Raw genomic sequence first — 241,438 nt, forward strand, 5'->3', positions numbered from 1 at the left:
ACCCGCAGGTGGGCATAACTGCTCAGTAGCATAAAGTGCCCAGTCAGAAAGCTGTGGAGGAGAACTAAATGTGGACCCCTTTGTTCTTTGGGATTCCCACAATACAAGGGAATATTTGAGACCAGAAGCCACGAAGACTCAAAAGCAAAAGCAAAATGTTTATGTTGATGAGTTACAATGTAACTGAACAGTAGTTATCCAAGGCAACATTGAAACACAACTGTGGAGGAAATGGATCAAATCACTGCCCTCATGGAGCTTCCTTTGCAGGGGAAAAGACAGATAATAAATAAACAAATAAAAATAATTTTTCAAAGTATAAGGTCAGTTATCTCAGCATGTTATATCGTTTGCCTACTGTTTTGAAAGCCTCCTCTGTCATATATCAAGTTTCCATATATGTGCAGGTCTATAAATAAAATATCTATTCTGTTTCCTGGTTCTATTTGCCTAGCTCTGCCTACATTCTTGATTACTATAGCTTTAGAGTAAACTTTGATATATGATATAGCAAGGTTCCCAAATTAGTTTTCTGCAAAAGTGCTTTAGCTATCTTTATTCCATGTTCCCCAATTAGAATCAGTTTGTCAAATCCCATGAAAACTCCCTATTGGCTTCTGATTGGAATTACACTGCACTTATAGATCAGTTTGGGAAGAAACGACACCTCAATGACAATGAATCTTCTCATACAGGATTATTGTAAATTTCTCTGTTCTTATGTCTTTAATATCTTTCATTACATTTTTGTAATTTTCTTCCTAAAGCCCTTACATATCTTTTATTAGATTTATTCTTTCTAATTTTTATTGCTATCATTCATGTTATTTATTTAAAAATTACATTTTCTAAAGGTTTATTACTGCTATATAGAAATGTAATTTATTTTAATATTGATATTTTTAATCTATCAACTAACTTTGCTGAATTCAAATATTAATTCTGATACTTTTTGAGCAGATTCACTTGTGTTTCGTACGTGGACAATCTTCCCACCTTAGAGCAGTGGTTCACTCGGTGATTTTGTTCACAAAGGGACAGTTGGCCATGTCTGGAGACATTTCTGTTTGTCACAACTGAGAGTGTCAAAATTTTGTAGTCATTTACTAAGTAATTATTTAGTGAAGTCGTACTTCACTAAATAATTAGGCCCTGTTTGAGAAGCTGAGTATTCAGTGGTAATCAAAACAAATATGTTCCTACCCACTGCAAAATTTAGAGTTTAGTTTATACCTTGCAAACAGAAAATATAACTTCTTTCGTAGTATTCGTGGAAATACAGAAAGCACAGAAAGTAATCATATAATAGAACAGAATAAAAACAAAGCTCGAAAAGGCAAAAGTTATATAAAATTACTCTTTTACCACTATGCTATAAACATAGAACTCAATAATAAATGTTTAAACATTTAAACAAACAACTCCTTGCCAACTGGAGATATGTATCCTTAAATGATTTATGTATTTTTAAAAAAAGAATAAAAATAAGTCAACCTAAGACTTAAGAAGTTAGAAAAAGAAAAAAAGGAGCCACAAGCATAACAGAAGTAATTAATCAACATAAAGGAGACATTAATTACTTATAAAAAAAAACAGTGGAACTGGCAAATTTTAAAAGCTCCTTATTTTAAAAACACTAAACAAAGGAAGGAAAAAGAGTAACTTTATGGTAGAGAAACTGACAAACACTACTTCAGCCAGATGATCAAGGTCAACAGCAACAATGATGGGTCATGTTGTCAATATGTATCCTTGAATGATGTGATGAGAGTAGCACTTTATCTCTGTGGTCCTTGTCCCCAAAACTCATAATCCCAGGCTAGTCATGAGAAAAACAGCTGTTAAATCCCAACTGAGGGGCATGCTAAATAATACCTGATCAGTATTCTTCAGACTGTCAAGGTCATTCAAAACATGGTCTGTCTGAGAAACCGTCACAGCCAAGAGCAGCCAAAGGAGACGCGACAACTAAACGTAAGGTGGTATCCTGGATGCGCTCCTGGAACAGAAAAAGGACACTAAGTAAAAAACTAAAGAAATCTGAAAAAAGTATGGACTTTAGTTAATAAGGTATCAACATTAATTGCGACAAATGTACCATCCTAACGTAAGATAGTAACAATAGGGGAAAATTGGATGGGGCATATGGAAATTCTGTAGTATCTTTGCCACTTTTCTGTTAATCTAAAACTTTGTGTTAGTGTCCTATTGCTACTGTAACAAATTATCACAGATTTATTGGCTTAAAATAATGCAAATTTAAGAAGTTTTGGAGGTCAGAAGTCCAAAATGAGTTTTAGGGGGGCTAAAATCAAGGAGCCGGCAGGGTTGGTTCCTTCTGGAGGCCCCAGAGGCAATTCTGTTCCTTGTCTTTCCTGGCTTCGAGAGACTGCCAGCATTCATTTACTTGTGGCTGCATCACTCCAAACTCTCCTTCTGTTGTCATGTTGCCTTCTCCTCTGTCTGATCTTCCTGGGCCGCTCTTTTAAGAACCCTGTGATCACACAGGGCGCACTCAGATAATCCAGAGTAACCTCCTCATCATAAAATCCTTAATTTAATCATATCCGCAAAGTTGTATGATTGCCCTATAAGATAACATTCACAGGTTCTGGAGATTAGGACATTGACGTCTTTGTGGGGCTCTTATTCAGCTTACTGCACTCCTCTAAAATTAAAAGTTTATTTAATAAAAACAACAGACAAATACTTAGAAAATCTAGCTGAGACAAAAAGGGAGCACACAATTAAATACCAAAGACCAACAGGAATATAACAAAAGATATGGAGATTTTAAGACCATAAGAGAGTAGTACCTATGACGATGAAAAAATACATTTCATTATCCAGATGAAATAAATGATCTTGGGGCAACAGGGTGTTACAGAAAAAAAATATTAGGAAAAGACCCAGGCATAAATGAAAATGTTGTCATAGAAGGCTTAGGGACAAGATGTTTTTATAATGACCATAGTTTCTATTTATTGAGTGCTAAGTGATGGACAGAGCTGGAATTCAAACCAGCATTTATCTGGTTTCAAAGCCCAAGCACTTTCACAGCATCATTTTGCCTCCTGTACACATATGGATCGCTCTTTTCATGCTTTCAAGGAACAGATTTTTCCTATTCTATGTAGTCTATTCCAGAGCATGGAAAGCTACCTAACTCATTTTTAACTCTTCAAAACTAAGGAGCACAGCCTGGAGAGGCAGGCTCCTCCCTCGAGCTGTATGATCTTAGCCTCAGTTCCTTATCTGCAAAATGTAGATAATGCTGTATCTCATTGGTAAATGTTGTAAGAAAATATAGGAGAAAATGTAGTGTTTGGAACATGGTATGAGCTTACAAATTTATCACAACTGCCATTATTATTATTAATAATAAAACCTAACAAAGACAGGATAAAAAGAAAAGAACTTATATATTTAAAAATTCTAGGGCTTCCCTGGTGGCGCAGTGGTTGAGAGTCCGCCTGCCGATGCAGGGGACACGGGTTCGAGCCCTGGTCTGGGAAGATCCCACACGCCACGGAGCAAGTAAGCTCATGAGCCACAACTACTGAGCCCTCGTGCTACAGGTACTAAAAGCTGCATGCCTAGAGCCCGTGCTCCGCAATAAGAGAAGCCACCGCAATGAGAAGCCCGCGCACCACAAGGAAGAGAGTAGCCCCCATTCGACGCAACTAGAGAAAGCCCATGCACAGCAACGAAGACCCAATGCAGCCAAAAATAAATAAATAAAATAAAATAAAATTTAAAAAAATTCTAAATACTAGCCACTGGGACTAAAAAGAAATATTTGAAAAGAATAATCTACCATGACCAAGTAGAAACTATCAGTTTAGTTTAATATTATAATATTTATTGTTATACTGAGAGGTCAAATAAAAAAAATATGATCATTAAATTTTGAAAGGCATTAGTAAAGTATTAAAATCATTTCTGATGGGAAAAATATTTTTGTTATTTATGAATAAAGGAATAATTCCTTAACACATTAAAAAATGTTTTACACTGACAGCTCATATAATTTATTGCAAAAATACCAATGGAGACATTTCCATTAACATCAGGAACAAACCAAGAATGTCTGCTATTCTCCCTACAGTTAATTATTATTTTATAAGTTTTGGTCGCAGCAGAAAAAAATAAGAAGTGTGATTACTAGAAAAAAGAGAACAAAGTTATCATTGTTTGCAGATGATATCATCATATACCTAGAAAACCCTAGAGAATCAGCTAAAAAATAATTAGCAGTGAGTTCAGCAAGATGAATGAATATGTGTCGATGGATTTCAAACGCACCAGACACAATCAGAAAATATAATGAGGGAAAAATCTCTTTTACAATAGTAACAGGAATATAAAACACCCAGAAATATAAGCTTAATAAAAAGATATGTCAGACCTTTGTCTGACATACCACAGAATTAGACAAACATAAAGTAAGGCTTAAATAAACAGGAAGCCATAGAGTGTGTCTGTGTGGACTATTATAAATATATCAAGTTTACCCACATTAAATTTTAGGTTTAATGCAACTCAATACATTCTCAATGGGATTTTCCTTTGGGAGTTTTTCTGGAAGAATAAATACATAAGAATAGCAATGAAAATTTGGAAAGGAAAGCTAATGAGGCAGGGTGCAACTTGTCCTACCAGATAGAAGATATATTGCAAAGCTACGGTAAAGAGTGGTACTTGCATAAGTATGGATCAATAAAAGACACTAGCCCTCAAAAAAGAAAGCTCCCTATTATGTACAATGGCTTGAGATGCTATAAAGTTGACCTCAAAACAAAGGAAGGGATGTCAATAAATGGAAGTCAATAAATGGAATATGGAAAATATTAGTCTAAGTCCTTACCTTATCCCATATGTCACACACAGTAATCAATACCAGTGATGTCTATATAAAACAATGTATATAGCAAATAAAACAACACAAATATTAGAAGCAAATAAAAATGACCCTCAGGAGGAAGAAACTTTCACCAAAGGACAGAATCAATAGAATCGGTGACAAAGTTTTAAATGCTGTCTATTAAAACTATCATTTCTTAAACAAAAAAGAAAAATAACATGGGAAATAATAAAATGACAAAGTTGGAAAAATGTTTGCCACTGATGATAGACAAAGAGGTAATATTTGTTTCTAGAGTTTTTATAAATCTGTAAGAAAATTACTGACACTTCCATAGAAATAATGGATAAAAAGACAAGGGTAATTTATGGAGGAATTATGAATGGTCAGTAAAGATAGGGGAAAGTTCAACTTTCCTGATAATCTCACAAATCTAAACATCATTTTATTTTAAAAAGTTTTATTGGAGTATAGTTGATTTACAATATTATGTCAGTTTCAGGTATACAGCAAAGTGAATCAGTTATACATATATGTATATCCATTCTTTTTTTTAGATTATTTCCCATATAGGTCATTACAGAGTATTGGGTAGAGTTCGCTGTGCTATTAGTTTTCTATTTTATTAAACATCATTTTACCTATTTAATTGCCAACTCAGGGTGAGAGATGGTCAGGTGGTGGATACTGTTAGGTAACCTGGAAGGAATGTCTAGTGTTATCATCTTCCTGGGGATGTATTTGGCAGTATGTTTCAGGAGCCCAAAAACCTCTGGTCACTTGGCCCAGGAATTCTTCTAGAATTCTGTCATTAGAAATGAAAAAGAGATGTGGACAATGCTTTTTGCACAGCGATATTCTTTACTTTCTATTTATAATGTCAAAAACTGGAAATAAGTTCAACAAAAATTGTATTGGAATGGTAGACTATGGTATATTGATGATTCTGAAAAATTCTGGTTTTGAAGAACTTTAATTATATGTAAATGTTCACAATATAATTTGTTTGTTTATCTTCTTTTCGGCCACACAGCATGTGGGATCTTAGTTCCCCAACCAGGGATTGAACCAGTGCCCCCTGCATTGGAAGGGCGGAGTCTTAACCGCTGGACCACCAGGGAAGTCCCTCACAATATAATTTTAAAGTAAAAGTGTAGAATTCAAAAGTGCATCCAAGAGAAGTTATATCTAGAATTTAGGGTAGGCTATTTCAGTTGGAATCTTTATTTGCATTTTTAATACTTCTTGTTTTCTATAATAAGATGCATTGCTTCCATAATAAAAAAAATAGCATATGTGGGTCTATGTGTATTTAAGGTACAATATGGGTAGTCAGTATCCTCTTCAAGAAATTAATCAAACTTTGGAAATTAGAAGTAGATTTTGTTGATATTTCCAGACGTTTTTTCTTTTATTTTGAAACATACACCCTTCTCTCTCTCTTTCCAAACTTGTTCTGCTTTCACCAAGAAACATAGTCATATATGCAGTCCCTTATACTTATCCCCACTCCCCATTTTATTCTTTAAGAGAAAGGAATATATTTAAGTTTGGCTTTGATTTTTACAAGTTTGTTAACAGAGTTTAAGATTTCATTTTGCTAAAAATGAAAAGATGTTAGTGACAGAATCATGCTTTGTTGCCTAGGTAGCAAAAATGATAACAACTGTATCAAATATAGACCTATGCCTAAATTAAAGTGGTATTTCCAAATGGTTAAAGAATTAAAAGACATGGAAAAAACTGAAGAGAATCAGGTAGTAACTTGGAATGAAGAGGAAGTACTGAATAGATACTGACATGAACAGTTAATATCATACAGAAATCATAGGGATAATCCTCACTAGAGCATCTTGTAAACACAGTTTGTTAATTTTTATATATTTCTATAATACATAGAAAATCGGAAAAATATTGGAGAATACAGAGATAAAAAATGATCACCAATAATCCTACTATCTATTTAAGTGGAGTTACTTCTGATTTCTATTCTCTCTTTCTCTACCTGCAGCCTCCCCCCAGCATGTTATTTTTAAAGATACTTATTCAATACTCTAAATAAAATTTTTTACCACAATTGCTTTTCAGAATGAACTCTCTGGAAATAACTTTGGTGTTTGCACCCTAGTGTAAATTCTTCTCCAGTCTCTCATCTGAGAGTTCCCAGTGTAATCGTTGGCTCTCCGCATGGTCAGCTGCCCATTCACTCAATCTGAACGTGAATGTGAAGCAAGTCAGAAAGAGAAAAACAAATATCGTATAGTAACGTATACATGTGGAATCTAGAAAAATGGTACAGACGAACCAGTTTGCCAGGCAGAAATAGAGACACAGATGTAGAGAACAAACGTATGGACACCAAGGGGGGGAAGCGGGGGGATGGTGGTGGTGGTGTGATGAATTGGGAGACTGGGATTGACATGTATACACTGATGTGCATAAAATGGATGACTAATAAGAACCTGCTGTATAAAAAGTAAAATACAATTAAAAAAGAAAGTGAAGTCTGCCTGTTGACAAGACCTACATATGCAGATGTGGCTTTTATTGCTCCTTTCTTAAATATGAAACAAAGATTTACTTAACAAGTATTTATTAAATACCCACTTGATGCTGGGCACAGTTCTTGGCATGCAATAGTGATCAAAAAAGACCAAAATTCCTGCCCTGTTGGAGCTTACATTCTAGTGATGGAAGAGGAAAAATAGGAAATTATTCCATATTTTAGAGATTGATATGTGCTACGGACAAAAACATTTGGGTGTCAGATGGTGACATTTGAGACACTAGAGAATCACAAATTTCCTATAAAAAAAGAGCCTACTGGATGCCAAGAAGAGTTAGTGGATGATGATACACACTTAGACTTACCTGTGTGAAATTCTGGATGTGAGGTCATAAGGTTTCCCGCAGCAGGCGCAGGAACAAAGCGGTAGGAGAGAGGGCACACACAAATGGGGAGAGCCAGATTGGCATCAAAATTTTCAACAATAACAGTGTTGCTAAAGTAAAATGAATCAATGTCTTTGAAGTATGAGGGAAATTTTTTTTTCAATCTAGAGCAGAATTCTCAACCAAATGATCAGTCCAATAATAAAACATATTCAAATATACCACTATATTGGAAGTCTACCTCTCATGTACCCTTCTTAGGAAGTTACTTGAAGATGTGCTCCTCAACAAATTGAGGGCATAAACTAAGAAAGAATACTGATGGAAAAATAAGTTTAGATGTATCCAATAGAGGAAATATAAACCTGTATGTGTGTGTGTATATATATATATATATATATATATATATATATAGGCATGCAGTGATTAAATTCGCTAAAGTGTTACGGCGCTGTGACAGAAATATGTTCAGTGTCCAGAAAGGACACCAAGGAAGAAGTGGTTCATTCTGCTTGTGGAAAGTTAAATTCCACAAACAGGAATTTACCTGATAGATAGAGTGAGATTTCTGCTGCCTTGAAGAGGAGTTGATCTTTGTATGTTTGAAAATACAATTATTCTCTTGTATGTCCAGCCTAAGGAAGTAATCTTAAATAAAAAGAATTAAGCAAAAAACAAAACAAAGAAAACAAACAAAAATCTTTTTTGGCGAATCAACTTTGAAAATATCTTACAGCATTTCTACAGCACCCCAAATTCATCACTAATATCAAATAATTCTTGAACTAGTGCGATTTTTTCATCAGTATATTGGAGGTAATAATGCCTATTTTAAGGATTATAGTGAGAATCAGAAATAGAAATAGAAATAATTCTTAGCCTACTCTCTGAAACTTACTGGATGATTATGATGGTGATGAAAATTTGTGTATAAATCTTTCCACTGGTACAGAAAATTCAAGAGTGAATCCAATACTCTGTACACAGATGACACTCCATACATGGGGAATCACAGGAGCCCAGAAAGCTGGAGCTGGCATGTGCCCTAGAGACCAGCCTCGCTTTTTCACGTTATTGTGGAGGAAACTGAGACACGCAGAAGTTAAACGATTTGCCAGAGAAGTCTGCCTGGAGCCTCAGAACCTTACATGTAAGACGCTGAAAAGAGATTTGTGTGCCTTGAGGCCAGGGACGCTGGTGAATTTGAGAGCCCTTCACTTTTCCTAACTTATTTAATGTGTCAGCAAAGGCCTGCTTACAAATCAGACACAGGGTGCTTCAGGGGTCTTTTCTCTTCTCCTGAAATGAGTTATTAGGCCAACTGGTCGTAGCACCATTGCTCTAGGAGCTGAAATCAGAATAACCAAAACTCACACCTTGGGGTACAAACACTGCTTGGATCAAAGTGATGTTTTTCTTCTTTTTAGCATTATATATTGGCATTAGGCCATTTCCTCCTATGTTTCTATAATGTACTATGCACTGCAATTGGTGAGGGGTTCACGGAGACATTAGTGGTATACTAGAACTTGTAGAAAGGAAAATATTATAAATCCTACTATCACCTTTTCTCTCGCCATATCTGACAAAGAAGGAGGAAATTAATTTCAGTCAGTATTAATTCAGGGTCTTTGAACTCATGGGCATGGCTATGATGTCATTACAGTACTGTAGTCAAAGGTAGAAGCATTCAATAAGTGTGGGTCTGCACACACATCCTCTCTGCCTTTCTCTCACCCTGTGTCCCCTTCAAGAGGAATTCTGCCTCTTGTATCACTGCCTCCTTTCTCCAATGTGCTAGAATTACTTGAGTTTACATTCTTTGAACTTGAACTTCTTCAACTCTAAGTGTGGGATATTAATATCTTCATTAGTGGTTTGCTGGGATAATTCAATTAGTTAATCTAAACAGTAAAAGCTCTTGGCCCAAAATAACGTATATAACATGTAATAAATACTATTTACCTTCCTGTCCCTCTTTCCTTCCTTCCTCCCTCTCTCTCCCTTTCTTTCCTCCACCTTCATGCTGTCCAAATACACTGATCCTACTCCTAGCATCCTACAGCGATCATGGGTCACACAAGCCACAGTTCCTACTCTTATGGCGCTACTGCTTCCATTCTGTAAACTAGAAGAGAAGCTTCCATTTAGAGGTTTGGACCAAGATCCTTCCATCTCTAAAATTCTACAATTCTTTTTATGGCTTCAAACCATTCAGTATTTGTGGTAGACGTGTTTCTAGGGACAGTTTGATTATAAAAAGTTTTGCTTTGGGAGTTGGGCTTTAAAGACCTTCTGATCAAAATCACTCATTCCCTTTTTTAAAGAGAGAATTAGAGAGCTGCCTAGGTTGGGAAGAACACGCATTTCCCACAGTGATTTTTCACAGTGTTCTGAAGGCAAGAAACTAAGATTGATTTATATCACTGCATTTTCTAAAGAGGAAGATGGATGTTCTGTGTGCTCTTTTTACCTACAGCAGGTTTGGGGTTGAAACAATTCTTTTTTTTTTTTTTTTTTTTTTTGCGGTACGCGGGCCTCTCACTGCTGTGGCCTCTCCCGTTGCGGAGCACAGGCTCCGGACGCGCAGGCTCAGCGGCCACGGCCCACGGGCCCAGCTGCTCCACGGCACGTGGGATCCTCCGGGACCGGGGCACGAACCCGCATCCCCTGCATTGGCAGGCGGACTCTCAACCACTGCACCACCAGGGAAGCCCGAAACAATTCTTTAAAAAGATATATGTCTTGAGGACAAACCTGGAAGTTTGGCGTAAGTGGATTGTATTTGTACCAGATTTTCCATTATTTCAAATTCCCATTAAACTATACAACATCGTTCAGCGGTATTTAGCATTTCACTATTCTCTTCCTCCTAAGATTTGGAGATCTAGAGATACAAAATGAAATGAACGAAAAAGGGAGAATTTCTTAGGAATATTTTTTTAACTAGAAAATTATTTAGTTAGGCTACTACTATGTTTCTTTGCAGCCATTTCAGGGAAAGAACATAGACTCAAATGTATCATGATAGCAAAACAAATATCTTGAAGGTGGGAAATGAAAGAGGGGCAAGGGAGAGAAAGATAGAGAGGAAGGAGAGAAGGGAGACAGAGAAACCAATGAATGAAAACGGGTTCTTCCCTAATCTCACAGCCATAAAAATCCTGAGCCATCGATAGCCAAAGCTTTGTTTCAGGAAGACTTTTAAACTCACAGTAAATATTATTTACCTTGTCCTCACAATGGGTGACTCCCTAAGTTAGTGTCGGAATAAAAGCGTGAGCTTAGGGTTTGGGTTAGACGATTGCTCTTTTCTTTTAAATTGAAGTATAGTTGATTTACAATGTCAGTTTCAGGTGTACTGCACAGTGATTCAGTTATATAGATATTCTTTTTCAGACTCTTTTCCCTTATAGGTTATTACAAAACATTGAGTATTGTTCCCTGTGCTATGCAGTAGGTCCTTGTTGGTTATCTCTTTTATATTTAGTAGTGTGTATACGTTAATCCTATCCTCCTAATTTAGGCTGTTGCTATTTAAATGATGCAAAAAATACAGAGCCAGGAAAGGATAATAAACAAAAAGTACTGAATAGTAAGAGGAGAAAGTGAGGGGGAGATGCTGAGGGCAATCCACCCCACACTAGTTTTCCTGGGCGGGGGGTCCTCTCTTCTCAAACTCTCCAACCCCCAGAATGAGCTATATACATCCTTTCTGAAAGAAGATGGTCTCCATCACATTTTTTCTGCCCAAGCATCCGTACGATCAAAATTATCAGTCCAGACGAATGTATAAGGAGAACGTGGTACATATATACAATGGAATATTATTCAGCCCTAAGAAGGAAGGAAATTCTCACACGTGCTACACCATGAATGAAGCTTGAGGACATTGTGCTGAGGGAAATAAGGAATACGGTGAGATTCCACTTACATGAGGTACCAGGAGTAGTCAGACTTGCAGAGACAAAAAGTAGAATGATGACTGCCAGTGGCTGAGGGGAGAAAGAAATGGGGAGTTGCTGTGTAGTGGGTACAGAGGTTCAGTGTGGGAAGATGAAAAAGTTCTGGAGGCGGATGGTGGTGATCGTATAACGACGTGAATGTACTAAATACCACTGAACTGTAGACTTAAAAATTGTTAAAATAGCAAATTTCAGGTTATGTGTGTTTCACCATCACCACCACCACCACCACCACAATAATAATAATAAAAACACCTGTCCAGGCCAGAAAGAATAGCAGTGGAGAAAATTGCTTCATAGAAAATGAGCCACCTCGAGATGAACTAACACAGGCAAATGGAGTAATTTTTACAGTAAAGGGGTCCTGCTATCTCAGATATTAAGTTAATGTCATCTCATTCAGCAAAAACCCTGTAGGGCAAAGGTCATCAGGAAACCAAGGCACAGAGGTCGCTAGCTTGCCTATTCTTACAGTCTACTCTTCTTCATCATGTAAAGAATTTGATGTCGAGTCTGTCTGTGACAAAGCCCACTTTTTCTTCTACACGGTACTTTCTTTAAAGGGCTAGTTTTCACTGAGTTTGAAATACTCCTACCTCCATATGTAGGAACATCTAAGAAAAAGCAAACACTGCTCAGCTGTGGGAAGAGGAAGCAGGAAGAAACGGTCCCTAACAAAACAAGGGAGATGGATAATCTATGGTAGGCTAAGGGAGTTTCTGTTAGCTTCCAGAGATCATTTTGGGTTTCTTACCTCCTTTGACTTCTGAATTTGAAAGCTCAAGAGCGGATATGCTTAATTTATTCTTAAATTGACAAAAGGTGAAACAGAAGCCTAAGCCAGCCTTTTCTGAATATCTAATGATAATGGAGCATTTGGCATTAGTTTTGATTTTTAATAGAAGAAGAGGTCCAATTCAAATAAAAGACAGTATAGCTCAAAACTGTGCTAAAAACTTAGGGATAAGGGCATCACCTTAGTAATATCAACTCTCTTTCTGATTGTCTTCATAAAGCAAGCCAAATACTCTGATAGAGCATTGGCACTGGCATCATGGAATGAGGTTTGAATTGTAGTTAGCTGCTTTCAGTTGTGTCACTTTGAACTCCTCTCTTAACCTCTGTGAGCCTCAGTTTCCTAACACATAAAATGGAAATAATAATGCCTAATTTACAAGATAATTGAAGGATTGAATTACATTAAAGAAGATGATGTCTGTTAGAGTGCCTGGCACACTTTGATTTAATATAAAATGATTGGTAACTTATCATGAAAAAGATGCTCACACTGTTCTCCTGTGTGAGAACAAGGGTAGGCAGGTTCAGGCCTATCTAGATCTCAAATAAAGTTACTGCGGAAGGGGAAAGTTTAATAAAAAAATTAAGCCTTTCCATGCTTTGAAGTGAAAGAGTAACTGGAATAATATTAACACCAAATGGAGATCCAATGAAGAAAATAAGATGGTGCCCTGTCATCATACCACACTTTAGGCTGGTTGTATTTTTTTTTTTTTTTTTACATCTCCCTGTCTCAAATCTTTAGGAAAACTGATGGATCTTAGCTAATCATATTTATAAGAGAAATACTTTGTAGGACAAATATTTTATTTACTAGCATTCTGCATGCATAACAAGGGAAACAGTTCACTTGGCTGAAGCCAACGGGTAGTTGGGCAGATTCAGAGCACATCTGCTGAAAGTGAGATTAATAATTAAAATATAAAGCCACCACTTCTTTTTAAGCTACAATTATTGGCTTCAGTGGCATGAAAATTCTCTGAGTAACTGGCCTTTATGATCTCTCATCAATTGCTTGTCAATAAATGAGGGTGGGTTAAAAATCTAGCTTTGACAGCCACATAGCACAGGGAGATCAGCTGGGTGCTTTGTGACCACCTAGAGGGGTGGGATAGGGAGGGTGGGAGGGAGACGCAAGAGGGAGGAGATATGGGGATATATGTATATGTGTAGCTGATTCACTTTGTTATAAAGCAGAAACTAGCACACCATTGTAAAGCAATGATACTCCGATAAAGATGTTAAAAAAGAAAAACTAGCTTTGAACTCCTGGTCAGAGCTGGTCCGTCAGTGTCACTTGGCTGGAGTGAGCTGGAGAATGGAAAAGTTGATGCATTTTTTTCTGCTAAAATGTGCTATATTGGTATTCCTAATTTGTACATGACCATTAAGACAGGCAGAATTGCAGATTCTGTGCAGTACTGACAGGCAGTCCCCCAGATCACTAATTATCTATCTTATTTCACGGAGGGGGAATCATGGTTGGGTTGGAAAATCATACCAAACCTGCAGAGATATGAGAGAATGGATACCTAGTTCCATAAATGCATAGCTGTTTGCATGCTTACAACCATGGAAATCATTAGCTGTTTACTGGCAATATGTTTTGTTTTGCTGCACTCTTGGAAGAAAATAACACTAGAGTATTGAAATTGTGAGGTGAAGTCAGCATTTTTAAGAAAGAAAAAGCAGGGCACAGCCCTGTATATCAATGCAAAAGTTTAGACACTTTGGACCTCTGTGTTAGAAAGTGCATTAACATTCCTAAAAGATAAAATAGCAGAATAATTTATTTTTTCTCCTTCTTCAATGAACATTTAGTATTAGTGCCAATTATAGGGGATGAACAGAAGTGGTAAATGTCCTTCTCTATGGATTACGGTGAAATTGTGATTTGTTTGTTTATTGATAACATCACTTAAGATCACCTGGAAAGTTGGTAACATAGCACTGGTTATTTTTTATGGAAATATCTCAGTTGCTTTGAGTTTTGACTTTCATACTTCTAGGAGTCATAGGGAGAGAAGAAAGCAAGCAAGAAGTAAAAACTGTGGGCATTTTTTTCCTGATATCTAATTTTAATATGTCAAAATGTTCTTGATAAAATCAGCCCCTCTCTTTTCCCCTCACTCCCTGACTGCTTCATGTCCAGAGGTTGATGGTAACGGTTCAGGACCTGAGTTAAATGTGATTTCTTAACTTGATCATCTAGTCATTTGGAATCTGCTGACTGCCAAAATTCCAGTGATAATTTGGCTTGTGTTAAAAAGCCACTAAATAAGGAAATAATTTCGTCTACTTCTTATTCTCCCCTTTTGCTTAACTAGCTACTCAACTAGTGGTTTGCTCATCTGTTCCCTTCTAAGACCCAAGAGCCACACCTTAACCCCACCTCTCTGAGATCTCTCATTCCCTTTTCTAGTTTATTTTCCATTTAAACAGACTTCAATGAATCCCCTTTTAGTCTCTGAAAGAATTTGTGCTTTTTTTTTAACATCTTTATTGAAGTATAATTGCTTTACAATGTTGTGTTAATTTCTGCTGTATAACAAACTGAATCAGCTACACGTATACATATATTCCCATATCCCCTCCCTCTTGCGTCTCCCTCCACCCTCCCTATCCCACCCCTCTAGGTGGTCACAAAGCACCCAGCTGATTTCCCTGTGCTATGCGGCTGCTTCCCATTTATTAGTGGGGTGGAAGGACCTAGTGCGTCATACAGAGTAAAGTCAGTCAGAAAGAGAAAAACAAATATCGTATGCTAACACATATATATGGAATCTAAAAAAACAAACAAACGAGGGCTTTCCTGGTGGCGCAAGTGGTTAAGAGCCCGCCTGCCGATTCAGGGGACACGGGTTCGTGCCCCGGTCCGGGAAGATCCCGCATGCCGCGGGGAGGCTGGGCCCGTGAGCCATGGCCACTGAGCCTGCGCGTCCGGAGCCTGTGCTCCGCAACGGGAGAGGCCACAGCAGTGAGAGGCCCGCGTACCGCAAAAAACAAACAAACAAAAAAACGGTTCTCACGAACCTAGGGGCAGGACAGGAATAAAGATGCAGACGTAGAGAATGGACTTGAGGACACGGGGAGGGGGAAGGGTAAGATGGGATGAAGTGAGAGAATTTGTGCTTTTAACTTGATGCCAAACGATGAAACTTAATGTCACCAGCTTTTTTTTAATGTTAACTGCTCATTCCTTATTGTAGTTTGATATTGTTATTCAACTACTGTAAATAAATGCTAATTAACAAAATGTCAATTGACTTTCAAAGCGGCTGCAGATGGCTTTTACTTTTCAAAACATAGTTTCACTTTTATCAGCAACAGATGAAGAACCACCATATCTGACAACACAGTGATCCATTATGGCTCCAACATATGCATTTTAAATGAGGCTCAATACAATGTCTATTGAATGATATATTTTAATTGATTTAATAATGACTTATGGGATGGATTCTAAATATAGTTAAAAGGTATTTTTTAAAAGAGTCACAAAAAAAAAGGGAGAATAGCAATGGGCATTTGAACAGATTTACATAGAATTGTCTCATATTTTCCTCCTTTTGAGGCATTTTGTAATGCAAGTATAGGCTCAAAAACAAAGGACCAAGAAATAATTGGGACCAAGTAAATGTTTGCAGAATAAATGAGGAAACTCCATCTCTACACAACAGGAAGAAACTCACTAAATTAGAGAAATTTAGAAGTTAGCAGAGATTAACATGAAGCTTGATAACAAAGATTAGGAAACTATGTCTTCCCAGACATTGAACTAGAAGCCCACATCTCAAGAAACATGTGACAGATACATTCTCTTATTGAAGGTCTGGGCATATTCAGAAGCATCAACAACGTAGGGTTAACCCTAAAGTAATGAAGGCATAAGACATTTAAGTGGTATTGGAAGAAGATTCTAATGTATCGAGAAGGAATCTAGAGCCTAAATTTCTTGTACCGACAAAAGAAGAAAGATGAAAGCAGAGAGATAAAAAGTTTATGTTTCTATTATAGGAAGCTTATCCTACTTCTGACTATAATGGAGTATCTCACAACAGATCTAGTCTCCTATTGAAAACACCTAGAAAGTCCATAGAAAAGCACAAAATACACATTTTTATAAGACATCAAAGAGCAGCCAAAATACCCAGGACTCGGGGAGTCAAGATCCCAGAAGGAGAGAAACTCGCTAAGGTAAGGCCAACATTCTCTGTGCCACGTTCAGGGGATTTGCCAATTTTTGGCACAGAAGGAAAAGCTGAGAATTGGACAGAAGGTAGAGGCTAAGAGGCAGCGAATCCATCCGAGCTTTCAGCAGTCTTAACGCAACCAGGGAGACAAACGGTGGAGTTCAGGACTACCTGGGGAGACGGCACCTGAGGCCAAGATCTCCTGAGATAAGAGAGGTGTAGAGGATCCTCTGGTGTTCATCTAGAGGCATTGGTCACATTCTTAAGGTGTACAAGTCAAGCAGAAAGCAGGTTAAAAACAAAAAGGAGTTTGGAGCAGTCTCGGGAGGGTGAGGAGATAAAAACTGAAGCTCAGGGTCTGCTCAGGAGGACTTCTCATGTTCCAGAACCAGGCTCATCTGCCTGACGTGCAGCAAGCCAAAAGCTGAGATGCTGAGGTTTGCAACAGAGAAAAGGTTTCTCCAGGAGGCAGCCAAGTGAACAAACCTAAAATCTGCCTCCCTGAAGGTGAGGGGCTTGGAATATTTATGTGATGAAGAAGCAGGGTGGTCTGAGGCGTGCTGAGGAAAGGTGATTGCAGGGAAGAAAAAGGTGAGGTAATCATTCTGTACAGGCACAGCTAAGACACATGCTTCTTCACGGGATGCATATTCAGGAAATGGCAGTGTTAGCATGTTCTGCGGGTGAAGTTTTGGTCCCTCTGACACCAAAAGGTCATGAATCGGATACTCACACATGCCCAGTTGACGGGTTGGTTGTCCCAACCAGTCTTAACCAGCTGGAGTTGTTTTCCAAGTTCTTGAAAAACAACTTGGGCAAACATCTTATTGTTTAGGCTGCGTGACGCTTGGAGGATATGTAAGTTTTTGTAAAAACAATTGCAGCGAGCTTGAAAATTGAAGGCAGTTTACAGTTTATTATTTATTAAGCAAGTTATAGTTTAATGGATCTAACTGAGGTCTACCCTCGGTTTCACCAGTAAATACCCTAGGTTCTCAGTTGATATGCCAGAGGCACGTAAAGACTAACAGAGACTACAAGTTGCTTGCTACTATAGCTGTCTGCCAGAGGACAGGATAAATTTCCTTTGGAGAAAGATAACATCATTCTGAACATCTACAATTTTTCATAAACAATGTTGTACAGTCAATAAAATATAACTAGACGTACCAAGAAACGGAATTCTAAACAAAATCTGACAATAGAAACAGATCTATAGTTAACCTAGATATTAGGATTATGAGACATAGATTTTTTAAAAACCTGATTAATATATTCAAGAAAAGTAGATGTCAAGAGGGAGAATTTCACTAAAGAATTAAAGTCTATAAAAGCATCAATGGAATTTCTACAACTGAAGAACGTAATAACTGAAATTAGGATCTAAATAGGAGGTTTAATCATACATTGGACATAACAAAGGAGGATTTGTTAATTGGATGATAAATCAGTTAAAACATTCAGATTGAAGGACAGAGAGCAAAAAGTTGAAAAATGAAGAAAGTCACATAAGAGATATGTAGAACATGGAGAAAAGATCCAACGTACATAAAACGAGTCACAGAAGAAATGGAGAGAGATAATAGTGCAGAAGCAATATATGAAAAAAATAATAGCTGAGATTTTTTTCCCAAAACTAATGAAAGATATCAAAGAAGTGCTACTAATTCCAAGCTGGATAAGAACAAAAGAACTCACAATTAGGCTCATGATTGTAAAATTTCTGCAAACCAAAGTCTTAAGAGCATCCAGAGAAAACTGACTCATTACCTTTAAAGGAACATCAATCAGACTTATAACTATTTTCTCAAAAGAGAAATAAAAGCCAGAAGACAATGCAACAATGTCTCCAAAGGGCAAAGGAAAAAACAAAGATGTCAACCGGGGAATTGATTACCCCGTGAAAATATTTTTCAAATGTGAAAGTGAAATAAATGTTTTTCTAGACAAATAAAAACACAGAATTCATCACCGGGAGACCCACACTAAGAGAAATGCTAAAGGGAATTCTTTGGACAGGAGGAAAGTTATACCAGAAATCCCAAAAGGAACGAAGAGCAATAGGTAGAACAGATGGTAAATACAATGCATATTGACAGTTTTGTGGGGCTTAAAATATACAGAGAATTACAATTCATGAAAACTATAATACAAAATTAGGACAGGGGTATCGTTTGGACTGTAGTCTATTATTAGAAGCCAAAAAACTTAATCCTATTGATTTGGTCAAGTCTCTGTGATCCCTGGGAAGGTATCTGGGCAGAGTTCAGCCACAGTGAAGTGAGTTACAGAAGGGGTCAGAGGACCTTGGGAGCATCAGGCTAAGGGCAGTGTCCAGGGCTGTTTGACTACAGGATTACATAGCCCTCTCTCTGAGCAGTGGGACTACCAGTGGATCGAACACTCTCATGGATAGATTTTCAAATAATTTTAGATGAAGAAATATTACATTAACACTTTTTTCATTGCTTTTTTCTCAATTACCAAATTTGTTTATGTTTGATTATTAAACACAAGGGCCCTTTGATGGGTAGCAGGCTGTCCTTTATTCATTTCATTATCTAGAACAAACTGAAACTAAAGGTAAGAACTTGAATTCCATTGTGGCAGATCAAGTGAATTTGATCACAAGACCAAAATTCCTAGATAGGACAAAGGGATCAATGTTTTGGTGACCCAATGGGGAGTTTGTTGTTACTAGGCAGAATGGGGCTCCAAAACTGGATTGAAAATTAACAGTTTAAGGTGGGCAAGAGAAGAAGATGAGGTTTCCTCTCTCCCTTAGCAATATAACTACGTATTACTACAAAGTTGGCCACGTACTGAAAAGTTAGTGGGACTTACAATCCAAAAAAATAAACATCACTGTTGAACACTTGCTAATTGTGGGATATTGGGCACCTCTTTTTCAAATATGGGGCTACTAATATCTGATTCTTTCTTTTAATCTGTTATTAAAAACTTCTATTAAGTTTTAAATTTTTGGTTGTTTCACTTTCCCTTTTTAGATATTCAATTGGTTCTTTAAAGAAAAATTTATGCTGTCATTTCCATGGTTTTCTGCTATCAAGCCTGCTCTTTTTTTTTTTTTTTTTTTTGCTTTAAAAACAGTAAATATCCTTGCTTTCTAACCTGTCTCTGATAACTCTAATAGCTAAAGTATTGGCAAATCTGTTTTTAGTTGACATCCTGATGCTTTAATTGTTAGCTAGTTTTCTTGACTATATGCTAGGTTCTTGTGCTTGGAAAACAGTTTGTAGGAGTAATTCAAGGCCCAGGATAAATTACATGTATCTTCTTCCAGATATGATTTATATTTTCTTCGGAAAGATGTCTGGGGGAACTATCACCTTAAACCAAGTTTGACGCTTGAGGGTCCTAGATCTACCTGAGGATGTGAAAACTACCTGCTTACTTGCAGGAAGGGTGCTTCACTTCTGGCTTTCTCTTACCCCAGAGGTTATTCCTTTGAGGTTCAAGTTTACTGTAGTGGTGATTTCTTAGTAGATTTTCTAGCTTGTACAGGCCCGAGGCTTTGATTTCTGTCCTTATCACCCCATGAAGTCACCAAAAGGAAAGTTCAATTTTGCCAGGATCAGCACATGTTATCAGGGCAAAATTTGTTTCTGTGTTTGCTTAATATTTTGTCTCCATTTAGGTCTGGTAGTCGCTTCCTACTTTGTTAGCTCTTGGGTGCTTTTAGGTTGATGCCTTTTGTATTTTCAGTTGTTTTCCATAGGATAATTGGTCTGGATAACCTATCTGCTATTCCCAGAAACTGGAAGTCCAAGATAATAAATAATCTGCATTATGTTGATATTACCTCACAGAATTTGCAGTTCAAGTAGATAACATGTACTTTCTAAGCTGAAAATAGCTGTTCGATTATCAGTTATTAATTGTTAGAAAGTAAAAGGAAGAAACCCAGTTATTGTGTGCTGGCTACCATCTCATGTGGGGATGTGTCATCCCCTCAGAACAGCTTTGGTTTTGCAAGCTCCCACTCACTGTTTAGCCAAAGAAGAAAATTTATTAGGGCTTTGCTATGAAGCAGAGCTCAGCAAACTATGACCTATGGGCCAAATCTGGTCTGTGGTTTGTTTTTAAAAATAAAGTTTTATTGGAACACAGACATGCTCGTTTATTCGTGTATTGGGTATGGCTGCTTCTGTGTTAACAAGGGCAGAGTTGAACAGTTGACACAGAACCTGCATGGCCCATGAAACATACAATATTTACTCTCTGGCCCCTACAGAAAACACACATAGCCAACCACTGCCATAAAGTATTATTCTGCCCAGGTCTTGCCTGACTAGTTTATGTGCTGGGAGCAACCCAATTATTTTCCGCATTATTTTCATGCATTTTTTAAATACTAGAAGCTTGGACTTGGTATGATAGACTCCTCAGTCACACTGAAAAATTTAAATGGGAAATAGCAATAATGAGCAAAATAAGAATATCTTTAAGTAGCAACATGGTCATTAAATCATTACTCTTAAACAGCTCAGAAAAACTTTTCTTTTTCCTGCACAGATATTAGTTCACTTAGTTTCTGCTTTTTTAGAGAATGTTTCACTTATAAAGTCAGGCTCTTCATTTTTTCATTAACCTGTGCTTCTTGGGGCTATGTAATGGAGAGAAGGCTTAGAGGAAATGGAAATTCACAAGCAGCAAAGAAAGATGAATCCAGGCACTGATCATTTGCAATGGAGGGGGATTTAGCAGATACACAGTTCTCTCCCTCTACACTGGACTAGTAGGGTTTGTGGGACAGAGTTGAACCAGCAGGGGTTGATGCCAAAGAGCAGTATACTTTCTGAGATAATTCCTGCTTCTCAGGAGTAATGATAGAGACCTTAGCACAAAAATCAGAGAAAAAGAAACTGGAAGAGGAAGTTACGTTCAAAGCTCAGTATGTGTCTTTTTGCTCAGCACCAGCTCTAATTAACAGATCCCCTGTTTCTGTGTGTGATGTCAGTTAAGCTACTGTTCTGGCTCCCAACTGCGCATGGGCTTTCTTTACGCAAATGGTGATGCTGCCATTCATGCTATCTTGTTAAGACTGCATCATTGTCACTCTGCAGAATTTTGGTTTAACAGCAAAATACCACTGAGTCTAGAAGATGGCCAGGTTGAAATGCATCTTTCTGAGATGAATCAGGAGTCATGAAAAACGCACTACTCCCATCGTGGAAGTGTGTTGCCAAATTAAAAACAAGGAACACAGTAATTTCCCCTGACCCAGAGCCCTGTTGGACAGATGTCTTCCAAGATGTGAAGGAGAACATGTAACAAGCATGGGATCCAGGAGTGAGGAATAAAGAAATAATGAAATCATTTCCTTATAGAAAATGGGCTGCCTTACGTGCATGCCATTTTGCTTATTAATCCGTCTGAAATTCCCTGGGGCTTTGGGGCTGGCTCTTTGCCTACGGATGAATCTGTAACTCTGTGACAATTAACTGTAATAACCATGAGGAAGGCCCTTCTAAATAACCGCCAAGGTCCTGGGCTGCCAAAAGCCGCCTGCACCTGGGTGGCTGGCTAACAGCACCCCCATTTTACTCCGTTTTTCATGTGGAATCCACTGCTCTCTGTCTTCGCTGGGGCGCCAAGACGGCTCTAAATTCCCTTCTGTGATGTGGCGTGGTAGGAAAGGAGAAGCCACAGCCACAGAAGTGGGGTATGTGGGAAAAGCTAAGGGGGTCTCTTCTCTGAGACCAGGACACAAAAAGCCCCTCTGTTCCCGACCACCTGGGCTCACCATGCTCGTTATGCGAGAACGCGAGGGTTGACTGGACAGTCGGAGGACCCAGGAGGGTCAGAGAAGGGAGCTCCTCTGTGGTCAGTTCCTGGTGGCCCGGTGGGAACTGTGTGAGTCTGCTGGTAATTTTCCGGGCTCTCAGCATGCTCCACGGTGACCCTCGCACAAGCACAATGGCCACGTGGCCAGGGAGCCAGGTGGGCTCTATTCTAGGCAAAGGCAAGAAGGGATGACAGAATCTGGATTTGCTTGGCCCCTTAGTCTTGCTGCTGGCCCTCTGTCTTCCAGTGCCGGATTTACCTTTCAGCGGTCCTCAAAGGGAGGGCTCATCCCAGCTGGGTCCCCTGGAAGCTGTAGATTTGCTGATTTGCACCCTTCTTGTGCATATTTTTATGTGGGCTGGGAAAACAGATGGCTCCATCCAAGTTGCTGAAAACCCAGATGGTTATTGCTGCACTAGAATGACCTGAGTTTGGGGATCTGAGTTTTCCCTGCCAGAGCCTTGGGCAAGTTAGGAAATATGCCAGTCTTTGAATTCGAATACAGACGGATGAGGTCTGAATCGCTGTACCCCACCCTCTCCTGTGTGCTATGGGGAATACAGGCATAGTGACATTCAGCATAGTACATGACAGCTGGCACCCCTGCTCCCTTACATCCTTTTTTTTGAATTAGGCAGGTTAAAAATAAATTCAAACAGGGCTTCCCTGGTGGCGCAGTGGTTGAGTGAGAGGCCCGAGTACCGCAAAAAAAAAATAAATTAAAAAAAAATAAATTCAAAGAAACAAATAAACAAACCAACAGCAGAGTCATCTTTTCTTCTCTCCCACTTTTTAAATCAACTCTGCACCCTGCCCCACATTCTAGGTAATGATGAAATAGACTTTCATAAAGGAAATTCAGAAATAATTTCAAGCCAACATTTATTGAGCACCTATTTTATTCCAGCTAGGTGTTGGAAATACCACATTGAATAATACATGTTTTCTTTTGTTTTTTGCTTTTTGTTTTTTGCGGTAGGCGGGCCTCTCACTGTTGCGGCTTCTCCTGTTGCGGAGCACAGGCTCCAGACGCGCAGGCTCAGCGGCCGTGGCTCACGGCCCAGCCGCTCCGCGGCATGTGGGATCTTCCCAGACCCGGGCACGAACCCGCATCCCCTGCATCGGCAGGCGGACTCTCAACCACTGCGCCACCAGGGAAGCCCAAATACACGGTTTTTTTGATCACAGAGCTCCCAGTCCGCCTGGAAGAGATATGTGTAATACGTGTAAAAAGAAGGTATCTGTAAAAAGGAGAAGGACGAAGAGGAGGAGGATGGGGGTGTAAGTGCTGCAATAGAGGTAGGTACAGAGTGGCGTGGAAACATAAAGAGGGACGGGTTTGTTTTCCTTAAGAAGAGCAGGACTCAGCCCTGGAGTGGTGATACTTGAGGGAAAGTAAGACTTTCCCTGGGGCAGAGGTGGGAAGGACAGTCCCAGTTGTGAAATACGGAGGCCTGTGTAGGACACTGGTGGTTACTACACAGTGTCTGGTCCCCTCGGCTCTCCCTTCCCAACCTCCATTTATTCCAGTGTCTACCCCCGCTCACATGACTCTGGGGAAGTCACCCCCATCCCCAGCTCCAGGGGTAGATCCCAATGGGTCTAAGATAATCATGGCAGTCACATTCCTGTGAAGGTTGGGTTTAGAAATGGGTACATGACTATATTTTGGCCAATGAGGCAGGAAGTCTTCTGTGGAATATCTAGGACATCTTCCTCCCTCCTGAGAAAACAACACATGAAGAAAGGTTGCCCTTTCTCTCACAGATGTTGCCCTGTCTCTTCTAAGCAAAGGGAGGGTGTAGAGCAGGGAAGAGATATGGTTTGATTGTGGGGTTAAGTGTAGCCAGAGCAGGAAGCATCACCGGGAGGTGGCCGGAAATATCTGCTAAAGGACCTTGGGTGCATCAGAGGCTCTGCTTCCCAAAGTAGGTGATGGGGTTATTCCTGCAGTCATGGCCGTGGCACGGCAACAGCGAAGCATCTTGACTCAAGGTGACCTTGGGCTGGGATTTCGAAAACAGGGCAGGCAGTTGAGGTGATGCAGCTCTAAAAACAGAGTTGTCTCCTTTATAGCAAAGATTGTGCCAAAAGGAAACCCTCTGTAGAAACCCTTAAGGTGCACATTTGCCTTTTCAGCCACTTTCATTATAATCACTCACCATTGAAATAATATGTGTAAGGTGCTAAGTAGAGTATCACAAACATGGCGAGTGCTCAATACACGTTAGTTACCAGCATTGTCACCGATAGCAAAAGATCCTTTTTGGATGCCAAGGATAGCAGAATAATCTACAAAAATAATCCAGAGGGGATCTTTCTCCCCATCTCTGCCAGTTGGGAGGTTGATTTGCCTTGTTGTATTATTACTTCATTTATAACTCTTATCTTCTTCTGCCAGTTTTTCCTCGTGCCATTGGGCCCATTGGCGTGGTAATGCTGGCAGGGTCCTGGCTGCAGGCTGCATCTGGCTTTACTGGTCCAAATCCTCAAATTTAGATCGCTGATCCCACAAGTGTGAACCTCTTGGCTCCACGTCTGGGTCTCTCTACTTGCAGTTAGACAGGAAACCAAGGCTGGGCAAACCTCCAAGTTTTCAGATAGGCCTTCTGTTCAGATAAGCTTCCAAGGATGTTTCTGCTTGGGAACAGTAACAGCTCAAGTTCTTTCCTGGGTTTTAACTTGTGCCTCTGTGACATACCAACAGATTTAGAACTGACGTTATAATTGGAGTCAAAATGCCCACATGTGACTTGAATTAAACAGACCTCCATGGATCAGAGATGCAAGGCTAACTAATCTCAGGGTGTTAGGCTGAAATTTTCTGGGAGGCACCAAGCAATCTATCCTTTGAGAGATAAGTCTTTGGCCTCTGTGCTTATTTTTAACGGAGTTCGGTTCATGTTGGGGGTACAAAGCAGTTTCCTCAGGTCTTAGAGAAGTAGCACACAGTAGGGTAGGAAAATGGGCTTTAGCCTCATTCTGTCCTGAGTTCAAACCCCTTCTCCATCCCCTAGTAGATGTGACCAAGTCATTTAATTTCTCTGATCCTCAGTTTCCGGCACGTTTCTCATAGGGTTACTGTGAGGGTCAAATGAGGTCTGGGCTGAATGACCAGAACATAATCAATGCTCCATAGATGGTGGATATTATTTCTAAAGCCACAAGGAGAGGAGATTGCTATGGTACAAATTTATTTTAGAAGTTCAAAAAAAAATAATGTTAATAAAAATAATGAAATTATTAGGAATAGGCTAGTTTGCTCAAGAGAACAAATTCTTTCAGACATTCTCATTATACTTGATTCTTTCCAGATCTTTCATGTTGGTTACCCAGGCTTAAGAATTTGCCAGTGTCCCCTAGAAGCAATATATTAGGGAAAAGTTCTCCCAAGTGTCGGTAAAATTAGTAATAGTGTTTTCCAGCTCAATTTGGAAGAATGAATAAAGCCCTGGGGAAAGGAAGTTCTCATTTTATCTTTGCAATCAACTCAGATTTGTCAAAAACATGGGAAAAAACTAACGTTCAAAAAAGAGATAACTACTATGCACAAATCAACAAAGAGAGACATTCAGCCTTTGCGTCCTTTGAAAACAGGGCAGGGATCCTCAGCAGACACGGAGATCTCTTCATTCAGGTTTAGCTTCACTTAAATGTGTGAGGTTGAAGTATCTATGAAGATGTGTTCAGCGAAGGATCTTTGAGCACCTGCTACGTGCACACCATTGAAGGGTGATCACACAGAAAGAGGGTGTGTCTCAGGTCAGGTTTGAACTTGAGGGGCTGTAAAGTGAGGCATTTACAGCTAAGAATCTGAAAGTCAAGATTCAAAATTGCTCCATTCCTAGAAGCCCTGCACGCCCAGACCCTTTGGGCTGGTTCTCTCCAAAATGTGCCCTTGGGCCGTCTCTCACCCATTCTTTTTTTTTTCTTTTTTTTCTTTTTTTGCGGTATGTGGGCCTCTCACCACCGTGGCCTCTCCCGTTGCGGAGCACAGGCTCCGGACGCTCAGGCTCAGCGGCCATGGCTCACGGGCCCAGCCGCTCCGCGGCATGTGGGATCTTCCCAGACCGAGGCATGAACCCGTGTCCCCTGCATCGGCAGGCGGACTCCCAACCACTGCGCCACCAGGGAAGCCCCTCTCACCCATTCTTTCACCTCTCCTTGCCTTATTAGAGTTCTTCAATTTGATTTTCATTTATCAGTTATCTGAGAAATGGCCCTCACGATATAATGCATGGGACTCCGATCGGTAACACCAGTTCCTTAAAGTTTAAATGTTCATACTTGAAGTCGGACAATAAGAATACATTTTCTCCAGATATAATTGCTTGCTTGATCCTATGCTTTCAAATCCCATGCAATTTGCTCCTTGAAGCATTATTAATCTACTCCACCTCTTTCCTCATTCCCCAATACTCTACAAGGTCCTACCTCTTCCTGTCAAAATTTTGTATCTTGTCTTAAGCCCCTGATTTTAGGAGTATTATCATAAACCATAGCTAAAATAAACTTTTAAAAATTTATTAAACTATTACTCTATTCTCCCCACCAGTTTAGCTGAGGTGTTGAAGTGCTTTTGAGGGAGAGCAGTTGTATGACTGCATCCTTTCCTGGTCAAATCTGTCTGAGGGTGGAAACTACTAAGAACCACTTGTCTAATCCCCTCCATCTGTCAAGATTGTCTTTAGTAACTGTAATCAAATGAGCTTCCATGAAATGCACAGGGGAGCTGTGATGCAATTATCACTAATCGAGTTGTTCTAGTTGATATCTGGGCACGGCTGGCTTTGTTTATGGCTCAGATGAGCACATTTTAATGATCCAAAGAAAATGAACACAAGTTTCCACTTCCAGCAAATATTAAGTCTGAATAAATAAATGCAAATGAAATTTTCAGTGAAAGTGAATTCCTTTTGACTTCAGCCTCCCTGATGTACTTTTCCACTAGTGGGACCCTCTTGCTAAAGACTGAAAGAATGTTTTGTGTTGCAGATGGTGGCCGCCATTCAACTCCAATCACTTCAACTCTGGAAGGTACAAGTCGACCCCAGTTTGGGCTCCAGATATCCAACCCTCCAAGTGAAAGTACATCCTGTCCTAGCCAGGAAACACCACAGGAGAGCTACATTCTCAAAAACATGCCATTTGCTTCTATGACAACGCTGGAAACATGCAAATATTATACATTTAGCAAAATCCCACACATTAGAGAGCAAACTCCTGGCTCTCTGAGATGTTCGACAGTTTTCAGCTTTATGTGACATATTTCTTTCAAGTCTAGCATTTCAAGCAAAAAGGAAATTGGTTGCCATAGGCCAAGCTTTTACTTCTCCAACATCATAAAGGGAATTATGCCACAGAATTCTGCAAGAATTTGCAATCAGGACTTTGCTCAAAACCTTTCAATGGCTTCTTTTTTCTTATAGGAAAAGTCCAAACTCTTGATGCCCAAAAATCCTGGTACAAATGAAACTTTTTACCTTTGCAGATTTTCTGCCACTCCCTCCCTTTCCCAATACCTTATGCTCCAACTAAATGGCATATAATCAACCATTTTCTAAAAACTGTTTTCCTGCACTTTCAAATTCCATTCAGTTTGCTCCTCTTAGCCCTATTACCTTACTTCACTCTTCCCCTCAGCCCCCTAGCCCCCTACTATCCTGTGAGGTTCTACCTCTTCCTTTAAAATTCCTACATCCTATATCAATGCCCTGAGTCCAAGAGTTTTCCCATAACCTATAAACCAAAATATGCTTAAATTTTTTAAAACCACTATTATAATTTTACCCATAGTCTACCTAGTGTTGTTATTACCTGCCTACAGTTTATTCATTTTGGGAACCTCTAGCTCTACCTCACCACAATGCTGGCACGTGGAACATACTCATTAAATGCTGTCATGTGTGTTCAATTAAATTGAAATAATGGTTACAGTTTACTAGGATGATGATTATTAGCATCATCTAAATAGTTGGCCTAATATGTATCTTAATTACATAAAAAATAATCTACATGGACCAACTTTATTTTCCCCACACAAGTTCAGAGTTTGTTTCTTGGCGTTTGATAACCTTTCGACCAGACCCCTCCTAACATTCCCATCAGTCACAATGACTAAGAGATTATAACCATCAATAAGTCTGCCGGATCCATTGTGACAGGCAAAGGGAAGAATACCAAAGAAATGTTATGTATGATCTCAGAGCTTGAAATGAAGTAGGGGAAGAGATACTAAAACATATGTAATATTTTGGGAACTCTAAGCAGTCATGGTACCAGCTAATAATGTAAAAGGAAACCAGGGAGAGAAGAGATGAGTGGGGACTGGAGTGATGAGGGCGGGTGTCCTGGAAGAGATGGGGTATGGATGAGCCTTGAAGGTAGGTGGGCTCTCAGGCATACAGTGGAGGTGAGGGCATTGCCTGCTGAGTGAGGAACTGAACAGAGCTCCACAGCAGGCTGGTCAGAGTGAGCAGAGTAGGAGGGCGCTGGACATGCCGATGGGAGGGGACGGAAAACAACCCACTGAACTGGAGTGGACGATCTATGTTGGGTGGGTGCAAGAAGGAGAGGAGCAAATAGGTTTAGGATAAGTAGTTTGAATGAAGTCAGACAAGGAATAAAAGAAGCATTTTAGGGAAAAACAAACACGAATAGGGAGCCATCATAGGTTCTTGAGCAAAGCGCAAAGCAAAAGCAAGCCTTTCCCTTTGTGAAGATTAGATGAGAGCTGATTGCAACACTGGGTGGGGGTGAGAGAGACCTACCAAGAGGGGAGGCAAGTGAGGAGGCAATACTGAACGGAGCTGCACGAGGAAGGCGAGGAGGTCACGGCCGAGGCTCGGGGGGCATCATGTGGCGAGTCGGGGGCTACAGGGCATATTCCAAAGAAACGATCGACTTGCTATGGGAAGAGAAGCGAATCAAAGGGGAACCACCATTCCAGCCTGGGAACTTGTGTAGCAAAGAACAGTGACTTGTTTTTATTTTTAGGAGATAGAAAATGTTTTTTCTTAGAAGACTGTAGTTTTGGACGATGGCTGGACAATTATATGTTGAGTGTACATATTAATTAAAAACGTATCAAATGTCTAAAATCTGCTAAATGCTGTGAATTCAGAAGTGAATAAGCACGATATCTGTCCTCAAGGAGCTCAAATTCAGTGGTAGTTTGGTCCTATAGGGAGCAATGGTAGATATTATCAGGATAAAGCCTCCTGAGGAAGGCTTTCTGAGAGGAGGTACCTTGAAGAATGACCAGGAGATGATGAGGCAAAGAGGGTGGTTGTGAATGAAGCTTTTCAAGAGACAGAAGCTCGAACAAAGATGAATAGGGCTGAGAGACAGAGGTTTGAAGTGGGTACCGATGGTTGGCATAATAGATTTTGCAATCTGTATGCCAGCAGAGTGCTTTGATAGATTGTACTCCTGCCCCATCCATCATCTAGCACCTATAGGAGAGCTGCAAAGGAATGTTAAATAACAACAACAGCAACAAAAACCCAGGTTTAAGGGGAATCAAAGATTCTGGCTCTGAAATTTGCCATCAACAGCAAGAAAGATTGCTATTTATCTCTTCTGCAATTAATCTTGAACTATTTAATGATGCATATACAGACAAGGTGAAAATATCCTGCAGTGAGAGTACAAATGGAAGCCCTTTATCTGACAGATGAGACAGGGCAGGAAAACTGTAGATGGAAATAAATTCTGTAAATCTACACTATAGCCAGTAGCCCCTATGGATGTGAAATATTGATTTAGTGCTACCATCATTCTAAGTTCTGAATAAATTATCCTAATAGCATCTAAGCATCCAGTGAGCTGAAATTTTCAGGGCCAAGATCAAGAATTGCCCATCAGTTATCAAAAACATACTGAGTTCCTACTAAGTGCCAGGCACTATGACAAAATCACATTAGTTGGGAGAACGAGCAATAAAGTGGCTATTGGGCTTCCCTGGTGGCGCAGTGGTTGAGAGTCCGCCTGCCGATGCAGGGGACACGGGTTCGTGCCCCGGTCTGGGAGGATCCCACATGCCGCGGAGAGGCTGGGCCCGTGAGCCATGGCCGCTGAGCCTGCGCGTCCGGAGCCTGTGCTCCGCAAGGGGAGAGGCCACAACAGTGAGAGGCCTGCGTACTGCAAAAAAAAAAAAAAAAAAAAAAAAAAAAAAAGTGGCTATTAAGACTGACCTGCAACTAAGTTTTTTGCAGACAACTCGTTGGGGCAGATGTTCCTCAGGTACATCAGATAATCAAAGCTAATAAAAGGGTACTGAGTAAAAGCATGCTTAATAGGCATAACAAACATAGCATCTCCACAAGAAGAGGATTTTTTAAGGCGTGTTATATATGTTAGGGATAGGATATGATAAACTGGGGGTTTTCTATTCCTCTGTGATTCTTCTGATGTTCTGTGTGTTTTACGTTCATTTGCCAGTGGAAGCATATAGTGGTTCATGGTCCAGTCTATAGTGTAAGGAAATTCCTCCTGAAATCCAAGAGATCTTGATTTAATTCATCTCAGATGAAGCCTCGGCATCAGTATTTTTTTTAAAGCACCTCAGCTGATTGCAAAATGCAGCCCAGGCTGGGAACCATTCTGACCGAGAGTACTACCAGCACTTGGATGCTGGGACCCAGGGTGTTCACCCAGGTCAGTGTGACCATGATGCTGGGCTCCACACTCCATGCGACATGGCCCTGCGCCTTTGGATCAGACTGAGTCCCTCACACCCCAGGCAGTGATGAGTGGGAACCATAGGCTCTAGAGTTTAGTTTTCCAGCTACTGTCTCAGATTGTTCCATGTGTCTCCTACTCTTGCTCCCCAATCCATGGCTCCTCTGGAGAGAAGGAAGCAGAGCCTGGGGGCAGAATTCTAAGGCTAGTGCCATGAGGGGCAAGTCACCCTTTTGGGCTTCCTCTCCACTACGTGCTGAAAGCAGGTAGCAGGCAGTCTCTGACTATGGGAACGTCATTAAAGGAAGGGCGAGGCTTTCCTGTAGGTGCTTCTCTCCTCTCGCTTTTACATGGATTTTGTACCCTACAAAAAAGTAACCTGTAGGCACAGATTACTGGCATCTCTTTGGGAGCAAGTAAATGACCATTTCCATCTCACCTCACCCAAGCGGAGGAAACCAGAAGCTCTCATGGCAGCATGGATTGGGTAAGGGGAACGGGCTCCATGTGAGAGAGCTGGCTTAGAATTTCTGAAGACGTGAGAACTGAAATGTTATTTTAAACAAAAACTTCAAAGGTTAGCTCTATTTAATTTTCTGAATTCTGCCCTGTTTGGGAAAAGCCCTCTACTGCATCACTTTTACTTCAACAAAATATCTGAATCTATAGTCTCAACCTTTATTCTCTTATTCTGTCTCCAGTAAGGAAGAAGACGGAGATGTGCAACAGATAGGCATATAATTAAAATGAATGAGAAAGTTATTGCCTAGCTTTCTCTCTTTCTGGACTACAAATGTACTGTGAAACCCAGGCGGTCCTGAGCGCTCAGTCAGGCCACCATTCTCATGTCATAGAAGAGGGAATGGAACTCCTCAGAGTTGAAGCAACTTGTCTAAAATGGCACAGCTAGTTGGTGCCAGACCTGTCTCCCTTATCCTTTCTGGTAGGTATTATTTCCAGCCCTTCAATCATCTTGACAACCGTCCTCTGAAGCCTGTCCAATTTCTGCTGCCCTTTCTCAACTGAAGCTCCTGGAGTTAGACACATGACCCCAGAGGGGTCTGATGTTATCTGAGCGTAAATAGAAGATTGCTTTAGTGTTCCTACATTCTAGGTATCCATTCCAATGCCATGCTTGCTCTGGGGGTTATTTCTGATGATGACTCTCTGGTCTATTTCTGACATGCTGGAACACGTTCTCCCATCTCACGTGTCTCGGGTCTGGTTTTCTTCCCCAAGTGTAATGATGCCCTTACTGAGCACGCCCTGCGAAGGATAAAACCTCAGAGGTTCAAAACATCTTTCTTTCTGGAAACACAAAGCACCTTTCTAAGAATACCGGCCTCCTAGATGCTTCTGGAGGAGTGGGTAACCTGCCAAATTCCAACTTTGTGGTTAGACAGATTAGTGTCCAAAGTTTAATTGATTTAGCCTGAATCACCTATGAAGATGGGTGAAGGTTATTCTGGCGGGCGGAGAGGTGACTTTATCCCTAGTCAGCACTGAGCCAGTTAGTCCACATTTAGGGCACCCCTCCCCCAACCTCTCACAACTGCCAGCCAATGCCTCCTTTTATTTACTGGTGCAGCAGTTCCTCCATATTCATTGTTCACATGCTTTCAACTCCATGGCAGCTAAGATACAAAGCAAATTCAAGATGCTTAAGCTTTGCCCTTGCAGGAGTTTGTGAGTCAGCATTTTTTAAATCCTTGGGGGAATCTGTTTATTTTCTAGTTCCTACCAAGCTACCTTCCTGTAAGGCCCTCCACTGTGCTCCCTGAGCATTTTGTTCACCATCACTGCATGTGTCCCATTGTCTCATACCCATGTACCTGTCTCACCTGCTGCCCTCCTCCTCCCCAAGCCAGGCTCCAGGCTGGGAGCTCCAGAGCCTGCAGGGGGTGCATACGGGGATGGTGCCTGCTCGTTTGCGGAATGGATGTACTCCCCGAGAAAGCCCCCTCTGCCGGCCCCTGCCTCCACCTCTGGGTGCCTCAACTCTGCTTTCCTGGGGGTGCCTCCTAGGAAAACAGAAAAGCACTGTCTGTGTGGAACTTGTGGGTTCTGCTGAGGAGTTTGGATTCTGCCTCATCCTCAAGCTCATGAATCGGTGATTGACTCTTTCAGGGAGCAGCCATCTCAGACATTTATGGCTGATGTCTGTCCCCGCTGTCTCATGTCAGAGCGATGGGGTATAAGCAACTGTGACCACAGAGTGGAAGAGGGAGTAAGTCGGCACTGAGCTGACGCTAAGGACTGGACACCCAGCAAACTGCCGTAGACAAAGTCAGTGCCTGTCGGTGATTGTGGCGATGGTCTCCTCATGCCCTCCCTAGAAACCCTCCAAGGAAGGCTCCCATCTGCTGCTGCAATTTATCTTGTCTTGTAAGGTCTGAGACCAGACTGCTGAGGACACAGCCTTTTAAACACTGAGCTCTCTTGGGATGGTGCCCAGAGCAAGGTTCCAGGAACACAAAATATCTCTACAATCCCTGGGGTGAATCTACTGATGGAAGCAGCCGAGGTGAAATCTCAGCAGGGGGCCTGTGATTCTCCAACCTTCTACCTCTTCCCTTCCAGCAGGAATATAAGTCAAGCCAGTGGCCAGCCATCTGGAGGTCCTCCTCAGATGGACCGATGGTTCTTATTGTTGACCAAGGCCATGACTCAGTGCTCAGAACTGCCACCGGTTCATCCGTGGGAAGACAATGTTGTTAAAGTGAGCCTACGACTAGCTAACACTCATCGAGCCTTTGTTACGAGCCAGGCCCATTGCATGGGTTATCTTATTTAAGACAACACTATGGAGTAGGTACTTTTATGTCTGAGTTACAGATGAAGAGGGTTACATGGATTTCCCAGTGTCAGCCAGTTTAAGAAATTTCAGAATTGGGAATTCTAACCCAGCATAGACCAGAGGTCCACAGGCCATCCTGTTTCTCTTTCACGGCACTGCCTCTCTGACGGTTGGCAAGGGAGCTTCGGAAGAATCACGTCCAAAGGAATCACCAAGGCAGCAGGATGGAAAAGTGGCGGAGAGGCAAGAGTTTATTTGGAGGAAATTGGAACATGAATGCTTTATCCAACAGAGGCACCCGCTCCAACTCGGTGATGTGATACCAATTAAGTTTCGTAAACAAGAAAATTTCCTTGGGGAGAACCATGGGTGGGCTGCCCAGCCCTGGCGGGCTCTCCAAGAAACTGAGATGCATGTGCACACACACACACACATTAACACAAACACACACGCCATGAAACAGACATGCAGACGCACACGATGAAGCAGAGTTCGCTGACATCAAAGGCACAGACAGCTTTCTGTTCCCTTCTGTTTTCTGGATTTCCAACAGTCTGCAACGTGTCCCAGACAGAAGAATTCAAGAGACTGAAATCGCAAAACTAGTCAATGGCAACACCCAGGGAGGAAGCTTCAAATGAGAAAATATCTGCTTTTTTCCTGGAAAGTACCTCAAGAGAAAAAACATCTTTCTTCTTAAGCCATCTGAACCAAAATCAGAGCCAGTGGACAACCTGACAATACAAAACATTAAATATGAGAAAGGATTTTGACAACTTTCAAGAGCCTACCCGCTCCGTCTTAGAACTGACCACTCCCATCTTGGTCTAAACTGCAGCTTATAGATTCTTTTTACATGATTCCTATAATACTTTTTTGCACATATTTGTTCATATCCATCTCTCTCCTTTCAGACCATAATCTACCTAATGGGTGAGTTTGTACCTCCAGTCCTTCACGTGGTAACTACAAACATAGGAACTCAGTAGTCATTGGCTGAATTAATTTTTTTTTTTTTGCCTTCTATTTACCAGGCCAGGTAGGACAGATGACCTCTTTCCATACCTGAAACCTGTATTTCAGTCATCATGAACTTGAACCGGCATGAACCTAGAAGCTCTTCTTTCAAGGTGGTCATAAAATGAGCCCAGGTCTGGAAGACAGCCTATGCTTGGTTGGGGTTTGATTCTTGGCTCTATCACTCACCTAAGATTACTTGATTTTTCCACTCTTCAGCTTATTTGTAAGATGGGAATTCTAGAAACCTCAGAGAACTATTGCCAGGTGGAGTATTATTTTCAGCACAAGAACTATTACAGTTCTGTAAAAATATACCTTAGACCATGTCAATTGTCTGCTCAGATCTCTCCAGTGATTTATCAATTCATTCATAGTAAAAGTCAAATTCCTCCCATTGGCCTGCAAGGCCCTACAGGATCTGGCCCATTGTACTGCTCTCCTCTGCCCAGACACACTGGCCTCCTTGCTGTTCACTGGACACTCCAAGCATCCTTTCCATTGGCCATTCCCTCTGCATGGAGTCCTATTCTATTCATATGGCCAGCCTCTTCAACTGCTGCAAGTTGAAGGTGCTCGTTCTCAGTAAAGTCTACTGCCACAAACACTAATACCGACAGCTGATTTATTTTTTTTTTTTTGCGGTACGCGGGCCTCTCACTGCTGTGGCCTCTCCCTTTGCGGAGCACAGGCTCCGGACGCGCAGGCTCAGTGGCCATTGCTCACGGGCCTAGCCGCTCCGCGGCATGTGGGATCTTCCCAGACTGGGGCACGAACCCGTGACCCCTGCATCGGCAGGCGGACTCTCAACCACTGCGCCACCAGGGAAGCCCGGGACAGCTGATTTTAAATTGTAACTTGAACCCCACACGTAAAATCTTGGTCCATTGTACTCTGATCTGTTATTTTTCTAAAGTACTTTTCCCCTCCTAACATATTCTCTACCTCCCTATATACATGTATATTGCCTGGAAATCCCCAGTGCCACTCTCACCCCCCAATATAGCTTCACAACAGCCAGGATTTTTGTGTGTTTTGTACGCTGATATATCTCAAGTGTCTAAAACAGTACCTGGCACACAGTGTGGCCACTCAATAAGTGAATAACAGTCCAGTGAAGATAGTTTAGTGCCTGGCACAAAGAAAGTCTTAGTAATTGTAGCCATCAACACCACCATGGTCATTGTCAACATCTTCATCATCATTGGGACACTAGTGGCCCTCTTATAGGGCCCTGAGGAGAATAAAAGAGTTAAGGTATATAATACATCTAGCACAGGGCTGGTGTACATTAAGTACTTGGTAAATGTTATTTCCTTTCCTCTTCTCTTTTGTGGCTTTTTTATATTGCTCGTTGTTTATGGAGGACCCTTAGGACATAGCTGTGAAGCAAAACAAACTACCCAGTCTACATGTAAGTGTCACATAGGGCCATTTACAGAACACTTTGGAACTGCTGATTAATTATTACTACTACCATTAGCTGAGTATCAAACCTGAATTTATGTGACTTTGCATTCTCTTGATCTCGATTTTCACTATTAAGCACACTTTCTGCTGCTTTTTCTACAACTCATGAGGAAGAAAAAGGAGGAGGAAGAGGAGGAGGAGAAGAAATAAAAATGTATATTTGCTTTTATAATGCCTGGGTTTACACATATACCAGGGGGAAATATACCTGTAGGAAAAGAACATTACATTACCAGTTTAAAGTTAAGCATTCTCTAGAAAATTCTATAAGCATAAAAATGATATTGAGGGTTACAAAGGTAGATATTTCCATGCTAGTGGCTAGAAATGCCAGGCTATAAATGTTTCCACGTTAGCAGAAATATTCACTTTTTAAAAAACCTTTTCTTTTCTCTTTCCTATGTCAATGTAAAGGGAATTATTTCGAATGTTAAGCATGTGCCAGGTGCACAAATGCTGCCTCTTGATGGTTAACATAAAACACGATAATGACACTTCATTTTTCCTGCCTCTTGGAAATGCAGAGAATGCACAGAATACAGAGACCTTGGGTAGGACCAAGCATCAGGACAAGTTACTTCTGGTTGTCAAATTCAGTGGGCACCTTAGGCTGGAAATGCACCCCCATTGCCCTTCTTTCCTTAGTGCTCCAGGCAATAGTATGGCTCTTTCATCTTCATAATTTTACGTAGTTTTTAAAAAATTATTTGTTTTTGTTTTTGGTGGTTTTTTTTGCGGTACGAGGGCCTCTCACTGTTGTGGCCTCTCCCATTGTGGAGCACAGGCTCCGGACGCGCAGGCTCAGTGGCCATGGCTCACGGGCCCAGCCGCTCCGCGGCATGTGGGATCTTCCCGGACCGGGGCACCAACCTGCGTCCCCTGCATCGGCAGGCGGACTCCCAACCACTGCGCCACCAGGGAAGCCCAAATTATTTGTTATTTGAATCAAGCAGTTCTTGAATGCTGCATGGAACAGCTCCAGTCGTTATTGACCGAATTGCCTTTACTGTCAACCTGGTGTTGTGCCAATCTGTTTTTCTGTAAAATGATTTTACAAGGAGACATGCTTATCATTAGAAAGTCAAATGACTCTTTTATAAATTCTATACTTGTTTGGAAATCATGCCCAGATGCCAACTCTCTTATTGTGCCAATAAATATATTTTCTGCATAAAATGTGAATCATCTTGACTTCCCACCTGCCACCCCCTCCCCCAATGTAGGGGATGGTCAGGGTTGGTGTAGTCACTGTGATAAAGTGTGATTTGTCAGGGGTGATTTCCTGGGACAAAGCTAGGGTGGGATTCATACCCAAGTTTAAGTACAATCAAGGTTCAAATAGTAAACAAATGCAAACATTAGTCCTATAGCTCAGAGGTAAGGCTGAAATTAGGAGCCTAAAGCCAGGAGTGGGACTTATATGCGAACAACAGTGAACCAAAGAAAAAGGGTGTAGTCGAAGGGGTAATTATCTCAAAAACTAGAGAATATAAAAGCCAATGAGTGGGTCAGTCGATCTAGAAGGGCCAGAAGCAGGGCAGAGGTGAAAGTTGGGCAGTGTTTAAGACTGAGAAGGAACAGACTTCAGTTTGTTTTTTTAAAGAAACTTAGTATCATCATACAAAATGGAATAAAGACAAGCAGAAGACCTGAACCTGTTATTCTTCAGAGAAAACACAAGGGGAAAACTTCAAGACATTGCATTTGCATTCATAAACCATAAAAGCAAAAATAGTCAAGTGGGATTACATCAAGTTAAAAGTTTCTGAACAGCACAGGAAACAATTAACAGAGTGAAAAGGCAACCTATGGAATGGGAGAAAATATCTGCAAGCCATATATCTGATAAAGGGTTATGATCTAAAATTTACAAGTAACTACTTCCATTCAAAAGCATAAAAATAACCCCGTTTTAAAAATGAACAAAAGACTTGAATAGATACTTTTCCAGAGAAGGCATACAAGTGGCCAATAGGTATGTGAAAAGATGCTCAACATCACTAATCATCAGGAAAATGCAAATTAATACCGCAATGAGATATCACTTCACACCTATCAGGATGGCTATTATCAAAAAAACAAAACAAAACAAAACAAAAACTAAAGATAACAAGTGTTGATGAGGATGTGGAGAACAGGTAACCCTTGTACATTGTTGTTGTTGGGAATGTGAAATGGTGCAGCCACTATGGAAAACAGTATGGAAGTCCCTAAAAGAATTAAAATAAAAGTACCATATGATTCAGCAACCCCATTTCTGAGTATTTATCTAAAATAATCGAAATCAGAATCTTGAAGAAATAGTTGCACTCTCATGTTCATTGCAGTATTGTTCACAATAGCCAATATGTGGAAACAACTTAAATGTCCATCAACAAATGAATGGATAAAGAAAATGTGGTATATACGTACAATGAAATATTATTCAGCCTTAAAAAAGAAGGAAATTCTGTCTATGCAACAACATGGAGGTACCTTGAGGACATTATGATGAGTGAAATAAGCCAATCACAAAAGGACAAATACTGCATGATTCCACTTACATGTGATACCTAAAATAGTCAAACATATAGAAACAGATAGTAGAATGGTGGTTGCCAGAGCTGAGGGTAGGGGGAAAGAGGAATTGCTATTCAATGAGTATAAAGTTTCAGCTTTGCAAGATAATAAGTTCTAGGGATCTGCTGTATAATATACTATACTGTATTGTACATTTAAAAATGTGTTTAGAGGGTAGATCTCATGTTAAGTGTTCTTATCACTATAAAAAAATTGATTTTTTTCATTAAACCAGCATGACCTTAATAGTAAATCTGGAAAATATTTTAAGCACAGCAAAGAAAATAAAAATCATCCACAAATCTATCAATAATTCCAATCACTGGAGAGAGCCACACATACCAACTGAAAAATGATATACCTCTAGAGAGCAGCATTATCATGAATAGCATCGTGATTTATTGAACACCTACTATGTGCTGGACACTGATTTCATGGCTTTACATGTAATTACTTCATTGCATTCTCAAAACACTCCTGTGAGGTAGAAACTATTATTAACTCCCCTTTTGCTCACAAGAAAACTCATGCGCTGAATTTAGGTAACATTACGACACTGGCCAGTAACAGTTGGTGGAGTCTGGAATCAAACCTAGGTTGGCTGGCTCTAGTGCACCCATGCCACATAATTTAATTCTAGAATAAATGATACATTCACATAAGTCAAAAGAATGTAGAAGGTGTATAATAAAAGGTCTTGTTCCCACCTCCATCCCCATCTGTTTCATGCCCCCCCCGTCATAAGTAACCACTTTTATTAGTTTTGGGGGTACCTTCAAGAGTTTCTCATGCAAATACAACCAGACACAAATATACTCTGTATTTTGTTTGCTTATTTTTCTGCTTACCTTTTTTTTTTTTTAGTAGTTTTAGGTTCATAACACAATTGAGTGGAGAATACAGAGTTCCCACATAACCCCTGTCCACCCACGTGCACAGCCTCCTCCATCATCAATATCCCCCACCACAGTGGTACAGTAGTTGCAACAGATGAATCAACATTGACACATCATTATTAACCAAAGTCCATAGTTTATATTAGGGTTCACTCTTAGTGTTGAACATTCTGTAGGTTTGAACAAAGCTATAATGACATGTATCCACGATTCTAGTACCCTACAAAATTTCACTGCTCTAGAAATCTCCTGTGCCCTGCTAATTCATTCCTCCCTTCCCCTAACCCCTGGTAACCACTGATATTTTTACCTTCTCCATAGTTTCCCTTTTTCTAGAATTTAATATAGTTGAGATCATATGGTATGCAGCCTTTTCATATCAGTTTCTTTCACTTAGTTATATGCATTTAAGTTTTCTCCATGTCTATTCATGGCTTGAGAGCTCATTTATTTTTAGTGCTGAATAATATTCCATTGTCTGGATGTACCACAAGTTTATTTATAGATTCACCTATGGAAAGACATCTTGGTTGCTTTCAAATTTTGGCAATTATGATAAGCTGCTATAAACATTTGTGTGTAGGTTTTTGGTGTGAACATTAGTTTTCAGCTCATTTGGGTAAATGCCAAAGAGGGAAATTGCTGGATCATATGGTAAGAGCATGTTTAGTTTTGAAAGAAACTGCCAAGTTATCTTCCAAAGTAGCTGTCCCATTTTACATTCCCACCAGCAATGAATGAGGATTGTTATTGCTCCATATCCTTGCCAGCCTTTGGTGTTGTCAGTGTTTTGGATTTTGGCCATTCTAATAGGTGTGTAGTGGTATCTCATTATTTATTTATTTATTTATTTATTTATGTTTTTACTAGTCAGATGCTGAGGGAGAACAGCAAAGACAAAAAACTCCTATAGGAAATACATTCACAGCATATCTCGTTTTTAAAATATGATGTTTACTACAAAATCTTACTTCTAATTCCTTGTGGAAATCTACTTCTTGTACTTTTAGCATCTTAATTTTTTATACGATTCTGTTAATTATTGTTTTAATTTGCGATTCCCTGCTGACATATGACATTAAAAATCTTTTCATATGCTTACTTGCCATCTGTATATATATGTCGATGATGTGTTTGTGCAGATATCTTTTGCTCATTTTTAAACTGAATTCCTCATTTTCTTATTGTTGAATTTTTTTAGTTCGTTATATTTTGGATAACAGTCCTTTTTCAGATATGTCTTTTGCAAAGATTTTCTCCCAGTCTGTGGCTGGTGTTCTTATTCCTGTGAATATTCTTTACTTTTTATCTTTTAAAATATAAGTGGTGGCACTTGGTACACATTTTTCTGGATCTTACCTTTTCACTTAATGTGAAATGTTGGACATCTTTTCATTTGAGCGTGTAGAGAGTTTATCATTCTTCTTTTCAGTTGCATACTATTCCATTGTGTGGCCATATCTTGATTTATTAACCAGTCCCTTACTGAGAGACAGTGGGCTGTTTCTCATCTGGCTAAGACAGACAAGGCTGCAGTGAGTAAGCTCGTGTGCACATTGTTTGGTATGAGTGCAGGTGTGTCTGTGGCAGAGGGTCCATGTTTCACCACCATGCTGTGCTGTGGCACCTTGGCAAGTGGCTCATTATTTATGTGTACTTAATATTGTGCAGGTGTTCATAACTGAGGTTTGCTCTCTGTGGTCATAGAAGTCTCTGCTCTTCATCGACTGCCTGTGGACCCCAAAAGAGGAACCTCAGATGCTTCTCTGAAGACACACTGACTTTCTGGTTCCTTTTCACCTCTGGGCTTTCACACAGGCCAGACTTCTTGTCTCTCACTCTTTCCCTGGCTAACTCAGCTCCCCTCAGCCTAAATGCCACCTTCTCAGAGATTTCCCTGTCTCCCCTAAGCACTACTGCTTCCCTCTGTTACTCATTCCCAAAGCTCCCTAGACCTTGCCCTTGTAGGACCTAGAGTAACCCCAATTCACATCTATTTATATGATGATCTGTCTGCCGTTGCCCCATGATGGCAGTGACCAGGTCTGTCTTATTCCACCGTATCCCTGGTACCCAGCCCACTGCCTTAAAAGGGGTGAGCAACTGATAAATATTTATAGAATGAATGAACTTCAGATCATTAGGCAACTGTCTCTTTGTCCCTCAGATAAGTTCCATCTTTCATAAAAATGTTTAAAATTTTTAAAGTCTTGCTGGCATTGTCAGGTTTGGGAAAAAGCAACCTGATTAGCTCTAGATTAGGGGACGTGGTACCTTCAAACAGACAAGCGAAACATCAGCAACTGGAGTTGAGAGAGCATTAGTGTATATGTTGTCCATGGACTCTTAGATTGGCCACAACTGAAATAGTACCCGGACACTAGCCAGCCTTCGTTTCCAAACATCCTTTGCATACCAGTCCCTTGTCCAAGTCATGGCTCAATTCTAAAGACTGGGATCACCACTTCATATTCTGGGGTTATGACTGCTAATCTCTGATAACTTCTGAAGGGATGAGTTAAGGGAGGTGAATACACATGTTATGGTATTATGGGCTGGTGCTAACAAAGATTAGGAGGAAAAAGAAAGCAATTTTGCCTCCAAATAACTACATAACTCCAGGAGGAGGAGAGGAGTCCCATATTCAATTCTTGGGCAAATCCTAACCTTCTAATAAACAGCAGAATGCAAAGCTGTAACTGTCATGACAAGCAACCTTTGATGAGCTATGTATGATGCACAAAGGAATTCCAAGAACAAAAAGGATGACATTTTTTTTAAAAGTTCGTATTTTATATTGGGAAAAAAGATCACAAAAGTTGCTGACAAATCTCCTGTGCATATTTTCTGTATAAACTCATTTATTCTGATTCTGGACCAATGATATTTTCTTTTTCCTAAAACCTTTGTTTCATATAAAGAAAACTGACTCATTAACTACTCCAGAAGAGGTTAATGGTTTGGCTTAATTACTTCTCCAGGGGCATGAGGAGAAGCTCAGATAAGTAAAGAGATGGTTTTCTATAAGAGACTGTGTTCTGCATATGTTAACACATTACCTCTCCTCCCACAGAGGCCCTGCATGACAGAAGAGGGAAAATAAAAGACTTGTTATGTTCTGCCTTCTAATCAGCATCTGTATTTCAAAGATTAAAAAAGTGACACTATTAGAGCTCCATGGGATCATGGAACTTCAAATGAAACAAGATTTGATATTGATAAACACTGTACTTCTTCCCCAGAAGATCATTTCAAAATGTATGAGGCTTCCTTAGCTTTGCACATGTATTCCTTCCCCATCACAAGTCTATCGAGGACGTATTACCTGACACTAAATGATGTTTTGATGACCTATTTGTGTGTACAGCTGAAGCTATTGAGTGTCCTCTATGTGCTGGGCACAGGCAGAGTCAGTGCATGGATGTGACTGAGAGCAAAGATCCTGGGGGCAGGGGGCAGGTGTGTGTCTCCTCCTGACTGGGGGAACTCGGGTCACTTATATAACCTGTCTGAGATTTAGTGTATCCCTTTGCAAAATTGCATTGTTTGCGTGGATTAAGTGAAACAAGGGCTGTAAAGTATTTACCACCATCTCTGGTAAGGTAAGGTGGTAAATACTTCAGCATACAACAAACAGCAATTATTACTGTTACTATTACAGGCCACTGAAGAGAAGACAAGGTCCCTGCCCTCAACAATCCTAAAATCCGGTAGCAAGACAAGGCATGGGCAAGTACTAGGATAAGTAGAAGTGCAAGGCACTGTGTGATTCCTGCTGAGGATTATTTGAATGAGGTAGCAGCATACCTTGCCATGAAATCTGAAAATTTTTATGGAGTAGCAGATGGAACAGAATCATACTTTCATATACTATTGTACCCCCTTCTTTTTTTGAGGTGTTGCTGGCATCGTTTTTTCCTAGTTAATTTCAGTTTACTGCGGTGTGGTTTGAGCCTACTAGGTAAAATGCACTCTGTTAGATGTCTTGGGCATTATAAGAATAAGTAAAATATATCCAGAGAGGTGTGAGAAGATAGTATATTCATAAAGCAAGACTAGGATGCTCTGCCAGCTTCAGTCCTCAGAGAAACAGAAGCCAAGAAAAAGTAAGAAGTATAACGATGTATTGGGGGTAATGCCTATGAAAGATAAACAGGGGAGGGAACAGGAGTAGACAGAGAGAACCTTCAGTCTGTGATGTAGGTCTAACAACTTTGAAAGGAGAGGGGGAAGGAAAAAGGATTGGAAAGGAAGGGCTTCCTTTCCAGACTGCAGTGTAGTCTCAGAAGGTCTCAGCCAGCCCACTGGGGCGGATGACCACCCAGGCTCTAGTCCCCACTGTGCTCAGTCGTTGCCTGGGAGCTCCCCAGGAAGTGGGGCTCGGGTTGAATGCTGCAGTGGAGCCCAACAGTACTGCACCTGGAGGCGCTCAGTCAACTGCACTCCTTCCAGCAGTTTCTCCTTGAAGGGATATCTGAGCAGGGCACCTCCATAGTTGCCACAGATTGTCTACAAAACGGAACAATCAAAGAAGAAGAAAGAGCCCTCAGATATTAAATGTGATTAACGACATTAGGCATTCAACTGAAGGATTGAAAATTAAAGTTGAGAAAATATCTCAAAATGTAGAATAAGTCAAAGGGATATAAAATATTAAATATATGAAAATTTAAAATGAGACATTAGAAGAGCAATCCAAGAAAGCCATTGTCCTGTTAATAAGAGCTTCAGAAAAAGGGAGGTGAGATAAGGAAGAAAATTCTATTACAAAGACAAGAGAAATTCCTAGAACTGAAAACTGAGCATGTTCAGCACAATGAATTAAAAAAGACCTACACCTGGATACATCTTCGTAAAATCACCGAACACTAAACAGAGAAGATCCCCAGAGCTTTCAGAAAGAAACAACAGTTCATGTGCAATGGAATGAGAATCAGACTGTCACTGGTCTTCTAAAGAGCAGCTGGATGCTAGAAAACAAAAGTGGCAGTGCTTTAAAGATGTTAAAGAAAATTATTTTCATCCTAAAATTCTCTATCTGGCCAACAAAGGGAGAAGATTAAAGCATGAAAACACTCAGAAAATGTAATTTGTAAGCAACTTGTCTTAGTTACTGGAGGACGTACTCCAACATAATTAGAATAAAAAAGAAAAGGGAAGATGTATGATTCAAGAAACAGTCAGTTCAACCAAGTAAAACAAGGTGGGAATTTCAGGATATCTGCAGATCTAGAGAGCTCTAGTCCTGATTGGAGGAAGAGACAAGACAGGACCAGGAGGGAAGAGGCAATGCAATAAAACATGTGATCGAGATAATTGAGGATATAATAAAAGGCTGAAATGCCCCCTCCTATCAAATAAGAGGGGGGCAAAAAGGACTCTGGGAGAAACAAAAACTCTGTAAGAAAAGTGTGGTGAAATAAGAAGTAAACCAAAATGTGGTGTCGATTTAGGCAAATGACATAGTGGAAAAAAGGAAAATCTATTTGGCTTTGATGCTAGGGACAACCTCTTGAAAGCAGCTCAACCCTGGAACTACAGAACCTATAGAAAATGAAAAGTAATCCTAATATACTACTTGGCCAAGCAGTAAACAATATTTATATTGCTATACTAATGTAAACACTAATTTTTCATTTTCAAATTTCAGAGTCAATCCATGGACACAACAGGAATATTGGTGAAATTTTAAGACAACATGTAATTGTCAAAAAACATTTGACCATGAAAAATAATATATAGCTGGTGGAAGGTGGACTGCAGGGTCCAGGGAGGTATGCAGAGGAAGGGTAAGGTCATTTTTCAAATTGGAATGACCCCATAGAAGGTTGATGGAAACAAATATGTAATCATATTATTTAATGTTACAAAAGTAACTAATAGAAGAATTAAAAATAATACAGTGCTAAATATTGGGAAGATGATGGGAAAGAAGTTACTGTGAGATAAATTTTCATTTCTCATGAGTTGATGCCTATAAATGATAATCAGGGTATATATTTATGATTATAGTAACAATACTTGTGGAAATTACTAGCCAAAGAACTAAGTACAGAAACAATTAAAAGAGATGAGACTATATCCAGAGCTGGCTGGGAAACTACCAGTGTTTGTGAGTTTTTCTGTATTATTTGATTTTTACCAAGTACAAGTATTGTTTTGATAAAAAAAAAAAAAAAACTAAAATTAAAAACAAAACAAAAGCCTTAAACTTGTATTGTTTAAGGCGATAGGGGTTGCCATAGCAATTTAATAACATGTAGTTCCTAGAAGAGTAGATTTTAAATTTTTTAGGTTCTTTGTCCCTTCAGTGAGGCAGAAGGTTGCCTGACTCACATTCAATTCTTCCCCTGCTGCACCCTCCTCCTCCGTCTCCCTCTCTCTCAATCTCTGTCTGTCTCCCTCTCTCTCTCTCACAAACATACACTATATGCCAGAATGGATAAGAAAATTGTCAGGTTTCTTAAGGAGACACAAATATAGCAGTCAGTTTTTTCACATTCCAACTTAATTTAAATTGGACACTAAGTCTCAGCACATGTGCATCTTCTCACCTCCTTCATGTTGCTATTGTCTCAATTGCATCTTTATACATTTTGTATTTATTAAACTAGATTTATATATATATATTATGCATGTTTTAAAAAATCGTATAGTAATAAATGGGAAGCCACAAACAAAAAGAATGCTATTATTCTACATACCATTGTACAGTATAAAGTTATACATATTAGACAGTCTATTAGGCTGATTCTCATATTTAGCTAGGTAACTACCTTTACCACTGTTGCTTATTTCCATGTATGTGTTTTTTCATATCATTGTACTAAATATATTATTTTTCTTTTTATTACCCTTGGTTTATTACTTTATTTTTAAAATTCAATGTATTTAAACTAAAAAAAAGTTCACCCATTTCTCCAACCCCCCCAACCCCCCCCCAATCTGTTGTCTGTATTTATGACCTTGGTTATCTACCTATCTATCTATCTATCTATCATCTAATCTATCTATCTATCTGTCTAGCAATCTATCTCTTTGAGTCCACATATGAGAGAGATCATATGGGATTTGTCTTTCTCTGTCTGATGTATTTCACTTAGCATAATGCCCTTGAGGTCATCCATGTTGTCACAAATGGCAAGATTTCATTCACTTTTGTGGCTGAATAATATTCCATTGTATATATATACCACATCTTCTTTATCCATTCATCCATTGATGGATACTTACATTGTTTCCATATCTTGGTTATTGTAAATAATGCTGCAATGAACATGGTGGTGAGTATAGCTTTCCAAGTTAGAGTTTTCTTTTTCTTTGGATAAATACCCCAAAGTGGAATTGCTGGATCATATGGTGGTTCTATTTTCAATTTTTTGAGGAACCTCCATACTGTTTTTCATAGTGCCTGCACCAATTTAAATTCCCACCAACAGGGCACAAAGGTCCCCTTTTCTCCACATCCTTGCCCACACTTATTATTTCTCTTCTTTTTGATAATAGCTATTTGAACAGGTGTGAGGTGATATCTCATTGTGGTTTTGATTTGCATTTCCCTGATGATTAATGGTGTAGAGCATCTTTTCATGTACCTGATGGCCATCTGTATGTCTTCTTTGGAAAAATATCTGTTGAGATCTTCTGTCTATTTTTTAATTAGATTTTTTTGCTATTGAGTTGTATGTGTTCTTTATATATTTCAAATATTACCCACTTATCAGATATATGATTGGGAAATATTTTCTCCCATTTAGTAGGTTACCTTTTCATTTTATTGATGGTTTCCATTGCTGTGCAGAATCTTTGTAGTATAATGTACCCTCATTCATTTTTGCTTTTGTTGCTTTTGCTGTCAAATTAAAAAAATCATCACCAAGACCTATGTAAGGAGATTACTGCCTATATTTTTCTTCAAGGAGTTTTACGGTTTCAGGTCTTATGTTCAAGTCTTTCATCTTTTTTGAATTATTTTTTGTATTTAGTGTAAAATAGTGGCCCAGTTTCATACTTTTGTATGTGGTATCCAATTTTCCCAACAACATTTATTGAAGAAACTGTTCTTTCCCCATTGCATATTCTGGCCTACTTCATCATAAATTAATTGGCCATAAATGTATGGGTTTATTTCTGCACTCTCTATTCTGTTCCATTGATCTATGTGTCTGTTTTTATGTCAATACCATACTGTGTTGATTACTATAGCTTTGTAATATAGTTTGAAATCAGGGCATGTCATGCCTCCATGTTTGTTTTTCTTTCTCAAGATTGTTTTGGCTATTTGGAGTCTTTTATGGTTTCACACAAATTTTGGGATTGTTTGTTTTATTTCTGTGAAAAATGCCATTGAAATTTTGATAGGGATTGCATGAATCTGTATATTGCTTTGGGTTATATGGACATTTTAACAATATTAATTCTTCCAATCCACGAGCATGTAATATCTTTTCATTTATTTGTGCCTTCTTCAATTTCACTACTGTCTTGTAGTTTTTAATAGACAGAACTTTCACCTCCTTGTTAACCAAACCATTTATTTCTAGGTATTTTATTCTTTCTGATGCAATGATAAATGGAGTTATTTTCTTAATTTCTCTTTCTGATAGTTCATTTTTGCATATAGAAATGCAACAGATTTTTGCATATTGATTTTGTATCCTGCAACTTTAGTGAATTCATTTATCCTCAAGAGTGTTTTTTTTGTGTGTGTGGTATGTGGGCCTCTCACTGTTGTCGCCTCTCCCATTGCGGAGCACAGGCTCCGGACGCACAGGCTCAGTGGCCATGGCTCACTCTGTGGCATGTGGGATCTTCCCAGACTGGGGCACGAACCCGTGTCCCCTGCATCAGCAGGCAGACTCTCAACCACTGCGCCACCAGGGAAGCCCCTCAAGAGTGCTTTGATGTAACCTTTAGGGTTTTCTATATATAATATTATGTTATCTGCAAATAGTGAGTTTTACTTCTTCCTTTCCAATTTTGATGCCTTTTATTTCTTTTTCTTGCCTAATTGCTCTGGATAGAATTTCTAACACTATGTTGAGTGAAAGTGGAGAGACTGGACAGAACATCTTTGTCTTGTTCCTGATCTTAGAGGAAAAGCTTTCAGCTTTTCACCATTGAGAATGACATTAGCTGTGGTCTTGTCATATACGGCCTTTATTATGTTGAGTTACGTTCCTTCTATATCTGCTTTGTTGAGAGTTTTTATCATAAACAGATGTTGAATTTGTCAAATGCTTTTTCTGCATCTATTGAGATGATCATATGATTTTCATCCTTCATTTTGTTACTGTGGTGTATCACATTGACTGATTTGTGGATGTTGAACCATCTTTGCATTCCTGGAATAAATCCCACTTGATCATGATGTGTGATCCTGTTAATATATTGTTAAATTCAGTTTGCTAATATTTCACTGAGGATTTTGTATCTATGTTCATCAGGGATACTGGCCTGTAATTTTATTTGCTTGTGGCATCCTAGTGTGGCTTTGGTATTAGGGTAATACTGGGCTTACAAAATGAGTTTGCAAGAGTTCCCTCCTGTTTTATTTTTTAGAAGAGTTTGAGAAGGATTGATATTATATATTCTTTGAAGAGTCAGTAGAATTTACCAGTAAAGTGGTCTGATCCTGGAGTTTTGTTTGTTGGGAAGTTTTTGATTGCTGATTCAATCTCCTTACTAGTAGCTGATCTATTCAGATTACTGAACAGAAAATGGTAGTCACCATTTTTAATTGCCTGTCATAATTAAATTATTATTTCATGTCTGAAATAAAAATGTGCAGACATTGTGAGCATTAAGTTTGTAGTGACATAACAATTAGAAGAGCATTCTAATTGAAGATGTCACTGATCTGGACAAAATTCAGGTCTCAAGCTTATTCCTTTCCCTAGTCCTCAACTCAGGGTTTTCAGGACTCAGGAAAAAAATATAAAATTTTTATCTCACTTTGGTTCAATAGTCAACTTGGTTAGGGAAATGGCTGCTATTCTTATCATCATCATAGCACATAAAGACAATTTTCCTGTTATTCAGAAGAAGTTCACCTTGCTCCAGCTTCCTTCTGCAGCATAAATGGTTGGATCCCAGAAAATCTAGAGTATAAGATTCCCTCTGGGGCATTTGGGCTACTTGAAGCTTGAGAAGCACAATGACAGAAATCTTTTCCATATCTCTTGACTTTTTAGAAGTTTGTAGAAGCCAGAAAGAAAATCCTTTGCCACACTCTGTACCAAGATTTAATCTATTAAAAGGATACTGGTCATTTTATTTTAGTCTACTGTTAAGGAATGTGTCTAAGTGCCATGCATTATGTTAGGCAATTTGCATGTATTATCTCTTTTAATTTTCACAATAATTCTAGGAGGCAAGGGCTATTACTAGATCTATTTTTCAAGCATGATACTGAGACTTAGAGAAGTCAAATAGGTATTAAGCAATAAAACCAGGATTTAAAACCTATCTGCCTGGTTCCAAATCCTGGACTAAAAACAACTGTCCAGTCTACTGTCAGCCTTATTGTTTACCATCGTTCTTCTCCTGCTCTGTATTATTTAATATAAAAGATCTCTACCTCAGCAGATACTTTATCAAATGTACTGTTCTTCTCTGTTTATATCACCTTGTTTAATTCCTATAGGCCCAACTTTTCAAAAAATATTTAGTAGAAATGACCAAAATAACATCACAGACATAGTTGGTACCATTGTTTTGTGTACTGAGACTATATCTCTTCTGTTTTTTTCTAGCACATTACTGATCATTAATTTTACATCATAAACCCCAACCAGAATTTGCCTTCATCTACAGCTAAAGCATTCCTTTGGAAGGGAAGAACTAATTGCAAACAATTATAGCTGTTAAGTAATTTAAAGCATTTTACTCCCACATGAAGTACCTTAAATTTGTCTGCATTGGATAAAATTCTCAGCATATGTTTAAAAAATGAGATGAAAGATTACATCACATTAAAAATACTGGCATTTTAATTTTTTAAATAATTCCATGAGAAACAAAATGGCAAATTATAAACACATGTTGTTTTTATAGCACTTTCATATTCATTTGTAATGTATGAATATTTTAAAAGTAAAATTTTATTTAATCTGCATTTTAACATATAGTAACAGTAATATACATAATATCCAACGGATATATGTGGAAACCAAGGCATTCTATTAAGAGATTCAATATTCAATGACAGGAGAAAAAGAGTAGTAGGGTGAATTTTGTGTGAGCGAACTTGACTAGGCTGAGGTCTGCTACTTAATAAGGAGAAAAAGGCAAATAACATATGTCATTTGAGTGTTGACAATTTTCATCTGTGGTCCAGCTCATTCTTTTACAGAAAGCAACAAAACCCAGATTTATATGAATAAAAATATAAAGACTAAAGTCATGAAAATAAGACAGAAAATAATCAAGTTAGGGTGTTTGAAGTGTTAAGTATTACCTCCAGTGTTGTGAGTCAAATTTACATAGAAATAATTTCCATATGATAAAATATACACATTTTAAGTGAGTTTTGACAAATGCATGTGGTGTGATGAGTTTTGACAAATGCATTTAACTACCCTTACAATCAGTGCATTTCTATTACTATGAAAGTTCCCTTGTACTCCTTTCCACTCAATCTTCTCCCACCACTCCCAGCCCCAGGGAAACAATGGTCTGTTTTCTAACACTATTCGTTAGATTTGGGAGTTTTTTTCTTCACATATCATACCCAGTAGTTTGATCGTGATGTGTCTAAGTGTGGTTTTCTTTATAGTCTGCCTGCTTGGAATTTATTGTGCTTCTGGGATCTGTAAGTCAATGTTAATCATAAAATCTGGGAGAATTCATGCCATTACTTCTACAAATTATTTTTTATGCACCTTTCTCACTTTCTTCTTCTTCTTTGATTTCAATTACACATATGTCAGACTGTTTTAAATTATCCTATACACCCCTGAGACTAGTGTTCTTTAATATTTTCACTTAATATTCTTAATATTTGATAACTTCTGTTAATATGTCTTCAAGTTCACTGATTATTTCTTCTGCCATCTCCGCTCAGTTATGAATCTTTTCCAGTGAACTTTTTATTTCAGGGTATTGTACATTTTAGTTCTAGAATTTTTATCTTTCTTAATAGTTTTTACTTTTCTGTTGAGATTCCCTAACTGATCACTCATTAAGACCATAGTTTATTTTAAATCTTTGAAAATATTTATGATTGCTGCTTTAGGTCTTTATCTGCAAATCAAATATTTGAACTATCTTTTAATCAATTTTTATTGATTACTTTTTTCCTCAGCTATGATTTACATTTTCCTATTTCTTTGCATTTTAAGTAATTTTTAATTGTATAATAGACATTGTGGGCAATATTGTAGATTCTTGGGATTCTGTAATATTCCTCTGAAGAGCATGATTTTTGTTCCAGAAGGTAGCTCAATTATTAGCTGAACACCTTGAATCTATATGGACTTGTTTTATGCTTTGTTATGGCAGATATGTGGAAAGTGCTAGGTGTTTTCTAAAACTCTCTAAGCTGGGTAGAGTCAACTTCCAAACTCTGCTGCCCCTACAGATCTGTTTAAGTCTTATTTTTAGGTTTTGTTAGGGTGGGTCTATTGTAGGCCTTTCTGTAGCATGGTCCTTACATCTAAAGCATGGCCTTCCTGGTGTCTCAGCTGGATACCCATGGTATTAATGAGGTCTCTACACTCTGGCTGGAGCAGCCCTCTAATATTTCCCAGCACTGCTTGATCTCTAATATTCCTTTCTCCTCTCAACCCCATAGCAACCACTCTCTGGTAAACCTAGCGTGATCTCACCTGGAACATGCACAGCCTAGTCCTTAGCCAAGGTCTCACCCAGACTTTTTTTTTTTTTTTTTGCGGTACGCAGGCCTCTCACTGTTGTGGCCTCTCCCATTGAGGAGCACACGCTCCGGACGCACAGGCTCAGCAGCCATGGCTCACAGGCCCAGCCACTCCGCAGCATGTGGGATCCTCCCGGACCGGGGCACGAACCCGTGCCCCCTGCATCGGCAGGCGGACTCTCAACCACTGCGCCACCAGGGAAGCCCTCACCCAGACTTTTGAGCCTTCTTTTGGTGCAGCTCCTTCCTCTCTAGTGCCCTGCTTTGCCCTAAAGTTTCTAACCTGTTCAGTATCTCCAAACTCTGAGTTTGCCCCCCGGCAGAAAGAGATGGCAGCTGTGGGGATCACCTCGTGAGTTTCCTTTTCTCAAGGATCACAATCTGGTGCACCTATTATCCAATGTCTGAAAACAGTTGTCTCATACATGTTACACAGTTTTATAGTTGTTTATGGAAGGAGAGCTCATCCATACCAGTTAGTCTACCATGGTTGAAGTCTTATCTACAACTTTGAAGAACCACTGAATGAAATCTGAGATCCATTAATAATGACGTCTGGGGCTTCCCTGGTGGCGCAGTGGTTGAGAGTCTGCCTGCGATGCAGGGGACATGGGTTCGAGCCCCGGTCCGGGAAGATCCCACATGCCGCGGAGCGGCTAGGCCCGTGAGCCATGGACGCTGAGCTTGCGCGTCCGGAGCCTGTGCTCCGCAACGGGAGAGGCCACACAGTGAGAGGCCCGCGTACCGCAAAAAAAACAAAACAAAACAAAACAAAACAAAAAAATAATGACATCTGAGGGCTTATGGTGATATTCGGGTGACTAAGAAAGGAAGGTATAATAACTAAATTTAAAAAAAGAAGTGTGAGTCAAAACATAGACCAGAAGATTATAAGATCTCCTAAAACGTACATTATGTGTTTGTCTTCTAGTATATCTTCCTTGGGACAGTCAGCCTCTTCCTACTTCCTGGCTTATGAATGACTTTCAGTTGCAGTGCCTTCCCAACCACTCCCAGTCACTAACGTGGGCATGTTTGCCCAGGCTGAGCCAATCAAAATGCTCCATGCTAATGACCTCAGTGATTGGTGCAGGAATGAGCCCCCATACGGTGTCAATCAGAATCTTTCCTGAGCTTAACAAATGGACGTTGTTAGAGAGATACTCTCTTTCTGTTGGGGTTGCTAACTGGGAAGAGATGAACTGGATCTCTTGACAGACACCTTGCCCACTGAAAGGACAGAGTCTGGATAGTTGATGTTTGTCTCTCTTGGGCTACTCAGTAGCCAAATCTTCTTCCAATTTGAGATCTCTATTGTGTGACCCTCAGCAGGAAGCAGGGTCCTGCCACCCACTCTAGTAGCCAAACAGTCTCTTGCCTCTCCCTCTGGAAGCTGTGACTCAGCCAATCAGACTGAATCTCATCAATCCAACTCTCCTACCCATCCTTTAGGTATGAATGTTATGATGTAAAGATGCAGAAAGAGTAGTGGCTGTTTGTACCACAGTAGTGGGCTAGAAAACGCAATGAGGGTAGTAAGTGTCCAGTTACGGCACATTCAGACAGTTTGTGGCAAGCATCCAGTGGTGGCACCAGCAGCGGCATCATCTTCACTGGACCGTTTCGGGGGCATGAACTTGGTTGTGTTCACAGCTGTCTGAGAAAACTTAGGTGTTGCTTGTTTTCTCTTCCTGGCTCTTGAGCCCTCCTAATAACCATGTAGGCTAACCAATACCCTTCTATAAATTCCTTTTTTAAGTTTGTTAGGCAGACTGTTAGTTGTCTCCTAAAATGTGTAAGTGTCTATGTGTATATATGCATATATGTATACACACATACAGGTAGTTATCGATAGATATAGATATGGAAAGAGAGAGAGAGAATGGAAGGGGGAGATGGAGGGAGGGAAAGAGAGAAAAAGAAAGACAAGAAGAAAACTTTTACTTTTAAATTTATATTTTTCTGTACTGCTTAAATGTTTTTGAATAATAAGCATGAATTGTTCTTAACATCTTTTAGAAGATCAAGGGCGGGAGGTTACTTTGGTTTCAATTACCCAGACTTCAGTTACTGTATGTCTAAATACTCTCACTATTTCTTTACCAATGAAATTGTTCTGTAGGTATATGCAGTGCAGAGCCTTGGGAAGTGTAATTCTTCCCTGAACTTCACTTTGAATAAGAAGAGCAATTGCTCTAAGGTCCTTCCCTTCTAAACACTCTGGAGGTAGGAATTTATAGATTTCTATGGTTTGAGGAAGGAAAAAGAATTTCTTCTGCATTTTTTCCCTGGAAAATTTTCTCATTTACCCAAAGGCTCTTTCCTTTGTGACAGACAACTGTGTCTGTCTCATACTGGAAACCTCTTCAACTGTGAAAAAAACTCCTTTCTCTGAGCAGTATTTAGCCAAGTTGGTATTTTTTTGTTTGGTTTGTTTGTAAGTTTTTCATGCATGTGGCATGTGATTGACTGACAAACACTCATGAATTTCCTTGCATTCCCTGTTTTTTGGACCTATACTTGCATCGCAGTTATTGGAAAATATGGCTTGATGTGTCTGGGGTAACCAAGGCAAGATGAAAAAGCGATATATAACTTGCATGCGTTGACAGACTAGTATTTTGTTCTGAATGTGACGACCACCATTATGTTTATTTACAAAGTCCTGGTGAAATGGCAGGAAAATTATGGTTCCTTCATGGCTACACCCTTTGAATCACTGCTGTCATCACTGTGATGGAATGAAATCCTTCCAAGTCCATATATTTCTATGTCTATATGGTACTTCTTTATTTTTATTAGTTTTAGATGTACACATTATGTAGTGTGACTGGATAGGACTTGCTTTAGGCCTTGCGGCTCAAAAACATTTCTCCATAGAATGTAAATTGATGCAGCCACTATGGAAAACAGTATGAAGGTTCCTCAAAAAACTAAAAGTAGAGTTGCCATATGACCCAGCAATCCCACTCTCAGGCATATATCCAGACAAAACCATAATGTGAAAAGATATATGTACCCCAATGTTCATAGCAGCATTGTTTACAATAGCCAAAACATGGAAACAACCTAAATGTCCATTGACAGATGAATGGATAAAGAAGGTGTGATAGACTCTAGGTCCATCCACCTCACTACAAATAACTCAATTTAGTTTCCTTTTATGGCTGAGTAATATTCCATTGTATACATGTGCCACATCTTCTTTATCCATTCATCTGTCAGTGGACACTTAGGTTGCTTCCATGTCCTGGCTATTGTAAATAGTGAGTAGCATCGACATATATACACTACAAATGTGAGGTAGATAGCTGATGGGAGACGGCTGCACAGCACAGGGAGATCAGCTTGGTGCTTTGCGGCCACCTAGAGGGGTGGGATGGGGAGGGTGGGGGGGGGAGATGCGGGAGGGAAGGGATGTGGGGTTGTATGGGTGATTCACCTTTTTGTGCAGTGGAGACTGGCACAACACTGTAAAGCAATCTTACTCCAATAAAGATGTAAAAAAAAAAAAAAGAGCTCTCATGCATTGAGAAGTAAATGAAAAAACAACTTGAAAAAAAACTTATAAAAAAAGATGTGATACACACACACACACACACACACACACACACACACACACACAATGGAATACTACTCAGGCATAAAAAAGAATGAAATAATGCCATTTGGAGCAACATGGATGGACCTAGAGAGTATCATACTAAGTGAAGTAAGTCAGAAATACCATATGATATCACTGATATGTGAAATCTAAAATATGACACAAATGAACGATACAGAGAACAGACTTGTGGTTGACAAGGGGGAGAGGAGGTGTGGGTGGGATGGATTGGGAGTTTGAGATTAGCAGATCAAACCATTATATATAGAATGGATAAACAACAAGGACCCAGTGTAGTTCCCTGTACAGAACAGGGAACAATATTCAATATCCTGTGATAAACCATAACGGAAAAAAATACAAAAAAGAATACACATGTATAGTTGACTCACTTTGCTGTACAGCAGAAATGAATACAACATTATAAATCAACTATACTTCAATAAAATAAAAAAATATTTCCCCATAAATTCCACTTGTTGTTTAATTTGGGCTAAACTGGCTATTTTAAAATACAAATGCCCTGCTGCGCAGTAGGTCCCATTCATACTCTTGTAAGAATTATGTAACTAAATAATATGCGCATGATAGTCTGTCTGTCCCTGCAGGCCAGTTATTTAGCCTTCTCCGCCTGCTTTGTGTCTTGGGATGTTGACTTTATTGGCTACATCAACCCAGGTCCCTTGCCTTCTGGCTTGGGCAGATTTGGCCAGCTAGCAACACTGGCCAGTGGGGGGAGATCAAAGGGTGGGAGGAGAGAGAGGGCAAGGTATTTATTCCCCTAGTTCCTTCCCGGCTGGACCCTGGTTTGACACTGGCTGTCTTTCTTTACCTAAAACCACAGCCCTCACCTGGTTCTGGTAATTGCTTCCCCCAGTCTTTGCCCTTTTCTGCTGTTACTGTCTTTAGTGTTCTTTCTCATCCTTTGTTGATTCCTTTAATCCTGCCCACAACTTTATAAACTGTCCCTCCATTAAATGTTCTCCAATCATCTCTTTAGAATATGCCACCTGTTTTCTGAGAGGACCCAGAATGATACAGTAATATCGCTATGAATGGCCTCAGGAAACGGACCCCCAAGATTGTACATCGGGGTTGTATCGAGCAGTAGGCAGAACAATGGCTTCCCAAAGATGTCCACACCTTAATCCCTGGAATCTTTGAATATGTTATATTATATGGCAAAAGAGAACTGAGGTTGCAGATGGAATTAAGGTTGCTAATCAACTGACCTAAAGATAGGGAGGTTATCCTGGATTATCCAAGTTGGCCCAATGTAGTCACGAGGGCCCTGAAAAGTGGAAGAAGAAAGCAGAAGAATCAGTGCCAGAGTGATGTGATGTGAGAAAGACAGACCAGCCATTTCTGACTTAGAACATGGAAGGGGCCCTGAGCCACAGAATGCATGCAGACTCTAGAGATGGAAAAGTCAAGGACACACGTTCTCCCATGGAGTCTCCAATAAGAATGCAGCCCTGCTGACACCTTGATTTTAGGCCAGTGAGACCCATATCAGACTTTTGACCTACAGAGCTGTAAGATAATAAATGTGTTGTTTTAAGCCAGTAAGATTGTGGTAATTTGTTATAGCAGCAATAGGAAACTGATACAGATTGCTAACATGTTTGGTGAGAACATAGAACCTTCTTGATGAAGGAAAATAAAATATGTATAATCCATTGTATGTTATTCAAATTATTACAAGTAACGAAGGTTGGGATGCAGTGTAGGTGGAGGGCAAGGTGTTGAAAGATCAATTAGCAATGGTCCTTAGTTGCTATGGTGACAATGGTAATTATTAAGATAGTGGTGTGAGCTGGCTGTTTCTGTCAGCTTTAAATAACGTGCACAGATAAAAGTACTAATTAAAAGCTTTTAAGGTCCAGTCAGAGCCAAGTAGAAAACCTCTCTGGCAGCTTGAAAAACATTGCTTATCCCCTTCAGCACGTTTATGAGTGAGGATGAATCCAGAATCTGAGAATTGCAACATCAAAATCTGATTTGCTGAGGACTTGGGTTGTGGGATGGGAACGTTTGACAGACACAGGCAAGACCAAGAACTTTGAGCCTCCCAATTCTCTTAAAATTTTCTTGCATATAATCCCCCCAACCCAGTAGAGGGGCTGGAGAACATGGGGTTGGTGGTAAATGAAGGAAGCTATGCTTATCAACTTGGTCCTCATGACCAGCCTCAGAAGCAGGACTGTGCAGCTATGTTTTATATTAATCATTTCTTGTTTCGACTTTATTTCCCTGCTGCCTTACATAAAAGGCACTGGTAGTGGCTAACATTTTAGGTGTAGGGGAGATTTTGACTGAATTCATATCACCTACAATGAATGGTAGCTGGGGGTGCTCTGTGTTGGGGACACATGTTTTTTCACGCAGATAAAAGGATGCTCACGTGAAGCGTGTCTCCACCTTTCTCCACCCGGCTTTGTGTCCTGAGACATTGACCTCTATGGACCACATCAACCACGCTTCCTCATCCTCTGGCTTCTAGCTGGGTTTGGCCCATTCGAGGCACTGGCAAGAGACTAGAGGGTAAGCTGAGAGGAAAAGGGCAGGGTATTTATTTTCCTGACTCCCTCCTTGTGAGGCTACATTTGACTGTGTCTGCCACACCCACTATTTTAGAAACATAGCTGGAGATCCCAGCCTACGTCGGGCAGCCCTCCTTTACAGCTTGCTGAGGTTCTTCTCCTAACCCTTAACCCTGCCCCCACTTTTCTAAATAGACCCTTCATTTAACTCTCTTCAAATACTCCCTTTTCCTTGCCAGAACCCTGACGGATACCATCATCATTATCATTGTCATTATCATTATAGTAACTAACATTGCTTAGCTCTTTTTATGTCCCAGGCACCTTACATGAATTAGCTTATTTTATCTTTATCACGACTATATGAGATGCATGACTATTGTTACTCCATTTTAGAGATCAAGAAATTGACATTTACAAATTGGCACACAGCTTTCCCAAACTTACCCAGCTAGTAAGTGGCGAAGATGAGATTTAAAATAGAGCTACCATATGATCCAGCAATACCACTCCTGGGCATATATATGGAGAAAACCATAATTTGAAAAGATACATGCACTCCAATGTTCATTGCAGCACTATTTACAATGGCCAAGACATGGAAGCAACCTAAGTGCCCATTGATAGTCCAATGGATAAAGAAGATGTGGTGTATATATGCCACATCTGAGTGGAATATTACTCAGCCATAAAAAAGAATGAAATAATGTCATCTGCAGCAACATGGATGGACCTGGAGATTATTATATTAAGTGAAGTAAGCCAGACAGAGAAAGACAAATATCATATGATATCACTTACATGTGGAATCTGAAAAAAAAATGATAAAAATGAACTTACTTACAAAACAGAAACAGACTCACAGACATAGACAACAAACTTAGGGTTACCAAAGGGAAAGTGGGGAGGGATAAATTAGGAGTTTGGGATTAACATATACACACTACTATACATAAAACAGATAAACAACAAGGACCTACTGTATAGCACAGGGAACTATACTCAATAATTTGTAATAACCTATAAGGGAAAAGAATCTGAAAAAGAATAGATATATATGTATAACTGAATCACTTTGCTGTACACCTGAAACTAACACAACATTGTAAATTAGCTATACTTCAATAAAAAAAGAGTACAGAGAAAAAAGTAATGGTAGGTTTCAAATATGTATGGAAAGATATTGCAATATACAGCAGGACCTCTTTACGAGCGTGTGTCCACCTCTCATTTTAAGAAGAGCTTTTGCATATGAGGACATTGTCGATGTAATTTGAAAACCCCAACCACAATTTAAAAAATAAATATTTAACAAAGCAAGAGGAAAGAACCTAGTCTGTAGCATTTGAGGGAGCATAGCAAAATAAGTATAGAAGAAGACAGGTTTTGAAGTCAGAGAGACTTGGCTACAGATATCAAATGGTGACCTGAGCCAAAACACTTAATCCCTCTGATCATAGGTTTCCTTATTGCTGAAATGGAAATTACATTGCCTCTGCCAGTTAGAGAGTCTTTGTTTGCAAGCAACAGAAACAACACTGCCCAAAATGACAGGAATCCAGAGAGTTCTAAAGGATCCAGATAGCAGCAATTAATGAATGCACTCTTCAAGGCTCCTATGTTGTCAGCTCCAACCATCTTCCATTCATGGTTGACTGTGCTCAAGACTCAAATTCCCTAGAGATGGGGCTTCCCTGGCCTCACTTGCTCATGTTACTTGTCCACACCTTTAACCAGATAAGATAGGGCACCGGGTCTGCATTCAGGGATCGAGCATTAGTTTCCCAAAGAAGATCCCTGCGATTTTACCTAGAAAGTGGGTAAGGGATGAAGGGAGGCTGTGAAGGCAAAAGGCAAATAAACAAACACTTTAAAACCTGTTTTCATGCATACAGCAAAAAGCAAAGGAGATAATTTAGGCAGAGCACTTGACACAGGGAGCAGGGCTTTCTCTTCCCTCCTGCCTGAGCATTCAGAAATGGGGAATTTAATAGTAGCGAGAGGAGTATATTGGAGGGAATTTATCCTCTACTAGCTGTATCTATTGTCTGCCTTCTGATAGCCTCTCGCAGGAATCTTTGATGTTTTCTTCCTCTTGTTCTGCCTAGTGACTGCCAACCCCAGCCCATAATGCCTGTGCTTACATAGATTTCCCACCCCCCACCATTGCCTGTAGGCTTCTTCCAACAGTCTGTCCGTGTACTAACTCACCCTCATCTGGTTCATCTCATTGTTGTTCAAGGCCCTGTTTTTCTCCAACATTTCATTAAAAAAAATTTCAAACATATAGAAAAACTGAAAATAGATAGTGAACACCCATAAATGCATCATCTAGATTCTATCATTAATCTTTTAGGTTATTTGGTTTATGGCATACCTATCCATCCATCTATCCACTCACGTATTCATTCGAGCCCTTTTTGACAACACTGTAACTTAATGGATTAATACAGATTTTTTTTTTTTTTTTTTTTACAATGAACCGAAAGCTTTGATATCAATGTTAACAAAGAACCAGCTGACAGAGATCTCAGCAACAACTGGGGATGCGTCAGTCTCTCTTGGTTAATTCTTTGAATAGAAGTTTTTAAAGGATTTGTTTCTCACAGAAAGTAACCATCTGTTCTTTTTGATGGGTTCCTTGATTCCTATCATTTCTAACTATGCGTCTAAAATAGATTTTTTGGAGAACTGCTTTTGGAATGATGGGGAAGAGTTCTTAGGGAAAATTCACTGACTGAAGTGACCCCAAACCAGAGGAGTATGTGGATGGAACAATTCCTAGATAATAAGAATAATAGGTTTTGAAAAATGTCCAAAATCTAATTCACAATTACCACAGAGATTTTCACATCTGATCACCAAATCTTGGAGGAGACTAAGACCCTAAGTAGGATACCTTCCATCTTGAGAAATGGATAAGCATCTCAACTCTTGAGGGCTATCTGAATACCAAGGTAATTTACATATCCCAAGTTGCATTCCATTATTACTGACTAGATTTCACTGTGAGACTTATGATTCTGGTTCAAGTCCCAGAACTCAAGATTTGGGTGCTTGTTGATTTGCTCACTTGTTGAAAAGATGTTGAGCCAGGGCTGGTCAAATTTTAGGTACAAACGTAATGAAGCAGAAGAAACGTAACATAGCCATTTTGGAAGTATAAATACAGTTTACATCCAACTCTAAAATATGGGACATCTACTCTTGGTGCCATTTGTCTGGGTTCTGGCATGATTTTATTTCTGCATCACATCTTAATGGGTAAGTAGGGATGGAAGAGTGTGTTTTGGGATTCCTAGGGAAGGTGGGATTAGCAGGTGGCTGGGGAAAACTTGCTGAAAAAAAAAAGAGATTGAGGAATAATCCTGCCAGTAGGGGAGAGAAGGTCTAATCTCTACTGCAAAAAGTACTGGAAAATAAACAGAACCTTAGAACATGTCAAAGAAGAGGAAGTAAAGATGAAAAGTAGGTAACAGTATAGGAGACAAGTGTGAGCAACACCTAATAAACTGAATGGAGAAGAAACATCGCTGAGTTCAGCTGGGAAATTCTTAGAAAGTAACCAGGTATGATACGAGAAGGCTTGGCCTGGGATGATAGGATATGATTGAAAAAGAGATGAGTACTAGGGACAGGTAAATACCTCAGGAGAAACTGATCTGACTCACAGTGCCAGGGATGGGTTCTCCTTAGCTTAAGCTGATCAGCATAGCCCATAACCCTAGCCACAGCCACTGGTTCAGAGACAGCCACGTGGCCTTTGTTGAAATGCTTGGAAAGAGAAGGACTCCTTCCTGGATGGTGTGCTTTATGGATTTGAAGCTTGGAACTGCAGCAACCATGTTGACACCATGAGAGAAAAGAGCCTTACGACAATGATTACCCGTGGAAGGCAAGAAAAGCAGCTCATCAAGGACAAACACAGAGCCACTGGATTAACCTCCTCTGAAGTTCAAACATTCCCCAGATTTACCAAATTCGACCTCATCATGAAATAGCTGCAAACTGATAATGGTGTTGATGTAGCCCAGAAGGCCTTACTAGCAGAGTTAATTGTGCAGATTTTATCCCCTTATTCAAAAATGATCTCCTACCACATCCTCGGGCACACAGACAATACCCAGTTAAAATACAGGATGGAGGGGAATAAACGCATTTCATCCAATACATACTGTTGCTAAAAAACCAAGGTTAGAAGCAAAGGTAACAAGGTCATGTGTTTGTGTCTGCAGAGTGGTGGTTTGGGGGATGAGGCTAGGTGACCATTAGAGGTGAGGAGCTGAAGTAAAAAGTTATATAGTTTTTTTTTTCTCCCATTCACCCTCTGTGACAGAGATAAAGCATCTGAAGAGGTAGAAACAGTATTCAGTAAGCAGGTTTTCTCAGCAGCTCTTTCAAATTCTATTTCTGACAGCCAGCAGGTCACAAGAGGGAGAAGATAGTATAATTCTAATTTTTCAGGGCAGAGGGTGCTACCTAAAAGGGAAAATAATATCCAGTAGTGTAATATTAGAGCTCAGTTCTGATATTGACTTTTCTAAGGAGTCACTGTATCCTAAATTGTTGCTTTCTACTATTGGTAAGAATGCTCCCTTTTCCAAAGTGGGGATAATAAACTAACACAGTCTTGCAAAGATGTTTGGAAAATCTGCACATATAAACTACTTGAGTACTCAGGTACTAACTGGTTAGAGACAAGAAATTATGGCCTAGAAGAAATAAAAACTGTGTTTTCCTTAGTCTTTATATCCACGGTGTGTGCGCAAGGCTAGTGTATAAAGTGTCAGTGAGGGACACCCAGCAATCCTTTCCTAATGATCCTAAACAAATTTCAGAGATCAAACAAGGCATCATTCTTGCTAATAAACGAGGTCATAAAGTGAATACTCCAATTTCCAAGCTACCTTTGTGCGTGGGGAGTGTTTTTCTTTATGAATGAAACACATTAACTTTTTTTTTTTTAAACATCTTTATTGGAGTATAATTGCTTTACAGTTAGATAGCCTCATCCACCAGAGGGCAGACATCAGAAGCAAGAACTACAATCCTGCAGCCTGTGGAACAAAAACCACATTCACAGCAAGACAGACAAGATGAAAAGGCAGAGGGCTATGTACCAGATGAAAGAACAAGATAAAACGCCAGAAAAGCAACTAAATGAAGTGGAGATAGGCAACCTTCCAGAAAAAGAATTCAGAATAATGATAGTGAGATGATCTAGGACCTCAGAAAGAGAATGGAGGCAAAGATCGAGAAGACGCAAGAAATGTTTAACAAAGACCTAGAAGAATTAAAGAACAAACAAACAGAGATGAACAATACAATAAGTGAAATGAAAAATACACTAGAAGGAATCAACAGCAGAATAACTGAGGCAGAAGAACGGATAAGTGACCTGGAAGACAGAATAGTGGAATTCACTGCCGCGGAACAGAATGAATAAAAAAAGAATGAAAAGAAATGAAGACAGCCTAAGAGACCTCTGGGACAACATTAAACACAACAACATTCGCATTATAGGGGTCCCAGAAGGAGAAGAGAGAGAGAAAGGACCCAAGAAAATATTTGAAGAGATTACAGTCGAAAACTTCCCTAACATGGGAAAGGAAATACCCACCCAAGTCCAGGAAGCGCAGCGAGTCCCACACAGGATAAACCCAAGGAGAAACATACTGAGACACATAGTAATCAAATTGGCAAATATCAAAGAAAAGAAAAATTATTGAAAGCAGCAAGGGAAAAATGACAAATGACATACATGGGAACTCCCATAAGGTTAACAGCTGATTTCTCAGCAGAAACTCTACAAGCCAGAAGGGAATGGCATGATATATTTAAAGTGATGAAAGGGAAGAACCTACAACCAAGATTACTCTACCCAGCAAGGATCTCATTCAGACTCGATGGAGAAATCTAAAGCTTTACAGACAAGCAAAAGCTAAGAGAATTCATCACCACCAAACCAGCTCTACGACAAATGCTAAAGGAACTTCTCTAAGTAGGAAACACAAGAGAAAAAAAGGACCTACAAAAACAAACCCAAAACAATTAAGAAAGTGGTAATAGGAATATACATATCAATAATTAACTTAAACGTGAATGGATTAAATGCTCCAACCAAAAGACACAGGCTTGCTGAATGGATACAAAAACAAGACCTATATACATGCTGTGTACAAGAGACCTACTTCAGATCAAGGGACACATACAGACTGAAAGTGAGGGGATGGTAAAAGATATTCCATGCAAATGGAAATCAAAAGAAAGCTGGAGTAGCTATACTCATATCAGATAACATGGACTTTAAAATAAAGAATGTTACAAGAGACAAGGAAGGACACTACATAATGATCAAGGGATCAATCCAAGAAGAAGATATAACAATTATATATATATATTCCCCCAACATAGGAGCACCTCAATACATAAGGCAACTGCTAACAGCTATAAAAGAGGAAATTGACAGTAACACAATAATAGAGGGGGACTTTAACACCTCACTTACACCAATCACTTACATCAATGGACAGATCACCCAAACAGAAAATTAATAAGGAAACAGAAGCTTTAAATGACACAATAGACCAGATAGATTTAATTGATATTTATAGGACATTCCATCCAAAAACAGCAGGTTACACTTTCTTCTCAAGTGCTCATGGAACATTCTCCAGAATAGATCACATCTTGGTCACGAATCAAGCCTCAGTAAATTTAAGAAAACTGAAATTATATCAAGCATCTTTTCTGACCACAATGCTATGAAAGTAGAAATGAATTACAGGGATAAAAAAGGTAAAAAACACAAACACATGGAGGCTAAACAATACGTTAGTAAATAACCAAGAGATCACTGAAGAAATCAAAGAGGAAATTTAAAAATACCTAGAGACAAATGACAATGAAAACACGATGATCCAAAACCTATGGGATGCAGCAAAAGCAGTTCTAAGAGGGAAGTTTATAGCTATACAAGCCTACCTCAAGAAACAAGAAAAATCTCAAATAAAGAATCTAACCTTACACCTAAAGGAACTAGAGAAAAAAGAACAAACAAAACCCACAGTTAGAAGAAGGAAAGAAATCATAAAGATTAGAGCAGAAATAAATGAAATAGAAACAAAGAAAACAATAGCAAAGATCAATAAAACTAAAAGCTGGTTCTTTGAGAAGATAAACAAAATTGATAAACCATTAGCCAGACTCATCAAGAAAAAGAAGGAGAGGACTCAAATCAATAAAATTAGAAATGAAAAGGAGAAGTTACAACAGACACCGCAGAAATACAAAGCATCCTAAGAGACTATTACAAGCAACTCTATGCCAATAAAATGGACAAACTGGAAGAAATGGACAAATTCTTAGAAAGATATAACCTTCCAACACTGAACCAGGAAGAAATAGAAAATATGACCAGACCAATCACAAGTAATGAAATTGAAACTGTGACTAAAAGTCTTCCAACAGGGCTTCCCTGGTGGTGCAGTGGTTGAGAGTACGTGTGCTGATGCAGGGGACACGGGTTCGTGCCCTGGTCCGGGAGGATTCCACATGCCACAGAGCGGCTGGGCCCATGAGCCATGGCCACTGAGCCTGTGCGTCCGGAGCCTGTGCTCCACAAAGAGAGAGGCCACAACAGTGAGAGGCCCGCGTACCGCAAAAAAAAAAAAAAGTTCCAACAAACAAATGTCCAGGACCAGATGGCTTCACAGGTGAATTCTATCAAACATTTAGAGAAGAGCTAACACCCATCCTTCTCAAACTCTTAAAAAATTGCAGAGGAAGGAATATTCCCAAACTCATTCTATGAGGCCACCATCACCCTGATATCAAAACCAGACAAAGATACTACAAAAAAAGAAAATTACAGACTAAAATCACTGATGGATATAGATGCAAAAATCCTCAACAAAATACTAGCAAACAGAACCCAACAACACATTCAAAGGATCATACACCATGATCAAGTGGCATTTAACCCAGGGATGTACGGATTCTTCAATATACAAAATCAATCAATGTGATACACCATATTAACAAATGGAAGAATAAAAATCATATGATCGGGCTTCCCTGGTGGCGCAGTGATTGAGAGCCTGCCTGCCGATGCAGGGGACATGGGTTTGTGCACCGGTCTGGGAAGATCCCATATGCTGCGGAGCAGCTGGGTCCATGAGCCATGGCTGCTGAGCCTGTGCGTCCAGAGCCTGTGCTCCACAACGGGAGAGGCCACAACAGTGAGAGGCCCACGTGTAGCAAAAAAAAAAAAAAAAAAATCATATGATCATTTCAATAGATGCAGAAAAAGCTTTTGACAAAATTCAACACCTATTTATGATAAAAACTCTCCAGAAAGTGGGCATAGAGCGAACTACTTCAACATAATAAAGGCCACATATGACAAACCCACAGCAAACATCATTCTCAATGGTGAAAAACTGAAAGCATTTCCTCTAAGATCAGGAATGAGACCAGGATGTCCACTCCCACCACTATTATTCAACATAGTTTTGGAAGTCCTACCCATGGCAATCAGAGAAGAAAAAGAAATAAAAGGAATACAAATTGGAAAAGAAGAAGTAAAACTGTCACTGTTTGCACATGACATGATACTATACATAGAGAATGCTAAAGATGCCACCAGAAAACTACTAGAGCTAATCAACGAATTTGGTAAAGTAGCAGGATACAAAATTAATGCACAGAAATCTCTTGCATTCCTATACACTAATGGTGAAAAATCTGAAAGAGAAATTAAGGAAACACTCCCATTTACCATTGGAAGAAAAAGAATAAAAGACCTAGGAATAAATCTACCTAAGGAGACAAAAGACCTGTATGCAGAAAACTATGACACTGATGAAAGAAATTAAAGGTGATACCAACTGATGGAGAGATACACCATGCTCTTGGATTGGAAGAATCAGTATTGTGAAAATGACTCTACTACCCAAAGCAATCTACAGATTCAATGCAATTCTTATCTAATTACCAATGGCACTTTTTGCAGAACTAGAACAAAAAATATTAAAATTTGTATGGAGACACAAAAGACCCCGAATACCCATAGCAGTCTTGAGGGAAAAAAATAGAGTTGGAGGAATCAGACTCCCTGACTTCAGACTATACTACAAAGCTACAGTAATCAAGGCAGTATGGTGCTGGCACAAAAACAGAAATACAGATCAATGGAAGAAGATAGAAAGCCCAGAGATAAACCCACGCACTTATGGTCAACTAATCTATGACAAAGGAGGCAAGGACATACGATGGAGAAAAGACAGTCTCTTCAATAAGTGGTGCTGGGAAAACTGGACAGCTACATGTAAAAGAATGAAATTAGAACACTCCCTAACACCATACACCAAAATAAACTCAAAATGGATTAGAGACCTAAATATAAGACTGGACACTATAAAACTCTTAGAGGAAAACATAGGAAGAACACTCTTTGACATAAATCACAGCAAGATATTTTTTGATCCACATCCTAGAGTAATGGAAATAAAAACAACAATAAACAAATGGGACCTAATGAAATTTAAAAGCTTTTGCACAGCAAAGGAAACCATAAACAAGATGAAAAGACAACCCTCAGATTGGGAGAAAATATTTACAAACAAAGCAACTGACAAAGGATTAGTCTCCAAAATATACAAGCAGCTCATGCAGCTCAATATCAAAAAAACAAACAACCCAATCCAAAAATGGGCAGATCTAAATAGACATTTCTCCATAGGAGACATACAGATTGCCAACAAACACATGAAAAGATGCTCAACATCACTAATCATTAGAGAAATGCAAATCAAAACTACAATGAGGTTATCACCTCACACTAGTCAGAATGGCCATCATCAAAAAATCTACAAACAATAAATGCTGGAGAGGGTGTGGAGAAAGGGGAACCCTCTTGCACTGTTGGTGGGAATGTAAATTGATACAGCCACTATGGAGAACAGTATGGAGGTTCCTTAAAAAACTAAATCTAGAATTACCATATGATCCAGCAATCCCACTACTGGGCATATACCCAGAGAAAACCATAATTCAAAAAGACACATGTCGGCTTCCCTCCTGGCGCAGTGGCTGAGAGTCCACCTGCCGATGCAGGGGACACGGGTTCATGCCCCGGTCTGGGAAGATTCCACAAGCTGCGGAGCGGCTGGGCCCGTGAGCCATGGCTGCTGAGCCTGTGCGTCCATAGCCTGTGCTCCGCAACGGGAGAGGCCATAGCAGGGAGAGGCCCGTGTACCGCAAAAAAAGAAAAAGACACATGCACGCCAATGTTCATTGCAGCACTGTTTACAATAGCCAGGTCATGGAAGCATCCTAAATGCCCATCGACAGACAAATGGATAAAGAAGCTGTGGTACATATATATAATGGAATATTACTCAGCCATAAAAAGGAACGAAATTGGGTCATTTGTAGAGATGCGGATGCATCTAGAGACTGTCATACAGAGTGAAGTAAGTCAGAAAGAGAAAAACAAATATCTTATGTTAACACATATACGTGGAACCTAGAAAATGGTACCGATGAACTGGTTTGCAAGGCAGAAATTGAGACACAGATGTAGAGAACAAACGTATGGACACCAAGGGGGGAAAGCGGCGGGGGGAGGGGGTGGTGGTGTGATGAATTGGGAGACTGGGATTGACATGTATACACTGATGTGTATAAAACTGATGACTAATAAGAACGTGCTGTATAAATAAATAAATAAATAAAATTGAAAAATAATTGCTTAACAATGGTGTGTTAGTTTCTGCTGTATAACAAAGTGAATCAGCTATACATAAACATACATCCCCATATTCCCTCTTTCTTGCGTCTCCCTCCCACCCTCCCTATCCCACCCCTCTAGGTGGTCACAAAGCACCGAGCTGATCTCCCTGTGCTCTGCGGCTGCTTCCCACAGCTATGTATTTTACATTTGGTAGTGTACATATGTCCATGCCATTCTCTCACTTCGTCCCAGCTTCCCCCCCCCCCCCGCTTCCCGTGTCCTCAAGTCAATTCTGGGCATATACCCTGAGAAAACACATTAACTTTTATGGCGCCTGATTTCCTTCTGAGAGCCTGTGGTGTATCCCACTTATCAACTGGTGTGTACCTGGAGGTGTGTGTGTTATGTTACTAGGAAGCAGAGTTAATAAGTACGGTGCAAATTTTTAAAGCAGCTCACGTGTGGGGAGGAATAAATGAGATAAACGGGGTGATTAAAGCGAGGAAGCAGGTTACTCAGTGCCTGTGTGCCCTGATACAAGGAGGCGTGAGTGTAAACAGCAGAGAGGACAGAGATGAGCCCCTAAGTAAATATTGGTGACCTCTGGGGCTTAGCCCAGGAGAACTCAGGTCAAGGCTATCACTGAAGAAATGTATACACAGGGTACATAAAAAGGTAGCTGAGTCTCTGCTCTCCTGAGATTTGCACTCTGTTTAGGAAAAGGGATCACGCCCATGGAAATATGCTCGAGCGTGCTCAATATTGACACTTCAGGGCTATCGGAGTTACAGTCCTGATGTTGCAGGAGCTCAGAGAATTGCTGCGGGCTTGAGTAGCTGGGGAAGAAGAGGTGCTTTTGAGCTGGGCTTTGCAGAGTAGTGCTGAATGCTTGGGTGGATGAAGATGGGTGTGAAGAGAAGTCACAGAGGTAGAGGGACAAGACAGCCGAGGTGGCCCCTGCTGATTCTGGGACATCCACAGACCCCCTGCGTGCCCTCAAATTATTCCCTCCTCTCCCTTTCAAACAACAATGTTAAAGGAAGATGATGTGAACGAAAAGCAAAAGGAGACTAAGTGCCGGCCTTCTAGAAACCCTTAAAAAGAATTCTATGGTAGTGCTGGCTTTCAATTACTTCTAGTGTATACTTGCTATGTCAATGCAGAAGACACGAAAAGAGGAAAAATGTAGGCTTTAATAATTATAGTAGCTCACTAAAGCAGCAGTAATAACAGTCCCTTCCAAGAATTTAAGAATAGCAGTAGCATCATCACCTGAGATTTGAATTTACTTCAGGCACAAAATAAAATAGTTTTAAAAGAATTTTCTGAACATCTGCTTAGGAGGAGCTTTCAGGTCAGAAGTTACATTAAGGAATTAGGCATTAAGCACGGGGACAAATCCATTCACATGTCAATCTTTGTGGTCACCTGACATATTGCCAACACAGGCCTCACTATCGTCATGTGGACAGAAGGGAAAAGTGATAATATGGGAAATGATGACGACATCTTCTTAAGTGTCAAAGATCCTGGAGATCTTTCCTGGAATCGCTGAATGGTTTCCATCTCCTTTATGAGCAACACTTCCTTCGGAAGGCAGTAGTTGATGTCATCTGTGCGTAGCATCCTATTAAAGATGAGTTCACCATCAACTCATCTGCTTTTTAAGGAACTCTTCTCTTCATTTGAAATGTCCATGTGCACAAAATTTAAGTCATGATCTTATCCTTTTTATTTCTTCCCTCACCCATAGAGCAACCTCTACTAACCTCCCATCTTGGAGAATAGCACAGCCATCTATCCAGTGACCTAAGCCAATAGCCCAGACTCCTGTGTTGTTTCCTCCCTGTAGTTCCTGCTTCTCTCATTTCTACTCCCTTAGCATTTCTCCTGTCTGTCCCTTCCACTGCATCCCTACTGATACCGCCATCGATCAGGTTCTCACCATTGCACAAATGGAATATTACAACAGTCTCCTAACTGGTCTCCTTTGCTCTCCTGTAACCCCTTCTCCATGATGAATCAGGAGTTGTCATTCAAACACAGTTCTGTTCATGTTCCTCCCCTAGTTGAAATCTTTTACTGCTTCTAGAATAGGGTTCAAACAACTCAATAGGCATAGAAAAATCTTCATGATCTGACCCCTGCCTGCCTCGTGAACTTTCTCTCTTACCACATCCTTCATTTCTTATCCCACAGTTCAGCCAGGTTGAATTATTTTCATGAACTCTGAAGGCACCCTCCTCCTTCCCGCTCCTATGTCTTTGTTCAGGCTGCTCTTGTGTAGAATGTTCTCTTGAGTGACCAGAACTGCCTGGCTCACCTTTAAAGGCTCAGTTCAGGAATTATCTGTGAAGTCTTTCCTATCTGCTCCCTTGAAAGTAATCATTTCTAATTCAGTGCTCCTTTCAAACCTGTTCAGTTGTCTGGTATCACATATACAGTATTGTGCTTTCTGGTTTCCATGTCTCCCTTCCCTTCTAGGCTGAAGATGAGGGATGACACCATGTTCATCCTTGTATTCTGTTCATGTTTGTATTGCAACTAGTTCCGTGTTAGGCTCTGCCAAAGGGAAGGGACTTGCTGCTTCCTGGCCTCATGTCTGCTTCTTATTCCTGTGAGGAACAGTCCAGACATGCTTCTTCACTTTTCTGCAGTAGCAGCTGAGTCCAGTTTGCAATTTCTCCAACCCTTATAGAACCAGCCTCCTTGTGTCCCCAAAGAGACACCAGTGTGGGCCAGCACCCTCTCCTCAGAGGTCTGGGTCCCAGCCCCTAGGGACCCCTGCTCCCCAGCTTCTAAGTTTTAATAATTCCAACCTTTTTCCTGGTCCCCGCATAGAAACTGCTTCCTGCAGTTTCTACCTCCATGATACTATAGAGTTCTCCTTTTTACACGTTTAGTTACCTAGTTAACAACATATCTGGTTAACAATTCTTTTTACTAAATTTACTGTTAAAATTTTCTGATCTCACCCTGACTGATACAGTCGCTGAACCAAAGAAACCCTTTAGCATAAGGGTTCCTAATTCAGAGTTCTTCTTATAAAAACACTGACGGATTAAAAAACATGTTACAAATGTGGCACCTTCACATAAAAGCTTCCCTCCAAAACATGCACTGAATTTGCAATGTTTTTGCCCTTAACTTTATTCAGTATCCCTTCATTCACTAGGCCTTAAATGTGACATGATTGTTTCAGAGAACCCTGGCTGATTTATGTTGGTCACTTCCTGCAGGGCCTAGATCAAACTCTTTGTGACTAGTCCCACCCTGGACCAACTGTGCTCTCACTTCTCATTCCAGTCCCGTTGTGACTGGGCCCACCACCTCGAGAGTCTGACCATATTCGCTACTGGTTTTTCATTTCTAGATGTTTTCTGCCCTTTCCTCCCCAAGACTGAGAGTGGGATCGTTTCGTCTGTTCCTGTGAATCTCCCGCAGCCCAGTAAGTGCTATACAAACAAAAAAATTAAGGAATAAAGTGAAAAATCAGGCAAAGACAAAATCCACTTTGCACTTGATAAATATTGCCGATGGACTGATTCACCAGTATAACTCATGACCCCAGTTTCTCGTGAGTGATTCTGTTTTGCTATTGTTATTTGGACCTAAATCTCTTATAGGAAACATTATTTTAATTTCTATTGTTGGTGACGAAGGCAGTCATAACAGGAAGAGCATGAGTTTGGAGTCAGAAAAACCTAGGTTTAAATTCTGAATCTGCCACTCATTACCTGTATGAATTCAGGTAAGTTACTTAACCTCTCAGAGCCTTAATATCCTCATCTTTAAATTGGAGTTATAATAGTCAACACTTATTAATTGTAATATGCCAGATATGTTCTAAGTGTCATACACATATTAACTAATTTACTCTCACAATAAACTTCTGAGGTATTAACTGTTCTTACAAACAAGAAGACCAATCTCAGACAGGATAAATAGCTTGCCTAAGATCACCAGCGAAGAATTCTTGAGGTTCAGGTGTAGACCCAGGTAGTCTGGCCCCAGAACCCAGTTTTCTAACCGTCTTCTCTATTGCCTCTTTCCTTTAGTGATTACCAAGAATCTCATTCAATGAGCTAACATATGTTAAGGGCATAGTCATACGAGTGCTGCATAAATGACTCTATTCTGGCGCCTTGGAAGGGAATTCAGAAAGAGCGTGGAGTCAACAGCTTAGGTGCAGATTAGATTTACCATTGAAATGACCAGGCTAGTATGAACGGTTATTTTTGTTATGAGCAATTTGGCCAAAACCTCTGCCTCAAATAGTAGCAGAATATTTTCCTGCCATCCTTAGTGGTCAACTTGGCAAAAGGCGTTTGGTTCTGTAATGTTTACTCTGTGTTCTGTTGCTAAGGAAAAGGTGATGTAGTCAGAGAGAAAGGCATGGGGATGAAAGCTGAGCCATGTAAAGGAGGCTTCCTGAGTAAGCCATCCCTAAAAGAGCACACACTGTCCCTTTAGCCTGCTTCATGTGTCTTCCCAGTACCTGTCACTACCTGACAAAATATATTTATTTGTTTACGTGTTGTCTGCCCTCCCAGAAATATACAGCCTCCACAGGGCAAGAACTTTACCTGTGTGGTTCCCTACTGCACGACATTTGCCTAAAACAGTGTCCTGCTGAGAGTGGGTTCTCAGTAAGTACTTGTTGAATGAACAATGGACAGTGTCCAGTCTTCCTGTAAATACAGAAAGATTCTTCATGTGTTATTGTTCATACCCAGTTCTGACAGGAACTGAGGATACAGTCTTAAATCGTAACTAAGGGAAAGCAGGTCCAGACACAGTGCAGAATCAGAGAGTTGTATCTCCTTTAGCACTTGAGTGCAGGGTGCAGATTCATACGGGACAGCCAGAAGATGCAACGTTTGAGGACAGACAGGGATGAAATATGAAGGCAGTGTTGCCATTAATATCACGAATGAGGTCCAATTTGAGAAATCCCTTTCGGAATTTAGTACCAGGAAAAAGGTTGTCTCTCCTAAAACGCAATGAGGACAAAATAGCTGTGTGCTGTACTTTTTGCTTTGGCTGCGTGGAAGCTGAGAACCGAACTTAATACTCAGTAATAGTAGTGATGTTGGCCTAGGCTGTGGTTTTAGAATCTCTCTGCCTCTTTTTCTGATATATATATTTAATGTAGCTCTCTGATATATACCTAATCTGTTTCTATTTTAATAAATTTATTATAAGAAGATGTGATACACAGACAGACACACACACATAAACACACACACACACACACACACACACACACACACACACACACACACACACAATGGAATACTACTCAGCCATAAAAGAGAATGAAATATTGCCACTTGCAGCAACATGGATGGACCTAGAGATTATCATACTAACTGAAGTAAGTCAGAAAGAGAAAGACAAATACCATATGATATCACTTGTATGTGGAATCTGAAAAAAAATACAAATGAACTTATTTACAAAACAGAAATAGGCCCACAGACATAGAAAACAAACTTCTGGTTACCAAAGGGGAAAGGGAAGGGGGAGGGATAAATTAGGAGCGTGGGATTAACAGATACACGTTACTATATGTAAAACAGACAACAAGGATTTACTGTATAGCACAGGGAACTGTATTCAATACCTTGTGATAACCTATAATGGAAAAGAATCTGAAAAAATATATATATAATGGAATCACTTTTCTGTACACCTGAAACTAACACAGTGTTGTAAACTAACTATACTTCAATAAAAATTTTTTAAAATTTTAATTAAAAAATAAAATAAAAATTTATTATATATGTTTCTTGTATTGCAAACCATTTCAAATTTAGAAAGTAGGATATACATGTAAATACTCAAATAAAGAAAGAAATCAGAGAAGTCCTAGAGAAAACCAGGCACAGCAGGTCAGTCTGGTGACCCTGAAAGAATGTCTCCATTTCCTAGTCCCCTGCATGACACGCATCTCTGCCGTCCTGTCTCTGGCTCTGGGTTGGCAAGCAGTGGTGTCCTTCAGCACATTTATCACCTTTCACCTCTTCTTCTATGTCACGCATACAAGCCACACATCCAGAAATCTGATCCTGAGCTCTTCTATTTAAACTTCTTCAGGAATCCCCACTGCCCAGCAGAGAAAAATCCATAGAGCTGTAGAAACTCTCAAGCCACATTCCATGTCATGTTCCACTCCACATTTAGGTTTAGCCAATGTAATTCTGTTTATCAATATGTACTGCATGCCTACTACATGCCTGGCACCGTGTCCTGGGTTTGTAGAGCTGTCAAGCTTAGCTCTCTCTGTGAAGTCCCCTGGATGTCCTCTAGTTTATCATATCTCCCGATATCCTACCCTATGTACTGCATCTATTTCTCTATTATCAATATTTTGCTCCAATTCACACTGTTGGACAGGGACTGGCTTGGGTTTATGGTTTACTTCCTCTGCTTGACTCTGGGTTCATGGAAAGCAGGAGACCTCATTCATTCATCTCTGTATCTTCAGAGTGCAGAGGCCGGCACATAGTGGGTGTTGAGATATATATATACACAAACATATACATATATAAATATTGTGCATGTGTATATTTTTAATTGAGGAGATTAAGGACATGAGAAGCAGAAAGAATGGGGCTTTTCACATAGTATGTGCTCAACAAATATTTGTTTATTGGAAGAGAACATGAGGTTCAGAGATACCCAGTAACTGCATAAGGGAAAGGGAAATGTTTTAGATGGTCTGCATAAGCATTAAACATATGTGTGTGAGAATCATGTGCTTTGGAAGAAGATGCAGTGACTGAACCTTTGAATGTGTGTATTTAGTTTGATTCAAGATGTTTCTTGAACATAGACTATAAATAGGAGAGCTGACTGAGCAGCTGAGGTTTGGGCAGCAAAGCGTGCGGGATGCGTCCTTGTGAAGCACTGCTGCATTAATAATGTGGACTCTGGAACCAGATGAGTCCTGGGTTCAAGTCCCAGTCTCAGCTCCACCACTTATCAACTGTATAACTTTGGTCAAGTTAATGAACTTTTCTGAGCCTCGGTTTCCTACATAAAATAAGAATAAAAATTACCTAATTCACAGGTTTCATGAGTTTGAAATGAGACAAACCATGTGGTGTGTACGGTACATAGAAAGGATGCTACACATGTTAGCCATCAGTACCAGTGGCCAAATAAGATACCAAAAATATGCTCCAGACTTATCTTCTTCCTCAGGAAGAGCCACATTAACTTTTCACGTAAACATAAAAATGTTTGCCAAACCCCAAAATGTTTAAGTTGAACTATGTGAAACAATCAATATTCAACTGGTTTTGACTTATTAAAATGGCAGGGCTTGCCTGGTGGCGCAGTGGTTAAGAACCCACCTGCCAATGCAGGGGACACGGGTTTGATCCCTGGACCGGGAAGATCTCACATGCTGCGGAGCAACTAAGCCCGTGCGCCACAACTACTGAGCCTGTGCTCTAGAGCCCGCGAGCCACAACTACCGAAGCCCGCGTGCCTAGAGCCCGTGCTCCGCAACAAGAGAAGCCGCCACAATGGGAAGCCTGCGCACCGCAAGAGTAGCCCCCGCTCGCTGCAACTAGAGAAAGCCCGTGTGCAGCAATGAAGACCCAACGTAGCCGAACATAAATAAATACAATAAATAAATTAAAAAATAAAGAAATAAATAAAATGGCAGTAACTTTTCATGGCCCAATACTGCCTGTCTGGTACAGTTGGTCAGTGACCACTCAGAGGCAAGTTCCTTAGATTTCCTCTGTTCACTCCGACCTCTTTCCTCTCAGTCAGCTTGTTCATTTATGCTTGTTTATAATGCATGCTCTGCTTTCTTCCAAAAAGGACCCAAGGAGGCTTCGCTCCTGTAACAACGAGGCTGTCTGTGCAGTTCATTTGGCAATTAATCACCAGCTGCCTTATGACAAATCCTCTGTTGCCTTGAACTGTTATGTAAATCTTTTCTTGGTCTCAGCTTTTGCAGGCCAAATGCTATTAACAGGGATAGAGAACAACCAGGCCACCTCTGAAGCAGAGTGGGGAAAGTATACGTGTGTTGTGGTGCACTGGCTTAAGAAGCTGGGAACGGGGGCTGGTGAGGAGGAGACGCAAGAGCCATGGTCAGTGACCTGTCACCGGCATCCGGACGACGGGCCTGAGGAAGAGAAAGGACTTGTTCTATTCAAAATCAAGATGAAAGAAATAGGATCCACAGAGAGAATCTTAAGCAAGAGGGTGAGAGATCTCTTGACCTAAGAGAAATCTGAGGCACGTTTTTGTTCCGTGCCTCTGTTAAGAAGACAAGAGAGGCTTTGTGATATTCAGGGGACAGCACTGCAGATCGATATAAAATGTACTTTCTGGACACTTAGGTGACCAAAAGGACACGGTGTTTCTAAAATGTTGAATACTGCTGGGCCAGAAGATGCTATATTTCCAACTCTTGCCTTGTTTTCTGGTTTCTAGACTGTTCATTCTCTAGGGGGAGGGATTGTGTTCAGTCTGTTCTGTCCTCCACAAGATCTACCTAGTGATAAAAACACTGTAAGTGCTTAAAAAAGTCTGCTGGGGTCACAGATCGGCACATCCCAGTCTTTCTAGCTGACAGGGCATAATGATACAAGAAGGGCAGCAAATCCTCAGAGTTATGATAATTATGGATAATCACAGTAGCTGGGTGCCTAAGAGGTCCTGTGTCTCTTAACTTCAGCTTAAGACTTTAAGGGTATACCTAAAATAGCTGGTATAAAAGCACTGTCACCATCATTCATATTTGTGGAGCACGCTTTCTATACAATACTCGGTATCTCCTTGGACCCTGCATCATAGATGAGATGGTATTACCATTCTCATTTTAAGGAGGACTCAGAGGCTCAGAGAGGTTAAGGAACTTGCCTAAGGCCACACAGCTAGCAAGGGGCAGGCAGCAGTCAGCCACCGGGATTCCGACTTCTGTCCCTGGCTTTGGATAACTTTCCTCTCATGAACACTCACAGAAAGCCGTGTCCACAGAGGGGAGGAGGAGGCAGGGGTGGGGGCGGGGAACGAGGGTGTGACTCGTCTCACCATTCAGCAGCATTTCCAGGTGGGTGCATTGCTCCCGGACTGCTCTGCGCATGCGTCCTTGCTCCCCTGCCCGTCTCATAGGGCTATGGAGCAGAGGACAAGAAGGTGACCTCCGCCCAGGAAGCTTCTGATGGGATAGGAACCCAGCCGGGCTGCAAAGGGGAGCAGCAAGGAGCAGAAAGGCAGGCAAGATGATGTTACTGATTTAGTCTCAGCATCTGACCCTAGGATCTGTCTCCTTAAACCCTGAGCAAATCTCTGTTTAGCTCTGTCTTCACTCCCTCCTGTGTGGTTGCCACAGACACACATGGCCCAGAAACGCTACATATGCTCCTCCTAATTAACATGTGATGTGGTGTTTCACAGCACTTTCCGGGCTGTCTCTCTGTACAGTGAAAGTCAGATGACAAGGGAGCTTTTTGTCTTTCATACGCTATCTAGACTCTGACATGCCCCAACGGACAACCAGGCAGCAGTGGGTCTCTCCTTTCAGTGAGAGCTGTGACATGTGTCAGGAAAATGAGCTGGCCTCCTCTTCATTTCAGAAGCTTGCTCCTTGTGCGAGTCCTGGAGAGTTACCAGGTGGCTCATTTCGTGGGATGAGTGGACCAAGGTGAGGCAACCCCCTCAAAGCTGACCCAGGGCAGCAGCCCTTCTCAGCGAGGTAACAGGATATTAAAGGTTTGAGCCTCCCGGTCTCAGCCTGACAGAAGATTTACCCCTTGGCCTTAAGCAAGTTGCCAAACGTCTCATACCTCTGCTTCCTCAATTATAACGTAAGTGTTCTGGAGTTTGTTAATAGTCCTGGGGAAGAGTTTATAAAATGAGCTGTGATCCACACCAATAAATATTAATCAAAGCTGACACTGATGGTGTTTTTGCAAATATAAGAGTGTCCTAGGAAAAGCTTGTCTGATTCTTCTGAGTGATTTCCATAAAGTTGGGCTGGCTCCCAGATAATATTATGGAACTGTTACACAAAGAAAGTGATATTTGCATTTTATTCTCTTAGCTCATCCTGCTTCATTTATATATAGATGGCTGTCTAAGGGGACACCATCAATATACCATTAGTCACAACTGTGAAAAAGGCATCTCCGTGTCAGCGTATGCCATTAATCTGCAGCATTAGTGTTGTAGCGGTATCAGCAGGGCATGCCAGCTGGGATGTCAGAGGAATGGACTTCATCCCACTGTACAATGCAGCAGATCACAAACAAGATCAGGAGCTTTCCAGTCCAAGATTCTGGGAAATCCCAGAGGCTGAATGCAGCTTCTGACAACTTAAAGCAGAGATATGCTCCTTGAGGAGATGTACAAAATGTTCAAAGCCTTTTGTCCTCAGCTTTCTTAAAGTTCAAGAAAGCCTACTGCTTCTGACTTTCAATTAAGGAATTTTTTTCCAAGACTGAAGTTATTCGTGCATTCAGTGATCTTTTGCTCAGCACGTCCTATGCATCGTGAGCACCTCTGTCCTTAGCACTGAAGATGTTAAGGATGAAAAAGACATGATGCTTGAATTAAAGAGCTTATAGTCCAGTCAGGAGGATTGACAAAAGATAGACAATCTAAGTACGTGCTGTGCAGATGTAAGTCCAGGGTGTGGCCCAGGTTCAGGGAGACAGACAAGGGGCCTCTAACATGGTGGAAGGAATGGCTTCTGGTTAAAGATGACTGGTCAGCCCCACATGGTTAACTTCCCTTTCTCTCTTCAGAGATCATAACCAATATTGTAATGGAGTACAAATGAGTATAAACCCACAATGATGTAGAATGGGGAGAAATACCTTCAGACAAGAGACTTTTAGCCCATCAACGGGAGAGACAAAGTGGATGGAGGAGAGGTCCTGGGAAAGAAAGGTGGAGGTTGCAGCTGCCCAGAGCACCAGAGGTGGCTGCTGAGAGAGGGACAGGAGGGGAGGATATGACTGTGCAGTAAGGCTCAGGAAGGCTCGGAAGGTAGAGCTCAGGCCTGACAGAGTTGAGTGCTAGAGTAGGACAGGCGGCAGGAAGCGGGAGGATGGATCTAAAGCCTTTATGAGAGAGGCTCTCCATGAGACCACCTCACTCCCCACAGCAATTCAGCAGTTGAGTGTCAATCTCCAAAGTCAGTTAGGGCGTACTTCAAAGCACTGAGTGGCCCAGAGAACAGACCTGCACGTGTTGTGTTTAGAAGTCCTTCTGAGGAAGGCAGGCCTTCTCCTCCATCACCCAAATGCAGTGGTTCCCAACCGTGACTATGTTGCTCCCCAGGGGGCGTTTGGCAGTGGCTGGAGAAGATGTTTTTGGTTGTCTGGGAGGACAACCAACTTGGGACAGGGGCTACTGGCATCTGGAGGGTGGAAGCCAGCAATGCTGCTGAACACCCTACAATGCATAGGAGAGACCCACACGGCAAAGAATTATCTGGCCCCAAATGTCAATCAGGCCAAGTTTGAGAAACCCTACTCTGACATAACACCCTCCAGTTTATAAAACCCACACCCAAGCAGTGTTCCGTAGCCCGTTCAGCAATGTCCCCTTCCAGTCACCAGGGCCAACTTGACCAAGTGCCTGGCCAGTGCTGGACACCATGGCGGATGCTTTATGGCACATAAGGAGACAGTCATTGGTAGCATGGGGAGGGGAGGTGTTTCAGTGTTACTTGCAAAATTCTGAGTGTACAACCACATTTTTTTAAAAGAAGGAAAAGAAAACATGAGAATTGGGAAAGAGCAAAGAAAGAGCTCCTGTTCCATGCCAGGCGTGACAAAGGGTTGATCACAGTACACACTGACGGCCAGCAGAGGGCAGCTGGGGCAACAGAGCAGGAGTAGGGGCACTTCTGCCCTTCAGGGAGGCGATTCCGTTGATGAGGATTCAATACCAAAAGTCAGGAGTTCAACTGGAAGTAAAAGCAGGAAAAAGAGAAGGCAGTTGCTCACTGACTCCAGGACAACACAGATTTCACGTGGCTGAGAGATGAGACCGTGGAAGAACTGGGAACCCAGGGATGATAGGCCAGGGCAGGCATGGGGCTCTGGGTGGAAAGCCAGATCCATTGCCAGGTACTGTGCTCACAACAGAGCTAGAGGGAATCAGCCTCGGAAATGCCTTCAAGTAGCAACTGGGTTCCGGCAGTGTTCACCTCCTCCTCTCAGCCTTCACTTTGCTTCCTATTGGTCCAGTGCCTACTATAGCAATCAGAGGACAGCTGCAAGGACTGAGCTGCAGGGCATGCAGTGATGTAAGAGGTGAAATTCAGAGCTGGTGGGAAAGTGGAAACCTGGCTTTGGTTAGAAGCAGACTATTCTATGTGTGAGTTCCTGCCAAGCAGTCCCAGGATGGCCCTGCAAACCCAGCATCACACTCTGGTGCGTTTTGACTATACAAACCTCCTTTACAAGTCACCCTATAGGAACTCTTTGTTTTGTAGAAATAAAGCAAAGAAGAAGATACCTCTAAGGGTGTTTACAGGAAGGGCCTGGAGGTATTCTGGTACAACAAAGGTGAAATTCTGATGATCAACAAACAAACAGGGCCACCTCCTAAAAGTCATTTTTATTATTACTGATGACAGTTGCTTACTCATTCTCCAAGTTTATTTCATGGATATCTAAAATAGAAATAAGTCTGAATATCTCAGAAATCTCCCTTATTTATGGTATATGATGAGGAGAAGACTGAATACCCAGGTACTTGGGCTGGAGCTCTACCATGCTAAGTGGAGTACAAACGCTGACCTATTCTAGAAACCCAATAACACTGCAACACAAAATTCAAGTGTGCAACATTCTGGTTTCTTTGCTGCTTTAAAAATACTTTTTGCCTGTTATCTATCAGAACCAGAAATAACCTTCCAACACCAAAAATGTGGGGAAATGAACTACATGTTATCTGAGTGCTGGCCATTGTCCTAAGTACTTTATTCTGACGTTTAATCCTGAGAACAGCCATTTGAGTTAGTATTATTACACCACTTCACAATGAAGAAACCAAGGTTCTAAGATATTACTATAATAACCTAACAAATTTTCATTAAGTGCCTTCTATATCAGGAACTGAGCTATACTCTGGGGGAAACAGATGAAGTAACACAGTCTCTCCCTTGCCTGTAGGATTTGCTATGCACACTGACAATTATGTATTAGAAATACTATAATGGAAGTGGGAGCTCCTGGGATCTGCCTGAAGGAGCCAGGGACAATTTCATAGTGAGGTGACACCCTCTGACTCCTGAAGGAATAGGGGTTTTCCAGTCCTCCCGCCTACCTGATGGTGCACCCTTGTGCTGTTGCAAAGTGATCTCTCCAATTTCCACGGAAACTCCCTGAAGGCTAATTAAAGCCCAGTTTATAAATTTAAAATAGGTAGAGCTTGATATTCTCTGATACACGCCAATGTCTACCCCTGCCAGTAGGATTCTGTGGCTCATCAAGAACCTTTTGGGGAATCCTCAGGATGAGAAAAGACTGTTAAAGTAGCTTACCAGCTGGCTGTTACCACCCTTTCTTTTTATCCTGCAGCTACATTCACCTGAAATACCAAATGGACAGTGGAGCCACCTAGCTCTTCCACTTGCCCTAAACTGTCACTACTTTGGGAGCTGCAGTGCCCTGTGCGCCTTCACTGGTGGTTCTCAGACCAGCCCTGGCCAGCCCACCAGTGGTCTTGTTTGAGCTTGCTCACTGGAGTCCATTTCAAGAGGACAGTCAAGGAAGAGAGGCTAACATTAGTGGAAAAGTGGGCTGGTCCTTGATGGCAAGACCTCTGCTAAGATTTCTCCAGTGATCAACATTCCCTTTCAACCATCAGTTGAAGCTAAAGGGAAAAGTCAGGGCCGTATGCGAGCAATCAGATTTTAGTCCTGGATCTTATGTGGAGACGACTGCTACCATCACAGAGCCAGATCACTACTGTGTTATTTGCCAGAAGAATATTTATTGTCACAGTTCATCTCAAGGATATTAAAGCATGCTTCTCATTCCACTGGATTACATTGAAGAAACTGTTAATTCCTAATATGTGCTCTAATTTCTTTTAAAGGCTTTGTCAAGCATTGTTGGGAAGAAGTCAGTACATGGGCAGCAGGTATGTAGTTAAAGGGGTTCATGGACTCTGGCTCCACAGAAAGAAGAAAAGGATAAAACCCCCTTGGCCTGTTTGGAGACACCTTACAGAATATTAATGTAATGAGTTCATAACAGGCAATATAGTTCGTTTTAATTAGGATTCTACAACCCTAGAAATTAAGTTGAAAAAGCTCTATTAGGTCATCTGGCCTATCACCTTCCCATCCCCTCTTCAATGCAGGATTGTTCCCTGGGGTCTGCTCACAAATGTATGGTTCAATCAAATTTAAATGACTGCAGCTATGAGGTTTACATCATTTCCCTTGGGAAACTATTACACCGTCTAATGGATTTTACCATGATTACTTTTTTCCCAGAGATTCAGCCCAAATTTCTCTTTACTTGAGTCTGTCACATTTTTCCTCATTATGTATCCTCAGATTCAGAAAAATGACAGTAAGAAAGACCAGGACTCTATTTTCTACTCTTTAGCAATAAAGATGGGAATCTCGGCCCAGGCCACTTTCTCAGTTCCACATTTGTAAGTGAGCTAGGACGTCACTAATTGGTTTTACCCACGTAAGGTACTCTCCTTTTCTCATAAAAGGAATCCACAGACTCACCAGGGTGAGGTCAATTTTGAGTTCCACTGGTGGTGGTACATTTGCCATGATTCATGCCGTCCTGCCTTGTCCGGCCCTACTCTCACATAAACAACTCTACATTTGCCAGTGTTTGAGATGCTCTCTGTGTCTGTTGAACAGAGTTCATCATTCTGGCTTTGGGGGATGGAACCTAAGACTTTACTTTCATTAGCACCCTTACCAACCAATTAAGCTACCTGGTCCATATTACATTTCCTTGGATGACACCCAAAGAATCTAAGATTTCCAAGCTGGCTGAGTGAGTAAAGAGGTTTGGATCTTCTTGATGTCACACATTTCACACGTGTGCATGTGCATGTACAGACTGAAGCACCAGGACAGGCAATGAAGGAGAAACAGCAGCAGGGCTTCTTTTGAAAGTACACCCCACATTGATAATCTTCTATTTATAAAGGAGAATTGAGTCCCATGCATGGTGGGACTGTGACTCATTAGAACGCCTTAATTAAAGAGGAAGGCCTCCCTGGTGATGTTACTTCCTTGGGTTTATTTTGGTTATTATTATTGTTATAGTATGAGAAAGACAGTAGTGACCCGCTCTGAGAGAGGATCATTTTTCTGAGCACCACACGCTGCCGAAAAAACACTAAAATGAATTCGGAGCACAGACAGGACTGAATTGCAGCTCCTTGCTGTCCTGCAAGAAATGGTCCCTAAATGTAATTCCCCTGAATTATTATACTAGATGGCAACTCAGGCTGAGTGAGATGGATGGGGAGGAAATGACTCTCCAAGTGTGATTTAATGATAGAAGGGGCACAGCGTACGTGTGACCAGGCATACTGTATTTCCAAACACAGGCCCATTCATCCATTCATTCTTTCCATCTTCATTTATTGTATGCTCTTTTGGACCTGGGCACTGTGCTAGGTACTAGGGATAGTTGTCCTAGGCCATTGGAAGGATGTGGCAGGTCATACATCAGCACTGTAACAGCAAACCATTATACTTTCATCTTCCTTTGTGTTGGAAGTAAAAGCCAATTTTAAATCTTTTACAGTGGATTACAAAATTCTGTAAAGATGCACAAAGTGAGAGAAAATAACATGCTGAACACTTGTCTGCCCACTATCTACCTCTATCAAATCTTAACATTTTAAGTGATTTGCTTTACTTTTCTTTTTTTTTTTTAAATAAAAGATTACAACTATAATTGAAATCTTCCCTACAGGGAGGCATCATCATAAATTTGATGGTTATCATTCCCATTCGTGTTTTATATTACTCTCCACAATATGTGTCTCATGTGTGAATCCATAAGTAACTGGTAGCACTGTTTTATATGCTTTCAAACTTTATATAAATGGTACCTTGTAACACCTATTCTGTAATTTGCTTTTTTTCATTCCACATTATGTTTTTGAGATGTATCCATGTTCATACATGTAATTCTAGTCTATTCATTTCAATTCTTATGTAATATTTCATTGTATTATTATCCCATAACTTATCTATCCGCTCTTGGTGGTCATTTAGGTAGTTTCCTCTTATTTTATTCTGTTACTAACAATGTTGTAATCAGTGCTCTTCTACAAATCTCCCATTTCATTATATACCTTTATTGTTTCATTAGATTGTATGCCTAGAAGTGCAGTCTCTGGCTCAAAGTGATTGCAACCAGTAACAAAGCAGTGTGGGAGAATTTTCATCTATCCATATCCTTGCTTACACTTTTTATGGTAAGACTTCTAAAATTTTGGTCAACTTGATGAGTGAGTAATGGTATCTTTTGGTTGTTTTAATTTGTAGTTTGTTAGTTAGGGGGGACCTTGAGAATCTTTTCATGTGTTTATTGGCAATTAATGACTATCATCTTACATTTTGCCTGTTTTCTTTTTTTTTTTCTTATTGAGTTGTAGTTCTTTTAAAATTCTGTATACTAGGCCTTTAACAATTATCTGTGTTTCCAATATTTTCTCCATGTCTTGGGCTTACCTTTAATCTTTGTTTATGGTGTCTTTTGTTAAAAAGAAGTTTTAGATTTAATGTTAATGTAGTCAAATCTGTCACTATTTTTCTATACTGTTTTTATTTTTTATTTATTGTCTAAGAAATCAGTCCCTAGCTCTTAAGTCAAAGATGCTTTCCCTACATTTCCTTCTAAAAATATTATGTTTTTGTAAAACATGACACCATGAAACTCATAGAAGAGAACATAGGCAAAATATTCTGACATAAATCGTACCAGTGTTTTCTTAGATCAGTCACCCAAGGCAATAGAAATAAAAGCAAAAATAAACAAATGGGACCTAATCAAACTTACCAGCTTTTGTACAGCAAAGGAAACCATAAACAAAAAGAAAAGACAACCTACGGACTGGGAGGAAATATTTGCAAATGATGTGACTGAAAAAGGCTTAATTTCCAAAATGCACAAACAGCTCATACAACTCAACAACAACAAAAACAAACAACCCAATCAAGAAAATGGGCAGAAGACCTAAACGGACATTTCTCCAAAGAAGACATATGGATGGTCAATAGGCACATGAAAAGGTGCTCAACATCGCTAATTATTCAAGAAATGAAAATCAACACTACAATGAGGTACCATCTCTCACCATTCAGAATGGCCATCATTAAGAAGTCTACAAATAACAAATGCTGGAGAGGGTGTGGAGAAAAGGGAACCCTCCTACATTGTTGGTGGGAATGTAAATTGGTGCAGCCACTATGGAAAGCAGTATGGAGGTTCCTCAAAACACTAGAGTTGCCATAAGATCCAGCAATCCCACTCCTGGGCATATATCTGGACAAAACTATAATTTAAAACGATACATGCACCGCTATGTTCATAGCAGCACTATTCACAATAGCCAGGATATGGAAACAACCTAAATGTCCATCAACAGATGAATAAAGAAGATGTGGTACATACAGACAATGGGATACTACTCAGCCATAAAAAACCTGACATAATGCCATTTGCAGCAACATGGGTGGACCTAGGGGTTATCATAATAAGTGAAGTCAGAAAGAGAAAGACAAACACCATATGATATCACTTATATGTGGAGTCTAAAATATGACACAAATGAACCTATCTATGAAATAGAAACAGACTCACAGACATAGAAAACACACTTGTGATTGCCAAGGGGGAGGGGATGTGGGAGAGGGAAGGAGTGGGAGTTTGGAGTTAGCAGATGCACACCATTATGTATGGAATGGATAAACAACAAGGTCTTACTGTATAGCACAGGGAACTATATTCAATATTCTGTGATACACCATAATGAAAAGAATAAAAAATAAAGTATGTATAACTGAATCACTTTGCTGTACAGCAGAAATTAACAGAACATTGTAAATCAACTACCTTTCAGTTAAAAAAAAGAAAGAAAAAATGGTATTTATCATTAAGCACGTGTGGCCCATCAGTAAGAATCAAGCCAGGTGCTAGCTTAGAACCATCTATGAAACTTCAAGGAACTAATCCTAAGAAAATAATTCCAGATTTATGCAAAGATCAAGGTACACTGATGATCACCACAGTATTTTTATAAATGTTATAATTAAAATTACAAAACAAAGAGTGCTTGAATAAATTATGGTTCTTCCTCAAAAAAAAAAAGTATTACGTTTTTGCTTTCATGTAGAGCTTTATCATGCACTTGGAATTGATTTTTGGGTGTGTGATCTGTTTTTATTCTTCTCCATATGGATAACCAGTTTCCCATCCTTTTCCTGCTTTCTCGTATCAAATCTTCACTTTGTGTGGTCTTCTGTTGCTCTCTATTCCAGTGGTCTATTCTTCTATTCCTGTACCAGTATCTGCACCATTGCTATAAACTATAAAAGTCTTGCTCTCTGGCAAGGGAAATCTCCCATTTTGTTCTTTTTTCAAAACTACCACTTAAAATCCTTTGTCTTTGATCTTCCATATATATTTCAATATTAGCTTGTCAAGTACCATGAGGCAATGGATAGACTAGACCATCACTCTAGACACCAGAGCGACTTCATCTTTGCTCTGACTGCTATTACTATAGTGAGCACTAAAGAAGTGCCAGGCACATGCTAAGTGCTAATATACATTGACTCACTGAAACCTAATAACAACTCTGTGAGGTAGGTACTAATTATTATTCTCTTGTTCTAGTTGAAGTAACTGAGGATGGGTAAGATTAAGTCATTTGGCCAAAGTTCCAGGGTTATAATGAGGCATAGCCAGAGCACACCCCCTTTAACCCATTCTAACCATATGCCAGGGCTTACCTGGACATTCAAAAACTTAAATAGCTACTATTAGTAGCTACTATTATGGTGGATAAAACTATAAATAGGGCTTCCCTGGTGGCGCAGTGGTTGAGAGTCTGCCTGCCAATGCAGGGGACACGGGTTCGATCCCTGGACTGGGGGGATCCCACATGCCGCGGAGCAACTGGGCCCGTGAGCCACAACTACTGAGCCTGCGCGTCTGGAGCTTGTGCTCCGCGACAAGAGAGGCTGCGACAGTGAGAGGCCCGCGCACCACGATGAAGAGGGGCCCCCGCTCGCCGCAACTGGAGAAAGCTCTCGCGCAGAAACGAAGACCCAACACAGCCAAAACCAAATAAATAAAAACCAAAAACAAACAAACAAAAAACTATAAATATTATGACCAGAGATAAAGTCAGAAGTCAAAGCCAAAATTAAAGAGAGGAAAACCTTTCTTTTTTTCTCCCTTCCTTTCAATCCCCTCCTGCTAGAGGAAGGTAAGGACAGAGGGAACCACATTGCTTGGAGAAGAAATGCAGAGAGGCTGAGGCACAGGTGCATAAACACGCACAATAATTACCTCATTAATATCAAAACCAGTAGGAAACAGGCTCATTCCAGATGGCAGGACCGGGCCAGTCTCCTTCCTGAGGCCTCCAGCCAGCATTGCAATCCCTCTGAGGTGTGGGCCTGGTTTGCAATCTTCCTCCAGCTCCTACAGCTCTGGAGGAGTAGGCAAGACCACCAGAGAGCCCCCATCTCATCTCTCCTGCATTCACCACCTTCCTCTAATCACTTTAGGTGCTGACTTAATGGTGCCTCATGTTAGCCTTAACAGCTGTGGCCCCATTTTAGGACCAGCAGGGCTATAATCCTACCTTAGAGACGAAGGACTAACATGTGGGGAAATTACATGATTTGCCAAAGCTTTTTTGCAATACTGGACAGTGAAAGAAAAGCAGTGAGAAGAGATCAAGTTCTCAGGCATACAAACTGTCCTTGGAGGAATCCAGAGTACACTTAGTTTATTTTGTGACTCCTTTCCACTGCCCTCCTCACCTCCTCACGTCCAGCCTTCAGGAAGCTTAGATGTCCCCAAACCCCTGGCAGGGCAAAAGCCCTCTAATGGGCTTGTGCTCTTTCTTCCAGACCACACTGATTCTCTTCCCTTAGTGAAAGCCCCCATGGGCCTCCTCTCATACAGGGCAAGTCTGCAGGAGCAGATTACATGGAAAGTAAGTAAATAAGAAAACATTGGTTAGGAGTTGTGAAGGGAGCCAAGGAGCAAAGCATGTTCTAAAAACATACTCATCAACCCAGGCTGGTGGTTGGAGGATAGACCCTATCAACAGCAGCTTTTGGTATCAATCTTGACTTGGCCAAGATTGCTTGCCAGTGTGCTTGGTGACTTGGAGCGTACTCCAGACAGCCTGGAGGTCTCTGCTCCCTTCTGTGTGAGAGGAGAACCTCTAGCCTCACTCCTTCCATCTGCAACAGATCTTCCCTGTTCTCCTTGACCCCTGGGAAACATCTCCAAGACCTGGTGGTTGCTGACCTGCCTCCTTCTGATCCAGTGCACTCGTTTTTAAAAAACAAATCAATTTTAAGTCAATGGGAAAGATGTCTATTACCCAGTGGGGCCACATCATAAGCCTACTTTCCATAAAGTAGTTTGAAGTCAGGGAGGAACACAGGGAATGGAAGTTATCATTAAAAATGTACCATGGTTCCAAAGCAAGGACCAGTCCACATAGCCTGGCTGCCCTCAAATCCTGAGCAACTGACATGGCATTCCCAAATCCTTGAGGATTCCAGAGGGCAATATGCAGCAGTAGACTCCTGGGATCCTGACAGCAGAGGAAATCTAACCAGTGACCCAGCTTCTGCCCCAAAGCAGCATCCCCTAAAAGGGGGATGTATCCGCTAGCACTAGGTAGGTCCCTGTCCTTCAGAGCACTCTGGCCACCCATGGGACATTACACGGAGGTGCCTCCCAAATGGGTCAAAATGCCCTTGATGTCCAAAAGGATGACCTAGAGTTGTAACAGTAAACACAGTCCAAAATTACTGGATGATACCAAACTATACAAATCCCAACTCTTGGTATTTAACTTTGTACGTTATTTTCAAACTAACATTATCCATGTGCAAATTAAATCTTGACTATCTTAAATAAAAACAACTACCATGCCTACCACTAGATGGTTCAGAGGATGACCAGGTTAATCAAGGATTGAAAGGGGCTGGTGAATATTTACATTATAAACTGAAAGTATAAATTAGAAGCAACACTATAGGCCAAAGGAGGTAGGAGGGAGATATGGAAGTAGATCTTGACATTAATTAGGTTTTGACTATTTCCAGGAAATCAGCCCAGGCCAAATCTCATTATAACTGACACCATTAGACTAGAAATCTGTGTATTAGCCTAAGTGTTCAAAAGTTCTCCGTTGACCCTCTTTCTGTGTAAGACACAGGACAGACTCCTGGTGGTCTGGAGACGGGGTGATAAACTGGCTCTCCCTCAATGCTCCGCTTAACTAGCTCAAGTCCCTTCCCTGCTTGCTGCGTCAGTATTTACATCTGTCAAATGGGGACAGTACTGCTTGACCTGCCTCCTAATAAAATGAGAAAAAGACGTCATATCACTAGAAACCTAGTAAGAACTAGAATCTGTAATCACTCAATATTGATAAAGGATTTTCAGATAGTTTACGCCATTTGATCCTCACAATAAGGCAGTGGTTAAAACTCTATCAGATGCTAGGCACCCTTTATAGAACAAATATTTTGTAATGTCCTCTTACTATCACAAAATGATATTAACTACAAATACAACTTTAATATGTGTAAGATTTTAAAAGATAATTCTCTATAATAAAAGGAAAATTATTAAAATTTTTATAACATGGTCATTAAACGTGGGTTCAGGGACTCAACCCAGTTCTTCTGATGCCACTGCCGTGATCTTTCCAGAATCCTCTAAAATTATTTTTAAATTAAAGACAATTAAAATTAATGTTCAAGAATTCCCTAATGCCATCATTTTTCTCTCCTCAGAAAATAGGAAAACATTGTTTTTTCATCACAGTACCCTTTCATAGTAAGCCTAGTCTTGCTGTATTGGTCAGTTCTACTGCAGTAACAGACAATCCCCAATTCTCAGTGGCATACAGTGACATTTATTGTTCACTCACATTACTGAAGGCCGAGGGTTGGCTGCCGCTCTGTTCCAGTGTGTGGCTCAGCTCCACGCTGGAAGTTGGCTGCTGGGCTGCACTTTCTGGGATCCAGGCTGAAGGATCATGAGGTGTGCTGTTCCCACGGCAGAGGGAAAGAGCCAGAGAGCCGGTGATAATCCATGATGCCTCTTAAAACCACTGCTTGAATGATCCACACACAGAGTCACAAGGCAATGGTCAGGGATGTCTAATCCTCACAAGGAAGGGGAGGTGGATAATTGCCAACCGCAGTGCAATCTACCATAACAGATCAGATCCATTACGGGACTCCAGGCAGTCCTACTAGCAGACTTGAGGCAGCACACAGAAAAACTTGTTCGCCATCTTTCTCGAGACCAAGGGTCACAGGTGCAAGCACTCATAGCAAGTGGTAGGAACTGTGAAAAAGCAAACAGCCAATCCTTCACTTAAAGGAGCAGCTACTATAAGCCCCAGTAAGTGCTGCAATGAGCAAATGAAAGCCCAAGTCCTCCGATTTCTCAAGAGAAGTCAGAAAATTGGATATTTCTGTAAAACCTCCTACTTTAAAAAATGTTGACAACTATTTTCATTTTTTAAAAATAACAGTACCCTGCAGGCCAAACAAAACATCCAAAATCCAAATTTGAACCTTAACTTAATTTTTTTGTCCTTTGCTTTAGGGACATTTTAGGGATGTGGCTAATGGGGCAGGGGCATTGCTATCCCAGTAAGGAGGGAACAGATTTTTTTCCCTATTGTGTTTCAGTAACTCAGAGAGTCAGCATTCACCCAGCTCAGCGTCACTCAGGCTCCATGAATTGACTCGGGACTCAGGTCACGGTCTCACTCGTGGCCTTCAGTTTTCTTGTCCTGGGCTTGGCTCTATGAGCTGTTCCATCTCCCAAGAGATGCCTATCAGGCTGATTGACTTAGAGCTCAGATGGCAAAAGAAGAGGGTAATAATAGGACAAGAGATTGCACTCCTTTGCCTCTTTAAATTTTCATATGGAGTGCGATTTGTTAACAAGGGAGAGGTCCCGAGGTAGTGAGGGGCATCAATAATTCAGCAGAGGCTGTCAAGCTGCAAATAGCCCCATGGTGCCCAGCTGATGCTCCTGGTTGTGACACTGGCTACTCTCTCAAGCTCTAAGACAAAAGGTCACATTTCCGTCATCCAGCCCATTTCAGTCCTATCTTTCCTCAGCTCCCACTTCCTAATGGTACTGGAGACCATTGTACTTGAGTCTGTGACCATGTTTGGAGCCTGAGGCTAACCTGATCACAGGTGAAACAGGAAAGTTCCTTGAGAACAATGATGAATGCAGGAGCTCCCTCCTTGGTAGGATCTTTACTGTCAATATTACCTCCCAATCAGATGCATGTAGTGCCCAGGATTTAATAAACTCTTACCCCCATCCCCAAAACAAATGTCACTCTTTCCTGTTTGCAAGATCTCATTTCTCTACATCTTCAAAACCAAACTCAATACTCACCTGGACCTGGTCACTGACTTTCCTGGATTATGGCATGCTTTGGTCTCGGCAGAGGGATATAATGGCATCCAGCCTAAATATTGGAACATTTAAGCCTAGAATCACATAAATCTATATACCTCTTCCCACCAAGATGTATGACTTTGGGAAAGTTTCTGAAGTCTTTGAGCCTGTTTTCTCATCTTTAAAATAAGGATAAAAATACCTACCTCACTTAAGAATCAAATAAGACAGGATGTGTAAATGTATTATGATTATTTTTACAGTTTCTGAATGGATTTCCAGTTGGTTCCCTCCTCACCCTCTACATGTTGCTATTTAATAAGGCCAGATGTCTCATGGGTGAGACTGGACATCTTCATGCCAAAGCACCAATGACTCAGCTTCGGTTTTTCACCATGAGAAACAGAAATAGATGAAATTAGTGTCAGCCAAATGGTACTAGGAGCTGCCTCAGGCCTTTGTCCTAGAAAAATGGGTGATAACCAAACTCACAGTGTCGACAAACTCAGCCTTCTTTGGAAGGCCCAGCAAACGTCAGCCCCAAAGCGCAACGGGCAGCTTCAGGGTGGCATTCCTTTTCCATCACTGTTGCCAGGCAGACACAGAGCTTTGGATCCTACAGAGCCTCTTCACATAGCAGGACAAGCCCAACAATGTGAGAGAGCAGGAAAGGGGGCCAGTGTTAACCCAGTGGGTTCTGCTTAATACACCACATTGGCTGAGATGGATTTCATAAAACATTCGCAGTTGAGGCTATTAGCCAGCAGTAGGCCTGGGAAATGCTGTTCAATATCTTTTTCCATTTCTGAATGAAACAGAGAGCCGAGAGAATAATACTGTGTGATAAGGAAAGCTTTACTCCTGGCAGAGGGCGTGTCCTGTCCCCCCATGTTGTCCAGTCACTTGCTTGGGAAGAGGAAACAGAAGCAGAGCTGGGGATGAGGGTGGAGAGGAGGGAAGCTCTTGTCCCTTAAAGCAAGGTAAAAATATTAGTTTATAGTTTTAATGGTTTGCTCTTCTACTGTAATTCCCTTTGACTAGTTTAATGTCACAGTAAAGTGTAAAGTCCCTATATCACTTTGAGAAGTGATGTCATGTAGAATAAAGGGATGGGAAAATATCAGAAAAATTTTTTTCTCTCTTGTTCACACCTTCACTGGCCCTTTGGAAGCCGACTCTTATCCACTGGTCCAGGATCTGTAGGTAGTGAAAGGCAGTGAGGTGAATGGTTGCCAATAGCAGGGCTGAGAATGGTAGAAATCTCAGGAAAGATGGGCAATAAGCCCTATTCTTTCCTGACCCATCCATGGGAAGATAATCAACAAAGAATAAGAGGGGTAGGCAGACAGGCTGAGCTTGTGTTATACGACATAGTCACGTAAAGACAATCAAAATACAAAGGAAAAAGTACGCACAGTCCAAATATATAATGACTTTGCACTTTAAAAATAGTGACTTTTATTTCTCTCTGGAAAGTCTTCTCTGTTCAGAAATATCTCTATTGCCTGCGGTTCTATTATTAAGTTGATTCTTTTAGTTTATAAAGAACTTCTACTTGGAAAAATGTGACATGTTATTCTTGACCCACAACTAATATGAGTGGTGGAAAAGGTGGACACAAATCTCTCAATCTGTCCAGCGTGTGCATCTCCTCTGCCACTACTTTATTTTCACTCTTGCCATCTCCTTCCTAGGTTAGTACGATGGCCTCCTTCCTCACTGACCTCCCTGCCTCTGATTACACTCTCTTTTAGCCCCGTCTCCACCGAACAGCCAAAATGGTCTCTATTAAATGCTGGTCCATATCTCACTCCCCTACTTCAAACTTCAAAGGCTTCCTAGTGTCCTTAGGAAAAAGGCTAAACTGAATGACATTGGCAGCAACAGTCTCTGCCTATCTATCCAGACTCATAACTCACCACTATCATCACCCCATTCTGTGACCTGTTGGTAGGTCGTCTCTCTTGCTCCCAAGCCTCTGTACCCGTACCTTTGTCTGCCCAGCATCCTGTTCTCCTACCTTACCTGGACCAACCCTACAAAACCTCCTGGTCTGGACGTGAGGCTCTTCCCACTGATTCCCATGGAATTTTGCACAAACTCTATCACAGGACATGTATTCTCTGTTGTTATTATTATGGTCGTTTAATCATCCATACCTCCCATGAGACTGTCTATTCCTTGAATGTTGTATTCACTTATGTCTCGCTAGCATCTAGGCGTGGCATAAAGTGGTTCACAGTAAATAATGTTTGAATGAATACGTTTGTTACTTTAATAAGAAAATTAATGCTCAAGGGAGTGTTGGACTTACTGAAAGTCACTCAAGCTGTTTATTAATTGGGTCAGATAGGCATCTGCAGTTTTTCTAGTAAAGATAGTATCTTTTCTTTCTAAAGAAGACACAAAACCCATAGTCATGAAGGAAATGTTTGTCTACAGGACAAGATACCATTTTTGGAGTTAATATAGATGTGATGAACTGGGAGAAAACATTTGAACATAGAGGACAGGCAAAGGACTAAAAGTCATAATACCTAAAAAAAAGCACTTATGAGCCAATAAGAAAAAAATATCATCAAACTTGTTTAAAAATAGGAAAGACAAATATTCCATCTGTCAATAGGGAAGTAAGCACATAAAAAGAACTTCAATCTCAACAACAAAGCAATAATAACTTTTCACCCAATTAAATTACTAAAAATACAAAAGGTTGATAAAATGTAGTGATGGTGAAGGTATTAGGAAATGGGCTTTCTCTTATACTGGTGATAGAATTGTCAATTGAAGATGCTATATTTGGTGAAGGCCATTTTCATTATTCATCAAATTTTTAAATATGTATTTCCTAGGACCCAGTATGTTAGTTTTCTGTGGCTGCTGTTTCAAATTACTACCAATTTAGTGGCTTAAAGCAACTCAAATTTATTATATTACGGTCTGTAGTTCAGAAGAATGACATGGGTCTCACAGACCTAAAATCCAGGTATTGGCAGGATTACGTTCCTCACTGGAGTCTCTAGGGAGAATCTGTTTCCTTGTCCTTTCCAGCTTTTAGAGAGCACCCACATTCCTCAGCTTGTGAGCCTCTTCCTCCACCTTCAAAGACAGCAACTTCGGGCTAGTCCATCTCACACTGTGATCTTTCTGATTCTGTCTTTTGATCTCTTCTTCCACTTTTAAGGACCCTTGACCCTTGGCATTAGGCCCACTTGGCTAACTCAGGATGATCTCCCTATTGTAAAGTCAGCTGATTAGGAATCTTAATTCCATCTGCAACATTAGTTTCCCTTTGCCATGTAACCTGACATATTCACAGGTCCCAGGGATTAGGACATAGACATTTTTGTCGGGGGAGGTCATTAGTCTTCCTACCACTTCCAGAAATTCCACTTCTAGGAATATACCCTACAGAATTGCGCACACACACGTGCCACAAAATGTATGATCAAAGATTTTTATTTCAGTAGTGTTTCTAATAGAAAGAAAGAAGAAAGAAAGAAAGAGGGAAAGAAAGAATCTAAATATCATCAAAAGTAGAATAATTACATAATTCCATGTAATGGTCAATTACATGTGTCAATTTGACTGGACCACGAGTTACACAGATATTTGGTCAAACATTATTCTAGGTGTCTCTGTGAGGGTGTTTTTGGATACAATTAGTATCTGAATTGGTAGACCGAATAAAGCAGGTTGCCCTTCCTGATGTGGGTGGACCTCATCCAATCCGTTGAAGGCTTGAATAAAATAAAAAGCCTAACCCTCCCCCTAGTAAGAGACAATTCTTCCTGCCTGATGGCCTTCCACCTGGCACATCGGTTTTTTCCTTCCTCTGGACTCAAACTGAAACATCAGCTTTTCCTGGATCTTGAGCCCGTAGGCCTTCAGACTGGAACTAAAGCATTGACTCTCCTGGGCCTCCAGCTGCGACTCACCCTGAACATCTCGGGACTTGCCAGCCTTCACGATCACATGAACTAATTTCTTATAACAAATCTCTCTCTCTCTTTCTGTCTCTCTAATATATACATCCTATTGGTTCTGTTTCTCTGGAGGACACTGACTAATACCTCCTCCAGAAAAAGTGCAGCCCTAAGAAACAAGAAGACAGAGTTCTGTGGACCAATGTAGAAGGATCCTCATGGGATAGAGTCATGGGAAATAGGGAAATGTATAGTATGATCTAATTTGTATAAAAATCAAAAGGGACACATAAATCTGCACATATCTCTCTATAAATGCATAGAAAAGGGACTGAAGGCTGCATATTGGACTTGTAACAATGATTATCTCTGAGACTGGAAGTGGGATGGGGGCCTCGTGGTGAAAGGGGCTTTCATGTATATTTATTTCAATTGTTTGAATCTCTTATAATGAGAAAGTATATATAAATTATTTGTGCTATTTAAAAAAAAATCCCTTGTATACAGGGAATTTTTTCTAAGAAACTGGCTTACAAGTTGCAATACCAATGTGTGAATTTACAAGAAAGAAGGTTTCTTTCTAGCGACTGTCAGTAACACAGGAATAATACTCAATTTCTGACACCTTACAGGATATTTTCCTAATAAAAGAATAGGTAAGAAACCAAATTAGTGAACAGAAAGGACGCGTTAAGCATGAAATCAGAGCACAGAAAATCAGATGTCCTTGAGGGATGTTTCATCTTAGCTGAGGTTTTAACTCCAGTGAATTATCCAATTGACCCTGACACTTGGGCCTCTAGACACAGCCTCTCTTTCTGATAATAGCTGTGTCTCTCTGCTCTGAAGAGTCACTTGAGAATTACTAGCAAACTCTCACTCTCCCACTGCCATTTTGAGAATCTACATTAAATCTACCTTTCCTATTTGCACAAAGCACTGCACGGTGTCCACTCTCTCTCTCTTTTTTTTTTAACAGATTCTGAGATTATCTTCCATCTCTTTTGGCATTTTCAGTTTCCTGGCAGAGGACAGAGGTCTTTTGCATCCCCCAGTAAACACAGAATAGAGTGGGAAGCCTCGGGGGCATTTTCTGCTAGACAACTGAGTCCATTCATGGTGGGGCTCTTTCTTTGCCTTCCCGACCTTGTCTCTGGGTCTATGATTTCAACTTACTTTGGGGAACTGAACTCTTATTGACTATACTGAATTATCTTCCAAGGCTGTGTGACCTTGGGTTATGTCATTATTCTTTGTCATGATTGTTTCTTTCTTTTATCTAAGATAAGGAAGTCAGGCAGTTACACAGGAATAATACTCAATTTCTGCCACCTTACAGGACCATGGAGAGGTTAAAGTAAGGAAACATTTACCCATTCAACAAATGTTTGCTGAGGTCCTTTACTCTGCCCAGCTCCATGACAGGTTCTGGAGACACAAAAAAAAGAATAAGACAGTCCCTGCCTTCACAGCACTCACAGTCTTATGGGAAAGACACACAAACAATTATAATACAGAATAACAAATGCTAACATAGTGTGTTATGTTACACCCTGGAGGAAGTAGGGTTAAGTAAGATTTGGGGAGATATTATAACTCTTGAGCAGAATCTTGAAGAAAGAGCAGGAAACAGGACGAGGTGAGAAAAGCATTCAAGACCGAAGGGACAGCATGTAAAAATGCACAGAAGTAGGGAGAGGACTGCAAGAGTTGGATTGGAATAGAGTGTAATAGATTGAAGATAGCCCTGAATTCTTTGATACTCCCCCTTAAGAGGTGGGGTTTATGTTTGAATCTGGGTGGGCTCTGTTTGACCGATACAATACAGCAGAAGTGGCACTCTGCCAGTTTTCAGGCCCAGGCCTTAAGAGACCTGTATATTCTACTTCTTGTCTCTTGGAACCCAGCCACCATGCTGTGAGGAAGCCCAAGGAGCCTCAGGAAGAGACCCAAATGGAGAGGAACTCAGATTCCCTGGGTGAATTCCCTGCTGACGACCAGCACCATCTTGCCAGCCATGTGAGTGAGGTGTCATTAAGTCACTAAGTTTTACATTAAAAATTAGCAGTAATTACTGAAACATGGAGGTAAAAAGAGGGGAGAATCAGGATCAGACCCCCAGGTCTCCAGGTATAGGTAACACGATGGAGATTCCTTTCTCAAAGATAAGATTTAGAGGTAGAGCAGGCTTGGAGAGTGGAGGAGGTGAGAGGGGCATTGGAGGGTGATGATAAGTTCAGTTGGGGACCTACAGAGTTTGAGAAGCAAGGGGTTATCTAGTAGAGATAGATGGTACAGTTGGACATACAGGTATCTGCAACTGGAGAGAGATCTGGACTAGAGGTATGCGAATGATATTTACAGAGGGAGACTGCATGACTGCGGATACAAACACCTATGGGGAATATACATAAGTAAGAAGAGAAGAGAGCTCAAAAGGAACAATCACAATGGGTAGCAGAAAAAAGTCCATGAAGAAGCCGCCAAAGAAGTGAGAGCAGGGAAGTAGGGCAGAGAGTTTACCCTTTCTGCTCCTGGTGAGCAGTGCTTCTGATCACAGAGTGGAGGCTGTATTCAAGGCTTCACACTGAACCCGATTCAAGGTCAGGGAAGCATCCTTGATAGGCAAGCCATGGTTCCCTGTGCCCTGTTCTGTTGCTTATGGGCAAAAATAAACTCAGGCTGCAACTGGGAGCGTGACAACCAACAAGCCAACCTCATGAAGGCTTTCACCCTTCCCTCTCGCTATTTTGGCCTTTCCTCACCTAGGTGCTGGGGTTTCTCCTGGTCCAGGAGGCCAGGAAGACAGCCCTGACTTTGCCTTTGAAAAAAAAAAACAAAACTAAGAAGTGCATTGGTGTTCTGTCTCTGAGCTAAACACGAAAAGAGGACTCTTTTCCATTTTGTGTGAAGCTTTTCTTCCCCAAGCTGCACACCTAGACAGATGGGGGAGCAATGGTTTATTGATGCAGTGGAGCAGTGACTAGGAGAGTGGATGAATATTTTATGGGCACCAGTAGCAGTTAATAAATCATGAGGCGCTGCAGACAAGTGGGTCGCTCACTCCACCCTGGACAATGGCTGCTGAGCTCTAGTCAAGTGGAATCTCCTTTTCTGGCATCTCCAATCTGTCCTGAGTGCTGTAGGGAAGCTGGCATGACATTTCTGTGGGTCTTGATTTCTCAATTCAGTATATGCAGAGGAAAGTTAGTACTTCTGTTTTTAGCTATTGCCAACTAGATGAAGCTCTCATTAGGCAGATTCAGAGGAAATTAACCTAGGAATCAAAAGATTTGGCTTCTGGTCCCAACTCTGCTGATGGCTAGCTGGGTGGCATTGGACAATATACTTAACCTCTCTGAATAATAGTTTCCCATCTCTAAAACAAAGAGATGGATGGATTGGTAATCTTGAAGCTTCCGGTCAGTCTTACGATTTTCTGAGTCAATGAGTTTCTTGAAATGACAATAAATGACTCGTGATGCTGAGTGATCTGTTTCATAAATGATCCTTAATAAAAGTTTCTGTGCTGTATGCTTTGTTTGTAAGGAGCATTGACACAACCTCCCTTCCACGTCTAAGGACAAGGGTGCCTAATTTTTAGAAAAGAGAAAAAGAGAAGAAAAGCAAAAACATAGACCTACTCAATAATTAGCTTTGGAAATAAGTACAGAAATGATGAGTACCATTTTGCCAGACTCAATATTTGAGGTTGGTTTATTTATCTATTTATGATTTACAACTTTAACTATATCCAAAAGGAATTTTAGCTGATTACACCAGTAATGAAAACAGCAATGGCTGGTTATATAAACAGAAGTTTCAGCACTATTAAAATTGCCAATTTTAATAATAAAAATAATATGACCACTATTGAATGTTTACTCTGTGCTAATCCCTATATGGAGTATTTTACAAACATTATTCTAGTTATTCCTCATTAGTCCCAAAATAATGGCACACTGATAAGAAAACTGGGCTGAGAAAGATAAATTTCCTTGCCCAAGGTCACCCAATTAGTGAGTGGCTGAGATGAGATTCAAAACCAAGCCTGTCTGATTCTAAATACACTATTATTGTAATAATAAATGATAGCTAAAACTTGCATTGAACTTACTATGAACTAGAAACTAGTCTAAGCAGCTCACCCATCTGGATTCTCTCCATCTTTCCCTGCCTTTGAGCTATTTTATAACCCTGTAAATTGTAAAACACAGATAATAATACAAATTATTCATATCCATAGAAATGCAAATTAATTGATTATTGCCCTGTGGGTGGACACATCTTGCATCTATTAGTAAATTCATTTCTGAAGTCCTTATGCTCTATTTCTGTATGGTTCTTGGAATTCTTTAAACCAGTCGTAATGTCTTATTGGTTCATTCGTTTACTGAATTAAACACAGTATTTGACACGTGTTCATTTTATATTTATAGGACAGCATGATTTTACCCTTTTTAAAAAATATATCCTTCATCAGTGTATCATGCACATTCATGTGTTCTCAGAGAGGGAGAGAGTGACACAGCTCTGCAGCATGGCTGCTGCCGCCGGTGTGTGTGAGCACAGCAGGAGATGAGGCCAGGCCAGGCCAGTGCACCAGCCTTCTCTGCCTCTCACATCTGTGATGTGGTGGTCGCGCCTGCTGCTAACTAAGCTGGTTGCAATCACTGGCTTGGCTGCTCTACCCTCTGGGTGGCCTGTCTAATGACTGCTCCTACACCTCTCACTGCTGCAGCTGCTGCCAGAGCATTGCCCAGCTGCCTCCTATTTTGCAGAGTCTTTTTAGGGTCTGTCTATAGACTTCCAGAGCCCTGCTTTCCCCAACAGTGCTAAAGACAAGGGCAGTAGAGACTGAAGGACAGAACTAACCAGCTTTCTGGAGCCATCCCTCTTCTTTTCTGAAATTGCCTTTTAAACGTAAAGATAATGGGGTCCCGTTCGGTGAGCATAGTATTGTGCACCATCACAATCAAACCACTAGGATAGTGTTTCTCATACTGCGTGCCAGGGAACACGGGTGTTCCGTGAATAACTTGTAGATGTGCTGTGATAAATGGAAAAATACTTTCAAGTCTTATGATAACCATTTTATCATGATAGTGATAATTATCGAAGCAATTTTATTTCCTTACCTTTCAAGATCAAATCACTTTGTTTTTACCTTATATAACTTTGGGGATTTTGTTGTTGTCCTAAGAAAACAGTTTTTACAGAAACATCTTATATGCCTATGCATAAAAATATTATCAGTGGGGTTTCGTGATATCAAAACTTTAATAGATGTTCTGTTACAGACCTGGAACCTTCATCCTGTAACACAAAAAGTATAAGAGTTGAGGACTTTTGAAAAAAGATGGAGGTCTTTTTAGCAGCACAAAATCTAGACTTTTTTCTTACCTTTAGGTTTGGGAGCCATGAAAACCCTCCTGCCCCCTCCACTACTACAGGGCAGACCAGTGTAGGAGATCCCAAGTGCCAGTTATCAGGGGGCTGTGACATTCCACACACAATAGGTTTAACAGAGAAAAACTATGTTCCAAACAGATCTCCACAGTGGTTGAAAATAGTTGTTGAAGATGCTGTGCTCAAAATCAGAACTTTAAACAATTATAAACAGAAACACAGAATTCTCTGCAGTTGGCATTAAAATCTTGAAATGAGAGAATTACCATTCTGATGCAAACCAGCTTGAAAACAGAAGAGAAAAAACATGAAAGGGATCGACTGTTACATGTTGGTGATCTCTAAGAATCCGGAATTACTCCTCTTCTCTTTGTGGTGTGTATATTCTCTCTCGCTGACCTTCATTCACTCCCTGGACTTCAGCCACCTCCTCTGTGGAACAGAATCCCAGGTCCCACCTTAGCCCGGAGTTCTTGCCTGAGCTCCTGACCCTACTGGGGCAACTCTGTTTGGATATCTCACAGACACTGATGTGTTTTCTTCATCCTCCCACCTCACGAACCCACCCCTCCATCAGCTCTTTCCCTTACACTCTTTGCTGTGGAGAATGACACCATCATCCACTAAAAACATGGGAATTATTCTTACGTCTTCCTTATTCACACATGTCCAATCCATTGCTAAATCCCATCTATTCTATCTCCTAATTATGTCTCCATTGTCTTCTTTCTCTTCATCCTCTCTTGCCATTATATCAAATCAGGGCCTCAAAATCTCTTTCTTGGTTCCTGAAAGCTCATTTTAACTGGTTTACCTGCCTTTTAGTCAATTCTCACCAATGGTAGATTGATCTCTGTACAGTGTAAATTTGATAATGTCACTCTCTTTTACAAAAAATCCTTCTGTGTCTTTCCATGGCTTTTCATTATCTGAGCCCAGTTTACCAGTTCAATCCCATATTTTACCAGGCTCCCATCCTACCATAAATTTTATGCCAGCCACGCTAAATTGCTACAGATCCCCAAATATGACATATTCTCCGTTATGGCCATAGCTCTTTGTTGTGCTACTGTCTCTGCCTCTTGAACTCACTTATCCACTTCGCTAATTTCTTCCCCCACAAGGCCTTCCTGGAACCTCCCAGTTAGCCTTCAGTGCCCCTCTCTTGTGTGCTCATGACATCCTATGGGTCCACTCGGTCAAAACCTTTACTGAGCCCACTCTACCGAAATTGCCAATATAGAGAGAAAGCATTTAGGAAAAAAAACCCTATACTTCTTTCTCTAGTATTTTCTTTTTTTTTTTGAACTTTAGAATTTTATTTATTTTTTATACAGCAGGTTCTTATTAGTTATCTATTTTATACGTATTAGTGTATATATGTCAATCCCAACCTCCCAATTCATCCCACCACCCCCGCCACTTTTCCCCCTTGGTGTCCATACGTTTGTTCTCTACATCTGCGCCTCTATTTCTGCTGATACCCCTGTCCTTTCTTCCATTTAGATAAGATGGGCAGTCTCTACTCACTACCCTTCAGAGTAAGGCCGCTAAGTGAAAAATTCAAAGAGCAGGAAATCAGTTAATATTAGCTTTTTGAGTTTCTGCAAGTAGACTCAAGTTGGCCGTTCATTGTTTAAAGGAGAATATTTTAAAAGATCAAAAGCCTAGGTCAGGAATGTTTTACAGCACAAAGTTCATTCTGATTTGGAAGATTTTATGGACTGGCGCCAGAGAAAAAGGAAGCAGAAGCAAGAGTGAGTAAGCCACTGGCGAGTGACTCTGAGGGTGGGTAAGCGTGGCCCAGGAAGGGAGGAGAGCTTCTTTTTCTTTTTTCTTCTTTAACTTTTTGTTTTATATTGCAGTATAGCCAACTAACAATGTTGTGATAGTTTCAGATGCATAGCAAAGCGACTCGGCCATACATACACATGTATCCATTCTCCCCCAAACTCCCCTCCCATCCAGGCTGCCACCTAACACTGAGCAGAGTTCCCTGTGCTATACAGCAGGTCCTTGTTGGTTACGCATTTTAAATATAGGGGAGGAGAGCTTCTAAGAGTTTCACTTCCCACATCCAAGAAGGGAACCAAAGGAGCTGGGAGTGAGTCGGTGGCTCTGAAGGGAACTTTCAGCGGGGAGTGGGAGGGTACAGTGTGTCTTGCATGAATTGGTCACTGAAAGTCAGATGTGAGCCCAGACCCCAGAGCAGATGCCCACACATGTTAGACAATGGTGTTCCTCCCACTGATGTGGAGCCAATGGAGTCTAAATGTAGTCCCGAGGACGAAGGGCAAGGGGAAAACCTCGAATTGTCTATCATTCTGAACTGGCTAGAAGTAAACTTCTCACTATAAGCATAATGAGAGACCAAGATAGAAATTTAATGTCGTCGTAGAAAAGGCTGTTATAATTCGTGCTGTCTTGAATCTGTGACTTAGAATTACTACTTGTGGCTCCTGTTTAATAGTCAGCTTTCTCCACTGGATTGTGGGCTCCTGGAGGACAGGGACTATTTGTATTCATCTTTGTAACCCCAGTCCAGTCATAGTGCAGAGACTCAGTAAATGCTGTCAGATGGAAAACAGTGAATAAACCAGCAAACCTGGATGACGAAGGATGAGGATCCAGACAGAAGCAGGGCAGGGTAATTTCCCTTGGTCAGATGTGATTTTCCTTAATGGAATTAGAGCTGAATATCAGAAATAAAGCATATATTATTTGTTCTTCTGTCTGTTAAGATAAGCTTGTTCAAATTAACTAGTAATTAGGTGTATTTATTTTTCACTAAGTGTGAATTTAGTCATTCTCATTTAATCTTCTTGTTGAGATTATGATGATAACTCAAGTGAAGATTTGTTACATTGTCCACTTGGATGATGTCTAAAATTTACTTGAAAATACTTTAGCTTAGTACTGTGATATAAATGTGTGTGTGTGTGTGTGTGTGTGTGTGTGTGTGTGTGTGTGTTGGTTTTACTCTACATGCTAGGGGTAGGTGATTAACATCCTAACCTGGAATTGACTGTCCAGATGTGCTTAGTTAGATTTTAAAAGTCACACTGAGGAGTCCACACTCCAGAGTACTTTGAGTGCTTCCATTATCTCTATCTCCATCAGCAGTGAAGGGGTTATTCAGTAGCATTTAGCGGAGTTAGAAATAATCTTCAAAGACAATTTGAGTAGTGTCCAATTGTGACTAGCAAGGTACAGACATCTCCACCTGTGCATGAATCTGTCCCACCCAGCATCCTAATACCTCTCAGTGCGATGCCCCAGCCTAGAAGTCCCATTTGGTCCTGTGTCCCATCTCTAACCAGAGGATTTACTGTCGGATTCTGACTCGATGGCTAGCGATCCCCCCAAGATAATATTTCTGTATCTGCCACTAGTGAAATTGTCATACAGGGCGCCTAGCAGAGGGACTAAGGCAGGGAGCCAATAAGAGCACATTGTACGACTCCTTGTGTCTGTGTGCTGCTAAATGTTTGGGTGTGCGTTGCAGGATTTGTTTTCTTTGTAATGGACCACTTGGTAGCAAGTTTCTTGGGAATGAGACCTAGACACTTCCTCTACCTTTAGCATTGGAGGCCACCATTATTTGCCAAAAGAACCCAACAGTTGTGAATGACCAAATTGGCTTAGATGAGCTGACAACACAGCACTTAATACAATGCACATTATCATTGCTTTTTCCTGACATTTCAGCTTTCTGTAGATAAAGATATAAATACATACATCACAATGAAAAAATTTCCACATTATTTCTCTCCTTAATATCCTGACTCTAATATTTTCATAGCATGGTTGACCCTTGCATGTGTCATCCACTGGAATGTCACTGCTCTCTTCATCTGAATTTCTTTCTGGCTTGTACTTTATCCTATTTATCTTGGATGCCCCTCTGAGCCTACTATAATATCTCGCCAGGAAGAAGCCCTCATCATTAAATGTTTGCTGGCTGGAATGTCATGAAACAAGCTAGATGACAGTGGTATCAGAGTCGTCCTCATTGCAAAGCCCTACCACCTTCTGAGGTCACAGCTGATACTCCAAGAAAAGAAAGGAAAAAGCAGTATTGTCACGAAGGGCTGGGCCCACACCCAAAGTTGTTGGGGACAAAAGTACAGAACCCATGTGGCCATGAAGACAGAGAGAGGGCAGACCCTGATCTGATTGTAGGTTGCCTTCCCATCACTGGGTAGGCAGCAGACTGAGAAAAGTATTGTCCAGCTTTGCTGGGAGGAAGGAGACCACCATGGAGAGGGGATGAGTAGCCCAAGAGAACATCTTTACAACAACTAGATTTTTCAACCCAGTAGCCACGTCTGTCAATAAAATATGAGATTGAAGCATTACTGTTTTACTTGCCACAGATAAGACTTGTGTACAAAGCATGTCAGTTTGTCATCACTAGACTGGGGCTGCTGAGGAGAAGCTCTGACCCAGCATGAGCCCCTTAAGAAGGCAGAATAGGCTCTGAGAGAATGAATCTGACCGCAGAGTCTGGCCCAGAGGCCCAGAGGAGCGTAGGGAGGTGCAGCTTAGTCACGGGTCACTAAATGGCCGGCACCTGGTGGCAGGGCATTGTTTTGACTAAGGCCACTTGGGTTACCAACCTACCCAGACAGCCTTTAAAGCACGGAGGCAATTTGTGGGAAAGATATTGGTAGGAACTTCAGCCAGGCTACAAGAGAACACCAGGAATGGCTGTTCCGATAAGTAGCTGCTCTTTCCTTTACCGAGGGTCCCATGGCAGTTCATCTGGCATTACTGGTGTCTGCCCAAGAGCTTCACTGTTCACTTTTGCACTATTCACTCTCTCCAGACTGGCTTGGCTTTGCTTTCTCAAACACCATGGGAATGGTTGGACACAGACTCTCATACCTGAAGGGGATGATAGAGAGCTAAAGATGGGCCCTTGACCCAAGTCACTCTCTGGATCATTCAAACCTCCCTAATCACCACCCAACCCCATTACTGTCGCCACCACCACCAGCAGCAATCACGTCACTGGCCAGTCATTCTACAGCAGCATTCCTATACTTGCCAGCCGGACAGTCATCTGGGGCTACTTATTAAAAATACACATCCTGGGACTTGCCTGGTGGTCCAGTGGTTAAGAATCCACCTTCCAATGCAGAGGTCACGGGTTCGCTCCCTGGTCTGGGAACTAAGATCCCATGTGCCATGGGCAACTAAGCCCATGCGCCCTAGAGCCCGTGTGCCCTAGAGCCCGCATGCCACAACTAGAGAGAAGCCTGTGCGCCGCAACAAAAGATCCTGCATGCCACAACGAAGATCCCTAGTGCCACAACTAAGACCTGATGCAGCTAAATAAATAAATAAATATAAAAAATATATATACATCCTCAGGCTCCTCTATTGGAAACGCTGGGGTGGGGCTCAGGAAGCTCTACTGCTATTAAGTACCCCCAGGCCACTCTAGAATTGGGCAAGCTTGAAAACTGCACTGGAGCAGTTCTAGAATTTTATTTATTTAGCATCAGAATAGCCTGGGTGCTTATTATTAATACAAATGCAGAGTTCTACCCCAGAAGCCCACAAAAGATTCTACTTCGAAAGCCAAAAGCCGTGGCACAAGACCCTAGGGATTGCAATTAATAAACATTCCTAGATGATTCTGACAGAGAGGTCCATGGGCCTCACAGTGAGAAGCATTATTTTAGAGAGAAGCCCCATCTAACTTCACACTCTCAGTCTCTAGCCAGTATGATTTGGGAGAAGCCATGTTCTACTCCATTCTGTGATGGGTGGGTCAAAGGAGGACTCTGGCACTTGGGGGACTCCCAGAGCCAGAGGACCAAAACCACTGGTCAGGAGGGGCAATGAGCAGAATGGTTAAGGAGATATGTCACAGCAATAAAGGTAGATCTCACAGTTAAATGAAACAGAAAAAGCTGCATTTATTTATTTTTTTAATATTCATTTATTTAGGCTGTGCTGGGTCTTAGTTGTGGCATGCGGGATCTTCATTGCAGCATATGGGATCTTTCGTTGCAGCGTGGGGATCTTTTTTTTTTAGTTGCAGCCTGCGGACTTCTTAGTTGCAGCATGCGAACTCTTAGTTGCGGCATGCGTGCGGGATCTAGTTCCCCGATCAGGAATTGAACCCCGGCCCCCTGCATTGGGAGCATGGATTCTTACCCACTGGACCACCAGGGAAGTCTCGAAAAAGCTGCATTTAAATAAGATGTGGGTAAACCAACCTTTATGTACAAATATTCTAATAACAAAAAGACTAAGAAGTGCTCACTAATATATCGAACACTTATTATGCCCTGAGCGCCTGAGGTATGCTATCTCATTTAATACGTGCAAAAATTTTAATGTTGTATTTGTGAGCCAATAAGAAACTTATCCAAACACATAGGAAGTAAGTGGCAGAGCCTAGCCTCAAATCTAGGTCTTGTTGAAATGAAAGAACATGGTTTTAATCACCAAGGTGTACTTTAGCTAGAAACTCAGATTACTTCTGAAATCAGGAAAAAGAAACCCACAAATGTATTGTTATATATAATAAGAGAATTATGGATTAATAAAAGGGACTCTGATCACACGACCCTTTCGTGGTAGAAAAAATAATCCATCCCCATAATTTACCAATTTTGTAAGCTCAGATTTTAATGAATTGTGTTTATTAAAATTACACACCTGTAAGGTTGAGGACCCTAGAACTCCCCAAATGTGCCAACAATCAAAAGAGGCAGAAATGATGTAAAAGGAAACCACCTAAGGATCAGAGACTAAATCATTCCCGAGTCCTGTGGAAACGCTGCCTCAGAAATAAATCAGACAGCTGTAGGCTCTGTGGGCCTCTGCCTCAGTCAGCATCACGTTCTGGAGCCTCCCGTGTTCATTGTTCAGTGTAGAGGAGGCCTCTCACCCAGGTGTCACACTGTCCCAAAGCCCCAGGGTTCAGGACTGTGTTCCCTGGTTCAGGCCTGCAATCTTAGCTAGGCCCTGGCTGTGTAGACTCCTCTCGAGCAGCAAGAAGAGACAGGGTCTAACCTCTATTTTCTGCCAACTTGCTGTGTGCTGAGAACCAATAGCTATAATCAAAATGCCTCCTGTTGACTCTGCAAAGCCTTGGAGGAGCTTACAAGTGCTAAACACACGTTTCCAAATCCTCATCTCTGAAGCAGTCCTTTAGGACATAAAGGTGCAGGGGCCTGTGAGGGGGAATGGAAGAACAAACAATGTAGCAAGGTGTGGTGGCTAAGGGGCAGAGGGAGACAAAAATAGAGGTGGATCTCCAGCCCCACTTCCTGCCCTGCCCTCCCTCCTCCACCATCCCCTCCCAGAGGATCCTTGTCACAAAAAGAGCTTGGGATACCTGGGAAAGGCCTTTATTTTGCCTATGGTCTAATCCAATCATTTGCACAGATAAGAAATAAGTGCTCTCAGGAGCTCTGAGTGTTTCCTTAAACTCTTTGAAAATGGATGAAAAAATGATAACATATAAGTAATCCCCAAACCACCGATAACCCCAAACCTCCCTACCATTAGGGAGCAGCCTGAATAATTGGTTCCTAAACAATTAAACTCTCTGGTTCTTTCATCAGTCACTTTATTAGTAAGTATTTATGGGCTACCCTCTGTAAACCCATCACTGAACTGAGCAAGAATCGGAAACACAGGACCTGGAAGTGACTTCAAGAAGCTCCTTGTTTAATAGGCAAAACATTCTCTGACATAAATTGTACCAATGTTTTCTTAGGTCAGTCTCCCAAGGCAATAGAAATAAAAGCAAAAATAGACCTAATCAAACTTACAAGCTTCTGTACAGCAAAGGAAACCATAAACAAAATGAAAAGACAATCTATGGACTGGGAGAAAATATTTGCAAATGATGTAACTGACAAGGGCTTAATTTCCAAAATATACAAACAGCTCACACAACTCAACAACAACACAAACCAAACAACCCAATCAAAAAATGGGCAGAAGACCTAAATAGACATTTCTCCAAAGAAGACATACAAATGGCCAACAGGCACATAAAAAGATGCTTAACATTGCGAATTCTTAGAGAAATGCAAATCAAAACTACAGTGAAGTACCACCTCACATGGGTCAGAATGGCCATCATTAAAAAACCTACAAATAACAAATACCGGAGAGGATGTGAAGAAAAGGGAACTCTCCTGCACTCTTGGTGGGAATGTAATTTGATGCAGCCCCTATGGAAAACAGTATGGAGTTTCCTCAAAAAACCTAAAAATAGAGTTGCCATATGATCCAGCAAAACCACTCCTGAGCATATATCCACATAAAACTCTAATTCAAAAAGAGACATGTACCCCTATGTTATAGCAGCACTATACACAATAGCCAAGGCATGCAAACAGCCTAAATGTCCATCGACAGATGAATGGATAAAGAAGATGTGGTACATATATACAATGGAATACTACTCAGCCATAGAAAAGAATGAAATAATGCCATTTGCAGCAACATGAATGGAACTAGAGATTATCATACAAAGTAAAGTAAGTCAGAAAGAGAGGGGCAAATACCATATGATGTCACTTATATGTGGAATCTAAAATATGATGCAGATGAACTTATCTACAAAACAGAAACAGACTTACAGACATAGAGAGCAGACTTGTGGTTGCCAAGGGGGAGGGATGGAGTGGGAGTTTGGGATTAACATATGCAAACTAGTATATATAGGGTGGATAAACAACAAGATCCTACTGTATAGCACAAGAAACTATTCAATATCCTGTGATAAACTATAATGGAAAAGAATTATGAAAAAGAATGTATATACATATAACTGAATCACTTCACTATACAGCAGAAATTAACACAACACTATAAATCAACTATACTTCAACAAAATAATAAATAAAAGAAATGCATTGTTTAGAGAGAAGGTCAGATTGATAATTAGGGGACAATGCAAGGCAGTAAGATCTGAGTGCTACCTTGAGAAGAACTAGAGATATGGGCTTTTCCTTCAGAAAAAAGAAAAAAGATTAACGTGGACCGGAGGTATCAAGGGAAGCTTCACGGAGGAGGCCGGCTTTGAACTTACTAGGATTTGGAGAGCAAAAGAGAGAAGTTCTGAGGGCACTCCAGTGGTGGAGAAGTGGATGAAAGTCCTCCCATCTTTCCGCCTATCAAAATCTTTTCAGGTCAGCTCAGGTCTGGCTTGCCCTTGTAGTCTTCCACCATGAGAACTGTGAAGATTAATGCCTGCAGGTATCTTTGAGTCTTCAGAGAAAACAAGTATATACACAGAGTTACAAAAAAGCATCAATGGGGTTGCATTACATCAATTGCAATTAAAGTATTCTGGACTTAAAAAAAGGTAACATCCTATATTCCTAATGGCATGGAATTAGAAAAACTAACCATCAAATACCTTTAACCCATCTCTTTGCTTGGACACGTTTAAAATGTTAACTTCTAGAGGAAAACATTAATTGGATGGATAAGAGCAAACACTCCTTTCTATATGTGGTGATTTATTTCCTCCACACTGTATAAACCAAACAGCTGCATTTAGAGCAGATACATAAGATTCAATTATAGTTACAGACATTACTAACCTGCCATTTTTCTAAACATTTTGAAACACTGAAAATGTAGTTGAAAAGACAGCTTGCATCATGTTTGATCATGGAGAAGCAGCATTCCATGATGTTAGGTGAAAGCTATATCGAAATCCTACACCTGCTTGCAAATAGAATTTTAACTGGCAATTTGGCTTCTAGGTAGTGTATTATGACATAAAATAAATTAATCTTTTTTCTTTCATACAGAACACAAGGCCACAATCAGTGCCAAGTCTGTTCCCTAGAATTGCTTGGCAGTGTTCCCAGATGTTCCAACAGTCTTGTAGCAGAAGCTTTGCAACCCATTTGCTAGGCAGAGCTTTTATTTTTTTTCCTTCCATTTAACAGACTGCAATATGTCCCACCCTTCCTGGTATCACTGGACAATCGTATTTTCAATTCTTCCTTATGTCTTATTTTCCCAAACCTAAGGTCTTTCTGAAACTGACCTTGTTATTCTAGTCTGTTATTCTCTTCAAGCCTATACGGCTATATTACCCTCTTAAACAGGCAAATCCAAGCCCAAGGGGATTCAGATTCAACTTAAAACGTGTTCCCCAGAATGTCAAGTTTCTCAAGACGTTAATAGATATTCCACGAGATAAAGTGATGTCAAATAATAAAAAGAAACGCTGCAAACCTTCTAAATCTCTAGGGATTTATAAAGCACATTACTTGAGAAAAAACAGAAATCAAGCAGGAAATATATTTAACTTGGTTAAACAAAACTGATTTGACTACAGAATTCTTTCTCTCTCTTTCTCCCTCTCTCTTTCTCTTTCTTTCTATACTACTACTGGAATATAATAATTATAATCATAATAACAATAATAATAATAAAAATAGCTAACATTTATAGCTATCTCTACTCCTTTAGTGACTGTCATAGAAATTTTAACATACATAATTAACAGAGTTCAATATTAATAATTATAATCTTCTTCTGAATCATATAAGAATACTAGAATACTGTCATGCCAGTCATCACCCTCCCTAAGTTATATGTTATTCTCTCTTGATATTTAGCCTCATACATTAGACATTAACTTTACCATTATACACAGTCAATATTTATCCTTTCCATTTTCATGTATTGCAAATCTTCCTTTTGACATGAAGTATCTTCATTAGAAGTTCCTTATGTGAAGATGTGTTGGTAGTAAGTCCTCAGGTTTGTGTCTGAAAATGTCTTTTTTTGCCTTGATTTTTGATAGATTGTATTAATAAATATTCAATTCTAGGTTGAGAGTTATTTTCTTACAGTACTTTGAAAATTCGTTTTCAATTCTTTTGAGTTCCACTCTCATTTCTGAGAAGTCACCTATCAGTTAGTCATTGCAGATGTGTCTCCACCCACTCCACCCCCAACTTTTTTTCCCTGTTTGGCTGCATCTGTTACTTTCTCTTTGTTTTTATTATTCTGAATTTTTCACTCTGTTATGTATCTCTTTTTACTTCTGTTGTTTGGCACTTGGGGAACTTCCTTAATCTGAAGATTGATGGTCTTCTGGAAAACACTCACTCATGTCGTTTAACACTGAATGTCCCCAATTGTCATTTCTTCTTAGAACTCAGATTATATGTATGTTGGACCTGCTAAGTCTTTCTTCCATATTTCTTAATCTCTTTTTCATATTTCTCTTTGCTTTGTCTCTGTCTCATGCTATGTGTAACTTCTTCAACTTTACCTTCCAAATAACTGTTTCTTTAACTGTGTTTAATATAATGGTAAATCCATTCATCCAGATTCTACTTTCAACTATTATAATTTTTATTTCTACAGATTCATCCAGAACCCCTTTTTCAGTTCTATATCTCTCTCTATATTAATTTATACATATTTATTTTTATTGTATGTTTGGTATCTGATAATCATAATATCATCAGTCTTTATAAGTCTGATTCTGTGTTTTGCTGTTTTTTTGAATCTTATTCATAGTTGTATGCTTTGTATGTGTGTAGAGGTATTTTGGTGAGTATATGGAACATGGAACTTTAACTATGGTATTTCTTTGGGGCTTGCTTGTCAAGTTTACTTATTTGGAAACAATTTGCATTTGTTTCTTGTAGCCAGAGACACTTGCCCTATTAGATATGATACTTATTATAAAGCTATAGTAATTAAGATCATGTAGGGTTTGGCATAAGACTAGACTAACAGAGCTGAGAAACAGATGCTCACATATATGGAAAGTTGATATATGATAGAGGTAGCACTGAGACACTGGGAAAAAGATGGTTTATTCAATAAATGGTGCATGATAATAAATAAAGAGATCCAAGTGGGACTGCACCAGGAAAATGTATCTTAATCACATCTGTTTCTTGATGAGGAGAGATTGTAAGAGAGCTAAATGAATGGCAGTCATTCTTACACTGAGACCCATATATCAGCTTCAGGACAGATATGAACCTAGATGGTATATGAAAAGCTTGCATGTATATGCATAAAAAATTGTAGGGAAAATAGGATTCTATATGCAAAAAATTTAAACTGTTTTTTAGTAATAATAATTGGTGGTGATAGTATTAGCATTGCCTTTTTGTGACTGTTATGTGTCATATGAGATAAAGCAAATGAATAACTGTGGGATGTTCTAATTGTATTTTCCCTTGTATTGTTGAGAATAAGGATTCTCAATGTGGAAGAAAGGAGATAGAGATGTAATACAGAAGAGGTTAAATGCAAATCCTGTATTTCTGAATTTAATTGGAAATATCAGAATAAATATCATAAACATGCAACATATTCTTTCTTTGTATCAGTCTACTTACTTATCTATCATCTATGTATCTGTGTATCTATCTATCTACCTATCATCTATCTAATATATATATTAGATATATTATATCCACTGAAAAGGCCTTGAAGCAATGACTAACCAGTGATATCCTGAAAAACTGTATTCAGAATGTGGTCTTGAAACGCCATTTCCTATTAAAAGAAATAACATATTCTTCATATGTTTCAACATATCAGATATCAAGGAAACTATTAAAGACCACTAGGGTTATGTCAAAAGGACTCAGAAGCCAATTTAAAGAGGCTCCCACTTTATTCTATTCAATTCCATTCCATTCCATTCCTGTATTCTACTTCCAAAGATAAGACAATTTGAATTTCAACAAGGATAAGAATTGTAATGGGTTGAAACCATCAAATATTTTAAGTCCATGCATTTCTAGAGATATTTTAAAAATTGGATGATAAGCAATTGAATCATCTTGAAAACAGATTAAATAAAAGGAAAAAATCAAACATTTATCCTTGCTTTCCTTTGAGAACTGTACCACTGGAAAAACTGAATAGCAAATGAAGAGACTCTTCTCTTTATAAAATTATTCAGGCCAGTAAAATGAGAGAATTAGAATATTACCATTTTGCTAATGTCATAAAAGAACAATAACCAGATATTACGTGTTTGTTGATGAAAGAACATGCCATCCTTTGATTCAAAATACATCAAACCTGAATCTGATCAAGCCCCTGGATCCAGCTTCCAATTTGCAGAAATATATGGGTCTTGTTGAACTGCACTATGGGTAGGCAATCCAAATTATGGGAAACTACAGTTCAAATGACATAGATAAAAAGATGGCATAGATTCTTCAACAGAGGGATGGAGAAGTAACCTGTAGATTAAAAGACATTCAAAGCATATACCAAGTTTCAAAAAGAAATCAGATGTTCATTTTTGTGTCTTGCTTCTTTCACTCAGAATAATGTTTTTGAGATTTATCTATGCTGCTGTGCATTATTTACAATAGCCAAGACATGGAAAAAACCTAGTGTCCATTGATGGGTGAATGGATAAAGAAGTTGTGGTGTATATATACAATGGAATATTATTCAGCCATGAAAAGGAAGAAATCCTACCATTTGTGACAATGTGGATGGACCTTGAGGGCCTTATGTTAAGTGAAATAAGTCAGAGAGAGAAAGACAAATACTGTACGATCTCACTTATATGTGGAATAAAAAAAAGCCAAAAAACAAACAAACAAAACCCCCAAACTCATAGAAAAAGAGATCTGACTTGTAGTTACCAGAGGCAGAGAGTAGGGGGATGGCGAATTGGAGGAAGGTGGTCAAAAGTTACAAACTTCTAGTTATAAGATAAATAAATACTAGGGATGTACGTACAACATGAAGACTATAGTTAACATTGCTGTGTGATATATAGAAAAGTTGGTAAGAGTAAATCCTAAGTGTTCTCATCACAAGGAGAAAAATATTTTCCTATTTTTTTCTTTCTTTTCTTTTTATTGTATTTATATGAGAAGATAGATGTTAGCTAAACCTATCATGGTAATCGTTTCACAATACATGTAGATCAAACCATCGTGCTGTCTGCCTTAAACTTACACAGTGATGTATGTCAGTTATTTCTCCATAAAATGTATATATGGAGATATACACACTGATATATCTCAGATATATACTGATATATATACTGATATATACACTGATATATCTCAGATATATACACTCAGATATATATACTGATATATCTCAGATGAAAAAATTGATATTCATTACTATCTTTACCATCTATGCTGCTGTATATATCAATAGTTCATTCTTGTTTGCTACTGAGTAGTATTCCATTGTGCAAATATATCACAATTTGTTTATACATTCACTTGTTGATGGATATTTTGGGTGGTTTCTAGGTTTAGGCTATTGTGAATATAGTTGCCATGAAAATTTGTGTACATTGTGTACATCTGTATATTGTGAATCATGTTTTCATTTCTCTTAAGGAAATATCTAGAAATAGAATTGTTGGTTTGTGTGATAGCGTATATTTAAGTTATATGAAACTGCCAAACTGCTTTCCAACGTGGTTGTGCCATTTTACTTTCCCACCAGCAGTACAAGAATTATAGTTTCTCTACATTTGCACCAACACTTGTCAGTATTTTGGATCATTTTAGTGGATTTGTACTGGTATCACATTGTGGTTTTAATTTTAATTTTCCTCTTTACTATTGGTGTTAAGCATTTTTCATGTGCTTTTTGAGGACTGTTGCATCATTTTGATATGTGTGAAGTGACTTCAAATCTTGCTCCATTTTTAAGTTATTTTCTTCCTACTGAATGATTTTGAAAAAGTTTGTTCTTTACATATTCTGGATATAAATCTTTTGTCAGATATATGCATTGTAAATCTTTCCTCCCTGTCTGAGGCTTGCCTTTTCATTTTCTTAATCGTGTCTTTGAAAGAAGTTTTTTTTTATTCTGATAAAGTACACTTTATCATTTTTTCTTTTATGGTTTACATGTTTTGAACTATCTGAAAAATCTTTGATTATCTGAAGGCTATGAAGATTTTCTCCTATATTTCCTTCTAAAAAGTTTTTTGTTGTTATCCTTTTAGTATCTGAAGGATCTGTAGTGATGTCTCCTCTTGTGATTTTCCCCCTCTTTTTTTAATCGTGATATATCGAGGTGGAGGTTTATCAATTTTATTGATTATTTTAAGGAACTTCCTTTTGATCTCATTTTCTCTAGTTTTCTTGTATTTTCCATAACTCATTTCAATTTACTATGCTTTTTCTAGATTTTCACATTGAAAGCTCAAATAATTTATTTTTGCCATTTCACCTTTTTAAATACAAGCTTTTAAAGCTTTAAATTTTTCTCCAAGAGTGATTTACAAACTAAACAGCTAAGTGTTTTAGCTGTGTCAAATTTTGACATGTTGTATTTTCATTTTTATTCAATTTAAAATATTTTCTAAATTCTCTTGTGATTTCTTTTCTGACCCATGGATTATTTAGAAATATTTGCTTTATTTTCCAATATCTAAATACTTTCTTCCTGTGATTTCTGATTTAATTCTATTTTGGACACAAAACATGGTTTGTATGATTTCTTTGCTTTTTAACTTTATTGAGATTTGTTTTATGGCCCAGAAAATGGCTTATTTTAATAAATGTTCCAAATGCACTAGAAAAGAATGTGTATTCTACTATTATTAGGTGGAGTATTCTATAAATGTTGATCAGGTCAAGTTAATTGACAAAGTTGCTCTGGACTTTAATATCTTTATTAATTTTTATATACTTGCTCTCTCAATTACTCAGAAATTTTGAAATCTCCAATCATATTTGTGGATTTTCCTATTTCTCTTTCAGTTTGGTTGACTTTTGCTTCATGTATTTTGGAGCTCTATTTTTAGGTGCAAATGCATTAGGATTGTTATATCTTCATGGTAAATTGACTCATTATCATTATAAAATGTCTCACTTTATCCCTGGTAATATTTTTTCTGAAGTCTGCTTCAGCTTCCTTTTATTGGTTTTTGCTTGACATAACTTTTCCCATCATTTTTCTTTTTTTAAATAACAGCTTTGTTGACATATAATTTACATGCCATACAATTAATTCATTTTAAAATGTACAATTCAGTGTTTTTTGGCATAGTCACAGTTGTGCAACCATCCCCACCATATTAGAGCATTTTCATCACCTTATAAAGAAACCACATATCCTCTGGCAGTCACCCCCATTTTCCCTACCCATCCAACCCTTGGCAACAACTAATTTACTTTCTGTCTCTATGGATTTTCCTATTATGCACATTTCATACAAATGGAATAATACAATATGTAGGCTTTTGTGTCTGACTCCTTTAGCATATTATAAAGGTTCATTCATGTTGTAGCATGTATCACTATTTCATTCCCTTTGATTGCCAAATAATCTTCCACTATATGGATTTCTCACATTTTACTTATCCATTCATTAGCTGATAGATAGTTGAGTTCTTTTCACTTTGGCTATTATAAATAATGTTGTTACGAATAGTTATGTACAGGTTTTAGTGTGGATATATGTTTTCATTTCTCTTGCATATACACCTAGGGGTAGAACTGCTGATTCATATAGTAACTCAATGTCTAACATTTTGAGGAACTGCCAGATTGTTTTCCAGAGTAGCTGGACCATTTTACATTCCCACCAGCAGTGTATGGGGGTTCCAATTTCTCTGTGTTCTCATCAACACTTGTTATTATCTGTCTTTTTTATTCCAGCCATGCTGGTGGGAGTGATATGGTATCTCATTGCAGTTTTGATTTGCATTTCCCTGATGGCTAATGATGTGGAACATCTTTTCGTGTGCTTATTGGCCATTTCTGTAACTTCTTTGGAGAAATGTCTATTCAGATCCTTTAATCATTTAAAAATTGGATTATTTATCTTTTATTATTTAGTTGTAACAGTTATTTATATATTCTCAATATAAGTCCCTTATAAGATATACAATTTGCAAATATTTGTCCCATGTTGTGGGTTGTCTTTTCACATTCATGCTGGTGTCCTTTGAAGCAGAAAAATTTTAATTTTGCTGAAGTCCAATTTATCTATTTTTTCTTCTGTTTCTTGTATCAAACCTTCTATTATTTTCCTTTAACCTAGCTGTGCCCTTATATGTAAAATGGGTTTCTTATAGATAGCATCTAGTTGGATATTGCTTTTTATTCAATCTGAGAATCTTTTAATTAAGGCATTTGGACAATTTACATTGAATGAAATATTCAGTATGTTTGGGTTAAAACTTAAAATTTTGTTATTCTTTTCTATTCACCCATCCACCACTTATTTATTTACTTACTTGCTCTCTTTCTGTCTTTTTTGTATTAATTAATGGTGTTTTAGCATTCAAACATCCAGTATATGCCCAGTAGTGGGATTGCTGGGTCGTATGGTAGTTCTATTTTTAGTTTTTTTTTTTTTTTTTTTTTTTTGCGGTACGCGGGCCTCTCACTGTTGTGGCCTCTCCCGTTGCGGAGCACAGGCTTTGGACGCACAGGCTCAGCGGCCACGGCTCACGGGCCCAGCCGCTCCGCGGCATGTGGGATCCTCCCGGACCGGGGCACGAACCCGCGTCCCCTGCATCTGCAGGCGGACCCTCAACCACTGTGCCACCAGGGAAGCCCTATTTTTAAGGATCCTCCATACTGTTCTCCATAGTGGTTGTATCAATTTACATTCCCACCAACAGTGCAAGAGGGTTCCCTTTTCTCCACACCCTCGCCAGCATTTATTGTTTGTAGATTTTTTGATGATGGCCGTTCTAACTGGTGTGAGGTGGCACCTCATTGTAGTTCTGATTTGCATTTCTCTAATGATTAGTGATGTTGAGCATCCTTTCATGTGTTTGTTGGCAATCTGTATATCTTCTTTGGAGAAATGTCTATTTAGATCTGCCCATTATTGGATTGGGTTATTTGTTTTTTTGTTATTGAGCTGCATGAGCTGCTTATATATTTTGGAGACAAATCCTTTGTCAGTTGCTTTGTTTGAAAATATTTTCTCCCATTCTGAGGGTTGTCTTTTCATCTTGTTTATGGTTTCCTTTGCTGTGCAAAATCTTTTAAGTTTCATTAGGTCCCATTTGTTTATTTTTGTTTTTATTTCCATTTGTCTAGGAGGTGGGTCAAAAAGGATCTTGCTGTGATTTATGTCATATAGTGTTCTACCTATGTTTTCCTCTAAGAGTTTGATAGTGTCTGGCCTTACATTTAGGTTTTTAATCAATTTTGAGTTTATTTTTGTGTTAGGGAGTGTTCTAATTTCATTCTTTTACATGTAGCTGTCCAGTTTTCCCAGTACCACTTATTGAAGAGGCTGTCTTTTCTCCATTTTATATTCTTGCCTCCTTTATCAAAAATAAGTTGACCATATGTGCGTGGGTTTATCTCTGGTCTTTCTATCCTGTTCCATTGATCTATATTTCTGTTTTTGTGCCAGTGCTATACTGTCTTAATTACTGTAGCTTTGTAGTATAGTGTGAAGTCCGGGAGCCTGATTCCTCCAGCTCCGTTTTTCTTTCTCAAGTTTGCTTTCACTATTCAGGGTCTTTTGTGTTTCCATACAAATTGTGAAATTTTTTGTTCTAGTTCTGTGAAAAATGCCATTGGTAGTTTGACAGGGATTGCACTGAATCTGTAGATTGCTTTGGGTAGTATAGTCATTTTCACAATGTTGATTCTTCCAATCCAAGAACATGGTATATCTCTCCATCTGTTTGTATCATCTTTAATTTCTTTCATCAGTGTCTTATAGTTTTCCGCATACAGGTCTTTTATCTCCTTAGGTAGCTTTATTCGTAGGTATTTTCTTCTTTTTGTTGCAATGGTAAATGGGAGTGTTTCCTTCATTTCTCTCTCAGAGTTTTCATCATTAGTGTATAGGAATGCAAGAGATTTCTGTGCATTAATTTTGTATCCTGCTACTTTACCAAATTTATTGATTATGAGCAAGATTTTTAAAAACATTTCTTGTAATATAGATCTCCTGATGAATTGTCATAGCTTTTGTTTGTCTGAAAATTTTTTTTACCATATTTCTGAAGAATATATTAGTTGCATATGGATTTTTGCCCTTTTAGTATTTTGAAGATGTTAGTTCATTTTCTTCTGGTTTACACAGTTTCTGCCCAGAGGTATACAATAATTCTTATTTGTTTCTCTCTATAAACTATCTTTGTTCTTTGGTGTCTGCTAAGATTTTTCTTTTTTAATCACTGGTTTTCAGCACTTTATAATGTGCCTTGTGTGACTCTGTATGTGGGTATTTGTATGTGTGTGTGATATTTTGTTTGATGTTCTCTGAGCTCACTGGATCTGTGAGTTTATAGTTTTAATCAAATTTGGAGATGTTTCAGCCTTGAGTCTTCTAATATGTTTGCTTTCCCTACCTCTTACTCTTCTTATTCTGGGACTCCAATTACATGCATCTTGGACTTCTTGATATTGTCTCACAGGTCACTGAGGTTTTGTTTATTTTTAAAGTCATTGTTCTCTGTTTCTTTTTGGATAGATTCTATCGCTATGTCTTCAAAGTCATTAGCCTTTTCTTTTGCAGTGTGACATCTGTTGTTAATCCCCTCCAGTGAATTCATTTCAAATATTTTATTTTTCCACTCCAGAATTTCATTCTCATTGATTCTTTTTTATATGTTCTATTTCTCTTCTCACTACATTTATGTCTTTCTTTATATACTTGAATATTACATTAATAACTGTTCTATCACCCTGTAATTTCTGGCATCACTGTAATTTATGGATCTGTTTTTACTGATTGTCTTTACTCCTGGTTAGAGGACACGTTTTCCATTTTCTTGTCACATCTAGTTTAAAAAAAAAACTTATTGGTTCTGGACTTTGTAAATCTTACATTGTTAAGTGTCTGGATTTCATTGTGTTCTTTTAAAGAGGGTTGGGTTTTATATTTGTAGACACTTAAGTCACTATCAGATCAAAATAATCTTTTTTTAAAAAAAATTTGTTTTACTTGTTGATTTTTGGCTGCGTTGGGTCTTCGTTGCTGTGTGCGGACTTTCTCTAGTTGCGGCGAGCGGGGGCTACTCTTCGTTGTGGTGCGTGGGCTTCTCATTGTGGTGGCTTCTCTTGTTGCGGAGCATGGGCTCTAGGCATGTGGCCTTCAGTAGTTGTGGCTCGCGAGCTCTAGAGCTCAGGCTCAGTAGTTGTGGCACACGGGCTTAGTTGCTCCATGGCATGTGGGATCCTCCCGGACCAGGGCTCGAACCCATGTCCCCTGCATTGGCAGATGGATTCTTAACCACTGTGCCACCAGGGAAGCCCCAAATAATCTTCTTGATAACTCTTTTTAAGCTTTTGTAAGTAGTGCTAAAGTAGTTTTTACTCCAGGAATATTTCATACTTACTTCTAAGGTGTGACCTCTCAGGAATCCCCACTAAATGCCCCAGGTGATCCCAACGATCCTCCACTGTGGATGATCAGAGTTTGAACACATTCATCCCTGTGCAAGCTTACAGCTCCCTACCATTCTTTGAACAGCTTTGTATAATTTCACTCTGTGCATGTGTAGGTCAGTACTTAGCAAAGATTCAAAGGGACCTTAATATAGATTTCTGGAGGGTTTCTTTTGAAAAGCTTCCTCATTTCTGGAGCTTCCTAAACATGTTTTTTAAATTCAATAAATTAAATTCATAAATGATTATTATTTCTTAAACATGCATAACAAACATACAATGTAACTATTACAGACAACTAATAATAAACCATAACAAACAACTAACTGATCATCAAATGATAACATGCATTACTATGTTATTCATATTGATAACTTACACCTGTATGCTTAAGTCAATAAAGTAAGTGAAGAAATGAGTATCATTTCTTTGGTATTTACTAACCAAGTAATTTTATTATTATCCAAGTGATAAAATATATTACCAGACTCAGCCTTGCCATATAGCTTCACACAGCTCAGTGACAATGTCTAGGTGGCAGCAGCAGCTGCTAGTTCAGACACTGTAGCTCCAGGTGCTTATTCTCCTCAAGAGCAAGCTTCAGCCCAAGCCATTTCAGGTAACAAAATATGCCTCTATCTCAGTTTGTATTCCCCAAAATCAGAATCTGAAAGAAGAATTTCAGTACAAGTAATTTACTTGGGAGGTGATTACAGGATGGACATTGAGAGAATAAGAAATTGAGTCATAAAGGGGATAAAGACAATAAATTGTGAGTTAATGAATTGTGGGTGACTGGGGCTTAATACTACTGGGGACATTCTAAGAAAATGGATGGAACATGCCTGAGAACTATTCCTCAGGAGTAGGAGGAATAGAAAGCTGAATACTTTATTCACCTACTCCCATCCCTCATTGGCCGAGTGCTGCACCTGGGGCATCGGCCCTCAGCACTGTTGGCCACTCCATTCCTTAGAGCATAAGAGAGCACGGCCAAGCTTAGTCCTGCAGCTAGACAAAGCCATCAGGCAGAGTCACAGGAATTCATCAGAGTGTGTGGGAACCACAGGCAGTTGACCTCCAGGGTAAGTGGAGGGGATATGGGTGAGGCATCAACAGATCCTCCTTTCCTTGGAAACAGGAACTCATTCAAATCTCCTGTTCTGTTTACTCTAATCAAGCCCAACCATATTAACATCAAAAAAGAAGAAGGGTAATATAAGTCAGGTGCTCTCTAATGGAAGCTTGACCCTGCACAATACTGTGGGGTGAGGAGAGAGACAAAACAGTTACTAACAGTTGCTGAATGGGCAAAGGTTAAAAAAACAGTCCACAAGCAAACCAAACTTTTGGCCTCTTCAGCAGATTCCTTCTTTTAACCTTCTGTTCATCTGGCATGAGGTCTGTGATGCAGCTGGATCTCCATGGCAGTCAGACTCATGGTTATTGTATTTATATTGGGAGTGGGTATGTGTGGTGTGCTTTTCAAAGGAAGGGACACAGTCCTAAGTCTGTTCTCAGAGAATAGCTGTGGCCATTGTACTTTCAGTTCTTCAGGTTTTTCCCCAAAGGATGTGGAGGGGAAAAAAAAAAGACTTCCCACAGCACATAGGTGGCACAAGGACTCAAGCCAAGCCAGTGGCCATAATGATGAACTCATTTTAATGCCTGAAAGAACCCTGCCCAAACTTATGCAATACAGTTACCCTTTTATCATTCATTTTAATTTTGAAGTGAATTCTTAGAGAAAACAGTACTCGGGATAGATCCATATGACGGCAGAGTTGGAGACCGCAAAAAGATAATTTCATGGATACATTCACCCTCACCGTATTTAAATCATGAAGTTCCTTGAGAGGAGAGATGCATTTATTTTTGCAATGAGAGATAAATCTTAATTGCAAGTACGCCTGCGATAGGTAACAGTCTGATTCAACATCATTCATTCATTCATTAATAGTGTCAAGCACTGTTTGAGGTGCTGGGGATATTATAGTGAACAAAACAACCAAAGTCCCTGCCTTCATGTGGCTGATAATTAATTGGGTGAGACCAACAATAAACAATTAAACATATAATAATCAAGTGGTCATAACTGCCAAGGCTCACAGTAAATCAAAAGAAAGGGTATCAGGAATGCAGAAGTTCTGGATTGTTATTTATAGTAGGTGCCTTCTGTAATAAGGTGATTTTGAGCACAGTGAAAAGTAAGTAAAGTAAGAGTGGATGCCGACCATATATGTAAGAGTGTTCCAGACTGAGAGATAGCATGTGCAAAGACCCCGAGGTAGGGGCATGACTCATAATTCAAGAACAGCAAGGAAACCAAGAACAAGTGAGATAAGAGAAGTTCTAGGAGAGAGGTATTTGGGTGGGATCAGGACACTTGCAAAGCACACAGAGCCGATGAACTAGTGAAGAAATTTGGTCATTGCTTTGAGTGACATATGAAGCCATTATACTTTTAAAAGAGCCCTCTGGCTGCCCTAGTAGGGCAGGAGTGGAGGAGTAGAGTAGTTAGGATGCCATTATAACAAATCAGGCAAGATGGTAGAGGCTTGGATCAGACCAGTACAATAGTTGTGGAGATGGTGAGAACTGGAGATATATTGATATTGAACTATATTGATATTGTTGATAGTAGAGACACAGGGTTTGTTCATTTGAATATGGGATAAAGAGAGGAGTCAAGGATGACTTCAAGATTCTTGACTTAAGCAACTGGAAGGGTGGAGTTACCATTTACCAATGTGGAGAAAAGTGTATGAGAAGCAGGTTTGATAGGGGAAACCACCCCTTTGGTTTTGGTCCTAGTAAGTTTGAGATGTCTCTTAGACATCCAAGTGGAGATGTTAAGTAGGCAACTGAATATGTGTCTGGACTTCTGGGACAGAGTCCTGACTGCAAGTATAAATTGAGGAATCATATTTAAAGCCACATGACTAGAAGTAATCACGAAGGGAGTGAGTGTAGTTATGGAAGAGAAGCGGTCCAATGATGAAGCCTCCAGCTTAGAGTCAGGGAAAAGAAAAGGAACCAGTAAAAGAGACAGTGAAGTAGCAGCCGCTGAGGTAGAAGGAAATTCAAGAGAGAATAGTGTACCAGAAGCCAAAGGAAGAAAAGATTTCCGAGGAGGAAGGGAAAGAGTGATCAATTATGTCAAATCCTGCTGATGGGACAAGCAAAAGGAAGATGGAGAATTTAACACTGGATTTGGCTCACATCATTTGGATGTCAGTGATCTTGACAAGTAAGGGCTGATAAAGGATCTTTCCATGAAAATAGTCTTCTTTACTTATAAAAGGGGTAATTGAGCCTCTGAAATGGAGTAAAGAGGAAGAAGATGAAGAATTTATGAAGAAGGAAGTCTGAAGGCAAATAAAACCAACCTCAGTAACTATATACAAGATCCCTCACCTCACTTGGCCGCAGTATTGAGAAGGGCCAAAAGAAAGAATTGGTCTCTACCCTCAGTTTTCTCTTCTGTATGATGGGAATGTTTATTGTACTTACCTTATAGGGTTATGGTTGGGATTCAGTGATTTAAAACATGTGAAGTATTTAGAATACTTCCTGGACATAATCAGGTCTTAATGAATGTTTGCTCTAATTACTGTATCACTGTCATCATGTTTAATATTCTTATTTTCACTTCAGCTTGGAAATTTCATGACTCTATGTCATCATTATCATCTTGCTAAGAACCAACCATCCCTGATGGCTAGTTCTAGTGTTGTACTGCCACGGTAGGGTGTATCTGCTTCCTGCCCAAATATTAGTCATGGCTTCCTTGTCGACTTCTCTGTAAGAGTTCATTTTCAATCAGAGTAAAGTAGGCTAAAAAAAGGAGTTGGGAATGCTCTTTCCTTGGATGAGTGGTCCTTTATTGATACTATGGATTGGTAGATACAACAGGCTTTAATCTTAGGGCTTTAGTATTAGGTCCACTTGGCTTGAGATAAAACATTCTCTTGGAAAACTGGTCCCTGAGTTTGCTGTGGCTTTGGAAGTGGCTGCTCTCCACAGTTTATATTTTTTTGCCTGGTTGTTTTTGAAGTGTTTACACTGCTCTTTCTAGCTAAAATTGCTAGGCTGACTTTGTTTCATCTGGACTTTATATTACACTATAATGATTAATCCACTTGGTCTGGCCAAAGTAAGCTAGCAACTAAGTACCACTTGTAATTTCCACAACAAATGATGTAATTCATCCTAGTCTGGAGTTTGTACTTGATAAGTGTCCAATCCTTGTCTACAGTGAACCTGGAACCTTGGGTATAACATCATGATGGAGATTTTAAATTTCTTACTCTTTTTCATCCCTCTTTTTGAAATTTGAGGGAGGGGATTTATGGACATGGGACTGAGACTGATAAAACTCAGATGGAAAGAAAGGGCCAAGAGAGGGTGACAATTAGTTGATCTCTCACTGAATTTGATCTGTCTTCCCTCCTCGAGGCAAGGATGGCAGCATGGAGCTACCTCCATGCCAAAGCAGTCAATCAGTGAGGTGAAGCTGCTGCGGAGGAGCGGGTGGGAGCCTTTGGCCACCACTGTCCTGCTTCCTCAGGACACTTTCCAGACTCTTTGAGGATGGGGTGTGTGTGTATGTTTTGAGTCAGATATCTTTATTTGTATTTTCCAGATGTGGACAGTGAAGTTCACAGAGAATGTAGTACCTCATTAAAGTCACACAACCAGTAAGTAGTAAAGCCAGGATTTGAACGCAGGTCAGCCTAATTTCAAAATCTATATCCTTAAACCTTATTCAATATTGCCTCCTGATTCAATCTTACTTTTTTAAGCGTACAGTTCAGTTATTTTTAGTATATTTGAGTTGTACGAACATCACCAAAATCAATTTGGTAATATTTTCATCACCAAATAGAAACCCTGTATCCTTTAGCCATCAACTCCTAAACCTACCGTTCTGCCAGCCTTAGGCAACCACTATCCTACTTTCTGTCTATAGATTTGCTTATACTGGATAATTCATATAAAGGGAACCATACAATATTGGTCTTTTGTGACTGGCTTTTTTCAGTTAACATAATTTTTTTAAAAAAATTACTTTAATTAATTTATTTTTTATATAGTAGGTTAAGCATAATTTTTAAAGAAAGACTTTTTTGAGCAGTTTTAGGTTCAGAGCAAAATTAAGAAGAAGGTATGAAAATTTTCCATATGCCTCCAAACCCCACCCATGCAGAGCCTCCCCCGTTATCAACATCCTGCACCAGTGTGGTATGCTTGTTACAACTGATGACCCTACAATGACACATCACAGTTACCCAAAGTCCACAGTTCCTTTATGGTTCACTCTTGGTGTTGTACATTCTTTGGATTTGGACAAATGTATAATAATATATATCCATCGTTATAGTACCATAGAGTATTTTCACTGGCCTTAAAATCCTCTGTGCTCCACCTACTCATCCCTCCCTCCTTGCCCCCAACTCCTGGCAACCATTGATTTTTTTACTATCTTCATAATTTTGCTTCTTGAAATAATGATTTGAGAATTTATTCCAGAAAGATAAAGAAAAGAGAAAAACAAGCAATTCAAATAACAACTGACTAAACTCAGCTGCTCGATACAAAGTAAAGCTGGAAAAAAACAAAAACAAAAACAAATCCCTGCACTAAACAGAACAACACCGCTCCCTTCCTGGAGTAAAATGACATTGAAAACTAAGCCTCAAAAGTTAGCAACCCAAGTTGGATTAGCAAGTCAGGAGGCTCTGGAAAGAAGAGCTTCAAGAAGAAAATAAATTTCCTCTAAAGTGTTGCAGATTCTAGATTATTATCTTAGTGAGAAAGTGAAGGCATATGACAATAATACATTACAAAAATTCAGCACCTTGCTTCCTCTACTTCTTCCCTCTTCCTCCCAGTTTAGGTATGTGCATTTCTTTTTCTACTGGCAAGGTTATATGCCATAGAATTTCTTCACTTTTTCTATGAGTCCAAACATACGTTAAAATGTAAGCTCTATGAAGGCAGGGATACTTTGTCTGTTTTCTTCATTGATCTATCCCTAGCACTTAGAATGGTGCTGGCCCAGAGTATGTAATCAATAAATATTTTTTTATTTGAATAGAATGAAATTTACCAAATAATGACTAATATTCATTTAATTAAAATAAGTCCTGGTTATTTTTAAACTTAATAAACAGCCAAAATGCAGAAGAATTAATTATATAAGAAAGTATAAATTCTATAAGTTTTGACAATGTAAAATTAACTATATGATGAACTGAAGCTGTGACATTGGGGGTAGCCATGAGGGGAGGAGGGGAACACAGGGCTATTAAATCTCTCGTCTTAGAGGGAAGTCAAGAGATACCGTCTGAAATTGATGGATCAAGAAATGGAGGGATGTACTGGGTGAAGCTATAGAAGTATGTAACAGAATAATAAAAAATGAAATACATCTGGCAGTGGTTGTTGAAGTGTAAATGAGCAAAGATCTTCATCTTTCATGAGGGGACCCATCAGATGTACTTTGAAGTTGATACATCGAAGATAAAAGGCTAATAAATTATTATTGTGGGTGTTGGTCTCAGAAGGATTAAAGTTAGAGCAATTTTAAGCTGTTACCTCTGGGGAATGCCACGGAAAAAGACCTGTACTTTCTTTTTTTTTCAAATTACTCTCCATTACCAACTGAATTGTTATTGCCAGGTAGCCATATTTTAAAAGTGATATTTTTAATTTAAAAATAGTTTCTAGAAAAGAGAAGAATTTTTAGGGCAGAAAAAACATTGCAACAGTTTGCAATTACATACTGTCTACCATCAAGGACTGTCAAACATTTTGCAAACATTATCTGATGGTGAGTGTCAGAATCTACATTTGCCAGATGGAGAAATTCAGACAAAGATGGAAGTGACTTGCGCATTTTTCAGTGCATCTGTGACCAAGCCAGTGATAAAACCCAGGCTTCCTGGATTCTGAGTCCAAAGACAGATTTGGATTGATTTCTTCTTAGAAAAACCACCACATATTGGTGTAACAATAGTTTAGGAAGAAATCCAAACGAATAGATGACATGCTCTGTGTTTAGAGCTTGGAAAATGCCTGTATTTTTCCATCCAATAATTTGGTGCCAAAATGCACATTGTCTGTCAAGAGAAAGACCAGTGCTTCTCTGAAGCACCTGATGGGAATATATATATCATTTCAAGGAGTTGTGCCTACAAAAATAAAAAATGACAATCCCTATAACAACCATAATTCATTTTTAAGTCTCACTGTATATATAAAGATTTCTGCCATTTTACGGCCAATTAGGAAACTAAATATGGCTAATTAGCTTGATAAATAATTATGATTATTCTGTCATATGCCTCTAATATTAATTCAGACTACTAGCATAGGTGGAAAGGATAAAAAAACTTTTACTGATCTGGCATCATTTTACCTATTGATTTTACTCTTGATGTGAGTGTGTGTGTGTGTGTGTGTGTATCTTTTGCCTGACTTCCCCATTTGATTAAAACTCTGGAGGGGAGTCTTTAAATGATTATAGTGGATTCCTCTTGTTTTGTCAGTAAAGTTCCCTCCTCATTTATCCGACCCCCAAAACGACAAATAAACACTTCTGAAAACAGGTCTATAGCAGATGATACTGGCCCAAGTAACCAAAGTGAGCATTGGACCAAAGCTGCTGCTTTGGAAGAACTTCCAGGACAATTTGGAAGAGGACATTGTGAGAGTCCAGACTCAGTCTGGCTGGTTTCTTGACACAAGGAGAGCTGTTTTAGGTGAGGAGCTGTTGGTGGCCATGTTTTTAGTGTGTGGACTGAGAAACAGTGAAAGGAAGAAGAAAGTGGATGTATGGAGAGGAGCAAAAGTGAGGCATGAATATAGTAACCATGAATTAATCTTTCTAAAAATTGTAGTAGAATATACATAATAGAAAACCTACCATTTTAACCCTTTTTGAGTGAACAATTCAGTGATTAATATTAAGTACATTCACATTGTTGTACAGCCACCACCACCATCCATCTCCAGAATTTTTTATCTTCCCAGGCTGAAACTCTGTACCCATTAGACAATAATTCTCTGTTTCCCCATTCTCCTAGTCCCTGCTAACTACCATTCTGCTCTCCTTCTCTATGAATCTGACAAGTCTGGGAATTAATCATTCTTACCAGGGTACTGTTGAAATTTGTGCCAGTTAGCAATTTATTGTCACTCACATCCGAATTCACCCTTCAATGCGTGCTCTGCAATGATAGATGGAATTCCTTTAAGCATTTCTCCTTTACAAAGAGCACTCGTTAAGCTTTCTCAGTAGAGGTCACTCAAGGGAGAACGCAGGAGGAAGGGGCCCTCCTGCTGTTTCTGGCAGCTCCATTATCAGCTGGTGGTACTCTGACCCAGTTCTGGCACAGGCCCCAAAGTCATGGTCCCTTGGTGTCCTTGCAGCCTTGGCCTGCCCTAACAGTCCCCTTCCTGTGGGCTTCCTGACATGGACACCATATGCTCCAGGCCTCCTATCTGCAATGGCACTTGTACTCGCTCTGCACGCCCATGTGTCAGGCCACTGGATGTGGTTTTTCTACACCCCACTATGTCTCAGAGAGTTGCTTCCTGCTTGCCCAGTGACTGCAGACCAGCTCTGGACCGGGTGGATCAGCAGACCTGTCTGCTGCCCAGTGGTTGCAATCCCAGCCTCGGGAAGGGAGTCCTCTTTTGCTGTTGTCCCTCCTTGGGTATTCGCCCTCAGCTTTAGGGTACCACATAGAGTTCCCTTATATCTTATAATTGCTCTTTTATCAGAAAATTTAAAATATTTACATGAAATTTCTCCTATTTAAGTCACCTTGAGGTTTCTGCCTCTTGATTGGACCGAGACTGACATACAGTGATTGTGGGCAGAGTGAAAGAGTAAACCAGGATGTTCCTACAGAAACTGAAATGTATGGTCACCTCCTTTAGAGACGGGAGGGAAGGTCCTGACTGCATTTGAGGCTCTGGCTCTAGGTTATTTCTAGAGTACACTAGCTACCTGCCCCTGGGTTCGGAGATAAACCTGTCTCTAAAATAAACTCTAGGGGCTTCTCTGGTGGTGCAGTGGTTAAGAATCTGCCTGCCAATGCAGGGGACATGGGTTCAAGCCCTGGTCCAGGAAGATCCCACATGCCGCAGAGCAACTAAGCCCGTGTGCCACAACTACTGAGCCTGCGCTCTACAGCCCGCAAGCCACAACTACTGAGCCCGTGTGCCACAACTACTAAAGCCTGAGAGCCTAGAGCCTGTGCTCCGCAACAAGAGAAGCCGCCGCGATGAGAAGGCTGCGCACCACAACGAAGAGTAGCCCCCGCTCGGCGCAACTAGAGGAAGCCTGCGCACAGCAACGAAGACCCAATGCAGCCAAAAATAAATAAATAAATTTGTGAAAAATAAAATAAGCTCTATCTCTTGTCTTTAAGAGAGCTCAAGTGTGTTTCTGTTAGTTGAAACCAATAATAAATATGCAATTTCACATTCTCTCAAATGTGGTTCAGAAAAAAGGATGGAGGCATGAAGAAGGACTATTCCAGAAGTGCAAAAAAAAAAAAAAAAAAGGGAGAGGAAGGAAGACTATGCTGAAGATAAACATGAGAGCAACTTCCAGTTTTTTAAGAATCTCAGTTGGGTTTGCTGTTGATGTTGGGGATTCAGGTTCTAGGACTCACCTCACTTATCACCAGTGGGGACTCACACAAATGGAGCTGAGTAGGGCACTGGCTCAGGGATTCTGAATGCAAGGCAGCGTGGCTGGGGCCGAGTGAGTCCTCCTACTCCCATCACAGCCAGACCTTGGGATCTGCTCAGCCAGTGTATCTGAGAAAGGGGTTGGGTGTGCAGAGCCAAGCCAGGTTCACTCAGCAGCCGGCGGTAAGGAACAGAGCTGCCTCACTGCTCCAACCACAAGGTGGCAGAGTCGGAGCCTGCTCCCTGGGACAGAGAACGCTCAGGTGAAGGGAACGCACTGAACTGGTTTTGCTCAGCAGACGAAAGTCCCTGCCCATTAGGAAAGCGTGGCTTAGTACATGTCAGATTTTCACCCATCGGATTTGCCATTTTTGTCTGAGGCGGAGTAAGCAATGAGGAGCGGAGAGAGGTGGAATCTCCCGTTCCTGCACTTCTCCCCGCCCCCGTGAAGACAGCACTAAAATGTTGGTGTCAGTTGCCCCCTCCATGAGCCAAGACGGAACTTAGGGAGACAAGGAACACAAACACTCCTCCCTTCCAATAGTAACTTTCCTTACCTATCCAAGTAGGGGGGGTTTTAAGACTGCACAGAGTATTCGACGCTTTATACTGATCACATAGAATCATGATTATCTTTCAAAGTGCCTTTTTTTTTTAACAGAAAAAAATCATATGTCAATCCTCAGTAGAGTGTGAAACCTGAGATGCTTTTGCTATGAATGGAGTGAATCTAAGTGAATCCATCCACCCTCTTCCATCTGGAAGTACAAAGTTGGATGAGATACGGTCCCTGCCTTTTAGAAAGTAGAGCACTTCCACCCGTATTTTACCTCTCCTGGTTCTGCCATGGAGAAAGAAAATTAAACTGGGCTCCAACCAATCAAAATGGAGGGTGAAACAAGAGTGGATTCTACAACCAATCAGAGCAGATGCCGCAACCAACGTCAGAAATGCTGGCTGTAAACAACTGGTCAGGCTGTACAGCATAGTACGTCCCAGTGGCTGCCAGCTCTGGATCTGTGAGAACCCGTGTCTGAGGTCAAGGGAAGGACTGTAGGAGAGCCCCTGGCTGCTCTGACTGAAGTCATATCTTCTGGTCTAACTTAATTGCATCTCAAGGTACTGAAAGAAACTGTCAGGCAGTTAAGGATTTTTGAAAAATATTTCCTCTGAAATTTACTCTTCCCATAACCTTAATCATCTCAGTACACTGCAACACAGTTTTTCTAGAGTAACTAACTGGCCAGTGCTTTGGAGTCATCTGTTTTTCTTCTTTCGTTCTATATCCTACATTTGCATTGTAGGCAAATCCTGGCCATTCCCCCTTCAAATTATGTCCATTACCTGACTACTTGTCAGCACTTCTATGACTACTTTCCTGGCCAAGTCGCCGTCGTTTCTTGCCTGGTTCACTGCAGTAGCCTCCACACTGGTCTCCTTCCCTTCTTCAGTCTACTCTCAACCTGACAGCCTGAGTGATTCCATTAAAATACAAGTCAGGCTGTGTTACTCCTCTCCTGGCACCCCTACAGTGGCTTCTCACCTCAGAGTAAAAGCCAAAAGACTTACACTGGTCTGCAAGGTCCTATACCACCTCGATTCCCATTACCTCTCTGGCCTTATCTCCTACCAGCTCAACGTGGTAGATTCACGGCAAAAACCGGTCCTAATTTTCCACCCCTCACTATTTTCACATCCTTTGCAATGTGACTTCAAGGCTCTCCCCGTGAAGAAATGAAGTTTGTTCCCGACCCCTTGAAACTAAGCTGGTCTTATGAATTGCTCTGGCCAACAGAATGCGGCAGAAGTACCGTTGTTTCAGTTCTGAGCCCAGGGCTCAAGAGGTCTTGTGTACATGCACGCTCTCTCTTTTCTTCCCTCTCCCCACCCTGTTTCTCTCTCTCTTTCTCTCCATCCCCTCTCTCCCTTTCCTCCTGTTACGGTCTCTCCCGCTCTTCTTTCTTTCTCTCCTCACCTTTCTCCCCACCCTCCCTGCTAGGCATGAGAACAGAATATCATCTTACTGGAGGATGAGAGACACACAGGTATGTGGAGCAGAGCTAAGTCAACCCAGTTGTCTTATCCAAGTCTCAACACATGTGAAAGAGCCCAAGATCAGAGCTATGCTGGCTTGCCACTGACTGCAGAGGCATGAATGAGCCCTGCTAAGCTCAGCTCAGCTCAGCAGAAACACCCAGGTGATCTTCAGACTCATGAGTAAAACTAAGTGTTTATTATGATACAACACTGGGGTTCTGAGGTAGCTTGTTACTTAGCATTATTGTGGAATAGATAACTGATACATTTTCCAGTCATAGTAGCCTTCTGGAAAAGACTAGTCACATCTCTACCTCAGAGTTTTTGTACTTGCTGTTCCCTCTGACTAGAATACTCTTCCTTGACCCCCCCCCCCAATATCTGCACATCTTAATCCCTAACCTCCCTCAGATTTTTGCTCAAATATAACCTTCTAAACTTTTTTTTTTTTAAAATCTAGTTTTGCTTTGCTGACATGATTTCAACTGGGGTAACAAAGACAAATTCATCAACAATATCTTCCAAAAGAAATTTGACGTTCATATGTATCATAGCATTTAAAATTTGAGTCTAGAATTTAGTTGTAGAATATAGGGGAGTATGAAACAGTGGACAAGTATTGACTTTGGATTCATTGTACTTGAATTTGAATGCTAATTTCTCTACTTCCACAGTGCTGAAGAAGTTGAGTTAATTTCTTTCAGTCTAAGTTTCCTCATCTGCAAAACTGGAATAATGTTTTTATTGCAGCATTTTTGTAACAATTCAATGAGGTAAAGCAATGGCTTTCAAATTTTTAAAATTGTGATCCACATTAAAAAAAAACACCTTTTTAATCATCATTTGGAACACACACACTATGTCTATGTATACAAATATGAAAATTAAAAATTCATAGAATGATACTTATCTTTCCTATGAGAAATCATATATTTACATCAAAATGTTAATTTCAATTTACATTAAAAAATTTTACATGATCTGTCTTCTTGACCAATAGTGGGTAAAGCTTTTATTTTATTTTATTTCATTCTATCTTTTAATATTTTAATTTTATTAGAGAATAGTTGATTTATAATGTTGTGTTAGTTTCAGGTTAGTTTCACAACAAAGTGATTCAGCTATACATACACATATAGTCATTCTCTTTAAGATTCTTTTCTCATATAGGTTATCACAGAATATTTTTAAAAATTTAATTTAATTTTATTTTTAACATCTTTATTGGAGTATAATTGCTTTACAATGGTGTGTTAGTTTCTGCTTTATAACAAAGTGAATCAGCTATACATATACCTATATCCCCAAATCTCCTCCATCTTGCGTCTCCCTCCCATCCTCCTTATTCCACCCCTCTAGGTGGTCACAAAGCACTGAGCTGATCTCCCTGTATCACAGAATATTGGGTAGAGCTCCCTGTGCTATACAGTAGGTCCCCATCGGTTATCTTTCTTATATATAGTAGTGTGCGTGTGTTCATCCCAAGCTCCTGATTTATCCCTCCCCCTGACATTTTCTCTTTGGTAACCGTAAGTTTGTTTTTGATATCTATAAGTCTGCTTCTGTTTTGTAAATAAGTTCATTTGTATCTTTTTTTAAAAATTAGATTCCACATCCACATATGAGTGATATCATATGATACTTGTCTTTCTCTGTCTGTTACTTCACTTAGTATGATAATCTCTAGGTCCATCCATGTTGCTCCAAATGGCATTATTTCATTCTTTTTTATGGCTGAGTAATATTCCATTGCATATATGTACCACAACTTCTTTATCTATTCCTCTGTCGATAGATATTTAGGTTGCTTCCATGTCTTGGCTATTGTAAATAGTGCTGCAATGAACATTGGGGTGCATGTATCCTTTCGAATTATGGTTTTCTCTGGATATATGCCCAGGAGTGAGATTGCTGGATCATATGGTAGTTCTATTTTAAGTTTTTTAAGGAACCTCCATACTGTTCTCCATAGTGGTTGTACCAATTTACATTCCCACCAACAGTGTAGGATATCACCTTCTAAACTTATGGTTACCAAAGGGGAAGGGATAAATTAGGAGGTTGGTATTAACATTTACACACTACTGTATATAAAATAGATAACCAACAAGGACCTATTGTATAGCACAAGGAACTATATTCAAAATTTTGTAATAACCTATAAGGGAAAAGAATCTGAAAAGAATATCTATATCTATATGTATATCTACATGTACAACTGAATTACTGTACTGTACACCTGAAACTAACACAACATTGTAAATCAAGCTATACTTCGATTACAAAAAAGTTTAATCAAGATAGGAAAAAAAAATATCATCTTCTTAGTGAGATCTTGTCTGGCCATATATAATACAATCTTATTCTAACACTTCCTATTTCCCTCTTTTAATTTTAACTTTCTCCTTAGCATTTTTTGCTAACAAATATATTTTATATGTTCCTTATCTTTCTTGCTTATGATCTAAATCCCTTGCAAGCTCCTTGGGAACAGGGATTTTTGCCTGTTTTATTCATTACTATATCACCATGCTTAGAACAGTGCCTGGCACATAAAAATAACACAATACATATTTATCAAATAAGTAAGTGAATGAATGTGAATTCTTCAAAATGGTAGGGTGGACTGAAAACGTTTTCTTAATTTTTAAAACTGGCAAAGTTAAGGCTCCCCAAATTAGATTAGTTTTATCTAACTTCTCTCCTTGTCCACATAATGATCTCTGTCACAGCCACCCTGAACTCCTGTCTGGATAGTTGCAATTGCTTCCCAACTAGTATTTTCACATCTGTCTTTCTCCCTATGATCCCTTCCCTCCATCCCAGCTGGGGTGCTCTCTTAAAAGGGAAAGCCTGACTGAGACTGAAATCCTTAGCAAAGCCTAACAGGACCTGCAAGATCTAGCTCTGCTCCCTCCCCACCTTCGACTCACACACACTCTTCTCCTCATTCTCCTTGCTACTTCACTAGTCTTGCCGTTTCTTAAACTGGCCATGACCTCTCCTGCCTCAGGGACTTTACACGAGCTGTTCCCTGTGATGAAGAGCATCTTTATCATCCCTTGGCCGAGTTACCTCCTATTCATCCTCCTGGTCTCCTGGCAAGGATCATCTCCTCAAGAAAAGCCTTCCCTGAACCTCCAGGCTCAAGTTTCTCTGATACTTCATGTTATTCTTTAAGGCACACCATACAGTTTATACTCCTATGTTCGTGCAATTACTTGTTTAATATCTGCCTTTCCCAACATGCTGCAAGCTCAGTGAGGACCTAAAAACTCGTCAACAGATCATTTGGCTACGTTTGGTCTATGGTGCAGAGAAGGCCTTGGTAGGTGAGAAACTTGTAGTGTCAAACAGGAAGCCTCTGAAGAAAAGGGCTTTCACATAATAAGTCAAGTCTTCCAGGAAAGACTCAGTTCTGATGATATTTGTGTGCCTTTCTAAAGCCACAGAGGTCGATAAGCCACTCCTCCCCGTGACCATCACCAGCCCATTAGCAGAAGACAGTCAGAGCGAATACTTCCCGTCTAAGGGGGGTGTGTTGAAGAAAAGCATCTCTTGCCATTCTTGCAATGTCATGATTTATGCAGCGAGGTACTGCTGCAGATGACAGCAATTAGGAACAGAACCTGACACAGCGAGAACAATAGCAGTAGTGTTGATTAACTCTAGGTAGGATATTAGTCTTCTATTGCTGTGAACAAATTACCACAAACTAAGTGGATTAAAACAACACAAACTTATTATCTTACGTTTTCCATGGTCAGAAGTCTGAGCACAGCTTTGCTGGATCCCTGCTCAGGGGATCACAAGGCTGCAGTTAGGGCACCGGCCAGGCTGAGTTCTCATCTGAGGTGTGGGGTCCCCTTCCAAGCTCAGTCGGGTTGTTGGCAGAATTCAGTTTCTCATGACCTCGTAGGAATACGTTCCCCGTTTCCTTGCTAGCTGTCATCTGGGGATCACACTCAGCTCCCAGAGGCCATCGGTATTCCTTGCCATGTGGTCCCCATGCTATTCACAGCATGGATGTTTACTTTCTTCCAGGCCAGCAGGAGCCCACTTCTAGGATTTCTCACCTGTGACCAGCGGAGAAAGCTCTGTGCTTTTAACCTGACTAAGTCAGGTCCATCCCATGACCTCCCTTTTGCCATATTACGTACCACAGCCATGGGAGTGGTCACTCGTCATATTCACAGGCTCCGCTTTGCCCAAGGATGTTAAACAGGGCATCACACCAGGGCATCCTGCCTAGCACCAGCAGCCGGGACAGCTGATGTTAATAACCATGAACCCTTGAGTGCATATTCCTCGCCTGCACTGTGCTAGGTGCTTTTCAGCATTTAATCTTTAAAATAATCTGTGAGGAAAATTCCATTGCTTTCCCTGTTTTACCTGGTTTACAGGTGACTGTCCAGTTTTATACGATCACTAGGAAGCGTAACTAGATTTTAAGCTCCAGTCTTTCTGATTCTAGAATCCATTCTTATACACCTTACCTCAAGACAGCTGTTTCTCCTGTAACCAGGGGAATGATGATTATTACTGTTTTATGGATGTAAACACTGGTTTGGGGAGATCAAGTAACACACTCAAGGCCACCTGGTTGGTGAGTGCTAGAGCAGCCATCAATCTAATCTTCTCTTTCTCAGCCCCAGGCTGTTGGCATCCCATGTAATAGGCGGACATTCAAATCGCTTGTCAGCTAGAAGGAACTCAGTAATGAACCCTCCCCCAGGGACCAGAAGAACCAGCATGCCTTCAGGCTCCAACACTTGATTGAATGACATGACACACATTATCGGTGCTATTTCTTTTAACCTGCAGTGAGTGAAAGCAGGGGTGTTTTATTCCCAAGCTGAGGAAACTTACCTGAGCTAAGGGCACCTGGAATCATTCCCTCAGAAGTTTCCTGATACTTAGCACCAGAAGCCGCTCCTCCCAAGATGGTAAAAGGTTAGTGATCATTAACTTCTCTCTTCTGTGCATTTACACGTTTGAATGAAAAGTGTCCGGGGGCTGAAACAAACAATTATTCAGGATTGAGGATGTATTTCCCTGGGACTAACATCGTCTTGTTTTCATTGCTTCCTGCAGGGAGACAACACAGCTTTGGCCCCGACCTGCTAACAAATACAATTATCCTTTGTAAATGTGATACCTCCCCCCCACATACACTTTGTGCTTTGGCAACCAGAGGTCAACCTCCACCTGAGAGTGCTGTCCACTTTGTTTCTCTCGATAGCTCTCAATGCCAATAGTCAGCTTGGTGCAGAAACAGCTATTCAAGGGACATACCTGCCTCCAGCACCTCAACTGTAACCCCCTGTCCTGCTACTGTGCTTCAGGTAAGAAGCAGAAAATAAAGTTGTCAGAAAAGTTTCATTTCATCTGAGTGCCCTGCCAGGTGAAGGTCTGGATTATAACTGCATTCCTCTGTCAGCAGCCACTCCTCCCGGTGGGCAGCTCTCCTCCCAGGGCTGCAGCTTGCCCAGCACCAGGAGTACCACTTTCTTCTCCTGCCCCTTCAGGACCAGGGCTGGTAACAGCTGCCCACCTGGCACTCATCACCCACCCCTTGATGGCCCACACCTCAGTATATAGCTCCATCCTAAAAATGTTCTTAATTAACCTTTAACTAATTGGAGTGTGGCATCCATATCCTACCAAGAACCCTGGCTGATAATCACTTTAAACTCTTAATGGAATTATTGACTTATGCAGTGAGTATAAACTGGTGATAGAAAGCATTAGGCATATGGCTGATGGGGCACTGGACATTCGTATATTGCCAAAATAACATCGCATCGTTTACTTGCTAGTCACATGGGGAAAACATCATGCTACAATGGAAGGATGAGACTACCCTTTGCCTTAATTGATGGTTCAATGCTAGGATCCTCAGTGGTGAGTCAACCAGAACATATGTATCTTCTGATGAAATGCAATATAAAGTCCACATCTATGACATAATCTAGGTAACAAGATTTAAATTGAATCATCATGCCTTTGCTTTTTCCTTCCAGTTTATAAAAAAATAAGTGGGTTAGAGAAACAAGCTAAATGATATTGCAAAGAAGCACCTAGTCAAATCCAGAAGATGGGATGTTCTGTAGATAACTGGCCAAATCCGTTTAACAAGCATGCTATCATGTCTATACTTGCTCTTTTTTAAAAAAGGACTTAAAATTGGATATGTGATGTACATGCTCTAATTGGCTCCTCATTGAACAAACTAGCTAGAAAGGACATTTGGGGGATGATTTAGATAATCAAATATGGACTGGTTATTATTAAGATGTATTGACATGGAAAGTTTCAGATCATTAACTGGGAGTAAATGCAACTGTCCAGGGAAGGGACTGTGAAGAATAAAAAAAGGCCTGAGGACATAGCCTTCAGAAACATCAAGATTTCAGAGAGAACACTGGAGGTGGAGAGCTGGTCAGGGACTGACGAGGAGCCAGGAGACAACGGAAGAAGCAGGAAGGCCAGGGGAGGAGGGTGTTTCCAGAAGGAGGGAAAAGTCAGGTGTATCATACGCTACAGACAGGCGAGCGGGAGGATGAAAAGGAGGCCACTGATATTACAGTAGGAAGTCCTCGGAGACTTCTGCGCGTGGAAAGGCAAGGAACAGAGATGGCTCTTGTAAGAATGGTATTAGAAGGAAGGAAGAACACAGGACAGTAACTGGAGGGAAGCAACGGTGCCCATCTTTGCACGAGGAGGTGGAAGAGGAGGAGTTGCATTCAGGTTGTATCCTGGGTAAATGAAACTCCTGGAAACTACTCCTGTACCCAGAATACAGTGTGGGTGGCGCCTCCTGGAGGACGCAAAGGGAAGGGCTTATGAAGCAGGCAGAGTACATAGAGTTGTTTGGAAATGGAGAGTTAAGCAATTTGTAGACTGATTGGAAAAGGTCAGTAGGGATACAGAGATTGAAAATCTAAGAGGAGAAGGAAGGATCACTTATGGCATAGGAGGCAGAAGTTCACAGAGCAGGGAATAACGTGGCGAGCAGCAGACAAGGCCGATGAGCCTTGTGGAGGATCTCTGAATCAGCAGGAAGACAGCCAGGACCCAAACCATGGAATTCTCACCTTCTGTGGAAGTCACCAAGCTGGTGATGATGAGCAACGATAAGCATACTTTGAGCGCAGGTTTTCCAAGTGGCAGTGTTTTGGAGTTCTGCAAAGCCACATCAGCGGTCACTAGATTGTGTGGGCCTCACACTTACTGGGGCAGGGGATTGTCAATGTGATGGGACTTGAGGGGTGGACCCATCACCCCAGGAAAATCTCCCCAAACACTGTGATGGAATGAATAAACAATAAAAGGTTTTGAGTCAGCAGACGGGTTTTTGGCCCTTCTCTTCTGTCACGTACACTTTTTGAACTTCAGCTTGACTTGCTTCAATGAACTTTTACTCAATACAGGGCACAAAGGACACTGTTCTTAGTACAGCCCGTGACATTCTATTCAATCAAGAATCTGTTTGGAGAAGGGTCTGGAATATTTTTGGCCTGAAATGAGAAGTATAAAACTGTTCTCCATGTGCGTGGAACAGAGAACAGCCTCCCTAAAAAGTTAAGACTGATAGAAGAGGAACTAAGGTGCACTGTTTACTATGACCATTTCTTTTCTCTTTCTGTACTCTCTTCCCATCACTCCATCACTGAACCAGAAAGGGCCGATGTCTTCTGGCCTCTACTGCCCCACGGAGTCCTGCTTTGTGGCTACTGACCACACAGCAAACTATCCCCTGGTCAGCAGGTCTCAGACGTGCATGCAACGCTCCTAACCAGGGCTCTGAGGAGACCACAGCTGCCTTCCAGGGGATTCAGCAGCTGCTCAGGGTCCAGCAGCTCAGAGGCCATTAGTCAAAGGTTGCTATTGCCAACTGCTCTGCTCGCTATGTCAGATGGATCTGGGACAAGCTCTTGGTCAGAGGGTTTTCTCCCTGGTGCCTCTTCGTAGATGCTCATCTTCCCAATTTATCCTCCAAACAATATCTTCCCTCACAGCTTTAGAAACTCTGGGGCTTTGCAGAAATGTGTACAAAGCGTGGAGACTCCAGCCAAGAGATGAGAGTGGGAAGGAAAACTGCAAAGGGAGGGAGAGCTGAAAGGTGCCGGGCCATTAATTCCAGCTCAGTGGGGATGGGGAAGGAAACAGTAACTCAGAACGGAGCTCCAGAGCTAAAGCAAACAGGAAGGTTTTAATGAGAAAGTCCTTGAGGGGAAATGACTCAGTGGTTTGGAAAGACTGGGTTCCGGCAGGGCTGGAGGTACCACTTGGAGCTTCATCCTTGGGGAGGGAGGGTAGCCAGTCTGGAGGAGGCCCACCAGGGAAGGGCAGGACTTTCTTTTTGGTGCCAAGACAGAGCAACCTCATCCTCCACTGGGGTTCCCCCCACCACACACATTTCCCTGGAACGGGGGTTGGGAAGGGGATCCTCAGGCAGGAGCAGCTGTTCCGTCTGCTACAGGATTGAGAAAAGCATCTTAACTCTTAGTATGGAGGGGGAGGCTGAGACTGCATGGTCAAGAATCTGTTTGGAGAAGGGGCTGGGATATTCTGGTGCTGCACCTGCAATGAGGGATACACAACAGTTCTTCCAGTGCCTGGAACAGAGAACTTAAAAATAAAAAATGCTGCTAAAAGGAAAACTAAGCCACGATGATTACCATGATGATGATAAGACATGGTGCAGAGCTTGGGGAGGGGATGCATTTTCTGATCCAAAAATCAGGGCATGGCATCTAACAAAAACAGTTTTTCTCTGGTTTCTGAATTTGCATACAGGAGATGCCTTAAAATGGTATAAAGTGAAATCATACTTAGTCATAAATGTAACAAAATGAACTTATCAGAAAAGGTGACTTTGCATGAAATTGGAAGTATGCTGGAGACTCTGGCAGGAACCCAAACTGTGTTTGAACTGAAGTGTACCTGAGAAGAGCTGGCGAATGAAACTTTACAAATCCTGACTTTATTATAATTTCTGCATGAATCAGCGACGGGTCGGGAGAGAGGGAGAGCAGGCTCCCTTCTGCGAGTGTGGGTGTCAGGGGAGAAGCCAAAGTCCCTCTGGCGTATTCAAGTGAAAAGCGCTTGGGCTCTGGGGCCCGGGACCTAGAATAGAGTCCTGACTCTCTGACATCCTAGCTGTGTCTCTGGTGAATCTGGGGTCCCTGATCTGCCGAGTGAAGACAGAACTGAGCCTGCCAGGTGGCTGTGAGAATTCCAGCTAATGTTTGGGTCCCTGGTCCAATGTCTGGCGTGGATGGTTACGCATGATGTCAATTCCTTCCCCCTCTCCGACCCATCTCATTGAGGTAGGGAAAGATGCACCAGCTTTGGAAAGGTACCCAGTCACTGAAAACACCCTGCAATTTATCAGACGTTTGGGGACTCCTCCAGAAGCACAAGGAGGCCCTGTCCATCCCCCACCCCCACCCCCCCAGGCAAGTGGGTGAGGAGAGAACACGCTCAGGTCAAGCTGCCTGCTGCTCAGTGGGTGCCCACCGCAAACCCACCATAAACCCGTCGCAAACCAGTAAGGGCCAGGCTTCCACTGGCTGGAAAACTGCACGGAGAGGAAGCTGTAAACAGTCTGGGGGGAAAGAAAGTTTCCTGTTGAAATAGGGGCAGCAAGAGCCTGGTGATTTGGGGTGAGCAGAAGAACAAGGGCAGCAAAGAGGGGAAAATGTAAACACAGATGAACCGTGAGCCCCCGGTGCATTTTATCTGACCCGAGGAGCAGCCGGGGCAGAAAGAATGTGGGAACCTCAGTTATGCTGTAGATGATCACGAGGAACTTCCCAGCCTTAGCTGATCCCGCTGACGGCTCCTTCAGCGACTTAAAAGGGCATTTAAAAAGCCATTCTCCAAGGCCCTCCTGCAAGGGGAATGGGGAAGATTTGTCATTTCCACCCAGCTTGCAATGCTGTCACTTCTGTGCACCCTGGCTTTTTCTAAAAAGGTCTCTGCCTTTTAAATTTCATCATTTACACCACTTGCTTCAATGACTCTAAACCTGGCATGCTGCTCCATGGTTTTGCTGCTCTCTGAATCACATGCTTTTGCGTACATTATGTAGTAGGGCTTGGAGTCCAACCTTAGAAGGAAGTTGCCAAAGCTTCCCATTCCTTTACCAAGGCTGCTGGTGGTGCCTTTCTGGAGTCGTCAGAAACCCACTCTCTTCCTCAAGGTCTTTTTTCTAATTCTAAGTTAACCTTGAAGAAAGATCCCAGGCTGGGCCATGACTACCTAAGAGCTCGAGCCAATGCTGATTAATAAATATTTAGGCACCTACTATGTGCCAGGCATGATGGGGATTCCCAGGTAAGGATCCTTAGTTTCTACTCTGCAGGGCCTTGCTGCCTGTAAAGGAGAAACACACAGGGTCTATGTCGGGTCTATAGTGGAGTCCAGCTCCTGTGGGCTGTGAGTAGAGGCGACTGGCACAATGGAAACAGTTCACTGTTATTGTATTCATTCAAAAGATATTTGCTGAGTACTGATTATGTACCACACACTTTTCAATACCTTGGGGATACAGTGAAGAATAAGAGTGTGGGATCTGAGGTCAGGCAGAACTGAATCAAAGCCCTACTTCCAATGCAACCCAAGTCTCAAACTCACTGAGCTCCAGATTTTTCATTTTTAAACTGGGACCATAACAAGAATAATAATATCTACTTTGCAGAGTTCTTGTGAAGTCTCGAGTGGTTATGATACATGCTTAATGTGGCTGATTGGTTGTTCTAGAATAGATGAATAAATAAGGATGATGATTGGATATGCAAACAGGGGAGGTAAAGAAAATTAATTTTATTTCTTGGGCATGACCGAATGCACGGCTATGGCAGAAGGAGAAATAACAGCACATACAGAGACGCAGCATTCCAGACGAGGCTATGCCTAAAACAGTGTTGTTCCTCAAGGGGCCACAAATTTTCTAAGAGAATGTTTTACTTTTTTATTTTAAAACTAAAACTTGACGATTATTTCATGTACATAAATGCATATGTATACATACATATATACCATGTATATATAATAAATATGATATATATTCTTGTAAGCACACATATTCTAAATAATCTGAATATCCAACGTATAATCCACAGTCACCGCATGATTGCAGCCTCCAGTTTGTGTCTGGGATCACATTAATGCCAAGTAAAGCTTGGCTTCATTTATTTTCATTTATTTTCCTCTAATGAGGAACAGAGAGAGGTGGGCTTAACATATAAATGTGTTTGCATCTGCTGGAAGCTAAAAAACAGCAGGGTGCATTTTATCCAAAAGTAGGTTTAGAGGTGGTAGGAAGAGAGAAAAGCTGAGTGCAAGAGAGGATGCCTGCACTTGGTCCAGGATAATACAGATGGGCTGACTGGGAAAGAGCTGGGCTTGGACAGTTAGGACCACACTGTGCTGGGAATACAGACTTGGTTTTAGGAAAACAATATGATGTCACATTTCATTAATGTTATTAATGCTCATTTTACTGGTTTTGTGACTTTTTTGGTGTTTAGATCATAAATTTGTTTTAGTCTTATATGAGCACTAAGGTAACATGGGTTAATACTACCTAGTTTTTTGATGTACAGATTTAAATAATATATTAATAGGGCTTCCCTGGTGGTGCAGTGGTTGAGAGTCCGCCTGCCGATGCAGGGGACACGGGTTCGTGCCCCGGTCCGGGAAGATCCCACATGCCGCGGAGCGGCTGGGCCCGTGAGCCATGGCCGCTGAGCCTGTGCGTCCAGAGCCTGTGCTCCGCAACGGGAGAGGCCACAACAGTGAGAGGCCCGCGTACCGCAAAAATAAAAATAAAAAAAATATATATATATTAATAAACCTAATTTAAGTCTAACCCAAGGGTCCACTAGATCTCTGAAGGGCGGGGCATTGTCCTAGGTTAAGGAGCAGCTGGGACACTCCATCCCGGTGTAGGTGGAGGAGGGGCTGACCGGAAGTGCCACTTTCTGGGTGAGGGCCTGAGTCCACAGCTTCCTGGGAACTATGAGCAGGTTCCCGGGAAAGGTGAGGTCATCACAGAAGGGCTTGGAAGGGTGCAAAGGAGCATGTGCTACGGAGAACAGATCCTATTTCCCCAACTTTCTCCTGGCTTAACCTCCGGACTTACAGAAACCTCACCGGTTGCTTCTCTCAACTTCCTTCACTTACTGCTGCAGATCTGCCACGTTTCAGCTCCTGTGCTGGGCTCAGGGATACAGTGTGCATGAGATGAACACAGCCCCCTACCCCCACGGAGCTTACAGTGAGAGGGACCATTGAATTCATACTCATTCTCCACTCTCACTGCTTGTCCTTTCCTATAAACTTAGTCTTTAGAATCCTACACATAATTCCCGCCCCACTTCTACAAAGAAATAATCAAGCTTCATTTGATTTATTCAACTACATATCCGGAAAGGGGCAGGTACCAGGGGCGATAGCGGCATTTTCTCCTGTTTTTTTCTTGGCGCTGTCTGAGTCTAGCCCAAGAACCTGCAAAAAAGCGAGGACTACGTTTTATAGAGAGTTAGAAGAGGCAGCAAGGAAATGGCATGATTGGCTAGCAGGTCCGGTATTAAGGCTAGCAGGTCTTGTTTTCCAGGGTGAGGGGAGCCAGCCAAAGCTGAGTTGGAGGATTGTGACTGGTGTATGTTAGGTGTCCTTGACAGTGAGGCATTTCTTGTAAGTGGGAACTGACTTTCATTTAGATCTGTGATGTGGACCCCCGCCGCTGGGGAAGCCTCCATTTTGTGGGTCCCGATATTTGAATTAATTTTTTATTACATCTTAGGTTGGGCTCTATGGAAGTACTGCCAGAGGTAGGGGTTTGGGAACACGTGATTTATTCAGGAAAAACTTGTAAGGGAAGAAGGGAAGCAGAAAAGTGAAGGGAAAAGAGTAAAGCGAGGAAGAAGTTGATTTGATCCCCAGAGGACTCTGGAGCATCACAGAAATGTCCCCACCATGAGGCAAGAGGGCCAGACTTTTGTGGTTGGGAGGGTGTGTGTGTGTGTGCGCGCGCGCCCGTTGAGCGAGGGGGTGGTCGGTGGCATAACCTCAAAGCTGAGGCAGCCCCCATCAGCTGTAAGGGTAATTTCTAGAGAAAGGGGGAGCTGGGAGCTGTTAGTTCACCACCTCTGTGGACGGGTGCACCAGCCCAGTAAAGGGGAACCGAGTGAGGCACCAAATGAATCTGCCTCATGTAGCTTCAAATGCAGGGTTCACCTTCACAAGTTAGCATGACCATTATATGAGGCGATCATGAAAAGCACCTGCTGCAGTAACTGTCCCTTCCTCTCCTTTCTGGCATTAGAGGCAGAAGTTCTTGACAGACAAGCCTAATCAGAAAAATCTACCTGATTCATACTCGAGGTAAGCAAGAAGCTTAAACCCATCACTGAAACCTTATTCCTCTGCCCCCCCTGCGCCAACCACATGGAGGAATCCAACCTCACCTGGTCTTGTGCTCGCCCAGTGCTTTGGCTGTTGCAACAGCCCCTAAAGAAATAGTTTCTTTCCTGTCAAGAATCAACCCTCTGGATACCTCTACCGCAGGGCTTCCCAAACTCCATTGCATTAAACTCTAGTTTAATGGGGTTGGGGAATGAAGGTTGTGGTAGGGAATGACGCTCCCAAAGATGTCCACACTCTAATCCATGGAACATGTGACTGTGTTGCCTTACATGGTAAATGGAACTTTGCCGATGTGACTAAGGGCATGGATCTTCAGGTGGAAAGAACACCCTGGATTATCCAGGTGGGCCCAGTCTAATCACATGAGTTCTTAAAAGTTAAAAATCTTCCCTGGCTGTGGTCAGAGAGAGATGAGACAGAAGAAGATGGAGGAGAGATTCAAGGTGTGAGAGTTATTCGACCTGCCATTGCTGGCTTTCAAGATAGAGGACGGAGCCGTGAGCTAAGGAATTTGGGCAGCCTTTAGAAGCTGGGAATGGCCCTCAGCCAGCAAGAAAATGGAGACCTTGGTCCTATAACCACAAGGAATTCAATTCTGCCAAGAACCAGAATGACCAAGGAAATGGACCTTCCCCTTGAGCCTCAAGAAAAGGTCATAGCCCTGCTGACACTGTCATTTTAGCCTGTAGAGACCCACATCAGACTTCTGATCTACAGACTGTCAGATAATACATTTGTGTTTTTTGAGCTGTTAAGTTTGTGGTGATTTGTTACAGCAGCAACAGAAAACTTGATCAAATAAATTTGGGAAATGATGTTACAGATTATAAGACATGTTAATCATTTTGTTATGAGAGAGTCATAGTAAAAACAAAGTGAGTAAAAAAACATTAATTGAATCAAATAGCAGATAACTTGTTCACTACAAAGAGAGAGGCCAACATTACCCTGATTCACAGTTCTGTGTTCCCACAGCATCATGTGTGCAAATAGAGGGCTGCTGCACAGCCACAGCATCAGCATCATGCTCCGTTGTCATAGTTACCCTCTGAAAAGGAAGATGCCCTGACAAAGACCAGATTGACTGTGGTAAGTGGTGGGAAGTTACCCTGAGGGCGGCCAGATGCTTCTACATTCATGTCAGAGATGTTTTCTGAAATTCGTATTCAGTCAGCTCTGCCCCAAATGGAAACGTGGTCATTTATGTTTAGAAAACAGGAAGCCTATATTCATGATGGATACTTTCTAATGAGGAGGATTTGTTCTACCATCCTAACACCGAGGGAACCAAACACCAGCAAAAGCAATGTTTTGTGATAGATTTTGCCCCAACTACTGGTAACTTCTTATACCTCATTTCCTACCCTTCTCCAACTTAATCCCTAAATGCTAGTCACAGGGCTTCCTGTTATACCTTGAATACTCAAGTTTATCCTTCTGTAGGGACTTTGCCCTTGCTCTTCCCCAGGCTGGAATGCCTTTCCTCCAGATGTTTGCATGCTTCACTCCGTCCATTTAAGTCTCTGCTCAAATGTCCCCACCTCAGAGAGGTCATCCCTAAGCTCTTTACCTAAAATAGACACCCTGCCCCAATATTATTAGTCTTCTTACCCAACTTTATAGTTCCTCGTGGCACTTCCGTATTTATTTGAGCAGTTGTTCATCGCATCCCCACCAGACTCTAAATTACATGAAAGCTGCTGGAGCCTTGTCTCTTGATCACTGCTGTATCCCCAGTTTCTGGCACCTCATAAGTACCCAGTAAACACTTGTTGAATGTAGGAAGGAATTGCTTGGAGTCTTGATTCTCCACTGCCCTTCCAGCCCTCTGGCACTTAATACTGGCTATAGTACCTCGTCCAATTTCTCCCAAATCCAAGTTGTTCCCTAGTCCATTGTCATTGGTATGGATGACTGTATCTTTCAAAGATGGCCACCACAATATATATCCCATCTCACATGCTCCTCTTACAAACTGATATTGATTCTCCTTCCTTTGAGGAATGTGTCTATATTCTCTCCTCTTGAATCTGGCCTGGACTGCGACCACAATGGGAGTATGCTATGACGCTACGTGACTTCTAAGGCTAGATCATAAAAGGTGATATAGTGTTTGCCTCATTCTCTTGGGTCTCTCCCTCTGGGAACACAGCTCTCTTCCTATGGGGACAGTCAGGCCCATGGAGGATGATGTATAGCTGTCCTGACACACAGCTGAGCTGAGGTCCCAGTTCACAGCCAGCACCAACTTCCAGATACATGAAGAAGCCTTTGAAATGACTCCAGCCCCAACCATTGTCCAGCTGCAGCTGAAGGAGAGACCCCAGTGAGAACCACCTAGCCAGACAGCCACCCACCAACATCCATGGGAGGTAATAATAAAATGATTGTTTTTGTTTTAAGCCACTAAGTTTAAGGGTGGCTTGGTATATAGGAATAAACAACTGAAACAGATGGGATATGGAGCTGTCTGTTAAAAGCTCTGATTTCTAATCTCTATTCTGTACCACTCACTCTACTTCCCAAGGACTCAGTTTCCAACCTACAACACCAGAGCATGCATGTAACCACCTCTTCTAACTTTCATCCTAGGGTGATTGGTCATCCTCAGGAATTGTGCTTAGAAAAAAGTACACATATATTTTGATATTTTCCTATTATAACAGTTCAGAATTTGCCTGGATTCAGCCACTCTGAAGATAAATAAGTCACCCAGGACAGCTGGGTTAATGAACTGCACTCCACTCTCAGTCTTCTCAGCTCCGGCCCCACGCCAGTCCCTGGTAGCATTTCCTTTTCCAGCAGCCCTTGCCATCTACAAGGACGAATTCCATACATCTCTATGCACCTCTATGCAGCTGGGGCAGGCTCTCATAAGGCTGTTCAATTGCTTCCTCCAAGCAGTTCTTACTCAAGGCTGAGGGCAAAACCAAGAGCCCCCCACCTCACTGGGCTGTTTCTGGGCCCAGTCTGGGAGGGGTTTTTAGGGAAGTCAACACAGTCACAGTGGGGCTTGATAACAAACCTATGGTCAGAACCTCTCAAATACAGTTAAGCATTGATTCTGGAAAATAAGCTGCAGGTGGAAATAATATGCAAAAAATACAGTGTCTTTTGCAGAGAGACTGATTGGGTAGGGGATTTAGAACTGGTCAGTATGATAACAATAGTTAAGATCATGGTCTGGCTTCAGAGAGCCCGAGCTCAGATTCTAACTCTGCAAGTCCCTAAGCCTCTCCAAGCCTCAGTTTCCTTGGCTGTAAGGTGGAACTAAGACTAGAACCTCCCTCATAAGGATGTCATATGGACGAGTTGAACTGATGCTTGTACAAGCCAACACTGAAAACTGAAGCCCTCTGTAAACGGGAGCCCTTGTCTTTCCCTGAGATGGATCACAAAGGCTGCACAGGGTTGGTTAAGGCTGGAAGAGTTTGCCCAGTGATTTATGGAGCTGGAATGGGGAGCTCTGAAATGGGAAAGGCCAGCATGTTGCCTCAGGGATGCTGTATAAAAGCCTTGGGCTTTTTACGTTTCCTCCCCCAATCCAGAACCCCCCTCCGCCTCCTCGGCAGCTGCCACCCCTGGATCGCTTTTGAGCCCCTACAAGTGTGGACCCCTGGGACTAACACCCTGGGAAAACCCTCCCTCCATCCTCTCCCTTGTCTCATTGGAAGGTTGCCTGAAGGGCCGACTCACAACACTTAACATAAAGAGCAGAAACTCCCTATCCCACCAATGCCCTTGGTTTCCCACGAACTAGTGGTGGAGCAGTCGCATTTGCACGAAATGGCATGTACTAAAATAGGCAGTTTGAAATATTCCTGGCAGATGGTGTTAAATATAGACACAGCGACAGATTGGCCCCTCAGTGCAGCTCTTCTCCAGAGCGTTAAGAACATGCTGCAGCCAAGAAGCTTCTCTTTTCCGGAAGACTGTGGCAACAGCCCCAGGATCTCGCCATGCCAGAGAACTGCTAAGACTTAGAGAAGGGAGGTACCTCAGAGAGTGAACACTGGTACCATGGTAAGAGGTTCCCAAATTCCACAAGTGCTGGAATGAAAAAAAAACAAAGGTGCAGAGAAGAAGTTCTGATGAACTGGAATTATTTATCTTCCTTCTGAAGGATCAACTACTCTCTCAAGAGATGTCTTCCATGAGCAAAAATTGAAATAGAAATAGAGGCAGTAGAGTACAGTGGTTAAGGTTGGAGGTTTGTGGCTAGAGTGCTCAGGTTTGAACCCTGGTTTTGCCCCTTACTAGTTATGTGAGCTTGGCCAAATTATTTAACCTTTTGCTGCCTCAGTTTCTTCATATGCAAAATGGGATAACAATAATACTCTCCTGTGACGATTAAGTAATGTAATGTAGGTAAAGGCCATGCCCAGTGCCTTGTACAGAATAACTGTTGCTTGGATGGTGGCTATTTTATTTAATGGACTAGGAAGGAGAGAGCGGTACTTATTGTAAAATGGCTGAAGAGCATTAAGGCTTGGAGGAACATTTCGGATAAAAACCAAGCCAAAATTAAAAATAAAGTCAGGTTGCAAATTCTTAAGTAGTTCCTATATCCACCGAGATTGTATTTGGAATGGGCGATGCCATAAATAGCTACCCAGTGGAAAGCCATCACCGCGGGAAGGGTGCTGGTGTGTGAAAGGCTGGCTGCTGGGAGAGGAAGGAGACAATCTGGAGGGGCTCGGTCATTATCTTAAAAGGGAAGGCAAATCTATCTTTTCCTAAGGACTAGGACTTCGAACATCGTGAAATTCGCTATCTGACTTCCACGCAGTAAAACTTTTTAAAAGCCAGGAGGATTTTCTCTTCAATTGTAATGACAATACCTGCCAGTCTGTGGCAAGTGCCATTAAGGGACCTAGCAGGTGGTCCTGTGCTCTGGTTCTCTGCATGCGTGTCATGCTCCATTGTGGCTGTGCCTCTGGTTTCCTTCTATCCAATCCCGTTGTCTCCAAATTCTGAAGTGAGAATTTCCGTGTATTTCACACTCTGTGTGCTGCTAGGACCATGTCCCACTGACCAAGAGAAATGTTCGCTTTGAACTGTCCTTGCAGGACTAGAATACTCCTGACAGCCTAAGTATTGCCCCCTGGAGCTAGAAGAGTCTTTTCTACAGAATTTTCTCAGGGGGATTATGGTAAAGGCAACCTCTGCAGGAGGATTATGGGACTATGTTCAGGACGCTGGCTCCAGAAATAATAGGTAGTGCATGGTCTCATGGTACAGACTTGCCCGTATTCTTACATCCTGTATTAAAGTAGGCTAACTGCTGTTACAGACTAACCCCAACGCTTCAGAGGCTTAACAGGGTGAAGGGTTGTTTTTCTCTCAAGCAAAGTCCATTGGCATTGGGATGGGGAGGAGTGGGGGTGGGATGTCCCTGCTCCATACAGTCATTTAAGAACCCAGGCTGACAGAAGCCCTGCAGTTTTCAATTTGTGGCTTTCAAGTTTGCCTGGGTGTCATCATCCCGTAGACAGAAAGGTGCATGGAGAACCACAGTGGGAAGTTTTTATGGGTCAAGCCTAGAAGAGGTCTATCTATCTATCTATCTATCTATCTATCTATCTATCTCACATAACTTCCACTCATATTCCATTGGCTATAACTTAGTATATGACCATATAGAGAATGTAAAGGAGGCTCGGACGTGTAGTTTACCTGTGTCCCCAGGAAAGAGAGGAAAATCAAGAATTTTGGGGATCAGAAGCCACCATATTGCACTTCTTGAAGCTATTTCAAGAGACCAGGAGACATTTTGTATCGACATTTGGAAAAAATTCTAGAATTTTTTTCAAATTTCCTGTGCTGTTTTCACTCAATTTTGAATCAGACTTGTTAAATAGTTGCTTCTAACCTACATCTCTTCCTATTAAATCTTGTAGTCAAGGAACATCACAGCTTCCCTACAATAAAAGTGGAGTTGATCCATCCCTCACAGCCTAAGTTTCTTTGTGAATGGCACAGTAACTGAGTGCCTCCTCTTAAGAAGAAAACACCAATTATTCTTTAAAAGAAAGCTTATTTTCCTCAATGCAAGACTCAGAGTTTTGCACTTTGCATTATTGTGAGTGTTTTAGAAACTGCTGATACTCCTCTAATGCTGTTTGTACCAACAGGCTGCAAAAGAGCCCAGTAGACAAAGGAATAAAAGAAAAGGAAAGAACCCTTTCATTTATAACAGGACCAGTCCTATAATGGCCACAGAATATGCTCCCCAGCATTTAAGTAAGAACTGCCAGATGCTTTCCTCATTCCTACTAAAGGAAGTTGTATGCATGGATATAATGATATTTGTATGTTTACAGCATGCTCTTACCTTTATGATCAGTTATAAGGACATTAAAATTTTCTGCAATATTAATGAAAATAAACATATTGCTAAGGCTTTAAAGACCAACCAAAAATTCCATTATAGCTGAAAATTTGCAATAATATTGTTGAGTGTACAGTCTACTGCTATAGGAAGATACAAATATAATAAAATGTAATATACACTCTACCCCATGTATACTTCTATCTGACACCTCTTACATTTTAGTATATTTAAGTTTTCACTATAAATGTTTTTACATAGAACAATAGTTCTAAAACTTTGTTGTGCACCAGAATCACACAGAGAGCTTGTTAAATATAGATTCCCAGAAATGACCCTGGACTGAATATGAGGGGGTATAGTAATACCTCATTTTGGTATTTACCTCATTTTGTATTTACCTCATTTTTATAAATACATATGCATTGGGGCATATGTATTTTTAACAAGTTTTCCAGGTGGTTCCAATGCATACCAAAGCTTGAAAATCATGCCTGATGTGTCTTAATGCTCCCAGTGTCTGGCATATAGTAGGCACTTAACATACATTTGATGTATGAATGAGTAAATGAGCAAAATAAATTTGTTGCTGAGTCTAAAGCAATAAAAATTCATTGGGAATTTACTGCCACTAGCATTAAACACAAAAATAAGAAATAATCTCATTCCCAGGAATGCTGCAATAATAATTCAACTTTATTTGTACAGTGTTTATCACCAAGTTTCACTGACATCAAATATTCAAATTTACTACTAGAATGCCAAAAAGCCATAGATGAATAATAGGGTAACTGGAAAGGATATGCCACACTCAGAGGGGGAATGCAAGAATTGGAATAAACTAATTTTGATAAAGACACAACATCTTAATAATGCAAAAATCTACATCCTTCCAGTGTTGCAGGTACATCTGGATGAGAACTATTTATCTGGTGTCAAGTGCAATTTCAGGACCACCTGCTTAATGATAATCTTTAATTAAATGATAGGTACTTTATTAGGAGTTAGACTCCCCCAAAGCAAAGTGTGTTATGAGAATTGCAAGCTTTCAGAAAGCTGACACACACCTTCCTGTGTGTAACATCCTCCCAGTGTTCCTGTGACCTCTCTGGGTGCTCCTTCTCTGCCTTTTCAGGCTCATCATCTTCTACTCAACCATTAAAAATTAAATTCCTCAAAGTTTTGAGCTAGGCTCTCTCCTTTTATCACTCTCCAGAGCATATGATCTATCCCTATACCTTTAATTATCATACATTTATACATGATACCCAAATTGTTGTCTCTAGCTCAGACCACTCCTCTGAGCTCTAGTTGGTTATGCACACCATACAAGAACAGTTTATAAGACTTAGACCTAACTTTAATGAGTACAAGAAAAATATTAGTCAGTCTTTTATTTTTAACTGATTGAGCATATAGATATATAAAGTATCCAATATACTTCATAAATGTGAAAAATCTTGATATCATATGCCAAGGACTCAGTAAATGTTACATGCTGGGGTATTTTTTTTTCTGATGTTGTTATATATAATATAGCCCTCCAAAGCAGGATAAACATAAAATTTCAAAGCTACATCAAGATGTACATCTGAGTAGATAGTGTCAATTGTGCTGAGATGGAATGATGTTTGGCTGGAATTTTGAACACCCAATCTTGGACCAGCCCCCTATGGCTAGCTGTCTCAGGTTCAGGAGGAAAAAGTGTAGGTGCAGGGGAAAGCTGCTCTGTTTGTTACTGTGAAGTTTTAGCCCCTCCTTGTCCTCTCCACTTGGAAATTAATCCCCACTGAGCTGCACAGGGCCACCTGATGCCAGGGGGACTCCTTTGCCTGGAGAAGGCCACCCAACAGCCTGGAACTCAATCAAGCACAGTGGCCTAGTTCCTCAAGATCTACATCCAGTCCTGGTCCTCAAGTCCTACTACTCTGATGACTAGAAAATATAAGGAGAGAGAAACCCTAAGGAAAAACATGAGGGAGAAGGGAGAGTTTCCACCTATGGCCAGTCCCTCTCAGTATTCCACTGGTATTGATCCATCACGGTTATCCTCCAGATGGTAGGGTAAGGAGTTTTGTACTTGTCCAAGAGAATAGTGGGTGCCATTTGTTCAGTGATGTGTTTATTCATCCAACAAATATTTGTGAGTGACATATGTGTCAGGCACTCTTACCGGTACTATGGTTACAGGAGCAATGAAAAATGACAAAATCCCTGCCATAATAGGACCTATATATTCTAACATATAAGTAAAATATATACAAGGTCAGATGATGATAAGTCCTATTGAAAAAAATAAAGCAGGGAGGGTGGACAGGGAGTGCTAAGCTATTACAATAACATTAGCAAGAGATGATAGTGTTCAAAAATCACAGTTGGAGATCCTAGTACTCCACTCTAAATTGATAGAACAGCTAGGCAGAAAGTCAGCAAGTATCGAGAAGACTTAAAAACACTTGCCCTCACTGATATTTATAAAACATTCCACTCAATGACAGCAGAATACACATTCTTTTCAAACATGCATGGAACACTGTCTAGAGTGGACCATATGTCAGGCTATAAAACAAGTTTCAATAAATTTAAAAGGTCCAAAATCATACAAAGTGTGTTGTCTAACTATAATACAATTAAATTAGAAATCAACAACAGAAGGAAATTGGGGGAATTACTAAATACTTGGAAATTAAACAAAACACTTCTAAATAAACCATTTGTCAAAGAAAAACACCACAAGGAAATTTTAAAAAATATTTTGAGCTGAGTAAAAATAAAATTCAACATATCAAAATTTATGGGATGCAGCTAATTCAGTAATTAGAGGGAAATATATAGCTATAAATGTCTACACTAGAACAGAAGACAGTTATTAAATCAATAACTTAAACATCAACCATAAGAAACTAGTAATAGAGGGACTAAATCCAAAACAAGAAAGAGAAAGGAAATAATGAAGAGTAGAGTAGAAAACAGAGAAGTAGAAAACAGAGAAGTAGGAAACAGAAAAATAGTAGCGAAAAATCAATGAAACCAAAAGTTGGTTCCTTGAAAAGACCAACAAAATTGATAAATCTTTAGCTAGACTAACCAGGAAATAAAAAGAGGAGACATAAATTATCACCCCCCCAAAAAAAGAGGGGCAATCCTTTCCATTCTTGCAAAAAATTAAAGGATTATAAGTGAATATTATAAACTACTACTTTATATCAAATTAGGCAACTTATGTAAAAATTTCTAGAAAGACATGTTACCTAAACTGACTCAAGAAGAAATAGAAAATCTGAATTGATATATAATAAGGTAAAAACTGATTTGTAATTTGAAATCTTCCCACAATGACAAAGTCACACCCAAATGGATTCACTGGCAAAAGTTTTCCCACTAAGACTAGGAATATGGCAAGCATACCTACTCTTACTCCTTCTACTCAACATTGTACCAAAGTTCTAGTCAGTTTAATAAGGCAAGAAAAAAATTAAAAGCATACCAATTGGAATGGAAGAAGTAAAACTGCCTTTATTCACAGGCAACATGATCTTGTATGTAGAAAATCTTGAGAAATGCTCACATTAAAAGATATATTCGAGTTAATAAACATGTTTGGAAAGGTCACAAGGTACAGGATCAATGCACAAAAATCAATTATATTTCTACATGTTAGCAAGGAACAGTCCAAAATCAAGATTAAGAAATGGGGCTTCCCTGGTGGTGGAGTGGTTGAGGGTCCGCCTGCCGATGCAGGGGATGCGGGTTCGTGCCCCAGTCCGGGAAGATCCCACATGTTGTGGAGCAGCTGGGCCCGTGAGCCATGGCCGCTGAGCCTGCCTGTCTGGAGCCTGTGCTCCGCAACGGGAGAGGCCACAACAGTGAGAGGCCCGCATACCGCAAAAAAAAAAAAAAAAAAAGATTAAGAAATGACTTCCATTCACAACAGCATCAAAAAGAATAAAATATTTAGGAATCAAGTTAACAAAAGAAGTGCAAGATAGGGCTTGTACATTGAAAACCACAAAGCATTGCTAAATAAATGGAGTTGCATTCCATGTTCATAAACTGAAGACTCAATTTTATTAAGATGGCAATTCTCCCCAGAATGATCTATAGATTTAACACAATCCATATAAAATTGCCATCAGGATTTTTTATAGAAATTGACAAGTTTACCCAACAATGCATATGAAAGTGCAAAGAACCTACAGTAGCTGAAACAGTCTTGAAAAAAAAGAGAAAAGAATTTATATTGCCCAATTACAAACTTAACCATAAAGCTACAGTAAGCAAGACAATGTGGTACTGGCATAGGATAATCAATAGATCAATGGAACAGAGGTGAGAGTCCAGAAACAAACTCTCACATTTATGGTCAGTTGATTTTTGACAAATATGCTAAGGCAATTCAATAGGGGAAAGGTAGTCTTTCCAACAAACAGGGCTGAGACAATTGGCACTTATATGCAAAAAAAATTGAAAATAAAAAGAATGTAGATAGTAACTTCACACCATACACAAATTAACACAAAATGGATCATAGACTTAATGTAGAAGTGAAATTACAAGAATTCTAGAAGAAAACATAAGAAAAAAAAATGTAGTGACATTTAGATGTAGAGTTCTTATATATGATATCAAAAACAAGAAAAAAATTGATAAATTGGACTTTATAAAAATTAAGACTTTTGCTCTTCTAAAAGGCACCGTTAGAAAAATGAAAGGGGGAAGGCACAAACTGGGAGAAACGGTTTGTAAATCATACGTCTGATAAAGAACTTGTATCCAGATTATATAAACAACTCATATGACTCAATAATAAGACAAGCAATTCAATTTTTAAATAGTCAAAATATTTGAATAGACATTTCACCAAAGAAAATATAAGAAGAGCTAATGAGCACATGAAAAGATGCTTGACATCAATAAATCATTAAGAGATGCAGTTTAAAACCAAAATGAGGTATTACTATACCCCCACTAGAATGGCTATAATCAAAAAGACAGACAACAACAAGTATTGGTGAGGATGTGGAGAAATTAGAACCCTTATACCTGTGGGAATGAAAAACGATAGACCCACTTTGGAAAACAGTTTGGCGGCTTCTTATAAAGTTAAATATATTTTTACAACCCAGCAATTCCACATCTAGATATCTACATAAGAGAAATACAAACATACGTCCACAGAAAGACTTAAAGTTCAGAGAAGACTTACTCACAATAGCCAAAAAACTTGAAACAATCCAAATGTTGACTAACTAATGAAAAGATAAACAAATGTGGTATGTCCATGCAATGAAATACTATTCAGCAGTGAAAAGGAGCAAACTACCATTGCATGGTACAACATAGATGAACCTCAAAGACATTATGCTAAATGAAAGAAGCCACACACAAAACACTACATATTGTATGATTCCATTTATATGAAGTGTCCAGAAAAGGCAAATTTATAGATACAGAAAACAGAGCAGTGCTTGGCAAATCTATAGATATAGAAAGCAGAGCAGTGGTGGCCAGGGATTGAAAGTGGGAGCAGAATTCACTGCAAATAGGCACAAAGAAATGTTTTGGGGTGATGGAGATGTTCTAAAACTGTGATGATGGTTACACAATTCTATTACTAAATGACTACTAAAAATCATTGAATTATACACTTACAATAGGTGACTTTTATAGTATGTAATTACACCTCAATAAAAAAAGAGAGGTGATGGTGGCTTGGTTATGGGGTCTCAGAGGGGAGGTGATGAGAAGTGCTACCAGCAGATGGTAGAAGACAACATTATACTACGGGTGAGCATAATGGGGAGACCAGGGTCTTGATCCAGGTCAGATTTCTTCAGAGACATCGAACCAATAGAATATATATATATATATATATATATATATATATATATATATATATGTATCTTTAAGAGGAAATTTATTATAGGAATTGGCTCACACAATTATGGAGGACAAGTCCCACTACCTGCCATCTTCAAGTTGGAGAAGGGAAGCCAGTGGTATAATTCAATCCAACTCTGAAGATCTGAGGACCAGGGCAGCTGATGGTGTAAGTCCTGGTCTGAGTCTGAAGTCCAGGAGCACTGATGGCTGAGGGCAGGAGAAGATGGTGTACCAACTCAAGCAAAGACAGCAAATTTGCCCATCCTTCACCTTTTTGATCTATTTAGGCCCTCACTAGACTGGATGATGCCCACCCAAAGTGGTATGGGCAATCTTCTTTATTTCTTCCTTATTCAGCCTACTGATTCAAATGCTAATCTCTTCCAGAAACACCCTCACAGACACACCAAGAAATAATAGTTTACCAGTTATCTGGGCATCTGTTAGTCCAGTCAAGTTGATGCATAAAATTAACCATCACAGTCACTTAACAGATCAACATGTAGATTAAAAACAATACTTGTGCTTCATTTTCCCACCATGTACTGTTTGGGGTTTTTTAACATAAATTTATTTATTTTTGGCTGCATTGGGTCTTCGTTGCTGTGTGCCGGCTTTCTCTGGTTGCATTGAGCAGGGGCTACTCTTTGCTGCTGTGCGCAGGCTTCTCACTGCGGTGGCTTCTCTTGTTGTGGAGCATGGGCTCTAGGTGTGTGGGCTTCAATAATTGTGGCTCGCAGGCTCTAGAGTGCAGGCTCAGTAGTTGTGGCTCACGGGCTTAGTTGCTCCGCGGCATGTGGGATCTTCCCGGACCAGGGTTCGAATCCGTGTCCCCTGCATTGGCAGGCAGATTCTTAACAACTGTACCACCAGGGAAGTCCCTGTGATGAACTTTTAATCTAGTGAGTAAACTGGTTTCCTGAGTCCTGTGTACGGTTCTAGAAAATTAATCAGACCCAAGGAAAGGGTTGAGGAAATCTCTGATTTATAGCCAGCTGGTCAGAAATATAGGTGACAACCTGGACTTGCAATTGACATCAGAAGTAGAGGGACATCTTGTGGGACTGAGCCCTTAACTTGTGGAATCTGATGCCATCTGGGTAGATAGTCAAAATTGAGCTGAACTGTAGGATACCCAGCTGGTGTCCAAGAACTGCTTGGTGGTGTGGGTAGAACGCCCACCCTGCCCTGCCCCCTGCACCCGCCCCAAACACACACAATGGAATTGGTTGCAGAACCTTTTCATAGGCAATAAAAATCATGGAGAAATTTTGAGCTCAAGAATGATATGGTTTCAATTTCCCAGAGCCACTGTAGGAAGAAGCCACAGGATGAACAAAGGAAGACAACATTAGCTTCCAGAGTGTGGTCCAGATACCACGAGGTGAAAAGGGATCTGCACTGTGGTACTGACAGTGATGAGAGTGTTGGAAGAATAAAAGCAGAACAGAGAGAATTTGTGAATTTCTCTCACAGATGACTATCTAGGGAGGGTGCATTCAAAGATGGCTGTGGTTCTGAGCCTGGACTGGGAGAACAGTGTCATCAGGAACAGAAACAGTTTCATCTGGAGAAGAGAGACTTGGTGGAGAACATGATAGATTCAGTTTGGGATATGTTTGGAGGAAGGGATTCTGGCAGAGCAATCAAATGGAACATTTTAGCAGTCAGGCACTTAGAAAGGTAGGCCTGGAACTCTGGAGCTCCGAAATTTTAAGCAATGATCAGCCACCTTCAACGTTCTTTAAATCATGGTACATGGATAATTAAACCAGGAAAGAGCATTTTTAAACAAACATTCAAGTACTACCTCCTCTCTGGGTTGGCCTGTTTGTCTCAGTAACTACGCCCAGTTAAGAGGGTCTTCCAAGTCTCCTGCCTCTTTGCTCTTCTTAACCAAGGAAAAGGGAAAAAATCCAAAGAATTCTTTCGTAACAGAGAGTAAATGTAGGGTTCAGTGAGTTTACCCTTATTCTTAATAGGCTCTAATTAAATGAGCTAACTGGCCATAGATGGTTAGCATTATACTTTAATTAGTAGAGGCTTAAAAACTCCTCCTTCTGTAAACCTGGTAGGCAAGTGTGAGGCCTGCAGCATTTCAACAGGACTCCATCAAAGAGAAAGTTGGTTGGGAGAAGAGCAACTTCGGCATTAGAGGCCGGGGCCCTGTGAATAAAGCTGTAACTATTGGGGTTTCATGGTCCCCAATCTCAATGTTTGGATCCTGTGAAACAGATTCTACGGTGGGCAGTTTTCCTCAAGCTCCATCCCTACTGTAAGTTACCAGGCTGGCATGAATTTTAATATTGGAATCAGGCTATATTGCTAGAGCTATAGGAGTAATGACTCTCCCTCTGGGTGGGATTTGAACAATCTATCCCTTTCCTAGAAAGTTCTTCTGAGATATTAACATTTTTACATTTTACTATGAAATGAAGACATGAACTCACAGGTGCTAGGATCTTCTTAAGCAATCTGTGCCTCCGTTACTCCATTTAAAAAATGGATGAGGGCTTCCCTGGTGGCGCAGTGGTTGAGAGTCCGCCTGCCGATGCAGGGGACACGGCTTCGTGCCCCAGTCTGGGAAGATCCCACATGCCACGGAGCGGCTGGGCCCGTGAGCCATGGCCGCTGAGCCTGCGCATCCGGAGCCTGTGCTCCGCAACGGGAGAGGCCACAACAGTGAGAGGCCCGTGTACCGCAAAAAAAAAAAAAAAAAGGATGAAATATTATTGTATATCTCATGGGATCATGGTGAGCATGGAAGGAGTTAATTTACATATGGCATATTAGGTATTATAGTAATTTATGTATAGAAGAGTGCCTGGTTCATAGTAAGTGCTCAATAAATATTAGATTTTTAATTTTTATCTTAGTAACTCTCATTCAGGGCCCTTCTCTTCTACATTTTTTCCCTGAAAATGTTAATTTTACATTACCTGCATTGTTACTTAAGAGTTCGTTTGAATGCACAGTTCTGGGCCCCAAACTATACCAATGGGATCTCTCTATCCCTGGGAATGGAGCCCAGAAATCTGCCTTTGAACAAGTTTTCTAAGGGATTTTAGTCTCGCTGGAGTTTGAGACCCACCAGTCTACTGGGATTATGTGAAGTATGGATGACATTTCTGCCTTGCCTTCATGTCCTGCTGCCTGGATCAGCTATGGAAGTATTCCATCATCTAGAAACCCAAGACTGAGATGTAATTGTTCAAGGCACGGCGGAGCCTGAGTCAGTATAACGTCAGCAAGATCACTCTGAAGAGCCCCTGAGTCTTGTAAAAATTTCCCTCATGATCTGTTATGATCAATTCCTGGCCTGCAGTCTCTGGAGGGAGCCTCCCACAGACATCAGCTTCCCTAGAAGGAGATCTGTTTAGGGAGCCTGGTGATGCTTTGAACACATCTGTCACCACATCAATCAAGTCAGATCCACAATGTTCATGATTCCTGCTGCTTCCTGGCTGTGAATTATCTGATTCCCTGGCATGTCAGCATATCAAATGATTCATTTTGAATCTCAACCTCACTGGATGTGACATTCGAATTTGACTCCTCTGCGAATCTTTACCCCAGAGCAGCTACCATGTCTCATATGAGAATCTTGCCACATCATCATAGTGATCACAATACAAAATAATGTCCTATTGTTATGACTTTATGGTTGACTGTCCAAAATCTTTCACAGCTATTATCTGACAAGCCTTCGCAATGGGAGTTAGAAAAAACAGGAGTCCCTTCTGCTTCACAGGAAGCAAAACCTCAGGGAGTTTATGTGACTTACCTAAACTCACCTAACAGATTAGAGGCTAACATGACCAGCAATTCTCCATGCTCGCAGCATGGTCTTGTCCTGCTACCCTACATGGTCTCCAGCCGTTGTGTCCTCAGGGTAGAGAAGAAGTGAGGAGCAGTGAATCGGAGTCCATCACTCACTGCTTTGTGATCTTGACAAAACCCACCTCACAGTGGTGAGATAAGGATACAGTGTCAAGCATAAAACTCCATAGGTGCTGCAAGTTAATATCCTCACCAGTATGAATAACTACAGACATCACTGACAGTAAGTGATGGTGGTCCTGACCAAAATGGCTGAGAGGCCATCAGGATCCTGTCTCCACTCTTACATATTCTTTTTGAGAAAGAGGATAATTGGTTATTATGTTCCATTTTTGTCTTCTTTTGCTTTGATAAGGTAGAGAAAACTTCTGGAACGTATTCCCCAGTTTTCAACAACTGTAGACTAAATTATTATATTATATTATATTTGACACAGGGAATTGAGGGTTTTTTTTTCCCCAGAGGACTGAACTTAAGCTATACTCTTGTCCCAAATCAAATGAGTTCAGTTACTCTGTTTTGTTCCAGTAACTTTTTGACCAAATTAAGAAGACATAGTATTCACACACACACACACACACACACACACACACACTAGACTATTACTCAACCATAAAAAGAATGAAATAATGTCATTTGCAGCAACATGGATGGACCTAGAGAATATTATAGTGAAATAAGTCAGACAGTGAAAGACAAATATGATACGATATCATTTATATATGGAATCTAAAAAATAATACAAATGAATTTATATACAGAACAGAAACAGACTCATGGATATATAAAACAAACCTGTGGTGGTTATCAAAAGGGGAGAGGGAGGTGGGGGAAGGACAAATTAGGGGCATGGGATTAACAAATACAAACTTCTGCATATAAGATAGATAAGCAACAAGGCACAGGGATGCCCATTATCTTGTAATAACCTATAATGGAATAAAATCTGCAAAAATACTGAACCACTATGGTGTGCCCCTAAAACTAACACAATATTGTAAATCAACTATACTTCAATTTAAAAAATTAGGGCTTCCCTGGTGGCGTAGTGGTTGAGAGTCCGCCTGCCGATGCAGGGGACACAGGTTCATGCCCCGGTCCAGGAAGATCCCACATGCCGCGGAGCAGCTGGGCCCGTGAACCATGGCCACTGAGCCTGTGCATCCGGAGCCTGTGCTCCGCAATGGGAGAGGCCACAACAATGAGAGGCCCACGTACCGCAAAAAAAAAAAAAAAAAAAAAAAAATAGTAATAATAATAAATTAAAAATGCTGAAAAGATACACTAGATCAGATGAGCAGGTGAGATACAACCAGGCAAGGAAAATATATTAGTTGGATGAATTTCCCAGATACCTGCTTGACCTGGTAAGCTGGTCCCTGACTAATTTCTCAACCACATCTAGAAAGTTAGAATGAAATATTAAATAAAGGAATAAGTAAACATGTTGACACTCAGGGAACAATTTGCCTTAGATGATGTAATTATAACTTTCAGTTAAGTACAATCACAGAGATTTTATGCCTCGTCTCACAATCACTTCCTGCTAACAACAAGTTAATTCATTGCCACTACCTTTGCACCTTTCTGTTCCACATACAACACTCACCAGAACTTAAAAAGTCCTTGGGGGAAACTGAAAAGTGAGGGAGGAGAACGAGTTACCTGTCAGGCTAAGGACCATGGAGGTTCTGAGTGCATAAAAAACCCCAATAGAGGCAACATCATAGAGGATTAGCGTATTAACACAACAACCTGCATTCTCTGTACATCTAATGAGGAAAATCCTCCTCCTGCCTGCCACTGCCCCTCCCCCACCAACTCCCCGAAGCATCTGGTACCCTGGGAATTTGTTCCCACCCAGGCAGGGCAAGTGAAGCCTGACACAAAACACTGTGAGCATCAGAGTGGCCATCTGACATGCAGAGAAATGACCCATGAGGGGAATGTAACCCAAGAAAATAACTCGTGGGAAAACAAAAATATTCCCAGCAGCACTATTTTTAAGGGAAAAAACTATAAAGAACGAAAAAGCAGACAAATGTATAGAAGCTCCAAAAATACCATGATGGAATACTACACAGCTGATAAAAATAACAAGTTTATGGACTACGAACATGTAGGAATGTTTATATAGAGCCGTGTGAAGTGGAAAGTTACAAATAACAATGTAAAAATTAATTTCTGTGACTGTGTTTAAATCCTGAACACTGCTGTAAAAATTCTCACCACCCGAGAGAATAGAATCTTTATGAATTTATCCTATCTCAAATTAAATGGACCACATTACTGCATTTCTCTAGTAAGAACATTCTCTCAGTCTTACAACTTCTACTTACATTTCTTCCACTAGTCTCACACTTCTCAGCTCTCTCATAAGAGAATCCTAGGAGTCGTCTGTGACTCTTGCTCTGCCTGCCTGATTTTGGCAACACAATCCCTCTCCTTTCTTGTGTTCTAGCCACAAGGGCCTGTTGGATCCTTGAATTTGCCAAGTGCTCTGCTGTCTTGAGGTCTTCCATTATGCACTTCCTGCTCCCTAGAAGGCTCTTGCTTTGCATAAGTCAACTCAACCAAGTCTCATAGTTATGCCCCTCCACTGTTATCCACATGCACGTTTCCCTTCATAGCACCTAGCATGCTGTGTAATTATAGATATATTTGCATGACTAGTGGCTTACAATGTCCCCCTCCCCTAAATAAACTGTAAACTCCATGAGGAATCTGGGCTATTTACAATCATATAACTACCTAGCACTTGACAGAGTGACTGGCCCAGACTGGGTGTCTAATAAAACTTTGTGAATGAATGAATGGATGTGTGAATGAATGAATGGATGGATGAATGAATGAAGTGATGTGAATATAATTTTTTTATTGAAGTACAGTTGATGTACAATATTATATGTTATAGGTATACAAAATAGTGACATAATTTTTAAAGGTTATACTCCATTTATACTTATTATAAAATATTGGCTAGATATGAATATAATTTAATATTCATTAGGTTTTATTTTTTCCACAAAAATACCATGTAGCATAGACTAATGAAAATGCCTTGCACTCATTCGAGTAGTACTTTCTAATTTCAAAGCATTTTCATATACAATAATACAATTTAAAAATTCTTTAGTATCCTATGAGGTAGACATTATTCCAGCTTCACATTTGAGGAAATGGAGACTTGGGGAAATGAAATAATTGGTCCAAGCTGAACTAAGTGGTAGAGAGAGGTATGGAATCCACACTTGCTTGGATTCAGGCCAGTGACTTGGACCTTCTGCCTCTGTGGCTCCAAGTATGTCACTGTGTCCACTATAGGATGCATTGGGAGCACCAGAGGGCTGGAAAGTGCAGAGGCATTATCCTGGTGGCTACTGATACTTGGGAATGATGGGAGGTGATGGGGCTACAGTCTGAGGAGAGGGTCCTGGCCCTGGCCAGGGAGGGTTGGAGTGATGTGGCAGTGGGCAGTGGGCCACAGATGTGGCTCTCAGGTCACTCTTTCACATGCAACCTGCAGTTGTTCAATGCCTCATTGTCAGTGTTACTCTGGCGATCATGCAATAGGTATATGAAACTATTGATTACTGATAATTGCACAGATGGCTCGGTAGTCATCAAACTCAGATGCAACACAACAGAACCAACAGAGCATGGGCTTGGGGTCCGAACTCCTGGGCTGAACGCCAAAGGTGTGGTCAGAAAGTCAAGTGACACAGAGAAGTCAAGGAGAGTCAACATGGAGATTTCAACACCATCACTCTGGCAAAGCTAGGACCTTATTCATCATATTGTTTGTCCTATCTGAATATTTATAATAATAGAAGCTCAAAGGGCAGAGGGGTGGTGGGAGGGAGTATGATATAAAAAGGCAAGTAACCAAATGAAGGCCTAACCCTGAAGGCAGAAAATCCTTTCTTGGGTCACATGCTATTAGTGCACCCTTTTCATCATTCCAACTTTCACACTGTGTTAAAGCCTTCATCGTCTTTTCAACCCCTGTCTACAGCAGCTTCCCATAAAGAGCCTGATGACAGCTCTGTCTGTTGGGAAAACCACAGCCTCATTTTTCTCTCTCTTCAGAAGAAGAGAGAAAAAAACCTTAGAACTGTGATACTTGCCACCACTTAACAAGGTGGGCTTGCAAGGCCAGCAGTGGAGAGGCTGGTTATTTCTTCCCTGACAGCATCTGTAATTCCAGCAGCTGCCTCTAGGCAAATGGCAGGTGGTGCCTGACGTTGATTGCACAGGCCCAAAGCCGAGATTCACCCCAAACAAGTATAACTAAAACAAATCAGGAGTTGAATGTTCATTGCCCTTCTCACGCTTTTTGAATTATTAAATTACTAAATTTTTTGCATTATGCTTTTGTATTACTAAAACAATACTACAGTTATTATTAATAACGTAATTACTTGAGAGGAACACTGTAACATTGAAACAAATCCAATAATAAATATAGCTACCATTTTTAACACCTTGTCTATGTTACATTTTTCATTTTTCACAATAACCTTTTTACTAGCAAGGAAAATGAGATTCAGACTTACCCAGTAGGGTGCGAAGTTGGAAGTTAGGAGATTAAGTCTGTTCCCAACTATGTTATTAATTAGCTGTGTGGCCACAGGCAAGTCTAGTTACCTCTCTGGGCTTCGATTTCCCTTCTGGAGACAGAAAATGAGTGCGTTAGACTTGCAGATGGTGCAGGTACCTTCTTGCTTTAAGTGTCTTCAGGCTGAATCTTATTGCTTTCTTTCATCAATGATTGTTCTAGTTCTTGTTTCGGGTTTTAGGTTTTTTCTTTCCTAATCCCCATAGTTTTCTCATCATCCAACTCTCAGCTTATCATCTCTCAGTGAGATTTCATTGACCAATCCTGCTAAAATAGCTTGTCCAGCCTCCCACTCTTTATTACAAAGTCGAAACACCTTGGCATGACACACACAACTGCCACAGATTGGCCCCAATTTTCTCCTCCGGAACCTAGTAAACAGTCAATGAATATTTGTTGATTGAATTTATAAATAAATCCAATTTATTAAAAGTTCTTTTGATTCTGTCACAGAAACCCTAGAATTGTGCTGTCCAATATGGTAGTCAATAGCCACATATAGCTATTTAAATTTAAATTAAAAGTTCAGTTCCTCAGTCTCACTGGCCACCTTTCAAGTATTCAATGCTGTATGTGGCTAGTGGCTAGTGTAACGGACAGTGCAGAATAAAACACGTCCATCATTGCAGAAAGTTCTACTGGGGAGTGCTGGTCTAAATTCTGGCCCTTTCTCTCCAACCCTACCGTGATTCCTCACCTGGATTCTTATAACAGTCTCCTAAGTGGCCTGAGAGTAGCCTCCTCCCGTGCTAGTCCATTCTCCACTCTGCCTCATTCATTTAGTTCATTTATTCATGCAGCAAATATTTAAGGAGGACCTTATACATGCCAGGTCTTCACAGGAGACCAAGCAGGGCATGAGTCAGACCTAGTCCTGCCTCTGTGAACTTACAGGCTGGAGATAATGTGTGTATGTCATTCTCACGCTTCAAAACTAATGTTGGGTCCTCTACCAAAGTACTCTACAGTGTTGTTCCTAGAATTCTGGGCTCTGGGGGATACAGCAGACAGAGTCAACTCTGCTCTCAAGAGGGGGTTAACTGATAGAGAGGTTCCTGTGTGTGTGTGCGTGTGTGTGTGCGCATGTGTGTGTGTGTAAAATGGCAGGAGGGCCCATGGGCTGCACTTCTGCCTTCTAGCCCTTGAGCTGGAGGACAAATGGCCTCTTCGTGCACTAAGGTCTCAGTTTCAGCTCTCCCTTATCACTGCTCCTGCGTGTTCTGTACCTGGTCCTCTACCATATTGCTCTAATGCTGTCCCCTGTCCTCTGCATACCCTTCTTTCAGTGGGATTTTATTTCTCTTACCCTGAACTCTCATTCATCCTACCAAACCCACTTCAAGTATCATTTTCTGTGAACTCCTTCCCGGCAACCCCAGATAAGCGAGGGGATCCTTGTCCTGTGTGCCCATAGCTACTTCTTATTCATCATCATAGCCTCAATGCCTGAAATATAATAAGTCCCCAATAAATGATTTTGGACAGATGATTAATGAATGATGATTGGACGAATACATAAGTGAATAAATGTATGAATATTATGAAAGTGCCTGGCCTGTCTGCAGTTCCCCGGGGAGGATGCATTGGTTCTCAAACTTCAAAGTGGAATAAAAAGACCATAAGTATCTACTTACTCTTTTCAAAGAGAAAATGTTATTTTTCTTAACATTCATACTTTTAACCTGCTCTAAATATCCCTTCTGTTCTTTTTTCCTAGAGAAGATTTTTTTCTGTCTCTGCGAGCCTTCCTTTGTGACTACCCAAAACTCAAGGATCAAATACTTCATTTCTAAATGCCATGTGTCACAGGCAGCTCTTTCTTCTGATTGGGGAATGACCTCAGTGCCGCCAGAGTGCTTGCCATTCCTTCCAACTTTCATGTTTACGACTGCTGTCAAAACTGTCCTGTGTAAGATATAAAATTTCTTCATTAAGCATGAGTACACCACTATGTGAGTGTTTTATAAACCAATCTGAAGCAGGCCTAAAATTTCTTAATTTTTCTCAGACCTTTAAAAACACAATCAAACCAAAGAGAAACCTCATGAAATAATCCCACAGAGGTTCCCTCCAGGTGCCCTAGGGTGACCGTCTGATCACCCAACCATTATTGTTATTTCTATGGTTTCTATGAAACCCCTCAACAAGCCACTTCAACAAACCAGATATTAATTAACCTTCAGTTAGCTTGCAAACATTCTGAGATTCAAATTGTTTTTCTTGATACTTCAGCATATTTTAAGCGAGCAGATTAATCTTCCTCACATCTGCCCCTCCACATGACTCTGCAGACACGTCATCTGAGATGGGAACCTGGGTGTCTTCACCAAAAGTACACAACCCCAGCTGCTTCTCACTTTCCCTAGCGGCCTGAGCTCTGTTTCTTTCATTATAGGCTGGGGAAGAAAAATTGAGTTGGAAATACATCTATAATTACACTTCTTGGAATTACTTCAGTTAAATTTGTTAGTATCAATTACACAGGAGAAATATTTCATCCTTAGAAAATCCTAGTTGCTAAAATCTTCTACTAGTCACTTAATCAGCAATACTCAGAGAAAAAGCCACATCCAGCCCTTGCACATCTAAGATTTTGGTACACAAAATTATAATCCTTGAGTTTTTTAGATTACTTTCTGGTAAACTCCTGTTCTGATTTTATCAATAGAAATGATCCAGTAATGTGCATTGCTGTGATCAAGGCTGCGTAAAGGGGGTCAGGTGTGCGTGTGTGTGTGTGTGCATGTGTGTGTGTGTGTGTGTGTATGTCTGTGTGTGCTATCCTCAGGGTATCAGTACATATCACACCAGATCAATAAAGGAGTTTTTGCAAAAAATAAAGGCTTGCCAGAGGCTCTGGAATTCCCAACTATGACTTACAACAGAGGAATTCCTTCCCAGATTGTGAAAACTTTGTTGACTTTTAACTACTAAAAAGAACTGATCTTAATGTGAGGGAAATGTTGTGGGTTTCTTAGGAAAAACTGTTGTGTAAATATAGTGGTTCTGTCTTATTATCTTGGCTTAGCCTGGAAAAGCAGAAGCTAACGTAGATGCATTAACCTTTCTCAAGTATAGATAGAGGTTTAATGAGGACACTGGACGTTTGCTGTCCATTTCAAGGAAGATCAAATAAGAAAAAATGGACTTAAGTTTCAACCAGAGAGAGTATGATCAGGCTTAAGCGAGAGCTTGTTGATTAGACAGCTGGTTTATGCAGCTTCTCTAAAGAGGAGCAGGGGATTTAACAAGTACTTACTGGGTGTCTATTGCATAGAAGGCTTAGGTTGTGGAGGATGAAAAGAAAAGCAAGGTACGTTCAGTCTCTGCCCTTTAGGAGGTCACAATCTAGTTGGAGAGAGGAGAGAATTACTCACAAAATGACGGGTAATATAGAACAATAATGCAAGATATGGCTTGAGACAGTATACACAAGGGCCAAGGGAGTATGGGAGTTGAGCACTCTGAGCGTTCTGAGTCCAGGATAGGGAGAGATCCCCACGGGCTGAAGCAACTGGAAAATCTTGGTATTAAGCCTTGGAGGATGGAAAGGGTTTTGTGAAGAGGAGAGAAGGAGGAGAAGCAGGAAGGGTATTTCCAGAGAGTTTACCAGATAGTTTGAAAATAAGCTTGAAGAACAAATACATAATTGTACTTATATAAGGTAACTAGAGTAGCCAAATTTTAAAAAGACAAAAAGTAGAATGATGGTTGCCTGGGGAGGGCAAAGTGGGGAATTTATTCTTTAATGGGTACAGAGTTTCAGTATGGGAAAATGAAGTCTTTCTAGAGATAGAAGATGATTGCACAACCATGAATGTACTTAATGACACTGAACTGCATGCTTAAAATGGTTAAAATGGTAAATTTATATTATACCCATTTTACCACAATTTTTAAAAATTGAGATAGATTTTTAGATAGAGTTTTGAGAGGATGAGTTTATATTGAACTTGTGAGGTCTCTTCTTTTATGACTCCATGTTAACTGTATGTGTGGCCCATGTGACAGCAAGTGTGAAATTATTAAATATAATCCATCCCTGGGCTGTTGCACTTTAAAGGTATTTGATGGTTGTGGTCATCTTGGTCTGTTGAGGTTGCTGTAACAGAGTATCATAGACTGGATGGCTTACAGAAATGCATTTCCCACAGTTCTGGAGGCTGAAAGACTGAGGTCAGGGCACCAGCATGATCGGGTCCTCTTCTGGTTTCAGACTTTTCCTTGTATCCTCACATGGCAGAAAGAGAGGAAGCAAGCTCTCTCTTGAGTCTCATAAGGGCACTAATCCCATTTGTGAGGGCTCCATCCTTGTGACCTCATCTAATCCTAATTACCTCCCAAAGGCCCCACACCATCTTCTGATATCCTCACACTGGGGTATAGGTTTTCAACATATGAATTCAGTCCATAACAGTGGTTGACTACCTAGCAGCTTTTCCCCTCCTTCTTCTTTACACACAGAAGTCCACTTCCACTAGAGAGGCCAGTTACTTTCCCAGCTTCACCATAGGTAGAACATAGGCATGTGACCCTATCCTGACCCTTGATACTAAGGAGAAATCTGCCAGGGGGTAAAATTTTGGAAAAAATTTTCCTCCCTATTTAAAAAAGAGATAAAACTCGAATGGTGTGCACTTTCTCCCTGTCTTCCTTTGGATATTTTTGTGAAGACATAATGCTTAATGCTAGATGGCTAACCTACAACCATATGGGAGAGCCTAAAGAATGACAGATAAGTCAATATGGAATCTTTACTACCTTGTTACTATATTAATCACCCTCATAAAATAGATTCCTCCTTGTTTAAGTTAATATTAGTTAAGTATTTGTTTATTTGCAGCCAAGATGATTCCAATGGACTATGGTATTACAAAGACAGCCCTACAACACATTGCAGGAAATTCGTATACTGCTGGAGATTGTTCTTCCCTTAAAAAATGTGTCTGTTATAATTTTCTTCCATTACATGACAGGCAAAATAAAGAACATAAAGAGCAGGACAAAAAGAATAGCTAGTTCTGGGTTTGGAAAGGCATAGGACCATCAGCAAATAAGCTGGTAGTAAACAAAGTAAATAGCCAGTATTTTGCCACACACTGGAAAGAATCACATTCTCCTTTGTATCTGAGAAAGGTTGTATTTAAAGGGAACATTGGGTAAAAGTATAAACAAAGACTGAGAACTCTCTGAAAACAGTAAGGGTCTAGAAGCAAGAAAGCAATAACCCAGTGCAGATCAGAGCAGGATACTAACAGTGTAGCCTAAGAAGAGGGTCAGTGGAATCCAGAAGACAAACCTAAGGTCTGCATCAGACCACTGTCTTCTCTCAGCTCAGCTCTATAGGTTTCAGTAATTCTCAACTAAGCTTTCTGCTTTTCTTAGTAAGACCCAAGTTAAAGTGCCCCTCAACATACTGCTACATATAGATACAAGGTCTGCATGGGTCTGCTCTGATTTGAAATAAAGATTCTGACACTCTTTTGTCAGATTTTTCTACCAAGATGAACATCTTCCTGGGGGTACTGAAATTTAGATATTTATTAAGCACTTTTATTAGCTGGTGGTATTATAGCTACTTCCAAAGTTGATTAAACAGACACAGCCAAGGAAGGGAGGATGGCTCCATCTGTCCATTAATGATGCTGGCAGCCCTGAGCAAGAGATCCAGGCATGGGGCAATCTGTCACATCCCAGTTATGAATGTCCTGTGGTGCTTTTAACGGGAACCAAGGTGCTGCACTAGGCAGCTGTCCCCTAAGAATAAGACTCCTTGATCTGAGGCAACTAGAATTAAACCACTTACTTCTCCAGAAAAAAAGAAGTGGACTCCATGATATGGTCTACCTCCTTTCCCATTGTTCACACACTAGTTTTTTAAAAAGGGAAACTTGAGTTCCCCGAAAGGAAGCTGATCCTAATGTTTGGCAAAGCATTATGTTTAAAGAAAAACCCACAAAACTCAGAGCTGTGAATGAATGACACAAATGTCCTCATAAAACTGCAGCCCATGTGAAATATGGCTGATCCAACACATCAGGAATTAGCGAGTCTTCCCACAAGGCCCAGCTTGCTCTAAGGCTAAAAATGGAATGAGAAACACCAACTCATATCATCTAATCTGATCAAGGGCAGAGTCTTTGGGCTATTCTCTCAGCATTCAAGGAATGTGCTATTATTCCCCTGATAGCACACAAACTCTCCATGAGTTGCAGAGTCCCAGTGGAGATGTAAGTGTTTTGCCTCTGGTGAAAATGAACTTCCATGGAAAATGTGACACAAACACTACCTTTTGGGTCTCAAATGAATCAGATCTTATGCCAGAAAGACTTTTCTCATTAAAACTGTACTTTGGGGAAGTGGTTCTCAAAGGGCTTGTGGGGCTTCCTGATGGTCCTCCAGGGCAGGAGTGGCCCAGGAGTCCTCAACTCCTGGGCCACAGACCGGTACTGGGCCACAGCCTGGTAGGAACCGGGCTGCAGAGCAGAAGGTCAGTGGCAGGGCAGTGAGCAAAGCTTCATCTGCCGCTCCCCCATCGCTGGCACTACCACCTGAAACACCCTCCCCACCCACCCCGGTCCGTGGAAAAATTGTCTTCCATGAAACCGGTCCCCGGTGTCAAAAAGGTTGGGGACTGCTGCCCTAGGGCCTGACTGCTCCCCCAACCCCTACCCCGTGACCTGTTCTGTTTTACTCAGGTTTAAAAAGGGGGAAAATTAGAGCAGTGGGAAGAGTAAGGTCTGGGGAGTCAGATCTGTGATTAAATTTTAAGCTTGCTACTTCCTCACTGTGTGATATTGGACACATTCACTAATTCCTCTGAGCATCTTAGAGGGTTGATGTGAGCCAATATATGTAACGTACCTAAGAAAACACAAAGGATCAGATTGTTAAAGCATACTCATAAGAATAGATCTTACCCAGTGTCAAGCTTTACTAATAACATCAGTGAAACAGGTCATTGCAAGGTTCAGATAAAGCAATGAGTGGTCTGAGACTAATGCAGCTGCCCAGGCCCTTTTATGCCACATCAAGATATTCTCTTGCCCAGATGAACATAGAAAACCTTTAAGCCATATATATGGCCACATCACCTACACGGAAAAGAGTCATTGGGAAGTACCTTCCTATTTATATTCAGATAGTTACCTAATTTACTTTACTTTTTCCCAGAAACCATGCTCAACGTATCCATAGGTTCTAGATTTGTAACAAATGAGCAACCCAGGCAGATCAGGTAGCTCCTTATAAAAGCATTTCATAGATAAGGATCCTGCAACTAGCAAACATCATTAGTATGCTTAGTTGGATGTCTATCATTAGCATGCTTACATGAAGATTTGACTGCGTTACCTTCCTTCTGTCTTTCCCATGGGCTTCCCCCCGGTAAAGAGGGAGGATGGGTTGTAGGCCTATAGTTAAACACTTCCTGCCTAGAACGTAACCCAGACTGGAACTTGACAGATAGTAGCTTTTATCACATTATGAAGAATAATAACTACAATATGACTGTGCTTACTGTACTTCTATTTCTTCCCGACTTTCCAGGTCTCGCCTAATTCAGCCTCTCTCTTTCATCTAGGCCTCACCTGTCCAATTGTGTGCAATTCTCACCTCAGCCTTTTCTCCCCTTATTCCATTCTACTGGCTCTACCCATCTTTCAAGGACAGTCAAGAGCCCCTTCCTCCTGAAAACATCCATGTCTACTTCTGCCCTCTGATCTCACCCTTTCTACCATCTCTAATCCACGACCTAACACTAAGTTTAGAGTGTCTTACATCATTCTGTTTCTTACTTTCGTATGTATGACAGTTTTCTTTCTCTAAATAGGTTATAAATCCTAGGAGAGCTGAGAACTCTAACTTGCTCTGAGTCACTTATACCAGGAAACATTGCTTGATCCACCTCCCCAACAGACGTGGTCCCACGTTATTGACCCCATCAACACCCCACTTCCCATACTGTGAGGTTATCATAATTTCTTGTAATTCCAGATTTAATTGTTTCTCTTTAAGGGCAACAAGCTCCTGGAAGACAGGGTCATGTCTCTTTTGCTCACTCTTATAAACCTAGTGCCGGATACAGCACCTGGCAAGGAGGAGGTAATTAATAAGTATTTGTTGAAGAACCTGGTTTTCTAGTGGTAGAACTAGGTGGAGCAAGGAGGTCCATTAATGTATACAGTGAACATATTGAGCACCTACTCTGCATACTCAGGGTGCAGAGATGAATAAGACATGATTTCAGTCATCTAATGTCTAGCCTGAGAAAGTTTGAGTCAACTTCTTTACCACCACTATCTGGGTCTATACATATGTAAAAAAATGTTAAGCAGATAAAGTCAAAACCAAATCCCATTAGTTAAGCCCAATGAGTTAATGGGAAAAAGGAGAAAAAATAGGGGAATGTAGCTCTAGAGGGGTGTGGGTGCTCTCAGGAAGACTTCCTGCTCCCACTGCCTCTTCTTCCTCCCCAATGGCCATCGTACAAGTTTTACCACTGGCCTCAATTCATGTGAAATCCTTACAGCAATCCTTAAATTGAGCTTTAACTTAGTAAATAGACAGTTGTGTAGGTATACGCTAGGGCACCTTTCTGGATACCTTTTTTTAGAATGACACAATCTGAATAGCATTCCGACTTGTTTATAGCAGATTTTGGCCACCAACGTAAAGCTACATGCTAATTAACTATATTGTTCAAACCAGATAATAATATATACTTCATTTTGTCCATCTTAATATCACCCTATGTAGTAAAAGACATCATCTTATCGTTGCTTTTCCTAAATCAACAACTTTCATAGGTTTGGTACAAGGTCAGTCCATTCCTTAGTCTTCTGAGAAATAAGGGAATCAGTGAATTTGGCATTTTTTAGTTGTATCTTATGAAAGCTAAAGAGAAACTCCAGTGGACCAATCTCTCAATTCCTCCTGGGAAGAGGGGTTGGGATTATGGAATGGTGGCAAATGGATTCATATGATATTTTCTCCAGTATGTAAGGTGATTCCCTTCCTCCCTCCCTCTTTTCCTTCCATCCATTCTGAGCCAAGTGATTACACAGTGCTGCTCAATATGAGAAAGTTCCTTCCACTCAGGCTTTCACCTTCCGAGGCTGCTTCTTGGTGCCCAAGCTAAAGCCGTCTGCAGTCTACACCGACATCCCTAGCTGCCTTCGGCCATATATTAAAAAGATTGATTCTTTCACAAGCAATCAGCTAGCTGCTGCTTTTTCCCCATTACATTTGCCCTCCCACTAAGGGGCTTCTCTTCTTCTTCCCTCCTGGAAGGTGAGCTCCATATCCCTTGGTACTCTCTTCAAAGCCTTTTTCCATGCTCCGTCCTCCTCTTCCACAATGTGTTAGTAATTATTTCTCTGCTCTCCCACTAAACTGGAGCTCTTTGAAGGCAGGATCTGTGTCTCATTTGCCTTAGCATATCCAGTGGCTTCAAGAGGGCCTGGCACATGGTGAGTATTGAGTAAATGTTTGGATTTAATGAATACATTGAATCAACGTTGAATCAGAGAACAAATACTTAGCATCTGGGAGATACAAAAAGCAGTAGGTTTAATGATTCATATTCGAGTACTTCATCCATCTGTGACAGAGGAATAAATGGCAAGGGATCCTATAGGCTACAACACCCTTCTGGGTGAAGCCAGGGTCGGTGGAGAGGCAGTAGCAAGAAAGAACAATAGAAATTTGATCTGTGTCTTTTGTAGTCTCTGGGGACAGCAGGACAACACTGATTTAAAGAGAAATTTGAGGGGGAAAAAAAAAAAAACCCAGACAAAAGAACCCCTTCAACTGGTTTCAATTTAGCCAATGTAACCCCCTTCCCATTTATCAGGACTCAGCACTTTTTTCTCTTTCCACACCACTTAGAACTCTGACCAATGATCTCAGATGGTTCTTTTTTCCCACATAGATTTTAGTACCATCTCTAATGCATTCATTTGGATTAAAAATAAAGACAAAAAGAATTACAGTAGCTTAAGAGGCCTCTTCTGTCCCCTCCCCGATCTGTCCATAGGAGGTCCGAAGCCCAGAAGTCTACTTGGAGGGCCCTGGTGGAGGCGTCCTGAGGAATGTAAACAGCATTATGAAACCAGAACCTCAGAGTTTTGGTGAGAGAATGGAGTTTTGGGAGGTCCCTCTCCCTGATGTGTCCATGAGTCAGAGTTAGCTATGCTTCTAAGAGACAGAACAGCCATTAGTCAAGGCCAACTTGAAGGAAAATATGTCTTGTACTGTAAGCTAAACCCCACAATTCCTAAAATGGACCAGTCTGGCCTGCTTCCAGACTGCACAACCTAAACTAAAGAGAGAGTGGAACAAATGCAATTATCATATTTTATTAGTGCCCCCCTGTGCACTGTCCTGGTCTCAGGCACCTGGCCATCGAAGACATTCTCTTAGCTCAGCCTCAGGATGCAGACATTTGCCTGATGGATAAGTAGTTGGCAAAAGCACATTAAGTTCCTCAGAGGAAAGATGCACTCATATTATTTGACCCAAATCATTATGACTTATATACAGAAATAGGATTGGAAGATTTCAGGGAGTGTGGTTTGCTTTCTTTCTGAAGTCCTCAATTTCTCATCGGAAGCTTAACATGGATTTGCAACTGTTTGGTACAGGATTTCTAGAATTCTCTTTCTCTCCTAGAAGGGTGGGTATTTTATTAGAAGCAATAGTAATAGCAATAGCTACACTTAATGACTCTCCACCTTGTGTCAGGTGCCACAGCAAAGCCCTTTATATGAGTTACTTCTGTATTAGTTTGCTAGGGCTTCCATAACAAAATCTACAGCCTGTGGGGCTTAAATAACAGAAATTAATTTTCTCACAGTTCTGGAAGCTAGAAGTCCAAGATCAAGCTGCCAGAAAATTTAGTTTCTGGTGAGGCCTCTCTTCCTGGCTTGCAGATGGTACTTTCTCACTGTGTCCTCACATGCCTTTTTTCTGTGCACACAAGGAGAGACAGAGAAAGATCCCTGGTGTCTCTTCCTCTTCTTATAAGGACATTAATCCTATTGAATTAAGGCCTCACCCTATGACCTCATTTTAATCTGATTACCTCCTTATAGGGCCTAACTCCAAATACAGTCACACCAGGGCTTAGAGCTTCAACATATGAATTTTGGCGGAACACAATTCAGTTCATAATAACCTCACTGAGTCCTCTCCACAAGCTTGGGAAGTCAGGGGCATTCTCTACCTTCTATTGCTAAATAAATTGAGGGTTAAGTAATTTGCCCAAAGTCTCACTGCCAATAAGTAACTTGTTGGTGTTGGTGTTGCTTGTTTTTATAGAAGGAGAAGTGGAAATACACAGAGCTCATTGGTATGAATGTAGGGTTGCTAGTAGAAAAGTCAGAAAGGAACTGGCAGGTGGAAGCAAGAGCAAAGCACTGAATTCACTGGGATAGAGCCTTTCGCTTCAAGGCTCTGTAAGAGCAAGAAGCTAGGCCATAGGAAAGGCCAGACATGGCCTCCAGTGCTGCAGAAACTGAAGAAGGGATTAAGAACTTGGCGTCCAGCAGATCACCGCCTGAAAGGAGAATGTAAAGTGTGTGAAAAGCCTGGTGGTTCAACTGCGTGAACATGAAGACCAGGAGAGTCTCGACTGGGGTTGGTTCCAAAATACTGCTTTCCCCTGCATTCATAGGGGTTTCATAGGCTCAGGTATACACAGCACAAGGAGAAAATATATTTTAAAATGAAATATTTCTTTCTGGGAAAAAAAAGAAAGATGAGTTTAGTTAGACGAGTCACTGGTCATTGTGCTGAGCTCCGAATACTAAGACAAGAAGATGTGGTCACTATCTTCCGGGCACTCACAGTCTCGGCAGCGGTGAAGGGAGTCTTCCTTTCCGGGCCCCCTGATCTGGATACAACTGGGAAGTAGGAAATTGTCCCTTTGGGCTCCTTCCTTCTCTGAGTCACAATTTTGGGTCCCCCATTGGTGCCACTCTCCTCAGAGGTCACCTTTTCCATGTCTACCTCCAATCTGGCAGCTGGCACCCCAGATTATCCAGGGTCTTCGCTGGTGATGACTCACCCCATCAGAAATCTCTTGATATTTCTTCCACTAAAACATCTTTGATCCAAGTCCCTTTCCCTTGAGGCAAGTCTGGCTAGGAAAGGAAAGGTCATAGTTCATTTGTTCCTTCTCTTGGGTAACATCCTGACATTTTATTGGTAGCCTCTGGAGACTGGCAACAATTTCAGGCACCACAGCAGGCAGTATGGTGGGAATTTTTTGAGGGTAGTTGAGTCTGTCAATGGACATCAAACCCACGGTGGATGAGACAACATTCATCCTGGGCTTTTCACAAATAAGGCTATTCCTGCTACTACACAGAACTGGGTTAAAGGGTGTGTACCAGCCCCTGTCAGTGCTTCACTCCTATCTCCCAGACTTCATATTCCAGAATGAAGACGGCCATGCTGCTTCTGGTTGTCTGCCAAAGACGTCCCTGGGAGTAACCCTCAACCAATGACTCTCCAGGGATGGGGTATAAATAACTCAGCTCCCTCATCCCTTGGGTGGGATCATTTTGAGGCGTATGTTTTACACTGTGACCTCACGTTTCCCTGTGGAGTTTCAGTTACTCGCAGTAGAAAATGAATAATAATATACCTATTATTGGCTGCTTCCCCTTCCCTTCTTCACTGCCAAATGGCAAATGGTGTTTCCTGTGTTTCACAAATCAACTACTTGCACTGAAACCCTTTTCTCAGTGTCATCTTCCAGAGGGAAGCAAACTGAGAAAGGGTGGCCATCAGAAAAATGGACAGAGGCGTGCAGCAGGACAGTGTACAGGCCAGGCTCTCTCATCATGCTGTGTCATTGGCAGTCCCCTGTGGGGAGCCTTACCAGCACCCCTACTCTTCCCTCCTCTGCATGGCCATGAGAAGAGGGTGGGGAGCCCACGTCAGAGCTGGTCTCCCTGCGGAGATGTTTGGAAAGGGCAGCCCCAGCTGATGGTGTTTCCTAACTTCTCTGAGTGGAAACTTAATTGGGACTAATTCTGCCAGGGCAAGTGCAGGGCTCTGGGAATAAATCTTTCAATAGGATGCATGGGATTTGGTGTCAGAAATGTCTTGTTTGGATTCTAGGTCTACCACATATGAGCCATCTGGCTGTTTAACGTCTCTATATCCTATTGTCCTCATCTATAAAATGGGATAATTGCTGCCTCAAAGAATTGTTCCAAGGATGACAATAATAGCCAATAGGATTCCCAGAGGCTTACATGAAGTTAATGTAGCTCAAAACAGCCTTATGAGGGTGTGTCATGGGTCACTTACCCAAAATCCTTAGAGCCAGATGAGTTTTGAAATTCAGAATTCAGATTTAATAAAGATAACATGGCACATGTAACATATATTACAGAACCCCCTCAGGGTCTTGGGGAGTCCCCTAGACTCAATCACAATATTTCTGTACAAAACTAGGAAGATTTATGCAAAGTGGGTTAAAGCTCATAAAAAATCTCATTTTGGAATTGCAGATAAAGGACTGTGTCCCAGAGAAGTTAAGCAACTTGCTTAAGATCACACCCCAGGATTTGAGCCCCAAAGATTCATGCCACAGCCCCCCGCTCTAACCACTACACAGCACTGCCTCCAGCAATGAAACCCTCTCCCCAGAATGAATGAAGGTAGTTAGAGACTTGTATCTGATTCATATGGTAGATAACAGCTGCTTTTTGTTATGATCAAGAATAAGCTTATATAATTTCCCCAGAAACAAAATTGAAAATATGGTCACATTTGAAACATTAATGCTATAAAATACCAGCCTACAAAAAGTAATAGCTACCATTTCTTGAAAATGTGTTGAATAGTTTACATATATTCACCTCATCTAACCCCTATAAGGGCCCTAAGAGATAACGTTTTATTAGTACCACCCATTTTATAGATGAGCTTAAGTAATTTACCCAAGGTCACCCGTAAATAAGGAGCTGGGCAGGAGATCCAATCTGGGTCTGCTGAAGCCTGCGCCCCTTCCACTACACTGCCCTTCCTCCAAAGGACAGGTGTGTGCTGCTGACCGTCATTGTGTGGTTCGCCCAAGGTCACAGGAAAGCCAGCCCAGAGCACTAACTACCTTGGCCCCGCTACCTCGGAAAGCCTTGTAGTCACTGACTTCTACTTTGGAAAGCTCCACAATTCAATATCATTTCTTTTTTGCTGCCCACTCTTGCCACTCTGACAAAAGAACAGTACCTGGTGTTCACTAGAAGATGCAAGGGAATTGATTGGAAAGAAAATGTTATTTTATTCCAGTCCTTTCCATAGTGGTGTACCTTTCTATATTTAGATAAGTGCTCTCTGCAGCCAAAGAGGCAATAAAAGCAAGATAAAAATGTACTAGGCCCATGCCAGGAAACACTAAGAAGCTGTAAGTTCTTATTCTTTGCCCAAAGATGATTATTAAAAAAACAAGAGAGACAGGAATAAAGACACAGACCTACTAGAGAATGGACTTGAGGATATGGGGAGGGGAAAGGGTAAGCTGTGACAAAGCAAGAGAGAGGCATGGACATACATACACTACCAAATGTAAGGTAGATAGCTAGTGGGAAGCAGCCGCATAGCACAGGGAGATCAGCTCGGTGCTTTGTGACCACCTGGAGGGGTGGGATAGGGAGGGTGGGAGGGAGGGAGACGCAAGAGGGAAGAGATATGGGAACATATGTACATGTATAACTGATTCACTTTGTTATACAGCAGAAACTAACACACCATTGTAAAGCAATTATACTCTAATAAAGATGTAAAAAAACAAAAAACAAGAGACAATAAAAACAAGCAATCTCTGCAAACACACAGTGCTTTAAGATCTGGACCATCTCATAGCCTCGGGACAGTTGAGGAGGGATGAGGATAGCAAGGTCCTCTTCTACCTTTACAGAAATGAGGCCCTAAGGAGGCAAGCTGAGCAGGTCTCAGCCTGAACTACTTGTGAAGTCAGGGAAGAATGTCAGTAGGGAAATCATGGGCTGGCTGGAAGGATCCTCCAGTGCGCCAGGTATCAGCTGCTACTCCACAGACCAAACTTGAACTCTAATATTTCGAAAAGGTAAAGATGAATTTGAAAGTTGACTGAGGTTCATTCATTCATGATTCTGAGGGCTTGATGGGTAAACAAGGTCCAAGCTTCCTTGCGCCCTTGAGAACCCGTTCTCTGGGCTCCCGCCGGAGGGTTGTAATTCCTCCATTATTCATAGCAACAAATATTTCAATCATTAACTGTGTCCACTACAGTCATTTGTACAATGTTTTATCCTTTTTTGTAAATTGCCCTCTTCGAGGGCAGAGAACAGTCCCTAGTTATTTTATAACCTCTATAGAAGCTAGCATGGCATCTAGTAAATTGAGATTTTTAAATGCACCTCTTGTTCAAGCCTTTTTTCAGTCGCATCTTCTACTGGTTTGAGCCAATAAGTAGTTTTCCCTTCCAGTCCTGTGAAGCCTCAGATTTCTGGCCTCTATCTGGTCCCTTTCATTTCTGCTGTCATACAAACCAGTTCTTGCCTGAGCAGCATATCTCTGTCTTGTGATACTTTGTTAAACGCAGTAAGTGATAAGCTATCTCTCACTTGGAGAAAAAGGCTTGTAAGGCACTTGGCCTGCCTTTGAAATTATCAGTAACAACAGATTTACCAAATGCTTTGCCATCACTTCCATTGGTCTCCATCTTCCCAGCCTTCACTATCAGTGTCTGTGCCACCCACCATCCAACTGCTGAGTCAATGCAACATATTTTAGGTTTTTCTTACATTCACCCTCACTTCAAAGTGCCCATTTCTAAATTCACTAAGGTAATTAACACAAGCTGCTATAATAAATAAACCCCAGAATTTCAGGGCCCCAACACAAAATAAGCTTGTTTCTTCCTTATACAGTCCAACGCAGGTGTTACTGGGTGACAGACAGCTTTCTTCCAGGTGGTGATTTAAGGACCCCAAGCTCCATCTATCTTGTGGTCCCACCATCTCCTATGGTCCCTTTGTTTTCTGCTTCTAGCCAAAGGAAAGGAAAAGAGAGGGGAGAAGGGACACCCTCTTCTAAAGTCCTTGCCCCTGGAGTGACACACAGCACTCACATTCCATTTTCTCCATGCCGTGTGTCCACACCCAGATGCAAGAACAGCCTGTGAGCTGTTTCTGCCACCAGTGTCTAATAATAATAGCTAGAATATATTATTCATCTTCATTTTGCAAATTTTGTACTTTAATTATTTCATACAATATATAAAACAGCCTAAAAAGTAGGAATTATCATTGCCATTTCAGAAATGAAAAGAACACGTAAATATGTATATCAATCTCTAAACCTCAGGGACTATATATATATAGTGGCAGATCAAGTGGCAGGTCAAGATGTGAACTCAGACTTGTATGACACTCAAGCCCCTGTCTCTTCTTTTGCACAATGTAGCAAGAAATACACAGATCTGCTTTGAGACTGGGGGGTGGAAAGGATTAGGGACAATGACCCAAGCTGGATTTTTAAAAAATAAGTATCTGACAAGCCCAGAGAGGTATTAAGACTGGAGAATGACGTTCCTGCTTGAAGCAATGATATGTGCAAAGGCAGTGAGGCCTGAATAAGCAGGGTATGCCTGTGGAAGACTTATTTTAAAAAGAATTATGATGTTTAGATAGTATTTATCCAAGTGTTTTAGGATTACCAAAATCATGTCCTAAACCTCAGCCATCTTTCTCCGAAACGTCCCTGAGGGAGCTATATACCCAAAGAACAATGGTAAAGGAAAGTAAGTGTCCCATTCTCAGCTAAAGTTGGGCTCTTACCCCAGCACAGAGGCTTTGTAAGCTGGGCTGGAGCACACAAGCAAGTCTGAAGGCTTAGAGACGGAACACCTTTTCTCCCTGTAAGTCCAAAGCCAACTTCAGGATTTTACCACACCTCACCTGCCAAAAATGAAGACCGAAAACCAAACAAATGAAAAGGCTTCATGATGCAAGATAAGAGCAAAAGGTTAGCTGGGCATGTTCTAAGCAGGAAGGCCCTGACTTTTCCCTCATTCAAGTCACATGGAAGCAGAAAGGTGAGCTAAATCTATTGACAGTTTCTGCAGCACAGGTGAAAGAGGTACAGGAGAGCACCAGAGAGAACTCTATCTTTATTCAGGACCTCTTTGTTTAAATCAAGTGTATGGAGGTATACTTTACATAAAATAACATATACCCATTTGAAGTGTAAGTGTGACGAGTTTTGAAACTATAATCACACATGTAACCACCACAACAATCAAGATATAATCATTTCCATCATCCCTTCTGAAAATTCCTTCACGCTCTTTTGTATTACATGCCCCCCACCGCAAGCACCAAGCAACCACTGATCTGTTTTCTGTCCCTATAAATGAGATTTGCCTCTTCTAGAGTTTTACATAAATTGAATTATACAGTATGAACTCTTTGGGCTCTGACTTCTCTTGTTCAACACAATGTTTTATGAATTTTATATATATATATATATATATATATATAAAAATAAGTAGTTTGTTCCTTTTTATTGCTCAGTATCCAGTCACCTACTGATGGACATTTAAGCTGTTTCTAGTTTGGGCTACTGTGAATAAAGCTGCTATGAACATATGTGTATAAGTCTTTTTGTGGACATTGTGCACAATCTTTTAATGGACAGTCCATGATCTTTTTTTTTTTTTTGCGGTACGCGGGCCTCTCACTGTTGTGGCCTCTCCCATTGCCGAGCACAGGCTCCGGACACGCAGGCTCAGCGGCCATGGCTCACGGGCCCAGCTGCTCCGCGGCATGTGGGATCCTCCTGGACCGGGGCACGAACCCGCGTCCCCTGCATCAGCAGGCGGTCTCTCAACCACTGCGCCACCAGGGAAGCCCAGCCCATGATCTTTTAATGCACCTACTGGCAAACACAGTCCAGTGTCCTAGAATCTTGCCAATCTGTAGCAACTCTGCCCCATAGGATAGGAAAGAAGGAAGAGGAATAAGGAGCACGGTAAGAGAAGCATTGTTTCTCTTCTGTAAACCTAAGGCGTATAGCTCCATATCCATGGGTAATGCATATTATGTCCATTTTATCCCATGTATTTCTCTCCTACTTTCCCTCACTAGTTTTCTTCTTGTATTTTCTCTTACCTCATTCTTCATTCACTTTAAAATATATATATATTTAGCCTTGAGCACTGGAAAGAGTGTTTTTCATCATGAGACCTAATACCTTCATGAATGACTCTGATGTTTCATCCTGCTATTAAACACAGGATCTACTTTAAATAATCTGTGACCTTCTTAGAGGAGTTATCCCCAAGACACGGCCAAGTGCATTTTGGCTACTCCTCTCCCACCCCAATTGTGAGGCCGAAATCTGCCAGAGGAATATGCCGTTTTCTGTGTGGTCTGCTGTTTCAGGTCCCTAAAAGACTGAAGGGCCTCATTACCTCACATAGTTCTGTCCAGTTTCCAGAAATCGGATTAATCAACAAATAGGGTCTGACCCATTATATTTTTTCTTAGAGAATCAAAACAAAAAAGCAAACACACAAAAGCAACCCACACAAAATTGGTGGTTATAGTAGGAAACATAAGTAGAAAAACACAATTAAGCGTGATATATAGACACAAAAAAGGTGTTCAGACTAATGTCAAATGCTGGTGGACTATGGGCTAGTTGGAGCCTGAAGACATGTTTTATCTGGTTTTTGCGTTTTAAATAAAATTTATCCGACATTTAAAAGTGTGAAAACTTCACACAAAAAACTCACACACACAAAAATAAGAATATCTGGCAACTAGGTCCATGTTGCCACTTCACAAAAATCTCCAGGAGCTGAGAGGCAACTGCTCCCTTTGGCCGAGTGTGTCACGCGCTCTCTGCACTTGCTTCACTCCTGCATGTTGTCTACCTTGTAGGTACTTTGGTTTGCAACTCTGGCATCAAAGCATCACATCTAGTAATGAAAAGAAGTGACTGGACACACTTCACTGACAGGAAACGTACTGTCAGAGGTGGAGACAACATACGAGGTGAACAACCACACTCCAGGACAGGAATTCTTAACTTCTAATATCTTATCCAGACACTTTCCTTCTCCTTTTCCCCCTCAATGGGAGGCTGAGGGGTTCTTGCCTCTCTCTAAGATGACCACTTAGTGTGGCTCCTGTGGCATCTCTCTTGCTCCCAAGGGACCAGGTCAATGGGCCAGGAAAGCAGGCCCCCCAGGCCTATCCTGAGGGGCTCTGCTCCTTCCTCCTCAGCTTATTCTGCCTCCACCGTAAGCAAGTGAGAAGACTGGAACTTTCTACAGTGTTTCACAGTGGTGTTATATAGAAGGAAGAAGCGTTGTGATGATTCTACTTGAAGTTAGTTTTCTCTGCTAAGCCCGAGATCCACCCATGCAACTGTCCACGGTTATCTCCACCTCTGTCCTCCACAATTATCTCAATCAAAACTTTTCCAAATCTACATTTGTAATCTTCCCTTGCCATCCTCCCAGAGCAAAATATGTTCTGTGTCCAGTATTTCCTTTTCGTATCCTCTCAATCACCTAAGCCATAAACCTTGGAATCATTCTAGGCTTCTCTGTTTTCTGACCACCTACTTTTCCACATCCAAGAACAACCCACCTCCTTGCTATCCGTATGACCAGGCCACCCAAGACGGCTGTTCTCTTGCTCTGTGTACATCCCCTGCTTGACCCGTCCTACACCCTACTCACCTGACTGACCTTCCCTCTAAATCATAGAGCCTAATCAGTAAATGCCTATGTACTTGGCCCTGGCCCCAGCCAGCTCTAATCTTTAGATCAGAACTATCTCCACTGTGATAGTTTGTCAAAGGAGTGGTGAGGGGCACGCCCACCTGCTGGTTTCCCTGGCAACGGATGAGCCAAACTCAATTCCCCCTATAAGTGGTAACTTCCCCCTCCCACCAGGAGCAGAGACTGCTGTGAGGTCCTGCCTGCTTCTGCTGCCACAGTTGGGGAGGGGGAGGTGTCACTCCAGGACGTTGCTTCAGATATGTAAGCTCCCCCTAGCCATTAAACCACTGATGTCTCCGTCACTGACTCTTGGCTCTTTCTTCAGTATTGAGGCTTGGTAAGTACTGGGCTTGCAGGCCTGTGGGGCACAGCCTAGCACTATCTTTCTTACATGCCATCTTCTCTATCATTTGTGTAACCAATCTAGTTCAATCTTTTACACAGAATATTCTAGCAGTCTCTCTACATCCAGTCCTACCTACTCCATCCCTCTAGGTTCTAACCATAGCACAGTCAGAGTGATTTCTAAAACAGACGTCTGTTCCTGTTCCTCTTCAGCTTAAACCCTTTATTGGGCCCACTGTTTGCATCATGGATTCCACCCAAGGTTCTCAATGACCTGTTCCTGGCCTGCTCTCTAGACCTGACTGTCCACTATGGTGACCACAAGCCACATATGGCTATTGAGCACTTGAAACAGGGCTGGTCCAAACTGAGGCTGTAAGTGTAAAACATACGCCAGATTTCAGAGTTACTACAGAGAAAAAAGAATGTAAACTGTTTCAGTAATTACTTTATATTGAATATGTACATGTTGAAATAAAAATATTTTGCATATATGGGGTTAAAAATATATTATTAAAATTAATTGTACTTGTTTGTACCTCTATGAATGTGGCTTCTAGAAAACTTAAACATACATATGTGGCTTGCATTATGTTCTAGATGTTTTTCTTACCCTTTATGTTTTCCATCTCATACTCTGCTAAACACCAGGCATGCTCAGTGACTAACAAAGCAAGCTATGGTATTTTATAATCTTATACAGCACACTTTAAATGAAAATTAGAATGCCCTTGAACTATCATACCCTATTCCTCCTGTGATGGCTTTAAAATATAGGCACAGATCCCTTGACACTCCTCCTTTTAAAAGGTAGACTCTAATTCCCCTCTCCTAGAGTGTGGACTGGACTTAGTGACTAAGTAAATAAATAGAATAAAGCAGAAATATCAGTGTGTCATTAAGTGTTGGAATTTCCTCCTCCTCTCCCCTTCCCCCACCCACCTCTCTTAACGATGATTCACTCTGAGTGAAGCCAGCTGCCTTATCATTAAGAGATTCAATGAATCAGCCCTATGGGGAGCTCCACATGACAAGGTACTGACACCTCCTGAAAACAGCTATGTGAATGAGCCATCTTGGAAGTGGATCCTTCAGCCCCAGTCAAGCCCTCAGATGACTACAGCTCTAGCCAGTGTCTTCACTGTAACTTCATGAGAAAACATGGGCCAGAATCACCCAGCTAAGCTGCTCTCAAATTTCTGAACCACAGAAACTGTGAGATAATGTTTGTTGTTTACAGCAGCTGAGTTTTGGGATAATCTGTTACATAGCAATAGATAACTAGTACACCACTCATGCCCTAAATCCCTCCACATTTCCACCCGAGGATAGGAAAAGAAGAGAGAAGAGAAGTTGCTAAGAGCTCAAACTTAGGTTTCACTTACTTAGACATCAAGATTCACTTCAAAACCATCCCCTCTATGAAACTTTTTCTAACAAACCCCAGTAGATTCCCATATGTCTATAAAAAATTTTTTAATTAGAAATGTTTTCACACATTTTGAATTCAGTGTCTTATCCAAAAACATTTCCTGTTTTAAAATTAACTTTTTAGAAATAAAAGTTTTTCTGATAAATACACACAGAAATGTTGGAACAATCTAAAAAGAAGGGAATTTAAATCACCTGACATGTGACCTCACTGAGGAAAACATTACTGATATTTTTAATATCCATTTCACATATAATTTTACATAATATTATTATCTTGCATATGCAGTTTTTCATCTTCTTTTTCTCATGCAATGACCTTGCCTCTCAGTTCCTTGACCTCCTCATATCAGCTACAGACTCCATGGTCAGGCTCTAGACCAAACCTTTGCTCCTCAAAGTGTGGTCCACGGACCAGCTGCATCAGCATTGCCTGAAAGCTTGTTGAATATGCAAAATCTAAGACCCCATCATGCTCTCACCTCAAGACATTTGTACTTGCTGTTTCCTTTGCCTGCAAAGCTAGTCCTTGTATGACTAATCCTTGCAAGACTCATTCCCTCACTGCATTCTGGTCTCTGTTCCAAGGTCACCTGCAGAGAAAAGCCATTCCTGACCTCTCTAACTAGAGTTGCATTCCTGTTGCATTCTACCCTCTCACCCTGCTTTACTTTCTTCATAACATTTATTACCACTTGACATTATTTTAGATGTATTCATTTGTTTACTTCCTTCCACAAATATTTAGGGAACACCCACTATATGTCAGGCACAGTTCTAAGGTCTGGGGACACAGAGGAAAACAAAATAAAGTCCCTATGTCCCCCACACTAACGTAAGCAGGCTCTACAAATACAGTTTGTTAGTTATTATATCATGTTTCTTTACTTATTCATTCCTTCAAGAAGAGGCCCAATCCCTACCATCAACAGAAGGCTCCATGCCAGGGCCCATGACTTAAACCCACCCTGAACATTCCAGCTTCTATATTGAGGGAATTTTTCAATGTGTTTTTGTGCTGTGCTGAGCTAAGTTTAACTCAGTTGCTTTCAATCCCAGTGAATTATCCCAGTACAGCTTCCCTGTAGTGGAAATTTCCCTTACTTGATGTAAGCCGCCAACTACATAGCTAGTAGTTGTCTTATTCTTGTGCAGTTTATCTGACTTCAAAGGGTTCCCCAAAATGGGACCAAAAACTTTTATCACCATCATCGTCATCACCAACAGCAGCAGCAGCAGGGTTAGGCCTGATAAAGTTGACAGGAGCCAGGTTTATCTTTGGTGTCCTCCTGCATCCTCTTCCTACCCTAGTGGGCACCTAGGGCCCATTCCTTGGAGGCCTGGCTCCCAGCGATTTACATGTATTCCCTCCTAAGGTGGCAACTTGCACATCAATGGGAAGTGCTTAGAGACTGCAAAGGAATGGCATACGGATAGCTCATTATGTGCAAGGCTTTGTTTATCCCCGCACAGTCATTTCATCATGCAAGGAAAATACAACCTAGAAGGACACATTTTGTCCGTCATTTTACAGATGGGAAGCTGAGGCTCAAAGAGATTACCTACCTCTCCCATGTCACTCTGGATGGTCTGAAGTCAAAGCTCTGCCCTTCAAGCCTCCTGAGCTTCAAAACTTCAAATTAGCACATTTCTCATGGTAGATTATCAAAGCCCATGATTGGAAGAACTTTTTTTTTTTTTATACAGTGGTGGAGGTGAGAAGAAGTGATGAAAGTGTTGATGAAAAGGGAAGGTTTATGCAGCAAGATCTTTCAGTTACAGGTGGACCAACATTTAAGATAGAATGGATCTCAGACTGTCTGCACAAACCCCTTCATTTTACAGAAATGGAACAGTAAGGCCCAAAGTGGGTGAATTATACTCATTTAAACCTAAATTTAATTTAATAATTATGAGTAGGGAATTGCCATTTCTAAGTAGAGTTTCCAAATTTAGCAACGTTTTCATGTCTACATTCCCTCCAAAAACTGTTGGATAAGTAAAAATGCACAGGTTTGGCATAGGAAAGAATGTGTAATAAAATATTAAGTGGATATATTTTGTTTAGAAACCTCTGTCTTGATTTCTCAAAACTACTAAGGGAAAGGATCAAAATATAATGTATCTCATAGCATAAGCATGTTTACAAGAGCATATAGCATCTTTCTTGTGGCCCATGGAACATGGGGCTCCCCTTTCTACAGGTGGTTGACGGGGCAGAAAGGCAGTTTTATCCCTTAGAATGGCAGGGATAGGACTGGGTAAGGAGCAGTCCATTTATAAACTCGAATGTGATCAAAGAAAACGTTTATTGAGCTCTTACTCTGTGCCAAGTGTTTTTTTGTACTGTTTTTGTTTTGTTTTGTTTTGGCCATGCCTGGTGGCTTGCGGGATCTTAGTTCCCCCACCAGGGATTGAACCTGGGCCCCAGCAGTGAAAGTGTTGAGTCCTAACCACTGGACTGCCAGGGAATTCCTGTGCCAAGTACTATATTGCCAATAGGTAGGGTACGGTCTGATTGGTAAGATATGATATACACTAAGGAAATTATGTAGTTCTTGTGAGTATAAATATACATGTTAACAATAATTAACACCTTCTGTTGGCAAATGTAGAAGGATAATATTTTGATGTATTAACTGAAATGTTTTCCCTTCTCAGTAATTCTTGTTACCTGTGAACCTCTTCCCATACAGTCTTTCTTGGCACACTGCGTTGGGGATGGGATTATACTACAGAACAAAAGAGGAAAATTCTTGCCTTTTGAGTTTCAAAACGTGAAATCTTGGCAAAAACAATATGTTTGGAAGAAAAATAGATCTGGGAATGGTCATAGTATTTTCCTACTCCTAAAATAAGATAAAACTAGGAAAAAAAGAAAAAAAAGCTGGTGGCGGGGAGAGGTGAGAGCAAAAGCAGAAGAGCTAGACCCTTGACTGGGTCACTAAGCAGAGGCCTGTACTCCGTTCCCTCTGCCCTGACCCCCTCTGGCTGAGTTCCCACTGCAGAGGAGAAACAGTAGACACTCCAGGGGAAATCCTCTCATCCAAGATGAGAATCTGTGGCCAGCAGCCGTCCCCCAGCCACCCGCTGCTGCCTCCAGGCTCGGGTGAAACCTCACAGACCCCAGACCCTTATGGTCGTTCACCTAGCATTTTACTGAGACAGCAGAGAAGAACGTCTGGCTAGGAAAGCATATCGGGACGGAGAGGACCCGAGATGGCCGAAAAGCTCCCCCCACGTGCCATGGAGTTCAGGGAAAGAACGAAATATTTTCTAAGTGCCCGAGAGTATTGAAAGAGTACTGAAAGATCTTGTGGCCAGAGATCAGGACACAGCGGTGACTGAGGTGGAATAGAAGCACTGCGGGATGATACTCAATTCAACCAATGCCAGCATGGACTGATGGGAATCCCTGGACTGGTGTCTACTCCCAACTTTCTCTCCCTAGCCCATGCTAACACACTCTGAAAGCCCCCTACATCTACATGAATACCCCAGGTTTGTGATCTCATTAGATAATAATCCGGCCCCCAAAAAAAGCCCCCAGTTCCTCACAAACCCAGTCCCATCCACGCATCCATATTTAACCAGCTTCCTTCAGAAATATTCTTGCAGGGTTCAACTAAATCCCCCACGCTACCGGCACAAATACTTCCCCCCATTCCCCCATCCTTAGGAAGTAAAGACCAGACAACATAGTCTGTGCAACAGCCCATGGTGCATCAGAAGAGAGAGAAGAATAAGGTCTACAGTGATCCTGGGTTCCTGCTACATAAAAGATCTCCCTTTGGAGCTCAGCTATTAAATCTAGAACCTGACAATAAAAGCGGGGGAAGTTTCTCTTCCAAACTCCCCTCTGCCCCTCAGCCCCTAGGTCGGCCCTTTTCCCACCTCTGTGTCCCTCTTATAAAGTCCTCTCACTATCTCCCCATTGCAACCTGAAACCCATTCACATATAAGTAAGTGACTCAGAATAGTCTGAGGTTTAACTTCCCCTCCTTCTTTGCTCCCACAGCTAATCAGTTGTTAAATTTACCTCCTTGCTACCTTTCCTCTGCTTTTCATTATCTGGGAGTGCTGTTCTCTGACTATCCCCTCTTCTCAGTCCAGGAACACAGTGGACTTGCACTTCCTCTTTCTTGAAGTTCATCATGGCCAGCCATGTGACTCGCTTTGGCCAAAAAAATGTGGGCAGGGATGACATGCTGCTTCTCCTGGAAGTATTCAATTGCTGTATGTGACACTACAGCACTTTCTTCTTCCGACCATTGGAACCAGCAACATTCTAGCTGTTGGAGGTTCTGTTGATCTGATTTCCAGTTTCCAAGTCTATGTACAAGGACTTGCAATGTGAGCAAGAAATAAACATAAGTTTAACTAATTCACTGGCTTTTACTGAATCTGTTGGAAAAGATTACAAGAGGACACGACCCCCTGTTGACCCACGAGCTGGACCAGGGCAACTGGAGGCTTCTCACCCCTCCCCTGTCCTTATAACGTATGCTCTGCCCACAGTTCCCACAGCGGGAGCCATTTTCAAGGATGCAGCCTTGAGATAGTAATGTGTTGTTGAGACCATCTGGACTGAATACATGACTGAATCCAGTTAAGGCCTCTATATAAACTTTTAAGATCCTGGAGGGTGGGTACAGAGATCTACTTATCTTGCGGCTGCCCAAGATAAGCCTTGTATGTAAGTTCCCTTGCTTATTAAAACTGCCACCTACCAATAGAAGTGGCCTGCCTCTTTCTTCAGTCTCTCCTTGCTCTCTCTACAGGAGCCAGTTGCAGATTTCACCTGGGAAATTCCTTAGGTTGTAAACCAGCAGCATGATAATCTTGCCCATCCTAACATACCTGGGCTACTGTTGGGTTTCAGGCTCTCATCACTTCTCATCTGAGCTCTAACACAGGCTACTCAAAGTGTGGTCTGTACACAGGTGTCAATCCACAAGATACCGCTGGTCTGCAATTAGGCAAGTACAGAAATTGAGAATAAACATTTAGAAATTCATATAACAATTCAACTGGTTAACTTTATCTGTTGACTCTCTAATAATAAATATTTGGGCTTGTAGTCCCCCCAAATCTTAGCACTGGGCCTTTCCATGGGGTCCTGCAAAAATGCTTCTCAAATTAAATTGGATCAAGGCTTCATGATTAAGAAATAAAATTACGGTGGGATTCTAAGCAATAGCAAGCATATCTGGGGGATATTTATGGTGTAAGACTCTTCCTCATTGAGTGTGAAATCATCATTTAAAAATTCCCTGAGTCTACTCTTTGTACCAGCACAAAATTTAGCTCCAACAAGCAAAGAAACTTTCTGAGCTCTTTCTCATTTAACATTAATTATTGTTTTAGGTTTGCCTACATAACAGCATGGAGATGATCGGATTTATTCTTTGGAATAAAACTTATAAATATATTGCCTATGAATATGATTTTCCAAATTACCCGCACACAGCTTGACATTTTGATACATTTGTTCAAGAGTCCAAGAGGATAATGTAACTGATCCCTAAATCACTAAAAAACTCCCTCCACGGGCTTCCCGGGTGGCGCAGTGGTTGAGAGTCCGCCTGCCAATGCAGGTCCCGGTCCAGGAAGATCCCACATGCCGCGGAGCGGCTGGGCCCGTGAGTCATGGCCACTGAGCCTACGCATCCGGAGCCTGTGCTCCGCAACGGGAGAGGCCGCAGCAGTGACAGGCCCGCGTACCGCTAAAAAAAACAAGAACAAAAACAAACTCCCTCCAGGACTAAGTAGAGCTAATATTTTTCTTCCCAAGGCCTGTTTGACACACATTAATATATTTCTCTGCACCATACAAGACTCTGAAAAGAACAGGGGGCTAGATATTAAGAGACCTGGCTCTAGTCCTCATTACCCACTCACTTGCTACTACATGAAGCTGTTGCTTAACCACTTGGTGCCCTAATTTCTCCACCTACTGAATAAGCATAATAAATTAATAATAGCAAGTAAATAATATCAGCTCTGTTGTGAGAATCAAAATAAAGAGTACTGAAGTACTTCGTAGTGAATAAATTGCTTTACAACTATCATTTAGCATTTATATGTAATACTGCCTTGTAACATTCTCAGTTATCTTGTACACATAGATTTTCTCCTTTTAAGCCAGAAAATAAGTCTTTGAGAGGTGCACTGTGTAATGTTTCTCTGTATGTTCAGTCCTATGGGACAAATAATATACATACAATGATTGTTTGAAAGTTGTTTAATTTACCAAAAGTTGTTGAACCCCTTCACCGTTAAGTAAACCGCATAAACTTCAGACTTCATACACTGCATGATGGGTATTCCTCACTCACATTGGCAATAGTCTTTTAGAGTTTTGGCTAGGAGAGTTGTAATTGGCTATCTGAGCTCCTTGAGAGCACAGGTCATATCTCATTCACCTTTGTTACTTCAGCACTTACCACAGTCATCTAAGCACAGTTAATGTCTGAAGATAAATTAGCATGTTAATAAATTAATGAACTTTAATTAAATACTTCCTTAATAGTACCTCCATTTAGTACTCTGCAATCTAAAAAGCCAATCTTTGTTTGATTTTAGTTAAATTGATTTTTAATCTTCCAGAATCATCTAAACATTTTAAAAGCAGACCTGTCCAATAAGTCACGTGATTTCCCCACACTCTTCCCTTAGTTAGCCCAAGCAAGTTCTTACTCAAAGATCATTAAGCCGATTAGGCTGTAGGAGTGTCGGTGGTAAGGAATGGGACAGCTCTTGGTCTGAAAGGAGGGAAAATTGTACTGATTGTTCAGAATACGACACTACTCTGCATATGTGAACAGTCAAGGTAAAATACAGCAGATGAGTAAAGTGCTTCTGTCTAGAAGAACTATAAACTTTGGCAGGAACCACTGTGCTGCAGCAGTGAAAGGCCTCCTGCTGGGGCTGCAATGGAAAAAGTGACCTCAGAGAGGAATTCAGAACTAAAATGCTCAGAAAGATGAAATATCATGAAGTTTTGGTTAAGTCACTTGGTTCCAGGAATATAAAAGTGTAAAGCTGTTTCAGTTTTTTAAAAAACCGCAGATTACATGAACTTTGTAGATTATTATTCTATTCTAGTTGTAGCTTAGAATTCCAAAGTGCCTCCACCCTCATGTTCTTCACAAGAGACCTGTGGTGTTTAGGAACACATTCTCCTAGAGGGGCCCAGGCAAGGGAGCAAAATAAGTCAGTCTGGAGTCATTGGACCTAGATCACTCAGCGTTCTACTAAGCCATCCCAGCGCAGAGGGTGCACTCACTAGGGACCCCAAAATACACAGGCAAAGACAGCACTAGAGAGGAATCATTGCATACCCTTTCCCCCACCCTGCTCCCATCTAGAGAGGGGCTTCCCTTTAACGGAAAAGTTTATAGGTATAACAGCAGCAGTTTATGTCTCTCACCACTGGGATTTAGCCAGTTCAATGAGTGTTTCACAGCTGGGATCTGTTGCTAGGTGATCTGCTCTTGAAATTTTATCTAATACATTGGGCTTTTGCAAGGAAAAAATGAAACGCATCATGGCATATGGATATGAACAAAACCATAATCTAGGAAAAAACATCCACCCACCCTGGCCCCAAACAAGCTTTGATTTTTTTTTTTTTTTTTTTTGTGGTACGTGGGCCTCTCACTGTTGTGGCCTTTCCCGTTGCAGAGCACAGGCTCCGGACAGGCTGCTCCGCGGCATGTGGGATCTTCCCGGACCGGGGCACGAACCCATGTCCCCTGCATCGGCAGGCGGACTCTCAACCACTGCGCCACCAGGGAAGCCCCAAGCTTTGATTTTTAAATATAGATTTATATTTTGAGTAAAGCATGAATCAAGTCACATATTTAATGTCAGTAGACAGCGTAATTTTAGAGTTATGCCAGAAAGAAAAAGGGAGGGGGGTATGAGCACATAAAACTTACTTATATTTTTATTTATGCTATTTCCCACAGATTGAAAATAAACTTTCAAGAGCACCACTTCTCAAGTTAATTCATTCCTGAAGTCTGAAAATTTTGTGCTTATTTAGCAGTGCCCTCTGGTGTCCAAATGGATCATTTTAGTTTGCCTTCAGGCAAAAAGTAAACCATTAAACAAGTCTACAATCAGCATTCATTCATTCACCAAATATTTATTGAGCACTATGTATATGCCAGTTTGTGGAAGGTGGTGGGATACACAGATGTATAAAAAAAGACATGGTTTGTTATGACTTATATGTGGAATCTAAAAAATAAAATGAACTAGTGAATATAACAAAACAGAAACAGACTCAGAGATACAGAGAACAGAATAGTGGTTACCAGTGGGGAGAGGGAAGGAGAGAGGGGCAAAACAGGGGTAGGGGATTAATAAAATAAATATGTAAAATAAATATGCAACAAGGATACATGTACAGCACAAGGAAATATAGCCATCATGCTGTAATAACTTTAAATGGAGTATAATCTATAAAAATATTGAATCACTATGTTGTACACCTGAAACTACTGATAAAATATAATACTGCAGATCAACTATATTTCAACTAAAAAAATTTTTTAAAGATACAGTTCTTTGTTCTGTTCTTAAGGAGTCCATAGCCTAACAAGAAAGACAAGTGTAAATGCAATTACAAAGTTACTTGATCAGGCAAAAGAAATCACTTTACCTATTTTTCACTAAAATGAGACTGACAGAGGCGGGTCATCTCCATTTCCAAACTGTCCTGGACCATTACTCACACTAGCAGGTATCTGGCTGGCTTTGGACAGAACAACTTCGGTCAAGTACACAGGGAACATTCTGAAAAAGAGTAGACATCCCAGGACATACAGTGAGATTAAGACCTAGTTTTAAAGATTTCTGTAAGAAAGCTCCTTTCACAGTCAAGACACTTCTGGTCTTGTAGTTACATAGGGGCCCACTGGTCACCAGATCTGACACACAAATCTAACATTCATTAAGCCTTACATTTCTTTCTGAAAATGCAGACTGTTTTTCTAGCACTGTAATGAAAGCCCTCAAAAGGAATCAAATGGCAGAGAGGCTAAGAACTGATCATAAACTGTTTTAGGATCCTTAGATCTGCAAATTGCTGACTAGGGTTACAGAAACCCATATTGTTCTGAATTGGTGCATCTTTGGGCCTTCTAGGGAAGCAGAGGGAGTCTGAAGGAGTTGCCAAGACCTTCCATCAAGAAGGAAAGTAAAATTCAAAAAATATCAAAGGAAAGGAGTTCAGGAACTACTATAGATCAAGAATGATGCTTTATACAATTTTGTAATTTTCCTACTTTTGGTCGTTTTTCCATTCTTGTAATTGTTGTTTCCCAGCGTAATTAGCCATGACTTGCTCCTCACCAACAGAATATGGCAAAGGTGACAGGATGTACATGACTACATTACACGATATTAGGAGGTCCATCCTGCTGACTCTCTCTCCCTCACTGGCTTTGAGGAAACAACCAGTTGTGCTGGCAAGGCTCATGTGGCAAAGAGGGTGCCCTCTTACCAACACCCCACTAAGCTGAAGCCCTCAGTACAAGTGCCCACAGAGAACAGAAAGCTGCTATCAACCACATGAGTGAAAAAGCAGGTTTTTCCCCAGTGAAGCCTCAGATGACACTGCAGCCATGGCCAACACCTTGACTGCAACCTTACAAAGGACCCAAATTTGAGATATTAAATGTGTGCTATTTTAAGTTGCTAAGTTTGTGGTGATATTAGTATGCAACAACAGATAACTAATATAGATCTCAGGACACTTTTTTATTTTAAAACATTTTTATTATAAAAGTAATACAAATAGAGAAAAACTAAAATATTGAAGAAAGACAAAGTCATCCATTTCCTGCCCTGCCATCCTATTATAATCAGTTAGTAATTTATTTTGTCATCTTTTTATTATATACTTGGTGTGTTATTTATAGCCATCGTCATACACATTCATATACTTTTGTATCTTGCTTTTTGTTACTAAATATTTTCTCATGTTTTTCGGTAATTACTAATTTTTAATGGGTACATAACACACCATTCATTAGCTATATATGTTCATTGACTATCTCCCCAGACCAGTGGTTGGCAAACTATGGCCCTGTATTTGCAAATAACTTTTATTGGAATACAGCCATATCCATTCATTTAGATACTGTCTATGGTTATTTTTGTCCTACAAACAGCAGAGCTAAGAAGTTGTGAGAAAGCCTATATGACCTGAAAAGCCTAAAATATTTCCTTTCTGACCTTTTCCAGAAAAATTTTGCTGACCCTTGCCTTAAACTTTTAAGTCATTTATAATTTGGATTATTATATGCCCCAAAATGTCACTTGAAACATCTTTGGGCATATATGTTTATACCTTAGGCAACTTAATTGGGAGGTATTAACAAAAGTGGAAAAACTGGGTTTACTTAAGAAAGATGTTTTTAAGGTTAACACTGTCCCCTACTATCTCTCTTATAATATTCTAGCTTATGATACAGTACAGGTGGTGGTAATAAGAACAGAAGAAAAAGACCCAGTACTCTTGTAGGTAGCAATTCTCTGGTCCCTATTAATCTAGACATGTAATTTTACACTCTGGATGAGCATATTTTTAGTTTTGATTTAAAGTCAACCAAAGAGGGAAGTGACAGTAATTGCAACATGAAAAAACCAATTGAAAGAATACTTTCTACTGGGGATGAAAAAGCAGACTAAAGTAAACTCTCCAGATGTCAAGGTGTACCTGAAATGCCATTCCAGGCTAGCTGTAGTGACCAAAAGGCACTGAGAGGGTTGAGTAAGGGAAAGAGGTGGCAGTCTCAACAATGTTCTACCCTTCTGAACACACCCTAGGCATAAACTTGTATACAACTATAATTAAACTGTCTCCAGATGAGAAAGTTCTAGAGCAACTACCCTATATTTCTGAATAAAATAAATTCTTCTATCTGGGAAAGTTTTATTCTTCAAAAAGAAAACTTATGGAATGGGACCAGCTAAGTCAACCCTGACTATCTCTGAGATAAAAGATGAATCAGGCTGATGGGTCTCAATCCAATCTTGTGTGAATAAAGCAAGCATCGGGAAGTATAGGTGTCATCTTCTAAGGGAAATATTCTGCAACATAAAAAAAAAAAAAAAAGATAAGGATGGACCTTTTCCCCAATAGATAATGTAATTTAAAAGCAAAACTAGGAAGATATGTAATGTGATTATGCCAATTATGCCAACAATATATGTAAAGAAATCATATAAAACACATTTACTTATTAAATTGTTCCTGTCAAAATGTCAACCAATTTAACATTTCCTTAAAGAAGTGTTTAAGTGTTCTCAGAACTATTACTATTATAAGCCTTTACATTCCATCCCAGTTACTCATCAAATCATTAAATGCATCATGACTTCATGAAGTACTCTGGGAAACTATGAAATTTTCTGTAGAGTAGGGAAGTCAAATTATTTTTGTGAAAACAGCTAGGAACATGTTACTTTGAACAGAACATAGCCATTTCTGAGGTGTGAAAAACCAAGTCATTTTTTTTTCTTGAATGTTCATATTGCAAAAGAAGTGATGGTTCTGTGAATGGATTGATTCACACTTAAAATCATGTCATAACTTCCTTCTTTTTTCAATGTTTACTGATAGTTGCCCCAAAACTGACCTGAGGATCTGGCAGCATAAATCCATCAGTAAGTTTGTAATAGACTATTGTGGAGTCAGACTCCACTATGGCCAAAGTAAAAGACATCGGCAAATCTGGATCACCTTGCAATTTTCGAGATGCCTTCAAGATCTCCCTTATCCTGAAAATAAAGTCACAACACATTTAGCATTCACAATCACGCAATTAATAATAAGATCAAATACTGTAAAATCTTGGAGAAGAGGTAGGCAATAACATTATTTCCATAATGTGGACTCAGGAAATGTATGAAGGCTCAAATATAAACATTTAAAGTTGTCTTCTTATACAGAAAATCTTGCAAATAAGAGCTATCTACTGACTTTCAGACCTTCTCTTTTGTATTCACCCATCTCTCCTGATCATCACACCTGAGAGAATCAAAACTGCATTTAGGAACCAACAGAATGGGACACTAACAGTATTTAGGGCATCTAAATTAGCTAAAGATCCCGGTTACTCATTTTTCCATTTTCCAACTTGGTATCTTACAGTGGAACAATTTGGTATTCAGGTTTGTTTCTTTAAAAATAGATTATAGTAAACATTTCCCCATGTTTCTACTGGTGTTAATAATTACAACCTTTATATGGCTATATAATATTCTATTGCTTCATAATTTATCCAATCATTCCCCTATTGCTGTAAAGTTCTTTCAGGTTTTTTGTGAGGAGGAGGGTGCTAATGAAGGTAAGCTGTAATAATCATCTTTCTGCAGGTAGTTGTTTCTTTTTAAATAATTCTGTTGGGTCTTTCCAGGTATCAGAATTATTAGATACAAATATAGATATTTTTGTAGCTCTCAATATGTATTCTGTTACTTAATAAAAGCTAAAAGAAAAATACAGAGAGAAAAAACTTTTTTGTAAAATTATATATCAAACATCAATGTTATAAAGGATTTCAGCTTGCTTGCTGTGGAAAATAATCTACTAAATCCAATATCTAGGTCTTCAAAACACTATTAGCTTTTGTTTACCACAAACTAAAAATCCTTATTACCTACTCAATAAAACCTGTATTCAATAATTCAGTAAAATATAATCTCCAGAGGAGCTTTATTAAAAAGGCAAATTAAAAAATGATCAGTTGTTTTTTCATGAAGGTAACCAATTTTCCAGGAATTAGAAAAAGATTTACTAGCATATTAACATGCTACAACTGAATACATAAATAACTCAACACTATATTCTCTTTAACAAAAGTCTGATTTATCCCTTTAAATTCTACTCCCAACCCTAAGTAAAAATTCTTGTGATTCTTCACCCATCCTACTAGCTACTGAATCTATAAAGTATCTAAAAAGAAAAGTCTCTGCTTTGAAATATTCTTCCTATAGTAATTATAATGCTTTTTAAAAAACCTGTGGTGGAGACAAGATTTTAAAAGTGATTTAAAACAGCAATAAACTTCTAGAAAAGCTGAAATTAAATTGTTCTTGCTAAACCATCATTTAGTCACTACATGTTACAGAGTGATAACTGGTTTCTTAAAACAGTCACAAAAAGCTGCTTACCTACTATCATTTAAATTTCACAGGTATGTAATCAGATAAGGAGAGAATGAGTTTCTAAGTTTGTTTCCTCATAGTCAAACCATTTCTAAAATGATCTTGAAAGAGTCAATTCAACAATATGGTAATACTGGATAAATAAAATGTTTACCTGACAAAATCTTAATTCCTTTTCAAGAGTCAGCAAAGCATCATATTCTCTCTGAAGTCTTCCCTGCCACCTTTCCCCAACCCTACAGAGGCACCTTGTGCAAACCTACATTACTGCAATCACTACCTTGTATTTATATTTACATCTAAGTGTCTGTTTTCCACTGGATTGTACCCATTTTGAGGGTCAAAGCATTTTTATAAAAATTGTTAATGCTCAATATATAGTAGAATACTTGGGTAGAATGAATGCGGCTTTTTTTCCCTTATAATATTTATTTATTTACTTCATTCATTTTGTCTGTGCCGGGTCTTAGTTGCGGCATGTGGACTCTTAGTTGCGGCACGCATGTGAGATCTAGTTCCCCGACCAGGGATCGAACCTGGGGCCCCCTGCATTGGGAGGGCGAAGTCTTACCCACTGGACCACCAGGGAAGTCCCTGAATGAGGCTTTTTGAATGAAGGTTTCCATATGGCTACAACTAACTCTTCAGGCATATAAACTTTAAAATATTTCTGATAAACATTTTTCTAAAATTTATTATGCAATTCAATTACACTAAATAAAAGTTAAACTTGTCTTGACAGTTCAGGATCATCATTTTTGGTACTTATTATTGTAGATGACAGTGGTAGATGGTGTACCAAAGAACTCCTTAGAATTTAATTTCTTAAAAGTTTCTGGGGCTTCCCTGGTGGCACAGTGGTTGAGAGTCCGCCTGCCGATGCAGGGCACATGGGTTCGTGCCCCGGTCCGGGGGCATCCCACATGCTGCGGAGCAGCTGGGCCCGTGAGCCATGGCTGCTGAGCCTGTGCGTACGGAGCCTGTGCTCCGCAGCGGGAGAGGCCACAACAGTGAGAGGCCCGCGTACCGCGAAAAAAAAAAAAAAGTATCTGATATTTGCTTGCTTTTAGTTCATCAAAACAGTCAAATTGTTTTATCATTTGTCTCTATACCAGGGCCTGGCAAACTATGGTCACCTGTTTTCTATGGCTCATGAGCTAAGAATAATCTTTACTACATCTTTAAATGGTACCTTTTGAATGGTCATATAAATACCTACATAATAGCCTCGATTTTGCCACTCTGTCCGCAAAGCCCAACATATTTACTATCTAGCCCTTTAAGAAAAGGTTTGCTGACCCCTACTCTACATTATGAAAAAGGTTAAGGGGGCTTCCCTGGTGGCACAGTGGTTAAGAATCCGCCTGCAAATGCAGGGGACATGGGTTTGAGCCCTGGTCTGGGAAGATCCCACATGCCGCGGAGCAACTAAGCCCCTGTGCCACAACTACTGAGCCTGTGCTCTAGAGCCCTCGAACCACAACTACTGAGCCCGCATGCCACAACTACTGAAGCCCGCACGCCTAGGGCCCATGCTCCGCAACAAGAGAAGCCACCGCAATGAGAAGCCCGCGCACCACAACTCAGAGTAGCTCCCGCTCGCCGCAACTAGAGAAAGCCTGTGCACAGCAACGAAGACCCAATGCAGCCAAAAATAAAAATAAATAAATAAATTTATTTATTAAAAAAAAAGGTTAAGAATAAAAATGGTAAGATATGATCACCAAGGCAGTGTTCCCTTTTTTTTCAATATTATTTATTCAAGAGTCAGCACAGAAGGTTTCACTTCTAATGAGGATATAAAAGATCTCAAAAGACCACCATTCCTATGACAATAAAGAGAAAACACCTGATTTGCTTAACAATATGCCATTTTTCTTTAATGCCATAAAAGAGAGGTAAACACAAAGAAGTTTAAAGGAACTAAATTCCAATGAGCAATGAGCCCTGCCAGGGTAGAGACCAAGACACGGCCACTTCCATCCCTGAGGGCAACTGCCAAGTCTGGCCACAGTGGCTGGAAGAGTAAGCCAGTCATACACAAGCAACTTCATTGGGACCAGGAGAAGAAAGCACTACTTGTAAAAATGGCACGTGAACTGGCATGGTGGAATGGAATCTTAAAAGCCACCAATCCCTCCAGTTCACCAACTCTCACTCATGTCACTTTTGCTGTGTTTAAGCAACAGCATGAGAAGCTGGGGAAGGGACTGGAAAATGGCAAGTAAGCCCTAATCACTAAGCCCTGCTGAAGAGAGAGGGCTGATCCCATTCTTAAGACATTTGAAACCAAGAAGAGAACTGAGATAACTGAAGCTGCAATTCAGCCATGATTCCTCTTGACTTCTGATTTGATTGACTAAACTAGACACTAATTCTACCTGCCAGATAGAGGAAAGGATGAGCTCTTTGGAGGCGGGGAGTAGAATCGACATCCGCCTATCAACATCAGGCTTTTCTTCATACACAATGTCCAGCATCCAGTGAAAAACTCTAAGCTACGCGAAGAAGCAGGAAAATATATCTAATAATCAAGAGCAAAAAGTCAATACAAGGTGGCTGTCAGAAAACTAAGGCTATTGAAAAACAGATGTTGGAATTAGTAAAGACTCTAAAATAACTATAATAAATGTTATAGCATTGAGGAAAAAGACAGACAAAATGAGTGACAAGATGAAAAATATAAGCAAAAAAATGAAAATTCTAAAGAAAATGAACATTCTAGAATTTAAAAATGTATTTTCAAAGTATTGACTAGGCTTAATGGTAGATTAGGCACAGCAAAAGAAAGGATTTAGTGAACCTGAAAACAGGTCACAAGAAACTTAACTGAAGTACAAAGAGAAATTTTTTTTTCTTTAAATAAAACATCAGAGGCCTTTGATGCAATATCAGTTTAACATATGTGTAAATAGAATTACAGAGGAAAATAAGGAGAGAATGGTGTGTGTCTTAGTCCGTTCAGGCTGCTATAACAAAATATCACAGACCAGGCAGCTTATAAACAACAGATATTTATTTCTCAGGGTTCTGGAGGCTGGAAAGTCCCAGATCAAGGCACCAGCATGGTCTCATTCTGGTGGAGGTCCTCTTTGTGGCTCATAGCCAGCACCTTCTTACTGTGTCCTCACATGGTAAAAGGGGCAAGGGATCTCTGTAAGGTCTCTCTCTCTCTCTTTTTTTAATAAGGCCCGCCCGGATAATCCAGGCAAATCTCCCAATCATAAGATCCTTAATCTCATCTGCAAAGTCTCTTTTGCCATAACATATTCACAGATTTCTGGTATTAGGCTGTGGGCGCTGTCAACTACAAACTGGCACTTGCCATTAGCACTTGCCAGCTACCTCTACAAGGATTAAGTCATGTGCTGCTGCAGCTGCTGACTTTCGACACCCCCTGAAAGGAGTTCAGTGTGGAGAGCAGAAATGAGGCACCCTGTGCTCTGGGAAAAACTAGCAGAACAGGTCTTCCGATAGTTAGATATTTTCAGGAGCTGATTTTATGAGCCCAATTCTTGTATCTCCTCATATCTAGAAAAGCACTAAAATCCTTTGTGGTGACGTCTGCTCCTCGTGACTAGCAGAAACCTTCTGCAAAAAATGTGTGCTTAACTGCAGGTACTCCCCCTTCACCAAAATCACATATATACTGACCTTTCCCCCCTACCTCTTTGGAGCAGTTTCTCAGAGCTATCTGAAATGTGAGGTCTTTTTTTAAGGCACTCATTCCATTTATGAAGGCTCCACCATCACGGCTTAAGCACCTCCAAAAGTCCCACCTCCTAATACTCAGGGTTTAGGATTTCAACATATGAAACATAGGGGATACATTCAGACTCTAGCAGTGTAGAAGAAACAGCTGAGACTTTTCCAAAATTGTTGTCTCTGAATGTAAAGTGTCTCTTTTACAGACAGCATGTAGTTAGATCTTGTTTTTACATCCAGTCTTATAATTTCTGTCCTTTGACTGGACTGTTTAATCCATTCACATTTAAAATTAATACTGATATTGTTGGATTTATATGTATTGCTGTTTGTTTTCTATATATCACATGTCTTTTTTGTTCCTCTGTTCCTCCTTTACCACCTTCTTTTGTAAAAAATTGATGTTTTCTAGTGTACCATTTTAATTTTAATTTGTGTTGACCCCTGAACAACACAGATTTGAATTATGCAGGTCCAATTATACGTGGATTTTTTTCAATAAATATGTACTATAGTACTACATGATCCCTGGTTGGTTGAATCTGCGGATGCAGAACTGCAGATACAGAGAGTCAACTGTAAAGTTACACTTGGATTTTCAACTGTGCAGAGGACTGGCACCTCTAACCCCTGCATTGTTCAAAGGTCAACTGTACTTTTTCGAGTTTCTTAGTGGTGGTTCTAGAGATCACTATAATACATTAGTATCTTAATTTATCACAATTTACCTCAGATTAATACTAATTCAATTCTAAAACAAATATAGAAAACTCCAGTATAACTTTCATTCCTTTCTTCCTCCTTTGTGCTGTCATTGTCATATATATTATGCCTATATATTATCAACTCAATACAGTGCTTTATACAATCTTATGTCTTTTTAAAAAGTTAAGAGGAAAAAGGATAAAAAATATATTAACCTACATATTTAATATTTCTGATACTATTCATTTCTTCAAGTTAGTCTCTGATATCATTTCCTTGCTTCAATATAGCCCCATCGTTTGTGTTAATATTGTCATAAGTATTACTTCTTAATATGCTATAAGTGTGATCAGTTGATTTTTGACAAAGCTACAAAGGCAATTCAACGGAGAAAGTCTTTTTAACAAATGGTGCTGTAATCTGAAGATAGTATACCTCTATGTCTACAAATAGGATTATTTTAAGAATCAATGAGGTGGCATACATGAAAAGGCTTTGCAAACTGTCAAGTAGTCACTGAATACAGTATTATTATATATAGTATCTATACCAGATTTGCATTCTTGCAAAGGTAGTGTAACCACTACCTTCCCCTTAAAAAATAATTTCCACCTATGCTGAATTGTATGACAATTGGCTAGATTACTGTTCATATCAGAGGTTTACTTTAGAAAGATATAAAGCAACTATAAATATTAATCAGAAACCTTATTACACAGCACTGATGGAAAGTAACACTCTGAAGCCACTGTAATACACATAACTTAAAAATAAGTTTCTTTATATATCCCTAACTGGCAGAGTATGACGAAGACGGGACACAGACGGAAAGGGAAATAAAACCTCTTAAGACAACTTTTACGTATTTTCTTTTTCTCAAGATAGGACGTGGTTTAAGTCAGAAATGTACATACATACGTGTGTGCGTGTGCATGGTTGTTTTCCTAATGTAAACTGTGTGGGAACTCTAGACCATATACTAAAATTTAGGATAGAAATTTCCATCTCATTCATATTTGTTTCCAGAGTTCTTTGATATAAATAGCAAAACATTTTCAGACTTACTCAAAACACCCATGCGGGAAATGCTAACATTTGAAAATTAGCTCAGAGTTGTAAAGGGGGTATTGTCTTCGGAGTTGAGGGAAATCACTGTCAAAATGAAATGGAAGTTCCCCTCTCAGAGCTCTGTTTATCCTACTTGGTAGTGTAGGGGAAAATTACCAATGAATCTTCGCAGTAATAACAGAATAAAATAGTTTATCTGCCTCTGTTACCCAAAGCACACTTGGGAAGTCTTACAAAGATTCTTGTTCAGGATCTCTTTAGTCAATTTTTAACGTATGTTTAAAGTAATGCCATCATCTTTGCCCATTTGAGATCTGTCCTGTTCGTTTCCTTTATGGGATACTAATAAACTCCTAAAAATGTTTACTTTGCCTTTAAGTCAACAGAGTGCACAATCTCAATGTAACAACAACAGGTTCCAAAGTTCTATTTTAAAAACCACACATGGTTGTAAAGATGCTGAGGACACGGAAGCATCACTAAAATACAATAGTCTCACTTAACCTCTAACAAGCTTACAGCTTGAAATCTTAATTTAGAAACCACAGAACAAAGTTTCCTTACATGCATATTTTTTAAAAGCTCAGTTCTTTGCAAAAATATTGTAGAGAAGTTTCATCACACAAATCTAAAATAATAATTTAGATAATAAAACCCTTTATGGTTCATATGTGATAGTAATACACATATGTAAAACATAACCTATGTATTAATAATAAAAATTTCAGGTTCTGAGTTCATTATATTTTAAGGGAAAAAAATCCCATCTAAAGAAAGAGATAAATCAGTAATAATCATAGTTGTTCATGAACAGCAACAGAATTTGATGTTTATAACAGGTTTTTCTTTCTCGTAATTGTTCAGAGAGGGGCTCAGCATACTGAAAACAGAGTGGCTCCCAAGTTTAACAAAGCTAACTTGAGAATGTGCCTGAGGCAAACACATAGGGAACATTATTTGGCTACTGCCCTTTCTCCAAGCTATTCAAATGCTTTCCATAAACCTTAGCATTCATTTTTTGGGTAACAATCCTACAATAGAGACTAAGTAATCTCTGGAGATTTGCACAGAGGACAAGAAAGTTGAAGACAACATTAATTTTAACCTCAATGTTGTCAAACTAGAATGCATCATGGGTTAAAATTATTATTAATTTCAATCCACAGAAAGCAATATCTCCTCCTGTTCTCTTCAATGTAGCCAAACTGATACACTCTGTAGCTTCGTCAATAAAAGACATTAACTCCCTGATCTGCCTCATTATGATATATTGAAACGACACGCAATAATGCAACTCTGAAACACAATGCAAAATTAAATTGGTGCCCACGGTGCCTTATTCATCCACAGGCTCAGTCCTGAAGAAAGTTTCAAGAATAACAGACCACCTCCTTAGGAATCATGCCGATGCCTTCCTCCTAGAAAATCAAGGCAGCTAAAAGCCCAAGGGGGTTTACTGAACAATTAAGTGCCTGTGTGGCTATTCACCCCAGTGGGAAGCCATTCTAAAATAAACTGCAAGCTTCTTTTGAGGGTAAGAAAAAAATGCTATGTCAGTTGAAAGAAGCTGCCAGAATTGGGGGTTTCACCAGAAACAGATTTCCAACAGAGGTAGTATGAGGACACGCATCCTGATATGCAGGGAAGCCAAATGACAAATCGTTTTACTAGTTATTAGACTTCAGGCTTCATATAAAATAATGATCATTTAATGAACTTGTAATAAAGAATATACTTTTGGAGAGAGGAATATTTTTGATTACAGGGAAATAATAATGGAGTATCATTCAAAAAATATGTAGCTTTTCAGAGTTAGATTTCATAACTTTAAACATGTTCTAAAGAAGGAACTCAGTTCTATTAACCCTTTACTGCACCATTAATACAAGTCCTTTTTCCAAGGCACTAAGGAAAACTAAGGGTTGAAGTGGGGATGGGCATGTTGAGGAGGGGAAGATATGGATGAAAACGAATTTAACTAAAAGGTAAGGAGACTATTCATAGCATTGGCAGAGTAACTCTCCAGATCTGTGATTGTTCTCTCTTCAGATGTATACCAGTTAGAGTTACAGTGTAAAGTGTGGGAAATAGTGATGAATTTTGCAGACATTCTAATTCTTTAGAAACTCTTGGAAGGTTGCTTGTAGCACCCTTATGTTCTTTAAGATATTATTTAGCAAGTCTCTGTTGCAGGAACTGAGTAGTCTGAGTGAGTTCACTCATACAACAAATACATATTTAACCCCAAATACCAGGTACCAGGCTAGGCACAGGGGAAACAGCAACGAATAGAACAAAGTTCCTGCTTCCATGGAGGAAGTGGGGGAAGAAGAGAGTAAACAAATAAACAAACAAACAAAAAATAACCAATATATAGTATATTGAGTAGTGACAAATGTCGTGTTATTAAAGGAAGCCCACTTCTCAGGATGCAATAGTACAGAGAGTGAGATAATAGTAGCTTACACCAGAGTGACAGAGTATTGCAGAAGCGGTGAGAAATGGTCAGATTTTGGATATACCTTTAAGGGAGAACTGACAGAATTTGTTAACAAATTAATTTGGAGGTCTGAGAACTGGGTAGACTAAAACCAATAAGAGACATAGCAAGGTTAATATATGAAAGTCAATGTTTTCCTACATACCAGCAATGACCAATTGGAATTTCAAATGAAAAACATAACACCATTTACATTAGCGTCAAAAAAGTGAAGTATTTAGGTATAAACCTAACAAAAATATGTACAGCATCTGTATAAGGAAAACCATAAAACTCTGATGAAAGAAATCACAGGAGATCTAAATAAATGGAGAAATAGTCCATATTCCTGGAGAGGAAGGCTCAATACTGTTAACATGACAATTCTTCCCACTGTGATCTATAAATTAAGCAAAATCCCAACCAAAACCCTAGAAAGTTATTTTGTAGATACTGACAAATTGATTCTAAAGTTTATATGAAAAGGCAAAAGACCTAGAATAGCCAACACAATACCGAAAAGAACAAAGTGAGAGGACTGACATTACCTGTCTTCAAGACTTACTATAAAGCTACAGTAATTAAGACAATGTGGTATTGGTGAAGGAATGGACAAATAGGTTAATGAATTAGAATAGAGGGCCCAGAACTGACCCCACATAAATACAGTCAACTGATCTTTGACAAAGGAGCAAAAGCAACTCAATGGAGAAACTGTTTTGTCAACAAATGGTGCTGGACAACTGACATTAACATGCAAAAAAATGACTCTAGACACACAGCTTACATCTTTCACAAAAATTAAACCCAAAATGGAACATAGAACTAAATGTAAAACACAAAATTATAAAACTTTTAGAAGACAACATAGGAAAAAATCTAGATGACTTTGGGTTTGATGATGAGCCTTTAGATACAACACCAAAAGCATGATCTGTAAGAGAAATAATTAAGATGCACTCTATTAAAATTAAAACCTTCTCTTCCCCAAAAGACTCTATTAAAAGAATGAAAAGAGAAGCCACAGACTGGGAGGAAATATTTGCCAAACACATATCTGATAAAGGACTTGTATCCAAAATACATAAAGAATTCTCAAAATTCAACAAAAAGAAAACAAACAGCCCAATTAAAAAATAGGCAAAGGATCCAAACAGATACCTCATCAAAGAAGATACACAGATGGCACATAACCATATGAAAAACTTCTCAACATCATAGGTCATTAGGAAATCGCAAATTAAAAAAAAAAAGAGAGACACTACTATGCATGAATTAGAATAGCTAAAATTCAAAAACCTAACAGTACCATGGTGGCCAGGACGTGTATTGCTAAGTGAAAGAAGACAATCTGCAAAGGTTACATATTGTATGATTTCAAATATACCATTCTGGAAAACGCAAAACTACAGAGAAAGTTAAACGTTCAGTGGCTGCCGGCACTTCAGGGTCGGGGCAAAGGGATGAATCTGTGGAGCACAGGGGATTTTTAGGGCGGGAAATCTATTCTGTGTGTAATGGTGGATACATGACATTATGCACTTGTTAAAATCAATAGAATTGTACAATAAAAAGAGTGATTCCTAATGTAAACTATGGACTTTACTTAACAATAATATATCAATATTCGTTCATTATTTGCAACAAATGTACCATACTAAGACAAGACAATAGTAACAACTAATAAACACTGTGCTGGACTGAAGCTTATATGCAAAACCTCTGTACTATCTGCTCAATTTTTCTGTAAATCTAAAATTGTTCTAAAAAATAAAGTATAGATAGATAGAGAGAGATAACTCTCTCCAAGGTTTTGGGCCTGAGCCTCAGAATGAACAGAGTTGCCATTTACTGAAAGCAGGAACCATTTAGGGGACAAATACAGAATTCTTTTTTTTTTTTTTTTAACATGTAGTATTCTTTTTCAAATTCTTTTCCCATTTAGGTTGTTATATAATATTGAACAGAGTTCAATGGGAAAAGAATTTGAAAAAGAATAGATACATGTATATGTATAACTGAATCACTTTGCTGTACACCTGAAACTAACACAACATTGTTAATCAACTATACTCCAATATAAAACAAAAATTTTTTTAAAATAAGAAAAATATTGAGCAGAGTTCCCTGTGCTATACAGTAGGTCCTTGTGGGTTATCCAATTTAAATATAGCAGTGTGTACATGTCAATCCCAAACTCCCTAACTATTGCTCCCCCCCGACCCCAGTAACCATCAGTTCATCTTCTAAACTCAAAAGCTTTTGCACAGCAAAGGAAACCATAAACAAAACGAAAAGATAACCCACAGAATGGGAGAAAATATTTGCAAAGGATGCGACCGACAAGGGATTAGTCTCCAAAATTTACAAACAGCTCATGTGGCTTAATATCATAAAAACAAACAACCCGATCAAAAAATGGGCAGAAGACCTAAATAGACATTTCTCCAAAGAAGACATACAGATGGCCAAGAGGCACATGAAAAGATGTTCAACATCACTAATTATTAGACAAATGCAAATCAAAACTACAATGAGATAACATCTCACACCAGTCAGAATGGCCATCAACAAAAAATCTACAAACAATAAATGCTGGAGAAAGTGTGGAGAGAAGGGAATCCTCCGACACTGTTGGTGGGAATGTAAATTGGTACAGCCACTGTGGAGAACAGTATGGAGATTTCTTAAAAAACTAAAAACAGAGCTACCATATGATCCTGCAATCCCACTACTGGGCATATATCCAGAGAAAAAGATGGTCTGAAAGGATACATGCACTCCAATGTTCATTGCAGCACTGTTTACAATAGCCAGGACAAGGAAGCAACCTAAATGTCCATGGACAGGTGAATAGATGAAGAAGATGTGGTACATATATACAGTGGAATATTACTCAGCCATTAAAAATAATGAAATAATGCCATTTGCAGCAACATGGATGGACCTAGAGACTGTCATACTGAGTGAAGTAAGTCAGACAGAAAAAGACAAATATCATATGATATGGCTTACATGCAGAATCTAAAAAAAAATGGTACAAATGAACTTATTTACAAAACAGAAAGAGTTCTTTTTGGACATGGCAATTTGAGATGCCATTTAGATCTCAGTGGAGATGTCAAGTAGACAGTTAAATATGAGCCTTAGATTCATAGAAGAGGCAGAGGAAGAGACATAAATTTGGAAGTCATCAGTATATCGATGATATTTAAAACCATGGAACCAGATGAAGCTACCTAAGAGAAAAGCTCAGAGGCCTAAGCCCTAGAACATTTTAACATTTTGAGGCCAGGAACTTGAAAAGGTTCAACAAAGGAAGCTTGTGAAATAGCAAGAGATGGAGGGAGTTACTTAATCTCCTCAAATCCCTAAAATTTGGTTTTGCACTAACTGCTGGTCATTTCCTATATCCTTGCAGATTTGTATATTTTAATTGGTATCTTTAGAGAAAATGGAAACAAGCATTACAATTCCTAATACTCTGATTCAAATAATTTTCCTACCTTTTTTTTATTCAGGATATACCAGCATCTCCCAAAGTGGCAAAACACTTGATTTAACTTTCTCTTATCTTTGAATTCCCTAACCCCTTCAGCCTCTCCTGATGTATTGCTTACCAGGAGAAGGGGTACTTTTTCCATATTTTCTCTCTCTGTCTCTCTTTCCTTCCCTCCCTCCTCCTTCTCCCATTCCCATCTCTCTCACATCAACACACACACACACCCCTAACCCAGGGCTTTCTCACCAGTTGCAGGCACGCCCTCCCTCTGCCATTACTAATATCCCGTTTTAAGGAACCATTTGCAGTTTCCATGCTCTCTCAGACCTCAATACCTTGCTCATGTTATTACTTTTGTTAGGAACATCCATTCCCAACTCCATTCCACATGGAATGCCTACACATATTTCAAATAGCTCGTCCTGCAGGAAGCTTTCTCAGCCTCCCGCACCTCCTGTATCACCAGCCAAGGTTCTATCTCCTCCCTCTGCAATCCTCCTCAGTGCCTCGTACACGTCTCTCATTACATTCATCACGATGGCTATAAATGTCTGTCTGTCTCAGCTAAAGACTGTGAGCATCTTGTGATGTTTTGGATCCCTTGAGTCCAGCACACAACAGATGCCTAGTAAATGAATGAGCAAACTAGAAAATGCTGGAGTAATATGCAATTTACTTTTTTATACTTTCCCCCCAAACCAAAACATGCTTCTTTGACTCTAGATAGTCTATAATTATATTAATATTCATTTATATTCATTACATTTAATGCTTAAAGAAAAAGTATAATTATATACGTTCATAGTATTTTTACTGAAAGTTATATTATTTTAGTATAAGAACAATAAATAAAATTTTAATTTTTCCTACACATCTCAGTGTTTTAAAATATGGGTTCTTTTTCTTCTCCCCATAAAAACAATGGTACAATGAATTTAAAAATAAACAGTTGGTCTATTTTATTACCTGGGTTACTGCTGTGATAACACATAAACAGCTAATAAAATATTTTAAAAATAATCATAAAAAAAAATCATGACCTTTAAGAAAAGAGAAATTACTATTTACAGTCTTTAAAAACTGTATTTAGGGCTTCCCTGGTGGCGCAGTGGTTGGGAGTCCGCCTGCCGATGCAGGGGACGCGGGTTCGTGCCCCGGTCAGGGAGGATCCTGCGTGCCGCGGAGCGGTTGGGTCCGTGAGCCGTGGCCACTGGGCCTGCGCGTCCGGAGCCTGTGCTCCGCAACGGGAGAGGCCGCAGCAGTGGGAGGCCCGCGTACCACAAAAAAAAAAAAAAAAAAGAGTGAGCTTTGAAAGACCAGTAAGAGCAGGTAGATGAGCAAGAGCATTCCTGGACTCACTTTAAAAAAAAAAAAAAAAAAAAAAAATCACAGGCTAGAAATCCTAACTCTGGCTCTGAATGAATTGTCTTCACTTCTCTTAAAGCATAAATTGTACAAGAATCTTGCCAAAACAGTTCTGATCAAACCAAATGACAAAAGTTCTTAGACTTTTAGCCTTATGGCTGCTGAACTAGCAGATGACCAATTTGGTATATGGAATGTTGAAGGCTTTTTTTCTAAATTTCTAGAGTAATATTCAGACTGGAAGATGCTAAGAAAGAGAATATTTGGAAAAATTGCCTCTCAGATAAACTGGCTGAAGGTAACTCTTTTAGAGAGGTTATCAATCACCACACATCAAAAGAAATGTCACAAATTTGTGGAAGTGGGGTGGATAAAATGGTCATTGGACAGGCTCCATCTTCACATAAACTATCCACTATCCTTCTCTGGCACTGAGAGAAGACAGCCATTTATAATTTAGTTGGGTTTAAAAAGATGAATGATTCACTGGTATTACTAAGCAAAGAACTATGGTCCTTTGTAACAAAGGAGATTTATAGAGCATTTCAAAAAACAGTATCTTAACTGTCCCTGAATCTCATGATTGTAGAAAACACTTTGCTCAGCTTTTTTTTTTTTTTAAACTTATGTATAAAAGCAGATAAGCTTAAAATACAGCAACTGGGGTTTCAGTTTTCAGCACATCTCTCATATTTTACCGAAGAAACTAAATTGACATTGAAACTAGAAGACAACATAAGTTCTATCAGAAAACAAACAAAAAACCCCAAAACTGATAGCTAAAAAACAGAAAAACATTTTTTTTCCTCACAATTTGGTATGGGTCCTTGTGTCAGTTTATTAAGATATTTTCCCATTTGTAACTACCTATAATACTAATAATTACAGAAGCCTGTAAAACTATTATCCTAACTTTGTTGTAATATACTTCACACATTTAGGGACACTCAACAAATATCAATGGCAGGATGGTCCAAAGAGAAGCTAATTAAGCCATGTGAACATAAATTTGACTTCATTTGCTTCCTTAGCTCTGAAAAAGGCCCTTGTCTTTCATTAGCATTCCTCTGGTTGTCTCATTTTTAAATTCATCAGATCTCTTTGACCTCTGTGAATTTATTACTATGATTTTATACCATCACGAAGTCTGGGCAAACTGTAGTCATACCTCTACCGTCACTGACCAAACCTGCTACATGGATTCTTAGATTCACTTTAGTGAGAAACAATCTAGAGTACTTTCCGTATGCCATCCGAATACATAACTTACTATTTTAAAATGTAAGCTAAAGATTATTTTACATTAGCTTTAGGAAGTATTTTTAGATGAGAGAAAAAGGAGCTGTGTCTTTCCCTTCAAGAAACACAAACAACTTCATACTCCATCAACATAATTTTCCCACTAGGTATCAGATATAGGCATTTTACCAATTCTATTCTGCCACTGGAGATCAGCAAGTAGTATTAAATCAATATTTTCAGAAGGGACCAGTATACATAAGACCTTCTGAGCCTTGAAAAATACGCCAAAGTGTTTTAACTATGAGCAAATATTATGCATAACTGCTTTACAGAAAACACCAATCATAAGCTGTACTTTTGCTCAAAGTAATGCATTCACTCACTGCTATTCAAATACACATTTGCTCTGTAATGGAATCTGTCTGTACTCTTGCCAGAAACTATGTACATAAAATCACTAGGTCCAAAGCCTGGGAAGATAAATAGGAAATGGATACAAAAACTGTTTGGGCATTCTTAGAAACTGATGCAGATATAACATTAAATGTTGTCTAGATTTGTTACCTTTTAAGGAGTCACCAAATACATATACACCATAAAATAAACAATGGAAAGCATAAGCCTTGCAAATATATATGCCACTCTGCCGCTCAGCAGGCAAGCAGCAAGGTAGCTACTGCTGTAGCTTTAAGAGCTACAGTGAGATTATTTATTGTTATCACTGGGGAAATATTTTATAACTAAGTTGTAGTTAACTATGTAAATGACAGAGTGTGGTCCAGTATTACAAACAACAGACTCCAAAACTTGGGACTTCAATAAAGAAGACAGCTATCATGGCTTAATGTGTAATACGCCCTTTGTAAATAACATGAAGTTGCACCCGCAGCAGCTGCCAGCTCCTCTGGCTCTCAGGCTTTGTATACTACCCAGATTCCCTAGTAATAAAAACGTCATTTTAAAGTTTTTGAGGAATAAAGAGCATTAAAAAAAAAAAAAGCACTATAATCAAGCAGCTAAGCAACACAGTCTAGGATAGTGATTTACGACTGGTTTGCTCAGGTTGGTTGTGCAGTGTGTAGAAAGTAATTTGTTTCTAACAACAAAGCATCGAAGTTGGCAGGTCATATTTTAATATAAAATTAATATTCCCCATAATATACCATCATTCTCACCTACACCCATTCTACTGTGCTTTCTTAAGTGAAAGTCAAAGGGGGAAGTCAGCACTAAGAGGTCCTGGGAACAATATATGAACCAAAGCTCTACTGTATCTGTGCTGCAGTTCAAGGGAAGTGGACTAGAATCATAGGTCAGAACAACAATGACAACAAAGGTTAAAACCACCAGTCAAAGCTAGGCATTAAGCATCAATGCTACTAAGGTCACACACAGAGGTAACCAGACATTATATGTTGCCTGATGAAAGAACAGACTACCAGCTATAGTCTTACTAACATGATCCAATTGCATCTAATCAAGCTGCTGGTTTCAGCCGCTAATTTGCAGAAAATACAGAGGACAGGGAGACACGCTGAAATGCACCGTGAGTAACTGACAAACCCAGATTATGGGAGAGTATGCATGTCAAACAGCCCAGGTTCTTTAACAGAAAAATTGTAAGGAAAAGAGAAGGATAGAGGCAAAACCCACAGATCAGGAGTTGGTAAACCAACGGTCTATGGGCCAAATCTGGACTGCCCTCTGTTCTTGTAAATAAAGTTATAAAAACCACAACATTTGCTTATGTATTGTCTAACACTGCTTTCACCATAACATCGCAGAGCTAAGGAGCTGCAATAGAGCCCAAATGGCCTGCAAATTCCAAAATATTTACTATCTAGAGCTTTACGGAAAGAGTTTGCTGGACTCTACTGCAGATCAACAGAGATTTACAGGATATAACCAAAAACATTTTTTAATGGGAAAAATTTGAGATGTAAATAAAGAAATGCTTTATTTGTAGAAATTAAGTTGATTTTAAAATGTATATAAAAAGTAAAAGGGGCTTCCCTGGTGGCGCAGTGGCTGAGAGTCCGCCTGCCGATGCAGGGGACACGGCTTCGTGCCCCGGTCCGGGAAGACCCCACATGCCGCGGAGCGGCTGGGCCCGTGAGCCATGGCCGCTGAGCCTGCGCGTCCGGAGCCTGTGCTCCGCAACGGGAGAGGCCACAACAGTGAGAGGCCCGCGTACCGCAAAAAAAAAAAAAAAAAAAGTAAAAGGACATTACATGCCTCCTGACCAAAGTACAGACCACCAGCTACAGTCTTATTAATATGATATAATCAAGGCCCTGGTTCCAGTTGCCAATTTTCAGAAAATACAGAGGACAGGGAAACGTTGAAATGTACCATGAGTACACCATAAAATAGTATAGCCAAAATAAAAGTTATTATTATAAAGGTAAGAATAACGGGAAAGGAAAAGGTAATGCTTAGGACAGGGCACACTCAAGTGGTTCTGGGATGGCTAGAAAAGTTCTATTTCTTGACTTGGTGGGTTACAAGTGTTCAAAATGTTTGCCTTGTAACTCGATCTATGCATTTATATTATGTAGTTTCTGTATCTGGTTTTATTCTACAGTAAAAGATTTTAAAATCACCAACAAAGTAAGAAGAACTATAGCTATGAGACTTTGTTATCTACTATGAGATCTTGGCGCTACTCATTTAATCCTTTATTATCTTTTGGAAACAGTAGAGCATAAATAAAACCACATTTTTAATCTAAGCTTTTTATATGTGAAATTAGGATAAAACAAGTACCCTATATACCACTAAGGATTTTAGAGCTGATGAAACGAGAGTATACATGTGAAGGTACTTTGAAATTCTGTAACTTCTCTACAAATGCAAAATACTCTTATAACCACATGGAATAACCTACAGCATCACTTCCCTGCTTAAAGCCCTTCAATAACACCATCCATGTACCAGTAACTTTTAGAGTTCCTTCTGGAAACCTAGCACTCAACAGACATGCTTCAGGGGTAAGGAATCATGTATATTGTACAGACTGTGCCTTGCACAAGGATGCCAGGTACAAGTGCGTCTGAAATCTGATTTATGGTGCTTGCCAAACCTTGAATCCTGGTGAAGAGACTTTTTCTGTATGTCTAGAGGGAGTCCCTTTTTCTAATTCGCTCCAAGGCATGTTATGAGCTAGCTATAGCCCTGTTCAAAGATACCCCCATATCTTCTTTTTGTCAAACAATAACAACATAAACTGTCTGAAAAGCTTCTGCATCATCAAGATAAACATGAACAAGCACATCTTATATTTGTATTTCCCTGATTACAAATAGATTTGAGCATTTCAGTTCCTCTTCTATGAACTGCCTGTTCACATTCTTTGCCCATGTTTTTCATTTGGGTTGTTTTTTTCCTTGAGGCAGAGAAGTTATTTACATATTCTGAATTAATCTTTGTCAGCTATATGTCAGTAAATCTCTTCTCCTAGTCTATGGAAACTTATATATTGTCAGTGGGACCATAAACTGATAACCTTCTGGAGAGCAAGTTAGTAATAACCGGTAAAGATGAAGGTATAAATGCTATATGTCCCAGCCATTTCACCTCTAGGTTTCTATATTAGAGAAACGCTCATACATGAGAACAAGGATATATTTACAAGGCTATTCATTACAGTACAATTTGTAACAGCAAAAAAGTGAAAACAGTGATGGCCTTCATGATGTACGTAATTCTTCCAACCTCATTTCCCATCCTTCCCTTCTTTTCTCATGAGTTCTATTCATTCATTTGTTCATTAGCGGCCTTAATCAATGCCATTAATCACCTACTCTGAACTAGATTCCATGCTAGGCAGGCAGGCACATTTAACTACTTGCACTTGTCCTACTAAAACATGGTGTCTTACAACTTTCAGGAGGCTTTTTCTGTCCTTCTTTTGGGTCCTGACACAACCTAGTGTAAAGTACTTATCAGTACTCCACTGCCCTTGTTATTCAATTACCTAACAATAAAATAAGTGGAGGTGGTCCCAAATTACAGTTAATTAAATCTCTGAACAAAGGACAATTCTGTTTTTACCAGATCTCATCTAACAATTACCAAAAAATGAAATAAAATTTATTTTCCAGCCAACATTTAGTGCTAGAACATTACTTTCAAGAGACTGTCTTAAATACCACATGCAGATGTGGAATCACACACACACACACAAAATTCATAAATACAGAGAACAGAATGGTGGGTGCCAGAGGCAGTGGGTGAAACGGGTGAAAAGAGTCAAAAGGTATAAACTTCCAGTTATAAAATACATAAGTCATGGGAATGTAGTGTATAGCATAGTGATTACAGTTAATAACACTATTGCATATTTGAAAGTGGCTAAGAAAGTAGATCTTAAGAGTTCTCATCATAAGAAAAAAATTCTGTTACTATGTATGGTGATGAATGTTAACTAGACTCATTGTGGTGATCATTTCCCAATACATGCAAATATCAAATCATCATGTTTTATACCTGAAACTAATATAATGTTGCCTGTCAATTATACCTCAAAAAAAGAAAGAGGCTGTCTTGATCAACACGGTATTCCTAGCACTTAGACCACTTCCTGACACATAATTGTCTATAAATATTTGCTAAACTAAAAAGACCAAGCAATATTATCTGACAGTAATGATATTCAAAAGTGAACAGAGTTATTTATTTTCATAGATGATTTATTATCAGATAAATTAAGAGCTGTTTGTTCTCTTAAATTTTAAAAAAATGTATTTTTTTTTAAGGTGAGCTACCTTCATAAATTCCTACCCAAATACTTTTAGGACTTGGCTTAATGAATTTCTTCCCTATACAAGGCTGCCAAAGCTTCAAAGTCAATAATTTTCTTTGTGTTACTAATAAAGGAAAATTCCTACATTAACAACAAACGTCTGAAATTGCGGCATCTCTGTTAGATATGTAACATTTTATATACAAAGTACACATAGAAGTAAAAATAGATAAAAGTTTGCCTACTACCTAAAAATATCACTCCTGTTAAAAACTGAGGAATGAAATCAAACAAACACACACAAATCTTTGCTAAAAGGTTATTTGCATACTTTGAGTTGAGAAAATTTCATGCCATAAAAGGCATAATAAATCTAATGTGTACTGGGCCTCATTTGTGCTGTTTTATGTATTATTATTCCACTGCATAATATAATTATGAATATTTATATAAAAACAAAACACACAAACTTAAGCCCTCTGAGTTATTAAATGCAAGAGTATAAAAATGGATTACTAAGTTAACCTTCCAACTAATTCTATTTAAAAAAGAAAACGGGGCTTCCGAGAAGATGGCGGAAGAGTAAGACGCGGAGATCACCTTCCTCCCCACAGATACACCAGAAATACATCTACATGTGGAACAACTCCTACAGAACACCTACTGAACGCTGGCAGAAGACCTCAGACCTCCCAAAAGGGAAGAAAGTCCCTATGTACCTGGGTAGGGCAAAAGAAAAAAGAATAAACAGAGACAAAAGGATAGGGACGGGACCTGCACCTCTGGGAGGGAGCTGTGAACGAGGAAAGCTTTCCACACACTAGGAAAGCCCTTCGCGGGCGGAGACTGCGGGTGACGGAGTGGGAACGCTTCGGAGCCGCAGAGGAGAGCACGGTAACAGGGGTGCGGAGGGCAAAGCAGAGAGATTCCCGCACATAGGATCAGGGCCGACCGGTACTCACCAGCCCGAGAGGCTTGTCTGCTCACCCGCCCGGTAGGGCGGGGCTGGGAGTTGAGGCTCGGGCTTGGCGGCGTGAACACAGCCTGCAGGGGGTTAGTGTGCCACGGATAGCCGGGAGGGAGTCCGGAAAAAGTCTTGAGCTGCCGAAGAGGCAAGAGACTTTTTCTTCCCTCTTTGTTTCCTGGTGCGCGAGGAGAGGGGATTAAGAGCGCTGCTTAAAGGAGCTCCAGCGACCGGCGCGAGCCGCGGCTAAAAGCGCGGACCACAGAGACGGGCATGAGACGCTAAGGCTGCTGCTGCCGCCACCAAGAAGCCTGTGTGTGAGCACAGGTCACTATCCACACCCCGCTTCCGGGGAACCTGTGCAGGCCGCCACTGCCAGGGTCCCGGGACACAGGGAGAACTTACCCGGTAGAACGCACGGCGCGCCTCAGGCTGGTGCAACGTCATGCTGGCCTCTGCCGCCGCAGGCTCGCCCCGCCCTCCGTGCCCCTCCCACCCCCGGCCTGAGTGAGCCAGAGCTCCCGAATCAGCGGCTCCTTTAACCCCGTCCTGTCTGAGGGAAGAACAGACGCCCTCCACCGACCTACACGCAGAGGCGGGCCAAATCCAAAGCTGAGCCCCTGGGAGCTGTAAGAACAAAGAAGAGAAAGGGAAATCTCTCCCAGCAGCCTCAGAAGCAGCGGATTAAAGCTCCACAATCAACTTGATGTACCCTGCATCTGTAGAATACATGAATAGACAATGAATCATCCCAAATTGAGGAGGTGGACTTTGAGAGCAAGATTTATGATTTTTTCCCCTTTTCCTCTTTTTGTGAGTGTGTATGTGTATGCTTCTGTGTGAGATTTTGTCTGTAAAGCTTTGCTTCCACCATTTGTCCTAGGGTTCTATCCGTGCAGTTTTTGTTTTGTTTTTAATTTTTTTCTTATTAATTATTATTTTATTAACTTTATATTTTATCTTACTTTATATTATTTTACTTTATTTTCTTTCTTTTCTCCTTCCTTCCCTGCTTCCTCCCTCCCTCCTTTCTTTCTTTCTTTTTCTTTCTTCCTTTTCTTTCTTTCTTTCTTTCTTTCTTCCTTCCTTCCTTTCCTCCTTTCCTCCTTTCTTCCTTTCTTCCTTTCTTCCTACTTCTACTAATTCTTTCTTTCTACTTTTTCTCCCCTTTATTCTGAGCCGTGTGCATGAAAGGCTCTTGGTGCTGCAGCCAGGAGTCAGTGCTCTGCCTCTGAGGTGGGAGAGCCAACTTCAGGACACTGGTCCACAAGACACCTCCCAGCTCCACATAATATCAAATGGCGAAAATCTCCCAGAGATCTCCATCTCAACACCAGCACCCAGCTCACTCAACAACCAGCAAGCTACAGTGCTGGACATCCTATGCCAAATAACTAGCAAGACAGGAACACAACCCCCACCCATTATCAGAGAGGCTGCCTAAAATCATAAAAAGTCCACATACACCCCAAACACACCACCAGACGTGGACCTGCCCACCAGAAAGACAAGATCCAGCCTCATCCACCATAACACAGGCACTAGTCCCCTCCACCAGGAAGCCTACACAACCCACTGAACCAACCTTAGCCACTGGGGACAGACACCAAAAACAACGGGAACTACGAACCTGCAGCCTGCAAAAAGGAGACCCCAAACACAGTTAAGATAAGCAAAATAAGAAGACAGAAAAACACACAGCAGATGAAGGAGCAAGATAAAAACCCACCAGACCTAACAAATGAAGAGGAAATAGGCAGTCTACCTAAAAAAGAATTCAGAATAATGATAGTAAAGATGATCCAAAATCTTGGAAATAGAATAGACAAAATGCAAGAAACATTTAACAAGGACCTAGAAGAACTAAAGATGAAACAGACAACGATGAACAACACAAATGAAATGAAAAATACTCTAGATGGGATCAATAACAGAATAACTGAGGCAGAAGAACGGATAAGTGACCTGGAAGATAAAATAGTGGAAATATCTACTGCAGAGCAGAATAAAGAAAAAAGAATGAAAAGAACTGAGGATAGTCTTAGAGACCTCTGGGACAACATTAAATGCAGCAATATTCGAATTATAGGGGTTCCAGAAGAAGAAGAGAAAAATAAAGGGACTGAGAAAATATTTGAAGAGATTATAGTTGAAAACTTCCCTAATATGGGAAAGGAAATAGTTAATCAAGTCCAGGAAGCACAGAGAGTCCCATAGAGATAAATCCAAGGAGAAATATGCCAAGACACATATTAATCAAACTGTCAAAAATTAAGTACAAAGAAAACATATTAAAAGCAGCAAGGGAAAAACAACAAATAACACACAAGGGAATCCCCATAAGGTTAACAGCTGATCTTTCAGCAGAAACTCTGCAAGCCAGAAGGGACTGGCAGGACATATTTAAAGTGATGAAGGGGAAAAACCTGCAACCAAGATTACTCGACCCAGCAAGGATCTCATTCAGATTTGATGGAGAAGTTAAAACCTTTACAGACAAGCAAAAGCTGAGAGAGTTCAGGACCACCAAACCAGCTTTACAACTGCTAAAGGAACTTCTCTAGCCAAGAAACACAAGAGAAGGAAAAGACCTACAATAACGAACCCATACAATTAAGAAAATGGGAATAGGAACATTCATATCGATAATTACCTTAAATGTAAATGGACTAAATGCTCCCAACAAAAGACACAGATTGGCTGAATGGATACAAAAACAAGACCCATATATTTGCTGTCTACCAGAGACCCACTTCAAACCTAGAGACACATACACACTGAAAGTAAGGGGATAGAAAAAGATATTTCATGCAAATGGAAACCAAAAGAAAGCTGGAGTAGCAATTCTCATATCAGACAAAATGACTTTAAAATAAAGACTATTAGAAGAGACAAAGAAGGACACTACCTAATGATCAAGGGATCGATCCAAGAAGAAAATATAACACTTGTAAATATTTATGCACCCAACATAGGAGCACCTCAATACATAAGGCAAATACTAACAGCCATAAAAGGAGAAATCGACAGTAACAGATTCATAGTAGGGGACTTTAACACCCCACTTTCACCAATGGACAGATCATCCAAAATGAAAATAAATAAGGAAACACAAGCTTTAAATGATACATTAAACAAGATGGACTTAATTGATATTTATAGGACATTCCATCCAAAAACAACAGAATACACATTTTTCTCAAGTGCTCATGGAACATTCTCCAGGATAGATCATATCTTGAGTCACAAATCAAGCCTTGGTAAATTTAAGAAAATTGAAATTGTATCAAGTATCTTTTCCGACCACAACGTTATGAGGCTAGATATCAATTACTGGAAAAGATCTGTAAAAAATACAAACACATGGAGGCTAAACAATACACTACTTAATAACAAAGTGATCACTGAAGAAATCAAAGAGGAAATCAAAAATACCTAGAAACAAATGACAATGGAGACACAATGACCCAAAATCTATGGGATGCAGCAAAAGCAGTTCTAAGAGGGAAGTTTATAGCAATACAATCCTACCTTAAGAAACAGGAAACATCTCTAATAAACAAGCTAAACTTTCACCTAAAGCAATTAGAGAAAGAACAACCAAAAAAACCCCAAAGTTAGCAGAAGGAAAGAAATCATAAAAATCAGATCAGAAATAAATGAAAAAGAAATGAAGGGAACTATAGCAAAGATCAATAAAACTAAAAGCTAGTTCTTTGAGAAGATAAACAAAATTGATAAACCACTGGCCAGACTCATCAAGAAAAAAAGGGAGAAGACTCAAATCAATAGAATTAGAAATGAAAAAGGAGAAGTAACAACTGACACTGCAAAAATACAAAAGATCATGAGAGATTACTACAAGCAACTCTATGGCAATGAAATGGACAACCTGGAAGAAATGGACAAATTCTTAGAAATGCACAACCTGCCAAGACTGAATCAGGAAGAAATAGAAAAGATGAACAGACCAATCACAAGCACTGAAATTGAAACTGTGATTAAAAATCTTCCAACAAACAAAAGCCCAGGACCAGATGGCTTCACAGGCGAATTCTATCAAACATTTAGAGAAGAGCTAACACCTATCCTTCTCAAACTCTCCCAAAATATAGCAGAGGGAGGAACACTCCCAAACTCATTCTAGGAGGCCACCATCCCCGATACCAAAACCAGACAAGGATGTCACAAAGAAAGAAAACTACAGGCCAATATCACTGATGAACATAGATGCAAAAATCCTCAACAAAATACTAGCAAACAGAATCCAACAGCACATTAAATGGATCATACACCATGACCAAGTGGGGTTTATTCCAGGAATGCAAGGATTCTTCAATATACGCAAATCAATCAACGAGATACACCATATTAGCAAATTGAAGGAGAAAAACCATATGATCATCTCAATAGCAGAGAAAGCTTTTGACAAAATTCAACACCCATTTATGATAAAAACCCTGCAGAAAGTAGGCATAGAGGGAACTTTCCTCAACATAATAAAGGCCATATATGACAAACCCACAGCCAACATCGTCCTCAATGGTGAAAAACTGAAAGCATTTCCACTAAGATTAGGAACAAGACAAGGTTGCCCACTCTCACCACTCTTATTCAACATAGTTTTGGAAGTTTTAGCCACAGCAAGCAGAGAAGAAGAGGAAATAAAAGGAATCCAAATCAGAAAAGAAGAAGTAAAGCTGTCACTGTTTGCAGATGACATGATACTATACATAGAGAATCCTAAAGGTGCTACCAGAAAACTACTAGAGCTAATCAATGAATTTGGTAAAGTAGCAGGATACAAAATTAATGCACAGAAATCTCTGGCATTCCTATACACTAATGATGAAAAATCTGAAAGTGAAATCAAGAAAACACTCCCATTTACCATTGCAACAAAAACAATAAAATATCTAGGAATAAACCTACCGAAGGAGACAAAAGATCTGTATGCAGAAAATTATAAGACAAATGAGGAAAGAAATTAAAGATGATACAAATAGATGGAGAGATATACCATGTTCTTGCATTGGAAGAATCAACATTGTGAAAATGACTATACTACCCAAAGCAATCTACAGATTCAATGCAATCCCTATCAAATTACCACTGGCATTTTTCACAGAAGTAGAACAAAAAATTTCACAATTTGTATGGAAACACAAAAGACCCCGAATAGCCAAAGCAATCTTGAGAACGAAAAATGGAGCTGGAGGAATCAGGCTCCGTGACTTCAGACTATACTACAAAGCTACAGTAATTGAGACAGTATGGTACTGGCACAAAAACAGAAAGATAGATCATGGAACAGGATAGAAAACCCAGAGATAAACCCATGCACATATGGTCACCTTATCTTTGATAAAGGAGGCAGGAATGTACAGTGGAGAAAGGACAGCCTCTTCAATAAATAGTGCTGGGAAAACTGAATAGGTACATGTAAAAGATGAGATTAGATCACTCCCTAACACCATACACAAAATAAGCTCAAAATGGATTAAAGACCTAAATGTAAGGCCAGAAACTATCAAACTCTTAGAGGAAAACGTAGGCAGAACACTCTATGACATAAATCACAGCAAGATCCTTTTTGACCCACCTCCTAGAGAAATGGAAATAAAAACAAAAATAAACAAATGGGACCTAATGAAAGTTCAAAGCTTTTGCACAGCAAAGGAAACCATAAACAAGACCAAAAGACAACTCTCAGAATGGGAGAAAATATTTGCCAATGAAGCAACTGACAAAGGATTAATCTCCAAAATTTATAAGCAGCTTGTGCAGCTTAATAACAAAAAAAAAATAACCCAATCCAAAAATGGGCAGAAGACCTAAACAGACATTTCTGCAAAGAAGATATGCAGACTGCCAACAAACACATGAAAGAATGCTCAACATCATTAATCATTAGAGAAATGCAAATCAAAACTACGATGAGATATCATCTCACACCAGTCAGAATGGCCATCATCAAAAAAATCTACAAACAGTAAATGCTGGAAAGGATGTGGAGAAAAGGGAACCCTCTTGCACTGTTGGTGGGAATTTAAATTGATACAGCCACTGTGGAGAACAGTATGGAGGTTCCTTAAAAAACTAAAAATAGAACTACCATATGACCCAGCAATCCCACTACTAGGCATATACCCTGAGAAAACCATAATTCAAAAAGAGTCATGTACGAAAATGTTCATTGCAGCTCTATTTACAATAGCCCGGAGATGGAAACAACCTAAGTGTCCATCATCGGATGAATGGATAAAGAATATGTAGCACATATATACAATGGAATATTACTGAACCATAAAAAGAAATGAAATTGAGTTATTTGTAATGAGGTGGATAGACCTAGAGTCTGTCATACAGAGTGAAGTAAGTCAGAAAGAGAAAGACAAATACCGTATGTTAACACATATATATGGAATTTAAGAAAAAAAAATGTCATGAAGAACCTAGGGGTAAGATAGGAATAAAGACTGTGTCCTACTAGACCTACTAGAGAATGGACTTGAGGATATGGGGAGGGAGAAGAGTAAGGTGTGACAAAGCGAGAGAGGCATGGACATATATACACTACCAAACGTAAGGTAGATAGCTAGTGGGAAGCAGCCGCATAACACAGGGAGATCAGCTCGGTGTTTTGTGACCACCTGGAGGGGTGGGATAGGGAGGGTGGGAGGGAGGGAGACGCAAGAGGGAAGAGATATGGGAACATATGTATATGTATAACTGATTCACTTTGTTATAAAAAAAAAAAAGAAGAAGAAAACAAACTTAAAAAGCTAGAAAAGCAATAATCGCCAGTTGGGAAAAACTAGAAATAAATAGGACACAAATTTATTCTAGACTTACGAAATGATTTGATTCAAACAGGCTATTGATTTTATTTTTTAGGATTAAATTCAGGTAAACTCTAAATGGTAGTTCCTTCTCCAAACAAATAATATATTAATAATACTAGGTAGGATGATATTTGTTAGAGTAATTAAAAGACACAAAGGGAGAGATTTAAGGAGTGAATAATTAAGTCTTTTAGACAGAAGCATTAGTGGAAATAATGCTAGTAAAATTGTGTGTTGATATTCAAACACACAGAAAAATCTCAGAGTAAGGAGCCTCTCAAAGAAGGGTATAAATAGCCTGATATATCAAAAAACAATTCTCATAACAAATCACACATACAAAAAATATTTAATAGAAATCTAAAAATTTAATTTTATGCAATACACACAATGAAAATAACCAATTATGGTAGCTTTGATTTGGAAGGGATCTTACATGTTATCTACTGATAATCTATATCCCTCAATAAAAGACAAAGAAAGTGAAACTCAGAAAAATTAGGTGTGTCTCCAATCATCAAAGAAAATGTTGTGTCATTGTCAAGACCAGAACTTAGGTCTTATGGCTTTGGTCCAGTGGTCTTTCTATTAAATCAATATGCATTTATCATAGAGAATTAGGAAAGGAATAGGTGTTTATCAAAGTGCTTCATGTTAGAATTTACGGTGCTCTGTCCTCTTCCCTGCGTGTAAACACACTCAGATACACCTATGTCTTCCTCTGTCCTTCCTACCTGCCCCACAGCCTCAGTGGTTCAGGTGTTCCTCCTCTAGCTCAATATTAATCTCTTCAACTAGTCTCTTGAATCCACCACTCCCCACCTCTCAAGAATCTTGCTCCATCAGTAATTACCTTAACTCCTCTATGTTCAGACTTTCTCTAGGACAGTTCACAGGGCAGCTGGCTTCCCTCAGAACAAGCAAGTCAGAGAGAGTGCCTGACAGAAACCATAGTCTTTTTTTTTTCTTGAAGTATAGTTGTTTACTCCATATATATATATATATATATATATATATATACATATATATATATATCACTTTGCTGTATACCTGAAAAAAATATATATGTGTGGACATATATATTCTTTTTCAGATTCTTTTCCATTATAGGTTATTACAAGATATTAAATATAGTGTCCTGTGCTATATAGTAGATCCTGTTGTTTATTTTATATATAGTAGTGTATATCTGTTAATCCCAAATTCCAAATTTGTCCCTCCCCTCTTTCCCCTTTGGTAACCATAAGTTTGTTTTCTATGTCTGTGAGTCTATTTGTTTAGTAAATAAGTTCATTTGTATCATTTTTTTAGATTCCACATATAAGTGATATCATATGATATTTGTCTATCTCTATCTGACTTACTTCACTTAATAGGATAATCTGCAGGTCCATCCATATTGCTGCAAATGGCATTATTTCATTCTTTTTTATGGCTGAGTAATATTCCATTGTGTGTGTGTGTGTGTGTGTGTGTGTGTGTGTGTGTGTGTGTGTGTATACACACACGCACACATATATACCACATCTTCTTTATCCATTCATCTGTCAATGAACATTTAAGTTGCTTCCATGTCTTGGGTACTGTAAATAGTGCTGCTATGAACACTGGGGTGCATTATCTTTCAGAATTAGAGTTTTCTCTGGATATATACCCAGAAGTGCGATTGCTGTATCATATGGCAACTCTATTTTTAGTTTTTTAAGGAACCTCCATACTGTTCTCCATAGTGGCTGCACCAATTTACATTTCCACCAACAGCATAGGAGGGTTCTCTTTTCTCCACAACCTCTCTAGCATTTATTATTTGTAGGCTTTTTGATGATGGCTATTTTGACCAGTGTGAGGTGGTACCTCATTGTAGTTTTGACTTGCATTTCTCTAATAATTCGCGATGCTGAGCATCTTTTCATGTGCCTATGGGACATCTGTATGTCTTCTTTGGAGAAATGTCTATTTAGGTCTTCTGCCCATTTTTTGATTGGGTTGTTTGTTTTTTGGATATTGAGCTGTATGAGCTGTTTGTATATTTTGGAAATTAAGCCCTTGTTGGTTGCAATGTTTGCAGATATTTTCTCCCATTTCGTAAGTTGTCTTTTCGTTTTGTTTATGGTTTCCTTTGCTATGCAAAAGCTTGTAAGTTTAATTAGGTCCCATTTGCTTATTTTTGCTTTTGTTTCCGTTACTCTATGAGATGGATCAAAAAAAAGAATGCTGAGATTTATGTCAAAGAGTGTCCTGCCTATGTTTTCCTCTAGGAGTTTTATAGTATCCAGGCTCACATTTAGGTCTTTAATCCATTTTGAGTTTATTGTTGTATAGGGTATTAAAGAATGTTCTAATTTCATTCTTTTATACATAGCTGTCCAGTTTCCCCAGCACTGCTTATTGAAGAGGCTGTCTTTTCTCCATTGTATATTTTTGGCTCCTTTGTGGTAGATTAATTGACCATAAGTGTGTAGGTTTATTTCTGGGCTTTCTATCCTGTCCCATTGATCTATGTAGCTGTTTTTGTGCCACTACCATACTGTTTTGATTACTGTAGCTTTGTAGCATAGTCTGAAGTCAGGAAGACCCATATTCTGAAAACTGTAAGACGCTGATGGAAGAAATTGAAGATGACACAAACAGAAGGAATGATATACTGTGCTCTTGGATTGGAAGAATTGATATTGTTAAAATGACTATACTACCCAAGGCAACCTACAGATTCAGTGCAATCCCTATCAAATTACCAATGGCATTTTTCACAGAACTAGAGCAAAAAATTTTCAAATTTGTATGGAAACACAAAAGACCCCAAATAGCCATAGTCTTTTATAATCTAATCTTAGAAGTAACATTCCATCATTTTTGCCAAATTTTATTTACTGAAAGCAAGTCACTAACTCCAGACCACACTCCAGGGAACAGAAATACACAAGAGTGTGACCATCAGAAGGCTGGATTATAAGAAGCCATCTTAGAGGCTGCCTGCCACAGCTTCTAAAGAAGAAGAGCAAAAAGGGAGACTTGTTAACCAGATACCAGGACTTCCTATGAAGCTACCAATTAGGAAAATGTGGTATTGGCACAAGGATAAATATATTGACTAATGGAATATAAAGAGAGCCCAGAAACAAATCAGTGCATAGAGGGAGCTTTGGAAAATGACAGAGATGATATGTAGGACAATAAGGAAAGGAGGGAATATTCTGTAAACGGAGGTGGAGAAAAATGGTTATCCAAATGAAAATAGGGTTCCTAGCCTTCCTCTCATACCATTAAAAAAAGCAAACTTTAAAACTCTTAGGAAAATATAGGTTAACTTCTTAGACCTTTAGACAGGAAATAGTTCTTAAATTAGATACAAAGATATTGATTATTGAAAATGGATAAATAGGATTATATTCAAATTAAGAACTGTGTTCATCAAAAGATACCTGAAAGACAGATTTTAAAGCTCAGAAACACAACCCAAAGGATTATTATCAAGAATATATAAAGAACTCCTAGAAGTCAATGAGAAAACTATAAGCAATCCAGTAGGCAAAGGATATGAAAATACATTTCTCAAGAGAGGAAATATTAAATATATAAATAAATGTTCAATATCAGAGAACTGCAAATTAAGACCACAATGAGATAAGCCATTCAACTGACAAAAGTTTCAAAGTCTGAGAATACTAAATATAGGAGACCACACAGCTTCCAAAGATCTTGTTTACATTGCAGGGGAAAGTAAACTGAGGCAACCACTTTGGAAAACAGTTTGAAATTACCCCCTGAAGTTGAACATTAGCAACACTCCATCATCAAGAGAGTAGGTGTGAAAACTGTGGTACAATCACACGATGGAATGCTATATGGCAGCTCCCCACCTCCAAAATACACAATAGATCAATGTTAGCAGTATGACATTAAGCACATAAAGTGAGCCTCAAACGATTACATGCCTTTTTATAAAGTTAAAAAGGTCGAAAATGAAACAATTCCCAATGAACATGAAAAATACAGTAATACTTTACAGCAAATGAATACTTGTTAAATACTCATATTTAACTTATTCCTCAAATAACCAAAAGTAAAGCAATGATCCCTGTACCCCAAATTCCTTTTTTTTTTTTTTTTTTTTTTTGCGGTACGCAGGCCTCTAACTGCTGTGGCCTCTCCCGTTGCGGAATATAGGCTCTGGATACGCAGGCTCAGCGGCCATGGCTCACGGGCCCAGCCGCTCCGCGGCATGTGGGATCTTCCCAGACCGGGGCTCGAACCCGTGTCCCCTACATCGGCAGGCGGACTCTCAACCACTGCGCCACCAGGGAAGCCCCCCAAATTCCTTTTAAAATATATTACTACCTCTACAAATGCTTTGAGAGGAAAGGAACAAAACCTCCAAATTTTTACAGTCATCGAACAGCAGATTATCTGAAAATGTTAACAATATGTGGCAGACACATTGTGAGAGGGAAAAATCAAGATTTTCAACCACATTCCTTGTTTCAAAACTTTCCAATGTCTGTCTCTACAGAATCTCTGTCATTAATTAAAACCAACTTGTTGAAGCATCTGTGATATGTCAATATTAGACAGAATACTAAGATATTTTATTTTCAAAGGAAAAGTGTAAATGACAAATGCTCTGTTTGTATCTGTATGCAAGTGTACATTGCTGTGACCTGGAGTTAACTAAAAAAGTGGAATATAAAATTTTACAAAATGTGTACAAATACTATATATATATTACTACCTCTAATTTAATGATTCCTAGCACTTTATTCAGGAAAGGGACTAACCTGTTAAACAAAGATCAAAATCACCTGCCCACCTGTTATGGCTGAGGGAAGCACTGACGGGTGTAGGTACCACAGTCTGTAACCCTTCTCCTTCTATCTCAGTACCAAGAAGGCAGATGAGCTGGAGATCTGGTAATCCCACACAGTTTACTTCATGCCAACTCTTACCTGAAAGTGCATCATTGAATGGACAATAATGTTTATCAAAAATAAAAGATAAAAATTCCAAACACCTACCTAATACTCAGCTGAGCAAACATCACTTATAAAGCTATGTCTCCTTATCATTCTAGTATTTTCTGTTACCCAGTAATTCCCAATGTAAAGGAATAAAGAAATCACAACAGTGACAAAATTAATAGCAAATGTATAAACGCTGTATGCCAACCCAACTCCTCATCCCCCCCTCCACCGCCCTAATAACAAAACAATAATAAAACAAATACTTACTCTCCATGAGGTCCAGGTAAACCAAGAATGCTATATAAACTTGGGTGGCATCTCCTATATCTAATTCCATCATTTCTAAATACTGAAAATCAAAATGTAATTGTCAAATAGAGAAGGAAGAATCTCTTAATATTTTCTTTCAATCAACAACTATTCATTAAATAGATAATATATAAGACTCTCTTATAGGTATAGTGGGAGTTACATGGCAATTAAGACCTGATCCCTATCAATAAAAAACTTACGGATTGTTAGGGTAAACACACGCACACCTGCAATTGTAGGTAAATAAAAATACATGACAGTAAGTGACTAAAAACCAAGTGAGTGGAATAAAAAAACATGAAACAGGTCAAAGGAGCTCCACTCAGGTGGCTTGGTTGGTGAATGTTTCCTGGCAGAGGTGGGATGCAAATTGGGCCCTGAAGGACTTGTCGTGTATGATTTGAATAAATAGAGAAGGTAGAGTAACAGTGTGAGTAATCACACAAAGGTGGGAATAAGCAACACATATTCAAGGGCCTATAAAGAAACATATCTGCCAGGAGTAGAGACATTTTTTAATAGAACTTTTGTTGGCGCATGTTAGTGGGAGCCTCTATTTCCCTGGTCTCTTATTTGCCTGTGGAGAAAGTCTGCAAGAAGACCACTCCTGGCCTCTATCCCCACCCCTGCTCACTCAAGAGTAGGGAGTTATTTAATTGTTGGTTTTTAAAGGACCAAACAAGCTGCTGCTGCTTTCAGACTTGTTGGTCAGCACTGAGCAAACATTCTTCAGGAGCCTGCCCCTGCAAGAGAAGCCTGAGGTATTCGAGCTATGTCAGTGACTAGGTGGGGAAGCAGGGACAAAGCAGAAGTGAGGCGTCAGCAGACCTGCCTGGGTGCAGATCTGAAGTCACACTTCCCCATCGGAGTCCTCCTAAGTGTGCACAGGTACAGGAAAAGAGAGGTGTTATTAACTGTCCTCCTCAAACCTTAAACGTGTTTGAAAATGACACTGAAAAGGCAGTTGGGGACCAGGTGGCAAGGTCTTGATGGTCAAGCTAACAGTTTGAATTTTACCCATAAGGAAATTCTCTAAGCATGGGAATAATATAATCAAAATGGTGCTTGAGGATGATAAATCTGATACTGCGTTACTGGATCGACCTAAGTAATTTTCAAACTGAATAATACAAATGCAGAACTGAAAAATCAAACAACCAATATAAATAGTAACATGAAATCTAGAAGAAGTTTTTAAAATTTGTTACTGTTGTTCCACTTATTAAACACTTAGGTAATGTTTACTATATGTCAAGTGCTTTACCAATATTAACTGATTTAATCCTGTAACAACCCTATAAGGTTAGTACTATTCTTATCCCCATTTTACAGATGAGAAAACTGAGAAACTTGCACCAAAAAAAAAAAAAAAAATCACAAAGCTGGTGACAGAACCAGGATTCAAACCCAGGCAGTCTAACTTTGAGTTCATGCTCCTAACCACCATTATCCCTCTACATGTTTTGGTTCTTTTATGGCACTGAATAACACCTCCATGCTAGTGTTTGTTTTTCTCACCTTGAGGGGAAATAAGGGGATCAGAGCAGGAGGATAAAATCAAGCAAGAGAAGATGAAAAGATCTTCAAATTGTTCCTTTTCTGGACTGTTTTTAGATTATTATCTATGAAATATTGCTCTCCAGCAGAAGACTGCAATTCTACTAAAGTTACTAGACCAAAGTATCTAGTCCCTGATATTCCTACAAAAACCCTTATATCCATTCACTATCCGCTCATTGTTTGGGCCATGACTGGTACAGGGCAGCAATTTGCCAAGCACAGGCAAATGAGGATTGTGCCTAAACCTTAATCATTGTAGACTACTACATCTTATCCATGGCCCACAAACTGTTTGCTTGGTTACTGTGAGTATTAAATGAGACCATCCCCAGAACGAGCCCTAGACAGCAAAACTCAGATTAGTGGAGTGGTTACTATCTGGCCTTGAGGGGCAATGTATTCAATGTTGTTCCCTCCAGCTAAGAATGGTCTGAGGGCGGGGGAAGGGGGCGGTGTCAGAACAAGAGTTCAACTCATTTAAACAAACAAAAACAAGGTTGCCTGCAGCGAGCAGTGAGCATAAAGGATCCCCTTCGGTGAGGTTCGCGCGTAAACGGCGATCCCATGCGGTTGGGAGTCAAGGGCCCAAAGGGGAGCACGGCCCGTGGGTTCCGCCTGGGGTAGAGGCCTGGACCGGCGCCCTGCTCCTCTCACGCCTCCTGACCTTAGGGTGCGTGCCCATCCAGGCGTCCTCGGGGGCCCATGAGAGGGCGCCGCCGCCGCGATCGCCGCTCGGGCGCACATCGCTGCAGCCCGCGGTCGGCTGGGACTCGCCGCTCTCCTCCATGCCCTGCTGTGCGGTGCGCCCGTGGTGCACCGCGCTGCGCTCTCCGCGCCCGGCCAGAAGCAGAGACGCGCGCGTTTCGGTTCCGCTTCCCAGTCGTCCGCTGCGCTGGCGCGGGAGAGCTCAGATGCTGGGAGGACAGTTCTCTCAGACCCATCTTCAGACAAACATAGCTAGAACCTGGGCAAACGCACTCAGCTTTCGGTCTGCGCTTATTCAAATCTGGGCAGATGCTAGCGAGAAGAAGGTTCAAGGATACCCCGAGTCCAGAAGTGCTTAATTCTCCTTACGTCAGCGCTGTTTGCAACTCTGCTGAGAAAGTGGGGGAGACTTAAGGCTTCTTTGCCCTGACATGTAAGCTTAAAGTGTAGCAGTGGATGAGATCTCCAGAGAAGAAAGTGGAAAGGAGAAAGACCAGACTGCCAAGGACCTTATGTTTAGGGTGGACCGACCTTTCAGCATTAGAGGAGCAAGAGTAAAGACGAGTTGTTGAAAGTAAACAGGAGCGGTCAGAAAAGTAGGATGCAAACCAGCATAGCGTAAGCATGTGACGTGGAAGTCAAGGCCAAGGAGTTTCAATCAGGCAGAGTAGGACATTTTAAGCATTTACCTAAATCCCTAAAGTGAAATGGGGGGACGCTAGAAGTTGCTCTTACGCTTTGACAGCATCCCTCTTCCTGAAGTGTTGAGAATAGACCTTAGGGGTCAAGGGTGGAAGCAGGGGCTGGTTAGGGGGTATTGCATTACCCAAGGCAAGAAGTGACTCTCCAGAGTCAAAGTACCAGGCAGGGATAGAACTTCTGCTTCCAAATATGACAGACTAAGACCCTACTGGACTATCCCCCAGAAGAAAACATCTAGAAAAATGGGACATAATACAAAAAGCAACTACCAGAATGCCCTGGAATGCGAACAGAAGCATGACTCTGGTGGGGAGGGCAAGCTTGCTTGGAGAAGGGCAGTTGAGGAACCATAAACGAAAGTTGCCCTTTCCTTGGAGTTTAGCTGGGAGCTAAGTGCAGTCCAGGAGGCAGGCTCTTTGGCAGCAGGGGTGCATGTGGGAAAACTCCCAGGTTTTCTTTTCTGGAGAACCAAAAATGTGAAGCCAGGAAACTTTGAATGCTGAAGAAATTAAGAAATCCCAAAAGGGCAGGAGCCAGAGAGAGGATCCCCTAACTCTGCTCACATCTCTGACAGATTCTGAACCACCTGAAACAGAATTAAAAAACAAAAGATCTGAACTGAGACTAGGGTTATCCTCAAAGAAACAGAGTTTACAGTTCAAATTTAGCCGAGAAAATAACCTGCTAATGCAAAGGAAATAACACTCATCATAGAAAAGTAATAGAATCCAGAACCTCCACAACTTATTATTCATAAAGTCCAAGATATGATTCAAAACTACTGACAAATGAAAATCAAGAAAGTGGATCACATTTTGTAAAATCTGACCCTGAGATGAATCAGATGTTGAAACTGACAGATAAAGATTTTAAAGTAACTATTATAACTATCCTCAATGAAGTAAAACAAAACATATTTTCAGTGAATGAAACTCTCAGGAGACAAAAAAAAAAATCTCATCAGAGAAAAAGAAAAAAGAATCACATGGAAATTCTGGACCTAAAAATTAAAGTTTCAGAAATAAAAAAAATTTCACTGGTTGGATTTAACAGCCAAATGGAAATTACAGAGGAAAAAATTCAACGAAATTGAAGGTAGAGCAGTCATCCAAGAAATCATCCAAGATGAACAAGGAGAAAAATGATTTTTTAAAAATAAACAGAGCCTCAGAGACCTGCCACATGATATCAGTCAATCCAACATACATGTAAATGAAATACCAGAAAGAGAAAAGAAATAGAATGGGATGGAAAAAAATGGAAGAAATTAAAAATTCCCCAAATTTGATGAAAGAAATTTGCAGGTACAAAATGCTAAATGAATACCAAGTAAAATGAACACAATGAAGTCCATGCTGAAGTCAAACTGTTTAAAACCAGATAAAAAGCTTGAATGCATTTTAAAAAATGCATTACATATAAGGAGAAGTGCATGAAGATTTGTAAATTGCCCTAGAATGTATTACATTTGAATGAAGTCATTAACCTTTGTGTCTACAAGCGGCTGCTAAGCCCTAAAGAAGCAAATGACACTGAAATTAGTAGGCTCCTTGAAGCACTGAGCACTGACACTAATTCAAGTAATTAGAGGTAAGTAGATCTTTCTCTCTCACCTCTAAAGATCCCAATCAGTTCAGGTGATGGTACTTATAGAAGCATTTAAGAGTGTTCTGTTCCTCATATGAGGAAAGGGGAAATTTTGTAAATCAGTAAGGAGATCCAGTGGAATTAGGTACTATGTGAACAAAGCTCAGATATCTTCAAGGGAAGATTTTCAACTTCAGAAAAAAAAAAAAAAAAGGTGTATGGAGCAGGGAGGTTAGGGAATCCCAAAAGTATACAGAAAGAACCATAAACTGGAAAAAAAAAAAAAAAACAACAGGCTAATGCTATCCGTTGGTAAATAGATGAAGTTCTATTACTTAGAAAAAGCATGGTGTATTTAAGCATAAATATTAAATGCTTCTGACTTTTGATGTCATCATCTATTATAAAGAGTTGAAGAATGAAAATAAAATGTCTTTTGCCATTCGTTTTAAACAATGGAAACATAAATAAGTCTTGGTGATTGGAAACGGTTAAGAAAGAAAACAAAATATTTAGGAACACTTAACCTAGTATTTAAAGTATAGTCAAAATGTCTGTTGTGACAATCTAGAGTAAAATCCACCAAGGACAAGTTAGAGTTTCAGCTTCTGATAGACTGAAGAATTTCTCCTTTTATAAATGCTTCAATGGTTCACTATATCAGAGAACCAAAGTGGTTAGGAAAAAAGCTAGATAAGTAACAAGTAAAATTCCCCCTGAGTATACTGGGTGAAATCAAATTCAGTGTAATCTGGCACTTGCTCTACTGATTTCCCATGTTGATATCTGAGCCAGACCATTTTATTCCTACCAAAAAGTCTGTAATGTTTAGGCAGAGACATTAATTCAGTTAGAGTCTTCAGAGGAAAAATGAACTTTGAATTGTGATACGAATGTTTAGTGTGTGAAAAAGAAAAGGCTTTGACACAGTATTGTGTAAGACAATGATCTCAAGCTGAAAAATGTAGGCTAGCATTCTGGATCAGCTTTTAATTCACTGATTGTAAGAATGTTCTTATATATCTTGTTCCTTCTTTTGTGCACAAAGCATACAATTCCCCATTCTCTGTGTTTCCAGGAGAATAGGTGAGATGCTGATACTTAAAGTAAAATATTTAGAATGCTATGATATTTTACTATTCATATGTATGAGCACGAATGAAGAATCTCACACATATAGAAAAGAATTCAGAATAACCAAAATATGTTCTCTCCAATTTCTCATAAATTTAAGAGTGCAATCTAAATTCCCCGTTTAAAAAATCAGAATATAGTATATTTAATTTTTTAAAATACTGCTTACCTTTGGAAAAAAAACAACAAAAATAAGGTACCTAGAATA

The 241,438-nt window shown here is 40.2% G+C and overlaps 1 protein-coding gene and 1 long non-coding RNA gene across 9 annotated transcripts; both read right to left on the bottom strand.

The window, feature by feature from the left end:
* Positions 1-1,902: 1,902 nt before the first annotated feature.
* Positions 1,903-102,191, bottom strand: LOC307194204. Its single transcript, XR_013830530.1, has 3 exons — positions 102,174-102,191; positions 91,871-92,292; positions 1,903-1,999 (listed from the first exon to the last, which is right to left on the bottom strand). It is a non-coding gene; the product is annotated as an uncharacterized lncRNA (long non-coding RNA).
* A 95-nt stretch (positions 102,192-102,286) lies between these two features.
* TSEN15 (tRNA splicing endonuclease subunit 15) lies at positions 102,287-238,017 on the bottom strand. 8 transcript variants are annotated; one of them, XR_013828178.1, is made up of 12 exons: positions 237,767-238,017; positions 235,498-235,579; positions 235,080-235,215; positions 202,123-202,264; positions 199,140-199,273; positions 195,329-195,437; positions 168,842-168,955; positions 139,661-139,807; positions 131,206-131,280; positions 123,531-123,713; positions 111,775-111,953; positions 102,287-103,139 (listed from the first exon to the last, which is right to left on the bottom strand). XR_013828178.1 is itself a non-coding variant. In XM_079920366.1 (5 exons), the coding sequence occupies exons 1-5, from the start codon at positions 237,887-237,889 to the stop codon at positions 199,214-199,216; spliced, it is 543 nt and encodes a 180-aa protein (XP_079776492.1). In that variant the 5' UTR covers positions 237,890-238,017; the 3' UTR covers positions 198,654-199,213. The 8 variants fall into 8 exon arrangements, 2 of the variants coding, with proteins under 2 accessions (XP_079776492.1, XP_079776493.1); XR_013828179.1 differs by lacking the exon at positions 131,206-131,280 and adding an exon at positions 172,163-172,251; XR_013828180.1 differs by lacking the exon at positions 131,206-131,280 and having other exon boundaries at positions 102,306-102,348; positions 102,466-103,139.
* Positions 238,018-241,438: the final 3,421 nt, after the last annotated feature.

This window comes from Stenella coeruleoalba (assembly GCF_951394435.1).
Source record: "Stenella coeruleoalba genome assembly, chromosome: 1".
NCBI lineage: Eukaryota > Metazoa > Chordata > Mammalia > Artiodactyla > Delphinidae > Stenella > Stenella coeruleoalba.

What these genes read in the sequence shown, in the direction of transcription:
- TSEN15 (XM_079920366.1), bottom strand. Translation starts at nt 237,889, where the DNA reads ATGGAGGAGAGCGGCGAGTCCCAGCCGACCGCGGGCTGCAGCGATGTG. An exon ending in GGATGGGCACGCACCCTAAG is followed by an intron (nt 235,580 to 237,766) that starts GTCAGGAGGCGT and finishes TTTGATTTTCAG; the next exon opens with TATTTAGAAATGATGGAATT. An exon ending in GCTTCCCTCAGCCATAACAG is followed by an intron (nt 202,265 to 235,079) that starts GTGGGCAGGTGA and finishes CTTTATTTTCAG; the next exon opens with GATAAGGGAGATCTTGAAGG.